Source organism: Salvelinus alpinus, chromosome 4 (assembly GCF_045679555.1).
Source record: "Salvelinus alpinus chromosome 4, SLU_Salpinus.1, whole genome shotgun sequence".
NCBI classification, from domain to species: Eukaryota; Metazoa; Chordata; class Actinopteri; order Salmoniformes; family Salmonidae; genus Salvelinus; species Salvelinus alpinus.
Window position 1 is genome coordinate 51,293,325 of NC_092089.1, and position 288,358 is coordinate 51,581,682.

At 42.0% G+C, this 288,358-nt stretch overlaps 1 protein-coding gene across 1 annotated transcript; it reads right to left on the reverse strand.

The window, feature by feature from the left end:
• Nucleotides 1–70,582: 70,582 nt before the first annotated feature.
• LOC139573890 (glutamate receptor ionotropic, kainate 3-like) lies at nucleotides 70,583–190,736 on the reverse strand. Its single transcript, XM_071397849.1, has 16 exons — nucleotides 189,855–190,736; nucleotides 116,455–116,628; nucleotides 115,785–116,042; nucleotides 115,302–115,483; nucleotides 111,687–111,740; nucleotides 108,403–108,573; nucleotides 107,263–107,406; nucleotides 106,222–106,329; nucleotides 103,317–103,430; nucleotides 98,810–99,013; nucleotides 91,741–91,964; nucleotides 85,311–85,429; nucleotides 79,201–79,418; nucleotides 76,495–76,720; nucleotides 74,740–74,993; nucleotides 70,583–74,022 (listed from the first exon to the last, which is right to left on the reverse strand). Exons 1-16 carry the CDS (start codon nucleotides 189,967–189,969, stop codon nucleotides 73,828–73,830), a joined length of 2,760 nt encoding a protein of 919 aa, XP_071253950.1. The 5' UTR covers nucleotides 189,970–190,736; the 3' UTR covers nucleotides 70,583–73,827.
• Nucleotides 190,737–288,358: the final 97,622 nt, after the last annotated feature.

Sequence of the window (288,358 nt, forward strand, 5' to 3'; positions counted from 1 at the left end):
CTGTACCGACTCTGATAGCATATCCCGAGTGAGCTATGTTTCCGTGAAGGCAACCCTTGCTCGAATTTTGTCTACCTTGTTGTCAAGAGACTGGACATTGGCAAGTATTATCCTTGGGAGCAGTGAGCAATGTGCCCGTCTACGGAGCCTGACCAGAAGACCGCTCCGTCTCAACCTTCTGTGGTGCCGTTGTTTTGGGTCGCCTACTGGGATCCGATCCATTGTCCTGGGTGGTGTTCCAAACAGAGGATCCGCTTCAGGAAAGTCGTATTCCTGGTCGTAATTTTGGTAAGTTGACGTTGCTCTTATATCCAATAGTTCTTCCCAGCTGTATGTAATAAGACTTAAGATTTCCTGGGGTAACAGTGTAAGAAATAATACATAAAAAAACAAAATACTGCATAGTTTCCTAAGAACTGTGTCGGCGCCATGTCTGTCGGCGCCATGCTGTTCACGAGAGAGAGAGCGAGAGCCCACTGGGCACAGATGTCAATTCAACGTCTATTCCACGTGTAAATAACATTGATTCACTGTGTACCCAGTGGGTGAGAGACAGAATGAGAGAGAGAAAAGAGATTTCCCAATATTTTACATTCTGGTGTATTCATTTTTAATGAAGTGTCTATTTTGCACAATTATATAAGAAATAACACAAATGATATAATCCAATTGCGATCACATATAAATAAAACATTGTCCTTTCATAGAAACAGCAGTGAGAAGGGTAATCCTAAACTGGGCTTCTTGCTAAATAAGGCAGACATGTTGTTTCTTGAGACGTGGTAAGACCAGGTTTGGTGTCGTATTATCGTTGTTGCTGGGTAAGAGTTAAAACAGGTTTCATACCAGCACCATGCCTCAGATCTAACAATAAACATATCCAGTTGGAACACTGTGAGTCACACCAGAAGTGAGATGGTGTGCCAAGAAAGACCATACTTTGAAGAAACAAACAGAACTTTGGAGCAATAGTAAGACAACCAAGCACCCCATTATGTAGAAGGACATCTGGTCGGTTTCTGTGCTCCCGGCAAATTTTCAACACACAATATAGGCAACAAGGAACTCAAACAAGCAGAGACACACATGTACACATTCCGTTGCACCTAATTTTGAACATTACACAACGATGAGTGTCTTTACTTCAACACACCGGTTTACCTTAATGCTCTGTCATTGAATGGAATACTTAATAGTTAGAAGAGAAATAGAGATTGTTCAGAATGAAAAGCAGACGTATTTTTCTTGAAGTAGAAAAAAAACATTTATTTTCTGCAAATGGCCTTCATCTGAATTGAATAGAATAGTAGAACATTCCACAGGAGCCATGTTAGGGGAATATACGTTGTGTTTACATTGGACATGTTACAAGGAGCTGTCCACAGTGCTGATTTGTGGTAGCAAAGTTGAAATGGTTGTGTATTCATAGCCTGATCGGGATAAGAGATGAATCATGTCTGCTTTGTGTGGAGCATGCTCTTCTAGCCAATTAACTCAATGAGGACATGCAATGAATTTCATTCATACTCTGAATATAGGTAAATATAGACATTAAACGTGTTCTGGCAGGCATAAGTATGGCTTACTATTGAGGGCCATGTGATGTCCATTGACAACACAAAACCATCAGACAGTCTGCTTCTTGAATGGCAATGTGGTAGAAAATGCGGGTAAGAAATTGTAACGTCCAATTTCAGTTGTTTCGAACAGAAGGACTTCAAATGGAGTCATTTCACTGACGATGGCGCAAAGGTTAATGGTTGCTATTTCTCTACAGTGTTTGTTCATTATCCAAATGCCAAACAGGCAAACTTTAATCAACGCTCGACGCCGGCACACTCGGGTTATGTGCCAGATTCTGAATATGTTCATTAGATTTCTCATGTATTATTAAAGTAATCAGAATGTAATCTATTCCTATTCAAGGCGGCAAGTGGACACTTTTGATCGACAAACAAGAGAGAGGAATGAAGTTTATTATTATGGGCAAAATAACATCTCTACTCAGAGATGATGAAGTAGGAGTGTTCAGTTTGGGGGAGAAATGTTGAGTTGAATAAAATCAAGCCTGATTGTGTTTGTGTTAAGTCTTATTTACATTTGTATGTTATGCTAATACACTTAGAAGACTACTCCTCAAAGGGAAGAGATTGTTCACACAAACTTCTAAATGTTTATAAAAATGGACATGGACCAGTTAGTCGCATTTGAACATCTATTACAACTTTTTGATACAAGATGCCAATGTCGTTGATACAAGATGCCTAACTTATTTTAGGCAATTAATAGTCTGTATTACATACAATGTTAATTGTATATTGATTGACCTATATTAGCATAATGTACAACTGTTTGTGATGACGGCAAGATAAACAATAAGATTTGGATGCTTGGAATCAATAGCGTGCCATCAGTGAATTTATATTTTCATTCATGGGCACCTACAATGAGGCAAGTAATGAAATTAAGCCAAATTATTTTCAGCAAAAACTGTACTTTTTTTCCAGAACACTCACAATATTATGATACCACTGAAAAAGGTGCAATCGACAGCTTTAGCACCTCTCTGAGCTGTTAAGAGTACACATTATGCAAATAGGAAGAAAGGAATAAGCAGGGGTCAAATCAGTTGAGCAAAATAAACGTACAGTGTTACTCTAAGCTTTTTCTCATTCTCTATTTCCATCCTTTTTCTCTTTAATTAACCAAGACATCATCTTTTGTCACATATTCAAAAACAATTATTCTGAAATGATTTATTGTAGGTACTGATTGATCATTGTTTTGTTTATCTATTTATTTTGACAGGGTCAATTCTGACTAGTTGAACAAATAATTGCTAAACAAAGATTTGACAGACGGACTGAGTGACAAAAAACAAATGTCCATATGGTATCTAATGTGACTTTATTTTGTCTTCTGTATCCTGGATCCCTACCCTTTCCCTACCATAAAATCAACCCTCCTCCAAATTAGCTAATACCCACTGACAGGAGGGACAGAATAAAGATAGAAAGAGTATAATTTTCCCTCATTGAAGATGTCTCCATGGTGTCCTCATTTGTTCCTGTTCTATGTTCAGCCAACTACTGCAGGAAGGTAAAGCTCGTAGCATATCTTGCCAGGCCGTCATTGTAAATATGAATTTGTTCTTAATTGACTATCCTTAATTTAACTTACAGGTTATTTTGGCCCAATGTCAGATATTGACATCAATATTCTTTGTGCCATGTTCTCTTTGATAGAAATGCTAAGGCAGCCAAGGTTCCAACAGGTGTCATCCAAAACTAGAAAAAATATTGGGTATGGAACCACAAATTAGGAACCTTCCTTTTCGTCCCATGAAATCGAAATCTCCACATAGACTGTTGAGATCCACCAAATGTAATCAATGCATTGAGGGTGTGACTTTATTTGTATTTCTTGTAGTAACATAATTCCAGCAAAAACATAGTTTACACAATAGAGTTAAATAAAGCCCCGGCATTACCATTAAAATTAAAGTTAAGGCAAAACTCTTGGTGAAAAATAAATCTTCTCCTCGGGAATGTGTCCACTGACAGAATCCATCTGAGGCATAATACATTTTGTAATTAAGTAAAAAATCACTATGAATGTGTGAGAGAGATGGAGAACTGGAAGTAAAATACCTCATCTGAAAAGATGAATGCCATTATGGAGAGACTCTGAAGCGGCTGGTCCGGAATAATAACTTCCCCCTGCCGCATTATGTTAGAGTACTTCTGATAAGATCGTTTGAAAATGGCAGCTGTTGGAAATAATGCAATTCATTCTGTATTGCTCCGGGACACTGCTGGGACCTAAATGAAGCATGTCTTCTATTAGACCCCTAAAGAAACAAACTAACAGCCTGCAAAGATTTGCCATTTGTAATATGACTATAATTCACATGATTCATTAAGCAAAAAATGGAAAGCGATAGTATATTCTGATTAAAATAGTCCTCTGGGGAAAATCCTACATTAATTTATTCTGAAAATATTTCATTGACTAAGCAACTTAGTGTAGACTGCCATAGTGTAGATTACTACCCTGGGTTGGACTGCATTGTTTTCTCTTACCGTCTATACATTATGTAAATCAGATTAATGTAATTTACATGTGTTTAAAATAGTTAACTTGTATCAGGAGATTGTACAAATTAGTCCTACTACCTCGCTACCCTGTGTTGTTGACAGAGGCAGATTGGAAGTCCATAAAAACAATACATTGTTAGTGCCTGCTTTGGCAAAAATGTGATTCACTTTTTTTCCCCCTCACACACAAAGTAGGTGGAGGTTGATTTAAAGGTGTTTATCTTAAGTGTGTTACAGGTTTTGGTTTTTCCATTTATGAGGTTAGACTTTTAGCATGTATAGCATTTTAGCACTTAGGGCGCACAGATTGGGGTCACCTTGTCAGTCATTATGTGTTACACCTGTACTGGTTACCATCTCGTTAGTGGGAAGGTGTTTCACCTGTGTTGGCCCAGGTGCTATTTAGGAGTGGCTAGTGCTCCAGTTGATCTTGAGAGAGCTATACTTCACGCCAGCTAAGGTGCGATTTCAAGCTCAACCTATATAAAAGTTTGAAAGAAGCCTGAGTTTTGGTTTCCCTTGTTTGATTTGCTCCAAATTATTTTCACTTCCTATCCTAAATTGTTGTGGGTTTTCTTCTAGTTTATCTTTCCGGAGGCAAACCTATTAGGAATCCATGTGGGTGTCCTTCAGAACCCCTTATTAGTGGCTTTGCCAACTTTCAGCGGGCACCCACATGGGTGCCTTTCAGAACCCCTTTCGAACCCCTTTCTGTTTTGTTTTTCTGTACTTTTCTTTGTTAGTTCCCTTTGTTGTGCGTGACATTTAGAGTCTGTCTTTTCGGAACGTAACAAGTGTGATATATATTTGAAATGCGTTCACTCTGTCCTATCCCATAAAAGGTAACAATGCTACAAACTCAGTGGTGTGTTAAAGGATGCCATGGGAAACCAGACTTCCCAAAAAAATTGACCAAGAAAAAAAAGAACATTTCAAATCCTGTTACGATCGTCGATGGAAGGATCGGACCAAGGTGCAGCGTGGTAGGCGTACATTATAATTTATTAAATGAAACACCGAAAAAAAAAAAAATACAAAACGTAACGTCTAGTAGGGTTAAACACCACAGTACCAAAATCAAGATCCCACAAGCTACAGGTGGAAAAAGGCTGCCTAAGTATGATCCCCAATCAGAGACAACAGTAGACAGCTGCCTCTGATTGGGAACCATACCCGGCCAACAGAGAAATAAAAAACATAGACTGCCCACCCTAGTCACACCCTGACCTAACCAAATAGAGAATTAAAAGTATCTAAGGTCAGGGCGTGACAAATCCTTTATTTTTCACCACTCTGTGTTTCATAATTTGCCTTCACTTTTCTAGAGGCTAAATGTAGCTCACTGGATAAAGCATCCGAGTGAGCAAAACAACACCACTCTGTCTCTGTAGCCCATCAATCTGATGCTGTCAGGTCAAAAATAGTATGATATTGTTGCTATATATATATGTATATATATATATATTTACAATATAATTTTTCACACCAATCACCTCAAAATCCAAACGTCATTGACAAAAAAAAAAAACATAAATGCATACATTGTGCCTCTGGCCTGAGAGGATGGAAGTTCAATATGTAGCAACTGTAGATGTTGTAGGCTATTGTTAACTAGCTAGCTAATCTCTGCCCATGAAAGGAATTTAGCCTAGCGAGCAAGTATTTTTTGCCAGGAAGCCTACGACCACAAAAAAAGGATGTAATGTATGACAAAGTCATTTTTCCAGCGTCGGCAACATGAAAGAGAGGAGGATCACGGCATTGGCATTTCTCCAAAGTAGAGTGAGTCAACATGTATTTTATACTTACACACACACACACACACACACACACACACACACACACACACACACACACACACACACACACACACAGAGATCAGTACCATGGATATACACATTATATTTATCTTACATTGATTGGACTAAATTGTTTTGGATCTGTTAGTTGTCAAACTATTAGACTAAGCATAGGCGATTTGATGATGTTGAAATGGTGCTGGAATAGTGGCGGCAGCTCCTGTTGACTTTGCGACTTGCATTAACTCTCTGGTGTTCTAAATCAATAGTTAAGTAGTCTGAAAATGTCTGAAACGTTAACTTGATTGACCATGCTGTAGGTCATGTAACTGTTTGTTACATGCAATATGCTTTGTGGACTAAACAGGACAGATGTTGCTCTCAGGTTTTGTGATGAAACAAAGGTGTGGTTGAATTTATTCTGCTACTGTGTCTTCTAATTGTCTCGGCCTTAGGCCTATATATTACGGTGGCAAGGCATATGAACTAACAGGTTTATAGAGCAAACAACGCAATTTTCACAACACAGAGGTTGTAATATGGCTTTTTTTCCCTGGCTTGACTTCCCAAGTGATTTTAACCACGCACGGCTACTGTGCAAACTATGGCAAGTCGCTCATGCCTTCTCCAAATTCAGCATTTAAGTAAAATCAGAGGAAACTACTGTATGTTTTCTTAAGCACCTTTTTTTGATTACACATGCAAGGCATAAATGCTGTTTCTGATGCATACCATTATGAGAAGATTTCCACTGTAAACGATAAAGCTACCGTGTAAACATAACAGTATGGGAGGTAAACATGCCTTTAGGGTGGGCACTGGATAGCATGAAGAGGCAGAGGCTGCTATGAGGAGGAGGTGGAGGTATCCGTCATCAGCAGCAGAGTTCCAGACGTCAGCAGGAAAAATGATCAGGCCTCCCACATCCCAGGTCATTTGTCTGGAGAATAATTGGTCTCCTCTTTGCCATCTTTCACCTTGCATCCGTACACACTCTCCATAAGGGGTGATGTTTGTGTGCGTTGTGTGTGTGTTGGCAGAGGGATGGGGGGTCCACCTGCTTGGTCCAGGGGCCACAGTCCATTCATCAAACTCTATTAAGTGGCATCCTTGTGTGGGTCTAGCTGTGGGGCTCTCTCAAAGTGATGCATCCCCATCAAGACCATGCTTTGTTAGCCAAACATCATTTGTTAATTACCTTGCAAGACTACCCGGACCATACATCATCAGTTTTCTGCTGTAAACACCATAAGGTGTGCAACCGTGAAAGATCACCTTTCCCCCTATGTCATCCAAGGTTGGAAAAAAAGAGCCCAGGCCATAATTTGCCCTGTAAGTCTTGAGTGTAAAAATAGCTCAAAGATAGTGGGTAGAATTCCAATGTCATGTAAGGAGGGAGTCCAAAGGTTTCAGATTTTCTATCGGTGTGTAACAATGTGTCGTTTTATGGCAAATGTTAAATGTTGTATTGACTACTACATAGGGCAAGATTCAATCAGTTCTGCCTTAACCCTCAATAACTGACAACTGCATAGCAGTTTGTATTTAGGTGTTGGACTGTGTTGGATCTGTCAAATCAGAAAATGGGTTAGGGTTAGGCTTAGCATCATGACTATTGCGGACATTGTCATTGGATGTGCCAAGTCGCATTAGTAATAATCTCATGCAGTTTTATTTTAAATACGAACACTGGAATGTTTGTTGTAATCGGTTAGGCTGATATAAATCCTTTTTATTTTGTTTTAATGATTTTCTATTTGAGTGTCATTATTTTTATATAGCCTACACTTTCTCGTTCTGAACTTCTAACAAGTATAGCGTGGTGTGGCTTTGTGACAACTACACGTGCAACCGATCACCGATTTCACAGCTCTAAAGCAGTTACACCTCTGACACAGCCAAAACACCAGCTATGCGGTTGTCGGCTACCGGCAGTTAACGCTTAATCTGATTGAATCTAGGCCTTAAGATTTGTCCCCTCGAAAGTTCTCTCTTGAACAAGATGGTGCCGACAGACACGTTCACTCTTTTTCTAGAAATTTGACTTCCCGGACCTGGATCCTTTGTTTGAACTACCCGAGACAGCCCCATTCATCCCGGGTGGTACTCCAAAACATAGCTGCCGGACAAGAGGGAGGAGGTGGGGTTGTTGTCAGACTCAGGAAGCGTGCACACCACCCAACACTTCCGAGTATATTACTCGCTAACGTTGGATGACCTTGGGTGAGGATCTCTGTCTCCATTCGCTTCAAGATTTTCAAAATTTTTCGTGTACCCAAGAAAGTGAAGTAACTTAACAAAATTACTATTGCCCCGTAGCACTCACTTCTGTAATCATGAAGTGCTTTGAGAGGCTTGGTAAGGACCACATTACGTCCATGTTACCTGACACCCTAGACCCACTACAATTTGCATACCGCCCCAACAGATCCACGGACGGAGCAATCGCAATTGCACTGCACACTGCCTATCCCACCTGGACAAGAGGAATACCTAGGTAAGAATGCTGTTCATCAACTCGAGCTCAGCCTTCAAAACCATAGTGCCCTCCAAGCTCACCACTAAGCTCAGGGCCCTGGGTCTGAACCCCTCCCTGTGCAACTGGGTCCTGGACTTCCTGACGTGCCGACCCCAGGTGGTGAAGGTAGGCTACAACAACTCCGCAACGCTGATCCTCAACACGAGGGCCCAACAGGGGTGTTGCTCAGCCCTCTCCTGTACTCCCTGTTCATGACTGCGTTGCCGCGCACATCTCCAACTCAATCCGTTTGATGAAGACACAACAGTGGTAGGCCTGATTATCAACAATGACGAGACAGCCTACAGGGAGGAGATGAGTGCCTTGGCAAAGTGGTGCCAGGTAAATAACCTCTCCCTCAAAGTCAACAAAACAAAGGAGCTGATCGTGGACTACAGAAGACGGCATAGAACACGACCTTATCCACATCAATGGGCTGTAGTGAAAAGGTCAAAAGCTTCAAGTTCCTTGGTGTGCACATCGGTCTCTTCACACTGATGCGGTGCGGTGAAGAAGGTGCAACAGCGCCTCTTCAACCTCAGGAGGCTGAAGAAATTTGACTTGGCCACTAAGACCCACACACAATTCTACAGATGCACCATTGAGAGCATCCTGTCGGGGTGTAACACCTCCTGGTATGGCAATTGCACCATTCGCAACCGCAGGGCTCTCCAGAGGGTGGCGCAGTCAGTCCAACGCATCATCGGGGTCACACTGGGGCCAAGAAGATCATCAAGGAAGATCATCAAGCCACCCGAGCCATGGCCTGTTCACCCCACTACCATCTAAAAGGCGGAGACAGGACAGGTGTATCAAAGCTAGGACAGAGACACTGATAAACAGCTTCTATTCCCAGGTAACAAATAATGTTCTGAAAAAATATATACTGTATCGATCAAGTCACACTTTTTCTGACATAACTGATTACTGATGTGCCTCCTGACATTTGTGTTGTACATAGGTGTTGCTCATAATGTCTGATTGCATTTACGCACATTGCCTACTGTATATGTGGCCTCTGAAATTATTTTCTAAATAAATGTGACTCATTTCAGGAAACTATGCGTATGTCACTACTTCACAGGAGACGCATTTGAATGTTAATTTTTTTTAATCAAAATTAGTTTTGGGGCAGAAATTCCTTCTGGAACATGTGAACTTTCATGTGCCTTAATAACAAACATGTATGCCATCTGTAAATACAAATTGAATTGTTAAATTATGAGCCTAGTTGGTTTAGCCTTCGTGCTAGCCATGATTGGCTGAGATAATGGATAAGTTGGACATGCAGAGAGATGAGTTTGGATTGGTATGCCATGTAGCCTGCTTCTGAAATGACGATCAACAGTGTTGTTGTCACAGAAAAAGTTTACCAAGTTGTGAAATCAGTGGAATGCCCGGTGGAAGCAGAGTATGATAGCTAAGGAGATGGAGAAATTCTGGCATTTGATTGCAAATATGCGACAAAGAGAACACAGAAAGCTGTTGTATAAAACACCTGTCTCTGGATTACATCTCCAAACTACGGGCAACCATGGCATCCGTGACATGTTGGGGTAAGAGTCAGATATTATATGTTTCTAATTTTGTCAGAAAGTCGTTTTCATTGCAAGTTAAAGCGTACTGTTAGCTAGCTAGCTAATGTTCGCTGGCTGCCTCACTAGCTAATGTTACGTGTATGATCTGTGTAGTAATATTATTTGTATCTCAGAAAGTCATTTGCATTGCTAGCTTAAACCTAATGTTAGCTAGCTAGCTAACATTGCATCTCATTGATTAGCTTTAGCTACCTACAGATTCATGCATGGTGGCAAGCTATGACAATCAGTTTGTATTTTTAACTAGTAGCATGGATTGGGATTGGTGCCACATTCAAAACAACTGGCAACTTGGAAATCTAGCTAGCTAGCCACATGTCTAAACAAAAGACTCCACTTCGCCTGATGTGTCTGGGGGTAATTATGGTCATCTATTGTATTTCATGAACATGTGTACATGTCTAGACAATAGTGATCCATCCACTTAGCTGGATGTGGCTGGGGGGGGGGGGGGGGGGGGTTATAGCATTTCTTTCACATGACAAGTGTGTCTGGGTAAGAATCATCTAATAATTATAAAATATTTATAAAATAGTTTTACATTGACAATTTATATTTTTTATATTGCTACTATGCAAATATGCAAGTGACCATTTCACTGTACCATTTACACCTTCTGTATCCTGTGGATGTGACAAATAATATTTTATTTTATTTCATATAGTGTGTGTTTACCTGAGACGGTAATGTAAAGAACAACGGGAACTGCACCAAAGTCAGATTAGGATATAGGCCAAGGACTAGATAGTATTGTTGCTACTACCTTCAACACTTTTAGTCTTAATCTTTGGTTGTTTACGACACTACCATACACACTGTTTAGCACATGGCCTCACGTGAATCCTTAAAGAGATGGGTGGGGCTAAGGCTTAAGAGGCAATGAACAATGCTGAATGGGTGTAAACAAAGAAGAGCTCTCCAGTAGGTGTTCCAAAACATTCAAGGGACATTTTCTCTAAAGTGGGGTTACAAGTTTATCAATTTACAAAGCAGAATTACATTCCCATTGTTCCTCAACGGCAGTGTATGATATACCATTTTCTAGCTCTGAGTCTCTACTTTAATCCAATGAAAACAGAATTTCAAATTTTGCTACATAGGATCGAACCGGTCAGTCACAAATTAAAAAATTTGCATTGATCCTGATTGTGCAGAGATTCCTTTTCAATTCATTTCTTCCCCACCATCTGAGTCATTTTCATTCAGATGTTGTAGCAATGCTAATGCAGCATGTGCATCCATCCGTCTTGTTCTTCTTGCCATTGTAAATTACGCACGCTCTCACTGTGTACTCCAAGTAAGTCCAGAGTAGAATGATAAGACTGCTATGATTCGGTAGACTGATATAGGGTACATACCATTTTGAGATTATAATTAGAATAGATCAATGCAATAGGATGGCCCACCCTGTTCTTCATTCACAATTGGTGATTACATAATTATGCGTTGTTTGCGTCCCCTCGTTCATCAACTCACCCATTATCCCCCTTTCTCGCCATCATACTTTACTTCATTTATTTCATCTGTTGTAATATGTGTGAAATTATTTTCGGTATAGTTTAGGTTCAGTTTCAAGGCAATGTTCTGGTTGATTATCAACTGAGCACTGCACCTTCAATGTCAGGAGAAGGGTGTAAATTACATGCCCTCCTAAAACTGATTATAACTCCAGTTCTGTTTGTGATATTAAGATTCTAACACCGACAGTGTTATATACTTATTGAGAAAATGACATAAGAAAATGACTGCTTTAGCGGTTTTAGTGTTAAATAGCCACCACCAGACAGCCTCCGGCCGGTACCCTGCCCTCTACCTAGTACCCTACTCTGCCCCTTAGTCACTGTCAACAGCCAGCTACCACCATGTACCCTGCACCTTATGGACTGATAACCTATGCACATAGTCATTGAAATTAACACTGGTAACTTGAATAATGTTTACATAATATTTATATATCTGCTGCTGTAGTACATTTTTGATGATTGTGTGCTTGTTTGATATTTACTGCATTTATTGATAGGAACTAGGAACATAAGCATTTCGCTACACCTCCCATAACACATGCTAAACTGTGTACAAAACCAATAACATTTGATTTGATTTCTTTCTCTCTCTTACACAAAGGATTATAAAATGGCCTTTTCACCTTGTCTCGTAATATTGATATATATATACACTGCTCAAAAAAATAAAGGGAACACTAAATTAACACATCCTAGATCTGAATGAAATATTCTTATTAAATACTTTTTTCTTTACATAGTTGAATGTGCTGACAACAAAATCACACAAAAATTATCAATGGAAATCAAATGTATCAACCCATGGAGGTCTGGATTTGGAGTCACACTCAAAATTAAAGTGGAAAACCACACTACAGGCTGATCCAACTTTGATGTAATGTCCTTAAAACAAGTCAAAATGAGGCTCAGTAGTGTGTGTGGCCTCCACGTGCCTGTATGACCTCCCTACAACGCCTGGGCATGCTCCTGATGAGGTGGCGGATGGTCTCCTGAGGGATCTCCTCCCAGACCTGGACTAAAGCATCCGCCAACTCCTAGACAGTCTGCGGTGCAACGTGGCGTTGGTGGATGGAGCGAGACATGACATGTCCCAGATGTGCTCAATTGGATTCAGGTCTGGGGAACGGGCGGGCCAGTCCATAGCATCAATGCCTTCCTCTTGCAGGAACTGCTGTCACACTGCAGCCACATGAGGTCTAGCATTGTCTTGCATTAGGAGGAACCCAGGGCCAACCGCACCAGCATATGGTCTCACAAGGGGTCTGAGGATCTCATCTCGGTACCTAATGGCAGTCAGGCTACCTCTGGCGAGCACATGGAGGGCTGTGCGGCCCCGCAAAGAAATGCCACCCCACACCATGACTGACCCACCGCCAAACCGGTCATGCTGGAGGATGTTGCAGGCAGCAGAACGTTCTCCACGGCGTCTCCAGACTCTGTCACGTCTGTCACATGTGCTCAGTGTGAACCTGCTTTCATCTGTGAAGAGTACAGGGCGCCAGTGGCGAATTTGCCAATCTTGGTGTTCACTGGCAAATGCCAAACGTCCTGCACGGTGTTGGGCTGTAAGCACAACCCCCACCTGTGGACGTCGGGCCCTCATACCACCCTCATGGAGTCTGTTTCTGACCGTTTGAGCATACACATGCACATTTGTGGCCTGCTGGAGGTCATTTTGCAGGGCTCTGGCAGTGCTCCTCCTACTCCTCCTTGCACAAAGGCGGAGGTAGCGGTCCTGCTGCTGGGTTGTTGCCCTCCTACGGCCTCCTCCACGTCTCCTGATGTACTGGCCTGTCTCCTGGTAGTGCCTCCATGCTCTGGACACTACGCTGACAGACACAGCAAACCTTCTTGCCACAGCTCGCATTGATGTGCCATCCTGGATGAGCTGCACTACCTGAGCCACTTGTGTGGGTTGTAGACTCCGTCTCATGCTACCACTAGAGTGAAAGCACCGCCAGCATTCAAAAGTGACCAAAACATCAGCCAGGAAGCATAGGAACTGTGAAGTGGTCTGTGGTCACCACCTGCAGAACCACTCCTTTATTGGGGGTGTCTTGCTAATTGCCTATACTTTCCACCTGTTGTCTATTCCATTTGCACAACAGCATGTGAAATTTATTGTCAATCGGTGTTGCTTCCTAAGTGGACAGTTTGATTTCACAGAAGTGTGATTGACTTGGAGTTACATTGTGTTGTTTAAGTGTTCCCTTTATTTTTTTGAGCAGTGTATATATATAAATAAAATTGTATTGGTCACATACACATGGTTAGCAGATGCCTTGTCCATTATTGTCCTGGTTAGTGATTACTGTCTTATTTCACTGTAGAGCCTATAGCCCTGCTCAATATGCCTTAACCAACCATGTTGTTCCACCTCCCACATATGTGATGACATCACCTGGTTTAAACGTCTCCAGAGACTATCTCTCTTCATTACTCAATGCCTAGGTTTACCTCCAATGTACTTTCTTCCTACCATACCTTTGTCTGTACATTATGCCTTGAATCTATGCTATCGTGCCCAGAAACCTGCTCGCTTTACTCTCTGTTCGGGAACGTGCTAGACGGCCAGTTCTTATAGCCTTTAGTTGTACTCTTATCCTACTTCTCCTCTGTTCCTCTGGTGATGTAGAGGTTAATCCAGGACCTGCAGTGCCTAGCTCCACTCCTACCCCCCAGGTGCTCTCATTTGTTGACTTCTGTAACCGTAAAATCCTTGGTTTCATGCATGTTAACATTAGAAGCCTACTCCCTAAGTTTGCTTTATTCACTGCTTTAGCACATTCTGCCAACCCGCATGTCTTAGCCGTGTCTGAATCCTGGCTTAGGAAAATCACCAAAAACCCTGACATTTCCATCCCTAACTATAACATTTTTCGCCAAGATTGAACTGCCAAAGGGGGCGGTGTTGCAATCTACTGCAGAGATAGCCTGCAGAGTTCTGTCTTACTGTTCAGGTCTGTACCAAAACTATTCAAGTTTCTCACCGTTGCCGCTTGCTATAGACCACCCTCTGCCCCCAGCTGTGCCCTGGACACCATATGTGAATTGATGGCCGCCCCATCTATCTTCTGAGCTCGTGCTGCTAGGTGACCTAAACTGGGACATGCTTAACACCCCGGCCATCCTACAATCTAAGCTTGATGCCCTCAATCTCACACAAATTATCATTGAACCTACCAGGTACAACCCCAGCGAGCAAAGAAGTTGTTTAGTTTGTCTGGGAGCAAGACATCGGGGTCCGCGACGGGGCTGTTTTTCTTTTTGTAGTCCTTTATTGATTGTAGATCCTGCCACATAACTCTTGTGTCTGAGCCGTTGAATTGCGACTCTACTTTGTCTCTATACTGACACTTAGCTTGCGGAGGTAATAGCTACACTGTTAGTATTCAGTCATGTTTCCGGTCGCCTTGCCCTGATTAAAAGCAGTGGTTCGCGCTTTGTTTTGCGCGAATGCTGCCATCAATCCACGGTTTCTGGTTGGGGAAGGTTTTAATTGTTGCCGTGGGTACATTATCACCGATGCACTTGCTAATAAACTCACTCACCGAATCAGCGTATACATCAATGTTGTTATTCGACGCTATCCGGGAACATATCCCAGTCCACGTGATCGATGCAATCTTGAAGCGTGGAATCAGATTGGTCGGACCAGTGTTGAACAGATCTGAGCACGGGCGTTTCCTGTTTTAGTTTCTGTCTATAGGCTGGGAGCAACAAAATGGAGTCGTGGTCAGATTTGCCGAAAGGAGGGCGAGGGAGGGCTTTGTATGCGTCGCAGAAGTTAGAGTAACAATGATCCAGAGTTTTTCCAGCCCGGGTCACGCATTCGATATGCTGATAAAATTTAGGGAGCCTTGTTTTCAGATTAGCCTTGTTAAAATCCCCAGCTACAATAAATACAGCCTCAGAATATGTGGTTTCCAGTTTACATAGAGTCCAATGAAGTTCTTTCAGGGCTGTCGAGGTGTCTGCTTGGGGGGGATGTACACCACTGTGATTATAATCGAAGAGAATTCTCTTGGTAGATAATGCGGTTGGCATTTGTTTGTTAGGAATTCTAAGTCAGGTGAACAAAAGGACTTGAGTTCCTGTATGTTGTTATGATCACACCACGACTCGTTAATCATAAGGCATACACCCCTGCCCTTCTTCTTACCAGAGAGATATTTTTTCTGTCGGCACGATGCGTGAAGAAACCAGATGGCTGTACCGACTCTGATAACGTATCCCGAGTGAGCCATGTTTCCCTGAAACAGGGAATGTTACAATCTCTGATGTCTCTCTGGAAGGCAACCCTTGCTCAGATTTCGTCTACCTTGTTGTCAAGAGACTGGACATTGGCTAGTAGTATACTCGGGAGCGGTGGGCGATGTACCCGTCTACGGAGCCTGACCAGAAGACCGCTCCGTCTGCCCCTTCTGTGGCGCCGTTGTTTTTGGTCGCCTGCTGGGATCCGATCCATTGTCCTGGATGGTGGACCAAACAGAGGATCTGCTTCGGGAAAGTCGTATTCCTGGTCGTAATGTTGGTAAGTTGACGTTGCTCTTATATCCAATAGTTCTTCCCGGCTGTATGTAATAAGACGTACAATTTCCTGGGGTAACAGTGTAAGAAATAATACATAAAAAAACAAAATACTGCATAGTTTCCTAAGAATGCAAAGCGAGGTGGCCATCTCTGCCGGCGCCGATCTAGATATATATCTCTTAATTGAGGAATTCCACATATTATCATCACACATCCTTACATCTGGTGAATCCGGTGTATGGCGCGATACTGATGCTCCGTGTGAAGACGGTTTCTTTACATAATGGGGCGGCAGGTAGCCTAGTGGTTAGAGGGCTGGGCCAGTAACCAAAACTTTGCTGGATCGAATCCCCGAGCTGACAAGGTAAAAATCTGTTGTTCTGCCCCTAGAACAATTTTAAATAATTGACATCGTTGTAAATAAGAATTTGTTCTTAATGACTTGCCTAGTTAAATAAAGGTAAAATAAACATAATCGTGTTCAACAGACACACAGGTAGGTTTTGGCCTAGAGACCCTATATATACACTCTGTAATATTGTGGTGAATCTATTGCCTTATGGATTGCCACATTCCCCTCTGAGTTACCTAGACTAACATGTAGAATTAGATCACTTTAGAAGCTTTCCTGTCCCATTTCCCCTGGCTAGAGATGCGGTGTGACCGTGACTGGGGCTTTCACAAACAATGGAGGCCTCTCTCCAAGGCCCTGATAATTCCACTTGACACCTGACACAGAGCATGAGCTCCTGCTGGAAGGTAGGCATTTTGGTCCGAAGTTAGAGAGGCTGATGACCACTATTGACATGATCAAATCCCAGGTGGGTATGTTATTGCTTCTTCTCTACACTTGACCAAGACACTGAGCCTATACCATGCTTCGGTAAACACTTCAGGTTCATATGTAAAGACCATAAAGATAGAATATCCCTGATAATGTTTGCTCAGCAAAGAAAAACAGGAAATCAATTCAGACACAATAAAATGAAAAGGTCGGTAAACAAGAGATATACGATGAGATTGAAGGAGAAGGCATCGTTTCCTTTGCAAGGTGGAATTTGGCAATATATTGGAGAAACTATAGTATTTAACTTATAATAGGGGCCCAGGGGAGGGAACTCATAAGCATTATGAGCCTGTAATTTCAAAGTTAATTTAACTTAGACTGCACTAAGTACATCCTATAATCGTGTATTGTTGGCTTCGGGGGGTTCTGAACTTTGCGGTATTATTAACCACCAAGGCTGAAGTGATTTTATCAAGGCTAATTTTGTTATTAGCCTGATTGTGTCCTCTGCCTGACCCCGAGAAGATGACAGTGATGGATAGGGGGTGCCTTCACACAACTAAATGTGTGTTAATAAACAAATAGCATCCCAGTATGTTTGTAACCAGCGATTTTAGGTTTCCCTAATAGTAAAGTAACTGAGTTCCTCTAAGAGCAGGGTTTTTTCGGGATACACATCATTTTCTGGGAGCTATAACCATTAGGGGATGATAAAATATCTAATCCTGTACCAGTGCGTAAGGGCAGATCCTACCTATTCCATCTATCTGGGCTCATGTTCTTTCAAAGAGAGGTACAGATCAAGTCCCAGTTAATCAGGAACCAAAAGCCCAATACCTTAGGTAGTGATGTCATGAGGAACCAAACTTAGGATTTCAAGAATGTATTATTTTTGTTGTAAATTTGAGAATTTCTCTCTGACATTGTTGAAACAAACAGAGCTCTTATGAAATGACTGCAATCAGAGAAATTGATTGGCTCCAATCACGCACAGCTGCCTTCTGCTTTGAATGAGTCAAGCACTTCCTCCCTTGCAAGTACCTTTTCACTAATCAGCCATTTGGAACCGAGCCCCTCAACTTTTCTACAAAGATCGTTGGTTGTCATGGGAACCTTTTAATTCTTGAACCCATCCAAAATGATGTATCTCCTCTTTCCCAAAGGCTTTCACGTGAAAACATAGTTGTTGTACCAACTTCCACTATATCAGGTCTGATCTCTAAATGATCCCCACATTGCACTCCCTGTGTGCAGGAAACAGTGAGAGGGTAAGCCTCATGAGGACCTGGGCTTATCTTGCACAAATCAAAGTGGAGGCTTGATTCTGCTGCAGAGAGGCAGCGAACAGCCAGCTCGCCTCAAGGGTGTGTTAGGAGAGCAACATTCTCCTCCGAGTCTTATCCCACTGCTTCAGCCTCAGCCTCAGATAGGGCCGCCACATTAAATGTTTGCGAGGTCTCGAATCCTCAAGCGATACATTTCCATCACCATCTAACTTAATATGACATGTATCCCTACAGCAAAACAGATCTAACGTGGTATAATCTGGCCTTACTGAATGCAGGAATTCACTATCCTATTTAGAATTTAGTGTATTTACCTCCTGAAATAATATCTTCCTTTAACCAAACTGTCATTGGTCAAATGTAATTCTAGGATCTCTTGTACCAATGACAGCTGCAGTGAGTGAAATATCAGTGTGAAAAGTGCTAGAGATGCATTTTGTTTTCGTTTAGTTTGAAATAACTATTCCCTTTCTGTTCGCCAACCGAAATGGGAACAGCAGTATTAAAAGCTGAAAGAAAGTGATTGTCAATCTCCTGCGAGTCGTATGGCGTGTTTTTAAGAAGACTGTTTACGTCTTTCACTTTTTTCTCTTTTACTCGAGAGATGCTGACCAATGACTCTAAGCAGCCTACTACAGTCAGGGCTATTGAACACCACACCCTTGATAAATTGTATTTGTTACTATGGCACTGACAATGGCATATCTTGTCATGCTACTGTCCCTGCCACTGTTCATAGTGCACAGTCACATAGACAGTCAGACCTGTTGACCATCGCAGCACCCGTTATAGATTTTTACAATGGCTCAGCCAGCTGCATAATGTTATACTGTCTCTACCAATGTTTGTACTGTACTGTAGATATTGGCAACAGAGACGTCGTGAAAACAGCAGATGACATCACCTCTGTAATAACATCCATATTACAGTATCCATCAGGGTAGGAGAGTCTGCTGAGCAACTAAAAAGTAACGTCACCAGGTAGTCACAAGCATGATAATCAATCAATCCTAGTAAAAATCAGATCCCCTGAAAGTCATCCTGCTGGGGCCTTGTCTCCCATTCCAGTCACCTCATTACTCTCTGATAGAGATTTCTCATATTTGCTGAGACATGAAATTCTCTCGTTTGTTGTCTCAAGAAGTGCAACATCAGCAGGCGGGTCGTCCAAAGAAATTCACTGGGAATTGAAAAGCAATGGGACATACATTTATTGCACTTTATAATTACAATAACCAAGGGGCTGACTTATTTGCTTACAACAATATACTAAAAGCAGCTGTGTGTAAAAGAGAAAGAGAGAAAAAGAGAAAGAGAGAAAAAGAGAAAGAAGCTGGAGACAGTCTTGAAATTCAAATTGAATGTCAGCAGGTCTCAAATTGAGACAAGAGGAACAAAATCAAGTAAGCGGATGATCTTTAGTATTCAGGAAGCTCAGAATCTGACCCGCAGAACCCTATCACTAAACTGAACAGTCCAAATGAGCAATTTACAACATGAGTAGCTCCTATGTTTAATAGATTTAGGTCATCTGAAAATAAATAAAGCGAGAAGGGAAACCCGAGTGTGGTGACATCAGCTGATCACATCAGCAGATATTGCACCAATTGGATTCACTCTATTTACATTCTGTATATTTAAGTTGATCAGTTCTACACATGCTTCCTCGAAGCCGGATGTCTCGCGAACCATGCGCTGGTGTCTCTTGCTGCTATTGCCGTTGCTGTAACTAGCTGTTACACGCTGTGCTTGCTGTTTTCTGATATCCCACCACCACCTCAGCCTCCACCTGTCTGGGTTCTGTGTTTGTTCTCTCAGGGGATCTAGTATAGCATATAGTGCTCACCACCTGTAGTTATTGTATCCTCTTTATGTGATGCTTCGCTCTGACAGTGAGCTACCCTGAAGGAGCAGAGTCAAACGCCAAGACTATCCATTGTAGTCTTTGCTAATGAATGGTTAGATGGTGGTGTTTCCTTTCTGAACTACTGTGATAGCTCAAAGGCAAATACAGGACTGTACATCAGGTAGTTATACTGCAGTAGCCTACTGTGATGGTGCTTAATCCATGATGACTCATGAAGCAAAAACATACAGAATACATATGTATATCTTTCTGTCACGCAGACAGCCATGTAACATCAAATCATATCAAATGTTAGCAGATGGTTAGCAGATGTTAATGCGAGTGTAGCGAAGTGCTTGTGCTTCTATTTCCGACAGTGCAGTAATATCTAACAAGTAATCTAACAATTCCCAACAACTACCTAATACACACATCTGAAGGGGTGAATGAGAATATGTACATATAGTATATGGATGAGTGGTGGCCAAGCGGCATAGGCAAGGTGCAGTAGATCGTCTAAAATACAGTATATACATGTGATATGAGTAATGTAAGATGTGTAAACATTATTACAGTGGCATTATTTAGAGTGACTAGTGATCCATTTACTGAAGTGTCCAGTGATTAGGTCTCAATGTAGTGATTGCTATTAGCAGTCTGATGGCCTTGAGATTGAGAAACAGCTTCTATCTATCGGTCCCAGCTTTGATGCACTTGTACTGACCTCGCCTTCTGGATGATAGCGGTGTGAACAGGCAGTGGCTCGGGTGGTTGTTGTACTTGATGATCTTCCTGTGACATCGGGTGCTGTAGTTGTCATGAAGGGCAGATAGTTTGCCCCACGGTGATGCGTTGTGCAGACCGCACCACTCTCTGTAGAGCCTTGCGTTTGAGGGCGTGCAGTTGCCGTACCAGGCTGTGATACAGCCCGACAGGATGCTCTCGATTGTGCATCTGTAAAAGTTTGTCAGGGTTTTGGGTGACAAGCCAAATTGCTTGTCACCCAAATCGCTGTTGCGCCTTCTTCACCATACTGGCTGTGTGGGTGGACATGCATGTACTTTGATGTTCTTTTTATTTTAGACACAGACATCTACAAATAGGCTGCTGCTTCAGTATACAACCAGAGTAAACAAGATGGCCCTACTACTCTGCTGCTTCTGTCACGGTTTCAGACGCAAAGACGAAAATGCACCGATTTTCCTGAGCATTAGGATTGACATCAAACACGATTTTCTCACCTGAGTGCCTTTTTCAAATTATAAAAACCGCATGCTTCCTTGATGTCCTTATTAGATTTGCCAGCGTTCTGTTTTGGCAAAGAAAGGTGGTCTGTTTTTGAAAGATAACTCACATATACTGAAACACTACTTAGAGACGCTGAAACAGAGGCTTAGGTAATACAAACAAGATGAGAAAAACACTTTACACTGTATTAGTTGGGTAATTAATTATTTCAAGTCAATGTTACCTCATTCAATTTTGAGTAGATATTTTTTTTTACAAAAAATAAATGTTGCTTTCCAGCACTTTAGTAATAACGTCGTTACAACATAGGTATACGAGCAACTTCATGTGAAGTTATCAGATAGGCAACTCAGATTGTAAAACAATCTGGCATGTATAGTCAGGAATCATTTCAGCTGATTTGGTGATGACATTTCTATCTGTGATGTTCAGTAGGCTAGGTTGTTACTCGTTGGTCCTCCGGCAAAAGCAATTTACTGCCATTTTTTTTGGTAAGTTCCACAAACATGGTGCACTTAACGGTAAAATGTGTGACTAAAAGTTGGTAGCCGTCATTGTAAGAGAAGGACTGCACTTGATCATCAAAAGCAAAACCAGGCACACCTCATCAGACAAATCAAAGTCACTGAGGCCCTGTGTTGGTTTTCCTTAGCGAGAGAGCCAGGCATTTAAACGGTAGCATGGTTGAGTTATGTATTTTGGGAAGGGAGTAAAATTAGTGAGAGAACAGTTTAAGCTTTCATGTTCCTTTTTTCTATTTTAATTGGGCATCACATACATCTGCATGTGTACTGTAGTTACCACTAAATTGTGATGCAATGCATACTGTACTGTTGGTGTGAGGATCTCTCTGTGTGTGGCTGGAATTCAATCATTGCGCAATACATTTTTGTGTCACCTGTATTGTAGGTGTAAAATATGGCTGTCATGTGCACTTAAAGATTGACAGGTATGTGGTGTATACTTTTTCCACATTTTGAAGTGTACTGTGTTAGGCCTCTGATTTGAAAGCCCGCATTTTCATCATAATACATCAACCTATAGAGTAATATACTGGCCAAATACTATAGGAATCGCAATGGTCAGAGTTCTACCCCAGATGCATCACAAGCATTTCGCTACACCCGCAATAACATCTGCTAAACATGTGACCAATCAAATTTGATTTGATTTGATGTCTTAATATACTTACAGTATGACAAACTAAATTGAGGAACATGATGTCCTATTAGAATTGTGTGATCTATGAAATGGAAATTAACAGTGTTACAGAGATCAGTTGTTTATTCCGTTGTACATTCTTAAACCTTAATATACTAGGTGATATGAGAAATGTATAATTTCATCTCCAGATGGCCCAGTAATTTATGGCATTAAAACATATGCAAATCATGCCTCACAAGCGTTCCAAAGCCATATCGACTTCCTGTCGACTTTCCCCATCTGTTATGTTTATGCTCAGGTTTCCCCTTTGTGTTGAGCTTGTGACCATTTTCCACATACATTATACATTAGGAGATAAGGCAACCGCTGTTGTAACAGATGAGAAAAACAGTTCACCTCTTATGATTAGTAATTCCTTGATTTGTTAAATCATGTTTTAACAGAAACTCTACAGAAGATGGTATTATTCATTGACACGATTGTTTCCAGCAACATGCAAATTTACAAAGAAAATACTTGAAGGGATTCTACTCAAGGGATTCACCTTAAGGCTTCTGCATGCTTCTCTGCCGAAACATTTTGAACAGTTCGTGCATAGGTTATGACATTTTGTGATGTTTTCGTTTGTTTTGAACATCAGCAAGTGTTTTTTTTTTTTCAGCTGTTCGGGCACACAGCATTTTTTCTCGAGACAAGACAAAATCGCTAGCCAAAGTCTATGTCCCCTTGTCGGCGATTGGTCAAAAATGAAATAGTCAACAATTACATTTTTCACTACTGTGCCAAACATCCTAGTCAGATGCAAATTGCATGATTAAGACAGCCTCTGCAAAAACAAAAATTTAATCTGGAGTTATTTGTCACGCCCTGACCTTAGAGATCCTTTTTTGTGTCTCTATTTTGGTTTGGTCAGGGCGTGAGTTGGGGTGGGCCTTCTATGTTCTATGTTTTGTATTTCTTTGTTGGTTGGCCGGGTGTGGTTCTCAATCAGAGGCAGCTGTCTTTCGTTGTCTCTGATTGAGAACCATACTTAGGTAGCACTTGCCCACATGGGTTTTGTGGGTAGTTGTTTTCTGTTTTGCGTTGTTGCACCAGACAGAACTGTTTTGTTCTCTCTCTTTGTTGTTTTTGTTGTTTCAGTGTTCAGGTTATTTATTAAATTATAATGAACACTAACCCCGCTGCATTTTGGTCACCTTCTTTCCAGGACGAACGTTACGTTATATTACGTTAATTCTGACTCTTTTGAGGAAGTGTATACTGGCTATGGCATCTCAAAATTGACAAACAATGCTATCGTCGTTTTTTTTGCAAAGGTCTTTTAAGGGAGTATGCGAGCACACTCATTCAGTTCAGCCAAACTGAAGCATGCCATAACCTTTACAATACACCTTGCAATGCACACTATATGATTCAACATAGGTCCTCTAAGGAACCATGTTGATGCTGTATGTCTACAATGCAATTTGACAGTAAATACAATGAACACAGACAGTGTGGAGAATTCCTAGTCAGGCATATCTTTAGGAGTATGCTTTTTAAGACGGTGTACGCTGCGCAAAGTGTAGTCAATCACCTTACAATGACGGAAATTTGTTAAGTGAATTTCAGCATCAAAGTTTGTCTTCTCCCCCTACGATATTAGCATTAGCAAAATGAACAGGTTGATGAAAGACTACCGTGTGACAGCTAGTGTAATGTTTACCAGCACATTTGTACACACAGTAGTTTGAAAATATCTCTGAGTTCTGGAGAATGGAGAACAACTCACATACTAGACAGGAGCTGACAGCCTCTCTTTGTACCCCACCCTCACAAAGGACAACCGAGATATTGAAGCAAAATAAATCTTCTATCAGTGTTTCACCTAAAGGGATTGTTAGCAGGACCAGTAATACAGTAAGTCTTACCGTCGCTACAGCGTGGTAAAAACCTGTGAGATTTACATATCAAATTACTGCTGGACTCTGAGTATTGATAGGGCTTAGAATGGTAACAGAGCTGACCTGTGTTCAATGTATTAATAATGACTAGTAGGCAGAGCATTGTGCATTGTACCAAAGGCTATTCAAACCCAGGTACCCCTCACCCCCAATATACTATTTTTCTCTTTTATCAGCAAGCTGTCAATAAGGCATCTCCAGAGTCATGGTCCTGTTTAGGAGTCTGGATTAAGCCAAGCTTGTGTAAGGTATTAGCAGGCATTTGACGAATAAAGTGCTAACGATTGCGATCAGAAGGGGCCCCGGCTCCAAACGCAGCCTGCTTTGCCTGGCAGCGCTTGATAATCTGCTTCGCTGGTTTCAACTCAGCTCCCTTTAATCTGACTTCACATAAATCCTTTTTTTGTCACCTGATCAAGTAAACTCTTAACTATAGGAAATGAATTCCATCCAGAGCTCGGGTAAACATGCCTATCAAACAGGATCACGCTGATGTTTAACAGAAGAGAGATGCAGAAGTGAAAAAAATAACAAATAAGGGAGATAAATTAGGCAGCCTACAGTAATAAAAAAATCTTGGGAAGGGATGTTAACTTCATCTGATAACACTTCCAAATAGGTCTTGCAAGATAGATGGGAGGTTAAAGTTGAACATAGAAGCCCTTATGGTGTTTACTTACACCTAAAAAGAGCACACCTGCTCCCCAAAGAGTAAAGAAGTATGTCTCAAAGTTATGGCTCCTCTTTTTAAGCTCCTTCAGTTGAACTCTTTTTAAAGCTAACTCAAATAACTAATTCCAGAACCCGGATGTGTGACAAACTTATACAGCAAATAACACACCAACATAAGCTACACATTGCATATCACTGCCCTCGGGTTCAAATGTATCATGAGCTTTCTCGACTAACAACATCACACAGAGTAACAAAGTAATACTGCATGCTTCGATAAGCATTTCCATTATGTCGAAGCATAAGTATTTACTGGCCATAGTAAAGCATAAATATTATATTAGCTGAGTACAAAATGTTGTGAAGCGGGAGTTATATTAATTCAGCTCACCAGGAGTCCAGGTGTGGGTTAAGTGAAGCTCTACAAAGATACTTTGAATGTAGTGTAATTGTGTAAACATAGCCTGCCTCGTAGATTATTAAGGCAACACAACCACCTTCTTCAAGACTGGAAGTATACTCTGCACCTGGGTATAAATACATTTGACTCGCATTACTTGATGTAGAGGGGTCCTTGGAAATAAAGTGGGGGATAGTTGAAATGTATACTATAATGTATGTAATAGTGTATGTATAGATCAGTTTTGACGGCAGTAACGCTTGTGTTATAAGGTACAGTACCAGTCAAAAGTTTGGACACACCTACTCATTCAAGAGTTTTTCTTTATTTTTACTATTTTCTACATTGTAGAATAATAGTGAAGACATCAAAACTATGAAAGAACATATGGAATCATGTAGTAACCAAAAAAGTGTTAAACAAATCATACATATATTTTTCAAAGTAGCCATCCTTTGCCTTGATGACAGCTTTAAACACTTCTGGAAGTTTTTTAACCTTTATTTAACTAGGCAGGTCAGTTAAGAACAAATTCTTATTTTCAATGACAGCCTATGAACAGTGGGTTAACTGCCTTGTTCAGGGGCAGAACAACAGAATTTTTACTTGTCAGCTCGGGAATTTGATCTTGCAACCTTTCGGCTACTAGTCCAATGCTCTAACCACTAGGCTACATGCCGCATACTTTCAAACAGCTTCTTGAAGTAGTCACCTGAAATGCATTTTAATTACCAGGTGTGCCTTGTTAAAAGTAAATTTGTGGAATTTCTTTCCTTAATGCGTTTGAGCCAATCAGATGTTATGACAAGGTAAGGGGTGGTATACAGAAGATAGCCCTATTTGGTAAAATACCAAGTCCATATTATGGCAAGAACAGCTCAAATAGGTAAAGAGAAACGACAGTCCATCATTACTTTAAGACATTTGAAAGTTTCTTCAAGAGCAGTCTCAAAAACCATCAAGCGCTGTGATGAAACTTGCTCTCATGTGGACCGCCAGAGGAAAGGAAAACCCAGTTACCTCTGCTGCAGAGGATAAGTTCATGAGAGTTAACTGCACCTCAGATTGTTCAAGTAACAGACACATCGGACACATCTCAACCTCAACTGTCTCTCCTCTTTGGGAAGGGTTCCCATTGCTTGGAAGGCAGCCACGGTGCGTCCTTTATTTAAAGAGGGAGATCAAGTTGATCCTAACTGTTATAGGCCTATTTCTATTTTACCCTGCTTATCAAAAGTGTTGGAAAAACTTGTTAAAAATCAACTGACTGGCTTTCTTGATGTCTGTAGTATTCTCTCTGGTACAGTATGCAATCTAGTTTCCGCTCAGGTTATGGATGTGTCACTGCAACCTTAAAGGTCCTCAATGATGTCGATGTCACCATTGCCCTTGATTCAAAGCAATGTTGTGCTGCTATTTTTATTGACTTGGCCAATGCTTTTGATACAGTAGACCATTCCAATCTTGTGGGCCGGCAAAGGGTATTGGTGTCTCTGAGGGGGTATTTGGCCTGGTTTGCTAACTACCTCTCTCAAGGAGTGCAGTGTATAAAGTCAGAACATCTGCTGTCTCCAAACTCTTCTCAATTTACATCAACAACATAGCTCAGGCAGTAGGGAGCTCTCTGATCCATTTATATGCAGATGATAGTCTTAACTCAGCTGGCCCCTCCCCGGAATTAGTGTTAAACGCTCTACAACAAAGCTTTCTTAGTGTCCAACAAACTTTCTCTGCCCTTAACCTTGTTCTGAACATCTCCAAAACAAAGGTCATGTGGTTTGGTAAAGAAGAATGCCCATTTCCCCACTGGTGTGATTACTATCTCTGAGGGTTTAGAGATTTGAGGTACAGTGGCTTGCAAAAGTATTCACCCCCCCTTGGCATTTTTCCTACTTTGTTGCCTTACAACCTGGATTTTTTTATTTTATTGGGGGGGTTTGTATAATTTGATTTACACAACATGCCTACCACTTTGAAGATGTAAAATACTTTTTTATTGTGAAACAAAACAAAAAAGAAGACAAAAAAACAGAACTTGAGCGTGCATAAGTATTCACCCCCCTAAAGTCAATACTTTGTAGAGCCACCTTTTTGAAGCATTTACAGCTGCAAGTCTCTTGGGGTATGTCTCTATAAGCTTGGCACATCTAGCCACTGGGATTTTTGGGTTCCACTGGTTCCCAGCAATCTTTAAGTCATACCACAGGTTCTCAATTGGATTGAGGGCTGGGCTTTGACTAGGCCATTCCAAGACATTTAAATGTTTCACCTTAAACCACTAGAGTGTTGCTTTAGCAGTATGCTTATGGTCATTGTCCTGCTGGAAGGTAACCCTCCGTCCCAGTCTCATATCTCTGAAAGACTGAAACAGGTTTCCCTGAAGAATTTCCCTGTATTTAACGCCATCCATCATTCCTTCAATTCTGACCAGTTTTACAGTCCCTGCCTAATAAAAACATCCCCACAGCATGATGCTGCCACCACCATGCTTCACTGAGGGGGTGTTGTTCTCAGGGTCATGAGAGGTGTTGGGTTTGCGCCAGACATAGCGTTTTCCTTGCTGGCCAAAAAGCTCAATTTTAGTCTCATCTGACCAGAGTACCTTCTTCCATATGTTTGGGGAGTCTCCCACATTCCTTTTGGCGAAAACCAAACGTGTTGGCTTATTTTTGTCTTTAAGCATTGGCTTTTTTTCTGGTCACTCTTCCGTAAAGCTCAGCTCTGTGGAGTGTACGGCTTAAAGTGGTCCTATGGACAGATACTCCAATCTCCGCTGTGGATCTTTGCAGCTCCTTCAGGGTTATCTTTGGTCTCTTTGTTGCCTCTGGTTAATGCCCTCCTTGCCTGGTCTGTGAGTTTTGGTGGGCGGCCCTCTCTAGGCAGGTTTTTTGTGGGGCCAAATTCTTAAATTTTTTTAATAATGGATTTAATAGTGCTCTGTGGGATGTTCAAAGTTTTGGATAATTTTTTATAACCCAACCCTGATCTGTATTTCTCCACAACTTTGTCCCTGGCCTGTTTGGAGAGCTCCTTGGTCTTCATGCTACCGCTTGCTTGGCCTTTCAGAACAGGTGTATATACACTGCTCAAAAAAATAAAGGGAACACTTAAATAACACAATGTAACTCCAAGTCAATCACACTTCTGTGAAATAAAACTGTCCACTTAGGAAGCAACACTGATTGACAATACATTTCACATGCTGTTGTGCAAATGGAATAGACAAAAGGTGGAAATTATAGGTAATTAGCAAGACACTCCCAATAAAGGAGTGGTTCTGCAGGTGGTGACCACAGACCACTTCTCAGTTCCTATGCTTCCTGACTGATGTTTTGGTCACTTTTGAATGCTGGCGATGCTTTCACTCTAGTGGTAGCATGAGACGGAGTCTACAACCCACACAAGTGGCTCGGGTAGTGCAGCTCATCCAGGATGGCACATCAATGCGAGCTGTGGCAAGAAGGTTTGCTGTGTCTGTCAGCGTAGTGTCCAGAGCATGGAGGCGCTACCAGGAGACAGGCCAGTACATCAGGAGACGTGGAGGAGGCCGTAGGAGGGCAACAACCCAGCAGCAGGACCGCTACCTCCGCCTTTGTGCAAGGAGGAGCACTGCCAGAGCCCTGCAAAATGACCTCCAGCAGGCCACAAATGTGCATGTGTCTGCTCAAACGGTCAGAAACAGACTCCATGAGGGTGGTATGAGGGCCCGACGTCCACAGGTGGGGGTTGTGCTTACAGCCCAACACCGTGCAGGACGTTTGGCATTTGCCAGAGAACACCAAGATTGGCAAATTCGCCACTGGCGCCCTGTGCTCTTCACAGATGAAAGCCGGTTCACACTGAGCACATGTGACAGACGTGACAGAGTCTGGAGACGCCGTGGAGAATGTTCTGCTGCCTGCAACATCCTCCAGCATGACCGGTTTGGCGGTGGGTCAGTCATGGTGTGGGGTGGCATTTCTTTGGGGGGCCGCACAGCCCTCCATGTGCTCGCCAGAGGTAGCCTGACTGCCATTAGGTACCGAGATGAGATCCTCAGACCCCTTGTGAGACCATATGCTGGTGCGGTTGGCCCTGGGTTCCTCCTAATGCTAGACCTCATGTGGCTGGAGTGTGTCAGCAGTTCCTGCAAGAGGAAGGCATTGATGCTATGGACTGGCCCGCCCGTTCCCCAGACCTGAATCCAATTGAGCACATCTGGGACATCATGTCTCTCTCCATCCACCAACGCCACGTTGCACCACAGACTGTCCAGGAGTTGGCGAATGCTTTAGTCCAGGTCTGGGAGGAGATCCCTCAGGAGACCATCCGCCACCTCTTCAGGAGCATGCCCAGGCGTTGTAGGGAGGTCATACAGGCACGTGGAGGCCACACACACTACTGAGCCTCATTTTGACTTGTTTTAAGGACATTACATCAAAGTTGGATCAGCCTGTAGTGTGGTTTTCCACTTTAATTTTGAGTGTGACTCCAAATCCAGACCTCCATGGGTTGATAAATTTGATTTACATTGATCATTTTTGTGTGATTTTGTTGTCAGCACATTCAACTATGTAAAGACAAAAGTATTTAATAAGAATATTTCATTCATTCAGATCTAGGATGTGTTATTTTAGTGTTCCCTTTATTTTTTTGAGCAGTGTATATTGAGAACATGTGACACTTAGATTGCACACAGGTCGACTTAATTCATTATGTGTCATCTGAAGGTAATTGGTTGCACCAGATCTTATTTAGGAGCTTCATAGCAAAGGGGGTGAATACATATGCACGCACCACTTTTCTGTTATTTTTTTCACTTCACCAATTTGGACTATTTTGTGTATGTCCATTACATGAAATCCAAATAAAATTCCATTTAAATTACAGGTTGTAATGCAACAAAATAGGAAAAACGCCAAGGGGGATGAATACTTTTGCAAGGCACTGTAGTCACATCATACAAGTACCTGGGAGTATGGCTAGATGGTACACTGTCCTTCTCTCAGCACATATCAAAGCGGCAGGTTAAAGTTACTTTTAGACTTGGTTTCTTCTATCGTAATCGCTCCCTCTTTCACCCCAGCTGTCAAACTAACCATGATTCAGATGACCATCCTACCCATTCTAGGTTACAGAGACGTAATTTATAGATCGGCAGGTAAGGGTGCTCTCGAGTGGCTAGATGTTCTTTATCATTTGGCCATCAGATTTGCCAACAATACTCCTTATAGGACACATCACTGCACTCTATACTCCTTTGTAAACTGGTCATCTCTGTATACCCGTCGCAAGACCCACGGATTGATGCTTATTTACAGTATAAAACCATCTTAGGCCTCACTCTCCCCTGTCTGAGATATTTACTGCAGCCCTCATCCTCCACATACAACACCTGTTCTGCCAGTCACATTCTGTTAAAGGTCCACAAAGCACACATATTCCAGAGTCGCTCGTCTTTTCAGTTCGCTGCAGCTAGCGACTGGAACGAGCTGCAAGAAACACTCAAACTGGACAGTTTTATCTCAATCTCTACATTCATGGACACTCTTACTGACAGTTGTGGCTGCTTTGCGTGATGTATTGTTGTCTCTACCTTCTTGCACTTTGTGCTGTTGTCTGTGCCCAAAAATGTTTGTACCATGTTTTGTGCTGCTACCATGTTTTGTTACTGCCATGTTCTTGTCATCTTGTTTTGCTACCATGCTGTGTTGTTGCCTTAGGGCTCTCTTTATGTAGTGTTGTGTTGTCTCTCTTGTCGTGATGTGTGTTTTGTCCTACATTTATATATATATTTTTTTTAAATTATCTCAGCCCCCGTCCCGCAGGACATCATTGTAAATAAGAATTTGTTCTTAACTGACTTGCCTAGTTAAATAAAGGTTAAATAAAAAAGAGGAGACTGCGTTATTCAGGCCTTCATGGTCAAATTGCTGCAAAGAAACCATTACTAAAGACACCCATAAGAAGAGCCTTGCTTTGGACAAGAAACACGAGTAATGGAGTTTTGGTTCTAACCGCCGTGTCTTTGTGAGACGCAGAGTACTGTAAGTGAACGGATGATCTCCGCATGTCAGGTTCCCACCGTGAAGCACGGAGGAGGAGGTGTGAATGTGTGGGGGTGCTTTCCTGGTGACACTTTTGGTGATTTATTTAGAATTCAAGGCACACTTAACCAGAGTGAAAGAACAGCAGCCGACAAGTGCTCAACATATGTAGGAATTCCTTCAAGACTGTTGGAAAAGCATTCCTCGTGAAGCTGGTTGAGAGAATGCCAAGCTGTCATCAAGGCAAAGGGTGGCTACTTTGAAGAATCTAAAATATAAAAAATATTTATATTTGTTTAACACTTTTTTTTGTACATGACTCCATATATTTTATTTCATAGTTTGATGTCTTCACTATTATTCTAGATTGTAGAAAATAAAGAAAAACCCTTGAATGAGTAGGTGTGTCCAAACTTTCAACTGGTACTGTATATCTCACTGCTGGTATCTAATGGCCATAATTCTCAGATTGTGATTGTGATACAGTTGAAGTGGGCACAACTTTCTCCTCACACTTAAGTGATAATGCCCGAGAAGCTGGTATTTGTAGGATATATTGGCACAGGTGTTGTTAGGCCCGAAACTTCTTCTCGGGCCTGACAACATATTCAAATAGCGATTTACTTTTTTTCAATAAAAATAATATTTTTATGAATTTATTCATACCATTTCATCCTTCCACAAGATATAGCCGGCTGGTCTTATCGGTTCGGTTGCCAGAAACGCGACGCAGTCGTTTAGTATTTTTTTTCTGTATCTATGGACACGACCCATTCGTTCGTTCTAAATGTTCTATTGCAAACACTGGCTGGCAAAATTCTTATCCCTTGCTTGCTAGCTAGCCAACTGCGGCTAACTTACAGTCATGTCAAAAAGTGCAGCCAGAATAACAACAAAGTTCACTACTGCATTTGCTTAATTTGTTTAAGCTGTTTTCTAGTGACACTTATTTGGATACATCCATAACAATGAGCTAATGAGGCGCGATTTCACCTGGTATAGAAAATGTGCTCTCTCGTCAGGACACTGTTGTTCAGAGGAGCTAGCCAACAAGACAGCTAATGCAATCACTTCAAACTGACGCTGGAAAGACAAGCTGCACTTCGTTTCCTTTTACCTGTTTTCTATTGATATCTCTTTGTATACAGCATATGTATAAAAATTATGCTGATTCATGATTTCGACTGGCTGAGAAAAGTAGCCTGCCTGTCTGTCCCATCCTGACTCCCAACTCGTTCATTAATTAATATGCGACAGCTGGAAATCGAATATGAATATTGAAACAATGCTGCGAATGTCAGAGAGACAGACAGTACGGTTTATACAAATCTCTGCTATTTAAAACTAATTGTTATTCTAAAAGACATGTGAGATAATGTCTAGATGCTTTTTATAGTGGAGATCAAGTTTATAAATTGCTTGGCTGGGCTGATGAGACAGTGGATTGCACAGTCAGATGGAACAGAGTAAATAGTTATTATAAAGTCATAGATTTAGCCGGGGGTAACTTGTGGAATAGACACCGGCTGGAATGTTAACCAATCAGCATTCAGGATTAGACCCTCCTGTTGTATAATACCGTAATATTACATCCATAATGTCTTAAAGGGACAGTCTGCAGTTCAAACAAAAACAAAGCAGACACCCCGCCACTTATTTTGGTAAACAGAGGGATAGGGCTGGAGAAGTGTAACCACTCAAAAATGTATTTAGACAGAGCTATGGATACAAGGACCATCCATGAGATCAACATTATAGTTTTAATTAACCATGTTTTGAGGCTTGATCTTTGAATCCTGAAATGAAAGGACTTGATATAACCAAATGATATACCCACAATTTTTTGCAGAACATTTCTTCTTGGCAATATGGTAAGTGCGCACACAATGGAAACATTGCTTTCATAGCTTTTGTTAAACAAACATACAAAGACAATGGGAAATTATAATTCTTATTTTTAAAATGCAACAGAGATATCTGCTGTGACTGTCTCCTGGGCTAACTAAAGACAATTGTAAATTAACATTTTATTACGCAAACAAATCTTATCGTTATGACTGAAGGTAGAGAGAGTGATGCACTGCTAATAGGTAGCCAAAGGCCTTGTTCTTGTACCGTGCATTTCATTTTAAGAGCATTAGAAGAGAGGAATTCTCATTAAAACTCGTGAATTAAGAGTGATATGATACAAGTGCCTTAGGTAATTGACATTTTAAGATTAAACTTAAAACAAAGTATTGCTCGTTCAGACTGTCACTTGTACAATGCAGTGTAGTAGTAGTAGCAATAGTTATGGTAAAAGTTATGGTAAACAGTAAACACAATCAAAGTAAGTAAGAGGTCAAATAAAAATGTATGGTTGAATGAAAAGCAACTCATTCCTTTTTTTGTCCAAAAAGAGAAGGTGGTTGGATTCCCCAAATAATCCTGTGCTTGAAGTCAGTGTATTCCCCCAAAATACCTTTCAATCCACTGAACAGTCTGGTGCATCATGGAGGAAGAATATTCGGGATAACCTTAAGAACGCAACAGTGTCAACTTTTATCCAGACAAAATGTGCTTATAAGAATACTTCATGGTTAGTTTATCACACCACCTCTCAGTTTGGGGCGTTGTTACAATATGTTTGTAATGGTGGGTTTGTGTGTGCGTTCGTGTATTCACATTCTCACTGTGAGCCACATGACTCCATCAGTTCAAGAACCACACAACACTTTTTTCCATCAAACTCCACTGCTCAGAATGTTGTTTATCTGCATATTTGTTGGGCTGTTTACGAAGTACTACACTGTTTACTTTTGGTTGCCCATTGTCCCTCTCTGCCCATGCTTGTCAGTTGGGCTCGGGCAATTTGTGGTTGGCATCTGTGAATAGGGTCCCCTAATGAGGCTGATATAATGGCCATTCATTCACTGGGGGCTCTTGATGTGCCACAGTTCAAATGTTAATCATCCAAGCTACTTTGGCAAATTGACAGTGCTCCATTCACAGCTCGCTCTGTGAATACACACTCCACAAAAGCCAGGCTTGTGTGTCTCTTCTCCTCTCCTTTATGTGGACTACTAGAGTGAGGGAGTCCCTCTCTACCGCCCTATTCTACAGTCTTTGGCTTACATCTCTATTTTTTTGCATTAACTGAAAGTGCAGAGTTCTCATCCGCTGTGGCTTTACTCCGGGGATGGCACTGTGGCCTGGAGACAAGGCCCCATCCGGACTCTCTCCATCATCATGTCAGCTTTCACAGGAGTTTGGGCCCGCAGAACAAGAGACATTTGTCTGTGCTTACAACTCAACTAACCTCTCTGGCTTGGGCCATTTGAACCAGTCTCAATGAGAAAAGTATATGATTGCACAAGTGTTTTCCTCAAAACTGAGTAACCGAAAGAAACTGAACGAATGTATACTGTAATATGCGGAAGGTGCAGCACAGAGCAAGAGCCCATAGATGGCAGACTTTTGTAGATTGACTCTGTTTTCTCCAGACAAACACAACCAGTCTTAGCCACTCTTGTCCATAATTACAGCTTCTCCTCAAGTCGAGGCTATGGTTTTGGCCCTATTGAACACACAGCAATCTATATTTATATAACTCTTCACCAGCTGGAGGTCTCAATGATTCCATAGTCGCCACCTTACGGTTCACTGAAGTCAAGGTACTCCATCAGTTTGTACATAACAATCATACAAATCCCAAGGATTACTGCAGTTTATAAACGCTGCTCATTGCCAGGGTAGTATAACTCTCAGTCATCCTAATAACCAATAGTAGCATCGCAGCACACACCTCTGCAGACAGTTGATGAATTGCAGCAAACCAAACATTTCTGACTGGCAATTCCAATGGGGGTCTTGTGGCAAATGACCTCTTTCCACTCTGAGACTTTCCCCAAAGCCCAGAATTGAGTCCGACATTAGGCAGCAGTCAGAAGGAATAATGTTGATACAGAAAATCAATACAGTGCCACATGAATGTTATAGATGAATAGTTCCACTAACACATTTTTTGGGGCCTATAAATGAAAAACTGTAAACAACATTTTTACTGACTTTAGCATGATCATGTTCTCCCTGCAGTGATAACGGTTCTGTCAGTTCTCTGCAGTAGCTCCATGCTGGAGGCGGTGGGATGCGATGCAGACATCTGTCGCTGACAGTGATGAAACAGGCATTTAACTCAAGTCGACAACCGCCACATGTAGAATCGTCTCTCTCTCTCAAGGTGGGGAAGTGACACTGTCATCTTCTTAATCATGACATTCATTTCTGTTCTGAAGCAAGTAAAACACTCCATTACCTCTGCTCATTATAATAAATGAGATCAGAACTGGAGATAGCAATAGCCTTTCATTAGTCCCGAGTCTAGTCTATTGTGATGGCCTTCCAGGTCAAGAGTTCATGTCACAGGCACAAGACAGCAGTTGATTTGACCTAGTTGTTACTACAACCGAATATTTTCAAGGTCTTGCAAATTATTATAAGCTACAAATGGTGTGTCAGAAAGGTTTGACTACGTGAAAGCCAGTCACCATGGTGAAATTAATGAATGCCCGGGTATGGATAGGTTTTAATTGACCTTTGTACGATAGCATTTGTTTTCCTAACCGGCCTTTAAATTTATAGTGTCAAAAAGCAGCACTGAGAACATGCTCAAATCACTGTGTTGTTTGCACCTTCCCCTTCAATGTGAATGTTATACTGCTGACATAACAGGAGAGGTTATCAATTGAGTTATATGAGTTCAAGCCGCAATATGTGGGTGGAATACCTGGGGATACATTAGGTCTTAGAGTTGGGAGGAGTGAGAGTAACAGACTGATATTTGCTGTTTCTTTATTTAGACTTATGGGAATGAGGTGGGAGCACAAATCACGCACATTTCTTTTGAGGCATACACTTCCATCAAAGTGGAACACAGACAATGAGTGATATGCAAAACAGAACCAACACATTAAGACATGACCTCAATAAAGTGTCATTACTGCAGCTAGTTTGCTAGCTAAGTAAACAAGTAGTTCTCAAAATACATCCAGACTGTGTTTTGTTATACTGAGCAGTCATTTCACTGGAGTAGTTCCCATAAAAAAAGGCAAATGGCTGAAATTTTGTTTCACAGATACAGTACATTCCAAAACACCCGACATATTTTCACCTGCTATCATTCTGATGATGAAGGCCTCATTTTCTTAACAGATAAGTCTTTCAGCATGCAATGGGCCAAAACAAATACGTTTTGTGCCAAAATCAACTTGCAGTGAATCCAAAAACGATGATAATGTCCGACATTTGAAAATATGTTTTTATGTGTCCATCAGCCATAATGTTACTCTAATAACCCATAATACATTTGGTGTTCCAGCCAACTACGCCACATTATATCCAACAACATTATGCAATGTTTGTTTTCACTGTGTCCCAAATATTTTGCTGCTGCCTGAGACAAAACAATTACTGATAAAAATGTCACTACAAATAGACTTACTGTTTTGCCAATTTCAGCCCGGCGTATTAATTTACTTTCGTCATAAAATATGCTTCCCATCACAAGAACTGTAAAAGAGAAATTGCAATATGCTGCGTCGTACTTTGGCTGCCCCCGGTACCTGATTTATATGACTAATTAGTGAGAAGAAATGGTTAATTGTTGATAGGAACAAACCTGGATTAGTAGACATGTCACTAAATTGCACAAATAGGAACAATAACATACACTTCATATTTTCCTAATACTGTTTTTCGCATTAACTCAGTCAAGCAATACAAAGAGACTGAATAGATTTTCTATCCTCTTTAGTAGGAATCAATGAAATATGATATTTAATATGTTCAGCATCAGCATGAAATGTAACATTTTTAGGATAAAAATATAACGGAACATAATTGTCATGTACTGTACATCCGAATTGAAAGAATGACTCATTCCTCTACAATGAAAGTAAAAACTATTCAAGCCCTGCGTGTGTGTTTTCAGTATCCTGTAGGCCCATCAAGTATTAGATTTAAGTTTTAGCCAATCATTCATTAGCATCATGATTAATGTCTTGAGGTTGTAAATTATATGAATTGATACCTGAGGGGAAACCGCACCAGACGGTCTCCCATGAGCATCAATTAGCTTAGTATAATGCTGAAGGCCAGCTATCGCACTCATATAAAAGATCCATGAAAGGTCTGCAAACACTGGTCCATTTCCTGAAGCCTGTAGGAAAATATTATATCCCAATACATACCATAATACTATACCAATCCTGTCGAAATTAGATGATTTCAAAAGAATGTTTTCCCCTCTCCTAAAGACCATGTTGATGAGATACAACTAGCTATAGAGGCTAGGGAAGTTGCAATGCCTGCTCTGTGCATTGTGTTTTTCCTCTGATCCCCGTGTCCTTGAGGTTTCGTGTTTCTTCCAGATACTTTGCTAACTTAATTGTGGCTATTAGAGAACTTAATTAGACAGCATGAGCTTTAGTGCAATATATACAGCACCAGCCTATTAGCCTGCCAGTGGCTTCAGACAGGCGTGATCTAACATAACGGTCCAATGTCCTTGTACCAGCATTTTCTTTACATCTACTTTAAATTACCTTCATTAGGCAAGTTGTATGTTGTGGTGTCTGTGTAATCTATACTGTATGAGTGGGAGTGACAGTCATGTTTGAGATGTACTTTGATTGTAAATCTAATGTTTCTAAACACTTTTACATTAATGTCGATGCTACCATGATTACGGATAGTCCTGAATGAATCGTGAATAATGATGAGTTTACAATGACAGGGGAGACTAGCATTTTTGGGGGGAGGGTATGATATTTGTGCGTCTAACTTTCTCACTCATCATCACTCGTCCCACTTTTGGTCCCCTAAAATGGGGGGGGGGACTATGTACAAAAATCTCATAGTCATTGTATAATTTGAAATCCAAAGTTCTGGACTACAGAGCCAAAACAACAACAAAAAATGTCACTGTCCCAATACTTTTGGAGCTCACTATAATACAGGAAGTATTTGCAGGAAGTAAGAAATTGAGACCATCCAGTAAAGACTTGACAACTAAGGCGGAACCAATAAAGAAGTGTCAATTTTTCTCTGCACTGAAGTCCACCTATAAGTCGATCAAAATGGAATAGTAATTTGTTCTCTGTAGGCCTTGACTTTTAACTACGGTACTGGAACTCACAAGTAAAAAGATACTAGTGATCCACACCACATCCACTATACAGTACCTGTATTTACCAGCAAAGATGACAGTTATAACCTAGCTAAGTTTGTTTTCCCATCTCCCACTGAAGCTAGTGAAGAGATGGGAGAAAAATCAAATATAGCTTTATCAAAGTTTTTATTTCCCCCTGGGCGGCAAAACTTTTAAGGGAAGGAAATCTGTCGGGGGAGGAGGAGAGGGAGGGTGTCCTCTTCATGCAACACCTCACCTGGGAGACTGACAAGAACCTGCTTTATGGCGCCGTAAATCCCTTCATGTTCGACACTTGAGTTAATAGAAGTCTTCATCCCTGACCAACCTCATCAGGAGCTTACTGCCAAGGAAATGATCGGGCTAAAAATGGCCACACGGCAGCAGGAGGGTTGGGGAGGAGAAGGGAGGAGAGAGGAGGGAGGGCCAATCGGCTAGGACAGGGGAATATCATTACAAGGTGAGATGAGATGGTGATATTATGAAAAGATTACTATACAGTTCAGAGACATAAAGGAGGCTTGAGGGATAGGACAGTGTAGTTGCCTGTGTTCTATGGTTGGCCTGTACATTCCTATCTTCAAATGTTATGATAAACAGAACTATTATGTATACTGCAGGGTGTCATGCCCTATGTACCATAAAGATAAGGGTACTAGAACTTCAGATTTAAATGGTGTTGGTTGAATCTTGAAATATGCACCTCAAACTCATTATGATACTTTACTTTCACATTATTCATGAACTGTTGTCAATATTTTTGTGAATTTGTGTTACAAATGGGCTACCAGAAATATTTGACAAGGTATCAAGACAAATATCCAACACTGTACACGCGGTTACAGTATGTGCAAAAGAAACCTATGACTTTACAGTCATGATAGCTCTAGCCTGCCAGTGCCTGAGCCTCACCAGTCACTTTCAGTCCACAAAGTTTGGAAAGTGACTCTCTCAATGAGCTTCTGGAATGATGCATTATGGGAAGGACAAGAGTAGTGCCAAAATCATGCCGTCAGTGCCACTTACGAGGAAAGAAAGCTTGGGATAAACATATGGTGTATTCAATCTTGCTAAGCCTTGGGGGGAACGGCGATGAGCGATACAGTGAGAGGTTCCATTAAGGACCGGCTGGATTGATTTGCGCCTGATTATTGCAGATAGATGCCCTCCCCCTCCATTCTATTGTTTTCTCCCATGAGAAAGCAACACAAGTGTTCACGTCCAGAGCTGCTGTCCTGTTAGAAAGCTCTTTTTCTGTCCAGGTGTTTTTCTGATTGTGGTAGATTGTGTCAAAACCCCTTAGATCAATGTATCTATGGGGGGGAGGTAGAATGGAGAATTGTTTACACTTCTTCCTCATGAGAGAATACATACAGTCCAGTCACATATAAGACTGGTATCGAGCTGTACATAATTGTATGCCTATAATACTACAGTAGCCTGTATATGTACAATATTTTCTCCTCAAATGTAAGTAAGTAAAGGGGTTTTGTGGATGTATGTGCTTTCATACCTGAAAAATGTTTACAGCGTATAATGTCAGTCTTTTCAATAAATAATACATTGTCAAGAATACAGAAATCTATTGTTTGTGTTATACTATGGTTGTCCGAAAACCAACCTCTATTTGCCCTCAATATCTGAAGAAAGGGAAACATATATGAATATTGCCATGTTCTAAAATACAGTGCCTTGCAAAAGAATCATCCCCCTTGACGTTTTTCCTATTTTGTTGCATTACAACCTGTAATTTAACTGTAATTTTATTTGGATTTCATGTAATGGACATACACAAAATAGTCCAAATTGGTGATGTGAAGTGAAAAAAATAACTTGTTTCAATAAATTAATAAAAATGTAAAACGGAAAAGTGTTTCGTGCATATGTATTTACCTCCTTTGTTATGAAGTCCCTAAATAAGATCTGCTGTAACCAATTACCTTCAGAAGTCACATAATTAGCTAAAGTCCACCTGTGTGCAATCTAAGTGTTACATGATCTGTCACATGATCTCAGTATATATACACCTGTTCTGAAAGGCCCAGAGTCTGCAACACCACTAAGCAAGGAGCTCTCCAAACAGGTCAGGGACAAAGTTGTGGAGAAATACAGATCAGGGTTGGGTTATAAAAAAATATCCAAAACTTTGAACATCCCACAGAGCACCATTAAATCCATTATAAAAAAATTGAAAGAATATGGCACCACAACAAACCTGCCAAGTGAGGGCCGCCCACCAAAACTCACGGAACAGGCAAGTAGGGTATTAACCAGAGAGGCAACAAAAAGACCAAAGATAACCCTGAAGGAGCTGCAAAGCTCCACAGCGGAGATTGGAGTATCTGTCCATAGGACCACTTTAAGCCTTACACTCCACAGAGCTGGGCTTTATGGAAGAGTGGCCAGAAAAAAGTAATTGCTTAAAGAAAAAAATAAGAAAACACATTTTGTGTTCGCCAAAAGGCATGTGGGAGACTCCCCAAACATATGGAAGAAGGTACTCTGGTCAGATCAAGCTAAAATTGAGCTTTTTGGCCATCAAGGAAAACGCTATGTCTGTTGCAAACCCAACACCTCCCATCACCCTGAGAACACCATCCCCACAGTGAAGCATGGTGGTGGCAGCATCATGCTGTGGGGATGTTTTTCATCAGCAGGGACTAGGAAACTGGTCAGAATTAAAGGTATGATGGATAGCACTAAATACAAGAAAATTCTTGAGGGAACCCTGTTTCAATCTTCCAGAGATTTGAGACTGGGACGGAGGGTCACCTTCCAACAGGACAATGACCCTAAGCATACTGCTAAAGCAACACTCGAGTGGTTTAAGGTGAAACATTTAAATGTCTTGGAATGGCCTAGTCAAAGCCCAGGCCTCAATCGAATTGAGAATCTGTGGTATGACTTAAAGATTGCTGTGCACCAGCGGAACCCATCCAACTTGAAAGACCTGGAGCAGTTTTGCCTTGAAGAATGGGCAAAAATCCCAGTGGCTAGATTATCGAGATATACCCTAAGAGACTTGCAGCTGTAATTGCTACAAAAAGTGTCTCTACAAAGTATTGACTTTTGGGGGGTGAATAGTTATGCACGCTCAAGTTATGTTTTTTTGTCTTATTTCTTGCTTGTTCACAAGAAAAAATATTTTGCTTCTTCAAAGTGGTAGGCATGTCGTGTAAATCAGATGATACAAACCCCTCCAAAAATCAATTTTAATTCCAGATTGTAAGGCAACAAAATAGGAAAAATGCCAAGGGGGTGAATACTTTCGCAAGCCACTGTACATGTCAGAGCCATTCACCCGGATTATAGACTACACACCATGCCAAGTTAATGTTCCAGCACTCCCCAAAGGTTAGATAAAAGAGAAAGTAAGCCTCATCACATTCACATTGACTTGTAAGGAGAGATATTTGTCACAAACATGGTGGAAAATTCTAGTCATTTGGATAAATATTTGATCTGTTTTACACAGGGGTTGTTTTCTTTCAGAGCCAGCTGCCCGAAATGTATCAAGGAATTACAAATGACACCTGTCATTTTCCTTTGCAAATAGGAAATTATTACCTTTTCAATTTCAAGCAGCTGTTGTTGCTCTCTTGTGAAAGGCATCAGAGTAACATGCCTGGACAAAGTAAAAGGTGCTTTATGGAAACACTTTCATGTGACTGTTTTAGTCTGAATGGAAGTCTATCACAATGATTCTCTCCATGATCAACTAACATAACATTATTATCTATGCTACAATGCCTCTGAAAATAATCATAATACAACAACTATGAAGCAGGAGTGAGAGAAATTAACGAGAGGAGATAGCATTGTTTTTTAGAAATTCTGGGAATTGGAATGGCAGGCCTGAAATGTTGCCATTCCCCTAAGGTGTGTAGAGTGTGTTCCAGCAAAATGAAACAGAATGTTCCCTCGACATCCAGATAAATGATGTCAATGGCTGCCTGTATGCTGGCATGCCAACCGGATGGGAAGAGGGTGAATGCAAAGACAATAACAGGGATATGAGAGAGTCTTATAATTCCCATTGTGGAGCCACAACTTTCTGTACACTTTTGGATAATAGTTGCGTATACACATCCTGACACAGAGACTGCAGCTATTGTGTCACAGAATAAATCAAATGCTCAATAAAGCTTAAATGGTGCTTTATGTACAATGCATAACCAATTTGTAATTGGTAAGTAACAGTTTATTTTCCATCGGTTAGGTCAAATTTAAAGCCAACCGTTGTAATGCATTGTGCTGAGGCTACGCTGCGTTTCAAGACCTGTCATCTAGGTTGCTATTATATTTAGAGCAACAAGCATGAATGTAAAAGCTACTACTGATTAAATCAATCTCTTGAGCTTAGCAATCATTTCAAGAATTCATTTGAGAGAAGGATTGTCAGCAATCCAACTCATAGGTGTTTTAGTTGCCGTTAGAGGGTTTTCATAAAATAAGATACTCCTTTACGCAAATAAATGAAAGATGCATGATCTTAGAGATTTGTAATGCAACATAATTTGGCTGAGCATCAGCTGTAATATCGTACTTGTTTAATCAAACGGCAAGAAAGGGTAATGCATACTACTAATTGGTTGGCATCATTTAATATAATAACGAACAAGGAGAAAATAAAGAAACAAATTAGCTTTCCTATTAATTTATGCAATTCATTCTCATTCATATTGTATCTATCAGTATGCAGGGCTCGGTGGTAGGATATTAACAGCATGCACTATACGCCCCTGTAAGATACGCGTTGCAATCAAAACACATTAAAAATACATCTATCCTGAGCGCTAATACTTTCGAATGCTCAAAAAATTGCTAAACCTCAGAGGTGCATGATGAAACCCCTAGCAGATTCTTCCCATGCTCTTATCTGTGTTGGTGCCAAGTCGTTCCCCCCAGCCTTTAAATCCCACATCACATGAAGACCCATCCCCTAATCTAGTGCATTTCACTGCAAACATGCATTAATCTGTCTGATCTTACTTCAGATACATGTATAAGGTTAATGAGGTGACTTACCATCAAACTTTACTTATTGGACAAAATGGCAAAAACCAGGATGTAGCATTCAATCACATATCCACACATAATATACAAATCTATGGATTTGATGCACATATAATGAGCATAAATATATTCTTTACATGAAGCATGAGCTTCGTACGGGCAAACTGACAATGATTCTCCATGGATGTCTTATTTGGGTCACATGGTCAGACGTAAGTCTCACCATGACAGCATAACCCCACCACAAGGTCTTTAATTTGATCAAAATCATATGTCACGTCTCATAATACATCTATAATAGGATTCATATGCTTTAGGGTACAGTACATAGCTCAGTTTGAGCTTACTGTCACCATTAAATCTGACTATGACCCACGTGACTTAAGTTCATGTAGAGCTCCTTCTACTGTGTTTTTTTTTATATATCTGGTCATTGTCGTTGATCAGATATAAAAGCAGTGGCATAACTCGCTTGTAAAAGATATGAGCCAGCTGTCTATTCTGTACCACAATGACACACTGACTCTATCTATACCTCAAAGCTTATTAGACAATAAGCACAGGCTTCCACTACCAATGATCTGATAATGCCTGTGATGCCTTTATGCACTAACCGCAGTACTTCACACGAATCCATCTTAGTGGTACAATATATAGCTGTCAGGATTCTTCCTCTTAAGCTCAATAGGAAGGAGAAGGGACCCAGGCTGCAGCCGGAAGCCATGTTCCCTGGGGAGGAGGGACATATGGTGTTAAGATGGAGCGACTTGTTATTCCTCTGTAAGGAGTCCCATAGGACCAGTTAAGTGGTAATGGCAGTATGGAACACATTGACATTGTTGACTGTGTCGCATCTCCACAGGTAGTGCACAAAGCCTTAACCATGGCTGTCTGTTGGGGCATTGGGAGACTTCAACTTTGGCTACTCAAAGTTACTGTATCATTTAAAGAGGCTAACTTCCTTTTGGTAGACATTTGCTTAGTGTTATTTCAATTACCGGTTGGCAAATGAAAGGAAATGAACAAGCCCTCAACACAGAAGTGTTCTTCAAGACTATGTCCTAATATGGACACTGTACAGTTGTGTTGTGGATCTAGCTAGAGGCATGTTCTCACCTACTTGAGGCTAATACGTGCTTAATCACTCTTAGTACATCCTCCACTGGCAGGTCAACAAGCGTGTAAAAATATGTGTTCTCATTAGAGTACGGAACATTGATTAAGATGAAAATTAAGATGTGAAACGGCATAGCGAAATATAACGGCCATGACACAGGGAACATCAGCAGTGATTAATGCACTGAATCTTTGATTTAGCCACCTTACCTGCTTTGCCATTCCTTTGCAGCTTTGATAGTGGTACCACATCTACTACCCCAGAACCAAATATTACATGCCTTCAGAAAATATTCACACACGTTAACTTTTTCTACATTTTGTTGTGTTACAGCCTGAATTTTAAATTGATTAAATTGAGATGTTTTGTCACTGGCCTACACACAATACCCCATAAATACAAAGTGGAATCATGTTTTTACAAATTCATTAAAAATTAAAGGCTGACATTTAAATAAGTATTCAACCCCTTTGTTATGGCAAGCCTAAATAAATTCAGGAGTAAAAATGTGCTTAACACTTCCCATAATTAATTTCATGGACTCACTCGGTGTGCAATAATACTGTTTAACTTGATTTTTTAATGACTACCTCATCTCTGTACCCCCACAAATACAATTATCTGTCAGGTCTCTCAGTCGAGCAGTGAATTTCAAACACAGATTCAACCACAAACACCTGGGATGTTTTCCAATGCCTCGCAAAGAAGGGCACCCATTGGTAGATTGTGTAAAAATAAAATTAAAATAAAAACAGACATTGAATATCCCTTTGAGCATGGTGAAGTTATTAATTACATTTTGGATGTTGTGTCAATACACCCAGTCACTACAAAGATACAGGTGTCCTTCCTAACTAATTTGCAGGAGAGGAAGGAAACTGGTCAGGAAGGCTAATGGTGACTTTAAAACAGTTCCAGAGTTTAATGGCTGTGATAGGAGAAAACTGAGGATAGATCAACAACATTGCAGTTACTCCACAGTACTAACCTAATTGACAGCGTGAAAAGAAGGAAGACTGTACCAAATAAAAATATTCCAAAAATTGCATCCTGTTTGCAACAAGGCACTACGGTAATACTGCAACATGTGGCAAAGCAATTCACTTTTTGTCCTGAATACAAAGTGTTATGTTGGTGGTAAATCCAATACAATGCATTACCGAGTACCACTCTCCATATATTAAAGCATAGTGGTGGCTGCATCATGTTATGGGTATGCTTATGATCGTTATGGACTAGAGTTTTTCAGGATAAAAAAGAAACAGAAGGGAGCTATGCACAGGCAAAATCCTAGAGGTAAACCTGATTCAGTAAGCTTTCCACCAGACAATGGGAGATTAATTCTCTTTTCAGCAGGACAGTAACCTAAAACACAAGGTCAAATGTACACTAAAGTTGCATACCAATTAAGAAGACAGGGAATGTTCTAGAGTTACAGTTTTGACTTAAATCTACTTGAAAATCTATGGCAAGATCTGAAAATGGTTGTCTAGCAATGATCAACAACCAATTTGAAGAATTTTGAAAAGAATAATGGGCAAATGTTGCACAATCCAGCTGTGGAAAGCTCTTAGAGACTTGCCCAGAAAGACTCACAGCTGTAATCGCTGCCAAGTTGCTTCTACAAAGTATTCACGCAGGGGTGTGAAAACTTATGTAAATTAGATATGTCTGTATCTAATTTTCAATAAATGTACAAACATTTCTAAAAACATGTTTTCACTTTGTCATTAAGCAGTATTGTTTGTAAATCAATGTAATCAATTTTGAGTTCAGGCTGTAACACAACAATGTAGAATACGTTACAGGATATGAATACTTTCTGAAAGCACTGTAAATGTACTATCTAGCTAGCATGTGCATGTATTAGCTAGCTAGCATGTTAATGTGTAAGCTAATTAGCATTCATGTTAACAGTCTACATCTTTTGTTGTTGGTAGAGACCACTCTGAGAGGACTGCAGAGTGGAGTGTTTACAAGCTCTCCAACTATCTGTGTGGTTTAATATGCTACGGCGAAATACTGCACACTATCTAAAGGCAATCTATTATCATTGCGGGGAAGAGATGGATCGGAACTAGCATCTAGACAGGCTACCCGAGAGCTAGCCCTGGCGCTAACTAAGCCAACATCACATTCTTTAATAGGAGGAGATGGGTGGAAAACAAAATGGTGTTTCTGAGGCAGAACCATGGGCATAATGCAGCAAGGGCTACAGAGAGGGGGCAAGTGGCTGCTTGACTATCCTCTAGCCGGGCACTGGTGATTAGGATCAGCCCGGCGTCAAGCAGCTCCACACAGATATCAGCACATTATTGCAGGTTTAGTACAGCCTCTTAATCACACCAGGCACAGAAATCCATTATTTTCTGTCAGTCTAACTCAGGAAGCCAGATCCTTATCTGCCATTTGAATGTTATGCTCCCTGTATCTCTTTCTCCCCTTCCCTCCTTCTCCTCCTATGTCTTATTTATTAATTTTTTTCCTTTAAGTCCTTTCCAAATGCTGCCATACCATTAACTTTTGTGCGTTTACTGTGCTCTGCTTATTTCATTTTGTGCAGACATATGCGTGTCTGGACATGCAATCTCCCGCACATCAAGAAAGCATGTTGTCAACAACACATATTTAAAGTACTGTAGGCTTTCCAGTTTGAGGGCTGATATTATCTGAAACACCTTGTCTTGAGCCTGTGCCGCTGTGATATGATTCTGTGGCGTTATACATTTTTCTTGGTCAAAGCAAACGGGCAACGCTTTATATTACCTCAGTCAGGAGCCATCCTTTAAATACAATGACATGATGTGTTTTTGTCCCTTTTATACTCTATTGATTTATTAAGTCGCCATTTCATGTTGGTGTGAGTTAACCCTTGAAATGGATATACATATGTAGGATCTTAATTTGATCACCCTGTTGCAGGAGAATTTTCCTGCAATGGAGGACATTTATACTTGGATTGGAGGTTTAAAAAGGCTTCGGAAGTTTGTAATTTCCAAAGAAATTCAGGCTTGATTTTCAATACCAAAAAATGTATCAACATCTGCAGAATATTTACCTTATTTATAATCCACATAATAATTAACATTTCCTGTTGCTGCAGGATTATTTTCCTGCTGTAGCAAACTGGCTCAAATTAAGATCCTACATCTGCAGCAACAAGGAAATGAGGCCCTCCTTACAAACAACTGTCATTATTCTGACACTACTGCCAAAAAACAGGTTGTCACCACTACAGTATGTTGTTGATGTTCCTACTCAGACTATTTTTGCTTATAGAAAAATCAATGGAGCTTGAGTTATCAAATCCACCCACAATGTTTTGGAGGAGGGAGTCAGGGAGAGAGAGAGCGGCAGCAAAATCGATCCAGAGATATTGCCTTATTTAACACGTGCCATAAATAGCAACATCATGATGTTAAGTATTGCTGAAGTTATCAGGAGGACAGGGAGAGGTCAGACAGCATGTAACATTCACTTTTCCCCCGACCTGATTTGTCAAACCTCCTCTCATCGTTTTTGCTGCGTCATTTAAGTTCTGTGGCCTGCTAATAATATTCAGAGTGAAATCTGTCTTGTATTGCTGTTTCATACTTGAACAAATACACTGCTCAAAAAAATAAAGGGAACACATAAACAACACAATGTAACTCCAAGTCAATCACACTTCTGTGAAATCAAACTGTCCACTTAGGAAGCAACACTGATTGACAATAAATTTCACATGCTGTTGTGCAAATGGAATAGACAAAAGGTGGAAATTATAGGCAATTAGCAAGACACCCCCAATAAAGGAGTGGTTCTGCAGGTGGTGACCACAGACCACTTCTCAGTTCCTATGCTTCCTGGCTGATGTTTTGGTCACTTTTGAATGCTGGCGGTGCTTTCACTCTAGTGGTAGCATGAGACGGAGTCTACAACCCACACAAGTGGTTCAGGTAGTGCAGCTCATCCAGGATGGCACATCAATGCGAGCTGTGGCAAGAAGGTTTGCTGTGTCTGTCAGCGTAGTGTCCATAGCATGGAGGCGCTACCAGGAGACAGGCCAGTACATCAGGAGATGTGGAGGAGGCCGTAGGAGGGCAACAACCCAGCAGCAGGACCGCTACCTCCGCCTTTGTGCAAGGAGGAGCAGATGGCGCACTGCCAGAGCCCTGCAAAATGACCTCCAGCAGGCCACAAATGTGCATGTGTCTGCTCAAACGGTCAGAAACAGACTCCATGAGGGTGGTATGAGGGCTCGACGTCCACAGGTGGGGGTTGTGCTTACAGCCCAACACCGTGCAGGACGTTTGGCATTCGCCACTGGCGCCCTGTGCTCTTCACAGATGAAAGCAGGTTCACACTGAGCACATGTGACAGACGTGGCAGAGTCTGGAGACGCCGTGGAGAACGTTCTGCAACATCCTCAAGCATGACCGATTTGGCGGTGGGTCAGTCATGGTGTGGGGTGGCATTTCTTTGGGGGCCGCACAGCCCCCCATGTGCTCGCCAGAGGTAGCCTGACTGCCATTAGGTACCGAGATGAGATCCTCAGACCCCTTGTGAGACCATATGCTGGTGCGGTTGGCCCTGGGTTCCTCCTAATGCAAGACAATGCTCGACCTCATGTGGCTGGAGTGTGTCAGCAGTTCCTGCAAGAGGAAGGCATTGATGCTATGGACTGGCCCGCCCGTTCCCCAGACCTGAATCCAATTGAGCACATCTGGGACATCATGTCTCGCTCCATCCACCAACGCCACGTTGCACCACAGACTGTCCAGGAGTTGGCGGATGCTTTAGTCCAGGTCTGGGAGGAGATCCCTCAGGAGACCATCCGCCACCTCATCAGGAGCATGCCCAGGCGTTTTAGGGAGGTCATACAGGCACGTGGAGGCCACACACACTACTGAGCCTCATTTTGACTTGTTTTAAGGACATTACATCAAAGTTGGATCAGCCTGTAGTGTGGTTTTCCACTTTAATTTTGAGTGTGACTCCAAATCCAGACCTCCATGGGTTGATAAATTAGATTTCCATTGATAATTTTTGTGTGATTTTGTTGTCAGCACATTCAACTATGTAAAGAAAAAAGTATTTAATAAGAATATTTCATTCATTCAGATCTAGGATGTGTTATTTTAGTGTTCCCTTTATTTTTTTGAGCAGTGTATAATGAAAAAGGTTCAACAGCTCAAAAATGTTGCTTTATCCATGATACATGGGGAACATTATTGATGAAACAAATGACTTATTTCATCATAACCAGAGTGGATTCACTGTCTAACATGGATATTGTCTCTTAGCACATTATGTTCCAGAGAAAGTTCTTTGTGGTGTCAACATAAATTGTATCTTGTTTTGAAAGAAACATACCACATAAACAGTATAGCCAATATATCTGACACATCGATTTGGATAGAAGGAAGGTGATACTGAAACACTGATATTCTGTACAGTACACTTTAGAGGAGGGAGGCACTAATGACTGAAAACGAAACAATCAATGGACACTATTAGTTGGAACACAGAGACAGTTTAAGTAGATAAGTCTATCAATAAGAGTAATACACCATTTAAAGATGAACGCTAGTACTAAGTACATTCCAGGAAGTAAATAAAGTTGCAATCAAAGTGGGCCAGGTGAGCTACATTGATGTTAAAGATGGTATAATGAAACTCAAGGGGATTGTGTGTGTGTGTGTGTGTGTGTGTGTGTGTGTGTGTGTGTGTGTGTGTGTGTGTGTGTGTGTGTGTGTGTGTGTGTGTGTGTGTGTGTGTGTGTGTGTGTGTGTGTGTGTGTTTATTAACTATCCTTGTAGGTACCAGAAGTACTCACAAGGATAGTAAAACAATGAAAATTTGGTGGGGACATGCTAAAATGCTATTTTAGACTTAGGGGTTATGTTTAGGGTTACGCGTCGAACACACCGACAGCGTCATTGAGCAAAATAGCACACAGCATCATCTAGCTATGTGTGCAACAAAAGTTCAACATTCACCTTCTGATACCATTTCTGTCAAGCCGTCTACCCTCTGCAACGCAATGCTGCAAGGCAAACATAACATTTAATTGGAAATGAATGTCATTCTGGTGTACCAAAATGGAATGACGCTATCGGTGTATTCAAAGCGTTAGGGTTACAATTAGGATTAGGCTTAGAATTAAGGTTAGGGTCAAGGTTAGGAGTTATGGTTAGGGTTAGGTATAGTTTTAGGGTTAGGGCTTTGGGGTTAAGGTGAGGCTTAGGGTTAAGGTTAGGTTAGGTTAACTTCTCTAGGGTAGGGGGCAGCATTCGGAATATTGGATGAATAGCATGCCCAAATTAAACTGCCTGCTACTCGGGCCCAGAAGATATGATATGCATATAACTGGTAGATTTGGATAGAAAACACTCTAACGTTTCCAAAACTGTTAAAATAGTTTCTGTGAGTATAACAGAACTGATTTGGCAGGCGAAAACCTAAGAAAAATCCATTCAGGAAGTAGTTTTTTGGGGGGTTTTGTAGTTTTCTATTCAATGTCATTACAGTATCCATTGACTTAGGACTCAAATTGCAGTTCCTATGCCTTCCACTAGATGTCAACAGTCTTTAGACATTGTTTCAGGCTTGTATTCTGAAAAATGAGGAAGTAGGAGCAGTCTGAATGACTGGACCCTAAAGTGTCACAGAGCTTTTTCATGCGCGCGACCGAGAGAGTGCCTTTCTTGTTAACCTTTTATATTGACGACGTTATTGTCCGGTTGAAATATTATCGATTATTTACGCTAAAAACAACCTGAGGATTGAATATAAACACCGTTTGACATGTTTCTATGAACTTTACGGATACAATTTGGATTTTTTGTCTGCCTGTTTTGACTGCGTTTGAGCCTGTGGATTACTGAAGAAAACGCGCGAACAAAGAGGTTTTTGGATATAAAGAGACTTTATCGAACAAAAGGAACATTTATTGAGTAAATGAATGTCTGCTGAGTGCAACTATATGAAGATCATCAAAGGTAAGGGATTAATTTTATCTCTATTTCTGACTCGTGTAACTCTTCTACTTGGCTGGTTACTGTTTGTAATGATTTGTCTGCTGGGCTATGTTCTCAAATAATCGTAAGGTATGCTTTCGCTGTAAAGCATTTTTAAAATCTGACACCGTGGTTGTATTCAAAAGCAGTTCATCTTTAAACCTATGTAAAATATGTTTTGTTTTCAGAATTTTTATAATGACTATTTCTGTATTTGAATTTTGCGGCCAGCAGTTTCACTGGCTGTTGAAGAGGTGGGACGCTACCGTCTCACGTACCCTAGAGAGGTTAAGGTTCGGGTTGGGGTTAGATTTAGGTTTAGGGGTTAGGGAAAATTGAATTTAGGATGGGAATCAATTATTTGGTCCCCACAAAGATAGCAATACAAAACTGTGTGTGTGTGTCTGTGTTACAATGAATGCTGAGCAGAGCTGGATGTCTCCCCAGTTGTTTGTTAGAAACACAGTGTATTTCTACAGTAATGAAGGGGTTCTTGATCTGAGGTGAGGCTCTTGGCAACTTGCCGGCCTGCATCACTCCATCCAGCAGTCTCCACAGATGGCCTTCTCACAGAGGCTCAGCCTTACTACAGCCGCAGCTACCACCACCTCCCCAATTCTCCCTGCCACGTGAACCGTATTGGCGCAACTACAGACGAAATGGTCAAGTGAAAGTTGGCTGGTACTCTCTTCTTTAATTGTAGCAGAAATGTATAATTGTATCCTTCAATTGAGGGATCTATTCACAAATCAGGCATTGCTATTAATGGTAGAATACTCCTCAAAATTCATGTTCAAAAGATAGTACTCCCTAACAGATTAGGTTACTATATACAGACGAATCAATTTGACCGGGCATTCTCACAAACATGGAGAGGGTGAGCAGATGGATTTTAACTTGGAAGCAGCTGCACCTGTGTCTCAGAGTTGCTGTCTGTCTCCAAATAGGAAGGGACGCCAGGCTAAATCTACAACAGGCCTGTTTGTTTGGTCAGGGAGTTACAAGCAGAGCAAGACAGGGAATGTGATAGAGAGGGCGAGAAGGAGTGGGAGAGAGAGAAAGATAGAGAGAAACCACACTTCTTGTTGTCATTGTTCCTGTTTCTCTCGGGGCAGCAACAGAGGCATACAAAGAAAGCCTCTTAGGTTACAGGTGCCATGCTGCAAATGTCACCAAAATAGATTAGTGTGTAGTCATATTCAACAGAGAAGAAGAGGGGGATGAGACGGAATTCAACCTTACAACCATGGTAAAAATTATAGAAAATATAGTGAGGCAGACAAGACTATAATGAACGATAAGTTCACAGATCAAAAGTCATCCATTCAAAATATCTGCCAACAAATAAAAGCAAAAGGTCAGTCTACTCGTTTACATAAAGACATTTACATTGGAAAACATCCATGCAATGGAGTAATATCTTAATTAGTTTGGATGATAGGTGTTTTTAGAGAAAGCATAATAAATTCACAGTGAAAGTCATTAGACAATCAAATAGACACTTACTATGAGGATTTAAATACTGCCACACTTAAATTTATCAAATTATTTTGTCGATATTTTTGAGTTAGAAAAGACTGTAGCTGCAACAGATGAGTGTCTCTTTTTAAGCAGCTGTTGCAGGTTATTGATGACCTCATTAGAATGCTGCCTGCGGCACAACGGGCGACTTTGAAAGACTTCCCATATGCAACGGCACAAACCGCCACTGCCGCTCTGCCACTCCGCTCCATGCCAAACACACTTTCCTAACGGCCATTTCAATTTGAAAAGTCAAAGGAGAGAAACCATAACAGGGGAGAGTGTGTTGTGGTTCAAGACTCCCCCAAGGACAAGCTTTGGTGTTTAGTCTACTCTAGCATTGTTCAAAATGGCATAGGCATTTTGGCAAGTCCCCTGTATGCATCAGAGTAACACTGCTAATCTGGAATTTCAACACATTTTGTTTGTTAATGTCTTGCCTCAGGTCATGAACTATTTGAGTTAGGCGCACCGATTAAAGAGTGTATTTTACTTTATTTGGGTTTTTCCTAGTCATACAGGAAGGTGGATATAAATGGTCTCATTTATGCACAGCTAGGAGTACTGTCACTTTAACTTTTATATTGGAGACACCAGCATACATTAATAAAGCCTCATTGAGCAATAACGCACTGTTATTAAATATGACTTTTAATTCAGGCCATCCCACTGACACAGAGAGAACAGAAGACTACAAAAGTATTAATGCACATTGTACTCATAAAATCATGTTTCGGCCAAGCATTAACATTTTGTAGCAACGAGCAGCTATTAAAACCAGCCTAGCACATCCAGAGTAAGCAATCGGAGGTCGTAGGATGTCGTAAACAGCTGGCCAATTATACAGAGCCGTACATGTTTCAAAAATGTGTTTAACCACTACATTAAGTGTTTGGCTTTATTTACAAGTGTATATTTTAGATTGGTGTAGTATAGCCCCTCTTTCACAAATGTTTGTTTACTGGCTGATCATGGCAGATGCCCTCCTGCCAAAGTCATTTTATTCAGCCGTATACCACCAGGTCTCGAAGACAAATCTTTTTTCAAGCTAATAGGGACAGTAATTAGTTTATGAGAGTGTGAGGTCAGTAGGCCTAAGAATTATGAATACCGAATCTGCAATCATACTCACTGGAAAGATCCAAATTACTCCAATTATGTTAATGTTTTCACCTGAAACTGTGGTTTTGAGTGATACAAGTCACTGACATATTTTTGGTAAAGATCCGTTTAAATGAAGAAAAAAGTATTTATTAAAACTTCTTAGGGATAGCCCTTTTTTTCAAATTTTCGCCTAAAATGACATACCCAAATCTAACTGCCTGTAGCTCAGGCCCTGAAGCAAGGATATGCATGTTTGTGGAAATGTGAATTGAATGTAAGAGAATATAACACAATACATCTGGTGGAAGAAAATACCAAACGTTTCTTTTGTATTTTTTTCTACCACGATATTTGAAATAAAACAGAAAGGTCCCACATCTAGCCATCACTCTGGTTGTAATTCCGATGGTGTCCACAAGAGGGTGGCAGTGTATGTGCAAAGGTTCAGACTGATAACTTGAAGTATGAGCAAGCTACATGACATTTAGTGTGAAGTCACTCAGGAACATTTGGGTAAATCGTGAAGGACACATTTACATTTACATCACATTTTCTGCAAATCTGTGTACTTGGACTTTGATTGAGCTTTTCCAGTATTAGTAGCCATATTGTAAGCTCAACATTTGCAAAACACCCAGTTTTCATAACTTCATAACTCTCCATATTCTTGCAATTTTTGTCCAAAAGGAAAAGGCTTGCTATTGCACAAGGTTAGCAGCAAATTTGTGCGACAGATACGGGGTTTCCGCATACTCCCATAAAACCCAGCTCATTGGCTATTAGCTAGCTTTGTTTGACCCCGATTGGTACTTATTTGACAAAGTTACAGTCAATCAAGTGAAGACTGCCCATGTCATCGGCGCTCCATGAATGCGTCGCTCTCTGACCAAATTTGGTGTCCTATAGAATATACTACACTCCTAATGATATAGTGAAGTCTGGTTACGTTCTAGGATCTCTGAGGGAAACATACAAACGTAATTGACTGGTTGAACAACGTTTGGGGTTAGATTTTCACAGATTAATTTCTTTGCAATTTGAACCTTTTTAGGATATGAAAAAGGATTTTATCTAACAAAACGACACTTCATGTTATCGCTGGGACCCTTGGGATGATACATAAGAGCAAGATTTCAGAATGTAAGTACACATTTCACCTTCAGAGGTGACTTTATCACACCTTTTGCGGTGAAAAAAGTGTTTTGTTGTTAGGAGCTCTCCTCAAACAATAGCATGGCATTTTTTCGCAGAAATAGTTACTGTAAATTGGATAGTGCAGTTATATTAAGAATTTAAGCTTCCAGCCGATATAAGACACTTATATGTACCAACATTTGTTGTTTCTCTAAAATCTGTGATCGTGACACACGGCTCTGCATGATTTCCAACTACCCCGTTGACGGGACGCCTATCCCTTAACTGATGGTTTTGATTGATTTGCCATTTTTCAATATTCATACACTCTTCGAAGTACATCATGGATCCTTCCTTACGAGATGAAGATGATATCCCTCTAACATTCATGTTTCAGTGGATCAAATAAGTCTAAAATCATACTGCCAACCAGAGATCTCTTAGAAGTCTAAAACGTCTATTTGACTGAAACACCAACACACTGAGTCAAACAAACCCCCCCCCCCCCACACACAGCACAAGGACTCTGTGCCAAGCCTCCACCAACTGTCACTTCCTTATTCAATATTAATGAGCAGCTTAAGCTACAAACCTCCCGTCCACATCCCAAGTAGTCAAAAGCACAGTGCCAAGTTTTCTCAGAGCGGGAGACTGTGTGTCATTAGGGATATTGTTGCCTTCGAGGTCCTGACTGAGAGCGATGGAGGAACCATGGAAGAGGGGGTGACACAGCAGGCCGGGAGTCCGTCCGCGAGCTGCTCAAATTGGCCTTCACAGGCCATAAACTTCCCCCTAGCTAACCTCCCTCCCGACTCTTCCTTGCGGACTGGCCATATAAAGTGCACTAGATAAATAAAGCGCGAGCAACCTCCTACTTATATTGCTAATGATTCTTTCCGTATGACAGTCACAGGGAAAGGGCAAAATCAACCCCACATTGCGATATTTACACTGTCATATACAGTTTGAACATGGCTATTTTCTGTATTTCCATACTGTTCATACAGTTGATAAGTACCATTTAGAATCCCCTCACAGGTACAGTAAATTATTAAAATGTTCAAAATAATACATGTGATTGCATGTAAATACTGTACCTAAACCTTGACCTCTGGCAGGTTTGAATGAAATTAGCCAAATGTTGTTGTTGCATGCGTTGTATGTGGGCTTTGTACACTCCAGTGTTTGCCAAGAGATGTCAGACCGCATATGTTACCTGCAATAGCAAAAGCTTTACAAGTAGAGGTGACTCACATTTGAACACATCCTTCACAACAATAAAGAGAAGGAACAAGCGCTCCATCTACCTACAAAAGCAGGGGTTAAGCCAAACTATTACACAAAGCTATTGTCTTTGTTCTTTCGCAGTATTTTAGGCCTACTACTCGTTCTTATGCAAGCACACATTTTAGGATGGTTATATGAAAGTACAGTAGAGGATGCACTGCATGCTCCTCAAGCAGGGATGGGGATATAGAAAATCTGGCATGGGGTTTGATGCAGAATTGTTAAACGCCTCCTCGGGTACTTTTTACCGCCTATGGAACAGGAGAGAGGATGGTCCAGGGCAGACTTCAAACAGCCTAGCTGTAGGCAGCAAACAACCTTGGGATAAAAACACTGACAGTTTCTCCTTAGGTAGAAATGAACGAAAATATCAGAAGTTGCTATTGGATGGTGAGCAAAACCTGTCTTGCACAAGGAAAACACATACTGCATCTAAACTTGCCAAGCTGTGTAAGCACAATTAGTTTTCACAGTTATACAATGCAGTACTATAACTTTAGTTAGCACTGAAGCTAACGCCACTAATAGAAAAATAAGGGACAGCACAAATACCATGTATAGAATGTGTTTTAACAAATACAGCAGCTTGCATACAGAATGCAACCAAAATTCCCCAAAACAAATAAAATCTCAGTCACTGTTGCAATCAACTGTTGCATCAATTCAATTCAATATGAAGACCATCAAGAAATAATCCCAAATATAAGCAAAATCCAACAAATTACACTGCAAATAATGAAAAAAATAATGATCTTACCAGTTCAAACATTAAAAGCTAGACTTCAAAACTTGCAGTCCACAGTAGGCCTTCCAAAATTGCAGTCCACAGTAGGCCTTAGAAATAGCCATCCAAATTACAGTCCACAGTAGTAATTGTCCGCAACAGGAAACCTCATTAGTAATACGTTTACTAGTAATCTAACAATTCCCCAACAACTACCTAATACACACAAATCTAAAGGGGTGAATGAGAATATGTTCATATAAGTATATGGATGAGCGATGGCTGAGCGCCATATGCGAGGTGCAATAGTTGGTATAAAATACAGTATATACATGTGATATGAATAATGTAAGATATGTAAACATTATTAAAGTGGCATTGTTTAAAGTGACTAGTGATCCATTTATTAAAGCGGCCAGTGATTGGGTCTCAATGTAGGCAGCAGCCTCTCTGAGTTAGTGATTGCAGTTTAGCAGTCTGATGGCCTTGAGATAGAAGCTGTTTTTCAATCTCTCGGTCCCAGCTTTGATGCACCTGTACTGACCTCGCATTCTGGATGATAGCGGTGTGAACAGGCAGAGGCTCGGGTGGTTGTTGTCCTTCCTGTGACATCGGGTGCTGTAGGTGTCCTGGAGTGCAGGTAGTTTGCCCCACGGTGATGCATTGTGCAGACCGCACCACCCTACGGGGAGCCTTACGGTTGAGGGCGGTGCAGTTGCCGTACCAGGCTGTGATACAGCCCAACAGGATACTCTCGATTGTGCATCTGTAAAAGTTTGTCAGGGTTTTGGGTGACAAGCCAAATTTCTCCGGCTCCTGAGGTTGAGGAGGCGCTGTTGCGCCTTCTTCACCACACTGTCTGTGTGGGTGGACCATTTCAATTTGTCTGTGATGTGTACGCCCAGAAACTTAAAACTTTCCACCTTCTCCACTGCTGATAATTATTTTGTGGATAGGGGGTGCTCCCTCTGCTGTTTCCTGAAGTCCACGATCATTTCCTTTGTTTTGTTGACGTTGAGTGAGAGGTTGTTTTCCTGACACCACACTCCGAGTGTCCTCACCTCCTCGCTGTAGGCTGTCTCGTCATTGTGGGTGATCAAGCCCACTACTGTTGTACAGGAGAGGGCTGAGCACACACCCTTGTGGGGCACAAGTGTTGAGGATCAGCGAAGTGGAGATGTTGTTTCCTACCTTCACCACCTGGTGGCGGCCCATCAAAGTCCAGGACCCAGTTGCACGGGGCAGGGTTGAGACCCAGGGCCTCTAGCTTGATGATGAGCTTGGAGGGTACTATGGTGTTGAATGCTGAGCTGTAGTCAATGAACAGCATTCTTACATAGGTATTCTTTTTGTCCATATGGAATAGGGCAGTCTGCAGTGTGATGGCGAATGCGTCATCTGTGGACCTATTGGGACGGTATGCAAACTGAAGTGGGTATTGGGTGGCTGGTAAAGTGGCGGTGATATGATCCTTGACTAGCCTCTCAAAGCACTTCATGATGATAGAAGTGAGTTATTTTTGACTTCTTGGGTTCAGGAACAATGGTAGCCATCTTGAAGCATGTGGAGACAACAGACTGGGATAGGGAGCGATTAAATATGTCCGTAAACACACCAGCCAGGTGGTCTGTGCATGCTCTTAAGACGAGGCTAGGGATGCCGTCTGGGCCAGTAGCCTTGCAAGGGTTAAAAAGTTTAAATGTTTTACTCACGTCAGCCACTGAGAAGGAGAGGGGGGAGCAGTCGTTGTTAGCACGCCACAACGGTTGCACTGTATTATCCTCAAAGCAGGCAAAGAAGTTGTTTCGTTTGTCTGGAAGCGTGATGTCGGTGTCTGTGACGTGGCTGTTTCTGTTTTTGTAGTCCGTGATTTCCTGTAGACCCTGCCACTTACGTCTCGTGTCTGAGCTGTTGAATTGTGCCTTGTCCCTGTACCGACATTTCGCTTGTTTGATTGCTAGACAAACATTTTCAGTTCTTACCATAGATTAAGATTTAGGTCAAAACTGTAACTCGGCCAGTCAGGAACTATAACTGTCTTCTTGGTAAGCAACTCCAGTGTAGATTTGGCCTTGTATTTTACAGCCCTGCCCGAAAGGTGAATTCATCTCCCAGTGTCTGGTGGAAAGAAGACTGAACCAGGATTTCCTCTAACATTTCGTCATTCCTGTACACTGGACTGCATGATTGTAGCGGGTTTACGAAAGTGTTCCAGTAGCTATGTTGACTATGACGTTAGCTAATATGTTGACAACGATGTAGGCTGTGTGTAGCAGTTAGCCGTTATGATATGAAGGTTTGGCTTGGAAATGATTTTTCGCCTGGTCAGACAGCTGATGTGTTGTGCCCTGAAGTCAACAAGCAAAAGGAAAAGGTGAGAAGTGGAGAGCGCCTCCAGTTGAAGTCTGAAGTTTACATACACCTTAGCCAAATACATCTAAACTCCGTTTTTCACAAATCCTGACTTTTAATCAGAGTAAAAAGTTGTGAAGTGCACCAGTCCCTCCTGCAGCAAAGCAGCCCCACAACATGATGCTGCCACCCCCGTGCTTCACGGTTGGGATGGTGGTCTTCGGCTTGCAAGCCTCCCCCTTTTTCCTCCAAACATAACGATGGTCATTATGGCCAAACAGTTCTATTTTTGACCAGAGGACATTTCTCAAAAAAGTATGATCTTTGTCCCCCTGTGCAGTTGCAAACCGTAGTCTGGCTTTTTTATGGCGGTTTTGGAGGAGTGGCTTCTTCCTTGCTGAGCGGCCTTTCAATGTCGATATAGGACTCGTTTTACTGTGGATATAGATACTTTTCTACCTGTTTCCTCCAGCATCTTCACAAGGTCCTTTGCTGTTGTTCTGAGATTGATTTGCACTTTTCGCACCAAAGAACGCTCATCTCTAGGAGACAGAAGGCGTCTCCTTCCTGAGCGGTATGATGGCTGCCTGGTCCCATGGTGTTTATACTTGTGTACTATTGTTTGTCCAGATGGACGTGGTACCTTCAGGCGTTTGGAAATTGCTCCCAATGATGAAGCAGACTTGGAGGTCTACAATTATTTTTCCTGAGGCCTTGGTTGATTTCTTTTGATTTTCCCATGATGTCAAGCAAAGAGGCACTGAGTTTGAAGGTAGGCCTTGAAATACATCCACAGGTACACCTCCAATTGACTCAAATGATGTCAATTAGCCTATCAGAAGCTTCTAAGGCCATGACATCATTTTCCAAGCTGTTTAAAGGGACAGTCAACTTAGTGTATGTAAACTTCTGACCCACTGGAATTGTGATACATTGAATTATAAGTGAAATAATCTCTGTAAACAATTGTTGGAAAAATGACTTGTGTCATGCACAAAGTAGATGTCCTAACCGACTTGCCAAAACTATAGTTTGTTAATTAACAAGACATTTGTGGAGTGGTTGAAAACGTTTTAATGACTCCAACCTAAGTGTATGTAAACTTCCGACTTCAACTGTAGATGTGAGAGGGAATTATACAACAATCAAAGGGATCATGATGTTTGTAATATGTGGCTGCTATGAAAGTGAACTGTGTTTGCGTGTGATCCGGGCTGTATTAATTCTGCTGATTCTGTTGCAATGATCTCTGTTGGGACCCGCAAGTCCCATGGGCATCCTGCGGGAATGCAGTCCTCTAATTTAGTGCAAATATCCTGACATTTTTAACTAAGACTGAGTAGATCATCAAACATAAACACTTAGACTGCAGAATGGATCAATTAATAGTTACTTTTCACATAGTTATTATGCTTTATGACATGCAAATATATAGAAAATATGAAAAACCACATGTTCAGCTACAGTTGTGATCTGTTGGATCACGAAGAACCTCTCAGAAAACTGCAGGAGACGCCACTGTACCAGGTGACTTCCTGGGCAGAGATATTGCAACTGTAATGTCCTTTTCAAGCAACCAAATATGATAGTCACAGATTTTGATCAAATTGACTTAGCAAATCAATACAAGCTGATTATTTAATCATACATACATACTTAGAATATGGAAAAACATATGTATAGTTGCTTTTGGCATAAGTATAATGCTTAAAGCCATGCATATACACAAAAAGCATCCATCTGTTCCAGAATTTGTCAAACTTGGGCATTAACAAACAAAAATAATTTTCTCTGACAGCTTCCCACTAACTTCTCATAGAGACATTTTTGATCAATAATCACTTTACCTTGTGAGGCTCGGACATTCTGGGGCAGAGATATTGGGACTAAGTGGTCAAGACTGTACATGCAGTCACTTTCTGAGGGGTAATGATAGATTTTGGCCGTATTCACAGAATAAATTACTAACATCAGAATGTGTACTTAAATATACAGTACCAGTCAAAAGTTTGGACACACCTACTCATTCAAAGGTTTTTCTTTATTTTTACTATTGTCACAACTGTTTGAAGAAGAGGACCAAGGTGCAGCGTGGTACGTGTTCATGATGTTTAATACAGCTCAACACTAGAACAAAAAATAACAAAAACGGAACAAACGAAACAGTTCTGTCTGGTGCAGAAACACAAAACACAAAACAACTACCCACAAAACACAGGTGGGAAAAGGCTACCTAAGTATGGTTCTCAATCAGAGACAACGATAGACAGCTGCCTCTGATTGAGAACCACACCCGGCCGAAAACATAGAACACAAAACATAGAATGCCCACCCCAACTCACGCCCTGACCAAACCAAAATAGAGACATAAAAAGGATCTTTAAGGTCAGGGCATGACAACTATTTTCTACATTGTAGAATAATAGTGAAGACATCAAAACTATGAAATAACACATATGTAATCATGTAGTAAACAAAAAAGTGTTAAACAAATCAAAATCTATTTTCGATTTTAGATTCTTCAAAGTAGCAACCCTTTGTCTTGATGACAGCCTTTGCACACTCTCTGCATTCTCTCAGCCAGCTTCACCTGGAATGCTTTCCAACAGTCTTGAAGAGTTCCCACATATGCTGAGCACTGCTTTTCCTTCACTCTGCGGTCCAACTCATCCCTAACCATCTCAATTGGGTGAGGTCGGGTGATTGTGGAGGCCAGGTCATCTAATGCAGCACTCCATCACTCTCCTTCTTGGTAAAATAGACCTTACACAGCCTGGAGGTGTGTTGGGTCGTTGTCCTGTTGAAAAACAAATTATAGTCCCACTAAGCGCAAACCAGATGGGATGGTGTATTGCTGCAGAATCCTATGGTAGACATGCTGGTTAAGAGTGCCTTGAATTATAAATACAGCACCGACAGTGTCACCAGCAAAGCACCCCTACACCATCACACCTCCTCCTCCATGCTTCACAGTGGGAACTACACATGCAGAGATGATCCGTTCACCTACTCTGCATCTCACAAAGACACGGCGGAACCAAAAATCTCAAATTTGGACTCATCAGACCAAAGGACAGATTTCCACCAGTCTAATGTCCACTGATTTTGTTTCTTAGCCAAAGCATGTGTCTTCTTCTCATTGGTGTCCTTTAGTAGTGGTTTCTTTGCAGCAATTCGACCATGGAGGCCTGATTCACGCAGTCTCCTCTGAACAGTTGAACAGATTGAGATATGTCTGTTACTTGAACTCTGAAGAATTATAATTGGGCTGCTATTTCTGAAGCTGGTAACTCTAATGAACTTATCCTCTGCAGCAGAGGTAACTCTGTGTCTTTCTTTCCTGTGGGGGTCCTCATGAGAGCCAATTTCATCATTGCGCTTGATGGATTTTGCGACTCCACTTGAAGAAACTTTCAAAGTTCTTGAAATTCTCCGGATTAACTGATCTTAATTTCTTAAAGTAATGATGGACTTTTGTTTCTCTTTGCTTATTTGAGCTGTTCTTGCCGTAATATGGACTTGATATGTTACCAAATAGGGCTATCTTCTGAATTCTACCCCTACCATGTCACAACACAACTGATTGGCTCAAACAGCATTAAGAAGGAAAAAATTACATAAATTAACTTTTAGCAAGGCCCACCTGTTAATTGAAATTCTTTCCAGGTGACTACCTCATTAAGCTGCTGGTTGAGAGAATGCCAAGCATGTGCAAAAGCTGTCATCAAAAGCTGTCATCAAGGCAAAGGGTGGCTATGTGAGTAAAAGTACAGACTATAGTTACAAAACCCTACAGACACTTAGTTACATTATCAATCTCGCTTCCAAACTCAATTAATTTGGGAATTTGTTACAAACTCAATACTTTTTATATGTTTAATGAGGTTGCAATACTACTAGGCACACAATAAAATATAAACCTTAAATAAGATACACTTTGATATATTCAGTGAAAATTATACAAAATTATCCCCATATCCAATTGTTTATGTTTACTGTATCTATAAGTTCTCGGGCTCCCGAATGGTGGAGGCGGTGCGGTCTAAGGCACGGCGTCTCAGTGCTAGAGGGGTCACTACAGACCCCCTAGCTCGAATCCAGGCTGTATCACAACCGGCCGTGATCAGGTTTGGCCGGTGTAGGCCGTCATTGTACATAAGAATTTGTTCTTAACTGACTTGCCTGGTTAAATATATATATATTTTTTTATGCAATGTTTGAAATGTAGTCGGTCTGAATTGATACCAGATGCATACAATACATTCTAAGAAGACCATATCAATATCCTTTTTTACCTTCGTTCTACAATAGGGACGTTGATTGAATGTGCAAACAACAACCTGTATCAAAATGTTGTACATTTCTCAATGCAAATCATGGCACTTTCAAAGTCCGTCTCTGAATGGTTTGTGTGTGTCACTGAGTTATTCATTTTCTTCCAGACATCTCTGCAATTGGCATCTCCAAGAGTCCAAGAGGCTTCTCAGTTCTCACTGAAGGTGAAACAGTCACATTATTATCTGAGGACCAAGCTCTGATACCAGCCTGTGTTGGCTATCTACAGTACATTGGAAGACGAAGACTACGTAATAGACAATAGTTTATTCTCATTCCAATAATCAACCATATGGTTTCTCCCAGTACACGAGTGATGCATATTATGCCAGGCTCATTTGGGGAGAAGAATATGCATGATTATTCCCTCCATGGGACTCCTCAATTGGAGGACTATGGTGTACTGTAATTACACACATCAATTATTCACCGTTACTCATTTTATTGTGATGGGCGGCTTAAGCCACCTTCTATTACACTCCAGTATTAAATGTACTGGTTCTGGGCCCAATCTTATACAGTAGGCTAGTTATGTGCACCAGCCTAGAAACTTCAAAGAAATACTGTATACCGATATTCCAGCTTACTACAATCTCCTGATGATGTTTCTCTGGTATTCGCTGTTTACCTGTGGGCTAAGGTTAGATTTTATGCTTGTATGAAAGAAATGCATAATGTTTTGCCCTCATGATATCTATCCTTCCAAATTACATTTGCCAGTACAGGACTAAGTCAAGAACCTTTCATCTGTCATGGCTTTTTAAGTTTAACTTCAAGTTTTTATTTGTAATTCACTCCTCCTTCAACTATGTGTTCAACAAGTAAGGCACTAGCTACTTACAGTACATTCTTTAGATGCTAGCGCTGGGCAATCTTGTTTTTTAGCCATGCCCTTCAAGGTTACATCCTGATATTCCTGTAGGGAGCTTGGTTTTCTGTGCAGTCATAGTCCGTGCTAAGGTTCGGTGCACACTGTCCCCTATCAAAGCAAAAAAATGCTGCTCCATTTTAGATGGGTCTCGCCCTATAGGCCCAGGGAGATGGTCACGGCCAGGGCTGTGGCAGCTCCACTCACCCTCTAACAGGTCAATGGTGCATGGCCGTGGGGCTCCGGCAGCTCACCCCAGAGAGCCGGACAGAATGTGGAACACCCGTGGAACGGCCCAGTCAATGTCATCGGGAGAAATGCTGGACATCTGCCATTACAGCCAGAACACCACCACAACCATGCATGAGCAACAGAGCACATCAATCTAATAGTAAAAGATTGTAAGGCCTTCAATGTACTGTGTATAGACATAAACTGTGCATTAAGCTTCATATTGCACAGAGTATGATAGTGTTTATTATATGTCTGTATTTCTCAACTTTACAAAATATATACATCGCCCTCACATTTTATGAAAAGGAGAAACATGGATGAAGTGATACACTTTAGTATAAAATACATTGTGGAGGGGATTAATATTTACTGTAATTTACATCTACATTCGTAACACAAGTTAAAGAACAGTAGGAAGGACGTAAAAACAACTATGGGTAAATATACACTGAGTGTACAAAACATTATTAATATGGAGTTGCACCCCCTTTTGCCCGCAGAACAGCCTCAATTTGTCAGGCATGGACTCTACAAGGTGTCGAAAGCATTCCACAGGGATTCTGGCCCATGTTGACTCCAACGCTTCCCACAGTTGTGTCAAGTTGGCTGGATGTCCTCTGGGTGGTGGACCATTCTTGATACACATGAGAAACTGTTGAGTGTGAAAAACCCAGCAGTGTTTGTAACGGCTGTCGTCGGAAGAAGGTGAAGACCAAAACGCAGCGTGGCAAGTGTTCGTCATGTTTAATAGAAACTGAACACTAAAAGGCAAAAACAACAAAGTGACAACAGAAACAGCTCCGTCAGGTGCAACACACACTAAACAGAAATGAATCACCCACAACTCAAAATGTGAAAACAGGCTACCTAAGTATGGCTCCCAATCAGAGACAACGATAGACAGCTGCCTCTGATTGGGAACCACACCAGGCCAAATAGAGAATAAAAAACCTCTATAGACAGGGCGTGACAGTGTTGCAGTTCTTGACATACTCAAACCGGTGCGCCTGGCACCTACTACCATACCCCGTATAAAAGGCACTTAAATATTTTGTCTTGCCCATTCACCCTCAATGGCACACAAACAATTGTCTTAAGGCTTAACAATCCTTCTTTAACCTGTCTTCTCCCCTTAATCTACACTGATTGAAGTGGATTTAACAGGTGACATTAATAAGGGATCATAGCGTTCACCTAGATTCACCTGGTCAGTCTGTCATGGAAAGAGCAGGTGTTCCTAATGTTTTGTACACTCAGTGTATTATATCCGACAGCAGAGCTTGCACATTTTAGGGTAGCGTTAAAGAGTGACTTTGCATCACCTAAAACATATTGCCTCCTTCCATAAAAGCTATCACTGGAAAATATATTTAAGTCTTTGCTTGACATAATATGTATCCCTTTGAGTGGGAGGACTTAATTCATTAAATCAATTAAATAACTAAATTAATAATCATAAAAATTGTATAATGTTCTCCCCTTTTGAGCGATTGTTATCTGAATTAATGTTACAATGTGAATTAATCACTCCCACAAAACTTCTATACTTAGCTACATAATGTCTTCATTGTTTTTATGTGTTTCTCTGTTCGTCTTTTCCTCCTGTTCCCTTCACTGCCTCGTTCTCTCCAATTCTCTCTCCATCCTCCTGGCTTCTTTTTCTCTCTCACCTCTGTTCCGTCTCTCACTTTAGCTGACACATTTCCTCAACTCTCTCTCCCTTCTCCCTCTCGCTTCTATTTCATGCATTGGCTTCCTTTGTTCCCATCTTAATACTCATCATTCCCTACTACACTTTCACGTGACACACATTTAACCCTTCACTATCATTTATTCTCTCCCCTTTGCATCGTTCTCAATCGTGGGCTTTATCCCCCATAACATTTTCATACTCTCCTCCTACTGTCTGTTTTTTTTCTTAATTTCACTCTACCCGTCTCTCCTCCCTCCTCCACCTCACTCGTTTATTTTGATATCTCTCTCTTCATCTGTCCAGTTCCCCCACTGCCTCCCTCTATCCCTCCCTCCATCCCTCTCTCTTTTACATACTCCTGATTTCACTCTACCTTTCACTGCTCCCTCCAAATCTTGCATCTTTTCACATCTTTCTTTATCTGGCCAGCTCCCTCCACTCCATCCCTCTCTCTTTTACACACTCATGATTTCACTCATGAGTCTCATGTCTCTTTTCATATCTTTCTATTTTCATATGGCCAGTTCCCACCCTCCCTCCATCCCTTCCTCTCACCCTCTTTTACATACCTCTGATTTCACTACCTCTCAGTCCACTCCTCCCTCCACCACCTCTCACATCTTTTCACATATCTCCCTTTATTCCCCCACTCACTCCCTCTATCCATCCCTGCCTCCCTCTGTCCCTCTCTCTTTTACATACTCCTGATGCTCTCTTCCTGGTCCTTGCCTGTCCGCAGGGATTAATTGATAGTGAGAGATAATAAATCTTCCCATTAGGAGCAGGCCCCTGCCCATCGCTCGTTATGCACCAGCTGCTCCTGAGCGCCGAGGCCCGGGGTTCCCCTGCTTCCTTTAACACTGACGTCTGGCATCTCCACGGCAGCAAGGTTAATCTCTCTCTGTCGCAGTTCAGTCTGTCTGCTGGCTCGCTTCGTGATCAGATGCAAGCACACACACACAGACACACACCAGTCAGACATTTACAGTCTGTGGACTATTGTTAATTGTTTTGAGATACTTTTATATATATAGTGTATGTGGACACCCCTTCAAATTAGTGGATTTGTGGGGTGTCCCGAGTGGCACATCGCAGTGCTAGCTGTGCCACTAGAGATTCTGGGTTCGAGTCCAGGCTCTGTCGCAGCCGGCTGCTTCCGGGAGACCCATGAGGCGGCGCATCATTGGCCAAGTGTCGTCCGGGTTAGGGGAGGGTTTGGCCAGCAGGGATGTCCTTGTCCCATTGCGCACTAGCGACTCCTGTGGCGGGCCGGGCGCAGTGCACGCTGACACGGTCGCCAGGTGTACGGTGTTTCCTCCGACACATTGGTGCGGCTGGCTTCCGGGTTAAGTGGGCATTGTGTCAAAAAGCAGTGCGGCTTGGTTGGGTTGTGTTTCTTAGAACGCACGGCTCTCGACCTTCGTTTCTCCCGAGTCTGTACGGGAGTGGCAGCGATGAGACAAGACTGTAACTACCAATTGGATACCACGAAATTGGGGAGATTCGGCTATTTCAGCCACACCCGTTGCTGACAGGTGTATAAAATTGAGCACACAGCTATGCAATTTCCATAGACAAACATTGGCAGTAGAATGGCCCATATTTGTGGGGCTGCAGGTAGCCTAGTGGTTAGAGCGTTGGACTAGTAATCGAAAGGTTGCAAGATCGAATCCCCGATATGACAAGGTTAAAATCTTTCATTTAACCCACTGTTTGTTGCTGTCATTGAAAATAAGAATTTGTTCTTAACTGGCTTGCCTAGTTAAAGAAAGGTAAAATACTGAAAAGCTCAGTGACTTGCAACGTCATAGGATGCCCCCTTTCCAACATGTCAGTTCATCAAATTTCTGCACTGCTGGAGCTGCACCGGTCATCTGCAAGTGCTGTTATTGTGAAGTGGAAATGTCTAGGAGCAACAATGGCTCAGCCGCAAAGTGGTAGGCCACAGAACGGGACGGGCAAGTGCTGAAGTGTATAAAAATTGTCTGTCCTCAGTTGCAACACTCACTACCGAGTTCCAAGCGGCCTCTGGAAGCAAACTCAGCACAGTAACTGTTTGTCGGGAGTGTCATGAAATGAGAATCCATGGCTGAGCAGCTACACACAAGCCTAAGATCACCAAGCATCGGCTGGAGTGGTGTAAAGCTCGCCGCCATTGGACTCTGGAGTGATGAGTCACAATTCACCATCTGGCAGTCAGAAGGACAAATCTGGGTTTGGCGGATGCCAGGAGAAAACTATTTGTGCCAACTGTAAAGTTTGGTGGAGGAGGAACAATGGTCTGGGGCTGTTTTTCATGGTTCGGGCTGGGAAATCTAAATGCTTCCAATGACATTCTAGACGATTCTGTGCTTCCAATTTTGTAGCAACAGTTTGAGGAAGGACCTTTCTTGTTCCAGCATGACAATGACCTCGTGCAAAAAGCGAGGTCCATACAGAAATGGTTTGTCGAGATCGGTGTGGAAGAACTTGACTGGCCAGCACAGAGCCCTGACCTCAACCCCATTGACACCATTGGGATTAATTGGATGGCCGACTGCGAGCCAGGCCTAATCGCTCAACATCAGTGCTTGACCGCACTAATGGCTCTTGCGGCTGAATGGAAGCAAGTCCCTACAGCAATGTTCCAATATCTAGTGGAAAGCCTTCCAAGAATAATGTTAATTAATGCCCATGATTTTGGAATGAGATGTTCGACGAGCAGGTGTCCACATACTTTTGGTGATGTCGTGTATCTTGGGCCATTATTCAATGGACAGACTATGTATTATGTGCTTCCTTTCTTGAAATATTGCATTCTGTCACTCATTCTGGCACTTGTTATGTCGCTTATACAAATGTTCTGCAGCCAAACGATGATGATGATGATGATGATTATTACTGGGATAGTATAAGGGTTGATGATTGGCAAGCTCTATCAAGGCCTAGGTAAATACTATTATATAAAAAGGTATCTCTGCTTGCTGATCCTCATTAAATGTAACAGACAAGAGCAGAAGAGATAATTTCTAAGAAGGATTCTATGCTCTCATGTATGGATGTTTGCCATTGAGTGATAGTCATGAAATAGACAAATGATCGCTCAGTGTGTATCAGTAATTACCCCTGGAGTCTCAGATGCGGTCACTGCAGATTAACTCTCTTCAGAAGGCCTCTATCCATCTTTTCGCGTAGCAGAAGTTCCCCACACATTAGACAGCTCAGTCACTTACCACTCCAACATGCACGACTCTCGCCACTCTCCCTGCTTGATGTGCATGTCTTAGCAAGTCACAATGGTAATCTTGTAAATAGCAGGTTTAAAAATGCACGTTTCTCTGTGGCGCCCTCCTGTCTTTCATGTCACCGTGCACTTATACTTCAGTGATTCGGTATCAGCAAGCTCAGGTAAAGCATGACTTCAAAGGTTTATTCCAACCCGAGTGAATGGATCCATACGGCAAATGGCAACAAAGTTCTCCTTGAGCCAGCTCTGCAGAGAGAGTTTTGTATTCTCAGGTTTAGTTGTATGAATCTAGTCTCTATCAACTGACACGGTGTCTTTGAATAATAGGACTCAAACAAGAGTAATATAGTTTTACATGTTTTATTTAAAACATTAAAATCATATAACCCATACAGCAAACTGTACAATTGAATTATTCACAGTGTGTTAAAAAGAAAATTACGCAATAGCCTCTCTATGATTTTGTATTTCCCCATGTTTTACTTGTTTATTCTAATAATGGTATTCTCTTAACACATACAGTTATTAGGTAAACAGAAAATGTTACAAAACGTTACAAAAAACTATATTCATAGAAATTCTGCATGTCCACAAAGAAAACCCTGGTCGGCACCAACATATTAATCCTATTGTTTGAGAGGTTGCCTGTCAAACGATAGAAGTAGACAATTCAACTCAACTCAAAAACAAAACATAAATAAAATAAAATGTTGTAAAATAACTGGATTCACATTTTGGTATAAAAAAAGACAGTATGCTTTTATAATTGGGATTGATTGAATTAACTGAACTCAAATCTTGGTAGTAAATTTAAATCGTTTTATTAATGGATCACTGATGTCCATTTTCACCACAATTATTTCGGAGAGTATATGGATTAATTTAAAAAAGCACTAAAGTAACTTGTGTTTTGCAGTCGAAGGGGAATTCAACTGGAAGCCAGTCTAACGTGTGGTGTAACAACCAGTCTTTGCCCAACTGCATCATGGGTTTCAAAAGAGAAGAAAAGAGATCATACAAAATCTATTCTAAAGAAGTTTCCTCTACAGTTTTGGGGAAATTCAATATCACAACGTCACATACACCTCATATCAATATATTAGGTGCGATAAAATAAGATTTACATATAATATTCTACTCTTGATGATCATAATCCAATATAATATATTATAATCCATTCCAATCGAATAAATGAATATGGAGGATGGGGAAGTGGGAGTGGGGTACAGGTTAAAGTGGCATATGAAACCGAATTTAAATTAAAAAATTGTGTTTGGCTGAGAGCAAATATTTATGTATTTACCTGTAAAAATTTAGCAAAATACATTTTCTCCTGTTCATCTTATCTACATATACTCTACTTTGCAGAAGGGAGTTGATTAACATTTATACAATGAGTTTCTACCAAAACAATAATAAGTCACACAGATGTAAATTTCCTTGAATCTTTACATTGTTAATGTTGAAAAAAAAGGAACCCAAGATAGTTTGCCTTTTTTTTAATCAATATTGTAAACCTCACAGAGGTATGCTGTCTCTTCAGCTCCCTATTCCGGCAGCTCACATATAGACTCCTAGCATCCTACAGCTCAATACTCATTGCAGATATACAGTTTATAGGCGTTTCAGACAACATAAACCCAGAAAACCCAAACTTCAGATCTTCCGTCTGTTTGTTCATCTCATCATCTGAGCATGATATTGATTCATGATAATGATTCATTTAATGATATCTATCTCTAGTGCACAGTATGAAAATCAAATGCAAAAACCAAAAGGGTCTCATCAGCCGCTCAGAGCTAGCCTATCTCATTTCCGTAACGGTAGCGTAGCGTTCGGAAAACGCTGCCACAAAGCTTTAATATTGGCCCTGCAATATGAATAAGCAAAATAATTTGCGAGTCCCAAGGACATTCACTGTTGCCGTGGCCACAAAGTAAACACACATAGAAGGAACAGTATGTAGTACCATTCAAAATGATGACAGTATTTGTTTCTTACTTATAAGGTCCCTTGTCCAATGTCCTCCGCCCAACACAATACTAAACCTAGTCATTTACAATCACCTGCAATTACAGAACTAAAACCAACCAGCTTAAAACAGTGACTATGCAGTCTGTACATCTGTTCTGTGCTCTCTGCATTTCTTTCATATCACTGATATTATTAGATTAGAGTATCTGTTTAGCAGTCAGAAGGTAATTCATCGCAAGCAGCAAGAGCAATTCAATGGACGTTGTGCGATTATAACATGGCTATTTCTGAGGGGCCTTATTGTAGAGACACTTTCACAAAATGGAAACAGATGGCTGATTGCCCTCTGAAAATGTTATATTGCCATTGTTTTTTTTTTAACAACTCAAAGCCAATGTAGACACATTTCTCTGAAATGTTTATTAAGTGGACATGGGCAGATATAACCAACTAGAGATAACCAATTAGCCTAGCTATCCCTAGCTAGCTGGCTATAACCCTAACCATAACCCTTCATTACTGATAGGAACACATTACCCTGTGTTGTAAAGAGGAAAAAGGCCATGGATATTCTTCATCAGCATAGTCTAATTTACACATTTGGGATCAGTATCTCATGAAGCACTTGCATGAGCAGTCACATCCAATGTTTCGTTTTATTTTACGGGCAGATCTTTGGCAATTGGCTAACTCATTGTTCTTATTTTTTTTTCACGTACAAGATTAACTTAATGTCCACAAAACATACGTCTGCAAATAATGTGGAGAAGCGCAAACAAATAGGGCCCTACATTGTGTTTAGTCACAATAACAAAATGGCACAATGTGTAAATGTAATCTATTACCAATAAATCAAGGTCTCCCCATTAAAACCTCAGGATAGCTTCAGCTCTCTCTTACTATGGGATTTGCTCACTGTTGGGATTCCATTGCTGTCATCTGCATGTACTAAGGATGTGTTTCTTCTAGTGGAATTATAGAAGTCCGGTGGTCCAAGCCATGCGTTTAAAAACGCCTCCCACAAAATAGACGGTGACTCAAAGAGAGCGAATCAAGAACTTAATGTTGTGTCTGTACAAGGTTTGAGGTATCATACTTTTCTGCTGCCAAAGGACCTCCAGACAAGATAAAAAAGAATCGGTCAGAACTTTGACTTTCAATGATCGTGATGTGCTATGTGTGACATAATTGATCTCCCATCAAAACCCCATTTCCCATGTCTGTCTGTAGTTCTTTTATTGCCATGCTCAACGAAGCCAACTCTGTCTTTATGCCATATGTCCAATAAAAAGGTTGAATCATTGTTGTCAATCAAGGATTCCTTGGATATCTTGTGATTCCTTGGTGAGTGTATTTTTGTGTTACTTACGTAAACATCGGACTTGAATACAGATTATTTGGAGATACATGGGTGAACGCTGTCATACCTGTGTCGCCGATGCTGCCATTTTGATAGTACCATGTTGAGTTAGTGTTCCATGTTTCGTTAGTGTCCCTATGTCGCTGTGGTTGATGGTGAATCTGGTGATCCCCTCGATTCCATTGTCCCAGGTTTCGGGACCAATCACGCCCTCCACATTGCCCAGGAGGCTCTTTCTCTGGGAGGCGCAAACCGTCACGGGAACACGGGGGTCATCCCAGTGGTGCAGCTCATGTTGTCCTTTCCCGGGAGTCGTCGGTCGTTGAACGTGTGCATGTTGATCACTGCATCCGTCTTGACCGGGACCTGGTGGCGGTGCTTGTGTTTCACACGCCTCCCGCAGGTGAACGACTGTCTGATCTCGTCCACCATGGCACTGCAGAAAGACCTCTGGGCAAAAAGGGCGAGGAGGAGGGGAGAGAAGGGTGGGGGGGAAAGGGATGGGGGGTAAATGCCTTAGCTTTAAATGGTTCCGAGAACATAGAGTGTCAACAACAATCAAAAGTACAAAAGACATTAGCCACAAAACAGTCATGTATGTTGTTCCTCTCCCGTCGCTGACAGCCATGTCAAACTGCAACCCCCACCACATGCAACCCACGCAATGTGCACTGTTCCTGCTCTGTCAGATAGATTGAACACAGAGCCGTATTCTTACCCCATTAACTATACAAGAATGCTTGACACAACCCGCTAAATTGCACAACTCCAATCTGCAATTTACAACTTGAGTTTCATGGTATTCTGACATCTGCAATGACTAATAACAGATTAATTCGGCATGCTCCAATTTACAATTATGCCTGATAAAATGAAATAAATGTTCTATTTTATGGCCAAATAGCACAGGGATTATTTGAGGGAATGCAAATCCCTTTAATAAAGGGAACTAAAATGGACAGAGTGCAGCTTGAATTTAAAAGTTGTTTTCATATTGTCAGACATAAACACAGTTAGGCAAGTTGAATAATGGAAGTGAAGGATCTAAAAATTAACCAATATATATACTGTACATCATGCAAACAATGTCATCCATAAAATAATCACATCAAGTACATAAATTACTGATCAACAATCTTGAATCAGATTCATGGGTATAATATCTACCTGCTCACGTTTCGCCGTCTTCCTTAGCTTGTATATGAATTCGGCTATAGCCACAAAGACGGAGAGAACCAGGCCAGACGCCAGCACTATAAAGATCCCTCCCAGGTTCTGAATGCCCATGGGGCCGGCTTTCTCACGGCGCTCTTCGTCCAGACAGCTGCTGCCGCTCCACCACTTCTCCTTGAGCATGTGCAGACGGCCATCCTCCAGAATGCTCAGGATGGCGATGGTCACTTTGTCCCGGTATGGAGAGCCTGTAAGGCAAGCAACAGGTCTGCTTAAGTCTGGTTGAAAGATAAGATAAACCAATAGCTGGACCTCGCTGATGAGGCCACAGGGGTGTTTTCACAACACATGGCTGAAATGTATATGTTGTCATTGCATATTAATATACATTCAAAAGTTCGGACACCTACTCATTCAAGGGTTTTTCTTTATTTTTGCGCATTTACAAGGAAAGAAATTCCACAAATTAACTTAAGGCACAACTGTTAATTGAAACGCATTCCAGGTGACTACCTCATGAAACTGGTTGAGAGAATGTGAAGAGTTTGCAAAGCTGTCATCAAGGCAAAGGGTGGCTACTTTGAAGAATCTCCAATGTAAAATATATTTTGATTTGTTTAACAATTTTTTGGTTACTACATGATTCCATATGTGTTATTTCATAGTTTTGATGTCTTCACTATTATTCTACAAGTAGTAAAAATCCTGCAATGAGTAGGTGTGTCAACTTTTGACTGGTACTGTAAATCAAATCAAAGTTTATTGGTCGCGTACACAGTTTTGCAGAAGTTATCGCAGGTGCAGTGAAATGTTTCTTTGCTTCAACAGTGCAGCAATAATTTAACAATACACACATAGTCCAGAAATTCCCAAAATAACAAGAGTAAAATACAATAGTAGTTCTACAAAATGCTTTGCATCGAAAGCACAGATATAGAATTAATGTGTTATTTGTTTCTGTCCAGCTCGAAGGACCACCTCCTACCAATGTATCAGTGGGGGATGGTGCTTGTTGCAGGAGTTATGGAGAGCTGGAGAGTATTCATACCATCAACGACCTATTATATCTATTAAAACTTCTTCGGGATCGGTGTCCCTTCCACAGGGCGGTTGAGCTAACGTAGGCTAATGCGATTAGCGTGAGGTTGTAAGTAACAAGACAATTTCCCAGGACATACACATATCTGACATTGGCAGAAAGCTTAAATTCTTGTTAATCTAAATGCACTGTCTAATTTACAGTAGCTATTACAGCGAAAGAATACCATGCTATTGTTTGAGGAGAGTGCACAATTTTGAACATGAAAAGTTATTAATAAACAAATTAGGCACATTTGGGCAGTCTTGATACAATATTTTGAACAGAAATACAATGTTCATTGGATCAGTCTAAAACGTTGCACATGCACTGAAGCCATCTAGTGGTCAAACACTAAATTGCACCTGGGCTGGAATAATACATTATGGCCTTTCTCTTGCTTTTCAAAGTTGATGGTACAAAAAAATACAAAAGAACAGTTGTTTTTTTCTTTGTATTATCTTTTACCAGATCTATTGTGTTATATTCTACTACATTCCTTTCACATTTCCATAAACTTCGAAGTGTTTCTTTTCAAATGGTACCAAGAATATGCATATCCTTGCTTCAGGGCCTGAGCTACAGGCAGTTAGATTTGGGTATGTCATTTTAGGCGAAAATTGAAAAAAAGGGGCTAATCCTTAAGAATGACAGATTTTGTTACATCTTACCCATGGGAGTGCCTATTCCATAGCCTTTGCTGTCAATGACGCCTCCAACCTGGGTGAGGTTGCAGTTCCGCTGTGTAATGTAATCAATTGTGGTGGACTCCATGAGCAAGGCATAGTCAGACTTCAGAACCCTCTGGATGCCGTCCTCAATGGACTTGACCAGCGACGTACTCTGTTTACTACTCATAAAAGCCCACATCTTCTCAAAAGTAGACACCTTTGATTTCTGTAAGGGGAAGAATTGAAAGTACAATCAATGTTGAACCTCAGATTGTGCATTACAGCTGGTCAAAGGGGCATTGAGTCTACACAGTACTTTATTTATTTTTTACATGTTTTCTACCATGTGTTGATCCCATTGCACATATAGCCCTCATCTTTGTAGCACATAGTATTGGTGTTGAAAATAATCTGCCAATCTTGAGCACCTATCATGCTGTTATTATCCTTTTCCCACACTTCCCCATCTCGAGGTATATAAATGCACAAATAAAGGAACGTATTGGAGCCTTGAGCTCCAAGAAAACGAATAAACTGTGCAATGCCACTTTAACATTCACAGCTTTCAAGTACTCTATCTATTTTGACACGTATATACATCTATTTAATTTTTAATATAGAAAGTGACTTGTGCCACTGGATACAATCATTTAGTATGGGGAGGTAATGTACATCTATTTTCACCCACGTGAAATAAGAAAAAAGTCTGGATTAATTGAGTTCCTCTCTATTAGCCTTGCGTTTGTCTATGTGATATTTCATGCTATTTGAGACAAGGGGTCAAATGTTATTCCATACCTAATTTGAGATAATGACTGTCTCATCACCATAGTAATTTGAAAATATGTAGGATGTCAAAGCTCTTTAGTTACTTAATTCCTGCAATTCCTGGTTAAAATGTGAAAAACTTTATTTGTAGGTGCAGGTGACACACATACAGTACATCTGATTGTCAAGATAGCATAGTGCTACTGTAAGTGTGCCAGAGATTACAGTGCAAAGATTTACTTTGCCCTACAGTGCCCTTCCATGCAGTGTGATTTGACAAATCTACAGCTACTCCCCGACCTCTTCAGTATTTATCAGCTCCCTCATCTGCTTCAGTCGAGCTCGTTAGCCCTCCCAGTGATAACGAGAAGGAACCGAGGGCACTTGAGCTCTGCAATTGATGAGGTAATTATAGACACCTGTGTCTCCTCTGACTAATAACAATGCAATCATATCTGTCACTAATCAAAGTAAACACGCTTAAGGAGTAAAATCCACTTTTTACTGTGCCGAGAACTTACAGCAAGTTCTTGACTAATTGTCAATCTTTCATTTAGAGAAGATTCAAATAGATGGGTATAGCTCAGAGTAGACAGGCAGCCATCAGGAACTAAAGGCCCTGATGAGTAGATGATTAGTAGGATAAGGTTTCAGTAGGGGCTGGAGCAAAAGCCTGAACACTCAGTAGCTCTCAAGGAAGAGAGTTGGCCACCCCTGGTTTACACCATAGCCAGTAGTTCCAATGGTTAGGCAACTGATGACTCTAATTTGGTATAATCACAAATTCTAGTTACTCCATGGACCATGCCTAATCCCTCATTGAACTCCATGTTAATCAATCCTTATGGAATAGAACGGGTACTAATGTGCTCTTTCTCCCCTAGTGGATTTTTTGGTCACCGGGAATCTTTATGTGGGTGAAAATTCTATTGGTGGATATTCTGACCGGGTCATAGAGCAGCTGAGACAATGCTAACAGAGAGCAGTAAGAGAAATTATGAATAATAATAATAATAATATTTGTAACACACTTTTCAAAAAACCAAAGTGTCAATAAATATAATATGAATATAATATAAGCATAATATTAATTTAATTTAATATAATATGAATAAACCAATATAAAGGAAATAGGGATGACGGAAATAGCAAATGGGCCAGAGAGAAGTCAACTAAAATACATCCTCAATTATATTGTCAGGGCATGGGAAACTCCTAAGATACACTCTTTAGCAGAGGCACACATATTACATAAAGTATTTATGGACTATTCAACAGAGAATATTTGAAAGTGTTAAAATTGGACAATCACCTTGGGTAAAATAATCTGTTTTCCTTGCTATTGTGTGCCATAAACATATGGACTTTTCCCTTGTCCATAAAACATTTTCCATAGAACTGTGTCCAATGTTTTCCATTTCTTACACAGAAAAACAGCAAACTCGTACATGTTATTCAGCACCACAGTAACAGCATCTGAGGCGAAACTCAAAATAATAAAATAAAGTTGAGAACCCTGCATGGCAAAAGCTGAAACTTTGGAATAAAAAAATAATTTGAGGATCACATAAAACAATGTGGAGAAGTGGAGAACTTGCTTTTGCAGTGGGAATTAAGATCTAACTGGGAATCTTTAAAAAAAAATGGGGAAAAAAGTATTTTATTGAGAAGCATACTGTATATAAAAAAAGTACTGATTCAGCATCTTGTCTCAGTTCTTCATAAACACGTTGTATGACAATATAACTGCGTGTACTCAGTGTGCTTCAATCAATGAATGGGGCTGCATTCAAACAACTTAAAAATACTGGAGAAATTAAATGAAGAGATTTAATTCTGTTCTTTCGGATAACGCTCTTGGCAGATTGTTCATTTAACATGAGTAATGAAATCAACATGAAACAAAGCACAACTCAAAACCAAAGCAAAGACACATACCTTGAAGAAAGACATGGTGGCACTGTCTTTGACCACACCATACTCAATCTTGGTCTGCTTGGCGATGTCGTCGGCAGAGTCCACGGGCGACTCCATGCGCTCCACGGTGAGGAAGGCGGCCAGGTTGGCCGTGTAGGAGGAGATGACGATGAGGGTGAAGAACCACCAGATGCCTCCGATGATCCTGGTGGACAGGGCTTTGGGCATCAGCTCAGAGCCTGGATGGCAGACAGGAAGAGGGGGAACAACAGTCATCTTACAGATACACTATAGGTATTCAGTCGCTAATTGTTTAGCTCACATTTTGGCTTGAATTGTGGCTGTATGGTTCATATACATATTCCATGATATATTAGGTCATTTCCAGACAATATTTCTGTCAATTTAGGGGACCCATTTTAACTCAAGGGTACCCCCAGAGGTAAAAGTTTAGTATAGCCTCTATAATGGAGATGGTTGACATCACATACGCATCTTCTTTATGTAAGACTGTTACAGAATATAACAAACACAATGGTTATATGGTTGCTTTTTCACATAAGGTGATCAATGGAACACACATACTGTACACTCTTGGTCTTACTCAAATTCACAGATGGAAAACAACTAAAGGGGCATATCTAGGTACCTGGCAGCCTTATATTTTAATTTGACTACAATTGGCCGACTATGAAGGAAGCGGATGAGCAGAACTTTTTGGGGGTGCGATCCCAAACTCGAACGCCAGATAGAGTAGGATTCCTGTATCCAAACAAACCCTCAGTCTGGGCTGAGAGTTCATTTGAAAATAATGGTCATGTTCCAAGCGGACAATATTCCAGTTGTGTTGCATGCACCATCCAATGGTTGTGTGCAAGTCCTCGACTGCAGAGTCAGCTATCTGATTGCTATATCATATGATGAAGTTAGTTGAAATGTTAAACACCTATACGTGCACTGCGAGATATCAGAATCAGGTTTATTGTCGTACAAGAGGGAAATCCTAGCACAGCTCACACATGAACGCATAAAACACAGCAAGAAACAGCCACACCTGCCCATAGAGGGAAGCCACATAGAATTGTTCACTATAGTGATAGCCCCCGGGATGAAACTCCTCCAGAAGGACATGGTGCGACACTTAATTGTCCAGTATCTCCGACTTGTCAGGAGGAGGTCAATGGAGTGAGTGGTCTGGGCTGGAGATCTGGCATGCATCTGCAATGTAGTCAGCCTGGAACGTGGCCTCTGATTCCACCAAGCTTAACAGACAGAAAGCACAAACTGATGGTGGAATCTGTTCTGGTGTTTTTGAAATAATAAAGTGACACGCGTTTGCTTTTTCGTTGTGGGGGTTTCATAAAGAACCCTGCCACTAGGCATGTGTCCAATTAAAATAGTGTCACCGAGACAAAGAGGTCACATCTAAATGTGATTCTGCTCTTTCTCTGCCTTTGAAATGTTCCACCTCCTTTGCCACAGCCATATGTTCCCTGCACCCGTAAAATGGCTTGCATAGTATACATGCACTATATGCTTTCTTTTATTTGGGCTGTTGTATGCATTTTGAGATTACAGTGTGTCGATTTTGTGTTTTGTATTCTTCTTTGCATGATTTTGAATTGTGTTGAGCAGTGCCTCACAAATAATGCATGCATAACATACATCCATTTGTGACAACTTACATTTGACAGGGTGAAAATGGCTTATCAGTCTCTGGACATAAATGTTCAATTACTTAGGTTGGCCAGACTGCCTCCCACAGCATTTAGTATGACATTGTGAGGTCCTCTGTCAGTTCAATTCCCATATATCTTGTTTACAATATCTTTTTGACTACTTTATTTTCTGTCCCTGTCGACGTCTAAAACAACCTCTCCACCAGAGGTTGAGTTCAGTGCCCTCCACTACTTTACTGAGAAGATTTATGAGGGCAATTTTGAAGAGTAACCACCCCACTGAGAGGAGGTAAAGTGGTCAGCTTTTTAACCTTCCTTACCCAATTTGATTGGATTTGTCCTTTGCGATTTGACCGCCTTACACGGTGGCAAACAAGGCCAGTACTGTAACACTCCAAGGTAAGAACTATCACTTAAGTGTAGGAGGACACCCAGCTCAGCAGTCAAACTGGTAAGGAACTGGAACAACTGGTAGCCCAATTGGATTACAGGCCATAAAATGCTGTTGTCAGCTGGAGCGCACGGCACCTAGAACACTCAAATAAATACTACAAACGGATTGGTCATACAGTGCCGCCGCGGTAATAAAACCTTGTCAATGCACTATGCATCTCCTTGAAGAAGGACTTCATGTCTTCTAAGCGACAACTACTGTGATTATTATTATTTGACCATGCTGGTCATTTATGAACATTTGAACATCCTGGCCATGTTCTGTTATAATCTCCACCCGGCACAACCAGAAGAGGACTGGCCACCCCTCATAGCCTGGTTCCTCTCTAGGTTTCTTCCTAGGTTTTGGCCTTTCTAGGGAGTTTATCCTAGCCACCGTGCTTCTACACCTGCGTTGCTTGCTGTTTGGGGTTTTAGGCTGGGTTTCTGTACAGCACTTTGAGATATCAGCTGATGTACGAAGGGCTATATAAATAAATTTGATTTGATTTGATGTCTTCTAAGCCAAAGAAGTATAAACGTCCTTTCAGAGCAGAAGATAATGATGCAATTCCAGTCAACAAAGCGACACAATCTCAGTGACTGCGGTGCTGCTGCAGCTAGAATGGCTAGGTGCTGACGTCATAGTTTCAAGTTGTAACGTCATGTGCACAGGTACAGTGAAAGGCCTTGCAAAACACTATGACAAAACATTCTAATCTAAAGTATGTTACAGGATGGTGGATGTGACTCTAAATACACACTACGGCAAAATGGCAATTTTATTGAGAAAGGTATTAGGCTCAGGGATGCTGAATTTTTGTGTCAAAGCACCAGTTGGCAACCCATCCATTATGGGATTAATTGACACAAACAAATATTACAAGAATTCTCTGTGATGATTCTGTGATAATTCTTGATGCTTGTAATATTACATACAGTAGTAACATTTGCTGTGATCCACCTGTGTGAAATTCATGTGTTTACAGTACCCTCTATCACCCATAATACAATATACGACTAGCAAAAAGCATTCATAACTACTCGTGGCTCCTTATGACAGCCTTGACAAAAGCACACATGCTTGAGAGTTATATTCTCTGTGGATTTAGAAGTACTGAGTACTATTAAATGCAATGCCCTGGCATTCTCCCGATGTTATTTTCCCCACAAGCAAAGCTTCAACTTAACATCAGGGAGGCACCTCTTCCCGTGAGAATCATTACCTGCACTTAACATTCTCTCCTTCGTGGCCTCATCACATAAAAACACACTCTCTACACCAGAGGCTGTTACTGCTTATTAATCTCTTTTAAAAACTGAACGTCATAAAAAACTAAAAATGTTTTCCAAGTTGAGAAACTCTCTTCTCCATATCGAGATAAGATAACTAACACAGATAAGGTCAAAACAGTGCCCCATGACTATAAATGCAATATGTTGTATAGCTTATGTTACTTACACATTCTGCATATCAATATAGCAACTTATTTTCCTGTTTCACCCGTTTTGCAACACCTCAGACACTATGTTTGTCATGAGAGAAGCCTCACATGGCCTGGAGCGCACCTCTTTTGAAGCACTGGCAGGATTTTGTTTTATTAGGCTGTTCTTCCTCTTCCAAACATGGCCATTTGCATTTTAAACATGTCAATGAAATGGCTTCCTCCTCAGCGACTGTCGGTGAGTTTGGCTGCAGAGCATAAGGTGTCTGGTTTGTATAACAAAATGGACCCCTTTGGATACATATTTGGTCCATTTGTATCAGGGCAGAACACATAGCACTTTTTGCACTTTCCACCGGCACTTATTGTATTCTTTCCAGCATGGAATTAAATGAAGTATATTTCTCGGCCTCCATGGTTTTTCCTTTTAATGGTTCGAGTGTGAGTACCTGCTGAACTCCATGGTCATTTTTTTCTCTCACGCACCGGCCACAATTCCCCTTAGCCTGAGCACAGACCCTCAAACGTCTTTGCTACAGACAGATAATCTGGCATTTGCCCGAAATGCCAGATGGCCAGTCCGCCTCTGGCTACAGAACACATAGGTGCCACAATTACTCAATACTAGTCCATCTAAACAGAGATAAACGTGCGCAGGCAGCACATGGTGCTCCAGGGTGAAGACTATGTTATTGCTGCATTGATAAATTACATGATCAATCGATTAGATAGTATAAAGGTTTTGCTATAAAGAGATAAAAAAAAGCATTTCAGTGGGAATGTCTTCCAGAGAATCAATGTTTGACCTACTTTTTTAGTTAACTGCAAATGATGCAGGTTATTTTATTTTTTTCCCTTCGTCATAGGGAACTAAGTTAGATTGGGAAAAGGCAACATGTTTAAAGAGTAATTGTAACTTGTTAACGTAATTGTTCTAAGCGATTCCAGACCACGTTAGCGCTATGATCTTAAAGGGATAGTTCACTCAAATTCCAAAAGTAGATATCCTTTTGGTTTTGTTAACCTTGCTACTGTCACTAAATGCATTTTTCTTTTGCACTTGTGTCCAAAGAACAATGCAAGTCAATATCCCAGATAAAATCATTTTTTCGTGTTTGATGTCCAAATCATTTTAAAATAACTGTATAGAGTTAAAAAATACATTTTAGACACTTTGGGATGATTTGGCAATGAAGCTTCTATCTATCAAGGAAGGTTATACTCATAATGCAAGTGGAGTTCAGTGAACCACCTCCGGTACACTTTACTTTCTGTGACCTAGTTAACTCTTAGACTATTTTGCTGTGTCGAAGTAAAATATCCTGTTGTATAGTAATGTAATCTGGGGGAACAACATTAACCTGCTTACAGGAGGACAGTATCAAAGGAACAAGTTCAAGATTCAAGTGGTTGACCTACCATCCCAATGACAAAGGACCATCAGTCTTGTTCAAAGATGAATCACCAACTTCCTTCTGTTTTGCTCGTTCCTCTCCTCCCTCTCATATTGTACTGTTAGCCTCCACTCATAATGCAAATTGTCAGAGATACCATGCAGCTACGCGGGAGAGCTGCCGAGGAGCACAGATTTTGTGCTTAATGGATTGCCGCATTTGCTCTCCTTACCGGTAGAGATCCACCGTCGAGCCCCATTGAGCCTCCCTAATTTGTCTTGTTACATTGAGGTTAAACATTTTATTAGTAGCTCTTTTTTAAAATGTTTTATCCTCGGCTGACTTCATTACGTCAAAGCATTTATGGGGCTCCATTTGCTTACGAATGCCTTTAAGGGTGGACGAGAGGACCGCATTAGCTTGGTGTCGCCGTGATATCCTTCCCCTAACCTTCCTCAGATTTGTGTAAGCTTACACAGAAGGTGGAATAATTCAAATAGGTATTTTGGGGGTTGGGGAAAGACTAAAGCTAACTGTCTGCTCTAGCATAAGAAAGATGCTGAGAATTGACATACTTTCATATTGACATACTTTCATATTATGCATAAAGGACAATTATGACAATGTACTACTCCAGCACCATAAAAGGCCCAAGTGGCATTTAACAAAATGTAATTTGTCCCGAGAGCTGAGCTGTGTGGAGGGTATAGATTTTGAAAATGGGTCTTTGCTACGAGGACTCGGGAAACACAACAATATAAACGTCAACCTTGTGGCCATAGCCAACGCCAGCGAGGAGTGACAGCTGGCATTTGTCAGACACGTTCTCCAACTTACCCTTTCGTCCCAAAACACAAACAGCTGTGTTATGGGGAAACAAATGCAACCGTGTTTTCTGTCTTTACCTGCCACATTCTGACAGGTGTCTGACACCTACTTTCTCTCACCACTCCTGTTTCTATGAGCAGGCAGGGAGGTGACAACAGCTTTCTTTTGTAATGTACGTCTGAGCTGCAGTTGTTCCTGACAGGCAAGTGTATTCTAAAACAATGGAAATTAGGTAGCGTGTCAGTTAAAGAGGTGAAGAGAGGGAGGGTGGCTGCGCAGAGGAGGAAGGGAGCGGAGGGGGGGACTGTTGCTTTTGACAGGTGAAAGAGGGAACGAGCTAGGCTATACCATACCTTGCTGCATGAGGGAGCCCACACCGAACCAGAAGCTGTTAAGGAGGGTGAAGTTGTTCTCCACCACATCGGATCCGGGATTGCAGGGATGGGCGTCGTACCATTCGTACGGACTGAACCTACAGGGAGACGGGTGGAGAATGATATCAGGAACAAAGGCTCCAGTGTACCACCATTTCGGCATAATAGTGTATTGTTACTGTGGGGCTCAGTTAACACTGATGAGGCATGGGGAAAGAGATAATGTGCATTAGAATTCAATCCCTTTCTCACCAACATAAACATCAATATAGAAATAATGGATACTCATGTAGCCCACCAATGTTTGCACACAGATGTTATATACAAAGAGAAAGATGTGTTTGAAGGAAAACTATGACTCAAAGCAGTTGAGTTCAAAGCAATCAATGATATAACTGTGTTCACACTGTAATATGGGGATGGGGGTAATATAGGGACTTACACAGATCTGAAATATTGCTCCCAAGTTTAGATGTTTTATGCATGGGTATACCTATCTTGGATTAATTTCATGCTCTTGGCCAGTAATCCTGTGGCTTTTGGGTTTGAACAATAGTAATGCATCTCAAATTGGTTCTAATAAGACCGGAACAGAAGCTGTGCTTAATAATACATTCTAGTTCTCTGCATGGAAGGCCTCTCCGCTGGATAGAGCACTCCTGATGTGTCCTTGAGCCTAGCACTTAACCTGAATTCCGCCTGACAAAACCACCCATGAAGTGTTAGCCTACAGTGTCCCTAAAGAACTGTGCAACTGTGGGCACAAATTACGGGGTGCAAAAGGAGCCATATTTTCATTTGGATTTTTACTCACTATACCAACAAAAGACAAGCTGTAAAGATGTCCACATGTATTGTTTTCAGTAAATTGATTGTTCGTGGTACATTGGACATAGCATTTGTCAGTTGTGTTAACGTGCTCTTATGTGTCCTTGATGACAGCTGTCTGTCAACCCTGTTCAAATCAAAAAGTTTGCCGTACCTTTATATATCTCTGTGCTCAAAGGTAACTTCAAAGCGAACTGTACACAAAAATGCCACTTTCAGGACGACAGATATTGAAATGTCATTTTGTGATAGAACGTGAGGCATGCAACGCTGAAAATATAGTCGTATAAAACCTGCGAAGCCCGTGGATCCACGTACTCTGGCATTTAGTGTAACATCTTTTCAAAGTGCTGCACACCATAAATCCTTTAATATAGATGAAACAGTCACTTTTAAAGGCAGATGGAGAGATAAAACATGGTAAATGTCAGTGCTTTCCCTTCCTGAAATTAATTTGGAAAATGTTTTCAAATACGATCTGATTTATTCAGGGTGTTTTGCTGTCAGAGCAGAGGAAGAGGAGGCTTAGATCCTTCGAAGCCAGATAGCAACTCTTCTTAAAATATGCTGCTTCTATTTACTGACTTTCGTGAAAGTTGGCCAATGAGTGGAGAGAATAAGGTAACTCTTGATTTTGATAGTCCATCAGTAACATTTCAAACGTAATATCTACTAACCCTAGCACTGAACCTAATCTTAACCCTTACCCTTATTCTAAACCTTAACTGTAACCTTAGCTAGCAGCTGCTATCAACAAATAGTTTGTTGATAGTATGATGCTCTACAGATTATCCAAATAAAGTGTGACCAAAAATGATCCCGAAAATAGTCTCTTTTCAAAAAGAAGAAACTCAATCAAGACCTTCAAGTTAGATGTCAAATGCCAATGATCTATTTTGACCTCATCAGTCACTGTGACATTGATGTTGAGCGATATTTGTGTGTGAGGACCATATACAGTGTCAATAAAGTGTCTTCTGAAACATTAGTTTATTTACAGCAGTGGTTCCCAAACTTGTTATAGTCCCGTACCCCTTCAAACATTCAACCTCCAGCTGCGTACCCCCTCTAGCACCAGGGTCAGCGCACTCTCAAATGTTTTTTTGCCATCATTGCAAGCCTGCCACACCCACACCCCCACACACACACACACACACACACTATACGATACATTTATTAAACTTAAGAATGAGTGTGAGTTTTTGTCACAACCCGGATCGTGGGAAGTGACAAAGAGCTCTTATAGGACCAGGGCACAAATAATAATATAATAATATTCAATAATTTTGCTCTTTATTTAGCCATCTTACATATAAAACCTTATTTGTTCATAAAAAATTGTGAATAACTCACCACAGGTTAATGAGAAGGGTGTGCTTGAAAGGATGCACATAACTTTGCAATGTTGGGTTGTATTGGAGAGAGTCTCAGTTTTAAATCATTTTCCACACACAGTCTGTGCCTGTATTTAGTTTTCATGCTAGTGAGGGCTGAGAATCTACTCTCACATAGGTACGTGGTTCCAAAGGGCATCAGTTGCCAAGACAAGAAACTCTGAGCGCAGCCCTTTCCAGAAATCTGGCAGGGGCTTCTGATTAAATTACATTTTCACAGAACAGCTTGTTGCAATTTCGATGAGGCTCTCTTGTTCATATATCGGTAAGTGGACTGGAGGCAGGGCATGAAAGAGATAACGAATCCAATTGTTTGTGGTGTCCGTTTCGGGAAAGTACCTGCGTAATTGCGCACCCAGCTTACTCAGGTGCTTCACTATATCACATTTGACATTGTCCGTAAGCTTGAGTTCATTTGCACACAAAAAATCATACAATGATGGAAAGACCTGTGTGTTGTCCTTGTTAATGCAGACAGAAAAGAGCTCCAACTTCTTAATCATAGCCTCAATTTTGTCCTGCACATTGAATATAGTAGTGGGGAGTCCCTGTAATCCTAGACTCAGACCATTCAGGTGAGAAAAAACATCACCCAGATAGGCCAGTCATGTGAGAAACTCATCATCATGCAAGCGGTCAGACAAGTGAAAATTATGGTTAGTAAAAAAAACTTTAAGCTCGTCTCTCAATTTAAAAAAACATGTCTATACCTTGCCCCTTGATTATCAGCACACTTCTGTATGTTGTAAAAGCGTTACATGGTTGCTGCCCATATCATTGCATAATGCAGAAAATAAATGAGAGGTCAGGTGCATTGCTTTAACAAAGTTAACCATTTTCACTGTAGTGTTCAAAATGTCTTTCAAGCTGTCAGGCATTCCCTTGGCAGGAAGAGTCTCTCGGTGGATGCTGCAGTGTACCCAAGTAGCGTCGGGAGCAACTGTTTGCACGCGCGTTACCACTCCACTATGTCTCCCTGTCATTGCTTTTGCGCTATCAGTACAGATACCAACACATATTGACCACCAAAGTCCATTTGATGTCACAAAGCTGTGCAGTAATTTAAAAATATCCTCATGTTGTCCTGGTTTACAGTGGTTTGCAGAAGAGGATGTCTTCCTTAATTGACCCCCATAAACGTAACGGACATATACCAGGAGATGTGCCAGGCCTGCCACGTCTGACTCATCCAGCTGTAACGCATAGAATTCATTGCCTGGTATGCGAAGCAGTAATTGTTTCAAAACATCTCCTGCCATGTAACTGATGCGTCGTGAAACAGAGTTGTTTGATGAAGCAATGTCTGTATAGTTTTTTTGGCCTTTTCCCCCAGCATTGTCCTAGCCATATCCGCCAAAAAAGGAAGAATTAAGTCCTCCAAATAGTATGGGGCTTGCCTGTCCTAGCCACTCAGTAGCTCACCTCTTATTAATGGTATCTGTTGCTTATCTTACTACTCGAAAGTCATCTTTATTCTCGCTCAAAACACTCCCGTGGCTTATTTTTCAAATGTTCATGTTTTGTTTCTAAATGCCTGCACAAGAGTGAAGGTTTCCCGCGAGAGAGTAACGGTTAATGTGATTGGATGTTAATTATTTGACTAGGCTACCTGTATTTGACATTGTGTTGTTATTTTGCTGAAGACTAGATGGTTTAATTTTATTTTTGACAGTGAAACGAGGCTACTCAGGCAAGAAAAAAAACTCACCCAAATGTATAGTCCCGTTGGAAAATATAAATGTACTGTTTGAAAATGTGGCATTGCGCGTACCCCTGGGGGGAATACCTGATTTAATGGAACACATAACTTTGCATCTCCATTTGCCTCCATTTAATGGTGAAGGTGCTTAAAGATGGCGACATCCATGCACTTAATACAAATTCGTTGTTTACCTAATTCTCTGTATTGTACATTGCTCTGTTACAATATTTTTGTATCGTCATTAGCACAGTATGTACAGTATACATGAACACAATTTAAGCAGACCATTTAAAAAAAACAAAAAATGTCGATTGTGCTGATTTATTGGCGCATTGAATCATGTCACGCACTGTCGTTGTAAAACCATGACGTCATATTTTAATTCCAAAATCTTTATGCACCTTCGCCACTCATTGTGTATTTTTCATTAAATCAGGTCACACTCCAGTGATGCAACAATCTCTCCAAAAAATCAGTCCTCTAAATAGCCTGAATGAGATTCAGAAAGCAAACCCTCGCCTCTCCCTCATTCTCGGCAGCTAGACAGATATAGCAGAAGCACCTGAAGCGGTAACTCAAAGAAATTGAAACTTGACCAATGTGTTGCTATTTGAAAAGATAAGGATGACTGGGGAAAAACTCCATTATTACACACTTGCTAGAGCGTAAGTTCTTATCAACATTGGCATGGTATAGAAGGAGTCTTATTTTGTAATCTGTATTCCACTTCCCATTTTTATCTTATGGAATTTCAAAGATATATTTTCCAGGTCCTGGGTAGTGTATTGCAGCATTGAAGCGTGTGATGATTTCTACCCCCCTAGTTACATCCTTAAAGAGATGCCAGGTTTTAAGAGCACTGATAAGGCAAGTGCATATACTCTACCGGGCACTGCTCAATGTTTTCTCTTTCGTACTTAGAGCATGGTTGTGATTCATTTTCTGTTTTCACGCTTCTGTAAGCACTCGAGTAGGTTTCCCATATTGTTGACCTATAGTCATGGACTCCAAGATGGCTGTGGCAAAACATAAGGCTTAGCGCTTTCATAGTTCTCTTCTCATGAGTGCCTGCTCAGTGACATGGATTGTGATTGTCCAGAAAAGCTTTGGTTTTCAAAGTTGTCTGAATTGTTTTCAACTATAGACTATCAGTACAGTACGTGCCTACCTGATATTGAACACATACATTTGCCTCTTTCGTCAAAGCGTTCTGGTTTTTCTAACATCTCAAGCACCCATACATCAAACTGCTATTTGAGCCTTCTTTTGGCTCAAATCACTTCTGCTCGCTTTCTGGGCAGGTCTCCAAAGAATGATGCAACAGTCAGAGATAATTTTTTTGTTATACTTATAGAACAGGGTGCTAAAACGAGCTTGTGTCTCAAGACATAATGGGAGAGGTTTGAGGAGTGCAGCTGACTCCTCTCAGAACCCCAAGCCCCTTCAAAAGCTCCACATTCTCAGAACTTCCTCAAGCACCACTCTGCATTTGGAGGCACCAGGAAGCGGTGAGAAGCAGTGACAATGACCACCCAAGGCGAGGAGGATGCCTGCAAGTGGCACATGGGTTCTTTTCTTTATCTCTTATGTAAAGAATGCAACACAGAAAGTCTCAGGAACACATTTGGAACACATAGGGAAATATTGAAAAAATCAGAGATACTCTTCAATGATCTCAATCTATACTAATTTCATGCATTTACTAATAGGTTCAACTTTCAATGATTTTCAATGATTTGTGGGGAATGTGGAAATGATAACAAGCACAAGTAAATGTCATGAGGGACATTTCTTTTTTATTATTATCAAATTTCTTTCGCCAGGTATCGACAGGTATTTATTTTTAGACATTTCGAAGAGGAAAGTTTTTCAAAGAAGCATTACAACTGCAGAGAAATTATACAGGAAACGCTTTGAATTGGAGAGCATAACTTCGCTGGTGGTTTGCTACTCTCATCCTTTTCCTCCACTGCTGGGCTCCACAGAGAGCCCACGCTGACATAACTGCCTTGATCACTACCCACCAGCTCACACAAAATGTTGGACTTGTACCAATTGAACATGGACCTACTGCCGAGCAGAGACCTCTCCTTATCCCCAAATGATGGAATCACTTGAGACGATCATTGACTGACTCAGTTCTGCAGAGATTCGGATTGGCCAGCCTCCTTTTGTGCACTATATCTTCCCAGATAAAACATTTCCACATAACTGCAACCATACACAGTTGCGGGCATTAAAACGTTAGGTTGCGCCTTGGTTTTGGCATGTTCAACATGGTGCTCTCCTAGTGAGAGACAGTGTTGTCACAAAAAACTATATCGCTATACAAGTTATCTTTTTAACTAACTTTTTAGTGCCTGCAACTGTAACTTAGCCCTACAAGTAGAATAAACAAAAGATATCACTCTCAATAATGTTCAATAAACACAAACACACACAGACAGGCAAATCAGGAAGTAGCCAAGAAAAGTCTGGGACTCACCTAGCGATGACGAAGAGGACACAGCTGACGCCTAGGTAGGCCAGCAGGATATAGACCCAGATGTCAGGGGTCATGGGGTTGAGGAAGGAGAAGAAGCCGTTGTTGGTGGTGTTGGGCTTGCGATACAGGATGCTGATGCCCATGCTCATGAAGGGCTTGGAGAAGTCCACGACCTTCTCACGCAGGTAGGTAATGGTAAGAGGGGCCACAGCCAAGTCGGCTCTCTGTAGGTGAGACAAGAGAAGGGACGATCAGTCAAATGATCAGATCCTTTCGCTAGCTTTATTACCTTTGTTACCCCAAAGTCATAAGACTGCTGAACAGTTAATTAAATGGCTACCCGGACTTTGTGCTTTTCACCTCCTACCTACAGTACATGCACATAGTGCTTCAATCAATCAATCAATCACCTAACCTAACCTAACCTACATGTACATATTACCTCAATCAATCACCCAACTACCTCGTACCCCAGTACACTGACTCGGTACTGGTAATCCTTGTATATAGCCTGTATATAGCCTCATTATTGTTATTTTAGTGTTATTTTATTTTGTTACTATTTTATTTGTATCTTTTTGTTCATTTTCTTACTTTTTAACTGCATTATTGGGAAAGGACTCGTAAGTAAGCATTTCACAGTAAAGTCTACACTTGTTGTAGATCGGCGCATGTGACTAACATTTGATTTGAGCTTCTTTTGCTGGGACTTTCATATGTTCTTCAGGTATGTTTGAAAATCATAGATCTGCATGAACCATTGTTGTTACACCAAAAAGGTACATGAAACTTGAAAACCAGTTTGAGGAAAATAAAATACATTGTTAGTTTCATAACAAGTACAGTGGTTTGCGAAAGTCTTTACCCCCCTTGGCATTTTTCCTATTTTGTTGCCTTACAACCTGGAATTAAAATTGATTTTTGGGGGTTTGTATCATTTGATTTACACAACATGCCTACCACTTTGAAGATGCAAAATATTTTTTATTATAAAACAAACAAGAAATAAGACAAAAACAACGGAAAACTTGAGCATGCATAACTATTCAACCCCCCAAAGTCAATACTTTGTAGAGTAACCTTTTGCAGCAATTACAGCTACAAGTCTCTTGAGGTATGTCACACAAGCTTGACACATCTAGCCACTGGGATTTTTGCCCATTCTTCAAGGCAAAACTGCTCCAGCTCCTTCAAGTTGGATGGGTTCCGCTGGTGTACAGCAATCTTTAAGTCATACCACATATTCTCAATTGGATTGAGGTCTAGTCTTTGACTAGGCCATTCCAAGACATTTAAATGTTTCCCCTTAAACCACTCGAGTGTTGCTTTAGCAGTATGCTTAGGGTCATTGCCCTGCTGGAAGGTGAACCTCCATCCCAGTCTCAAATCTCTGGAAGACTGAAACAGGATTCCCTCAAGAATTTCCCTGTATTTAGCGTCATCCATCATTCCTTCAATTCTGACCAGTTTCCCAGTCTCTGCCGATGGAAAACATCCCCACAGCATGATGCTGCCACCACCATGCTTCACTGTGGGGATGTTGTTCTCAGGGTGATGAGAGGTGTTGGGTTATTTTTTTCTTTAAGCAATGGCTTTTTTCTGGCCACTCTTCCGTAAAGCCCAGCTCTGTGGAGTGTACGGCTTAAAGTGGTCCTATGGACAGACACTCCAATCTCCGCTGTGGACATTTGCAGCTCCTTCAGGGTTATCTTTGGTCTCTTTGTTGCCTCTCTGATTAATGCCCTCCTTGCCTGGTCCATGGGTGTTGGTGGGTGGCCCTCTCTTGGCAGGTTTGTCTATTTAAATTACAGGTTGTAATACAACAAAATAGGAAAAACGCCAAGGGGGATGAATACTTTTGCAAGGCACTGCATTAAGTCCTGTAACATATGACATAATTTGAACTTTACACCAAAGTAATTTAGCGGAGATCACAGGTTGCCCCCTCCCTCCAATTTTCCCAAATCTTTTTTGTTGTTGCTCTCTACATAAACGACGAACACCTGCCCCAATGAATCACAAGAAACCAGGTCCATTCCCACATGCTTTCCCACCAGCTTCTCCCCATGCCTCCAGTATCTGGAGCCTGGTGCCTTCTGACTAGCCTAATATAGCTCTCTGAAATACTGCCCTGGCAGGGTCTGACGGTGAACGTTGCGGCCCGTGATTTTGCGTCTGGCTGCATATTCAGAAGGTCACCATTTACATTGCCTCCCCCCACACCTCCAACACATCAGGGTTGGACAGGAGATTAATGAAACCAGCTGCTTGGTTCACGCTTGGATAACTCCCTTCCTCGGAACCGAAGGAAACTCACAATGGGGTTTGGGCCAATCTCTTTTTCTTCCTTTTTGAGTGGTGGCAGAGGAACAGCGCTCAGTGTGCCAGCACCAGAATGGCCCTGATGGAGGTCAGTTAAATTAGGTATTAGTGTGTACATTGGCAAGTGTGGAGGATGTCTAGTTCTGTAGATCATATGAACGTTTGAATTACCAGAACCCTTCTCCCTATAAAGAAAATGCTCATAAGTATTCCAAGGAACAAATGTAGCTGATTTGTACTACCAAACCCAACATTATTTGGACAATCAAAGACATACTGTAATTTGTAATGTATGGACAAGGCTGGCAATGCATCTAATCAATCCCCTTCATTTATTTGCTTAGCTGACATGCTGTCATTACAATGTAGAACAATAACCACCAAAATTTGAAGAATAAAAATGCTTCTGTGGTGTCATTGACATAATTTTTGGGGTGTCACTACCACAGCTCAGTCACTCCCCCCCTTCCAACAAAATGACGTATTACTATTCTAACATTCAGAGCAGTCAATGGGGGTCAGTATAAGAAAATGGTCGAAACTCCGCGTGTGACCGTTTGGATTATACCTGTGCCTGTGGCCAACACTGTGGTGGCTAAACACAAGAAAGCTTAACAAAGAGAGAGTGTGGGCACAGGCAATCTATCATGTGGTGCAATCCACTGTGCCCTCATTAAACATTTACGTTTACAACACACACCCGCTTCCTCTGTTCTCTGCCGCCGACTGCCGCTTTTCAAGCTAGCTGCCACTCAACCGGAATACCTAGCAGCAGGTGATCCCAGCCAATCTCAGCCATCCCTATGGTGGGCTAATATACACGCTGCACGGCTATTTTCTGCTTAGACACGTATTGCCGAGTACACGCGTGATAACCTGATAGTACCCTGCTGAGTGCCACATGGCTCTGTGTTATCTGTGGGCGCGCAGATGGTATTGTAAGCTTAGAGCTGTGCTACCTTCATACTACCACACCTGATGACATTCTGTAGGATACATACAATTACACCTAGATCAACACTCCCGTCAGAGGTTAACTGTAACAATCTGTGTTACTTTCAGTCCCTTGACATTTACTGGTTTTAACGTTTGTGGGGTTTGATTGTTTAGTCTTATAGTTGTATTGAATGATAATCTTGGACAGCGCCGGAGAACATTTGTCTCACAAATGACACAGTTCGCCACATTTCCTGTACCTCTTAACCCGATGATTGTTTTACAAAGATTTGCATACGGTGCTCCAACTGCCTGCATTGTCCACCACTGTTTCAATTTGCATATATGACTAGAGAAATGTAGTCCCTGGTAATTCCATCGTCTGACTCTACAGTACGTCCCCCTTGAATAGCAAAGGATTGCAGAGTGACAATGGAATTTGCATGACTATAACATCATCCTATCCTTCAAGTAGAATTCTAAAGCACAAAAATACTATAATGTAGCAGAATAATGTAGCTGTGTTTGTTGATGCAATTGAAAGTCATGCTGCCCGTCCGTCAAAATGACAGCTCTGACCACTGTCCCGCCCTCAGTAGTCAAAACCCCCTCCCTGTTCCACTGTAAAACCAATCAGGTCTGCGACCCTCAGATAGAGACCCACGTGCATGTACGTGCCTAGGACTGCAAATAAAGCCCTTTTTCAATCCAAAATCTTGCCACGGTCCCAAATCCAGTCTGCTAACTCTACTTGTGGACAATGAGATGCGTGGCTAGCCGTGGCGTGCATTTGTTTCGCCGTAACCTTCCTGTGTATCTGTCGGCGAAAGAGATTAATTGAACAGAAACAAATGATGTGTTAAGCTCGCAATTAATACCGGCATCAACATCATGATTAATTGGATCATCTATTGTGACTAAATCAAGTTTAACATGACCTGTTGCATAATTTAACGCCTTTCCCACAATGCCCTTTGGCTTTGTAGTGGGCTTTAACGACTCAGAGGAAAATAAAGGTCGCTATGCTACATGGGCACGGAAGGCTTTTTTCTATTTAATTAGCCACAACACACACACTCTTTCTCATTCAAGATTTATCCCATTTGTATTTACACACAACGGCCAATTAATCATGTATATTATGCACATTTACATGTGTATGCAAAAACAGAAAGATATTCACGTGATGCACACAAAGTTGGACTTGTAGGTGAGACACACTGCAATACTTCTTTCTTTGTTCATTCAATAGTACAATCTCAGGAAATGTATATAAACACACTAACCCAGCTACATGCATGCATGTTTTTAATTTTTAGAAATCAGAGACCATTCGCTCCTTCCTACGCGTTGACATCAGACATAACAACAGACTTTATTTTTGTCATTCCACATTTGCTTCTTTGTTTGACAGGGCTCGGTGACCGACACAGATGAATGAAGGCTTACAACTGCTTTTAATAAACCCACACGAGTACTGCACCGTTGAGTAATGAAACAATGATTTATGTGAGATTGTGGGCTGACAGGATGAATCAGCCAAAAACAACCGCAGACGGCTTTGTTTTGCTTGTTGTCTTCCTTAAACCAATTAATTAGTCTAACTAGGTGATACGTTGGGTGAGTTGTCAATAGTAAACGGCGGCATTGTAATGTAGCATGGTGGGGGTTAAAAAATATCGGAAGGAAATACATTTAACCGATAAATAACATTGACACTGTCCATTAATAAAGCACCCCCTCCCTGTGTACTATTTTTGTGTACTAATTTTTCAGAAAGATTTGTTTGCTGTCACTGTCATCTGAGCTCATACCTCTGTTAATTTGCATAAAAGCATCCCAGAAACATATCCATGACTTTCATTGGATGTCAAACCGGCCAGCACATTAGCCAATGACACATGGTGATTCTGGTTTGGGATGAACAGAATGCAGCACCACGGTCCATGATTCCAATCCTTGGGATAAGGTTGTCAAATCAAATTGTATTGGTCACATACATGTGTTTAGCAGATGTTATTGCGTGTGTAGCGAAATGCTTGCGTTTCTAGCTCCAACAGTGCAGTAATATCTAACAGGTAGTATCTAACAATTTCACAACAATATGCACAATTTACTTGTATGGAAACCAATATCCATCCAAGCTTCTCATGGCAATCTTAGGTCAGTTCTCTTGAGCTGACTCCAAAGTGTCCTTTTCCTGTCTGCTGATTCAAGATCAGCTTATCAGTATAGACAGGAGGAAGGAAATAGAACCAGCTAAATAAATCCATACACTGTAGCAGTGGTGATGCTGTGTAGGCCATTCAAATAAAGAGCAGTAGCACAGGGAGACAGTCTATAGCACACTTACCCTTTACATACTGTGCAAGGAACATACTAGATCAAAACCTAGTCCTATATTACTGTATTCTACAACCATGATGAGGATAATAGGTAGACCTACAGTACGTAATATCGGAATGGAACATTGGTGTTCTTGATTGTTCTACTATCAGCTGACATGGAAGCAATAGACCCAAATACAGTAGAACTGTAGAAAACATCAGGTAGCATGCTCAGTTCTACCCAAGCCAAGATAAGTGTTTAGGAATTACTGGGCACAGAGACCTCTTCAGCCAACTATTTAACTGTGAGGAACTGCTGAGAGTGAACTCAAACCATAAAACAAAACATGGAGGACCGCTTGAATTAATCTGCATTGTACTAAGTATATGTTGCCCATAACACACTATAGGGGGCAAATGTGTTGGAGTGCACTGAGTACAGTACAAAGTACATTTCACAGCACGGGATATATGGAGATAGATACAGGTGCTCTGAAACTTGCTTTGTTGTTTTCAAATGTGCTCTACTGTATTGTCTAGATAGCTTTGAAGCCCAGACTGAATCACATTGTTTCCCTTAAAACAAACGTGAAAGACTGAAATCAGTGTGTATATCCAGGCTATTGTCTAGATAGTGTCTATTGGTAACAGTCAACTCTGTCAAATCAAATGAAATCGACTTTATAGTCGCATGCTTCGGAAACAACGTGTGTATACTAACAGTGAAATAAATGCTCACTAAAAGGCCCTTCCAACAATGCAGAATACAATAATGATAATGATAATAATCGCATCAAAAAAATAGTAAGCTGCAATAACATACATGCGTAGCCTATGTTTACTGTTCATTAAGAAGAAAGCATGTATTTCTATAAGCAACATTTCCTGCCTTAATCTCTTAGTTCCCCCTCAAGGTTACAGATATCAAGCTGGATCTGGCTAAGGTAGAGATTAAGTGCTGCGGCACTAGCCCACCTTTCCTAACCCTTTCTGCACCTAGCCATTGACTCGAACCGTCCGACTCCCACCCTCTCCCTTCTCTAAATGCCACTTAAGCTATTACAACTTTTCCAGCCCGAGCACATCGTTGACCAGGGGGGCTGAGGACAAGAAGAGGGCGATGGGGAGGGACACTCTCAAAAGGCTAGCGGGGCACTGTCCTTGTTGTCAATGTCAGCTATATTTTAACAGCCTTTGATGCTTTCATCTGATGCGTTCAAAACCAACTTTAATATGTTGCTATACTTGTATTCTTCATAATATGTCTTAAATCCTTATATTTGTTGTAAAAAAACCACATTAAGTTTGATTGTGATAAGGTTCAAATCAGATTCTATCAGACAAAAACAGAGTCCCAACAAACAAGACGTAAATTATTAGATGTTTTGACTACAGATTAAATAATTTAAATGTTGAACACTAGCTATAAGCAATAGTAAGACAGTAATAGTAACAGTCAGAAGGTAACTGGTAGTCCAACTCACGTGTTCCATCAGCTCCTTGATCATGCCGTTCCACTGACCCTTGTCGTCCTGCGATCCGTACTTCCCATCAGGCACCAGGCGGATCTCGTAGGTGAAGCCCAGGATGCTGGCCAGCTCCTTGAGCAGGTCGATACAGAATCCCTCGAAACGGTCGTTGCCAACCAGCGCCTTGTCAGACTTCTTAAGCATGACATATGGCTCCTCCTGCGCAGACACAAAAAAATCTAATGGAAACCAGCGTTGAGGTCAGATTTTTCCATTTGTTCTTCGGCACACGCACCTAATTGAGGCAAAGTGATCTGGGCTGATAAGTCGTTGTTGGGCTGATAAGTGCTGATAAGACAGGGAGACTCCGGTCCAATGTGTGGTTAGCTGCACTGTATGTTAAATATGGACGAGCGGAATGGTTTTCCTTGCATTAACAGAATGTACAGTGCATTCGGAAAGTATTCAGACCCTTTTACTTTTTCCACGTTGTGTTACGTTACAGGCTTAGTCTAAAATGTAATAAATAAATACTTTCCCTCCTCAATCTACACACAATACCCCAAAATGACAAAGCAAAATCATTTTTTAAATTTTACTACAAATTAATACCCTATTCAGACTCTTTGCTATGAGACTCGAAATTGAGCTCAGGTACATCCTGTTTCCATTAACTATCCTTGAGATGTTTCTTCAACTTGATTGGAGTCCAACTGTGGTAAATTCAATTGATTGGACATGATTTGGAAAGGCACACACCTGTCTATATAAAGTCCCACAGTTGACAGTGCATGTCAGAGCAAAAACCAAGCCATGAGGTCGAAGGAATTGCCTGTAGAGCTTGTGTCGAAGCACAGATATGGGGAAGGACACCAAAAAAAAGGTCTGCAGCATTGAAGGTCCCTACGAACACAGTGGCCTCCATCATTCTTAAATGGAAGAAGTTTGGAACCACCAATACTATTCCTAGAGCTGGCTTCCTGGCCAAACTGAGAAATCGGGGGAGAAGGGCCTTGGTCAGGGAGGTGACCAACAACCCGATGGTCACTCTAAAAGAGCTCCAGATCTCTGTGGAGATGGGAGAATCTTCCAGAAGGACAACCATCTCTGCAGCACTCCACCAATCAGGCTAGAGTGGCCAGACGGAAGCCACTCCTAGGTAAAAGGCACATGACAGCCCACTTGGCATGAATGCCAAGTGTTACGTCTGGAGGCAACCTGGCACCATCACTACAGGGAAGCATGGTGGTGGGAGCATCATGCTGTGGGGACGTTTTTCAGCGGCATGGACTGGGTGACTAGTCAGGATTGAGGGAAAGATGAACGGAGCAAACTACAGAGAGATCCTTGATGAAAACCTGCTCCAGAGCGCTCAAGACCTCAGACTGGACGAAGGTTCACCTTCCAACAGGACAACGACCCTAAGCACATAGCCAAGACAACGCAGGAGTGGCTTCGGGACAAGTCTCTGAATGTCCGGACTTGAACCAAATCAAACATCTCTGGAGACTTGAAAATAGCTGTGCAGCGATGCTCCCATCCAACCTGACAGAGCTTGAGAAGTGGGAGAAACTCCCCAAATTCAGATGTGCCAAGCTTGTAGCGTCATACCCAAGAAGACTCGAGGCTGTAGTCGCTGCCAAAGGTGCTTCAACAAAGTACTGAGTAAATCGTCTGAATACTTATTTAAATGTCCTATTTCGGCTTTTTATTGTTAATAACGTTGCTAACTTTTTAAAAACCTGTTTTTGCTTTGTCATTATGGGGTATTGTGTGTAGATTGATGAGGGGGAAAAAACTATTTAATACATTTTAGAAGAAGGCTGTAACGCAACAAAATGTGGAAAAAGTCAAGGGGTCTGAATACTTTCCAAATGCACTGTATGTCGACAGGAAAATCTAACTGATTCAAGTGACGGTTCTGCTGTGCAATCTGAGAAATGCACAGCATGCAATAGGAAGTCTCGTTGATGTACAATAGATGGTGAATCTAGGCACTCCAAAATAGCCTCTGCAGCCAGCCAACCTTCCCTGGCCATTCCCCCTCCCACATCCCTGCCTACTGCCCCTTGTAGACATTGTATACTACGGCGCGATGCAGTTTATGGTCAGAGAGCTAGCGGTCTTTACTGCCCTGTAATATTCTCCCTGGCTCCTCATAATATCAGGTTGAAGAAAAGCTTGATCAGGAATAGAATGCTTCAATGAAATGGACCATGCCTGAAATGTTGCTGTCTCCAGGTAATGCCTATTGCCTGCATGAACAATGACTAAACTCTCAAATAAAGGATGGCGGATGGCTCGATATTTCCCTTTATTTAGTGTCTGCCAGTATCTGTCTGCAAAATAGGGCCCATAGATATCCCACTGTGCATTTTATAAAGACATGGTTGTCCACTTCCTCATGGGCTATTTATTTATTGCTTCCGATGGTCAGACATACAATTAATGAAGTCTATTCATAAGCAGAGTAATTGATTCTCCAGTCAAGGTGACCTCTGCTTTTGTATTTCCATCGGTCACGTCTTTGTGTTACACAAAGCTGCTAGAAAAGCCGTTAAAGAGGGGGAAATAACCAGTCATAACACGGTTTACCACTCGGTCAGAAAAACGTGTGTTTCACAGGGTGGGGTTAGCTATGCTTATGGTGGCAAAGAAAGCGATTGATGTATATTATAATAAAGCTGTGGGAAAATATGGAAATCACTGTTGTTTCAAATCATGTTGTCTTGATGGTAAATGCCTTGAAGGGAGGTCTTGGTGGAAGAATCAAAACACGTCTAACACCCCTGGTATAGCACATCCTAGTCTGACACTTAACAGGTGTCCTTTTCTACACCCAAAACACCATCTCAGGGACAGAAAATGTTCAAGTAAATAATTGGTTGCAATCCTAACATGTAGCTAGTTGGCCGTTTGCAATTAGGACGATACCTTTAAATAAATGATAACCAAGGAATACTTGATAATAATGCATTTAGATAGAAAGCAAGAGCTTAGTGGGAAAACTTTGTTGAAGTTGTCCAATTATCTTGATCCAAAAGTTTGAATGTTGAGAGGGGAAGAAAAAAGTCATTACCATCTGTTTCTAGCCTTCCCAACTTTTTAAATTCCCCAAGGTTTGGACTCAAATCAAAGTGTTTAAACCAGTTTCACACTCTCTAATGCAGCATGGGTTTACATAAGAAAACGGGGAAGGAGATATGCAGACACAGTTGCAGGCAATGGAGTGAAAACAATTAATGCGAGAGCTGGGAAACACATTAAATATCTTAATCTCGTCGTGGAATGCGAGAAGTTATCGCCATAAAACTGTCAGACGTCTTATTCGCGGATCGCTGCGATCAGTTTGATGCAATGTCATTAAGCGCAGAATGGAGGGAAAAAAACACAGACACTGATATTATTGCTGCTGATGCTCTATTCTCATTCTGCTTTCACAATCTAAAAGTGTTGATTTCTAGAATACTCCTAAACCATCATACACTGTCAAAAGATGCAGGTGATCCATGCAAGTGGCTGATTTGGACCTAAACCTTATTGAAAAGCATGTCCAATGGGGAATTTCCATAGGAAATGTTTTTTAGTCCATGAATAGGCTTAATCTGGCTCAAAGAAACTGACCCTAAATCTTATTATTTTGTGTATTTATTTTTGGCTGCAGCTCTAAACAACACCTGTTTTTTGGTTCTATTTCTTGTCTTTGTGATTGAAGTTGCTACTCCCCATGGTTAGCACCAGAAGGCACTGATTATATCTCTTCTAAACCTCACTCGGTCATAATTACAGCCTTCCGCTCCAATCGAGGCTTAATGAGAGTGTTTATCATTGTTGATAACTTGTGTGTCCGTCCAGAATAAGCTCGTGGGGGATGTTCATTGTCAGCACCTCGGTGATAGCTCCACAAAGACCCTCTAACCTCCCAGTTCACAGGCGTATGAATACACAATAGACGATCTGCGAATGAATGTGGAAAGCTGGTGGGAGAGAACACTTGTTTATTTCCTAACATGTAATTAATGGATATTTTATAGACTGGTCCAGTGTGGCTCCCTGTCTTCTTCTCTACAGGCTCCTTGCACTGCTAGTGCCTCACATCCCCATGGTGATCTTAATGTGACATAATGATGCTCTACAGTACATCCCTAGACAATCCAAACTGGATTCAGATTGGCGAAGTAAATTCCAGGTGGTGTTCAGTTAATTCACTGTGATTAATTTGACAGATATCTCTGATTTCCCCGTCTGAGTGGTGGTAGCGGAGAGGGCCTCAATGCCAAACATGCTTTTTCAACCTTATAACATGGACCATGTTTAAAGATGTTATTTTTCCAAATGTAAATTATACATAACTCGCAAGGGATAATTGGTTTCCCTGTAAAATAGTGAATAATAAGACACTGATATATAAAGTACCATCTCCTAAGGTAATGTTTTGAGTAGCTTGTCAAGCAGAAAAGCTCAAATCTCAGAGAGAGAGAGAGAGCTTTCACGAAGGGCTGATCAAAGTCAGCTAACCTACCAGGATGGTGGTGATGACCAGGGAACGGTTGGCCAGTGAGTCTGTGATGTTCATCCCTTTCCGCTTGGGTAACTCGGTGATGTTGAGACCTCCGGACGCACTCCACTTCCCCACCTGTGGGAAGATGAAAAGCGTGTAAGAGTTCGACTTCACCTTTCTACTGCGGCAACTCATGACCCTGACTTCCCACAAGCCTTGCTGCAATAGCGCCCACCGGGACACATTTCCATTAGCTGATTGGCTGTGTCACCTCTGGACACACTATACGCCATGAGGTTATTGGGAGAGGTGGTGGTGGGATGTGGAGGCAGGTTCTAAATGAATTGACATTGTAGGAGAGAGAAGTCTAAGAAATCAAATCGTTCTGTTGGGAATGATGGAATTATGATGGATATGTTTCACTTCGTCCTGGTGTTACGGTTTTGTACATAAATAATATGCAAAAATGTGAAATTTGTCTAAAATGTAATCGAATTTAAACAACATTAATTCAGTAGTAGTCTCTAAGATTAACACGAAAACATTGTGTTGTGTTCTGCAACTTTAGCGTATCAAAAGATATCAGACTCTCCAAACTGTCACCTGTCACCCCTTCTGTTGGCCTTGTTCTAAAAATACCAATACCTTGTGAATATCATAGCTTCTGAATAGTTGAAATGAAGAGGGAGCACAGCCTTGTTGAACTCCTACAACAAACATTATTTTCACTTGCAACGCTTCTCTGATAACAAACACAATAGGTAATTGGAGCACTTTTCTGAATGTAGGAAAAGAAGATGGGTTGTTAGTTTCTGTGTAGTATGTGTGAGAGAAAAGTGGGAGAGCAATCAAATATAATTTCCTGATCAATGTCTTCCATTTAGGCTTCATAATCTACTCCTTTCAGTGGTTAAAACACATACAGAAACCAGAGCATTAAAAATAGCAAACTAGATAAGCATCCTAGCGCAATTATCATATGGTTATTTCAGGTCTGGTATCTTTGCAGTTTTGTGCCCTTAGGAACGTAGCAAAACACTAATCCTACAATTCATTTTGAAAAGAAAGACCAGCATGGGGTTGTCTCTGCAATGGAAATATAAAAGCTTGATAATGCTGGCAGAGAAGTTCTGCTCTGAGTAATCTCACGAAGATAAATACCAAAAGATCAGAGCAAATACAAGGAGTTGCACTAGAGTAGCGCCTTCTGGGCAAAAAAAAGCCCCTTCCATACTGTCGTGACAACTCTGGAACATATCATTACCAGAAAAATAGTCAGTCCTGTAGACTGTCGGCAACGATCTAATTTTGCATGTCTACTTCGCAGTCACTCGCTTTCCCTACTCTCCTCCTTCCCATCCTCTTCTCTTTCTCCTTCATGCGTAACTACCAAAGTGCCATTTAATATTCACAGGGCTGGCTGGCACTCGAGGTGGATCCGTTTAAAAGGTACACAAACGCGCTGCATCGCAGCCAGCGTGAAAAACACCTGATAAAGTCCTTCTGTCTGATCCACTGAGGAGCATATGCTCGAATTTGAAAAGCATATTAGTTACAGCTTGTGTGAAACAGTCCCCCCCCAAAAGGACTATGCAACTGAAGAGAAGAGCTGCTTTAAAAAATATCCATGTCTTCCACTCTGCATGCCAGCCTAGTCTTACTAATTGTGGCCAATTAACTCAATTCATTAAATGTGTATAGCCAATGAAGCAATTCAGAAGTTATTTACTCGTGCCACTACAGGGAAAAGAGAGCTTCTGACTTTTTTTCTTCCCTCTTTTATTTTAATGTCAGTGAATTTTCCACTCCGACTGGAAACCTCTCCTAATTCCAGTATGAGCTCAAACTCGGGCTAATATTCAATTAGGGCAGATTAGGCCTAAAAGTCGCTATCTTTACTGGCTAGAACAGTTAGCAAAAGCCGATTCCACAGATATAAAGAGACAAAATCCTGCAATCCATTGAGTACTGTGGGATAAGTAACAAGCTTGAGACCAGGGATGTAGAAAAACACAGTAGGCCTATATAGCATGTATTTCATGCTGGTTTTAGCACACTAAAGATGTGCAAATAGAACAGTAGACCCAGCACAGCAGAAGAATGAGATACGGAAATAGCTTGGCGCATTGTGGTTGTTCCAGCCTGGAGCTGCAGTGATATTCTGAGCTGACATGTCCTAGCTATTATACAGGCTCATACAGGCTCTGCCATACGGGAGCGCTTGAGGAAGTCATAATGGCACTTATCTCAAGTTAATGTTTCCATAATGCATGACTAACCCATATCACCACAAAGCAGTTATAGTCCGCAGGGTGCTACTCTGCCTTTTAAAATAACACAGGAAGTTATTATTATCCTTCTTCATTACCAACTTTTGACTTTATTTTGTGGGTTAAACAGTGAGGTTTATACACCTCATTAGCAAACTGCATTTCGGGCAACAACTCGAATTACCATTTGAGACTTGCAATTAACACTTTAATGTCTTCCCTCATCCAATTTGCTTTATGAGCCATTAACGTATGCTTATGTTTGAACAGCCCATTGGCTTCCTTGTTAGGAGGTAAATGATACTGTCAATTGGAGACCGTTGTGCATTATTTGTTCCATATTAAAGAAGAAAACTGGAATGGATTTCAGATTTTCACTCGAGACGATTTAACAGGGGATATGCAAAACAAATGTTATGTCCTAAGAGAAAAAGAGAGTATAGTATATTGTGGAGATGATAAATAAATCTGTGTAGGTGTAAAATCACCTGGGGTTATTGTTGTATTTTTTGTTGTTGTATGTATTTTACATTTCCATTCATGTCCTATGTCCTCAGACTGAGTGAAAAGCGAAACTATTACGTAACACTAAACTTCTTTAAAGTGTGGTTAGTTTGATAGTTGAAAACATTGTGGTCGGGAATGAGGTGTGTTACCTTCTCCAGGCCCTCCTCTTTCAGGCTGATGATGTCCAGGTCAAAGTCTGTGCGGAGGCCACTGGTCCTGTTGAACGACAGCCTCCCCGTCAGGCCTTCCCAGTGAGACTGCAGAGAAATACACACGACCGCAAATTAACACTCATTCATTAAAGCATGTGAGTACGCACACATGTAAAAACAAACACCGAGGCCACACACACACGCACACACACCGGGCTGCATTTCATTTTTAATTACATTTCACATCCCAACGCCTCAGACACATTTTCTCCCAGACCACAGTGTTAATTAAAGACCATGTCCTTCACTTGTTTCCACACAAGGGAGAAAAAAAACACATAACTGCCCATCATTATGATCGACTGATATTCCCCCCTCCCTCCCTCCCTCCCACCAGAGCCCTCCTCCTGTTTCTCCGCGCTCACAGAGATGTGTCTGTTACCCCTGGCAATGATGGAGCTACTGATGAAGCTATGGAGCTAACACATTCCCCTCACTTATACTCTGGGCTCTGGCCTTGTGATGTTCGGTACACTAGGTGCCGTGTCACAATGGCATCATGTTCTACAGCCTTAATCTGACTATTCTGAGTCAGTCATCACACACTCTCTTGTGAAATGAAACAAGAGCTGATTATACGACTCGCCTGTTTCAAACAGTCTTACTGTGAACAGTGCACAGAAGGGCGCACCAGTTTCCCTTTTCAGTAAAAATAGGACACAATGACTCACTGTGAGTTTTGCCATCTGTAAATAGGTTATGAATACAGGGAATTTAGCTGGAGAGATTACATTAACACAGCTTTGAGTAGTTCATTACTTTGAGACACTATCCATGAATAAGAGATTTACCCAGATAACATTGCTTCTGTCTGTAAAATGTATGTTCCGTGATTACACAAAGTTTCCTTCTTCTCCAAATGTAATTGCATTTGTCGAATGGATTCCGAGACAGTACGGCATCCACAATCTCCTAATACGGACGCCGCACACAAGATCAAACATCAACATCAAATGAAAACAAAACGCTCAGCATCACCTCTTTGATGAAGTTCATAAAGCGTCCGCCGAACCTCCATGGTTTGTGGCGGTGGCACTGCAGCGAGTTGACCGTCATCTGTGGTGCGTGCTGGTAGGAGACGGACACGATGTGGACCGCGTCGTACGTCAGAGCAGCATCTGTCTGGAATAAATGGGGACATTATTTCAGCTGACGGCTGTGGACAAGGGGAGTCCACTCCCTTTGCACCAGTAGCAGCAAAAGTGTTTGAGAGAAAGCTAACAAAGGGAAATCAAAGTGCTCAGACGTTTCTTATTTTCCAGATAGCATGCCCCAGAAAGTGAGCTCAATTCCTTTTGTAAATATGTATATGAAGCTTTCCAGGCGAGTAAGACGAAATTAAAGGCAGCCTACCTTGATGTTTGTGTCACCTAGATTCTATCTCTTATGGAGTTCCGGGAGCAATTAAAAGTGCATACTACACGAAGCGAGCGCACTCCTTTCCATAAAACCCCTCCTTCTCCATACAGAAATAATGAGACCTGTGAGAGTGCCGTGTATCTGAACCCCAGTCAAATCCATTAATAGATAAACAAACAGTGAGGGATTGCAACAATCTAATATTCATATTGAATATACCACACGCATGTATAACTCTTTATCTTCCATTAGCGACGCTCGCTTATTAAGTTAGAGCGTAAAAGGAGGCTTTATTGGAATATCAGGGATGGGATTTGCGATTATTGGATTTAGACCATTGTGATGGGATTTGAGAATGATTTTGAGCTCCCCTGAATACATTGAATGAATTAGTTCAGAATTTAGTAGACTGTGAACATCCTGCTTCCAAGCGCTTCTTATCTGACTTCATGATGATAATAGGTCCCAAAAGTATCACCATTGTCATTATTATTAGCATAATTGGTGGTATGTAGCAGTAGTAGTAATAGTAGTAATACTGTTACTAATAGTAGCGATATAGTGGTAGTACTGTTACGACAGATGAGACTATAATGTTCTATCTGCATTTTTTCCCCCAAAACGTTGTTATTGACATAAAATGTTCAGAGTAGGGCTGGTGAAAGACACACAGTATATAGATATCAATAGGATGTCTTTCATGCTGATTTTAGAATACTATCAGCCTCAGAGTTCCACAACAGAAGACCAAAAGCATACCGTCATGATCCCCTCCAGGAGACCCGAGTCGGGCTTGGGAGGTATCTGCCTCTCTTGGGACCACTTCTCAACGATGGACGCCACCTGAGGGTTGTCCACGTTGAGGATGCGGAAGCCGGTCATGTTGACGCCACAGAAACGGTAGGGCTCCAGGTCGATAGCCATGAGGTCCTTCAGAAAGAGAGGGATGAAACAAAGAGTAGATGATCTTGTTTAGCTTCGGACGGCTGGGATTGGGGCCTCGTTGTTACTGTTCGAGAAGAGAGGATAGAGAGGGGGGTAAATGGGAGATGTATTAAAGTGAAAGAAAGGATTGAGCTTTGAGCCGTCTGGAGGATAAGGGTATGGTGTTTCAAGTGTAGTGTGTGCCTCAGTCAATGAAGCCAAACACAAGGTGTTGGTGTCAGTCTCTCTCAGTGTGGTTAAAGCCATTCACTAATCCTCATTCACAAAGGCATTTTGGTATGGTACAGTAGGTAGGTTCACTTAAAATACTAGATGGAAACCATGTTGAATGTTTGACCTTAACATGGCATTTCAAATTGACTTCCTCCAATGTAATTCAACCTGAACCTTCATGATTATACCCAACCCCAACTGCAAGTATAAACAAAACCCTTTAATGCGAATTACCATGATACAGAGGGACCAGGTAAAACTGTGCTTTGACTCCTTTATCATGTCTCAAAGCTTTGTGTTGGCTGGTTGTTGTGCAGAAGTAAAACCTGAAGGCATGACCTTTTACCCTGTGTTCTGCCGCTGTGGCTCATCCTAAATATTCCCTGAGTAAATGAGGCAGACGACGTTCATCGCCTAAAAGGGGAACCACTTCATCTGCTGGATCCAATTAATAATGCAGCTGCTACAGTCCCTCCGCAACCCATAAGCAAACACAGATTTCTCTGAGCAACTGTAATTTCTAGGGCAGCCATCCCGGCTCAAGTGTGAAGTCACATGTCGACACATATCATGTTGGAATGTGCCACGGGGCCTCGGAAAAGACATTTGCAGGAACATAATAGATATTTCATTAGCACCCTGTGGTGTTAGTGCTGGGGGAACGGGAGCGTGTAAGACACACGCTGAAGACCGCTTGCCTCCAGATACAGAATTTTTTTATTTTTTTCTCTCCACAAGCAGTAGGGTTCATATGGCACAATTTTTTAAAAGTCCCTGTCGTACTAAATGCCATTTGTGGGAAACCATTTTCTTCAGGTTATGTGCACCAGGTTTATTGCGAAGCATACAAGTTCCTTAAAAATAATGTTTTGACAAGAAATTGTGATGTTGTAAATTATTTTATAACTCAAGCACACATTCAAACAGCCATTCGAAGACTGTGAGTTGTTGAGGGCAATGTCAACCATTGCAAAGTATAAAATACCATCAGGTAATGGATTCAAACTAAACATGCACCATTTATGAGAGTTGCAGTAATCTTTGAATTCAATTACTTGACTGGGAAAATTCTGCATTTGTCAATCAACATTAGACTATATACAGTACCACACATTCTGTGCCTCTGTACCTTCAAAATGCTCTATATCACTGACAATACACTAATGCAGGAAGGTGGGAAACATAAAGTTCTCAGCACAGATTCTTGGAGATAACCCTGTAGGGTGTAAAGGGCTGAAGCCATGACAGCCTCATTTCAGAGGACAAGGCTGCTGCTATATTACCCTGCTGCCAATCTGGTATTACCTGTTCACGCTCTAATCATTTGGTGTTCCCCTCACCCAGGATGATAAACATGAACATTATCACTGAATATTATCGAGGGGAATATTGTTGCCCTATATGCCATAGATGTATTCATCATTTCAGGTATAATCAGGCAGGTATAATCTTTGAAATGGCATGACCGTCAGTATGACAGTGTATTACTGCTCTAGATGGATCTAGCGGTCCCATATCATTCCATTAATAAATCCTATGTTTTGAGAAATGTAAAATAGATCACTAAAATGTGTGTCTGTATATTTTATATCATATCAGATGTACTCAACCATCAATAACTCAACCAGTTTCTCTCCTGCTTGGTTGAGACCTATACAGTGTGACAGGGACAGCTTTGGGTACTGTTAAAATGTTTGTTGTGATAGGCCTACACAAATGACGACGCATGGCAGAACAATGCCAAGATGACACGTGACATGCCTGGCCCTGTATGCCACATTGTATTATCACAACAGACTGGCCAAGTCCATCATGCTAGGGTCTGTCTAGCCCCCATCCTCCTGATCCCCAGTATGAGTGAGTGTTTGCGAGCGTGTGAGTGTGTGAGAGAGATAGAGACAGATAGCGAGAGAGAGAGAGAAATAAAGAGAGTTCTGTCCAATAGGAACACATACAGCACCATCAACACCATCACCATGGGGACCACTGTATTAATCCTGCCCTGTCCTTTTGTCACCAGACAGAAAGATTAAATCTGTGCTGCCCAGCCTTGTACTCTACTGGGAGCAGTGAACAGACTGGGCACAGGACACAATAACACACCCGAGGGAGGTCGTCGCCTCCTAGTAATGTGTTTCTGTATTGTGAGTTAGTGTTTCTGACGTCCTCCAATTTCAATATGGCAGTAGGGGATTTTCAAGGTGGAACTGTGAATAGTTTGTTGATGAAAGGACACAGAATGTGCATATACAGTATAACCCTTGAACAAAATGTCCTGAGCCAAAGTCTTACTCAAATTGTGGTGTGACTCCAAAGAAATGTAAATGGAAAACACCTGTGCTTATTCTGAACAAAATGACATGTAGCTTAAAAGGGGCCATTAGACTACAGCACTGAAAAGGGTGGAAAGGACACGGCTGCACTACCTGAAAACTGTTTGTGCATGTTCTACAGTCAAAACACTGACGTGTTAGTGTTCCTTCAATATGTCTCACAATGGGGGATAATGTCCAAAATAATCTGACATATTACACAATAGGCCTAATCAGTAATCTACCTTCCCTCAAGATTTATTGTAGGTTATCTGCATGAATATGTTTCCTCTATCAAACTCTCAAGCAACATTCTCCATCATCTACTTCCAATCTGTTGCCTTTGTGCTACCTTTTCAAAGACTTCTGTTGACTTTAACGGCGAGAGAAGTGTTTACAGGTGGCAAATTATTGAAGACTCCATTACGCTGCCAGTTAGTCAAACCAAATTGGTATTGTGGACCGGATCCAAACCCCCATCGGCAATTAAGCAGCATTCATCAAAGAAAATCTAATGGTGGGGAGATGGGGAAAAATGTGACTCAATTTGCATTAGCAAGCAATGTAAATTACCAGAGTGGTGAAGATGTAGTGGTAGTACTCTGTCATCATTCCCATCGTCTGGGCCTGTAGGGGGGGGGGGGGGGGGGGGGTTGGAGAAACAAGACAATGAAGAAGGTCACTGTGTCACGCTGGGGTAATTTGCAATCAATATCCACAGTCAAAACAAACAATGGCAAACAAACGGCGAACGCCATTGATGCTGTTTAGGAGCAATGGAAAGCCACAGGTCTTAATGAGTGTATTGACCATCGCTGTGTGTCGTCGTCGTTGTCAAGTTCGTGATGCTGTTTTTGTTGAAAATATGGCGCAAATGTGACCCTTGGATAATAAAGTAAAAGCAAGTTGTGATTCCACGCTGCCTGAGGGCTTTTTCAACACCATGCATTTAAAGGGTTTGCAATTGCTCTGATCACGGGACTCCCTCCCTGGAGAAAGGAGGCCTTCAATCAAAGAATTGAGCAGTAATCTGTTCCTCCTATTGCACCATCCCCATATCACGACCACCACTTATTTCACTCAATCTACATTCGAATGTTCTACGTTCCCATGGCGGCAGTACTTCCTGTTTAATTGTACCATCTGTTGTGAAGAATACCCAAGGTAATGCAAATAAGTTGCTGTGTTTTTTGGAAGTGGAAGTCTCTTCTCCATTTAACGCACCTACCGACTACAAATACAATTTATGACACTATCAATACTATAAGATGTCAGAAAATAAAAAATATTTCCAACGCATGACATTATTGTTGGATGAATGCCAGCCTATGGAAATTATAGCGCCCAAATTAAATGTTCATTAAATGGCTGGGAGTATAAAGAGCGTATGATTTTTAAAATATATAACCTGCAACTTTCAAAGTCACATTAAGATGTGTGCGTTTTGGGTCCCTCGCCTGACTCTACTACATCCTCATCAACCTCATTTCATTGGCCTCCATCTGTCCCTCTCTCCCCCGGTGGCCAAACCACTTAAAGAAACGTGACAAAAAGTGCTTCTGGGATGGAACCGTCGCTAAAGGGTCATCGCTTTTTAAGAGACACCTGGGATATAGCTCTGGGACAGGTCCAGACAGAAGGTCTGGTCCTGCCATGTTTTCCATGTATTTTCTCTACACCTGGAGGGGGGATATGAACTGACGAGGGGAGGTTGCTTTAAGGTGAGAACAGCAGACAGGCTGCAGAGTGCAGACAGATAGGTATAAAGCAGGGCATTGTGGGGAGGCCAGGGACTATCAGCAAACTCCATATTAAAGTTCAAACGTAGTGTTATACATGTCTAATTTTAAAGAGGGTTTAAAAATACAAGATACATTTTTGACGTAAACCTCCATTACCCTAACTAGAGTTGCTGAACATCTCTTCGTCCTCAGAAGAGTCATATCTAACAGAAGGGGTATGACGTATAAGGCCAGCAATCTTTTGAATATATTATTCTGTTTCAACCATCAACACATTTTTATAACATCAAACGTAAACTGAACTACTTATGTTAAAATGAATTTGGATTACATTCTGTATCCTCACCACATACTGTAAGCGACAAATCTGTGATGGTTTATATTTAGCAGTTTATTGTTCTGATATGCATCTGTAACCACTGTATGCAGATTACAGCGGAAGATACATGAGCCAAATTCAGCAATTTTCATCAGAAACCACAGTATGTGCTTCAATATCAATATTAAAATCAACAAAGAGTGGTCCTGCTGTGTGGGTCAGAACATCACATAACAGCATTTCATCTGTAGTGTAAAAGACAATAAATATCAAGGCAAAATAAGCACAGCAAAACACATAATATTGGCTTTGAAAAACAGATATACATTACTCAGTTTTGACACTGTTGCAATAATGTTTTCCAAAAAGTTTCAGAATGACTCAAAGCAGAACAATTTTTTTGTAAGACAACTTTATAATAATATAAGACCAATTCCAGAATGTACAGTTGAAGTCGGAAATGTACACACACTTAGGTTGGAGTCATTAAAACTAGTTTTTCAACCACTCCACAAATTTCTTGTTAACAAACTATAGTTTTGGCAAGTCGGGCAGGACATCTACTTTCTGCATGACACAAGTAATTTTTCCAACAATTGTATGCAGACAGATTATTTCACTTCACTGTATCACAATTCTAGTGGGTCAGAGGTTTACATCCACTAAGTTGACTGTGCCTTTAAACAGTTTGGAAAATTACAGAAAAGGATGTCACGGCTTTAGAAGCTTCTGATAGGCTAATTGACATAATTTGTGTCAATTGGAGGTGCACCTGTGGATGTATTTCAAGGCCTACCTTCAAACTCAGTGCCTCTTTGCTTGACATCATGGGAAAGTCTAAAGAAATCAGACAAAGACCTCCAAAAAAAACTGTAGACCTCCACAAGTCTAGTTCATCCTTGGGAGCAATTTCCAAACACCAGAAGGTACCATATTCATCTGTACAAACAATAGTACGCAAGTATAAACACCATGGGACCACACAGCCGTCATACCGCTCAGGAAGGAGACGCGTTCTGTCTCCTAGAGATGAACGTACTTTGGTGCGAAAAGTGCAAATCAATCCCAGAACAACAGCAAAGAACCTTGTGAAGATGCTGGAGGAAAAAGGTACAAAAGTATCTATATCCACAGTAAAACGAGTCCTATATTGACATAACCTGAAAGGCCGCTCAGCAAGGAAGAAGCCACTGCTCCAAACCCGCCATAAAAAAGCCAGACTACGGTTTGCAACTGCACATAGGGACACATATCGTACTTTTTGGAGAAAGGTCCACTGGTCTGATGAAACAAAAATAGAACTGTTTTGCCAAGATGACCATCGTAGTGTTTGGAGGAAAAAAGGGGAGGCTTGCAAGCCAAAGAACACCATCCCAACTGTGAAGCACGGGGGTGACAGCGTCATGTTGTGGGGGTGCTTTGCTGCAGGAGGACTGGTGCACTTCACAAAATAGATGGCATCATGAGGTAGAAAAATTATGTGGATATATTGAAGCAACATCTCAAGACATCAGTCAGGAAGTTAAAGCTTGGTCGCAAATGGGTCTTCCAAATGGACAATGACCCCAAGCATACTTCCAAAGTTGAGGCAAAATGGCTTAAGGACAACAAAGTCAAGGTATTGGAGTGGCCATCACAAAGCCCTGACCTCAATCCCACAGGAAATTTGTGGGCAGAACTGAAAAGACGTGTGCGAGCATGGAGGCCTACAAACCTGACTCAGTTACACCCACCAGCTCTGTCAGGAGGAATGGGCCAAAATTCACCAACAACCCGAAACGTTTGACCAAAGTTAAACAATTTAAAGGCAATGCTACCAAATACTAATTGAGTATGTAAACATCTGACCCACTGGGAATGTGATGAAAGAAATAAAAGCTGAAATAAATCATTCTCTCTACTATTATTCTGACATTTCACATTCTTAAAATAAAGTGGTGATAACATGGCATTTTTACTCGGATTAAATGTCAGGAATTGTGAAACAGAATTTAAATGTATTTGGCTAAGGTGTATGTAAACTTCCGACTTCAACTATATGTCAACGCAGAATATGAATTTGATATTGTCTATAGTGTCGATCAGTTAAATTATGTCACCTCTGAACAGTGCCAGTGAGGCTCTCACCTGTTTAAGGATCTGTGCAGCCATTTCGTGGCTGCAGTCGAAGATAATGCGAAACTCCCGTCCTCTCTTCATCTCCTTGAGGAGAGGCCTGGTGTCCTCACCGTCAAAAGGGAGCTGGCGAATCTTTAGCCTGATGTTATACCTGGAGGGGGCCATTATCAGTTCCTGCAGTCTAATAAGACCTTTAGGAAACAAACATCAGAAAGCTAACAGCCACGCACAACATCATTCAACAGTCAACACACACATATCTAAAACATTTAACAAAATTAATATTTTGCTTCTCGTAAAGTGTTGTTTGGTGGTTGATGTTCCACATATAACATTTACCAGACAAAAGTATATACTGTAGAGTATTACAAACGCTTGGTTTCCAGAAAGCTTTGTATCGCTATGATTGGACTTAAGCTGATCTTAGTACTACGAAGATTTCGGAAAACTCACCCCCCCAATCCCAATGGTTAGAAAACGTCATACTCCCACCTGTACTGTCATCGTATACGACTGTGGCTGTTTTCCACTTGAGGAACTGCACCAAATCCAAGATGCCGTAGCTGAGAGAAGAGTAATCCGGGTACAGGTTGGCGTAAAATGTGTCCCTGTTGTCCATAGGGTGATGTTTCCATCGCACCTGGATGTGTGGCACTTCCAACGCATTGCAGATGGACTGGACGGCGTTTGAGGACGAGCTATGTGAGGGCCCAAATATTGCCACTACACCTAAAGACAGTTGGTCACAGGCTACAATGGCAAGAACAGAGAGAGAATTAACTTTTGGAAAGACACCATATCATATGTTATGACGTTCAACAAGTGAGCTGAATAATGTATTTGGTGAATTATCAAAAATCGATATGGATAATGGTTTTGTCACCACAAAGAAAAATTGTTGTAGACTTATATGTCTACTAGAATAAATCCTGGTTTCAGAGTGCAGTTAATGAAATAACATCAAACAAAATACCACTATTAACTATCTATAACAGCCAAGTACTATGAGTTAGACTAATGAAACCCCTTGCCAGAAATACTTGCAATATACCTTTAGGTTGGTTTGTTATGGTCTGCTTTCGTCCAATGGCCTTGCTTCCATCCTTAAGACTGCGTGGCCATTGGCCACAATCCCTGGGCAAACAAAGTGCATGTCACTCACCTTTTCTCGACGCTTCAAAACTGTCGTAGATATTAATCCTCTGTATGTCGTACGTTAACGTCGTGTTGGGCAATAAAGTCCTGTTTCTGTTGATGTTGTTCACTGCAAATTTAAAGGCAAGCTCCTCTGGGCTGACGAGCGGCACTGGTCCCTCTGTTTGCTCAAAAATCCCCCCTGAGAAAAAGGAGACAGTCACATTAGCTCAAGGCCAACTGGTCTGGAACACAGTTGCCTGAAACTACCGCCAAAATTCTTAAGGGGTTTTGCACTAAACACTGGCAGTGGACTAGATTGTGTACATTGGAGCCGGCATTAGATTTGCTCTGTAAACAGAGAGAAAGCCCCACTCCATTTCAGGGAATGCTGTGAATACCAACAGCAGCTTTGAAGTCTGCTGCAGTAATGGGAGAGAGTGAGGAGAGTGGAAAGGAGACAGAGAAAATGGCTCCATCAGAACTGAAGCTCAGCTTTTTCTCTGCTCCATTGGTTCACTTTTAGTTCACTTTAAAACACAGGTGGATCAGATAACTTGGAGTAGGTATAATAGAAAATATTGAATTAAATCACTATTACTATCACTAAATTGAGCATGTTATATTTAGGGCCCTTGGTATTATAGAAATGCCATATTGTATCAGTTAGATATGAGGAGCATAACAAGTTTCCATGTACAACTAAATACGATCAGCTTTTTCTTGTTTTTCATTCAAAAACACCAATTAGAGAATATCTCGAAACTTAAACAACATGAGTGTGCATTTATCAAAATAAGGCTCTAAAAACTTGGCTCCGATCAATACACCTTCCCTTCAATATTTCAGTGTTTTGCCTGGAGACAGAATCAGCACCTGTGGCCTACTGATACCCCCCAGCAAGTCACTGCAAGTGGTCAACGGAATCACAGACCTCTGCTGCTACAGTGCCTTCAGAAAGTATTCACACCCCTTGATGTTTTCCACATGTTGTTGCGTTAAAGTGGGATAAAAAATATATATTATCGGAAAATAAACCACTAATATATCTTAATTAGATAAGTATTCAATACCCTGGGTCAATTCATGTTAGAATCACCTTTGGCAGTGATTTCTGGGAAAGTCTCTAAGACCACACCTGTATTGTACAATATTGCCCATTATTCTTTAAAAAATTATTCAAGCTCTGTCAAGTTAGTTGCTGATCATTGCCAGAAAGACATTTTTAAGTCTTGCAATACATTTTCAGGCTGATTTTAGTCAAAACTGTAACTAAGCCACTCAACTTTGTAAGCAACTCCCGTGTATATTTGGGCTTTTATGTAATTGTCCTGCTGAAAAGTATGAATTTGTCTCCCATTGTCTGTTGAAAAGCAGACTGAACCAAGTTTTGCTCATGCTTAGCTCTATTCCGTTTCTTTTCATTATAAAAAAAATCCATAGTCCTTGCCGATGACAATCATGCCCATAACATGATGCAGCCACCACCATGCTTGAAAATATGAAGGGTGGTACATAGTGATGTGTTGTGTTGGAATTGCCCCAAACATAATGCTTTGAATTCAGGACAAAGTTAATTTCTATTGCAAACAGGATGCATATTTTGAAATTATTCTGTACAGGCTTTCTTCTTTTCACTCTGTATTTATGTTAGTATTGTGGAGTAACTACAATGTCGTTTATCCATCTTCAGTTACCTCCTATCACAGCCATTCAACTCTATAACTCTTTTAAAATCACCATTGGTGAAATCCCTGAGCGGTTTCCTTCCTCTCCGTCAACTGAGTTAGGAAGGGCACCTGTATCTTTGTAGTGACTGTGTCTATTGATACACCATCCAACGTGTAATTAATAACTTTATCATGCTCAAAGGGATATTCAATGTATTTTTTTCCCCCATCTACCAATTGGTGCCCTGGTCTTTGTGGTTGAATCTGTGCTTGCGATTCACTGTTCGACCGAGGGACTTGTATGTGTGTGGTACAGAGATGGGGTAGTAATTTAGGAATCAGGCTAAACATTATTATTGAGTCCATGCAACTTATTATTAAGCACACTTTTACTTCTGAACTTATTTAGGCTTGCCATAACAAAAGGGTTGAATACTTATTGACTCAAGACAATTCAGCTTTGAATTTGTAATTAAGTTGTAAAAAATGTGAAAAACAAAATTCTACTTTGACATAATGGGGTATTGCGTGTAAACCAGTGACAAAATCTTGATTTAATCCATTTTAAATTCAGGCGGTAACAAAAAAATGTGGAAAAAGTTAAGGGTATATGAATACTTTCTGAAGGTACTGTATTCGCAGTGGAAACGGAAGAAGCCAAGCCCATTACTCTACTGCAGTGTCCATATTAGGACAGCCTCAGAGTCACGTAACTTTGAGGCCGTCCTCATATGGGCACCATACACTATTTATGACTGTGAAACCCCCTTTGATTCCAAGGGGATGTGATTACTACATTAAGTAATTGCTGGAGTATATACTAATTTGACTATTAAGAGGATAAAATGTGCATTGCTCAGAAGCACTTTAACAAATTTAATAAACAGGGAGACCTGCTCCTTGGGAAGAAATCCGGGGATAATTTGCATCATCCTTTTTCACAATCCTGACAGAAGCACAATGCCTAGGCTTTAATGAGTTAGGAATTTCCAACCGCATCAAATAATGAGGAATAAGCAGCTCAGTTTTGATACCACAATATCCACACTAATAAACAAAGGGGTATATTATTATTGAACGATAGTTACACAGACAAAAAGCACTCCCGGTTAGGCAATGTAATGCAATTTATGACTGAGGGTAAAAACAAACTGAGATGCAACTTTAGATTTGGGATTTGTTCTTGTGAACCTCAGATTAACATGTTTACTATTCTTAGTCTGCCTCACAAAGGCCCTTAATTCATCTCTTGGGTTGTAGCCTGCAGGGCACCTAATTGCAGGTCCCTATTTAAAATAATTTGGCTCTCGTGAACATTTTGGTAAATCAGCTGCATTTAAAAGCTACAACAGTTCACTCGAAATAAAATAAATGAACAGCTGTGTGTGAGAAAAAGCACAAGGCTAAACTATGACCTTATAAACAAAAGTTTGACATTACATAACCTTGCATACTATAAGCCTATAGTACGTGTCCTGACTGCCTTCGTAAGGCTTATGTGTACAATACCATACATTTCAGTAAAACAAAGCACTAGACACAAGGTCAGATCCTTAAAAAAACATCTCACACCACAACACTGCATCAATAACAGCAAACACAGGTCCATTCTAGCTGTGTCCACTTTTAATTCAGAGGCAAAACACTGTAACACTGTTGACCTGGTTTATGTATCTGGCCTGCTCGCCTCCCTACCTCTGAGGAAGTACAGTTCCCGCTCAGCCCAGTCAAAACTGTTCGCTGCTCTGGCACCCCAATGGTGGAACAAACTCCCTCACGACGCCAGGTCAGCGGAGTCAATCACCACCTTCCGGAGACACCTGAAACCCCACCTCTTTAAGGAATACCTAGGATAGGATAAAGTAATCCTTCTAACCCCCCCCCCTTAAAAGAGTTAGATGCACTATTGTAAAGTGGTTGTTCCACTGGATATCATAAGGTGAATGCACCAATTTGTAAGTCGCTCTGGATAAGAGCGTCTGCTAAATGACTTAAATGTAATGTAAATATGTATAATTCTGATACCTGTTGTGGTGAGGGAAAACATAATAACATTGTTGTTATATTCCACTTAAGACTACAATTGACTTGTTTTGTATTGTACAATTGACATTTGTGTTTGAATTGTGCATCCAGTTCTTGCCTCTTGTCGGTGCTGCTAAGCATGAAGCAAATCTCTCTGATACTGTCAATCTACAGTTGAAGTCGGAAGTTTACATACACCTGAGCCAAATACATTTAAACTCAGTTTTTCACAATTCCTGACATTTAATCCTAGTAAAAACTGCCTGTCTTAGGTCAGTTAGGATCACCACTATTTTAAGAATGTGAAATGTCAGAATAATAGCAGAGAGAATGATTTATTTCAACTTGAATTACTTTCATCACGTTCCCAGTGGGTCAGATGTTTACATACACTCAATTAGTATTTGGTAGCATTGCCTTTAAATCGTTTAACGTGGGTCAAACGTTTTGGGTAGCCTTCCACAAGCTTACCACAATAACTTGGGTGAATTGTGACCCATTCCTCCTGACAGAGCTGGTGTAACTGAGTCAGGTTTGTAGGCCTCCTTGCTCGCACACGCTTTTTCAGTTCTGCCCACAAATCTCCTATAGGATTGAGGTCAGGGCTTTGTGATGGCCAGTCCAATACCTTCACTTTGTTGTCCTTAAGCCATTTTGCCACAACTTTGGAAGTATGCTTGGGTCATTGTCCATTTGGAAGACCCATTTGCGACCAAGCTTTAACTTCCTGACTGATGTCTTGAGATGTTGCTTCAATATATCCACCACATTTTTTACCTCATGATGCCATCTATTTTGTGAAGTGCAGCAGTCCCTCCTGCAGCAAAGCACCTCCACAACATGATGCTGCCACCCCCGTGCTTCACAGTTGGGATGGTGTTCTTCGGCTTGCAAGCCTCCCCCTTTTTCCTCCAAACATAACGATGGTCATGATGGCCAAACAGTTCTATTTTTGTTTTATCAGACCAGAGAACGTTTCTCCAAAAAGTACGATCTTTGTCCCCATGTGCAGTTGCAAACCGTAGTCTGGCTTTTGTTATGGCGGGTTTGGAGCAGTGGCTTCTTCCTTGCTGAGCTGCCTTTCAGATCATGTCAATATAGGACTTGTTTTACTGTGGATATAGATACTTTTGTACCTGTTTCCTCCAGCATCTACACAAGGTCCTTTGCTGTTGTTCTGGGATTGATTTGCACTTTTTGCACCAAAGTACGTTCATATCTAGGAGACAGAACGCGTCTCCCTCCTGAGTGGTATGACGGCTGCGTGGTCCCATGGTGTTTATACTTGCATACTATTGTTTGTACAGATGAACGTGGTACCGTCAGGCATTTGGAAATTGCTCCCAAGGATGAACTAGACTTGTGGAGGTCTACAATTTTTTTTCTGAGGCTGATTTCTTTTGATTTTCCCATGATGTCAAGCAAAGAGGCACTGAGTTTGAAGGTAGGCCTTGAAATACATCCACAGGTACACCACCAATTGACTCAAATTATGTCAATTAGCCTATCAGAAGCTTCTAAAGCCATGACATTTTCTGGAATTTCCCAAGCTGTTTAAAGGCACAGTCAACTTAGTGTATGTAAACTTCTGACCCACTGGAATTGTGATACAGTTAATTATAAGTGAAATAATCTGTCTGTAAACAATTCTTGGAAAAATTACTTCTGTCATGCACAAAGTAGATGTCCTAACCGACTTGCCAAAACTATTGTTTGTTAACAAGAAATGTGTGGAATGGTTGAAAAACGAGTTTTAATGACTCCCACCAAAGTGTCTGTAAACTTCCGACTTCAACTGTACATCTGTGTCATTCTGGGAACGTTCAATAAATTCCCAAAATCCTGGATCTGGGATTCACAGAATTTATTGACATTTCCCAGAATGTTGTAACCCTAGTCCTAAGGATTCCATTTGAGTATGTCTGATTTTTACCAAATCACAATGAAGAATAGATGGGAACATTCAGATAAATTCTCATCTTAATTCTCTGTGGATCACATAAATAACACATCTTAAACATGTTTGTTGTTACAGTAGATCTAATTAGTAGTTTGGCTAGAGCAAAAATCAGCTAGGAGTAAAATTGGGAGAAGAAATAGCAGGTCCACACTGTACTGGTTTCTCTTTAAACCCTCCTTACAATATAGCCTACCGCACATTGTGCTTGTTCACATTCACCATACTGCCAGACAGAACCACGCCAAGGCCTAAACAATGACACAATATCATTTTGCTCTTGGATAAAGGTATGCTAGCCCATTGAATTTCTGAGTGTAGCTCCTTTGTACTTTTTGTTCTCTGGTAGGATTCCCAATCTGCCTGTGAATAGCTTCCCTGCTCCCTGGATCTGTGAAAGCACTTAGCGATACAATGAGAGAAAAGATGCAAGCAAACAATGACCATCACAAAGCACCTGTAAAACACTGTAGGTTTGGGAAAAAAGAACAGATTTTAGCTGTAATATGTTCCTCTTTAATGACATGTAACACATTTGGTGGCAGGGATGGGATCTGAGAAAAAAAGTGCAACTCAAGTGCAGTTTAGAAAGCTGAAAGACTTTATGAGACATCAGAAAGCTTACATTTTATAAACATACCTACAATTGCACATTGCACATTTGATTTTCCTATCCAAATTAGAGTTAATTTTTACATTGATTGCACAGTCGCTATTCTGTTTTTGTCAACCGCACCCATTCATCATCCAAATGCAAGCACTCAATCTTCAGTAATGTTTGAATGGTTTAATGACGCATTAACTACCCCTCAGAACCACTAATACCATGACAAACAAATGTTCCTGCTCACATCTATCCATCTGTTGGAATTAGAGGTGTTCTACATTTGTATAGTAATCTGCACAAATTGACAATGTAACTGACCTTACATCAAACTCTTGGTTTCTATTTAAAGACCAAGTTCACCCACTGAGCTAAAGTCTAGGTATTAGCTCTGGGATCTATATAACACAAGACTTCAGATCAAAAAAAATGAAAAAAGATTACTCAGCACACAACTTCAATTCCCCGAACCACCTCCACAAAATGTGGAAATGCATATAATTGGTTAGTCTGAAAACAATTACTTGACCATATAATACCAGTTGACTAGACTATGGTTGAGGGCCACAGACACAGTTCTGATTGGCTAGGTTGGTTCATTACATTACTCTTATTGAATTGGAAGACTTTCATTATTACATCTGTCATGAAATGGATACTGAAAGTCGTATGTCTTTGGATTGGAATGACCATAAAAGGACTGATTTTCACTCATGAGATGAAATCTTGTTTAACTTCTCACTGTCTTCACTGTCTGTACTCTGATTCTGCAAGAGCACTCAAATTAATGCTTTGTAATGGAGGACAGTTTTACAAAGCATCTTATATCATCAAATACATTTAATTTGGCCCCATATAATCTTTACGTCCATAATGAGAAAAGGGTTTTTAATTAAGTTAGACCACCTTTTTTTGACACTGTCTATATTAAATATACATCTAACTCTATCAAAGCTGAGAGACATCCATATTTATTTGATTAAAAAATATTTAAAAAAATAGGTCTTATTGTCACATACACCGGATAGGTGCAGTGAATTGTGTTGTTTTACAGGGTCAGCCATAGTAGTATGGCGCAGCTGGAGAAAATTAGGGTTAAGTGCCTGGCTCAAGGGCACATCGACAGATTTTTCACAATGTCGGCTCGGGTATTCGAACCAACAACCTTTAAGTTACTGGCCCAACACTCTAAACGATAGTAATACTCTTGCAACCTTATAATGTTGTGATATCTCCTTCGTCACAGGCCTGTCAGGTAACAACACATTTGTGAAATCTAATTTTATGCTCAAGTGGTTCTGCTTGTGCAATTTATCGCAGCTATCGCTTTCTCCCTCTTCTCCTTCTCTTCTCCTCCTCTCTCGCCACCCTCTCTCACTTTCTCCTTCCCTCTCTTTCCCAGCTTAGCGTGGCTGTGTTTTGATCTCATTATCGTTCTCAAACATCCACACCGGATAATCTGTCAAGGGCAGGAGCCTGCACTCGGCTTCGCATAGGGTACCTCAGTCCGAATTATGAGGATGAGGAGTGTGCTCTCAGTAGGAACCGGACTGAAGACATTTTGAAAGAGAGCAGACCAGAGCAGTCAAAAAACAGATTTTACTGGGTTTTATATATATTTCCAAACTATGAGGTTGGAATAATACTGTGAAACTGTGAAAAATATGAGTGCATGGATCATCAACTAGATTCAGCCACGGGCTGACTTTTTCTGGAGCGGATGGTCGGACGGCCGGAACATAATTACCAATAATTCATAGACTGCAAAACTGTGTTTTATATATATTTCCACACTATGAGGTTGGAATAACACTGTGAAATTGTGAAAATTATGAGTGCATGGATCATCAACTAGATTCAGCCACGGGCCAACTTTTTCTGGAGCGGATGGTCGGGGGGCCGTGGTTGGGGGGCCGGAACATAATAACAAATAATTCATAGACTGCAAATTGACCGCAAGAAGCCCAAACAGATATAATGTTTGACTAAAACATAATAATTTCAAATCTTGCTTACATTTGTATACACTTGGAACTGATTTTCTTTTTACAGTATTTTATGTCCAACATGCTCCGAAAACAACCTGCCACCTGGGGAACCCTGTTTTAGTGTAAGAGCAGTTTGAAAAGACCGCCTGAAATTTCAGCCTGTCCAGGTGGGATGGAGTTTTGGCCTGCCTGGTGAGATCACAATGTGGTAAATTAGTTAATAGACCAATATAAAAAGGGTTCAAAACCTTTCTGCAAATAACAGCAACTGTTCTGTTTTCCCCTCCCCACTCAGAACGCAACTTTTTTGAAAGATAACACAAAGAACTGCAAAAGTGTTTCTAATGCTCTCCACTTTCTGGATGACCGAGTTTTGAAGTCAGTGGAATGCCTGGTGGAAGCAGAGTATGATAGCTAAGGAGATAAATTCTGCCGTTTGATTACAAATATGCAGAGGGAGTCGAAAACAGAACACACAGAAAAAACACACACACCTAAAATTCTCCGGTAGAATGTCCTGCTTTTATTTCGTCACGTTCAAAACAGTATGCAATTTTCTGTAATTATCTCGCCACTAACTTGTAAATAATGATCTTATTGTGAGTGTATTTTCCTGTAATAATGAATAAAGTTAAGACGTTGTCAGCTATATGATATGGTCATTATTTGAAAGTTGCTTTTCGTTGCCTGGTTTGCCATTTCGTAAATTCACTTTTGAACGGATGGGTTTATTGGTGTTAAAATACACCAGTTATGCTTTTTTGGACGACCAGGCTGCTGATGTCATGCAGCTTGTTGTTTTTGTGTTTACACTTTTTCATAACGACAACGACAAGTTTGATGTCGGATGACAATAGAATGTTCATGATGTCCCTGCGACAACTGTCTACAGACATGTCGACAGACATAGTATGAACCAGCTGAAGTCTTGAAATCTTTGGCACATGGCCTCAGATAGGTGGGGCTAAGGCTTAATAGGGTGTAAACGATGCTGAGTGGGTGTAGACAAAGTAGAGCTCTCCAGTAGGTGTACCAAAACATTCAAGGGCCATTTTCTCAAAAGTGGGGTTACAAGTTTATCAATTTTCAAATGTAAAAAACTCAATTTCAAATTTTGCTACATAAGTCTGAATCGAGCCGGTCGGTCACAAATGTCTGAGGCCAGAGCTTCATAACTTAGGGAGCGGTAGAAATGTGCATAATTGTTACCCAGGGGAAAATAGGGGAGGGTCATGTGTTTTCAATTTCAGTCAGAAGGAGGGTTTATTATTTTTTTATTTAGTCCAGGGGAGGGTCATGTAATTTGCAACTGATTAAATGTCATATTGCTCAGGGTTTGAGAATTAGTTGCTTATTATAGTACAGTCGTGGCCAATAGTTTTGAGAATGACACAAATATACATTTTCACAAAGTCTGCTTCCTCAGTGTCAGTAGATATTTTTGTCAGATATTACTATGGAATACTGAAATACACTGCTCAAAAAAATAAAGGGAACACTTAAACAACACAATGTAACTCCAAGTCAATCACACTTCTGTGAAATCAAACTGTCCACTTAGGAAGCAACACTGATTGACAATTATTTTCACATGCTGTTGTGCAAATGGAATAGACAAAAGGTGGAAATTATAGGCAATTAGCAAGACACCCCCAATAAAGGAGTGATTCTGCAGGTGGTGACCACAGACCACTTCTCAGTTCCTATGCTTCCTGGCTGATGTTTTGGTCACTTTTGAATGCTGGCGGTGCTCTCACTCTAGTGGTAGCATGAGACGGAGTCTACAACCCACACAAGTGGCTCAGGTAGTGCAGCTCATCCAGGATGGCACATCAATGCGAGCTGTGGCAAGAAGGTTTGCTGTGTCTGTCAGCGTAGTGTCCAGAGCATGGAGGCGCTACCAGGAGACAGGCCAGTACATCAGGAGACGCCTTTGTGCAAGGAGGAGCACTGCCAGAGCCCTGCAAAATGACCTCCAGCAGGCCACAAATGTGCATTTGTGGCCACAAATAGTTCTTGCATAGTTTGGAGCTGTGCTTTGGGTTTGTCCTGTTGTTGTAGGAAATTGGCTCCAATTAAGCGCCGTCCACAGTGTATGGCATAGAGTTGCAAAATGGAGTGATAGCCTTCCTTCTTCAAGATCCCTTTTACCCTGCACAAATATCCCACTTTACCACCACCAAAGCACCCCCAGACCATCACATTGCCTCCACCATGCTTGACAGATGGCGTCAAGCACTCCTCCAGTATCTTTTATTTTTTTCTGCATCTCACGAAAGTTCTTCTTTGTGATCAGAACACCTCAAACTTAGATTTGTCTGTCAATAACATTTTTGTTCCAATCTTCCTCTGTCCAGTGTCTGTGTTCTTTTGCCCAGTCTGAGATATGGCTTTTTCTTTGCAACTCTGCTTAGAAGGCCAGCATCCCGGAGTCGCCTCTTCACTGTTGACGTTGAGACTGGTGTTTTGCAGGTACTATTTAATGAAGCTGCCATTTGAAGACTTGTAAGGCGTCTCTTTCTCAAACCAGACACTCTAATGTACTTGTCCTCTTGCTCAGTTGTGTACCAGGGTCTCCCACTCCTCTTCTATTCTGGTTAGAGCCAGTTTGCGCTGTTCTGTGAAGGGAGTAGTAACACGGCGTTGTACCAGATGTTCAGTTTCTTGGCAATTTCTTGCATTGAATAGCCTTCATTTCTCAGAACAAGAATAGACTAAAGAAAGATCTTTGTTTCTGGACATTTTGAGCCTGTAATCGAACCCACAAATGCTGATTCTCCAGATACTCAACTAGTCTAAAGAAGGCCAGTTTTATTGCTTCTTTTTCAGCTGTGCTAACATAATTGCAAAAGCGTTTTCTAATAATCAATTAGCCTTTTAAAATGATAAACTTGGATTAGCTAACACAACATGCCATTGGAACACAGGAGTGATGGTTTCTGATAATGGGCCTCTGTATGTCTATGTAGATATTCCATTTAAAAAAAATCAGTTTCCAGCTACATTTGCAACATTAACAATATCTACACTGTATTTCTGATCAATTTGATGTTATTATAACGGACAAAAAACAAGGACAGTTCTAAGTGACCCCAAACTTTTGAACAGTAGTGTGTGTGTGTGTGTATGTATATATAATAGAATACAAAAGGTGCAATTTCGAAATGTGGTTGTGCATTAACAGTCACTCAATTAACCCATGTCAGCAAAACATTTTTAGATAGATTTTTTAGATTGATAAATGAGCCTACCGGCCAGCAATCTAAACTTGTAGTAAGCATGGTCAAATTACCGACCGGGGTGGGGCCCATTTGATCATCAGTTATCATACAAAAAACGGCAAACATTTGCCTCCACCCTATGGCAAAATGTGTAGAATTGTAGGAAATTAGATCTGGGTACACAGACCCACGAGCCACTCAGCCCCTCATGATGAGTTCCGTTTTTTTTGGCACCCACCCCCATCAAAGCTGCCCATCCCTGATATAATCTATCTATAACGACGCTTTAGTCCTCAAGAATCAAGCTTTAAAATGCCGGGGAAAGACGTGACTCTGATGAATATTGGACATCTTTGGATTGTCTTTAAGACATAGGAGATAAAAAAAATTACTTTGCTTGGGAAGCAATGTGTGATTCTGTCACAGTCAATCGATTCTAGCATTCCACATTAAAACAGGCTATTGTGTTCCGGTCCAACTGGACCGATTTACAAGTTCTCTCTGAAAAATGTAGTTCATTTAATCTGAAATTTCCATGACTGTCCACACAGGGCATCTGAACACACAAAATACATTTTGATGATTTTCATGACATTTTGGATGTTTTATTTAACTTTTGTACACCTGTGGTGTTCCTGGTCAAAAATGACAGGTCATTAGAAATGAATGGGTGAGACTACAATTTGTGTATAAAATTGAGTTCAGGCACATTCCCATTCATCAAATGGACACATTTCCTCCCCCAGAACTCACATGCATGTGTGTTTGAGCACACACACACACACTCACCTCACTCCCCTTCTTGGCTTCCATGGCAACCCCCACGGGAACCTTTCCCCAATAGAATCTTTCCCCCATGGGAACTAAACCTGTTGGCATTCTCACAAACAATGGCAATATTTTTTCAATAATAAATATAACTTTTCTCGCAGCTCTGGTATATAAAGCTTTTTTGAGGCCTTGCTCACATTTCATTCTGTGGCAGCACAATGACCAAACAATATACTGTATGTGAGGCTCTTGATCATATCTTTGATCATGACACTGGTGAGGAAGAGAGAGGCCAGCAAAATGACAGTGAAGATGCATTAGAGGAGGAAGTGTCAGAAGTTGAAGACAACACAGAATATGATCCAGACCAAGAGACAACTGATGTGGAACAATCCAGGGATGAGGAATAGGGCCCTGCTGAGGTTGTTGTTACATTCCGGTCAAAGAATGGGAATTTGTCCTGGTCTTCATCCCCACCTGAGAGGAGAGCTGTCGGCTGAAAATGTTATCAGGATGACCCCAGTGCCAAATCCCGGGTTGATGACATAAAATCCTACCACTATTTAAAAATTTGAAATGGTTTCAAAACAAATGTCCTTATTAAACTTTGACACAAAGTAGTCTATGATAAATAGCACAATATGTTTCATCTGAGTATTTGTTATAGTCAAAATAATCCATACATTATGCTTTTTTAACTCAAAAAACGAGTTGTATGAGCTCAGGTAATGTACACAAGAACTTCAAATAAAATAAAATGTTATTGGTCATAAACACATGGTTAGCAGATGTTAATGCGAGCGTAGCGAAATGCTTTTGCTTCTAGTTCCAACAATGCAGTAATATCTAACAAATAATATAACAATTCACAACAACTACCTAATACACACAAATCTAAAGGGGTGAATGAGAATATGTGTGAGCGATGGCCGAGCGGCATAGGAAAGGTGAAATAGATGGTATAAATAAAGTATATACTGTACATGTGATATGAGTAATGTAAGATATGCAAACATTATTAAAGTGGCATTATTTAAAGTGGCATTGTTTAAAGTGACTAGTGATCCATTTATCAAATTGTCCAGTGATTGGTTCTCAATACAGTAAATACATGTGATATGAGTAATGTAAGAAATGTAGACATTATTAAAGTGCCATTATTTAGAGTGGCATTGTTTAAAGTGACTAGTGATCCATTCATTAAAGTGTCCAGTGATTGGGTCTCAATGTGGGCAGCAGCCTCTCTGAGTTAGTGATTGCTGTTTAGCAGACTAATGGCCTTGAGATAGAAGCTGTTTCTCAATCTCTCGGTCCTAGCTTTGATGCACCTGTACTGACCTCGCCTTCTGGATGATGGCAGTGGCTCTGTGATTGTTGTCCTTGATGATCTTTTTGGCCTTCCTGTGACATCGGGTGCTGCAGGTGTCATGGAGGGCAGGTAGTTTGCCTCTGGTGATGCATGGTGCAGACCACACCACCCTCTGGAGAGCCTTGCAGTTGAGGGCGGTGTAGTTGCCATACCAGGCTGTGATACAGCCCAACAGGATTCTCTCAATTGTGCATCTGACAAGCCAAATTTCTTCAGCCTCCTGAGGTTGAAGAGGCGCTATTGCGCCTTCTTCACCACACTGTGTGGGTGGACCATTTCAGTTTGTCTGTGATGTGTACACCCAGGAACTTAAAACTTCCCACCTTCTCCACTGCTGACCCTTCGATGTGGATGGGGGGTGCTCCCTCTGCTGTTTCCTGAAGTCCACGATCATCTCCTTTGTTTTGTTGACGTTGAGTGAGAGGTTGTTTTCCTGACACCACACTCCGAGTGCCCTCACCTCCTCCCTGTAGGCTGTCTCGTTGTTGTTGGTGATCAAGCCCACTACTGTTGTGTCGTCTGCAAACTTGATGATTGAGTTGGAGGCGTTCATGGCCACGCAGTATTGGATGAAAAGGGAGTACAGGAGATGTTGTTACCTACCTTCACCACCTGGGGGTGGCCCGTCAGAAAGTCCAGGACCCAGTTGCACAGGGAGGGGTTGAGACCCAGGGCTTGAGGCTTGATGATGAGCTTGAAGGGTACTATGGTGTTGAATGCTGAGCTGTAGTCAATGAACAGCATTCTTACATAGGTATTCTTTTTGTCCAGATGGGATAGGGCAGTGTGCAGTGCGATGGCGATTGCGTCATCTGTGGAACTGTTGGGGCGGTATGCAAACTGAAGTGGGTCTAAGGTGGCCGGTAAGGTGGCGGGGATATGATCCTTGACTAGCCTCTCAAAGCACTTCATGATGACAGAAGTGAGTGCTATGGGTGGTAGTCATTTCGTTGAGTTATCTTTGCCTTCTTGGGTACAGGAACAATGGTAGCCATCTTGAAGCATATGGGGACAACAGACTGGGATAGGAAGCGATTGAATATGTCCATAAACACACCAGCCAGCTGCTCTGCGCATGCTCTGAAGACGCGGCTAGGGATGCCGTCTGGGCCAGTAGCTTTGCGAGGGTTAACAAGTTTAAATGTTTTACTCACGTCAGCCACTGAGAAGGAGAGGGCGCAGTCTTTGTTAGCGAGCCACGACGGTGGCACTGTGCTATCCTCAAAGCGGGCAAAGAAGGTGTTTCGTTTGTCTGGAAGCATGACGTCGGTATCCGAGACGTGGCAGTTTTTTTTTGTAGTCCGTGATTTCCTGTAGACCCTGCCACATACGTCTTGTGTCTGAGCCATTGAATTGCGACTCCACCTTGTCCCTGTACCGGCATTTCACTTGTTTGATTGCCTTGCGGAGGAAATAACTGCACTGTTTGTATTCAGCCATATCACCAGACCTCTTTCCATGGTTAAATGCGGTGGATCGCGCCATCCATCCACGGTTTTCGGTTAGGGTAGATTTTAATAGTCACAGTGGGTACGACATCTACAATGAACAAATTTATAAATGCATTCACAGAGTCAGCGTATAGATTAATGTCGTTCTCTGAGGCTGACCAGAACATATTCCAGTCCGCGTGATCAAAACAATCTTGGAGCATGGCTTTCGATTGGTCAGACCAATAATGAATGGTTCTCGTCACTGGTACATCCTGTTCGAGTTTCTGCCTATAAGCCGGGACGAGCAAGATGGTGTCGTGGTCAGATTTGCTGAAGGGAGGGCGGGGGAGGGCTTTGTATGCATCGCGGAAGTTAGAGTAGCAGTGGTCGAGAATGCAATCAATATGCTGATAAAATTGAGGTAACATTGATCTCAAATTTGCTTTGTTAAAATCCCCTGCTACAATAAATGCAGCCTCCGGGTGTATAGTTTCCAGTTGACATAGAGTGCAGTGAAGTTCTTTGAGGGCCGTCTTGGTGTTCGCATGAGGGGGGATGTACACAGCTGTGACTATAACTGACGAGAATTCTCTTGGTAGGTAGAATGGCCGGCATTTGATTGTAAGGAATTGTAGGTCGGGTGAGCAGAAGGACTTGAGCTCATGTGTGTTGTTATGATCACACCATGAGTTGTCATAAAGCATACACACCCTCCCTTCTTCTTCCCAGAGAGGTGTTTATTTCTGTTGGCGCGATGCATGGAGAAGCCCGGTGGCTGGACCGATTCCGACAACATATCCCGAGAGAGCAATGTTTCTGTGAAACAGAGAATGTTATAATCTCTGATGTCTTTCTGGAAGGCAACCCTTGCTCGAATTTCGTCTACCTTGTTATCAAGAGACTGGACATTGGCAAGTAGTACACTTGGGAGCGGTGAACGATGTGCCCGTTTACGAAGCCTGACCAGAACACCGCTCAGTCTGCCCCTTCTGCGTTGCCGTTGTTTTCGGTCAGATGCTGGGATTAGATCCATTGTCCTGGGTCCGAAGAGAGGATCTGCTTCGTGAAAGTCGTATCCCTGGTCGTAATGTTGGTAAGTTGACGTTGCTTTTATATCCAATAGTTCTTCCCGGCTGTATGTAATAAGACTTAAGATTTCCTGGGGTAGCAATGTAATAAATAATACATAAAAAAAACTAAATACTGCATAGTTTCCTAAGAACGTGAAGCGAGGCGACCATCTCTGTCAGCACCATTTCAAAAACTTAAGTTGAAAAAAGATCGAACACAACATTAGGTGATAATATATGTATTATTATGGATTTATAATCAGCTATAATGGGGCGGTCATTTTGGACCGGGAACACAGAATGAATTAACATAAAACAAACACAACAGTCGGGTTAAACAACATACTAACTCTAAATCAGTCATGAGCAAGCCAGGTAGCCTAAAAAGGAATGAAAATGTATTATTTAGGCTACATTATTATCATTTCAAGGCTATAGCCTGCCATTTTAAGAAATCAATTGTGAAGCATTTGTGACACGCTACAGGCTAGCAGGAGCGTTAAGCATTTCAACAACATGCCTATACATTTTGTATTTAGGCTGTATAAAATGACATTAAAAAAAGAATGACTTAGAATTAAATAATAATGAAACGAAAAATGCCTTATTAGGCTATACAGTCATTCTACAGTGTCTGGCCAGTCTTTGGTTTGAGGCTCATGTGGTGAGCTATGCATGCCTAGTTTGTTAATTTAGCCTAGCAGATGTTCTTATATTCCCATGCCCTAATCACAGTCAACAGAAATCTATTTTGTACCACAATATCATGAATAAAATATAATACATTTGAAAATCAGTTTCCCAAATGAAAAAAGTATTTAGGACTACCTGATGATATGCGGCTGCTGTGTTAAACAACAAATGTATTTTTCTCGAATTCATTGATGATCAGATACTTCAGTTGTAATGTGTCCTGTTGCGCTACATTTTTACAGTTGATAGAGAACTCTAGCACTGTTCCAAACTTAGACTATCCTCTTTTTTAACAATAGCCTGTATGCAAATCAACACGTCTCCGGTGTTTAAGCATGCACTCATTCATTTTCAAGCTCTATTGTGGTATAAAAAAAACTCTGCTTATTTTTAGTCATGTAAAAATGACGTAGAATGGCATGAAATGGTTTATAAAAAGCAAATGTTTTCTCGGGCCGCAAATAAGACGACTGATTCACGCAGTGCTTTGATTTTAATCTTTTCACAACCTTGTGGCTAATTTGTTATTTAATGCTCACAAAACGAAGAACAGTTTCTAAAACAGCATATCTAAAACTCTGGTCTGTCCTAGGAGGGAGTGTAAACGATAGGCATATTCTCTGTTTTCCATTTTATGCTTTAATTATTATTTTAGGTATAGGGGAGGGCCACTTGGTTTTTTTTCGAGCATGCAGTCAAGGTCGGGTAAAAATATACATTTTAATTTCAAAGAGGTCAGATTTTCTCCAGGTATCCCTCATTATAAATAGCATACAGTCCCTTACAACCAGGGCTCTGGGACAACCCAGAGTGGGTGAGAGAGTATTGATTAATATAATGGTGTGTGTATAGGGTAAACACAGCTACCTTTTTTATGGACCATAAATCCCTCTCTGCACAGCAGCCCAATGCGAAGCACACCTCCAATGGACAGTCCACCACCCCCATGCCAGGTACAAACACCCCCCCGTCTCCCCCTCTCCATTAAGTTCCATTGTTATCACTGAGGTAAATCTGTACCAACAACTCCACCCCCACCCCCCCATCCAATCAAAGACAGTGCCAGAACAAGGGACAATGGTAACTAAAGCCAGGTGGATGGGGGCCCAGAGCAGTGCCAGCTTTCCACCGTTCCACCTGCCACCCCCTTCACTCCCAACACCAAACCCACCACCACCCTCTTTTGTCCACATACGGTGGCAGAGAAGAACCAGTACCCACGGCCTTGGCATCTTTTCACTGCAGGACACAAAGGTGGCTCACAGCAGGAGAAAGACACTCTCTCTGCATCTGCGGAGAGACAAAAACGGTTTCTTTGTATTGATGCCATTGTTTTTTATGTGGAGAGAGAGGTGAGAGAGAAAGATAGAGATGAGAGAGAGCGAGAGAGAGGGACGAGAGTCAGGGAGAGGAGGATGGCATCAAAGATTGAAATCTTTATGCCCTAGCGGGTTCCTGAATAAGTAAGATGAGCCAGGCGGGCATGGAGAACGAGCTCTGTAAACATCCCAGCTGCCACACTTTTCCCCACACGAAACACTGCGACACACTGCCAAACCATCACTTTTTCTCTTCCAAATGCACCTCACCAGGCACTGCACACCCTAAACACTCCCTGCAATGTCAACCTAGAAAAAACGCACACATAAAAACAGTCAAATTAAATAAAATGAAGTGTCATAGCCTATTCTAGGTCAGCACTTACATGAAAATGGACAATTATCACAAATGCAGACTAATTATAATCCTTTTTCACAAAACAATTGCTTTGCGTTTTGTTTCTTCGTATCCTCTTTAATATAAAGTGCCTGAATAGTAGCTCAAAGAACAGGGTCAGGGAAATAACAGCTTAAAAGCTGACTGAGTGTGACAGGGAGGAGGAGTGGAGAAGATTAATAGCTTTCAACAACGGAACTGTGCAGCAGTATATTTGTATGTGCATAATTCTATACGACAGGTCAATTGGTAGCTTAGGGGCTTCGTGGCTTCGTTTTCATTATTGGTACTTGAAAGGGGCTTTTAATTCCACCCGTCTCTCCAACCGCTGCAAAATGGGTCTCTAAAACACAGATCACAAGGTTAGATATCTACTGCGGGTCACAACGACTTAGGCTGCTGTAATTGACATTGATTTTACAACTAAGGATGCAATTAATATTGAGGCTGTGTTTAGCCCTGTGGATAGTGCCACCTCAAATTCCATATGAAGGGAGTCAAGGGAAAGAGTTGCCATTGTTTATGGACTCCATATGATTAGCTTAGGCCGTTTTGACCCTGGTTCTGTTGTTTTTACGGCGTAACAAAATTAGAACAGAAGATTCTGTTCGTAGCTGTGTATAAAACTCTCTTGACAGAGCTATTATCTTCCCACAAACACCGAAATTAGTTTCTGTTGCCAAAAGCGTTAATAAAAAAACGAAAGGAAGTTTTGTTTGATGATCACTTGTATTACTTTGAAACGTTGAGACATTCTATAAATGTTTAAGTGCAAAGTTGAAACATAAAACATTGAGTATAGGAAGTCTCTATTACTGCTTTACAACAGGTTTTTGTCAAAGGTGTTCAAATGTAGCCAGGTGCAGCTCTGTGGGGAAGAGAGGAAAGTTTCGTGCCATGTCGTCGACAGGGTTCGAGGAGACTAGGTTACCCTGTTTTCAAGGTGCTTGCGGACATGGCTAAATATAAAACTGGCCCAGACATTATGGGCGAGGAGCACACACCATGCAAAGTTAATGTAGACAAATGAGGGAGAGGTGCAGGGGAACATCGTTTGGGGACACCTCTGGCTAGTTTCTGGGACAGTTTGACACTAAAACGGAAATTAAGTGTGCTCTGTCGGATCGCCTTCACTTCCCCTGGAACAGAACCAATCACGAAATCTCAATTCGGGTTCAAGACTCTTTTTTCCCTTTCTTTTTACATCATCCCTCCCTTTCTGGTGTTATTGGGGAGCAAGATTATTTCCCTGCAGTCATAAAAGGCTCCTCTTCTGAAGTCTTTCCAGAGGTGGGGAACCTGGCGATAAGCCAAGGGACACTTAGCAATGGTCTGCTTTATATAACATTTCACTTCAATCATCTCAATTTGACATTCTTAGCAAATATCAGCTACAGTGTCTAAAACACCTTCAGCCAACATACCCTCAACCGACAGTAGTTATTAGTCAATATGGTTGTTACTCTAAGTATAGGGGCGTTATTGCTGTATGCCTATTATATATGAGGGGACTGTCGGGGAACCAAATATATGCCATAAGTGTCACGTTCGTCGTAGTGAGGAGACCAAAGCGCAGCGTGATGTGAATACATCTTCTTTAATGAAACGAAGAACACTTAACAAACGAATACAAAACAACAAAACGAACGTGAAGCTAAGTATAACGATGGCAGACGTTCAACATCTCATAGACAATCACCCACAAACCAAACTGGAAAATGGCAACCTAAATAGGATCCCCAATCAGAGACAACGATAAACAGCTGCCTCTGATTGGGAACCAATCTAGGCCACCATAGACCTACATAATGCCTAGACTACACACACACACCTAGACATACCCAAAACCCTAGACAAGTCAAAAACACACATACCACACTCGTCACACCCTGACCTAACCAAAATAATAAAGAAAACAAAGATAACTAAGGTCAGGGCGTGACAATAAGTGTATATAGCATACTGTCATGTCCATACTGGATGATGCTGCATGGCACATGAAATAAATAACTAGACACATATCAACACAATATCATTTCCTCAATACCACAATCTAATTGGCAAGGAAATACCAGTGTTTATATGAATATGAAAATGGAAATGTGTAACACGAGACAGGGCATTGTCTCTGGACAAAATCGCAACGGCAGGGCAAAAAGAAGAAACACTAATTTGAGACGGGTGGAACAATACGCACAGAGCTTACATTTTAGTTCCTTTTCAAACACAGCTTGACTATTGTCGGTTTATAATAAAAGCCTGGTGTTTTATCACAGCACACAACCATTATTCCTGAGTACTTTGCACCGTCTTCTGAAAGCCGATTAGAGGAGCCGAGAAGGGGGCCAATTCCATCGTTGCAAAGGCAGGATATTTACATTTCAGGGCCATGTGCGGCGCATTTTAATTTGGCTGCTGTGTTTGAATGTCCCGGCTTCCTCAGTAATTCTCAGTGATTCGCACATGAGTGGCTAATGGGTTCGTTAGCATAATTAGCATCTTCAGGGAGTATATCCTCATTACCTGATCTGGTCAACTCTGACAGGTGCATCGAGACTCATCTCATCACTAATCTCTCTCTCTCTCTCTCTCTCTGTCTCTGTCAGGCTCAGTGAAATCGCAATCAAAGAAATTCAAGTTGGAGGGAAACAAAGCACTAGCTCGAAAGACACCCAGTTCAGATTGCATATGAGAATAATCCTAATGAGATCAGTGCCCTTGACAAAAATATATGGTTCAACATTAAATGTCAAAATTATTCCTGTATTGCCTCTTCGTTGGAAGACAACCAAGAACACCATTAGGCCACTTCAAACAAACCATTAGGCACGAGTTTCATTACACAATTGCAGATAAAGATCAAAGACAATGCCTTCTGAAAAATAATTCAGGTTTTCATTTGTTTTGCCATATTAAATGCATCCGAGAATGTCACATTGTCAACCATTTACTCTGTCCTTGAAGCTATTAAAAATACTGCATTCATGAACAACAGATATTTTCTCAAAGTTTTCTGCGTATTTCACATTAATTTATTGATTAATTAAATGTTACTGATTCTTTCACTCAAGTTTTCATTGAACCCTATTCCTAGCACCAGTATGTTGTCCATATTAGGACAGACATGTGTCCATGGAAGTTGTGTGAGAGTGTGAGTCTGTCTTAATATGGACACTGTAGCAAGATGCAGTAGATGGTATAGAGTACAGTCTATACATATGAGATGAGTAATGTAGGGTATATAAACATAAAGTGGCATAGTTTAAAGTGGCTAGTGATACATGTATTACATAAAGATGGCAAGATGCAGTAGATGATATAGAGTACAGTATATACATATACATATGAGATGAGTAATGTAGGGTATGTAAACATTATATTAAGTGGCATTGTTTAAAGTGGCTAGTGATACATTTTTACATAATTTCCATCAATTCCCAATATTAAAGTGGCTGGAGTTGAGTCAGTATGTTGGCAGCGGCCACTAAATGTTAGTGGTGGCTGTTTAACAGTCTGATGGCCTTGAGATAGAAGCTGTTTTTCAGTCTCTCGGTCCCTGCTTTGATGCACCTGTACTGACCTCGCCTTCTGGATGATAGCGGGGTGAACAGGCAGTGGCTCGGGTGGTTGTTGTCCTTGATGATCTTTATGGCCTTCCTGTGACATCGGGTGGTGTAGGTGTCCTGGAGGGCAGGTAGTTTGCCCCCGGTGATGCGTTGTGCAGACCTCACTACCCTCTGGAGAGCCTTACGGTTGTGGGCGGAGCAGTTGCCGTACCAGGCGGTGATACAGCCTGACAGGATGCTCTCGATTGTGCATCTGTAGAAGTTTGTGAGTGCTTTTGGTGACAAGCCGAATTTCTTCAGCCTCCTGAGGTTGAAGAGGCGCTGCTGCGCCTTCTTCACAACGCTGTCTGTGTGGGTGGACCAATTCAGTTTGTCCGTGATGTGTACACCGAGGAACTTAAAACTTTCCACCTTCTCCACTACTGTCCCGTCGATGTGGATAGGGGGGTGCTCCCTCTGCTATTTCCTGAAGTCCACAATCATCTCCTTTGTTTTGTTGACGTTGAGTGTGAGGTTATTTTCCTGACACCACACTCCGAGGGCCCTCACCTCCTCCCTGTAGGCCGTCTCGTCGTTGTTGGTAATCAAGCCTACCACTGTAGTGTCGTCCACAAACTTGATGATTGAGTTGGAGGCGTGCATGGCCACGCAGTCGTGGATGAACAGGGAGTACAGGAGAGGGCTCAGAACGCACCCTTGTGGGGCCCCAGTGTTGAGGATCAGCGGGGTGGAGATGTTGTTACCTACCCTCACCACCTGGGGGCGGCCCGTCAGGAAGTCCAGGACCCAGTTGCACAGGGCGGGGTCAAGACCCAGGGTCTCGAGCTTGATTACGAGTTTGGAGGGTACTATGGTGTTAAATGCTGAGCTGTAGTCAATGAACAGCATTCTCACATAGGTATTCCTCTTGTCCAGATGGGTTAGGGCAGTGTGCAGTGTGGTTGCGATTGCGTCGTCTGTGGACCTATTGGGTCGGTAAGCAAATTGGAGTGGGTCTAGGGTGTCAGGTAGGGTGGAGGTGATATGGTCCTTGACTAGTCTCTCAAAACACTTCATGATGACGGAAGTGAGTGCTAAGGGGCGGTAGTCGTTTAGCTCAGTTACCTTAGCTTTCTTGGGAACAGGAACAATGGTGGCCCTCTTGAAGCATGTGGGAACAGCAGACTGGGATAAGGATTGATTGAATATGTCCTTAAACACACCAGCCAGCTGGTCTGCGCATGCTCTGAGGACGCGGCTGGGAATGCCGTCTGGGCCTGCAGCCTTGCGAGGGTTAACACGTTTAAATGTTTTACTCACCTCGGCTGCAGTGAAGGAGAGCCCGCAGGTTTTGGTAGCGGGCCGTGTCAGTGGCACTGTATTGTCCTCAAAGCGAGCAAAAAAGTTATTTAGTCTGTCTGGGAGCAAGACATCCTGGTCCGCGACGGGGCTGGTTTTCTTTTTGTAATCCGTGATTGACTGTAGACCCTGCCACATACCTCTTGTGTCTGAGCTGTTGAATTGCGACTCTACTTTGTCTCTATACTGGCACTTAGCTTGTTTGATTGCCTTGCGGAGGGAATAGCTACACTGTTTGTATTCGGTCATGTTTCCGGTCACCTTGCCCTGGTTAAAAGCAGTGGTTCGCGCTTTCAGTTTCACGCGAATGCTGCCATCAATCCATGGTTTCTGGTTTGGGAATGTTTTAATCGTTGCTGTGGGTACAACATCGTCAATGCACTTTCTAATGAACTCGCTCACCGAATCAGCGTATTCATCAATGTTGTTGTTGGACGCAATGCGGAACATATTCCAATCCACGTGATCGAAGCAGTCTTGAAGCGTGGAATCAGATTGGTCGGACCAGCGTTGAACAGACCTGAGCGCGGGAGCTTGCCGTTTTAGTTTCTGTTTGTAGGCTGGAAGCAACAAAATTGAGTCGTGTTCAGCTTTTCCGAAAGGAGGGCGGGGGAGGGCCTTATATGCGTCGCGGAAGTTAGTATAACAATGATCCAAGGTTTTACCAGCCCTGGTAGCACAATCGATATGCTGATAGTATTTAGGGAGTCTTGTTTTCAGATTAGCCTTGTTAAAATCCCCAGCTACGATGAATGCAGCCTCAGGGTGTGTGGTTTCCAGTTTACATAAAGTCAGATAAAGTTCGTTCAGGGCCATCGATGTGTCTGCTTGGGGGGGAATATATACGGCTGTGATTATAATCAAAGAGAATTCCCTTGGTAGATAATGGGGTCGACATTTGATTGTGAGGAATTCTAAATCAGGTGAACAGAATGACTTGAGTTCCTGTATGTTGTTATGATCACACCACGTCTCGTTAATCATAAGGCATACACCCCCGCCCCTCTTCTTACCAGAAAGATGTTTGTTTCTGTCGGCGCGATGCGTGAAGAAACCAGCTGGCTGCACCGACTCCGTTAGCGTCTCTCGAGTGAGCCATGTTTCCGTGAAGCAAAGAACGTTAAAGTCTCTGACGTCTCTCTGGAATGTTACCCTTGCCCGGATTTCATCAACCTTGTTGTCAAGAGACTGGACATTGGCGAGTAGTATGCTAGGGAGTGGAGCGCGATGTGCCCGTCTCCGAAGCCTGACCAGAAGACCGCTTCGTTTGCCCCTTTTACGGCGTCGTTGTTTAGGGTCGCCGGCTGGGATCAGATCCATTGTACTGGGTGGAAGGCAAAACACAGGATCCGCTTCGGGAGAGTCATATTCCTGGTTGTAATGATGGTGAGTTGACGTTGCTCTTATATTCAGTAGTTCCTCCCGACTGTATGTAATGAAACCTAAGATTACCTGGGGTACCAATGTAAGAAATAACACATAAAAAAATAAAATACTGCATAGTTTCCTAGGAACGCGAAGCGAGGCGGCCATCTCTGTCGGCGCCGGAAGTTACATCAATATAATATATCAATATTAGCCCATTTCAATGTAACATACCGAAACAAAACAAACTATGCAAGACTTAGTATGCAAAACTAACTGTGCGGGAGATTTTCTTGTAGGCTTTGGAGTAAGATTCAATTGCATTGACAGCCACGACTCAGGCCGGTACTCTATACAGACAGGTGCGCCATAAAGAATCAGAGCTGCAGTAGGCCTATATGCAAATAGCCATTGCCATATATGGATCTGTGCCATTCACTTTGAACTGGTCTGTGTTATAGCATGAATGGTCGCTAGTAGATATGCTTGTTTTTATAACAAAGTGAGAGCTGCATGTAGCCACCTGTGCACATTTGTTCATATTATATGCTAGTTAGTGAGTTATTAGCCCAGTTATAGATCATTTCTAGTCAACAATGGTGGAGTGGTTGCTTCCTACAAGAAAACAACGTGTGCATTTCTAGCCATCTTTTAAAATCGAGTCAGGTAAAGAGCTTGTTTTACGTCCTAATATGGACACCGTACATTAGCCCTAACTTCATTGTCCTTCCGAAAACCTAAACGCAATCTTACATTCCCTTATTACAACTATATTAAAAAACTTAAAGGCCCATATCATTGCCACCAGATTTTGAAACTGTAACTCAAGCCCCAAGCTTCTGTCCAACTCATTTTGGGGGTGCTTATATTTGTCCTACTACACACAAGCGTGTAATGGAAATGTGTTTCTTGCATATCCCAACTCCCCCTGAGAAACCCACAGGGAGTGGGGTCACAGCCAGGGTCACCATTTTCCAGCACTCCTGGAGCAATTGGGGTTAAGTGCCTTGCTCACATCCACAGATAATTTTCCCACCTTGTCAGGTCTGGGATTTGACCCAGCAACCTTCTGGTTACTGACCCAATGCTCTAACCTCGAGGCTACCTGCTGCCCACACAGCAATCTGTCCTGGATTGGAATCGCTGCTGATGATGAGGAAGCATACAGTATAAACATGCAATGGTGCTGTTAACGTACAGATCCCCATGTTCCAAGTCCCAGACATTTATTACCACTTTAATACCACTGTCAACAACGCAATCATGAGCCATGCATAAACAGAGTGAAACAGAAAACATCTCACTTTCATTTCATTTCTGAGTTTCCAGTAATGCACAGTGTACATTTTAGGACATCCTCAGCATCAATTGACTCAAGGAGGGGTGAGTTGAGTACACCGTACCTAATGTAAAACTTTGGGGTCCTCTATGTGAATTGCTCTTCGATTCAGTTTCTTCTCACCGAACAGAACTGCAATGCTGCACCCAGCTGTACATGTTCCTTGACTCCTCTCCCACTTATAAATGCCACGAATCTCCCAACCGTTGGCCTTCGTCGCCTGAAACCGAACCGAAAATGAATTGCTATTTGATAAAAGAAGATAACAGAAGAAGATTTTGAGGTGAAAGTTGATTAGAAGGACGTATGGCTTCGCAGGTGTATCTGTGTGGCCTAAAAGGTGCATGGATATCTAAACATCATCTGCTCTCTCGTCTTCAATGACTTCACGCCATATGATTTTATCTCTCTGACTGTCTTGAACAACTGCTTGTTTTTTTGTTTTTTAAAAAGAGGAGAGAAAAAGAAGGATGTCAGTTCCTCCACACTCGTTGCACAGCGAAATAACAACACGGGGAGAATGAGATGAGTTGCACCTTGTGGATCTCTTTCATATCACAGTCTTGGGTGATGTGTTTCATGTAGGTGTTGTTGTGCTACAGTGGAGAGAGAGACTGTAGTACAATGATTTACCTGTCTGATATAATAATTCCATTACAGCAGGCACTAGCCTACCTGTCACGACAGACCACTTAAAAGCTTATGGGGGGAAAGACATACATATGTATATATATAAATAAGAGGAGGCGCATTGACATGAAATTGTCTTTGTGAAAACGTTACCCATTCAGAATTCATTGCCTAGCTTTTATGAATAACTTGAATTTCCGCCACCTCCATTATTTAACGACTATTCTGTGTTAGTAATATTGGGCTGGCACAGTACCTTTTCTGTACCTTTTTGAGTTATCAGTGAAGAAATACAGTAGTAGTAGTAATATAGTGCTGCTGCCAATAGCTGTGTTTATTTTATCCATCTGTGTTGTATTCCTTGACCAATAAAGGGGGGTTTGGCATACCATTACTTCAGCAGTCCTATCAAACATATGTCTAAAGTTATTTCACACGGGTTTGAAACTGCATGTGCCGTTTGTATGATTTGTCAACAACAACAAATCATATCTAGTTCTAACACTGTGTATGTACATATGCTCTGCCTTCTTAACAACACTATCAACAAGGCAGGTCCTACAGGCCCTAGTTTTGTCAAACGTGACTACTGTTCAGTCGTGTGGTCAGGTGCCACAAAAAAAAACTGCAATTGGCTCAGAACAGGGCAGCACGGCTGGCCCTTGGATGTACACAGAGAGTTAATATTGCATGTCAATCTCTCGTGGCTCAAAGTGGAGGAGAGAATGACTTCATCACTACTTGTATTTATGAGAGGTATTGACATGTTAAATGCACCGAGCTGTCTGTCTAAACTACTGGCACACAGCTCGGACACCCATGCATACCCCACAAGACATGCCACAAGAGCTCTCTTCACAGTCCCCAAGTCCAGAACAGACTATGGGAGGCGCACAGTACTACATAGAGCCATGACTACATAGAACTCTATTCCACATCAAGTAACTAATGCAAGCAGTAAAATTAGACTTAAAAAAACAGATACAAAAAATACCTTATGGAACAGTGGGGATTGTGAAGCAACACAAACATAGTCACAGACACGTGCATACACACACACACACACTCACATACACGTGGATTTAGTACTGTAAATATGTGGTAGTGGTGGAGTAGGGGCCTGAGGGCACACAGTGTGTTGTGAAATCTGTGAATGTATTGTAATGTTTTAAAAATGGTATAAACTGCCTTAATTTTGCTGGACCGCAGGAAGAGTAGATGCTGCCTTGGCAGCAGCTAATGGGGAACCATTGTAAATACAAATACAAATACTGTCATCAAACCCCCCCATGCTACAAATGCTCTAGCATATATGTTCTGAGCACTGCATGTTAGGCTTTCTATACAGTCTGCCTGGCTATGGCACTTTTCCTCCGACATCTGAGGGCCATAAAAACTGAGACTGAGCTCAAATCCACACAGTACGCTGAACCTCACCTTCTTGTGAAGTCAAGTCACTAATGTATTTATCGGCTTTCGCTAATACTATTGATAAAAAGATGAAAAAGTGAACAAAATCCCCTCCGCTTATGTGACTTTTGGCTGTTTAGCATTTGTGCGAATACATGGCATCAGTGGCAATAGAGGAGCAGATTATTTATTTTGAATGAGAGGCAATAAAATACAGCCCAGCTCCACGGGGAAAGTGGGAAATGTGTTCCTGGTAGCAAAACAAGAGGCAGAGTGTTGCATTTGAGAAATCAGAGGGGGAGAGGAGAGCAACCTTAGCGCTGAATTGAATAATAACAGCAGAAACGACGAGGCCCAAAACTCCAAAGCTTCAGCGCTGGCTGACAAGTTCATTACCACAGGAACCTGTGTTGCTCGTGGGTCTTTTTTACGAAGGGGTTTTACTATTACAGTTTTGTACAATAACTGCACAGTCTGCAACTCTCTGCCCACCACCCCACTACTGTGAGTGTATGTCAAATAGACCCCAAAAATTGAAATCACTTTTTCCCACTCTCACAAAGGCTTTGCAGAAGTTGTCATGCATCAAGCAAACAATGTTTCATTTACAAGATTTAGCTATGGAGCATACAGAGTGCCCAAAAACATGTTAAATGCATTTTGATGACTGGCTACTAACGTGTTGTTGTAGCCAGTATTCAGCCTAAATATTTGATAAGGATATCTCATGAGACCAGTGCACATTTTCCTTCTTTTGTTTCCGATAATGGAATATCTCAGGTCAACACACCAACTAACATTCCAAAGACTATTACTAGCAGTGTGCAGGGTTTTTCCTCACTTCATATCTCATCTGTCCACACATAGACCTCCCGGGGAGGCCCTCTGTTTGGCGAGAGCTCAGCCTGACCGAGGCCTCTGGGAGAAAAAGGCACTATTGTTTTCCCTGCCGATCTAACCCAATTAAATGAACGGCGTCTGCCAGGAGGGTCGTCTTTCAAATACGCGTGGCCAACCTCAAGGTTGCTTGAGGGATCAAGAGACCAGGGCGAGAGCACGTCGAGAAAGAGAGACAGCGAGAGAGGGTGAGGAGAGAGTAAGTACCAGGACTCCTTAAGGACTTTAAACTGCACTGGTTTAGTTAGTTTCTCAAATTACACGTCGACAGTCCTTGAAACGCTTTAGTAAGTCTATTGTGGCCAGGGCTTGCCATGGCAATCAAGAGAATAGGACTCCAAAATGTATTTGCATGAAACTATCCCTTATGTCTACTCCACTCCACCGTTACATGATCTACAATGTTAGGACAACGACACATCCATTAGGACAATCAAAGATCCATTGGAAATTCTGTCCAAGGCCATACATACACAGACATTGAACATTTTGCGTGTTCAACAGCACATATTGTTGAGATAGACAGCACGGGTCACAATATGACCTGTGCCACATACCAGTGAGTGGAGAGTCAGACCTTGCTTATCCGTCAAGACATGTCGTTATCCAAAGGACACTGAACTAAATCATATTAGGCGTCTGGTGGAATCACGGGGACTCGTAGCTCACGACTCATTACGTGTGACGCGTGCTGTTTCAGGCGGTGTCATTGCCTGTTAACAGACTTAATTAACAAGCTCAGTGGCTATGCAATCATAACTCGGTCCACTGCATGAAGCGACATTGCTTATTTATTATTTACCTAACCCGTATTCGACTGGGACAGTCATTTCAGTCAACTGAAATGAAGTTGACTGAAATGTAGTAATCATTGGGTGGAAGTTGTCTGCGTGATGACAGCAATAGGTGGTGTGATATTTTTCCTGGGATCACAGGTTAAGACCACACTAATCAATCCCCAAGACTAATTTGGCATGGGAGCTGCTCAATTATTCATCTTGTAACAAATTAAACCTTATTCAATGTGATAAGGAAGATGAAGTGATTACTTACCAAGTAATTTGGACATATTATTTCTATTTGCAGCAAGCTCATACTGTACAAAATGACATTTCACAGGGTTTATCCACTTTACTGCTACCAAGTTACTGCTATGAAGATAAAGCAGGGGAGTTTAGGATTGTGTTTGCCAACAGATAGATATAGCTGATTTTAGATTATGGCATGTAAAAAAGAAAATGCTCCTACTTTGCTTTGCTTCCTGGCCAAAAGAGATTGAGGTACAGTAGAAGTAATACGATTGTTGTAATGTATTCCCCTTAACATGATACGCAATGAGGTGCTACTAAATTCAGATCTATATGTCTTGATTAATTATCGTAATTGTATCTTGGAAGTATTATTAGATTTCATCACGTCACAACTCTGCCATTTCACATGTGTTACAAGCAATTAAGCTTGTTCAGCAAGATTAAACCCAAATGTACCCCACCGAACACCTGGTGTGAACTTATGACACCAGGTATTTAGAGGTTTTTTTCTCATTCAGAGCAAATAAGGACAAGGATACGCTCAAGTCAGCATTTTGTCAACACCTAACAAATAGGCCTACATCTTTAATTAGCCGTGTTGATTATGTATTGTATCAATTGGAGAACTCTATTAATTAGAGGTAACTTTGGCAAATATCAGCTAACCATGCTAATTTCACTGAGCCATTGCATTTGACTATCCAATAAAACACTTTTTCTTTTATTGTAAATTGACTGAGAAAGGCTAAAGGTTAGTGTCTCTATTAAAAATGATTGATGAGTAGGATCAATAATGTTATGGGGACCCAACAAATTAGTTTATCAAATAGACAGAGTATCCTATTCATCCAGGTAATCACTTACACTATTCCAAGTGAGCTTCTATCTAAAACAGTAAAAAAAAAAAAAAAAGCTATTATGGTGACATTGCAATATGTTTGTGAAGCAATTTCCTTCAGAAGTAGCCTTATTGACCAAATTCAAAGAATTGACTACTTAAAGGCCCAGTGCAGTCAACATTCAGTTTTACCTGTGTATCATATTGTACAACAGCTGATGAAACTAACACTGTCAAAGTGTGAAGAAAACTGATCAGTGTTATTTCCTGATTGTTGCTGGTTGAAAATCCAATCTTCACAGGACCTTGTAATCAGCAGGTTTTTTCATGGGTGGAGTTTTGGCTCGTGGTGACATCACCAGGCGGTATACCCCGAGTCGATATTCACGTAATAATAAGGAATTCCCCTCGACCACGCCCACAAATTGGGGACAACAAACATTCTTTCCCATTGACCCCCATTGTAAAAGAGACAACTTTGTTGTAGATTTTTTGTTATACTGAAATAGCAAAACAGGCTGTTGGCAACCATTGGAAAATATATTACTGAACAGGGAAGGTTTTCCCAACATAAATATCCTAGGATAAGATCAAAACATCAATATGCAACATGAAACATGAGAGCATGTTAGTAGACCCTAATCCCTAAAAGACCAAACTATGATACTGAGAACCCAAAAATGGCCTAGGATCTAATTGACAGAGAATTGACATGCAGTACTAGAGCTTGGCACATCATTTAAATTCAGTTGGTCTACATACATAACTGTAAAAATGATAAGACACTAATATAACTCTGAAGACTGCGGTGAGGACTGATACAAAATATTCTGTGCGGGAGGAACATGCACAACCTGCACCTGCTGTCTACCTGTCAAAAGCCTTCTCTGTATCCCTGCAACCCTCCTACGTTCTCCCTCTCGTCTCCCCCAGTCAAGCTGATTCACAATCACATACCCCCTATTGCGGTTTGTCAGATGCCAGCCTCAGACATTGCGCACCACTGCGTTAGAGTCTCTGGAGCTAACTGTCACTTATTTTTCTTGTTCTGCTCATGTGAGAGAGAGACCGAAAGACCGAGAGAGAGAGAGAGAGACAGAGAGAGAGAGAGACAGAGAGACCGAGAGAGAGAGAGAGAGAGACCGAGAGAGAGAGAGACCGAGAGAGAGAGAGAGAGAGAGACCGAGAGAGAGAGAGAGAGAGAGAGACCGAGAGAGAGAGAGATACCGAGAGAGAGAGAGAGAGAGAGAGAGACCGAGAGAGAGAGAGACCGAGAGAAATATATAAAAGAAAAAGGGAGAGAAAAAACACCCAGGATGGAAAAGACGGCCAAAGCTGTCAGACTCATCTAGAAATCTTTAAGAGATACACATGTTTAGAGGCTTGTAACATTAATGTCTTTGGCGATGCGGCTCATACCAGAGGGCTAGGAGAGGGGAGGGGTCAAAGGAATCGCCCCAAGGGCTAGAATATCTACACAGCCTCACCCCACTACCCTTCCTCGCTGCCTTTTACTCCCTTCATTCCACATCCCACCACACGAGGTGCAGCTGATGTTGGGGCCTAGCTTTGTGCAGCCCAGCTGAGTTAATCTTTTTCTGCATCGGCGCATTGCAACAAGTCCACTCTCTTTTGCATTAACCGACTAAGGGAGTCTGGAGGCTGGGGCTGTGCGGCTGGTCAGCGGACTGGAGTGTGGAGCTGCTGTCTGACTGCCCTGTCTGCCTGACCATCGCACAAATGATAAGCGCTTACAGTCTTACCCGCACAGGCAGGCAAGTAGTGCTGGGCGACTAGCGCTTTTTGAGGTCGGTTCAGTTTCGATTCAATAAAAATAAAAAAATCACGGTTTTTAATTTCTACAATATGTAACTTTTGGGCGACCCAACAAAATAAAGTTTGGGCGACCCAAGGCATTCTCATTGAAAGAAAGTCTAAGAAGTGGTAGATCTGTTCTATGTGTGCTATATCTATGCTTCCCGCATAGAAATTGTTTTTGTACAAAAGTTTCAAACAGTTGAAAATACAATATTTTTGGTTATAGAAAATATTTTTCACAGCAGTTTAGATGGTACAATGATCCTCCACACTATACTTGCTTGTTTTGTCACATAAACTGAAATTTTTGCAAACAGGAAGTGGCGGAGCAAATTCTGCATAGTGCACCTTTAAATGCATTATGATATAATGACATTACAATAATTTGAAAGCTTTTTAAAGGAAATGCCAAAGCCAAAAATAGTGAATTGCCAAAACATTGGAAATGTTCCATATTGGGTAGACATCAATAGAAAAATAACCACGAAATATAATATTTCAGTTGTGTCTACTACTTAGTTTTTATTTTATGACTTTGTTTTTTACATTCATTAAAGTCATAATCTCATCTCTGCTCAGGCAGTAGCAGTCAGTCATCCAGCCAGACCTAGTCATCCTATTTAGCTACCCTGCCTAAGTATGCTGCAGACCTGTCTGACAAAATAATTTTACTCGTTCTTCAAAGTAGATAAGGCATACTTTCACGAACTGCCTCTGTCCCTCCTAGTTGTGTTGTGTACTTTCCTCTCTCATGCGGTCTATGTGTGTATCTAACCTAATGTAGCAGGTGTAAAAGTGTATCCGTCCAGAAATCTGTATATAATGACGAGATGCTTACGTCTCCGCCCTAACAATGGGATTCGTTGTCCCAATGTTAGGAAGGCAGGCGACAAGGTTAGGTCCAAAATAAGCCCATAGAAACGCATTGAGCTTATTTTGGACAGACTTTGGCAAGAGTGAAACCTCTCTCTTCGCCTCTTCCTCTCTGATCCGAACAAAAACTGGGACAATGGATTATGGTCATCGTAGTTAATTACCATGTTTCTGTGCTGAACTAGGTTGAAAATTTGCTTAATGAAAACCACAACTCTCTTACATTTACATTTTACATTTAAGTCATTTAGCAGACGCTCTTATCCAGAGCGACTTACAGCCCACATAGTTCGTGACTTGATTTCTCTCGTGAATTATTGAAGTTCTCTCTAGAGAAACGGTGCGTTGGGCTTGCAAAAAAAACTAAACTAAACATAATTCAAGTAATTGAACAAATGTCGGTCAATTAGTTGTTTTCAGAAAGGTAATCCTGAATGAATAGTGAATAACGATGAATGAAAAAGTTAGACGGTAAAATATCATACCCACCCTTTAAATGTGAACCTCCCCTGTTATTGTAATGGTGAGAGGTTAGCATGTCTTGGGGGTATGATATTTGTGCATCTAACTTTTTCACTCATCACTATTCACGATAATCCGAAACAACCAAAACAAACAGCCAATGCAGCCAACAAATTTGTAGTATCACAAGCTTGATGTAGTCATTGCGTTTAATGAATATGGCACAAACATTTTAAAAATTTTACTACTTTAATATACATATACTGTTAGTGAATTTGTCCCAATAGTTTTTCTCCCCTAAAATGGGGGACTATGTACAAAAAGTGCTGTAATTTCTAAACGGTTCACTCGATATGAATGAAAATACCCTCAAATTAAAGCTGACAGTCTGCACTTTAACCTCAAAGTAATTGTTTGATTTCAAATCCAAACTTTTGGAGAACGTATCCACAATCTCAACCTAAACACCCAGAACAACAAAACAGAGCACATCAGAAAACTTCTACACTTAGGCAGAAATGTGTTCAGAACTGCTCTGAGATTTGGTCGTGTTCGGGCTCCTCCTCCTCATTTCTTGGGTGGGAAAGCTATTGTTTACAGTCTTACTTTTTTCAGAAGACTGGCGGAGAGGGGAAAAACAGGAGGGATCAGCAGTCCTACACCACGCACGGCCACGAGATGCCACCATCTCCTCTCTCCATCTGTCTGGTACGCTCTTCCGGGGGCTAATTATCCTAATCCCCGGAATCCGGGATGCAGGCTGGTGGCATGCGCTGCCGTGTCCCAAGACGCTAGCCGTTTTTGCCACATTTTGTTAAATTAATTAATTACCTCCTAGACTGCTGCCAGTGGGAGGAGGAAGAAGAGAGGGAGGCGCAGAGGAGAGAAGGTGGGGGGAGACGCAGGCAGGCCACGTGTGGGAGTGTGGGGGTGTCGGGTGGCAAGGACATCCCCCTGGAGCTTAGCAGGGGTGAGGGCTGGGGTGATGTATGAGAAGGGAAATGGAGTGTTGTGCTGCATGCTGCAACCCCCATGGACCTCTAGAAATAGTGCACTGACCGCACTGTGTCAGCCATTGGAAGAGGTTACAAGATGGCTTAATTTAAACAGTTAGCTCACAAACTCACTAGATTACTGAATGTCCCATACTACTCATACATTTCACTGTGGAAATACAGAGCTAAGCCACCTATACATCCATTGTAACACACATACAGTATATATAAATGCGGATTACATTTGGTGGTCCCAAGGTGGCTTAGCAGTTCAGACGTCTTTTTCTGTTCCGTATTGTCGTGTCCTGTATATATATATATTTACACCTTTCTTCGCATATCTTTTATTTATTTTATTATCCAAGAACTCAACTACAAAAGCTTTCCTGCAAAAGCTTTCCAGCAACCCGCTCCACCAATTACAAAAAAGTATTATTTACCTCAATCTGAAAATCCATCGTGGAAGCTAGCCAGGGGCTAATTCAGAAGCTAGCCTGAAAGCTAACCAGAAGCTACTCCGATAGCTAGCCAGAAGCTAATCTGTAGCTGCCCCGAAATTAGCCGGTTTGCTGGCTAGCGTTGGTGTTTCAGCTGCCCACGTTTTGTGGTCATCAGCTATTCCTTTAGCTCGATAATCTACCGGCACTTTTGTGCAACGCGACTCGGACCGGAGCATTCCGGGACTTTTTTATTAATTTTTTATTTTATTTTTCTCTCTCAGTTTCCCCGGATTCCAGCCGCAGGCTCTGGACACTTGCACCTTGATCTCGCAGCTAGCTAGCTGCAAACCGTGTGACTATTGGCTTACGTCGACCCCGGAGCAAACTCAAATCATTCTGGAGCTAGCCAGCTGAGGAGTTCCATCAGCCATTCCTGGGTACAGTCACCTATCCGGACCCGTTTCTTTTGTTGTTGCTGCAGATACGGAGCCCCTCCGGGCCTTCACGACTGACTGCCGCGACTGACTGCCGACGTTATCTGCCCGAGGGATTTATCCAGCTGGCACCTCCGTCCCGACGTTACCTGAACGCTCATCTGGGGCCCGCTAATCGTTAGCTGTCTTATCGGCTGCTATCTGAATAAGTATATCGGACAACTATTATTATTATTATTATTTATTTATTTTATTTTTTTCCTTGGGTCACTATATCTATTTTGCCAATTTGGATTGATCCCCTCTACCACACGGAACCCCACTAACCTACCGACGGAAACGCACGAGGTATCTACAAACAGACCTCCATCCTATGCTGCTACCGATAGCCATATACCCGGCCAGCTGTCTGGATCGCCACGACCCCAACCAACCTCTACTCACTGGACCCTTATTGATCACTCGATTAAGCATGCCTCTCCTTAATGTAAATATGCCTTGTCCATTGCTGTTCTGGTTAGTGTTTATTGGCTTATTTCACTGTAGAGATTCTAGCCCTGCTCACTATACCATATCCAACCTCTCAGTTCCACCACCCACATATGCGATGACATCACCTGGTTTCAATGATGTTTCTAGAGACAATATCTCTCTCATCATCACTCAATACCTAGGTTTACCTCCACTGTATTCACATCCTACCATACCTTTGTCTGTACATTATTCCTTTAAACTATTTTATCGCCCCCAGAAACTTCCTTTTACTCTCTGCTCTAGTAGCTCTAGGCGACCAATTCTCATAGCTTTTAGCCGTACCCTTATCCTACTCCTCCTCTGTTCCTCTGGTGATGTAGAGGTGAATCCAGGCCCTGCAGTACCTAGCTCCACTCCTATTCCCCAGGCGCTCTCTTTTGATGACTTCTGTAACCGTAATAGCCTTGGCTTCATGCATGTTAACATTAGAAGCCTCCTCCCTAAGTTTGTTTTGTTCACTGCTTTAGCACACTCTGCCAACCCGGATGTTTTAGCCGTGTCTGAATCCTGGCTTAGAAAGACCACCAAAAATTCAGACATTTTCATCCCCAATTACAAGATTTTCAGACAAGTTAGAACGGCCAAAGGGGGCGGTGTTGCAATCTACTGCAAAGACTGCCTGCAGAGTTCTGTTTTACTACTATTTTACTATAACAATTTGAACTTCTACTTTTAAAAATCCACCTCTCTAAAAACAAGTCTCTCACCGTTGCCGCCTGCTATAGACCACCCTCTGCCCCCAGCTGTGCTCTGGACACTATATGTGAACTGATTGCCCCCCATCTATCTTCAGAGCTCGTGCTGCTAGGCGACCTAAATTTGAACATGCTCAACACCCCAGCCACCCTACAATCTAAGCTTGATGCCCTCAATCTCACACAAATTATCAATGAACCTACCAGGTACCACCCCAATTCCGTAAACACGGGTACCCTCATAGATATCATCCTAACAAACTTGCCCTCCAAATACACTTCTGCTGTTTTCAACCAAGATCTCAGCGATCACTGCCTCATTGCCTGCATCCGTAATGGGTCAGCGGTCAAACGACCTCCACTCATCACTGTCAAACGCTCCCTGAAACACTTCAGCGAGCAGGCCTTTCTAATCGACCTGGCCGGGGTATCCTGGAAGGATATTGATCTCATCCCGTCAGTAGAGGATGCCTGGTCATTTTTTTAAAATGCCTTCCTCACCATCTTGAATAAGCATGCCCCATTCAAGAAATTTAGAACCAGGAACAGATATAGCCCTTGGTTCTCTCCTGACCTGACTGCCCTTAACCAACAGAAAAACATCCTATGGCGTTCTGCATTAGCATCGAACAGCCCCCGTGATATGCAACTTTTCAGGGAAGCCAGAAACCATTATACACAGGCAGTTAGAACAGCCAAGGCTAGCTTTTTCAAGCAGAAATTTGCTTCCTGCAACACAAATTCAAAAAAGTTCTGGGACACCGTAAAGTCCATGGAGAATAAGAACACCTCCTCCCAGCTTCCAACCGCTCTGAAGATAGGAAACACTGTCACCACCGACAAATCCACTATAATTGAGAATTTCAATAAGCATTTTTCTACGGCTGGCCATGCTTTCCACCTGGCTACCCCTACCCCGGACAACAGCACTGCCCTCCCCTCTGCTACTCGCCCAAGCCTTCCCCATTTCTCTTTCTCCCAAATACAGTCAGCTGATGTTCTAAATGAGCTGCAAAATCTGGACCCTTACAAATCAGCCGGGCTAGATAATCTGGACCCTTTCTTACTAAAACTATCTGCTGAAATTGTTGCCACCCCTATTACTAGCCTCTTCAACCTCTCTTTCGTGTCGTCTGAGATCCCCAAAGATTGGAAAGCAGCTGCGGTTATCCCCCTCTTCAAAGGGGGGGACACTCTTGACCCTAACTGCTACAGACCTATATCTATCCTACCCTGCCTTTCTAAGGTCTTCGAAAGCCAAGTCAACAAACAGATTACCGACCATTTCGAATCCCACCACACCTTCTCCGCTATGCAATCTGGTTTCAGAGCTGGTCATGGGTGCACCTCAGCCACGCTCAAGGTCATAAACGATATCATAACCGCCATCGATAGGAAACAATACTGTGCAGCCGTATTCATTGACCTGGCCAAGGCTTTTGACTCTGTCAATCACCACATCCTCATCGGCAGACTCGACAGCCTTGGTTTCTCTAATGATTGCCTCGCCTGGTTCACCAACTACTTCTCTGATCGAGTTCAGTGTGTCAAATCGGAGGGTCTGTTGTCCGGGCCTCTGGCAGTCTCTATGGGGGTGCCACAGGGTTCAATTCTTGGACCGACTCTCTTCTCTGTATACATCAATGATGTCGCTCTTGCTGCTGGTGATTCTCTGATCCACCTCTACGCAGACGACACTATTCTGTATACTTCTGGCCCTTCTTTTGACACTGTGTTAACAACCCTCCAGGCGAGCTTCAATGCCATACAACTCTCCTTCCGTGGCCTCCAACTGCTCTTAAATACAAGTAAAACTAAATGCATGCTCTTCAACCGATCGCTGCCTGCTCCTGCCCGCCTGTCCAACATCACTACTTTGGACGGCTCTGACTTAGAATATGTGGACAACTACAAATACCTAGGTGTCTGGTTAGACTGTAAACTCTCCTTCCAGACTCACATCAAACATCTCCAATCCAAAGTCAAATCTAGAATTGGCTTCCTATTCCGCAACAAAGCATCCTTTACTCATGCTGCCAAACATACCCTTGTAAAACTGACCATCCTACCAATCCTCGACTTCGGTGATGTCATTTACAAAATAGCCTCCAAAACCCTACTCAATAAATTGGATGCAGTCTATCACAGTGCCATCCGTTTTGTCACCAAAGCCCCATATACTACCCACCACTGCGACCTGTACACTCTCGTTGGCTGGCCCTCGCTTCATACTCGTCGCCAAACCCACTGGTTCCAGGTCATCTACAAGACCCTGCTAGGTAAAGTCCCCCCTTATCTCAGCTCGCTGGTCACCATAGCAGCACCTACCTGTAGCACGCGCTCCAGCAGGTATATCTCTCTAGTCACCCCCAAAACCAATTCTTCCTTTGGACGCCTCTCCTTCCAGTTCTCTGCTGCCAATGACTGGAACGAACTACAAAAATCTCTGAAACTGGAAACACTTATCTCCCTCACTAGCTTTAAGCACCAGCTGTCAGAGCAGCTCATAGATTACTGCACCTGTACATAACCCATCTACAATTTAGCCCAAACAACTACCTCTTTACCTACTGTATTTATTTATTAATTTATTTTGCTCCTTTGCACCCCATCATCTCTGTCTCTACTTTGCACTTTCTTCCACTGCAAACCAACCATTCCAGTGTTTTTTATTTTTTATTTTACTTGCTGTGTTGTATTCACTTCGCCTCCATGGCCTTTTTATATTTTTATTTATTTATACATATATTTGTTTGCCTTCACCTCCCTTATCTCACCTCACTTGCTCTCATTGTATATAGACTTATTTTTTTCACTGTATTATTGACTATATGTTTGTCTTACTCCATGTGTAACTATGTGTTGTTGTATGTGTCGAACTGCTTTGCTTTATCTTGGCCAGGTCGCAATTGTAAATGAGAACGTGTTCTCAATTTGCCTACCTGGTTAAATAAAGGTTAAATAAAATAAATAAATAAATAAAATTTCAGTTGAGGGCATTCAGTTGTACAACTGACTAGGTATCCCTGTTTCCCCTTTCTACACTGCCAGTATATACAGTATTCACACCCTTTGACTTTTTCCACATGTTTGTGTTATAGCCGGGAATTTAAAATGGATTCAATTGAGATGTTGTCACTGGCCTACACACAATACAACATTTTGTCAAAGTGGAATTGTTTGTGAATGTTTTTACAAATGAATTAAAAATGAAAAGCTGAAATGTCTTGAGTTAATAAGTATTCAATCCCTTTGTTATGGCAAGCCTAAATAAGTTTAGGAGTGAAAATGTGCTTAAGTCACATAATTGTCACGTATACTCCCTCTCCGGCGCACGAGCTAGTTAGACCGCTCATTATTAAGCACACCTGTCACCATCGTTACGTGCATCAGCACCTCATCAGACTCACCTGGACTCAATCACCAGCCTGATTACCTTCCCTATATATGTCACTACGTTTGGTTCTTTCCCTAGGCCTATTGTTTCTGTTCCTCTGTTTCATGTTGGTACGCTACTCGTGTTTCTTGTTTTGGTCCATGTTCATTTTTTTATTAAAATACACTCCCTGTACTTGCTTCCCGACTCCTAGAGAACACATTACAATAATAAGTGGCATGGACTCATTCTGCGCGCATTAATAGAGTTACATTTTTGCATGACTACCTCATCTCTGTTCCCCACACACACAATTATCGCTAACACTTTACTGATATTTTCTGGATATTGGTGGGAACTGCAACGCGCTGTCGTACACGTTGATCCAGAGCATCCAAAACATGCTCAATTGGTGACATGTCTGGTGAGTATGCAGGCCATGGAACAACTGTGACATGCTGAAACATGATGTGAGGGCTGCGGTTGAATGGCACGACAATGGGCCTCAGGATCTCGTCACGGTATATCTGTGCATTCAAATTGCCATCGATAAAATGCAATTGTGTTCGTTGTCTGCAGCTTATGCCTGCCCATACCATAACCTCACCGCCACCATGGGGCACTCTGTTCACAATGTTGACATCAGCAAACCACTCACCCACACAATGCCATACACGCTGTCTGCCATCTGCCCGGTACAGTTGTAACTGTGAAAAGCAGACTTCTCCAGTGTGCCAGTGGCAATAGAAGGTGAGCATTTGCCCACGGAAGTCGATTACGACGCCGAACTGCAGTCCGGTCAAGACCCTGGTGAGAACGACGAGCACGGAGATGAGCTTCCCTGAGACGGTTTCTGACAGTTGATGCAGAAATTCTTCAGTTGTGCAAACCCACAGTTTCATCAGCTGTCCGGGTGGCTGGTCTCAGCCGATCCCGCAGGTGAAGAATCCGGACGTGGAGGTCCTGATTATGAGGCGGGTTGGATGTACTGCCAAATTCTCTAAAACCACGGTTGGAGGTGCCTTATGGTAGGGAAACATTCAATACTCTGGCAACATCTCTGGTGGACATTCCTGCAGTCAGCATACCAATTGCACGCTCCCTCAAAACTTGAGACATCTGTCACATTGTGTTGTGTAACAAAATATATATATGGGGTGGATGGATTATCTTTGCAAAGGGGAAATGCTCACTAACAGGGATGTAAATACATTTGTGCACAACATTTGAGAGAAATAAACTTTTTGTAGATTTCAAAACGACCCTAACCGTTAGTCCCTCTAATAGATTGCCGCGCAAAAAGGAATGGACTACATAGGCTTGTCCAATAAGAAACGCAAATTTCTGTTTTCCATTGCAAAAAAGTGTTCCATTGTTCCTTAAATGAACACCGCCTAGCTCACTCTCAACGCTGAGCCCACATCCTCCTTCTGTGGTACAGGCCTACATGTTGAGGGCTGTCAAATGCAGCCATATCAAATGAGAAGGTAATAGAGGAGAGCATTTTCCCAGCTAGATGCAATTAACCCCTAGCTGAGGCAAGGCACCCTGTCACAAACCCTGTCTCAGGTCTGTCCAAAAACAAGGCAGAATGTCACTGCTGGGGAACCCACATATTACACTATGGCCCACATCTCACTTTGTCTGACCCAAGACACTGTTGCACAAACAGGAATACCTCAGGATGATTGGGAGCATAGCAATTCCTCAGAGTACTACATAAAGTAAGCCCATGGGATGAGATAGTAGGAATAGGAAGAAAAGAAGAACAGATTTTCTAGTATATGAAAGAGCTATCAATGACTCATAGATGAACCAACAGAGGATATGTTATTGGTTACAATCAGCTAATCAAGGACAGTCTGAGTTGTGCCTAATATTGGGGGTTCAGAAAGGCAACAACTGTACTGTGTCATAGATTAAACTAAAAATGGCAATAGAAAATGACTTCCGTTCTGGACTAGTCCCCTCAGAGGAAATAACAGTCTCAAGAAGTAATCATTAGTTTGATTATAAATAACAAAAAGATGCATACAATATCATAAAATACCAGTGTTGTAATAATGTATTCATAAACAATCTGAGTAATGGATTTAGTGACGCTTGTGAGATGCATCCATAAATAAACCATCATTGCATGTATTTTCCTCCTTTTATGTCCTTAAATGTCAAGAAAACATGATGCATTAAATAAACCTTTGTATAACCTTGAAATTAATACTTCTTGCACATTGTTACACTCTTACACCCTTTAATCATAAAATGTTGTGGTAGACTGAGACTAAATGAAACAAGCAGAGTGGAGCGGGCAGTAGAAGGGATATTGCATTTGCAATTCAATTCAGGAGGTCAAATGCCCCAGATGCCCTGAAGTACAAATAAATAACATATTTCAAAAAAATAATTCAATGGCTACAGCCATCTGCGGAAAATTGGGAAAATACAGTGTATATGTCTAGAGTATGTGAATGAATCAATCCATAAAACCATTGCTGTGTCATTGTTGAATCTACAGGGTCCTCTTGCTCTTCCTACTGTAGCATTTCCCGTGGCGTTGTGGTGAGAGATTGTCAGAAAGTACGTCTTATTTGACGTAATGTGGAGCTGACCTGTGCGCCAGATGGGTAATGAGGTCATCTCGGAGCAGGCTGCCACCAGACATAATCAAATAACCCCAGGAGCGAGGGAAAGGTACTGCGATGTCAGTGGTAACGTGCTCTCTTTCCTGCCCAGGCATGTTCTCTTCATAAAGCACCCAAAGCACAAGCCCCAAACGTCATAGAACAAAGCGATAGAAAACTTTGGATAGGGCCAATTCAACACCTCCCATAGACTTTGTCCAATGTCCATTTATTTAAAAAACATTTTAGTCATTTGTCAGACACTCTTATCCAGAGCGACTTACAGTTAGTGCATTCATCTTAAGAGCTAGGTTGGACAACCACATATCACAGGCATAGTAAGTACACTTTTCCTCAATAAAGCGATTAGAAAAGTCAGAGCTAGAAAGGGAGGGAGTCAAGTGCAAGTGTTGCTTAATTTTATTTATTTAGTCATTATGTAAACAGTTTGGAAAAACTACCGCCAATCAAACAATTTCCCCAAATTAAGAGGACCCTAACAACTAGTGAAAATGAAAAATTGCATTTTAATATTACACAGAGGGTGCTTGAGTCCCTATTCGAAAACAATTTAAAAAAGGGATTATTTGACAATGTGTAAAATCTAAATAATGGAGAAACCTCTTATTTTTTGGGGCATATTTTTAGCAATCGACTGTCGGAGTGAACAACTTTAGCGAGCTAGCTCACCATCTTGGCTAAATGTTGGGTGAAACCATTCATTTATTTACAGTCAGTTAGCTACCCCACTGCTCTCTGCTAGAACATTTTTATGTAGACTACCAGGCCCCATACTGCACTTCAAAACGGACAAACACAGTCAGCAGCAGATCTTGTCATTGCGAGCCAACAGCAGCACGCAGCAGCACAGCAGTTCCATCTCATGTCGTAAGAGATGAGAGACATGTTCCAACCTTGGAATAGTGTTAATTGCATTGTGCCGTCTGACGACCTTGGCAGCAGGTCTTGAGGACATTTGTGTATTCATAGCTCTCAGCACTCTGTTGGAATCTTAACGCGCCACTCTTGACTCTGGGAAATGTGACACCACCTTCACATATCCCCATTAGGATCATTTTTCTGATCATTAGTGCCTATAATTGATACTCATCTCTCACACATGACTTTCCCATTATCCACTAACTTACCCTCACTTGTTAGCCTGACAATCCCTCGCTTCGACACCTTCCACCCACATTTGCTTTCAGACTGAAAGATTGATCCTCCCGTTATCATTTTGTTTTACAATGGAAAGACGTCACAATATTAAAAATAAGGTTCTCGATGAACAGGCGTTCTTTTAGGGCCAGCCTATCACGGTTGCTTTTGATATCATTTGATGACTAACGCCAGCCCGTATCATTTTGGAAGCGAGTGAAATCCGAGACAATTGATATTTTAGGGCACAGCCTTATCATGAGAGAATAGCTGAGTGAGTGACAGATAGAGCCTGGCACGTAGATGCTTCAGCTGCAGTAGCCCCTCCTCTCTTTAGCTCTCTCTCCATCTATCTCTCACTTTGTCCACCCGTCTATCCCTCTCAACAATCTCTATGCTCACGATCCATCTTCCTCACTATCCATCTCTGCCTCTGTCTACCCATCCCTCCATCCACATCCCTCTAACTGGCAATACCGTAATCAGGCCCCTCTATCATGTAACCATCTTCTTATAGCGTGGTGATGACACTGTGTCCACTCCTGGAGCTAGGAACTGGAAAGGGAGCAAAGAACTCTCCTGAAAAATGGAGCAACGAAAGTCTGTTGCCTTGAATCATTCAAATCGTTCATGTTGCCATGTAGTTTAATTGCCTCTATCTTTATACTCAAGTGTTTGTCATTCCAGGCCCTGAGTGACACAATAGAAATACTCAACAGCCTCCAGCGCACATTTGTTGCAGATTGCAGAGCTCTGAACTTAGCTCGACTGTTCCATTTTTCGAGCTTTAAGTGGAGAGATGAGGGACAATGAGTCATAGTTCTGAGGAGCGTGCCCAATAGGAGGCTTGACAATGGTCCAGAGTTTCAAAGAACTCTCCCACAAAAAGGCCCATCCTTCACTACCTTCGCTCAAAGACCAACACAATGGCCACTGGAAAGCTTGGAATCGATCGCCGTGTTCACCTGCCCACCTTCAGCTAGATGCAGTATAGACTAAAGAGACAGAATCTTCTTTACAAGACTAACAATTAGACGCACGGCCTACATTAAAGGGAAAATCCCACAAAACTTTATTTTGTTGATAAAGTCCCAAAATGTTTTGCATGTCAGCTTTTGGGAGTGTATCAACAGTGGAATAATGACACAAATACCAAAAGAGTTTGAGTGGATTTTCTCTTTAACTCAAGTTTATAGTTCTTTCAAAAAACCAACAATGCCACAACATCATGTGAACTACACACCCATATGTGTCTGCAAGCGTTTCTAGCTACTAGTGTTTGTCTGTTCAGAAATGACTTAATTACCATCTGGAGACACAGGAGTTCTTCGGCATGAACATCGAAACACTGGCTTGACCTCCAGGCAACGCTAATAGGCTAACGATACGCTAATGTGTCCCATTATGCGCAATTCACCAGGAGGGGATTCTCTTTGTTGAGCATCATGCTGCCGGTGGAATTCAGAGGGGCGCTGTATAATGATGCAGGCCTTTTTCCCACTTTCATAGAAGATACAAGGGTAGTCCTGCTGAGAGTCATTAGCAGGGCATTTATAGTGTGCTTCTTTTCTTATCCACACACTTTCCGCTAGCATGGCGCCAAAGTGCTTTGAAGAAGCCACAAGGATGTGCTGCTACACAGGAGCCATGAAAAGGAGGCCCAACTTGCCCCTGCAGCCGATGGATGTGAAGCGGCCTCGCAAACATCTCACCGACTCACGGAAGGGCCATTAAGCTCTAGACGTTTATTCTCGAACCCCCTCGTAAAATTACTTTTATCCACAGCTAATGCTTTCAAAGAGGGGGAGCACTTTGAAAAGATCGCTTTAAAAAAAATGAGGGGAAAAAAGAGAACTCTAATGGCAGGCAATGGTTGAAGGGAGAACATAGCAGTTTGCCAAGCATGAAACACGAATTAGCACGGTGTGCCACTGGTGGGCGGAGGGAATCGCACCGCTCTCTGCCTCCCCTCTCTGGCCTCCCGATTACCATTCCGTCGACAAATTGAATCCGAGGCTGATTTGAATTCCGCGCCTGCATAACCTGTTATTTATTCATTGCTTTTCTCTTCCCTACATACCATTATGTCTAATCATTTGTTTTCAATACAGCGGCTGCCGCAACTGCGAGCAGTCTACCGATTTCACGTTCCCCATGCAGCCTCTGGTTTCCAATAGAAAGAAAAAGCAGAGGAGAAGCTGTCCCGTGGTTATGAGGCGCTTAACAAAAAAAATGAGGGCAATAGGGGTTAGGTGATAAATTAAATTCCATATTTGGACATTCCTTTTGATCTTCTGAGAGGTCGACCTTAATGCAAACGCCGGAGTGTTGGTTAGCGTCCTTGTGCAGTTCCCCACTGCCGGGTAATTACTCCATTACAGTGATACATCTCAAATCTGCCCACTGTTTACACAGTGCTTGCCCTCTCATATTAGGCTGTCTGCTATGCTTGACAAGAACATGATGAACGGTGGAGGCCCCAGACAGGGAGGGGGGATTAAATGGGGTTGCTGATGTTTGCCGCCACAGAACAGATCAAGTTTATATAATGGACCATTTGTCTCATATTCTTCACCTCCCTCTTCCCTGCAGGGTTGAAGAAATGCAGTATACCCTTCAGTGTGTGTGTGTGTGTGTGTGTGTGTGTGTGTGTGTGTGTGTGTGTGTGTGTGTGTGTGTGTGTGTGTGTGTGTCTCTTCAGGTGGGTGTATGGGTAAGTGCCTCTGTGCATGTTTGGGAAGTAGCACAGTGAATCAAGTGGATTTTTAAAAAAAATACCAGAACAGCTAAATGTAACCATGGCTGCCTTATAAGGCCCACATCAATGCTTTAGATAGACAGCAAGGTCTGATCCTTCCCAGTACGATTACGTTGACAAGTAAAACTTTTTTTTTTTAAACATTCAGGATGAATGTCGTAATAAAAGCAGAGGCATCTGCTACTCCAATTACACACTGTCATTGGGGATAAAGGGAAATGGGAAATGCCCAAAATATTGAATACATTTGTTGAACATCAGATTCATTTTGTAGCGGGACAAAATGGGCCTTCTCATTGGATGAAATATGGCTAATCAGGATCTGTTTTTGCTGTAAATCAGCGGGAGGGATGAATCAGAGAGACATTTAGAGAGAACATTGTTTGCAAAAACATAACCACAAGAGAAGCCATTATCCGCTCCCTATTCTCTAAATGTCACAATAGAGTTTCAAATATTTCTAGAGAGTAGTCATGTACTACATGAGTTATGGAATGCACTTATATATTCCAATCAACAAGAACTCGTGCAAAAAGACAATGTTCATGATCATGATGTGCAAATTTAATAAATAACAATGTGCAGCACAACAAATAATTGCAGCAACAAAAAGGAAAAAAAGCACAGCTTGGCAATTGAATGTTAATGTAGGTTGCAAATATTAGCCATTAATGGGATTCTACTGTGGACATTAACTGTGGCACTGACAAAATGTCCCATCCTCCACATTCAGAGAAGAAAACAAATGGCTGCCATCTCCTTGACCTCGAACGGACATTAATTGCAGCTCATCCAGCCTCTGGACATATTAATCACAATGGTTGCATCCCAAATGGCACCCTATTACCTACATAGTGCACTACATTTGACCAGAGCCCTGGTCAAAAGTAGTGCACTACATAAGGAATATGCTGCCATTTGGGATGCATCCGATGTGCACGGGTCGACAGCCACTCTGATGACTTCCGTGTGGCTTAAAAGGGACTAAGGAGGTTCCTCATATAAAAATGCAGGATATGACATAACCAGTGTTCTTAAAAATGCATGCTCGCAGGCACATAGCTAGAACTACTTGTCAACTGAATTATATGCCTTGTCTTGAATGGTTCTCTCTACTGTAACTGTGTCCTGCAGGGAGGCGCTATCAGGAATGTGCGTAGGGAAGTGTATGTCATGAACAGAGTAGAAAACAACATTTTAATTACAGTGGAAAGCTGCTTGCTGTAGCCTCTGTCACATACTGTAGTTCATATGACAAACATAAGGGTCAGAACATAAGATGGCGTGAGGCTTATAAGAGGTATAACATAGAAGGTAATGTGTCATGTGTCATTTCAAAATAATATGTATGTTGTTCATGTTTTTTTTATTTTTTTATTTTTTTATTTCACCTTTATTTAACCAGGTAGGCTAGTTGAGAACAAGTTCTCATTTGCAACTGCGACCTGGCCAAGATAAAGCATAGCAGTGTGAACAGACAACACAGAGTTACACATGGAGTAAACAATAAACAAGTCAATAACATGGTAGAAAAAAGAGAATCTATATACAATGTGTGCAAAAGGCATGAGGTAGGCAATAAATCGAATAATTACAATTTAGCAGATTAACACTGGAGTGATAAATCATCAGATGATCATGTGCAAGAAGAGATATTGGTACTGGTGTGCAAAAGAGCAGAAAAGTAAATAAATAAAAGCAGTATGGGGGGTGAGGTAGGTAAATTGGGTGGGTAGTTTACAGATGGACTATGTACAGCTGCAGCGATCGGTTAGCTGCTCGGATAGCAGATTTTTAAAGTTGTTGAGGGAGATAAAAGTCTCCAACTTCAGAGATTTTTGCAATTCGTTCCAGTCGCAGGCAGCAGAGAACTGGAAGGAAAGGCGTCCAAATGAGGTTTTAGCTTTAGGGATGATCAGTGAGATACACCTGCTGGAGCGCGTGCTGCGGGTGGGTGTAGCCATCGTGACCAGTGAACTGAGATAAGGCGGCACTTTACCTAGCATAGCCTTGTAGATGACCTGGAGCCAGTGGGTCTGACGACGAACATGTAGCGAGGGCCAGCCGACTAGGGCATACAGGTCGCAGTGGTGGGTCGTATAAGGTGCTTTAGTAACAAAACGAATGGCACTGTGATAAACTGCATCCAGTTTGCTGAGTAGAGTGTTGGAAGCTATTTTGTAGATGACATCGCCGAAGTCGAGGATCGGCAGGATAGTCAGTTTTACTAGGGTAAGTTTGGCGGCGTGAGTGAAGGAGGCTTTGTTGCGGAATAGAAAGCCGATTCTTGATTTGATTTTGGATTGGAGATGTTTGATATGAGTCTGGAAGGAGAGTTTGCAGTCTAGCCAGACACCTAGGTACTTATAGATGTCCACATATTCTAGGTCGGAACCGTCCAGGGTGGTGATGCTAGTCGGGCGTGCGGGTGCAGGCAGCGAACGGTTGAAAAGCATGCATTTGGTTTTACTAGCGTTTAAGAGCAGTTGGAGGCCACGGAAGGAGTGTTGTATGGCATTGAAGCTCGTTTGGAGGTTAGATAGCACAGTGTCCAAGGAAGGGCCGGAAGTATATAGAATGGTGTCGTCTGCGTAGAGGTGGATCAGGGAATCGCCCGCAGCAAGAGCAACATCATTGATGTATACAGAGAAAAGAGTCGGCCCGAGAATTGAACCCTGTGGTACCCCCATAGAGACTGCCAGAGGACCGGACAACATGCCCTCCGATTTGACACACTGAACTCTGTCTGCAAAGTAGTTGGTGAACCAGGCAAGGCAGTCATTAGAAAAACCGAGGCTACTGAGTCTGCCGATAAGAATATGGTGATTGACAGAGTCGAAAGCCTTGGCCAGGTCGATGAAGACGGCTGCACAGTAATGTCTTTTATCGATGGCGGTTATGATGTCGTTTAGTACCTTGAGCGTGGCTGAGGTGCATCCGTGACCGGCTCGGAAACCGGATTGCACAGCGGAGAAGGTACGGTGGGATTCGAGATGGTCAGTGATCTGTTTGTTGACTTGGCTTTCGAAGACCTTAGATAGGCAGGGCAGGATGGATATAGGTCTGTAACAGTTTGGGTCCAGGGTGTCTCCCCCTTTGAAGAGGGGGATGACCGCGGCAGCTTTCCAATCCTTGGGGATCTCAGATGATACGAAGGAGAGGTTGAACAGGCTGGTAAATGGTGGGTGCGACAATGGCGGCGGACAGTTTCAGAAATAGGGGGTCCAGATTGTCAAGCCCAGCTGATTTGTATGGGTCCAGGTTTTCCAGCTCTTTCAGAACATCTGCTATCTGGATTTGGGTAAAGGAGAAGCTGGGGAGGCTTGGGCGAGTAGCAGCGGGGGGGGCGGGGCTGTTGGCCAAGGTTGGAGTCGCCAGGAAGAAGGCATGGCCAGCCATTGAGAAATGCTTGTTGAAGTCTTCGATTATCACGGATTTATCGGTGGTGACCGTGTTACCTAGCCTCAGTGCAGTGGGCAGCTGGGAGGAGGTGCTCTTGTTCTCCATGGACTTTACAGTATCCCAGAACTTTTTGGAGTTAGAGCTACAGGATGCGAATTTCTGCTTGAAAAAGCTGGCCTTTGCTTTCCTGACTGACTGCGTGTATTGGTTCCTGACTTCCCTGAACAGTTGCATATCGCGGGGGCTCTTCGATGCTATTGCAGTTCGCCACAGGATGTTTTTGTGCTGGTCGAGGGCAGTCAGGTCTGGAGTGAACCAAGGGCTATATCTGTTCTTGGTTCTGCATTTTTTGAACGGAGCATGCTTGTCTAATATGGTCAGGAAGTAACATTTAAAGAATGACCAGGCATCCTCAACTGACGGGATGAGGTCAATATCCTTCCAGGGTACCCGGGCCAGGTCGATTAGAAAGGCCTGCTCGCAGAAGTGTTTTAGGGAGCGTTTGACAGTGATGAGGGGTGGTCGTTTGACCGCAGACCCGTGGCGGATACAGGCAATGAGGCAGTGATCGCTGAGATCTTGATTGAAGACAGCAGAGGTGTATTTGGAGGGCAGGTTGGTCAGGATAATGTCTATTAGGGTGCCCATGTTTACGGATTTAGGGTTGTACCTGGTGGGTTCCTTGATGATTTGTGTGAGATTGAGGGCATCAAGCTTGGATTGTAGGACTGCCGGGGTGTTAAGCATATCCCAGTTTAGGTCACCTAACAGAACAAACTCTGAAGCTAGATGGGGAGCGATCAATTCACAGATGGTGTCCAGGGCACAGCTGGGAGCTGAGGGGGGTCGGTAGCAGGCGGCAACAGTGAGAGACTTATTTCTGGAGAGATTAATTTTTAAAATTAGAAGTTCGAACTGTTTGGGCATAGACCTGGAAAGTATGACAGAACTTTGCAGGCTATCTCTGCAGTAGATTGCAACTCCTCCCCCTTTGGCAGTTCTATCTTGACGGAAAGTGTTATAGTTGGGTATGGATATCTCAGAATTTTTGGTGGCCTTCCTAAGCCAGGATTCGGACACGGCAAGGACATCAGGATTGGCAGAGTGTGCTAAAGCGGTGAGTAAGGCAAACTTAGGGAGGAGGCTTCTGATGTTGACATGCATGAGGCCAAGGCTTTTTCGATCGCAGAAGTCAACAAATGAGGGTGACTGGGGACATGCAGGGCCTGGGTTTACCTCCACATCACCCGAGGAACAGAGGAGTAGTAGGATGAGGGTGCGGCTAAAGGCTATCAAAACTGGTCGCCTAGAGCGTTGGGGACAAAGAATAAAAGGAGCAGATTTATGGGCGTGGTAGAATAGATTCTGGGCATAATGTGCAGACAGGGGTATGGAGGGGCGCGGGTACAGCGGAGGCAAGCCCAGGCACTGGGTGATGATAAGAGAGGTTGTATCTCTGGACATGCTGGTCTCAATGGGTGAGGTCACCGCATGTGTGGGGGGTGGGACAAAGGGGGTATCAGAGGTACGGAGAGTGGAACCCGGGCCAGTGTGGCTCAGTTGGTAGAGCATGGCGCTTGCAACGCCAGGGTTGTGGGTTCATTCCCCACGGGGGGACCAGGATGAATATGTATGACCTTTCCAATTTGTAAGTCGCTCTGGATAAGAGCGTCTGCTAAATGACTTAAATGTAATGTAAATGGAACTACAGGGTCCATTGCAAACCAAAACAATGACAATGAAAACTAGCCTGAACAACAGTATGCAAGGCATATTGATATTTGAGAGAGACATACAATAAGGCATAAAGTGATTGCAGGTCTTGATTGGGAGAGCTAGCTAAAACAACAGGTAAGATAACAGCAGCAATAACAGGGTGCTAGTCTGACACAGCAACAACAGGTAAAAAATGGCGATGACTAGGCAGAGAGGGTCGGATTAACTACACACAGATCCTGAGTTAAAGCACAGAGCCGACAGATAAGACACAAATAAACAGAATGGAGTACCGTGAATTAATGGACAGTCAAGCATGCATCAGCTATGTAGCCAAGTGATCATAGTGTCCAGGGGGCAGCCGTAGATGGAGCAGAGGAGGCCTCCACTAAGCTAGCACGCGGCGTGTAAAGTTAGTAGCCCAGGGGGTGGTCTGCTCAGACGGAGGGGGTCTGCTCAGACGTGGTTGTGTCGACAGAGAATCCAAGCCAGATGGCGATGGCGAAAGAGAGGTTGTGAATTGTAGAATAGTGTTTGCTAACTGGTGCTAGCTTCGTGGCAGTGGCAGTGGCACTAGCTCTTCAGCTAGCCGGCAGATGGGCCTAGCTCGAGGCTAGCTCAAGGCTAACTGGTGCTTGCTTCGGGACAGAGGTGTTAGCCAGTAGTAGCCACTCGGTTGCAGCTAGCTAGCTGTGATGATACGGTGTAATTGTCCAGAGCTTGCGTCAGGAATCCGGTGATGTGGTAGAGAAAAAGCAGTCCTATATGCTCTGGGTTGATATCGCGCTTGCAGCTAGCCGGCAGATGGGCCTAGCTCGAGGCTAGCTCAAGGCTAACTGGTGCTTGCTTCGGGACAGAGGTGTTAGCCAGTAGTAGCCACTCGGTTGCAGCTAGCTAGCTGTGATGATACGGTGTAATTGTCCAGAGCTTGCGTCAGGAATCCGGTGATGTGGTAGAGAAAAAGCAGTCCTATAAGCTCTGGGTTGATATCGCGCTGCAGCTAGCCGGCAGATGGGCCTAGCTCGAGGCTAGCTCAAGGCTAACTGGTGCTTGCTTCGGGACAGAGGTGTTAGCCAGTAGTAGCCACTCGGTTGCAGCTAGCTAGCTGTGATAATACGGTGTAATTGTCCAGAGCTTGCGTCAGGAATCCGGTGATGTGGTAGAGAAAAAGCAGTCCTATATGCTCTGGGTTGATATCGCGCTTGCAGACTGGCAGGTATCGGCCCGGTATTGAAGCTGGCTGTGTCCGAGTTAAGGGCGAAGACCGCAGCAGTGGCTAACTGACTACTAGCTAGTAGCTAGTTATCTGGCTAGCTTCTGATTGGGGTTACGGTTCAAAAGTATATAAAAAATAGCAGGTCCGTACCACATTGGGTGAGGCGGAATGTAGGAATGTATATTCAGTTCCTAGATGGAAAGTGAAATTAAAATAAATACGAATACTATTTACACGGGACAAGACAGGATGGGGGAGGACAACATGTAGGCTATCTCAAGATGGCAAAACGTTGTGAAGGCCTATCTCATCGGACTATTTTACCTCCGTAGGTCAGAGGCTGATACTCTCACACCCTGATCTGTTTCACCTGTCTTTGTGTGTGTGTGTGTGTGTGTATGTGTGTATGTATGTATGTGTGTGTGCATGTATGTGTGTGTGCACCTGCAGATTTTTTTCAGCACTACAGAGAGTGTGACACTTTGAGAGGCTGAGTTTAGTTTGGCTGACTGGCCATATCACGGGTAGGCTATGTCCCCGTATCTCTCACAACCTTTGAATTAAAAACACACATCCTGGCAAACGAGAGAGAGATAGATGGGAGAGAGAGATAGAGGGGGGGGGGGCTGCGTAGAGAGAGGGTGTGTGGGGAGAGGAAAAGAGAGTGCATGCACGTGTGTCAGGGAGAGAAGGACAGAGAGAGAGAGGGCATGTACAGGTATGTGGGTGTTGGGGGAGAGAAAGAGGGAGAGAGAGAATGAGGGCATGTGTGTGTGGGGGAGGGAGAGAGGGGGGGGAGTGTCTGGGGGAAGAAGAGAGGGAGAGAAATGCCACCACAGGCATCACCGCCCCCCTCCACCATATCTATACCCAATGCGGGAACAAATGAATTACTGGTATTCAAAGTCCCTAGCTTATCTTCCGAAAAAGCATGGCACACACACACATTCACATACACACCCGCATGCTGCAGTAGCATTAGCTAGCATGTTATTTCCTCTGATTACAACACTCTTCAGGGGCCCTTGACAAAGCCAATATTTTCTCTCAAGCTTCCCCGCCTTTGACGAACATTCTTTGCTGAACAAATGTGTAATGTTACTACAAGACACTGCGACAGACTTCCACTTCTTATGCAAATGAGGTGCAGAATATGATTGTGGATTTATTTTCCAATACTATTCCACCGCAATAGACCACAAGTCTATTACCGGCACAGGGGAGACAGTGAAACCTATACCATTCAAGTGATGTGACACTATAATCTTTGTCAAAGGAGCACTGAGAAAAGAGTAGGGTTACTACGAAATGTCTGGTAAACATATAGTAGGAGCTCGGTGTTGGGAATGGCTTAAACTGACTGACATTTTAATGGCGGCGGAACAACATAGCTAAATATAGGATATTATACAGTGGTGTAGCCGGAGGGGGGAGGGAGACTGGCATCCAACCAAATGACTTGGAAAACATGAATGTCCCCTTGAAAGAAGCAAAAGGAAATATAGAATGTGGTTAGCAACAAACATGGGGTTCGGGGGGAGTGATTTTATCCAAAATATGACTGTGTGATGTCTGAATAAAGAGACATATTTCCAACTGGACATGAATGAGCCCTGTGGTCACAGTCCCCCACTTCTCTTCGAAAATGGGATAGAAGCTGCCAGCCAGCTAAATGCAATTGCACACGTCAAGAGGGTCACAGTGATTTTGTCATCTTTTTGCGGTTGAAATACCACTACAGGTCTAGACAGAGGAACATCAGAACAGACATTAAAAATAATCATTTCTGCTTCGATGGACAAAGTCGTATTTTATTGACAGTGTTTTGGATGACGAAAAACCCTATAAGAGACACAGTAGCACAGTGTCATCTTGTGTGTTCCTGTCCTGGTTGAGTGAAAACAGCTGCTGGATTGAGTGACTGGAAGTTGTCCCAGCTACCCGGTGAGTGGACAAGCCTGGACATGCTTGTGTGGCCAAGGCGAGCCTGCTGGGCCCTTGACTTGAGGCAGAAGGATGGACAACAGGAGGGCAGAGACGGTTTGCCAGGTAGCGACTGTGCTTGGGTGTTTGTTTGTTCGACAGCATGTACGGCAGTCTGTACATGTACAGTGTGTAGCCTACATGTGTTACTAGACTCAGTGTTATGGAATAGATATGATTCGGGCTAGTCTAGAACACTCTTCGGTACAGTTATACACACATTCAAATGTGTTGGGTTTGTCCTAGGATGAACCGTTGAAATGGCAGGAAGTGGGTGGATCTCCAGTAGTTTTGTGACTAACACCCACAGCCAATGAAACAAATTGCAACGGTCATAAAAGATCGGCGAGGACGAATCCGAAGTCTGAATTAATAGTCTGCGATTAAATAAATTGCAGTCCTCCAATAGTTGATATAAATGAGCGACATAAGAACCAATAACCTGAGCTGGAACTCTCATTTCAGAACCATTTTAATTTCAATCATGCCTCATGACAAAATTATTATGAATGCCATTATAGATATTCTATTAGACCTGCCGTGTTCAAGTCATTACACGAGTCCCATTGTCAGCTGGCGGCACCGGTGACAGTGAGAGAAGCCACCCTCTTTAACATCCATCGCTCAAGCTCAGACACCCGACGGAGAACAACTAATTCATCCCTGCTCTCTGTTCCGCACAACAATACACTGTGTTACATAACAGCATATCTCTCTCTGAGAGATTTCATCCACAGACACCAAAACTCTCAGCCTTTAATGTGTCTCTGTAATGTGTCTTTCAAGCTTCAGAAGGAGGACTACTAACCACAGAGGAGGGATACATTTGGACATTTATAGGGACAATATATAATAACCTGATAGTATCCTCCCATGCAGTTTGGACCCAACCATACAATGGTTAGATCCTCCAGACAGGCTGACTTGGCCGTCCCTCCACCAGCATCCCAAGTTGAAGTACGTGAAACATTTTCAAATGTGCATATTCGCTGGCAAATGGAAAAGTCATGCACTGTGCATTCTCCCACCTGATAGCATGTTAGCCCTGGACGACGAGGCAGAGTGGCGGGCTGATTTCTGAAGCACCCTGCAATCAATGGGTCCCTGACAGGGCTGAGTAAGGCTGAGCGGGGCTGTTCAGCCAGCGTGGCACCCTGCTCCATAGCTCATCAACCCTCATGGAGGGGCTACGTCGGTGGGGAGAACTCTCAAACCATCCATCACCACCCAGGGAGGCAATCACCAGTCCATTTCCATGTGCAGTTTTTTCTTACCTCCATCAATTCGTTCAAATCAAGGTGTACAGATGACTGGCAAGCCATGGGAAGGAAGGGAGGGGGGAATTCAAGGGATGGGAAAATCTGAAAATGGCAAGTAAATAACCGTTCGTGGGGTTGAATGACGGAAAGGTAGATATTATTTGACAAAAAAGTATGTGCCGCTGTTGGTGACAAAGTTGTCTGGAATTGTCCCTATGATCCCAATGATTTGCAAAACACAATGCTGTCAGATCACATTCAGGCCCATGCACTGGACATAGTATTGACTGAGTGCTCCATTGAAGTTATTTCAACCCTCAAATGTGCATAAGACGATTGGAAACATGGGAAATGATTGAACGGTCATCAATTCCCTCACAACCGTCAGCGTGTAAGACCCTGTAATTGGTCTGAAAAATGTCAATGTATGGACGATAATCCAGTGAGAGTAGTAAGATGGGGTATTCGTAAAAGGGCAGGAGAGGGGAAGGGAAAGGCCATTGTCCCCATGCCGGGATTACAACAATGAGCACATGCTGAACAGGATTGCATCTCTAGCTACACAGGAATTGGAATAGAGAGTGAATTTATTATTATACCTTTATTTGAATGAAACCCCAAACAAAAGCTTATCTTTTCCTCCTAAAAGAACAAGAGTTTAAATAAGCGGTTGTTTCACCGCTCAAAGAATAAAATGAGGGAGGAGAGGAAGAGGAGGAGGGAGGTTGTTAAGAGGGGAAAAAGAGCCCTTTCCTATCATCTTCATGTCTAAGATGAAACAAAGGAAAAATGTATTAATAAATGAACAAAAATCTAACATCCTGACAGTTTGATAAAGCCCAGTCTTTACAGTTGAACACTGTAGCGTTAGTCTGCAAAAGCCCATCATTGCAGGTAATATCTTCTCTGGTCCTCTCTTTTAAAGTTTGACAGTGGCTGGAGCAGCTCCCCGCTCTAATAGGCTCCAGTCGGATCTCACACAGTCTCTCTCACACACACACACACACACACACACACACACACACACACACACACACACACACACACACACACACTGTGCTGGCTGTTATCTCCAGAGTGCTTGCTCTGTCTATTGACGGAGAGCATGCACGCTCGGATCTCTCTGCTCAGCTCGTGCCAGCCGTCATTAACGGCTGCAGACAGAGGCTCACAAAGCCCCACTGATTGTACCCTTGCCTCCAAGAGTGCCCCGAATAGGAATAAAGCTTTTTCAATCACCCTTACGATCTCATGTGGTTCAATCAGTGATTTTGGTGTGAGCAAAACCGACTATTCAAGTCTAGCAATGGGCAATTGTGAATAGTCTTTTGAATCATGGTTACTTTGGATCAATCAATGAATTCTATACATGGCGTATAATGTACAGCCTAATATGTATATTTCCAGTTACTTTATCATTACTGCCCTGTTCAATTTCCTAAAAAATGCATCCTTCCTTCCTACTTTCCTTGAAGTAATAACACATTTGACATAATGTGGATTGGTGGAGGCTATGTTGTCTAACCCTATCAAACCTTGTCAGATCAGTGATTACTTCAACGAGTACGTTTACATGCACACTAATAATTTGATGGCTGTAGGCCAAGTACGGCATTAGTAATCTAAACACCTTACTCTGCCTATCTTAATTGGCGTAAAGGTCATAATCGAAGTAAGCATACCGCTGATTAAAACAACCGGATATCTGAGCAATCTTTCAAATGATTAGGGCATGTAAACACCTTTAATTGGAGTTCCAGTGGCGTATTGGATCTGTGCATGTCCTACACCAGCCGTTCAAGCCTCCCTCTTTTGCGTGAGTGAAGAGAGTTCGGAAAAAGTCAAAGTATGCGTCATAGAAATCCAGCTAACGGCCAAAATAATGGAAACACTTGAGTAAATGAGGGATACAAAGTATATTGAAAGCAGGTGCTTCCACACAGGTGTGGTTCCTGAGGTAGTTAAGCAATTAACATCCCATCATGCTTAGGGTCATGTATAACATTTCTGGGTAGGCCATTATTTTGACTACCATGACAATGCCCCTATCCACAGGGGACGGGTGGTCACTGAATGGTTTGATGAGCATGAAAATGATGGCCGTCTCAGTCACCAGATCTTAACCCAATTGAACACTTATGGGAGACTCTGGAGTGGCGTCTGAGACAGCGTTTCCCACCACCGTCAACAAAACACCAAATGATGGAATTTCTCATAGAAGAATGGTGTCGTATCCCTCCAATAGAGTTCCAGACAGTTGTAGAATCTATGCTAAAGGTACACTGAAGCTGTTCTGGATCGTGGTGGCCCAACGCTCTATTAAGATGCTTTGCGTTGGTGTTTCCTTTATTTTGTCAGTTACCTATAGTTTTCACATACAAACTTCATATGTCCAAACACAGAATCAACTAGGCTTCCCAAAAATAAGATGGTCGGTACGGTAGAACGTTTATTTGGACTGCCGATTTTCTGAATTTATCAAAGTCCCATCGGGTAGCCTGATTTCAGATGTGTCCATGTAAAAAGGATTATTTAGGAAATTCTTCTTCTTGCAAAGCATGTAAAACATTTTAATAGAACTATTATATTAATCTGAGTATTCAAAATAATCGCATTATTGTGTTCATGTAAACAAACCCAATGAAGGGAAGAAGGAAGGATTCAAACATGACTTGCAGGTTGCTCTCCACAGAATGCCTATGTCTCCTTCAGGAATGAGCCTGTGCACATTTAAAGTAATTACTCCTTGAGACAGACAGGAGATCCATACGTGGACAGTGCAGAGAGAGCAAGTGCAGGGCATTAAACAAGCATTCATTCTGGGACGCCGCCTGCATGCCAATCATTTTAAGTGTGGCCTTTCTCTGTTGGTCATATATCACTGTACAACAATCAGACTGGTACTGTTGAGGGCCTCTTGTTCTCATAGGAGATACTGTACTTTGCAAAATGCCATACAATCTATAGTAGGTACAAGTATAATTTAATAATTTGTGAGATAAGCAATATGTGAATGGAAGTGACATAACTAATATTACATTTCACTATTTTGACATATACAGTGGGGCAAAAAAGTATTTAGTCAGCCACCAATTGTGCAAGTTCTCCCACTTAAAAAGATGAGAGAGGCCTGTAATTTTCATCATAGGTACATTTCAACTATGACAGACAAAATGAGAAAAAAAAATCCAGAAAATCCCATTGTAGGATTTTTTATGAATTTATTTGCAAATTATGGTGGAAAATAAGTATTTGGTCAATAACAAAAGTTTATCTCAATACTTTGTTATATACCCTTTGTTGGCAATGACAGAGGTCAAACGTTTTCTGTAAGTCTTCACAAGGTTTTCACACACTGTTGCTGGTATTTTGGCCCATTCCTCCATGCAGATCTCCTGTAGAGCAGTGATGTTTTGGGGCTGTTGCTGGGCAACACGGACTTTCAACTCCCTCCAAAGATTTTCTATTGGGTTGAGATCTGGAGACTGGCTAGGCCACTCCAGGACCTTGAAATGCTTCTTACGAAGCCACTCCTTCGTTGCCCGGTCGGTGTGTTTGGGATCATTGTCATGCTGAAAGACCCAGCCACGTTTCATCTTCAATGCCCTTGCTGATGGAAGGAGGTTTTCACTCAAAATCTCACGATACATGGCCCCATTCATTCTTTCCTTTACACGGATCAGTCGTCCTGGTCCCTTTGCAGAAAAACAGCCCCAAAGCATGATGTTTCCACCCCCATGCTTCACAGTAGGTATGGTGTTCTTTGGATGCAACTCAGCATTCTTTGTCCTCCAAACACGACAAATTGAGTTTTTACCAAAAAGTTATATTTTGGTTTCATCTGACCATATGACATTCTCCCAATCTTCTTCTGGATCATCCAAATGCTCTCTAGCAAACTTCAGACGGGCCTGGACATGTACTGGCTTAAGCAGGGGGACATGTCTGCCACTGCAGGATTTGAGTCCCTGGCGGCGTAGTGTGTTACTGATGGTAGGCTTTGTTACTTTGGTCCCAGCTCTCTGCAGGTCATTCACTAGGTCCCCCCGTGTGGTTCTGGGATTTTTGCTCACCGTTCTTGTGATCATTTTGACCCCACGGGGTGAGATCTTGCGTGGAGCCCCAGATCGAGGGAGATTATCAGTGGTCTTGTATGTCTTCCATTTCCTAATAATTGCTCCCACAGTTGATTTCTTCAAACCAAGCTGCTTACCTATTGCAGATTCAGTCTTCCCAGCCTGGTGCAGGTCTACAATTTAGTTTCTGGTGTCCTTTGACAGCTCTTTGGTCTTGGCCATAGTGGAGTTTGGAGTGTGACTGTTTGAGGTTGTGGACAGGTGTCTTTTATAATGATAACAAGTTCAAACAGGTGCCATTAATACAGGTAACGAATGGAGGACAGAGGAGCCTCTTAAAGAAGAAGTTACAGGTCTGTGAGAGCCAGAAATCTTGCTTGTTTGTAGTTGACCAAATACTTATTTTCCACCATAATTTGCAAATAAATTCATTAAAAATCCTACAATGTGATTTTCTGGAATTTTCTTTCTCATTTTTTCTGTCATAGTTGAAGTGTACCTATGATGAAAATTACAGGCCTCTCTCATCTTTTTAAGTGGGAGAACTTGCACAATTGGTGGCTGACTAAATACTTTTTTGCCCCACTGTATAATAACACAATGTTGGGATTATATGTAATTGTTTTCATGTATCCAGGATGTAAGTGTGAAGTACAATACCAATCCCATGAAAAATCTGAGGGTTTTCTGTATTCCCACCAAAGGCAGCCTTACCCTCTCCTCAACCCTAATGTCTGACATTTAGAATAGATCACTTTAGACATTCAGGGTATTGCTGTTTCTAAGCTGCAATGCTCCTGTACATTTCCGTAATATATTTTACCGTCTAGACATCGCATTGTCGCAGAGGGCGGCTGTTAAGCTGCTATTTCCTGTGTTTATCTCCAATCCTAGAGGTCACTGATGCACCTCTCACCTCAATGTTCTTGGGCCTTAGCAGAATGACTCAGCAGTGCCTTTGACATTTCCCCATATTTCCCCTATTTCCAGTGTAATGAGCTCACTGCACATTTGCTATCCCTGGCTGACGTCATGTTTTAGATGGTATCAGGATGGCAGAAGGGATGATTGTATGAAAGGATTCCATACGCATATGAAGACTATAATCTTAAAGATAATATGAAAAGGTAATGGTATAGGAAACCTACAAAATAAGAGCAAGATCCCCCTCTGCAGTTTAGAAAATGTTGTCATAATGCTGTGCTGATAAACATTTACAATACATGTTTAACTTAAGGGAATATATATATAAATATCACGAAGCACACAGAGGAAATACAAACAATGAGAACATTGCCATGCCAACATGACAACATCTCTGTCCTGTTATAGAACATTATGCTAGGCCCAAATCATATACATACTGTATAAAAAAATACACAGAACAATAATTCCTTAGATCTAAAATGATTAGCATAAACTAACCATGGACAAATATGACAAACATTGTTTACTTTCCGACGTCAGAGTAATTAAGACGTTGCGGATGTCTCGTTACATTTACATGTGATTGTTGTGACATCCTTCCGCTGACTCTTTTCATCGACGCAAATAATAGTCGCTGATTAAAGACTATTGTTCCTCATGCAAATTGTATCATCTCAAGTTTCCCCTTGATGTCGTGCACTTAGTTTACCTAATGAACCAGTTTCAAAATTGCTCTTTTTTTTTATGCAGAATATAGATCAGATTTCTCACTCTCTGTATATTGTGTGTACTGTAATATCAGGTGGAAGGTTAAGGGCTGTTGTTCGTGAGATTGAATTGTCTACGCTCGACTGACTCCTGCTCTGCTGGACTTGTAGCCAGCGATTCACTATTCATTTTCATCACATCTTCGAGCAATATGCAAACCACACTACTAGTGATCAAACGAACAGTGACAGATTTAAGTACCGATGTCTATAAGCCTCCAGTAAGCGATGCATTATGAAATCATGTATAACCTTTGTACTGTATATAGACTGAGCCATGATATGAACACTAAAATGCATTATACACAGATGGTTCGTAGACAGTGTTACTGCACAACAAGGCTAATGTAACTAATCAAAGACCCAATTGTGGAGTCAAAACCCATGCCATGACAAAGAAGACAGTGGTTAACCAAAAAAGACTGTCAAGTTAGTACAGAACTATAACACTGTGGAACCAAACCAAGCGCTACTATGAGTAACTGGAAACCGTAAAAAAAAAATGTTTTATTTAACTAGGCAAGTCAGGTAAGAACAAATTATTATTTACAATGACGGCCTACCGGGGAACAGTGAGTCAAATGCCTTGTTCAGGGGCAGAACGACAGATTTTGTACCTTGTCAGCTCAGGCATTTGATCCAGCACCCTTTTGGTTACTGGCCCCATGCTCTAACCACTAGGCTACCTGCCATGAACAAATCAATCATATAAAAATACTGAGGGGAAAGTTGAGTGAAAAAATATATATTTGAGAAAAGCACAGCGGCGAAACTACTCATTAACTCTCTTTGATAGAGAATTGATTTTGGAGAATAAGCATGCTGATTAGACCGAGGACCAATCAAACACTTAATTCTTGATTTTAAAAAAAGGGCCGGCGTCATCCAATCACGTCGCAGATTGGCAGGCCCCTTGCTGACAACATAAACTGCTATTACTATGACAGCCATCCCATGCCTTCTAAGATTCTCGCTCACTTCTGTAGTGGTGACCTGAGGGAAGGGTACTGTTCTGAACGTTGGATGGAATGCCCTTCTGCTAATGCTATGATTCATGCAAGCATCGCTAATAGCTTAGCTGATCTGCACTGACAATCCCAAGTCGCCCACTAACCTCCACACCCCCATTAAATTCCTCTCCCGTGCCTCCCCATCAATGATAATCTCCATCTCAAGTCCCATCTATCTTTGTCTGGGTACATGCAGAAGGGCAGCCCTTAAGTGATTCACAGCATATACTCTGTGGTTAACCATAGTGCACCCCGGGGACAGTCGGACAGTAGATGGTTAAACATTCCTTTAGATGGAGGAGGATACCCAGGTTGTCTTATATAGCACACAGAGAGACCAGAGAGGGATCTCCAGGTGCTTTCACTCTGTTAACTAAATTGACAGTGGCTTCTAACCTCCAAGCTATCAGGCAATGGAGGGAGTGAGCGAGTGCAGTAAACGCGGAAGCTCGAGAGGTATCTCTCCTGATATAGTTGAAAAAGGTGTGAGGCGGAATTGTCTTGAAGAGATCTCTGTTTCCCCAGAGTGATAGCCATTCATTTGCAATGGTTTGGCCCAGGGAGGTTTGTCTTAGCACCCACCCACCCCAACACCCAGCCATGAAACCTCACACACAATGCAGGGAAGGAATCACAAGACCAGACCTGACATTTGCAGCGCACCCATAACAATAAGGTGCCTGATTAAAAGGGCAGAATGAAATCATACCACGCCCTGTACATTGTACTAAGTCCCAGCTAAATAGGATTTAAACCCGTGCAGCCCACTGATACCTTCGGTGTCAAATCCTGATTACTATAAAAGGGGAGGAGAAAAGGTCTCGCTATTGTAATGCCTGTGTAACAAGGGGTGTCTTAGAGCTGAGTAGTTACACCAGTATACACAGTCCGTGGACAGATAAGGCTGTATTTTTATAGAGAAGGCGGAGGAAACTGCTCCGTTGAATGCCATGCTATTTGAAAGGCGATGCAATAAAGGCTCGTTTTTTATCTTGCTTGGGGCAATGCACAAAAGAAGCTAGCATAGCAACGTGGCAGTTTTTAAAATTGGGATCAAAAGGTTCAAGCTAATTAACAAACTAAATAAGAGTCTCCCAAGCTGCGTCTGCTCTCTCTCCCCCTCCCTCTCCCTCCAGTGTGGAGGGAAAAATAATGGATGGGAGACCATAACGGTGTGTGCGTTTTGTGTGTGTTTGTGTGTGTATGCATGTGTGGGATGGAAAGAGGATACCTAGTCAGTTGCACAACTGAATGCATTCAACTGAAATGTGACTTTCGCATTTAACTCAACCCCTCTGAATCAAAGAGGTGCGGGGAGCTGCCTTAATCGACATCCACGTCATCAGAGCCCAGGGAGCAGTTTTTGTTGTGGGTTAACTGTCTTGCTCAAGGGCAGAACGGCAGATATATTTCCACCTTGCCGGCTTGGGGATTCAGATCAGCAACTTTTCGGTTACTGGCCCAACACACTACCTGCCACCCCTTTTGTGAACACATATCGGTGTGTGCATGTCGTGCTTGGGCGCATACATGGGTGCACGTTTACAAATTGCTCCCCGTGCTGAAATGTAACAAATACCTGACAAATTTTCCACCAACAAGATCGGTTCCAATTAACCATGCTATAGAGCTCCATGACCCACAAAATAAAATGGCTGTCAAATCCAGGAAAGCACACGTCCGGCTGCTATAATGACATTTAGTCCCAGGAGGCTGCTGGGGAGAGACAGGGAGATGGTTTAACTGACTTTATCATGCGTGCAAGCTGTTTTTGGTTATGTTCAATTCAATACATTACCTCAATACTTCACAACGAATACATAAGAGTAATCTAGAGAAACATCAACAGTAAATACTGAAACTCAATAAAACTCCTGCCCAACTCAAGTTTTTGGCTAATTTCTTCAGAACTTGTGGGGGTTGCTCAATATTATTTATTGAAATAGTTATCAGAAGCATATGCTTGCCGCAGATCTTTCACTGTGGAGCGCACACTTTGTGGTATGATATGAAAACACCATCTGGTGTGGGAACACGGCTAGGCTAGCTGTGTAGCTAAAAGGCTCTAGTGTCATAGGGTTACCTTACTGCTAGGGATATCCGTTACATTAATCCCCAATGGATTTTGGATTTAATAATCATTACCTAGCACGCATAATGCAACAGCTCTACTAATGTACACGGCCGGTGTACTCTTTCTTGTGACAACGTTTGTTGCTAAGTATAGCATATGATCATCATGGTGTTTCACGTTGTGTCAACATTTTCATAAGGCATTCTATTAAACCTTTCCTATTATTGTCTTTCATTAGATTATGTCAAAATAGTGACACTAATATTACTTATATGTCACTTACGCTGACATGTGTCTGGATTCATAAAAACGTAACACATGAATATGAAAATTCCTAACAGTAGCCTTATATTTCAGAATATTGCCTGGAGTGTTTGCTTGTTTGTAGGGTAACATTTTGTCTCCTATGGAGCAGAGACAGTGTGTCCTGCTGACAGCGGAGAACTGGAAACAACACATTCTGAGACAGGGCCCTCTCCTGAACAAAATGAACATCTGCCGTTTCTCATCAGCTATATTGAAGCTAATGACGGGCCGCAAGTGTGCTGACAGTGAATGGAATTGGATTGTGTACAAGAGCCCCTGTGAGACCAGACATATGTTCTGGAGTGTGTTTGTGGATGGAGTTTTTGTGAGTGTGCGTTTATGTGTATGAGAGAGAGAGAGAGAGAGAGAGAGAGAGAGAGAACCCGCTGGCATGAGTTATTAAGTGAAGACGTTGTGTATATTGTGCCTGTGTGGGCGAGTGAAGTGTGTTTTTGACAGGTAGAATAACTGTTGTATCCTTCTTCCCTTTCAATCTCGGTCTCTGCGTCGCTAACAGAGACCACTGCATCACACACATCAAAGGAGCCCACTCTCGCTGGATACAATTGTACTGTGACCTCTCCCAGTCTTTGTTCGTATGCACCGCAACAACTCCCAGGCTGCTAGCCTAGCGCTCTGCCAAGAGGATTCTCCCTGCTTGCCGCCTCCTCTTCTGTCTAGGGACAGATTAAATTCACATAAATTAAATATTCGTTTTCCACTCTGGCAATTGATGGCCATCTTAATTTCACACAACTGTTGGTTGACGTGTTCACCTCTTGCTGTTGCCTTTCTTTCTTTTTTTTTCTTTTTTTTCACCTTTACGTAAACAGGTAGGCTAGTTGAGAACAAGTTCTCATTTACAACTGTGACCTGGCCAAGATAAAGCAAAGCAGTGCGACACAAACAACAACACAGAGTTACATGGAATAAACAAGCGTACAGTCAACACAATAGAAAAGAAAGTCTATATACAGTGTGTGCAAATGGCATGAGGAGGTATGGCAATAAATAGGCCATAGTAGCAAAGTAATTACAATTTAGCAGATTAACACTGGAGTGATAGATGAGCAGATGATGATGAGCAGATGATGGTGTGTAAGTAGTGATACTGGTGTGCAAAAGAGCAGCAAAGTAAATAAAAACAATACAAAGACAATATAAAAACAAAAACAAAGGCTATTTACAGACGGACTATGTACAAGCTGCAGCGATCGGTTAGCTGCTCAGATAGCTGATGTTTAAAGTTAGTGAGGGAAATGTAAGTCTCCAGCTTCAGTGATTTTTGCAATTCATTCCAGTCACTGGCAGGAGAGAACTGGAAGGAAAGGCGGCCAAAGGGGGTGTTGGCTTTGGGGATGACCAGTGAGATATACCTGCTGGAGCGCGTGCTACGGGTGGATGTTGTTATCGTGACCAGTGAGCTGAAATAAGGCGGAGCTTTACCTAGCAAAGACTTATAGATGACCTGGAGCCAGTGGGTCTGGCGACGAATATGTAGCGAGGGCCAGCCGACTAGAGCATACAGGTCGCAGTGGTGGGTGGTATAAGGCGCTTTGGTAACAAAGCGGATGGCCCTGTGATAGACTGCATCCAATTTGCTGAGTAGAGTATTGGAAGCTATTTTGTAGATGACATCGCCGAAGTCGAGGATCGGTAGGATAGTCAGTTATACTAGGGTAAGTTTGGCGGCGTGAGTGAAAGAGGCTTTGTTGCAAAATAGAAAGCCGATTCTAGATTTGATTTTGGATTGGAGATGTTTGATATGACTCTGGAAGGAGAGTTCACAGTCTAGCCAGACACCTAGGTATTTGTAGTTGTCCACGTATTCTAGGTCAGAACCGTCCAGAGTAGTGATGCTAGTCGGGCGGGCGCGGGCAGCGAACGGTTGAAAAGCATGCATTTGGTTTTGCTAGCGTTTAAGAGCAGTTGGAGGCCACGGAAGGAGTGTTGTATGGCATTGAAGCTCGTTTGGAGGTTAGTTAACACAGTGTCCAAAGAAGGGCCAGATGTATACAGAATGGTGTCGTCTGCGTAGAGGTGGATAAGGGAGTCACCCGCAGCAAGAGCGACATCGTTGATATATACAGAGAAAATAGTCTGCCCAAGAATTGAACCCTGTTCACCACTATTTCTCTCTCTTTCTCTCTTCTTTCTGTTGTCGGGATTCTTTTGCACACGGCCTTGAGTTCAACTTTTGTATAAATAGACGCGAATTACTATACAACGGCCTTTTTCACAACCTCTTGAAATATTTGCGAGTCATTTAAAATGAGAAGTTTGCATGAACTCCGGTGAGGAGGGTCTAGGCAAGTGTGTGTATGTATGTGAGAGCGAGTGAGTGAGTGAGAGAGAGAGTAAAGGAGAGTGCTCTCCTTCTCGCCTGCATTCTGAAGAAGCTAATCATGTGAAGAACATTTTCTGGTTGGGAGGGATAAAGACCAGCCTCTGAAGTGACTCGTCGTGTTTGGAGAATTTCAACCGATCAGCAGCTAGCGAACGCAGCTCTAATTCTCCTCACAGAAGTGTGGCTTTGGAACAGTCACAATGCATACAGCAGCAAATACATCTTGAGACTTCTCAACTGTTATTTCACGCACAAAATGCATTTAGGTAGTGTTTTCCCCAAAGCATAAATTACATTTGGGGAGACAAAATGAAAACGCAGAGACCGGCTGTTTGAGGAGGGGCAAAAGGGAGAAAAATAAATGAAAGTGATGTCATATCATGAGGAAGATTGATTGACTGGCCATGATGAAGTATTAGGTACAGTAGATAAAGTAATTGAATATTCAATACATCCCTGTCTGGCACTTAAAAGCAGCATTAAGAAATAAAAGAGACAAGAGACGATAAATTAGTTGAATTAATCTTCTGCCTAAAACTAAAATGAAATAAGCATAACTATATGTATCTATTAAATGGTTTGTGGGCTGGTTTGTAATTTCATTGGTTCTCAGCATAAGCATTGGCTGCTCTATGACAGTGAGGCATGATAGTGAGCCATCCATTATATATAAAATCATTGCCATTGTTCTAAGCTGTTGAAAAATTAATATGTTCCTTTACCTACTCTTCAGGTATTTATATAATTGCATTGCATCACTTAGCTTTCAGTAACTTCCCTCTAAACTTGTCATTTTACATTCTAAAATGGGTGCTATAGCCTACCTCATGTCAAATTAAGTGTGCTCAAAGCTCAGTGGTTGGCTGAATTTGTCACATAACCGTTGGCATAACTTAAAGACGAAGTCTGGGATCTTAAGCACAACAACATATTGTACGAATTGGATTCATCACATATCATACAAATTGCTAATATATGTATGTATGTATGTATATATATATATATATATATATATCTGTATATTATTATTTTAAGAATTCAGGACGTAACATCAAACAAATTGGATGAACTAGTACGCAAGAAACGAGGACACGTTCTGGCTCATGAGCACCACTTTCAAAGCTACTGGTTGACATTATACAATTGTTGTCCAATTTTATTTCTCGTGTTAACAATAAATGATTGAGGTTCGATGCCGATTATAACGTAGGGACAAAATTGAGTGGTTCGCTTCCAAAAAGTGGGCCACAACTGGGTAAGTCGAGTTGTTGCACCTAATGGTGCTACGATGCTCCGAGATTCATACTTTTAATTTGCGCTTTGTTTTACCCACATAATTTTTACCACAAGGACAAGTTAGAAGATAAATACAGTACATGCCTTAGTGGAGCACGTGATAACACCTTTGATTGGGATCTACACTTGTAGTTTCCATCCGGTAGAGGCACAAATAGACATTGTGCAGGGATATTTTGGGGTGGTAAATCAGAATTACCAATTGATCTCTGAGAATCTCTCGCGAGAATACGACCAAGGGAGGGTCCGAAAACACATTACCGATAATGTCATCGGATCTTAGAATGTGCCAATATTTGTGAACAATTCCCTTAATTTGTTCCGAGCACTTTGAATAGCGGGTAGTTAGAACGCAAGAATGCTTCTTATTGCGAGACTGTCCTTGAAAGAGATCATGTCTCGATTTGGTTTGAATTTTCTCAATGGCATGCTATAGAGAAACAGACATTAGGCTGTTGGTCTAGTCTCTGACAAAGCACAAGCAAATGCCTGAATTCCTGACTATTGTACAGTGTTGCACCATTTAACAAGGTCCTTGTTTCCACGTATGACAGAGAATCAATGTAATCACGAGCACCGGTAGAAACAATCAATCGGTGTCTGAGCTTCACTGATTATAAGCTAAAACCAGATCTCATTGTCAACCAGGGTAGCCTAGCAAAAATATACTCAAATCCCTCTATCCTATACATTATCTATGTCCCATAGAAATGACGGTATGAACACTAGCTGTTTAGCAGGGTAAAAACAAGAAAAAGAAGAGGAGAGGGAGTACGCTGAAGGTTAGGAGGAATAAAATAGGCCTAGATATAGTAGAAAGAGTCTTTTCTCTTTGATTCCCTCAGACGTTTACAGGCCTACAGAAGGAGTGCGATTGACCATCTGGCCCTCAGTATGGAGCTATGCACTGTAAAAACACTCAAATCAATGGAAACAACTCCACCTTGGATACCCACCATTACACAGATGGTGTACATGGAGAGAACTGCTTAGGCTTCCTAACGAAGAGCAGACACTGCACAGACAGAACACCCCACGCCACTGGCCCGCCACCACCACCCACTTCCAGTGAATGTTGCCCTGCTTGTATGGTATTGTAACGTATTGTTCAACGCTGGCCGGCGACTATGAACTACAACAGGGCCCTCTGGTGGTCTGTTGATACATGGCTTTGACCCGGATACACTCTCTTAACGTCACACATAATGTACATGCACACAGCGGAGTCGTTTCAACTAAACCTAGGGTATGGCGAGCTAAATTGACTCCAGCCATTATCACCGTGTTGCTGTAGTTTCACTCACCTCAGTCAATAGGGGACTTAAAACTCTACAAACAAGTTATACAGGAATTCACTGCTACGCGCCGGGATTAAAACTCTAGTTTAGTTTCATGTCAAGTCAAACAGCAGTGACCTAGCCAAAGCCATCTACTACAGACATCTTTACGCGCTGTTCCCTGCAGCTGCATTGATGCGCGCTCCATAACTCCAGCCAGCCAGGCTACCACATGGTCCTAAAGACAACCCGCAAAAATCACTAAACTGCATTTGGCTTTTAAGTGTTGGAATGATTGGAATGATTTCAGGGTTGGAATGATCTTAGTAGCCTATTTTTAATTGTTGATGTTGAGCTAGGTTATGGCGACTGCCAATTGACACCCCTTACGCACATATAGTCTAGGGTATCGCATGTACCGTACATGAGCATGCGATGATGCCCATAAACAAACATACAGTAGATTACGTGCAGACAGGCATACAAACTCATTAAAAGGCACTCAGAAATGAACTTAAAAATGAAGGTTTACAGAGACAGTGTTATTGACATAGATGTCACTATATTATTACTGTATAACATATGCCTAAGAAGTACAGTAGACGCAACCCGCTCACACACACTCTCACACACTCTCACACATTCAGACTGTACACGTAGACACGTTTTCAGGCATTTCATTTTTTCTGTTCTAAAGCATTTGTATGTTTTTTGTTCATGTGGACATCAACTCAAATTCAGCACATTTTCTTGGCACATCCTTCTCATCTGCCTTTTGTCAAAAGCCTAACTCACGGATACAGAAAGAACTGCACCTGCACTAGAAGAAAAATCCAAATAACATTCACACAAAAAAAATGCAATGATGCAGCTTGTAGCACATTTCAAGGTAAATGTGTCTCAGACGGTGGCATTTCAACAACAAGACCTGTCACAGGCTATTTTCAGACTCCATTGAATGTGCTGCGGTAATAGAGAAAAAAAAGGTTCTATTTTGACAAAATTCTTCAACTTGCATCACTAAAACAAAGCAGACTCTGCGCAACATCTAAGAAATCACAACTCTCCACGACAATGTCGTAGCTGTTCACAATGCTGCAGTCAATCATCAAGACATGACCGGACAGAATAAACGATGACAAACCACATCTGTAATACTGAATACAATAGCATAGTTTTCTAGTGAGGCATCATGGTTTGGCTTGCTCTCAATATTTTTCTAATAATTTGTATAGGAAAATATACATATATAGGCTACTCATTTCAACTACCAGAAATCAACATTTATTTATCCAAATATTTGATTATATAGAATGTGTACTGTATGGCCTATATGACTGTCTCAGTGGTTATTTGTTGACAGGTTAAAAACTAGATTATGGTGTAGCCTAATAACCATGTAATAACATATATTTTACTTTAAGACATAGGCCTGCCTGTTCTTTAAAAACAAATGGACTGGATTTGGGGAAAATAGATTATACCCCATGTTTGTTCACTATTTTACATAATGACTGGTTAGGGTATGTGTTAAAACAAAATATTCACATTTGTCCAGGACCCTATCATATCTCTCTCCATCATTTAAATTGAGCCTTGTAAAGCTACGTTAATGTCGACTAATACCATTTTGAGTAATTGTCCTGCATGGCACCGAGCCACTTGTCAAAAGCGATTTGCCTTGGGACAAAAACGTATTGATCTTCATTCTGTCCCTCTCTCCTCCCGGCACAAAACGTTTCATCGTATCGCCGCGCTCAGAATGAGAATTCTCACATTGTTTCACTTGGAGTGATTCCAAAAGACAGCGGCAGCATCACGTGCTCACTTGTATCATCACATTAACCGTAAGGCAAGGGGGAAAGATTGTGAAAAAAAAGGCACTAGTGAAAAAAAAGGCACTAGAGATCAACGCAGGAGTTGCTTACAAACTTCCTTCACTCCATAGGGCTTCGCGTCATGCGGCTGTCCAAGGCAGGCGACACCTGTGCCATCTCAGCACACGGGGCCCCTTAATATACGTTGTTGTTCCTTATTTGCCCTCTCTTAAGTACAATAAGATGTTTGGGTTGTGCATATTTATATTGTATTGCTATGCAAACTGTATCTACTTTTTCAAACATTTGTAAGCATGTCGACCTTTTCCAAAATGAACAACTGAAGGGAGATGAAGACGAATCATGTGTGTTGATGTAGGATGTATTTATAACGCATCAACAATATCGATTGCCACATGATAACCACACAGGGAACATATAATAGACTATCAGAAAATAATGGCGTTGAAAAACAAACAAGCATGGGTAGGGGTCATTTTTACACATGTCGGCTACAATGTGGTTGAATCGACACCTCCTGACACGAAGTCACAATAGTTGCACAGCATTTAATCCAGTGTATCACTGTCGTATAAACTACTGTGGGCTATAGTCTCTGCAATATTGTTTTAGATGCACACAATCATCTGATAGCATACATTTGAAAAGAGCGTAAAATATATATATATATTTTATTGATGACGGGCAAGACCCTTACTCCAAAAACCACAGATGCTGCGCAAGCAGATAGAGACACTCACTTTCCTAAATAGATTGTATTTCCACTCCCAAGAACGATACTGATTCTTTACCTATAACCGGTCCATATTACACATAAATAGACAATTAATGACACTTACCTATTCGAATGACATGAGGCATCCCACAAGAGTACTGAATCCAAAAGAGACATAGAATGGCCGATGTCCAGTATTCCAAAATCGAACTCCGGGCAGACAACCAAGTGTTTCGCATGATTGTAAAGTCGTGTGATCCACTTTTTAAGATTCCAAAGTCGCTTCAGTTTTGCTCATCAAATTTGAATTCGACAGAGTCATATGTGGATTTGTGTGTCTGCGACAAATGGGCTCTCATTGTACTTGGTGCAACATTCTCCCAGTTTTTTCCCTCTCAAGGCTTTGAACGGCTTGTCGAGATTATACCCCAGTTCCACACACAGGCGGATCAGTGTTACACCTGCGAATGCTGGCTGCTACAATTAGCCTTGCACGAGTCTGTATCCCTTCCCCTCCTACCGTTGATGCTATTTGTCTGCTGGCTCGAGAACAACCGGGCTGGATTCCCGTACAAATGCGGAAGGGGACTGCGCCTGCGGTACTTTTGGTCGCCTCCAACGATGCTCTGACCGGTGTTAGCCACAAGAAGCCTTGAAAACCTGTTTCTTAATACGTTTCTTCAGAATTCATGCAAGCTCATAACACATTTCAAATATATAAAATATCAGTGCTGATTTGAAATGTAAAATTTGTCAAAAATGTAGATATAGCCAAATTGCAGTTATTATCATGCTGCTTGTTGTCTAAATTGCAATTAATGTTCATCTAGAAAAATTATTCGAAAGATTTAAGAAAAGCTTCTTCATAATGCAGAAGTCGTTGCTGTCTGTTTTTCTCATAGCGCAGTGAAGGAATAACCTATTGCGCTTCAAGTTTTAGAAAAATCAATAACAAAAAATCCGTGCACGACCAGAATGGCTTTTTTTTTTACGGAATGCTTGTTCAACTCGCAACCTGTGCGTGGTTGGACAGATTCACTGGTGATGGTGTTTTTTGATACTGAGCAAAGCTTGGGTTGTGGGCGCGAGCGCCACCAGCCTTATTCAATAGTGCCACTAGAGGCACTTGAATCATTAGGCATACATCACAATATGTCCATGAAACATTTGACACATGAGATTATACCACCAGATTACCAAATGTTCAATTATTACTTATTTCTATTTATTTTACATCTATGTGTTGATGGTGCACTTTTGGTTAGATTAATGCTCCCTAAAAAAAACAGTTCAGTATAAATATCTTGTTTGTCAAAAATAATCAATGGTGCATTGCTTCAAATGCATATTCTGCCAATTCTACCAAAACAATTGCAATGACACACACTACAAAAGTCTCCCCTTTTAATCTAACAGTGTATAGTCTACCCACCCCACTGAATCATTTGGAAAGAATAGGCTGCTCTAAGTTGTCTCTAAGGTAAAAAGTGCAGCCATATCCTCACTCCTTTCAGGCCTAATCAACATGATGAAAGACAAAACAAAGCCTGTGAACAAATGTAGCAGGAAACGATTGAACGGGTTGAATTGTGTATTTACATGTTGGAAAATAATAGTCTGGCAGTGGGGCGTGGGCCATTGACAAAGCAGACTGCTCATCACGGTTATTTGGAGAGCTCTGTCTGTGTCAATGAGTACATTAAACTCACCTAACTGCTTAGTGCCTTTCTGTCTGTCAATTTGTCATGCTTTATATGGAGCCGTCAGTCGCAAGACGGTGGGTGAAACATGATTGCAATCACATAGAGAGTGTGCCTTTGGGGGGGGGGTACTGTCACGCCCTGGCCATAGAGAGGCTTTTATTCTCTATTTTGGTTAGGCCAGGGTGTGACACGGGTGGGCATTCTAGTTTCCCCGCACCAGAGGTGCCACCAAAGTGGGGGGTGCCAGAGGCGGAGGGGGTTCTACGTCCCGCAACAGAGCCGCCACCGTAAAGGAAGCCCACCCGGACCCTCCCCTTTAGAGTCAGGTTTTGCGGCCGGAGTCCGCACCTTTGGGGGGTGGGGGGGGGGGGGGCTGTCACGCCCTTACCATAGAGAGGCTTTTATTCTCTATTTTGGTTAGGCCAGGGTGTGACTAGGGTGGGCATTCTAGTTTCTTTATTTCTATGTTTTCTATTTCTTTGTGTTTCTCCTATTGATGCATTTTATGCCCGCGGGCTTGTTCTCTGTTTTGTTTGTGGATGGTTATGTTTTGTATTTTTCGGACTGTTTGGTGACCTGTTTTGGGTCGGTCAATATTTTCGCCTGTTGTTTTGGCGTGACCATTTACTTACCGAAATAAATACGTTTTTTTCCCGAAACCTCTGCTCTCTGCGCCTGACTCCACGCCCACCACTCCTAGCTACGTGACACCCTTGTTATAAATTGAATTTATATTTTAATGAAGGAAAGGCTGAGTGTGAAATGTTGGTATCTCTAGACTGAGTCTCTACCTCTGCACTTGGTTTATATATTGAAATATAAAGGGATTTAAAAGATTCTGTTGAAGATACTCAGTCTAAAGATGGCGAAATGGCGATCTAGTCTTAATGAGCTTATGAATGCACTGATGGGAGAATGGCTTGGCCCATTGGTTTTATATTCCTATTTTGAATGGGGGGGGAAACTTGTACTTGCTTGTATGAGAGGGCATGCGAGCTAAAATAACTATAACTGTCTCTGCCACTGCATATTCATGTCTTGAGGAGCAGACCCTTGGCACATTAAAAGGACTATCAATGTGACGTATGTGGCCCTGCTCTCACATTATCAAGATTAATTGGCTGCTGCTATTTCAAATACAAAATGTACACCGCTTCAGCAAACAAGACATTCTGGGGGTCTGGGAGTGCCCTCTATAGAGAACCTTGTGGCAGTGCTCACCATCACCCAGACTGATCAATGGATCTGATCGATGACAATGATCAATGGTCAGACAGGTGTGTCATCACCCAAGATGTGGTGGGATGCTATGGGAAGCTATGGGCTGCTATGGGACACACGCAAGCTATCGCATAGATAGACCTGGGTTCAAATACTATTTGAAATCATGTGAAATATTTGAGCTGAGCTTGATTGAGCTTGCCTGTAGCAATGGAACCAATATAAAAGTCTCAAAAGAGTAAACCCCACCCACCTGGCACTCCAGGCACCCTAAAGCAAACACTCAAAGTACTTGGAAGACTTCAAATATATGAACCCAGGTCTGCAATCACAATCACCCATTCACGCAGCACTCCTCCCCTGACAAGATTTACAGTTGAAGTCAGAAGTTTACATACACTTAGGTTGGAGTCATTAAAACTCGTTTTTCAACCACTCTGCAAATTCTTGTTAACAAACTATAGTTTTGGCATGTCGGTTAGGATATTTACTTTGTGCAATGACACACGTGATTTTTCCAACAATTGTTTACAGACAGATTATTTCATTTATAATTCACTGTATCACAATTCCAGTGGGTCAGAAGTTTCCTGTGCCTTTTAACAGCTTGGAAATTTCCAGAAAAAGATGTCATGGATTTAGAAGCTTCTGATAATCATTTGAGTCAATTGGAGGTGTACCTGTGGATGTATTTCAAGGCCTGTGGATGTATTTCAAGGCCTAACTCAGTGCCTCTGAGTGCCTCAAAAAAATTGTAGACCTCCATAAGTCTGCTTCATCCTTGGGAGCAATTTCCAAACACCTGAAGGTACCACATGCATCTGTACAAACAAAAGTACGCAAATATAAACACCATGGGACCACGCAGCCGTCATACCGCTCAGGAAGGAGACGCGTTCTGTCTCCTAGAGATGAGCGTACTTTGGTACGAAAAGTGCAAATCAATCCCAGAACAACAGCAAAGGACCTTGTGAGGATGCTGGAGGAAACAGGTACAAAAGTATCTATATCCACAGTAAAACGAGTCTTTTATGGACATAACCTAAAAAGCCGCTCAGCAAGGAAGAAGCCACTGCTCCAAAACTGCAATAAAAAAGCCAGACTACGGTTTGCAACTGCACATGGGGACAAAGATTGTACTTTTTGGAGAAATGTCCTCTGGTCTGATGAAACAAAAATAGAACTGTTTGGCCATAATGACCATCGTTATGTTTGGAGGAAAAAGGGGGAGGCTTGCAAGCCGAAGAACACCATCCCAACCGTGAAGCACAGGGGTGGCAGCTTCATATTATGGGGGGGGGGGGGGGGGGTTGCTGCAGGTGGGACTGGTGCACTTCACAAAATAGATGGCATCATGAGGTAAAAAATTATGTGCATATATTGAAGCAACATCTCCAGACATCAGTCAGGAAGTTAAAGCTTGGTCACAAATGGGTCTTCCAAATGGACAACGACCCCAAGCATACTTCCAAAGTTGAGGCAAAATGGCTTAAGGACAACAAGGTATTGGAGTGGCTATCACAAAGCCCTGACCTCAATCCTATAGAAATTTTGTGGGCAGAACTGAAAAAGTGTGTGCGAGCAAGGATGCCTACAAACCTGACTCAGTTACACCAGCTCTGTCAGGAGGAATGGGCCAAAATTCACCTATCTTATTGTGGGAACTGGAAGGCTACCCAAAATGTTTGACCGAAGTTAAACAATTTAAAGGCAATGCTACCAAATACTAATTGAGCGTATGTAAACGTCTGACCCACTGGGATTGTGATGAAAGAAATAAAAGCTGAAATAAATCATTTTCTCTACTATTATTCTGACATTTCACATTCTTAAAATAAAGTGGTGATCCTAACTGACCTAAAACAGGGCATTTTTACTAGGATTAAATGGCAGGAATTGTGAAACTGAGTTTAAATGTATTTGGCTAAAGTCTATGTAAACTTCCGATTTCAACTGTAAGTTCTTCTCTGTAACACAACGAGGTGAATATAATGCTAAATAAATATTGTCAGATAGTTTGTTGAATATAACAGGGGTAATGAGTGGAAATTTAAACAACAGCGGATGCTCATATTATTTCATGCTGGGTTAATAACTACTTCTCTGATGGCACCCCCTGATTCTCTATCTCTCTATGAGGTATTATCCATAATAAGGAAAGGGGCATTACTCAATTCTGTTCGAAACATGAATGGCCTGCTGGCAAACATAAGGGTGGTGAAACATTAAAACACTTGTGAATATTGGTTTACAAAGTCATTTTGGGGATAGTTAATTTGGTTGTCTTCACTTGGATGTATACCTGGTATAACCAATGATTTATTTATACACTAGATGACTGACAGAGAGAGCTGTTTTGAAGCACTTCGTAAAAAATATTTTGGAAGTTATAGTTACATTTATTAATGTATACGTTTGTTTTGGCATTTTTTATTTGTTATTCTATTACAGACACCTTAACGCATACTTTGAAATTAGATTATGTTAGCTAAACATAAACATTTAAAATGTTCCTTAATTAAAGTATTATTTTTTGAAAGTTCTAATGTTGCTGTCCCCACTACAACAAATAGTAATTAAATACATTGAATATTGTCCTTGAAACATTTAATTGAAATACTGTAGAATTCCATTCATTCCTATGGAGGACTGCTTCTTCTGGGTAGTGCCAATATGGCCGACCGGTGGTATCAAACCCTCTCATTGGCCAATACATAGCATCAACAATCCAGAGTTTATATACATCATTGGTTATAATGTAAGTCTATTTTTAATATGTGAAAGAGGGGTGGGTGTTTTGGTCAGAATCTGTATGAACACTACTGTTGTGGTCTTACTGGGCAGCCTATATGGCTACCTTATAGGCTACCTTATATGACCAAAAATCATTACACATCGGCCAAGCAGTAAATTAAAAGATAATTCAACCTGACAGCTGTTAAGTCACACGTTCAGATATGACGACAGTTTGAGTGTGCTTCTGTCCCTGTGAAATGATTGCCTTCGCATTTACAAGCTAGCAGACTTTTGCGATCAATGACTTGTCTGGAGAGTCAGTCATAGCTAATGGTTCAGAAAACACCAAGTTCCCCCTGTAAAACTAGAAACATCGACAAGTGTTGCACTTAGTTGACTGGATTGATCAGCTCATTTTTTTTGGAGTGACGGTAACAGAATAGAAAGACACGATCAATGCTTCTCCCAAGGCGCCTTTCAGTGGCTGCTTATAACCAAGGCCTGCGATTGGCTAGGACGAGATGTGCAATCCACAGTGTTAGATTGTTCATAATTATTTTTGATAAATTGCTGTGCTGCTATTGAGCTGCAAAAAAATGAATCATGTGAAACATTTGTTCTCATTGATTTTCATTCTCTCTTTAAGAAGATTATAAAAGGCATCTCCACCAGGCAGAAGATAATGTTGGAGATCGAACATCTCCCTACAACAAAAGGTGAATAGGAACCCGGCTTTCAGAAAGACTACAGTCTAATACGGTTATGAATTGGGTGTCAGGTTTTTCGAGCGTCTCCTTTGAAATGAACCACTTCTTTGATGACAAAGCTTTGAATGGTGTTGTGAAGTGGTTTAAAACACAATCTTATGATTGGTTTCATCAAATGCAACAAAATCTACTTTCCAGACCGTAAATGGAAATTGTTTGGGCCTAAAGAAAAATAAATTGAGATTCAAACAAATATGTTTAAAATATTTGTAAAAGTTATGGGCTGCAAATTCAAAAGTATGTTTGGCCTGATTGATATGGTAATTTCTTTGCATACTGTGGCAATGTAGTGTAGCGAACGTAACTCAACACCAAGAAACCTTGTCAAGAGGTTTGGATCTCATCCCGTAACGGCTAAAGTCTTGGGTTGACAGACGCTGGACCCTGGTTTTTAAGGGATATATGAATAAACTGCATCATGGACAGACATTTAGACCGTGTTACTTCTATGTCGTTCTATACATCTTGATAAAGGCCTTGTCTCCTCTATCCCTCCTCTCAGAACTTATTTTCCAATGCATGTTGAGGAGGTGGTAAGGAGAGAGGATGTGAGGAATATAGAACAAAAAAAATTGAGAAAGGGCCCACAGTGTCTTCCTCCAGACCTTTTCAATCATTTCTCACCCTATGTCTGTCCTGGTCCAAAATATAATTTTATAGTCTACATTGTTTAGCATGGTCAAGCTGAACAACAAATATTTGTACTTCACCTCCCTAACACATACTGTAAGCCTGTGGCGACTCCATCATCCTGCCATAACGTCCTTGCCGCTTTAGTGGGCAGACAGATAATTAAATGTTGATTTACTCTCTTCAACTTTACTAAAGCAATATCGCCCTACTGCTTTGCTCACTGTCGACAGATTGAACTCTGGCCGTGGCCTAGTAGCGTATGATTCAAGGCAACGTACCATCTGCAGTTGAGGTTATGAGGAATTGGCTAAATTCTGGCTCTGATTACAATGTTTATATACTGTGGGCTCAGGCCCGTTCTGGCTCGGAGCTGGAGACTGAGTTGAAGATCTATGTGGTGCGCCTGACATTTGTTGTGCCGTGGCGGGAGGGCAGACAATCACTGGCCTGATCATTCATCCAGACAGTCTGGGAGATGGATGCTGCGAGGGTTTCAATCCGAAAGGTTATAGATGAGAATCCCGATTTCAGTACGATATCCAAACGTACCAGTAGCATAGCTTCAAGACATGATGAGGCCATGTATGCTGCGCAAGAGCTGACACCAGTGACCTACAAACTCATTGATTAGTTTCTCAAATGATGTATTTCTACCACTGGTTTCCTCACGGTGATTACGTTACATGAAATGTAATGTCAGGTCATTGGTAAAATAGCAGCATGTGTGCCACACAAGGACCTATGGTCGAATTGCATGAAAAGGACACTTGAGAGGAACGGTTGGCGACCTTGTTGAGATTAATCAAGGAGCAATTCATTATCTCAGTGAACTCCCTTGACTGAAATGTACTTGACCCTGGACTGCAACGACGTGCTTCAGAGAGGGAGCAAATGTCCACAGAGGTCAGAGATCAAATGTTGTCCTGACCTACACTCAGGGTTCTCATCAGAGAGCGATTTGAAAAAAAAAATAATGCGCTGTTTGACCTATGCTGATAAAATCTCATTTGCATACTTAATTAGCATGTGGAACTCAAGACCTCCTTCATCATCAGCATTGTCTTGCAGCACACTCCTCAATCCCCACAACAGTCGGTGAAGTGCCACTTTCTTTCCAACTCAATACTTGTAATCCAACTCCCACCAAACACTTACGGCGAAAGACACATTTCAACCTTTTAAATGGAGGTTTGCTGCATACATGTAGCAACATCAGTTACAGAGATGTTGTTACAGAGATGCTGCTACATGTATGAAGCATTATGTATCCCTCTTAGCTGAAGTCAAATTCAACTCCACTACCTACACTTATGTTTGTTGTTTGCATGTTATGGAGCTAATGCAACTAATTCATACCCATACGTGTTGACAGGGCTCGACATTAAAGCAAATGGCTAATGAGTCCGTCATTGTAAATAGGAACTGACTTGCCTAGTTAAATAAAAAAAATAAAAAATGACTGTTTTCACTTTGATCATTACATATTGTACATGCCACCAGTAGAACACATTTTCAGAAGAATGTGTTGATTATCTCGATGGGGTTCATACTATGCTAGAAGTTTTATGAGACGTTTGGACTGTATCATAAACATGCCTAGCTAGCTAATACACCACCAGTCAAAAAACCTAATGCTTTGTTTGGGGAGGTTATCTATATTCCTATAATTCCCCACTCAGTGTCTGTCAGTGGCCGAAAGGGAGACACGTCGATGACAGCGACTGTCCGATTAACTGCTACGTCGGCTAATATCGCTCCGGCAGTTTAACAGGCCAGGCTTTGTTGTTGTTTACACCGTGTTTGCCCATCATTAGGCTGGCAATGCTCGCTGCTGCCTACTCCTTTAATATTAATTACATTTGATATACAGTAAAGGCTCCACACGTGGCCCCCAGCCAGGAATTTGAAATAAGACTCAATTAACCTAAATGACCCTGTCGAATACAAACAATGAGAAATGAATTGTATGCAATATCCATCCCAGACAGGCTTGTTTTCGTTTGTGGCTTCCAAATCAAAATGGGCCATTAAAATTCTCTCCACCAATGAAAAATAGGATTCAAAACTAAAACAGGTGTCAGGACTGGGGGAGTAAGGGAGATTTGGGAGGGGGGCGGATATTGAGAATGGCTGTTGTATAAAAGCCGGATAGGATTAGCAAAATGGGAAATTTTCGGACTAGACGAGTTGTATAAATAGTCTCTCATGGCCTAATTCTCAGAATCTATATGCGTGTGGGAGAACTGCAATTTCCGTTAAGAAAAATATGAGATGGGGGGAGGGTTGGTTGAAGATGGATATTGGAGCAGTACGGTACTAAACAGAATATACATCATATTTTATTTCTACTTTCATGAAACGGATTAGGTATTTCTGATGTGTGTGGTACATAAGGTGTTCCAGAGGTGGCTTCAGGCAAGATACAGATACTTTTTCCATATTTTTGTTGTATTACAGTCTGAATTTCAAATGTATTGAATATAGATTTGTGTTTTGTCATTGGCCTCCACACAATACACCATCATGTCAAAGTGGAATTATGTTTTTTGAAATGTTTACAGATTAATTAAAAATGAAAAGCTGAAATGTCTTGAGACAATAAGTATTCAACCCCTTTGTTCTGGCAAGCTTATATACGTTCAGGAGTAAAAATCTGCTTAACAAGTCACATAATAAGTTGCATGGACTATCTCTGTGTGCAATAATATTCTTTAACATGATTTTTGAATGACTACCTCATCTCTGTAACCCACACATACAATTATCTGTAAGGTCCCTCAGTCGAGCAGTGAATTTCAAACACAGATTCAACCACAAGAGGTTTTCCAATTCCTCGCAAAGAAGGGCACCTATTGGTAGATGGGTAAAAATGTAATAAAAAGCAGACATTGAATATACTTTCAGAAGTTATTAATTACACTTTGGATGATGTATCAGTATACCCAGTCACTAGAAATATACTGACGTCCTTCCTAACTCATTTGCTGGAGAGGAAGGAAACTGCTCAACGATTTCAACATAAAGCCAATGTTGACTTTAAAACAGCTACAGAGTTGAATGGCTGTGATAGGACTTACTCCACAAGGATAACCTAATTGACAGAGTGAAAATAAGGAAGACTGTACAGAAAAAATATTCCAAAACATGCATCCTGTTTGCAACAAGGCACTAAAGTAACACTGCAAAAAATGTGGCAAAGCGTTGTGTTTGGGGCAAATCCGATACAACATATTACTGAGTACCACTCTCCATATAGTGGTGGCTGCATCATGTTATGGGGATGTTTGTAATCGTTAAGTAAATGGGGATTATTTTTTCAGGATAAAAAATAAACGTAATGGAGCTAAGCATAGTCAAAATCCTAGAGGAAAACCTGGTTCAGTCTGCTTTCCACCAGACACTGGGAGATGAATTCACCATTCAGCAAGAAAATAACCTAAAACACAAGTCCAAATCGACACGGGAGTTGCTTACCAAGAAGACAGTGAATGTCGCCAAGTTATAGATTTGACTTAAATCTTCTTGAAAATCTATAGCAAGACCTGAAAATGTATGACAGAGCTTGACGATTTTTTTAAAGAATAATGGGAAAATGTTGCACAATCCAGGTGTGGAAAGCTCTTAAAGACTTACCCAGCTGTCACATCGCTGCCAGAGGTGCTTCTATAAAGTATTGACTCACGGGTTTGAATACTTAGGCCTGCATACTTATGTAAATGAGATACTCCTGTATTTAAATTTCAATATATTTGCAAAACCTTCAAAAACATGTTTTCACTTTGTTATTAAGCGGTATTGCGTGTAGATGGTTGAGAAAAAATATAAATTTAATCAATTTTGAATTCAGCCTGTAACACAACAAAATGTGGAATAAGTCAAGGGGTATGAATACCTTCTCAAGGCACTATATGCTTACCTGACCCTGGAGACGTGGGTTAATACTACAAGACTTCAATCAGCACACAGCATTTGTAATGTAGTGGTTTAAGGTCACAAAGGGTTTATACTGGAAACTCAACATACTACTGTTGTGCAATAGCTACAATGATGTGTGCTTGCGTGGACTGTATCTGTGTGTGTATGGATGTATGTATTGTGTGTGCGTGTGCATGTATGTGTGTTTGCATGTACTATGTGTGTGTTTGGAGGGTGAGTATGTGTGCTAATGTGAGCATGTGTGTGCACGATATCCGTGCATTCGTGTGTGTGTGTGTGATTGTGTCTGTGCATATGTGCGTGAAACATTACAACCCTTCTGAATAGGGCCCTGCTAATTTAAAATGTTTTTGAATTTAAACAATACAGTGATCCCCTGACTTTCATGTTATCACATTGGCAGTTATGAGTAATTGCACCCTGCAGCATTCCCTACCCCTGGACCACTTTTAATTATGTTACAAAGCGTACTGTTCTTCTGAATTAATGCCAGCACTAGAGTCTTGCATTATTGGAGTCACTTGTGTATTTACAGGGCTTTTTCTTTTTGAATGATGAAAATTTGTCTGTAAATATGTCTGTTTTTGTTGGTTGTTTGGAACCTAAGGGCATGCACTGTGGTCGTGGTATTTGCAGATTTCAGGGTAGGATTAGTGAATTGTAATAAATAATGCAGTATTTGGAACAGTTATGAATTGTAGATTAAAGTCTGTATTTATTTTCGGGGGAGAGAGGCCACTTTTGTGCCATTCTACAGACCAGACCTGGGTTCAAATACCATTTGAACACCATCTGTGCTTGATTGAGCTTAGCTGGCTTAATGGAGCAAAATAGTCTTAAAAGCCAGCCAATATGGCACTCTAGGCAGGCTAGAACAAACACTCAAAGTATTTGAAAGATTTCAAATAGTATTTGAACCCAGGTCTGCTACAAACACTGTAGATCAGGTCAGTTTGCTGTTGGAATAGTTCATGAATGTGTATTTGTTGTCCATTGTCATGGGTTCATTCAGATGGATGAATGAGGCTCCCTCGAAACCAAAAGCATGTCACTCAGTTGAAACTGTGAGAGCAGTGTCCTAGTGTCACAACAATTCAACTGTGGGAAATTCACAATAGAGATGGAATTTCAAAGACTCCAGCCACCCAAGTCATGGACTGTTCTCTGTGCTACCACACGGCAAGCGGTATCGGAGCGCCAAGTCTGGGACCAAAAGTTTCCTGAACAGCTTCTACCCTCAAGCCGTAAGACTGCTGAACAGTTAATAATGTTGTTGGACCCCAGGAAGAGTAGCCGCTGCCTTGACCCTTATTAAATACACATACTACATAAGCTCACACACACACACACAAACATGAATATTGCCGCCACACACACACTCACCCAGACATACTTTCACCCTCTTTCACACTCTTCACATACACTGCTGCTACTCTGTTTATTATCTATCCTGATTGCCTAGTCACTTGTATCCCTACCTGCACGTACATAACCTCAATTACCTCAACTACCTCGTACCCCTGCACATTGACAGGAGCTACACACACCTTTAAGACATCACTGGCATCATGGGACCTTATACTCCATCTCAGTAGTTCAGGGAAAGACACGTCTTTCAATGGACAAGACAAGAGTCCGTGAGTGGGTCGAGAAGGCTTGAGGAGAGCTGTAGATAGGCAATAGTAGCTCTGTCTGTTGTACCCTCCAGTGGTGGCCAGGCTGTCCTGCAACATCCTGGTTGTAATGAAGCCTTTACAAATACATATCTTGATCACTTCCAACCAACCAGATTGTTACTACACTGAACAAAAATATAAACGCAACATGTAAAGTGTTGGTCCCAAGTTTCATGAGCTGAAATAAAAGATCCTAGGAATGTTCCATATGCACAAAAAGCTTATTTCTCTCAAATTTTGTGCACAAGTTTGTTTACATTCCCGTTAGTGAGCATTTGTATTTGTATTTATTAGGGATCCCCATTACCTGCTGCAAATGAACAAAAAAGCGAATAAACGAAACGTGAAGATCAGAGTAGTGCTCGCAGGCAACTATACCTAGACAAGATCCCACAAAGCACAATGGGGAAATGGCTACCTAAATATGATCCCCAATCAGAGACAACGATAAACAGCTGCCTCTGATTGGGAACCATACTAGGCCAATATAGAAATATAATTCACCTAGATAACCCACCCTTAATCACACCCCGACCTAACCAACATAGAGAATAAAAGCTCTCTATGGTCTGGGAGTGACAGGTATTGTGTGTAGATTGATGATTGATTTATTTTTTAATCCATTTTAGAATAAGGCTGTAATGTAACAAAATGTGGAAAAAGTCAAGGGGTCTGAATACTTCCCGAATGCACTGTAGTTTGTTGAATAAAAGGGGTAATGAGTTGAAATTTAAACAACAGCGGATGCTCATGTTATTCCATGCTGGGTTAATAACTACTTCTCTGATGGCACCCCCTGATTCTCTCTCTCTCTATGAGGTGTTATCAATAATAAGGAAAGAAGCATTACTAAATGCTGTGCTAAACATGAATGGCCTGCTGGCAAATGCAATACAACATTGGAATTGGATAAAGGGTGGTAAAACATTAAAACACTAGTGAATATTGGTTTACAAAGTATTCTTAACTTTGATGTATACCTGTTATAACCAGTGATTATATATATATACAGATGACTGACAGGGGGCTCTGCTTTGAAGCAACCGTGCCTCAATCTTGGCACTTTGTGATTTTTTGGGGGGGAAGTTATAGAAATGTATTTTATTTTATTTTTTTATTATTATTTTTTAAATTTTTATCCCCTTTTCTCCCCAATTTTCGTGGTATCCAATCGCTAGTAATTACTATCTTGTCTCATCGCTACAACTCCCGTACGGGCTCGGGAGAGACGAAGGTCGAAAGTCATGCGTCCTCCGAAGCACAACCCAACCAAGCCGCACTGCTTCTTAACACAGCGCGCCTCCAACCCGGAAGCCAGCCGCACCAATGTGTCGGAGGAAACACCGTGCACCCGCCCCCCTCGGTTAGCGCGCACTGCGCCCGGCCCGCCACAGGAGTCGCTGGAGCGCGATGAGACAAGGATATCCCTACCGGCCAAACCCTCCCTAACCCGGACGACGCTAAGCCAATTGTGCGTCGCCCCACGGACCTCCCGGTCGCGGCCGGCTGCGACAGAGCCTGGGCGCGAACCCAGACTCTGGTGGCGCAGCATAGCACTGCGATGCAGTGCTCTAGACCACTGCGCCACCCGGGAGGCCAGAAATGTATTTATTGATGTCTACATTTGTTTTTGCCACGATTATTCTATTACAGACACCTTAATGCATATATTTGCATTATATTATGTGAGATAAACATAAACATTTAAAATGACAAAATGTATAAAAATATGTTACTTAAATATACTTTTTTTGAAAGTTCTAATGTTACTGTCCCCACTACAACAAAAAGTACTTTAATACATGGAATTTTGTCATTGAAACATTTAATTAAAATACTGTAGAATTCCATTCATTCCTATGGAGGACTGCTTCTTCTGGGTAGTGCCAATATGGCCGACCGGTGGCATCAAACCCTCTCATTGGCCAATACATAACATCAGCAATCCAGAGTTTATATACATAACATATATAGGGTCTGAATAGTTTCCCGAATGCACTGCATATACAATACAAAATGTATAACACCACCATACATTAATATAACAATGTACGTGTTTGTAGAGTGTGTGTGCAAGCCCTTGTCTCTTCACAGTCCCGCTGTTCCATAAGGTGTATTTTTACCAGTTTTAAAATCTGATTCTACTGCTTGCATCAGTTACCTGATGTGGAATAGAGTTCCATGTAGTCATGGCTCCATGTAGTACTGTGCACCTCCCATAGTCTGTTCTGGACTTGGGGATTGTGAAGAGACCTCTGGTGGCATATCTTGTGGGGTATTGGGTGTTGGGTGTTTAAACAGACAGCTCGGTACATTCAGCTTGTCAACACGTCTTACAAAACAAGATAATCCCTCCATCTGACTGGTGTGGCATATCAATAAACTGATTAAACAGCATGATCATTACACAGTGACAACTTGTACTGGGGACAATAAAAGGCCACTCTAAAATGTGCAGTTATGTCACAAAACACAATGGCACAGATGGCTCAAGTTTTGAGGGAGCGTGCAATTGGCATGCTGACTGCAGGAATGTCCACCAGAGCTGTTGTTCATTTCTCAACTATAAGCCGCCTCCACCGTTGTTTTAGAGAATTTGGCAGTACATACAACCGGCCTCACAACTGCAGACCACGTGTATGGTGTCGTGTGGGCGAGCAGTTGGCTGATTTCAACGTTTTGAACAGAGGGCCCCATGGTGGCGGTGGGTTATGGTATGGGCATGTATAAGCTACGGACAATGAACACAATTGTATTTTATCGATGGCAATTTGAATGCACAGAGATACCGTGATTAGATCCTGATGCCCATTGTTGTGCCATTCATCTACCACCATCACCTCATGTTTCAGAATGATAACGTATGACCCCTGTCGCAAGGATCTATACACAATTCCTGGAAGCTGAAATTGTCCCAGCTCTTCCATGTGCTGCAATCTCACTACACATGACACCCATTGAGAATTTTTGTGATGCTCTGGATCGACGTGTACAACAGCGTGTTCCAGTTTCAGACAGTTTCAGTCTGAAAATCCATTTAATTCTGAATCTCATGTACTAAAATGCAATGGGCTGGGATGAAATTGTTAAATAAAACTTTTGAGAATGGAGACATTATTTCACATTAATTTCCAAACACTAAAATCGGTGAAAATATAATCATTCTGAGCATGACAACTCCTCTGAAATGTTCTTGCAGTTGAGTTTGTCTGTATAATAACACCATTTTTATAACACAATGCATAAAAATAGATGCCTTCCTGTGGTTCAGTATTTAACACTGATTTAATGCTTGACTGAATCGTTCTAAATCAAAAACACAGTGGAAAATGAGTAGCACCCTCATTGAAGTTATCACTGTCTGAGATCTAAAGAAAAAAGATAGAACGAGAAAAATAGGTTAGTCAGAAAACCTGCAGCAGCCAGTGCACTGGTTTAATCAAAGATCTGGTACAGAGATAATCAGTACAAGTGAACCTTGCCTGGGTGACATTAACATATATTGAGTTACAGGAGTCAGTTTCACTGAGACGGTATCAGATGAATCACCGTTTCTGATGTTATCTGGAGGAGGCTGAAACACATCAGAGGGAATATGAGCGCCTTTATCAACCCATTTGTAACACTTCAACATGCCTCGATTTTGACGTTTTTTAAATATTTTTGTCCAATTGAAAGCCAGCAAACAATTTCAAGCCGATTATCAAGATAATTTTATTCAAATTGCACCGGATGCAAATGTCAATGTTGAATATGTTGGTATCCAAGTTTAATAAAAAAGGCTTTGTTGATTAGTAATTTGTTGTTAACAGACAGAGAGGGAAAACATTTTATAAAATGCAAATATATACATGTTTACAAAGAGGAAAATCTTCAATGCTCCTAATTAAACAATTTGGCATTTTTAAAATTGACTTATGTAAACTACACATCAATGTGTTACAACTTTATTTCCATGTATCTAAACCATTTCCCCCCCTTGTGTACTAGGTTGAGTATTAGGTATTAAATGTTATAATTTCATGACTCAAAAACCATAGCTTTCTTTAAACTTGAATGTTGAAGCTTTGGGGGAAAATCCTGACCATACTTCAACAGATCTGCAAGTATCTTCAGTTTTACCTCATTGATGTGTCTTGTACTGTAGCTGCAGGCTCATATGCAGCTGTTTCTAGCACCATGGATTAATAGGATGCACTGACAATACTGATGAAAGGAAGCATTCAAATCAATTGGCAATCTTGCTATAGGACCTCATAGAACAATTGGTGTCCTCCTGAAACATATTGTACTTTGCATTTGTGTTTTTCTCAACAACAAAAAACCCAGAGAGAATGATTGTTATTAAATTCTTACTTACATTTCTGTGAAAAGGTTCATTGTAAACCATCAAATCAAATTGTATTTGTAACATGCGTAAAATGCTTACTTACAAGCCCTTAACCAACAATGCAGTTCAATTGGAACTCTAAGGTATTAATGAACCTATATCATTCATATATTTTTCGGCATCCAGTGGTTCAACTTGGCCCCAATAGTAAAGATTTCCAGATGTTAAAATCCTACAATCTTTTACAGTGGTGATTTTAGGATGTCAATCTTGGTGGGGCAAACAAAAATGTTTTGGGGCGATGTATGCCAGCAAAGCCACTACACAACACAACACTGAACAATACACTAATTGCACTATAACGGTGACAAACGGTGCCCACAAACTGTTCGGGCCTACATAAAGCAGTCCCAACAGCAGCCCCAACACCTTCACTGCTACACCTGGCTATCAGCGGAGCCTTGTCTGGCAGTGAAACAGTTAATTCAGCCTCATTTACTACCTTTTAAAAAAACATAGCTGATATGGCTGACTTGCTTAAACAAATGTGGTTTCTACTGAAAATTGAGATGTACAAACTATGTCATAAGGGGAAGACGAGCAGTTATTTCGATTAAGACATTAATGAGCAAGCTAGGACGCACATAGTCAATGTAACTATTTGTTCAGCACTTTTGAAATGTACAGCGACAGAATTTAGAACATGGGCCGTTCTAATAGTGTTTTCCCTGTACACCAAGTCAGAACTGTAGGATAAATAAGGGGGGAATATAAGCAGACAATGAAAGCTCTTACAATATTAGATGATTACGTTACTCTAAAATAGGTTATAGGCTACATGTGCACCACCATGTCAGAACATTAAGCAAAATTAAGAGGCGAAAATAGACCAAATTCTTAGGGTGAGGCACATGGGCTACTATCAATCAAATTTATTCATAAAGCCCTTTTTATATCAGCCGATGTCACAAAGTGCTATACAGAAACCCAGCCTGAAACCCCAAACAGCATTTTGGACTTCTAACCCCTTTTAAACATTGTGTGTTTGAGCTACAGACTTGTGAGTTATACCATTGGGTATGGAACCATTGGATAGTTCCTCTGCATCCACTGATACCATTAGTCTGTATGATAAGTGGGGGCTGAGTTAGAGTGGTGTTTGTGAGACAAGGGTAGATCCCGAAGGGATCCGGGGGCGGTTCTTCTCACAAAAATGTCTGTAAAGTCAGAATGGTTTGAGCTACAAACTATTATGACCCATCTATTAAAAAATTGAGACTCTCATGAACATGTCATATTTTACGCTATGATGCTCACAAGCCAGTAGTTAGAAATGATTCTAGATAGAAGATCATAGGAAATCTCAGGGTATATAGTGTCTAAAATACTGTAATAAGCTCACATAGTTGCAGTCACAAACTCCACACCGTTGTCACTGACTAGTTAGATATTAATTTCCCACTGAGTAAAGAATTGCTGTACTTACAGCATTCTTATAAATTCATTTTTATCAGGGTTTTACCTGGCGGATCCTTATTTTTATATTGACATTTGTCAATAGAACTCATGAATGCAACTGTTTATGTCAAATTGTTGCTTGTTATACTTGTAGCTCTGGTTGTCCTGAACAAAAAAAATATGGTAAAACACATTTTGAGGGGTTGGACATGTAGGTAAAACACATTTTTGCTGGGGTCCTTTGGCCTGATGAGGTTAAGGACAACAGTAAGTGTTAGCAACAGAAAGAGATCAGTTCCACAGTCAAACCATGTGAGTATCCTACCACTAATGAATGAAGTCATGCATCAGAGCGTCATGCATTGCCCCAACCCACCAGAGACTGGCCTTAAAGACTTAAAGCTTGAACTGAGAAAGTAGCCCTTTAAGTGTTTCACCACCTTGGGTTGCAAAGGTCTAATTAGCCATTTTGTTTGCTCTGTCAGGGATAGCAGACCTCTAGAAGACAAGGCCCTTTCAGAGCTAACCCCACCATTACCGGTGTTAAGCCCAACTGTGCTGCTGGTTCTCTCTCTGACTGTTTGCTTGTTTTCCCCATGGGCCCCCTTCTAAGAGAAGAATCCAGCAATTATCTGTCGACTGCATGGTGAAAGGTGAAGGGATTTGTATTTACCAGCCACTGAGCGGTTAATGACAATACAATATGCTCGAATTATAAGGATTAGAGAGTAGGGATTTGTGTAGAGTCAATGGAATTTCAATCACCGTTTTCCAAGACAAACTACTATGGCAATTACAAATAGACTAGGCTATGAGAGGGGGAAATGCATGTGTACAATATATTAATATTTTTTTTCTATGTGGTTGGAATATTCTTGCTGTATAAGATTGAACTAATCTCTATTAAATGTACCTCTTGGGATGCCCACAAACAATATTATGTTGGGGTTTGTCCCTAGGATCTTTTATAACAGATTATCTTTGCCAACTACAGTATACTGTCCGTAGCAACCCCCACTCTGACTGTTGTAGTTTGTCAAAGCTTTCCGTACATATGACACATCGATATGTATCTACAGAAAGCCAAGTTTAGCCAAGTTTCACCCAAACCAATGAGCTCTCTTCAACCCAAGACTCTATCCGTGTGTTATCTCAACCAGCTGTCATTACGCGTCCCCCCATGGTGAATGGTGGGATATGTGTTGACTGAGACAGAGAGGGGAAAACATAACAATTACAGTCAGACTGTGGGCAACGGACTGTTACTGAGGATTAAAGACAATAACATTTCCAGTTTGATGCACAGAGGAGTGGAACAGACGGACAGTGGAAGAGGGGTGAGGAGAAAACATTTGAACAATCACTGAGTGGTGAGAAGAGGGCTGATGTGTGCATAAGTCTGAACTTCAAAAAGGTTACATACTGTATCTGCATAGATTACGAAAACAGAGTCACCAAAAGTGGCATACTAACATGTCACCTTAAATGAAATATAACTACAATGGTTGAATGTAAAAAAATCAAAAGAAAATCACATATTAAAAAAATATATGTATTTGAATTTTAGCTATCACTTTAGCAGCAGATATTTCTGTTTTCATTTCACTGTCTTTGGGCGATTTGGTTGTGATAATTACAGAAGACAGAGACAAATCAGAGGGATGTTTTCTCCAGTAGGAGGTCTGTTCTCGCAGCATTAATGAGTATAACATCAAGTCTAATATCTTACGCAAGACTTCCATGCAGCTCTTTTTTACGTTACATGACGTGTGCTTTGCATTCAAGGGGACGCATCCACCCGATACTAAGGAGAACCGTTTTTGAGAGCCAGCCCTATTATATTAACTGTCAGAAGTCTTTGTCTTCGACATGCTCCAATGATGGGCTGATGATCCCAGAAATCACCTATAGCTATAATCGAATACAGGTGCAGCACTGGTAATTACGCTGAGCACAGTGTGTGTGTGTGTGTGTGCGTGTGCTTGCGTGCCTATGCGCATGCTGAAGAAAGAGAAAGTGTTCCCTAACATCGACAAAATATTTCTATCATACTCAAATCAAATCAAATTTGATTTGTCACATGCTCTGAATACAACAGGTGTAGCCCTTACAGTGAAATGCTTACTTACAAGCCCTTAACCAACAATGCAGTTTTAAGAAATCTGCCTTAAAAAAGTAATAAATAATTAAAGACCAACAGTAAAATAACAATAGCGAGGCTATATACAGTGGGTACCGTTACAGAGTCAATGTGCAGGGGCATCGGTTAGTCGAGGTAGTTGAGGTAATATGTCAATGTAGGTAGAGTTATTAAAGGGATTATGCATAGATAATAACAGAGAGTAGCAGCAGTGTAAAAGGGGGAAGGGGGCAATGCAAATAGTCTGGGGTAGGCATTTGATCAGGAGTCTTATGGCTTGGGGGTAGAAGCTGTTTAGAAGCCTCTTGAACCTAGACTTGGTGCTCCAGTAACGCTTACCGTGCGGTAGTTGAGAGAACAGTCTATGACTAGGGTGGCTGGAGTCTTTGACAATTTTTAGAGCCTTCCTCTGACACCGCCTGGTATAGAGGTCATGGATGGTAGGAAGCTTGGCCCCGGTGATGTACTGGGCCGTACGCACTAACCGCTGTAGTGCCTTGTGATCGGAGGCCGGGCAGTTGCCATACCAGGCAGTGATGCAACCAGTCAGGATGCTCTCGATGAGGGGGAATAGGTTTTGTCGTGCCCTCTTCACAACTGTCATGGTGTGCTTGGACCATGTTAGTTTGTTGGTGATGTGGACGCCAAGGAACTTGAAGCTCTCAACCTGCTCCACTACAGCCCCGTCGATGACAATGACGGCGTGCTCGGTACTCCTTTTCCTGTAGTCCAATCATCTCCTTTGTCTTGATCACGTTGAGGGAGAGGTTGTTGTCCTTGCACCACACGCTCAGGTCTCCTCCCTATAGGCTGTCTTGTCGTTGTCGGTGATCAGGCCTACCACTATTGTGTCATCGGCAAACTTAATGATGGTGTTGGAGTCGAGCCTGGTCGTGCAGTCATGAGTGAACAGGGAGTAAAGGAGGGTACTGAGCACGTACCCCTGAGGGGCCCTCGTGTTGAGGATCAGTGTGGTGGATGTATTGTTACCTACCCTTACCACCTGGGGGTGGCCCATCAGGAAGTCCAGGATCCAGTTGCAGAGGGAGGTGTTTAGTCCTAGGGTCCTTAGCTTAGTGATGAGCTTTGAGGGCACTATGGTGTTGAACGCTGAGCTGTAGTCAATGAATAGCATTCTCACATAAGCTCCTTTCTTTCTCTATACTCATTCATATTAGGCTTTTGTGTGGGGTGTGGGGTTCAATGTTATTGATCATGTTATTTATTTAATGTTATTAATTTAATGCACTTATACTATAGACTGACCAAGACTTCAGAACCATGGAGAGCAACAACACCAAATAACTGCTTCCTTGAACTACGTTTCCTCTCATAACTTCATCACCATGGAGAGCGACAACACCAAGCATCTGCCTCCAACAACCACACTTCCCCAATATAATTTCAGCACCATGGACAACAGCATTACCCAAAAACTGATGCACCTCAATGGGATTGACAGCATTTGTGAGAGCAGCCATCTCAGACTTACGCATCATTTGAGGTAGAGTATCCACGCGAAGCCTAAAAAAGCCTAATGTGAACGAGTATGGAGTAAGAAAGGACTCGTGAAGGTTTGTTCAAGGCTTGCACATCAATGGTGACAATGCCATGGTCCAACTGCTCATGTAATTGAAACAATCGATTGCAATTTCATAAACACAAATGTGTACAAAGCGGAGAAAGGAGCAGCTTCCTTTGGTTGAGCGATCAAAGCGACACGCCTATCAATCTCACAGCCACTCCCTTGGGCCACTCATTGTTCTCTTATTGAACACTAGAGGAAAACATTGCACCCGAGTCAGGTTTTATGTGGCCTAAGGGTTTGGTTTCTAAACTCTGCTGTAGGATCAGTTCATCTTTATCCTAATCCAAACCTTTTGAATGGGAAAGCTCAAAACTGCCCCAGACAAGGCAATTTCTCTTGCTTGGTGTGACACTTTGTCTGATACTATGGACTCTCAAAATTGAGCTGGGACAGAGGGACCTAGTACATTTTAGCAAGAATACAGTAATGGGACGACATTTCATTGACAATTTCCATGTTCTAAATCTGAAAGGCACAGTACTTTTGAATTGTTAAAGGGAAAGATAAAATAATTTGGAAAAGTATGTCTGAATTGTGTTCAAAGTAAACCTGGCCCTTTTGACAGTTATATAACCACCAACAGGTTGCCAGGAACATAAACAAGAGGACTACTGGAGAGAACTTCAGGATGACCTTAAAAGTTGCGTATGAACCCAGACATTTTTTTGAATGAACCCTTTAGGAAAATGCTTACAGTCTGACTGATGTTTACCTCGGAGGTAAGGGTTTGACTCTGTTGTTTGAAATGGTGGAAACCTTACAAATCCATTAACATCCACAGTGGCGATTGTAGCATGTAAATCTTGGTGGGGCCCGAAAAAAAAGTGGGATGCATGCCAGCAAAGCCACAACACAACACTAAACAATACATTAATTGCACTATAACGGTGACAAACAGTGCCCACAAACTGTTAGGGCCTATATAAAGCTGTCCCAACAGCAGTCTCAATATCTCACCACTGCTACTACACCTGGCTATCAGCGGATAGGGTCTGGCAGCGAAACAGTTCATTTAGCCTCATTTACTGCCTTTAAAAAAAACATAGCTGCTATGGCTGACTTGCTTAAACAAATGTGGTTTCTACTGACAATTGAGATGTACAAACTTTGGCACAAGTGGATAAGAGGCAATCCTTAATTTTGATTATCAATTCTATTGGTCACGTACACATGGTTAGCAGATGTTAATGCGAATGTAGCGAAATGCTTGTGCTTCTAGTTCCGACAGTGCAGTAATATCAAACAAGTAATCTAACAAAATCACAACAACTACCTTATAAAAACAAATGTAAAGGGATAAATAAGAATATATACATATAAATATATGGATGAGCGATGGTCGTGCGGCATAGGCAAGGTGCAGTAGGTGGTATGGAATACAGTATATGCATCAGAGATGAGTAATGTAAACATTATTAAAGTGGCGTTATTTAAAGTGACTAGTGATACCTTCATTAATCCCTTCATTAAAGTGGCAGCAGCCTCTCTGTTAGTGATGGCTGTTTAACAGACTGATGGCCTTGAGATAGAAGCTGTTTTTCAGTCTCTCGGTCCCAGCTTTGATGCACCTGTACTGATCTCGCCTTCTGGATGATAGAGGGTTGAACAGGCAGAGGCTCGGGTGGTTGTTGTCCTTGATTATCTTTTTGGCCTCCCTGTGACATTGGGTGCTGTAGGTGTCCTGGAGGGCAGGTAGCTTGCCCCGGTGATGCGTTGTGCAGACTGCACTACCTTCTGGAGAGCCTTGCGGTTGAGGGCGTTGCAGTTGCCATACCAGGCGGTGATTCAGTCCGACAGGATGCTCTTGATTGTGCATCTGTAAAAGTTTGTGAGTGTTTAAAGGTGACAAGCCAAATATCTTCAGCCTCCTGAGGTTGAAGAAGCGCTGTTGCGCCTTCTTCACCACGTTGTCGGTGTGGGAGGACCATTTCAGTTTGTCTGTGATGTGTATGCCGAGGAACTTAAAAACGTTCCACCTTCTCCACTACTGTCCTGTCAATGTGGATGGGGGGGATTTCCTCTGCTGTTTCCTGAAGGCCACGATCTCCTTTGTTTTGTTGACGTCGAGTGAGAGGTTGTTTTCCTGACACCACACTCCGAGTGCCCTCACGTCCTCCCTGTAGGCTGTCTCCTCGTTGTTGGTAATCAAGCCCACCACTGTAGTGTCGTCTGCAAACTTGATGATTGAGTTGAAGGCGTGCATGGCCACGCAGTCATAGGTGAACAGGGAGTACAGGAGAGGGCTGCGAACACACCCTTGTGGGGCCCCAGGGTTGAGGATCAGTGGAGAGGAGATGTTATTTCCTACCTTCACCAAATGGGGATGGCGCATCAGAAAGTCCAGGACCCAGTTGCACAGGGCTGGGTCGAGACCCAGGGTCTCAAGCTTAACGATGAGTTTGGAGGGTACTATGGTGTTGAAGCTGAGCTGTAGTCAATGAACAGCATTCTTACAAAGGTATTCCTCTTGTCCAGATGGGATAGGGCAGTGTGCAGTGTGATGGCTATTGCACCGTCTGTGGACCTATTGGGGCGGTAAGCAAATTGCAGTGTGTCTAGGGTGTCATGTAGGGTGGAGGTGATATGATCCTTGACTAGTCTCTCAAAGTACTTCATGATGACAAAAGTGAGTGCTACGGGCGAAAGTCATTTAGTAGTTACCTTAGCTTTCTTGGGAACAGGAATAATGGTGGCCTTCTTGAAGCATGTGGGGACATCAGACTGGGATAGGGATTGAATATGTCTGTAAACACACCAGCCAGCTGGTCTGCGCATGCTCTGAGGACGCAGCTCGGGATGCCATCTGGGAAGGCAGCCTTGCGAGGGTTGACACGTTTAAATGTTTTACTCACGTTGGCCACGGAGAAGTAGAGCCCACAGGATTTGTTAGCGGGATGTGTCAGTGGCACTGTATTGTCCTCAAAGTGAGCAAAGAAGTTGTTTAATTTGTCTGGGAGCAAGGCGTCAATGTTCGCGACGGGGTAGGTTTTCTTTTTGTAATCCGTGATTGTCTGTAGACCCTGCCACACATGTCTTGTGTTTGAGCCGTTGAATTGCGACTCCACTTTCTCTCTATACTGATGCTTTGCTTGTTTGGTTGCTTTGCGGAGGGAATAACTACACTGTTTGTATTCGGTCATGTTTCCAGTCGCCTTTCCATGATTAAAAGTGATGGTCCGCGCTTTCAGTTTTGCACGAATGCAATCCACGGTTTCTATTTAGGGAATGTTTTAATAGTCAGTGGGTACAACATCTCCGATGCACTTGCTAATAAACTCACTCAGTCAGCGTATACGTCAATGTTGTTGTCTGAGGCTATGCGGAACATATCCCAGCATGATCTCAACGTGATTGAAGCAATCTTGAAGCGTGGAATCCGATTGGTCGGACCAGCGTTGGATAGACCTGAGCACAGGCATTTTCTGTTTTAGTTTCTGCCTATAGTCATGGTCAGATTTGCCGAAGGGAGGGCGGGGGAGGGCCTTGTATGCATTGCGGAAGTTAGAGTAGCAATGGTCAAGAATGCTACCAGATCTTGTCGCGCATTCGGTATTCTGGTAAAATTTAGGTAGCCTTGTTAAAATCCCCGTCTACAATGAATGCAGCCTCAGGATATATGGTTTCCAGTTTACATAGAGTCCAGTGAAGTTATTTCAGGGCCGACGAGGTATTTGCTTGGGGAGGGATATACATGGCTGTGACTATAATCGGAGAGAATTCTCGTGGGAGATAATGCGATCGGCATTTGATTGTAAGAAATTCTAGGTCAGGTGAACAAAAGGACTTGAGTTCCTGTATGTTGTTATGATTGCACCATGAGTCGTTAATCATAAGGCATACACCTCCGCCCTTTTTCTTACCAGAGAGATATTTGTTTCTGTCGGCGCGATGCATGAAGAACCCAGGTGGCTGCACCGACTCTGACAACATATCCCGAGTGAGCCATGTTTCCGTGAAACAGAGAATGTTAGAATCTCTGATGTCTCTCAGGAAGGCAACTCGTGCCCTAATTTCGTCCACCTTGTTGTCTAGAGAATGGACATCGGCGAGTAATATGCTCGGAAGCGGTGGATGGTGTGCTCGCCTTCTAAGTCTGACCAGTAGGCCGCTCCTTCTGCCTCTCCTGCGGCGACGACGTTGTTTTGGGTCGGCCTCTGGGATTAGATCCCATGTCCAGGGTGGAGGTCCGAACAAAGGATCCGCTTCGGGAAAGTCGTATTCCTGGTCATGACGTTGGTAAGTTGACATCGCATTTATATCCAATAGTTATTCCCGGCTGTATGCTTGGACAGACGTAGTCAATTTAATTATTTGCACTTTTGAAATGTACAGTGACAGAATTCAGAACATGGGTCGTTCTTACAGTGTTCTCCCTGTACACCAATTCAGAACCGTAGGATAAATAAAGGGGGCATATAAGCAGACAATGAAAGCACTTACAATATTCGATGATTACATTTCTTAAAAACAGGTTATAGGCTACATGTGCACCATGAAGTCAGAAATGTAGGTGAAATTAAGAGGGGTAAATAGACCAAATTATTAGGATGAGGCACATGGGCTACTAACATCTTACTACACAACATACACTTAGTATTACTTTCTTAGCTACAGTATATATATCTCCCTGGCATATTACATAATTTTTTCAGCAGCATACAATAGATTTTTGGATTCACCTTGTTGTGCTCACTTGAACAGGAAGGTGGCGCGACGGTCCTTCGTGGGCAAATTTTGTCATCAAAGTCTGGCATTCTCTGGATTTATGGTGCTTTCAAAACAACTGGGAACTCTGAAAAAAACAAGGTTGAATCATGATGACGTCATTGATCTTCAGCTCGTAGCTCTAGAAAGAGGCCGGATTTACAATTCCGAGTTGGATGACCATTCAAAATGTACTTTTCCAGTCAGAGCTCATTCATTCCCGACTTCCCAGTTGTCTTGAACTCACTGAAGTCAAGTTTTCACAATTCCTAGTTAACAGTTGTTTTGAGCACGGCACAAATCATGCTACATAGATAGCATGGCCAACGTTGAATGTATATAATTTTAAACTTGGAAAAGATCCCCTTAATCCCAGATTTGGGACCACACAGCCAATCCACTGAATAGCAGGCTAGTGATTGCTTTGCAATGCTAGCAGTTAGCCACTGTCACTGTTTCCTTCCAAACCACTCATTATTGAATTTGCGATTTTCAACTTGGTGTGTAATGTTTATGTCCAATGGCAGATGAGCAACGATACGTTTTATCTATAATTTCTCTTCATATGACAAGGTTTAAAAAGGATTTGCCAGTAGATTATCAACTTGATTCTTGATGATGACTGCTAGCTAAGATTTTGAAAGCATGATGTTGACATGATCAGTCCAATCAAAGCTACTGTACATATAACGTGATTTGACATAATTTTATCTGTGGGCAATGACCTTGAGCCTTCTTGCATATTTTCTGCTGGCTTGCTCCACCACTACAGAAAGCACTGAGATAGGCTGAAACACCTGCATTTTGGTGCTGCCTTATTTATTTATTTTACCTTTATTTAACTAGGCAAGTCAGTTATTAAGAACAAATTCTTATTTTCAATGATGGCCTAGGAACAGTGGGTTAACTGCCTTGTTCAGGGCCAGAATGACAGATGTTTACCTTGATAGCTCGGGGATTCGATCTTGCGACCTTTCGGTCACTAGTCCAAAACTCTAACCACTAGGCTACCTGCCGCCCCCCTTACTCGAAAAAACTAAAAAGAGATTGTTGGTAATGCAGCTTTATTAACTCAATTATTTTGATATTTTTTTTTACATTGTTTGCAAACTGATATGTGACACGTATTAAGAAAAAAATGTGGCTCTGCCCCACCTGCCCTGAATGATGGGTCGCCACTGAACATCCATAATATGCTCACTCACTTACTGACCTAAAGGGCTCTCTTATTCTCGTCTGTATGTGGACAACCCTCTCGTTTCACACTTCCAGGAATTCTGAATAAATTTACTCTCTCTCAGCTTCTCTCTCTACCCCTCCCCCCACCCTCTCTCAATTTCTCTCTCCCCCTCTCTTTTTCATTCTCAATGTTTGTAAATTAGATGGGAATAGGTAATGAGCGAATTTCATGCCAGGAGCATGTGTAACGATGATAATTAATGTCCATTGTCTTTTGGATCAGCCAAATATTAGACATCAGGCGGAATTATCTGCCTGTATCAAATCACCTTAATCAACATTTTCGGCCACCTGCTAATCACGATAATGCATTCTCTCTCCCTAAATTGGTTGGATCACATGCATGAATGTGGAACTCATGAAATGAGTAGATGAATGGTGAAGTGGAACGTTTCAACAAGGGGGAAAGACAAAATTGTCCTACTTAATTTTCATACTTTACTTTTGTATAACCCCCAAAAAAGATACTTGTTTTCTATGGAGGTTTAAGCCGTCTGTGCTGTAACTTGACGTTGGGATTGATCACGAAAAAGGTGCTGAGGATTTTCGCCCACAGCCTATGAACTCTTGTCACTTCTCCTTGTCAGCAAAATCCTCCCAGCATCCGGCTGTGGAGACAGCATTGCCAGCCAGCATATGCCTGATGTCTGTTTGAAGGGGACCCCGCCCTGCCAGTCCAATCCTCCAAACCTGCGCGACTCAACCGGCTTATGACGAAACTGGGCAATTGCAACTGCTTTAGGCCCCTGAAAAAGGAAGCAATAAGTCAGCCAGAGAATCTGCCACAGTGCTATACAACGGCCAGGAAGATGTACACTGTATTTGTGTAACACCATGGTTACCATGGAGGTGGTAGGATAATATGATGTATGGTGCAGTGTAGATAACAGCGCTACATGTGCCGTCACCATTTAATTTGTCTATTATTTTTACCATCAGAAACAGTGTCTGGGGCCTAGAGAGAGCACATTGAGGCAGGTCATTCTGAAATGTGTATCAGACACATCGGATAAAGAAGAGCTTTACAATAGTTATTGGTAATCGTGGAGGATTGGGAGGTACAACAGCCTTATTTTCGAGCTATTGATTTCTGTACTGCCGATGGCAATGCTATCGTTGTCTCTAATTGGGGATCATACTTAAGTAGCATTTTTTCCACCTGTGGGTTGTGGGTTATGGGATATTGTTTTGTTTTGTTTTGTGTTAGTGGTGTAGTCACGGTTCGTTGTTTGTTAGTTTATTTGTTTCGTCTTTGGCTAAAGTCTCACTTCTTTATTAAATCATGTGGAACTCTACGCACGCTGTGCCTTGGTCCGTTAATTCTACAAACGATCGTGACATTACTCCTCTTTACCTCTCTCCATGCACTCTCCCTTTACTTCTGAAGCCAATCTTTCCACTATTAAGCTGACAGATTTACTCTTGTGATTTAATCCAATCTATCGGAAAGGGCACAAGATATACTCCAGCGTTGGGACAAAGGTCTGCATCATTCTCCGAAAGCTCGGTCAACCAAAACAATTATACAAATGACCTTTGAACGCATTGCCTTAGTTCCTACATTAGGTTAAGTGGTTCCCTTTTGAGTTAGTACAGTAAGAGAATGCCCACTTGCCTCTCTCTGACTTGGCGTCTTAAGAAATGGACTTTAGGGGGGAAACTGACAATTACGAAGAGCGTAAACAGGTGCAAAGTCACGCTAAATCACGTGCCTGACTGGCGGGATTTTCCATGCACCTGGTAAGCACCTGGTAAGACGAGGGGTGGGGGTGTGTGTCTTTTTGTCAATAACAGCTGGTGCGCAGTGTGCGCAGACACCACGATCTACCAAGAGAGTTCTCATCTGTATTATTCGTAGCCGTCTGTTTACCACCACAAAGCGAAGTAGCACTAAGACCGCTCTCAACCAACTCTTTAAAGGCATAAGCAAAGAAGAAAATGCTCACCCAGAAGCGGCGCTCCTAGTGGCCGGGGATTTTAATGCAGGCAAACTTAAATCAGTTTTACCACATTTTTACCAGCATGTCACATGTGCAACCAGGGGGGAAAAAATCCTAGACCAACTTTACTCCACACACAGAGATGCATACAAAGCTCTCCCCCGCCCTCCATTTGGCAAATCTGACCACAATTCTATCCTCCTGATTCCTGCTTACAAGCAAAAACTAAAGTAGGAAGTACTAGTGACTCGCTCAATACGGAACTGGTCAGATGACGCGGATGCTACACTACAGGACTGTTTTGCTAGCACAGACTGGAATATGTTCCGGGATTCATCCAATGGCATTGAGGAATACACCACCTCAGTCATTGGCTTCAGCAATAAGTGCATCGACGACATCGTCCCCACAGTGACTCTATTTATATATCCCAACCAGAAGCCATGGATTACAGGCAACATCCTCATCGAGCTAAAGGCTAGAGCTGCCGCTTTCAAGGAGCGGGAGACTAATCTGGACGCTAATAAGAAATCCCGCTATGCCCTCAGACGAATCATCAAACAAGCAAAGCGTCAATACAGGATTAAGATTGAATCCTACTACACCGGCTCTGACGCTCATTGGATGTGGCAGGGTTTGAAAACTATTACGAACTAAGAAGGGAAACCGAGACGCGAGCTGCCCAGTGACGCAAGCCTACCAGACGAGCTAAATGCCTTTCATGCTCGCTTTGAGGCAAGCAACACTGAAGCATGCACAAGAGCACCAGCTGTTCTGGATGACTGTGTGATAACACTCTCGGTAGCCGATGTGAGCAAAACCTTTAAACAGGTCAACATTCACAAAGCCGCTGGGCCAGATGGATTACCAGGACGTGTACTCAAAGCACCAACTGTCAAGTGTCTTCACTGACATTTTCAACCTCTCCCTGAGCGAGTCTGTAATACCTACATGTTTCAAGCAGACCACAATAGTCCCTGTGCCCAAGGAAGCGAAGATAACCTGCCTAAATGATTACCGCCCCGTGGCACTCACGTCGGTAGCCATGAAGTGCTTTGAAAGGCTGGTCATGGCTCACATCAACAGCATCCTCCCGGACACCCTAGACCCACTCCAATTCGCATACCGCCCCAACAGATACACAGATGACGCAATCTCAACCGCACTCCACACCGCCCTTTCTCACCTGTACAAAAGCAACATCTGTGAGAATGCTGTTCATCGACTACAGCTCAGCGTTCAACACCATAGTGGCAAAGGAGCTGATTGTGGACTACAGGAAAAGGCAGGCCGAACAGGCCCCCATTAACATCGACGAGGCTGTAGTGGAGCGGGTCGAGAGTTTCAAGTTCCTTGGTGTCCACATCATCAAATCAAATTTATTTATATAGCCCTTCTTACATCAGCTGATATATCAAATTGATGTACAGAAACCCAGCCTAAAACCCCAAACAGCAAGCAATGCAGGTGTAGAAGCACGGTGGCTAGGAAAAACTCCCTAGAAAGGCCAAAACCTAGAAAGAAACCTAGAGAGGAACCAGGCTATGAGGGGTGGCCAGTCCACTTCTGGCTGTGCCGGGTGGAGATTATAACAGAACATGGCCAAGATGTTCAAATGTTCATAAATGACCAGCATGGTCAAATAATAATAATCACAGTAGTTGTCAAGGGTGCAACAAGTCAGCAGCTCAGGAGTAAATGTCAGTTGGCTTTTCATAGCCGATCATTGAGAGTAACTCTACTGCTCCTGCTGTCTCTAGAAAGCTGAAAACAGCATGTCTGGGACAGGTAGCACGTCCGGTGAACAGGTCAGGGTTCCATAGCCGCAGGCAGAACAGTTGAAACTGGAGCAGCAGCACGGCCAGGTGGACTGGGGACAGCAAGGAGTCATCAGGCCAGGTAGTCCTGAGGCATGGTCGTAGGGCTCAGGTCCTCCGAGAGAGAGAAAGAAAGAGAGAATTAGAGAAAGCATACTTAAATTCACACAGGACACCGGATAAGACAGGAGAAATACTCCAGATATAACAGACTGACCCTAGCCCCCCGACACATAAACTACTGCAGCATAAATACTGGAGGCTGAGACAGGAGGGGTCAGGAGACACTGTGGCCCCATCCGATGATACCCCCGGACAGGGACAAACAGGCAGGATATAACCCAACCCACTTTGCCAAAGCACAGCCCCCACACCACTAGTAGGATATCTTCAACCACCAACTTACCATCCTGAGACAAGGCCGAGTATAGCCCGCAAAGATCTCCGCCACGGCACAACCCAAGGGGGGCGCCAACCCAGACAGGAAGACCACGTCAGTGACTCAACCCACTCAAGTGACGCACCCCTCCTAGGTACGGCATGGAAGAGCATCAGTAAGCCAGTGACTCAGCCCCTGTAATAGGGTTAGAGGCAGATAATCCCAGTGGAGAGAGGGGAACCAGCCAGGCAGAGACAGCAAATGCGGTTCGTTGCTCCAGCGCCTTTCCGTTCACCTTCCCACTCCTGGTCCAGACTACACTTAATCATATGACCTACTGAAGAGATGAGTCTTCAGTAAAGACTTAAAGGTTGAGACAGAGTCTGCGTCTCTCACATGGGTAGGCATGTGAGAAAAAAAAAAAAATGGAGCTCTATAGGAGAAAGCACTGCCTCCAGGTGTTTGATTAGAAATTCTAGGAACAATTAGGAGGGCTGCGTCTTGTGACCGTAGCGTACGTGTAGGTATGTATGGCAGTACCAAATCGGAAAGATAGGTAGGAGCAAGCCCATGTAATGCTTTGTAGGTTAGCAGTCAAACCTTGAAATCAGCCCTTGCCTTAGCAGGAAACCAGTGTAGGGAGGCTAGCACTGGAGTAATATGATCAAATTTTTTGGTTCTAGTCAGGATTCTAGCAGCCGTATTTAGAGCTTTATCCAGGTAGCCGGAAAGTAGAGTTTTGCAGTAGTCTAACCTAGAAGTAACAAAAGCATGGATACTTTTTTCTGCATCATTTTTGGGCAGAAAGTTTCTGATTTTTGCAATGTTACATAGATGGAAAAAAGCTGTCCTTGAAACAGTCTTGATGTGTTCATCAAAAGAGAGATCAGGGTCCAGAGTAATACCGAGGTCCTTCACAATTTTATTTGAGACGACTGTACAACCATCAAGATTAATTGTCAGATTCAACAGAAGATCTCTTTGTTTCTTAGGACCTAGAACAAGCATCTCTGTTTTATCCGAGTTTAAAAGTAGAAAGTTTGCAGCCATCCACTTCCTTATGTCTGAAACACAGGCTTCTAGCGAGGGCAATTTTCGGGCTTCACCATGTTTCATTCAAATGTACAGCTGTGTGTCATCCGCATAGGAGTGAAAGTTAATATTATGTTTTCAAATGACATCCCCAAAAGGTAAAATATATAGTGAAAATAATAGTGGTACTAAAACGGAACCTTGAGGAACACTGAAATTTACAGTTGATTTGTCAGAGGACAAACCATTCACAGAGACAAACTGATATGTTTCCTACAGATAAGATCTAAACCAGGCCAGAACTTGTCCGTGTAGACCAATTTGGGTTTCCAATCTCTCCAAAAGAATGTGGTGATCGATGGTTTCAAAAGCAGCACTAAGGTCTAGGAGCACGAGGACAGATGCAGAGCCTCGGTCTGACGCCATTAAATGGTAATTTTCCACCTTCACAAGTGCAGTCTCAGTGCTATGATGGGGTCTAAAACCAGACTGAAGCATTTCTGAAAACATTGTTTGTCTTCAGGAAGCCAGTGAGTTGCTACGCAACAGCTTTTTCAAAATCAATTGAGAGGAATGGAAGATTCGATATTGGCCGATAGTTTTTTATATTTTCTGGGTCAAGATTTGGCTTTTTCAACAGAGGCTTTATTACTGCAACTTTTAGTGAGTTTGGTACACATCCGGTGGATAGAGAGCCGTTTATTATGTTCAACATAGGAGGGCCAAGCACAGGAAGCAGCTCTTTCAGTAGTTTAGTTGGAATAGGGTCCAGCATGCAGCTTGAAGGTTTAGAGGCCATGATTCTTTTCATCATTGTGTCAAGAGATATAGTACTAAAACACTTGAGTGTCTCCCTTGATCCTAGGTCCTCGCAGAGTTGTGCAGACTCAGGACAACTGAGCTTTGGAGGAATACGCAGATTTAAAGAGGTGTCCGTAATTTGCTTTCTAATGATCATGATCTTTTCCTCAAAGAAGTTCATGAATTTATTACTGCTGAAGTGAAAGCCATCCTCTCTTGGGGAATGCTGCTTTTTAGTTAGCTTTAGCTAACCATGATAGCTCAAACAACTATCATGGTCCAAACATACCAAGACAGTCGTGAAGAGGGCACAACAAAACCTTTTCCCCCTCAGGAGACTGTAAAGATTTGTCATGGGCCCCCAGATCCTCAAAAGGTTCTACAGCTGCACCATCGAGAGCATCTTGACCGTTTGCATCACCGCCTGGTATGGCAACTGCTCGGCATCTGACCATAAGGCGCTACAGAGGGTAGTGCGAACGGCCCCGTACATCACTGGAGACAAGCTTCCTGCCATCCAGGACCTATATAATAGGCGGTGTCAGAGGAAAGCCCATAAAATTGTCAGAGACTCCAATCACCCAAGTTATAGACTATTTTCTCTGTTACCGCATGGCAAGCGGTACCAGTGCATCAAGTGTAGGACCAAAAGGCTCCTCAACAGCTTCTAACCATAAGCCATTAGACTGCTGAACAATTCCTAAAAATCGCAACCGGACAATTTACATTGACACCCCCCCCCCCCCCCCCCGTACACTGCTGCTAGTTACCTATGCATAGCCATCTCGCCCCCACCTATATGAACAGATTACCTCAACTAGCCTGTACCCCTGCACACTGACTCGAAACCGGTGCCCTCTGTATATAGCCTCGTTATTGTTATTCTTATTGTGTTACTTTTTATTATTACTTTTTATTTTAGCCTACTTGGTAAATATTTTCTTCTTCTTGAACTGCACTGTTGGTTAAGGGCTTGTAAGTAAGCATTTCACAGTAAAGTCTACACTTGTTGTATTCGGCGCATGTGGCAAATAAGTTTGATTTGACTTGTCCTTCTCCTTTTCCCACAGTCATTCTCTCAATATTTTGCCATTGCAGCAATGCTGGGGGACATTCACTTATTTTCTCGTTGTAAGACACCGGAGGAGAATGGGAGAATAAGGAGGAGAGTGTGGTGGAGTGAGAGTGGGAGTACAGGGGAAAGTGGTTAGTGAATAGACTGTCACCGCTTGGAGAGAGAGAGGGAACGAAATGAGAGAATACAGGTACATCTCCCCCAGGCCTATAATCCTGAGATTACTGTTTGCTCTGGGGCCTGTCTGACTGCACTTCGGCCCGCCTGCGTTTCACTTCTAATCTCTCCGTCCCCAGCTGTCCACCAATTGATTTTCAGATTCTCTAAATCAATTACTCCTCCTGTCCAAGATCTCATTGCCTGTGAGATATACTCAAAAATGCATAGGGCCTGTGCATGAATATACACACACACACATAAATAAGTCCACACACAGACACAAGCATAGGCTTCAGTGCACGCACACAGACACACACACATCAGTGCACTAGCACACACAGTATACGCTTCATTCTCTGAATGATTGTGTGCCTGAATGTCAGTTGAGCTAATTCAACTCAACTTCTTTCCCCCGTAATAGTGTGCCGCAAAGCCCCACAAAGTAACTGCAGGTCGCTGTCTGACCACGCAATTTGGATGGATGTCCTCTGCCACCCTTTCTGACCACCATCATCTACACATGATTACAACAGTCAAGTGATACATCACCTCCGTCTTCCTCAACATTCCAACATTACATCACACTCACCTGCTCCATTGCTGTAATCCCTAAAAATGGCATAACAAAACGGTCTTAACATTATTGTCATGTGAGACATTCCATGAGTCTCTTCATTGAAAAATCAAATAAATGACCATACTTGATCCTTTTTCAAGTCCAGTGATGTAAAAGGTTCTGGCCTCAACCTCATAAGATTTACCCTCTCTCCTGTATATTCTGTTTATTTTTTATTTTTTTATCTTACAAAATTCTCAATATACTGTATATTCTCCAGTTATTTCTAGGTGAGATGCCCTTCCTCTGTGAGATGTCTAACCCAACACTTGCATTCCATAAACCTATTGAATTATGGATATGGTCAGGGAATAGGGAGCTACAGTATGTGTTTGAGAGAGTAAGAGAGCAAGTCCCTTAAATTGACCGTATTATTTATTCATACATTTTTTATTAAGTCACGGGAAGTAATAAACAAGGCCACAAATGTATAACTATTAAACTGAGGAAAGAGAAATTGACACTTTGTTGTGCCAAGTAACTTTTCAAGATGAACCTGCCTGCCTCACAGTAAGTAATTATATCGCTCCTAAAAGCTATGGAGGATGAAGAGAGTAAACTCACTGAAAGCTGGCGCTCCATTTCCTTTTTTCTTTCATTCCTTTTTCCCAACAATGTTTGTAGTACCGTCAAGCTGATTCCAGCTGCAGAAATAATTGCAGTTTATTGCCAATTAAACTAATGAGTTCCAAAATACCCCCAAGTGTTCTGTTTGACAAAACTGGAGTTGTATATATAGAAGAAGTAGAGGGAGAATTCATAAAAATCCTCCAAAATCAGGAACTGTGATTGGAATGTCACCTTAGAAGATTTTCCAAATAGGATCTCTTTGTAGCTGAGATACTCCTGGGCTGTCAAGGGTTTTTATAAGAAAGAGGTACATGGAAATAGTGGAAGAATTCCGGAATATTCCCGGAATGTCAAATTAGAGGCCCTTCAAACAGGGGTGCTCCTGGGATGTCAAGTTTTTTTTCCCATAAGGCCCTGTACGAATTTCCAACCAAAAGAGAGAAGTAGTTCTGCTTGACAGATGTCGTCTCAAGGCCTGGCCCACGGCCTGTCGCTTAGGGGAGCATCATTAATAATGTACCATCCGTTTGCTAAACCTGTCTGGAAAATGTGCATAGATTGAGCCTGAGGTGCACCGATGCTGAACAGTCTGCTGTTAGTTTTTCGGGAGTATATTACAACAGCTGTACATCTATTATGATAAAGAAGTGATTTAGATACAACCATGTGAAAATAGAAACATTTTATGTACAGGAGCTTGTCGTACTAAGCACATTGTCCCATTTATGTTTATGCCTTATGTCCATGAATGCATGGAGACATGATATCTGAATGAAAGCATTTTCTCTGAATCAGAATTGTATGACTCGATGTTCCAATGTATGTGCTATGTACAGTGAAGAACTGGATTCATCTTCCAGTTTTCACCCACTGCTATATTCCAGAAAAAGAGCAACAGTGCATGTGGTTGAAAACAATTACAGGCTAGATCCTTTGTGCATGTATATCATCACATTCTCAACCATGTTCCCAGGAAACATTGAGAGCTACATCTAGTCTGCGATTCTCCTCGCATTGGACTGTGGAGTTATGCATTATTTATCAATAGTATGTCAATAGTCGTTTTTTACTCTAAGATACTGGATTTCTGAGACATGATGGAACACTATGGCTCAGCATGTGTGATTCACTGTTTCTCAACAAGTATTCCATTTCGTGGACTTCCTTCCCTTTTAAATTATACCACAGAACCAGAATAACAAGCCTTGGTCTCAGAAGCAAAGTAGGGCCCAAAAGGGAGTAGGATGGCAGCTGCCATAGCCTCCATGTATAAGATTCTGCCATAACCTTGTCAACATAACTCCCTTCAACATCAGCTGAAGGGAAGGGATCCATGATGGGTAGAACCAGATAGGTGGGTGAGGCAAGAGTATGGCAAGCGGATGTCAGAAATATTTCACCTTACCTCCCGAATGGCGCAGCAGTCTAAGGCATTGCATCGCAGTGCTAGCTGTGCCACTAGAAATTCTGGGTTCTAGTCCAAATCAAACTTTGTTCTAGTCACAGCCGGCCGCGACCGGGAGACCCATGGGGCGGCGCACAATTGGCCCACCGTTGTCCGGGTTAGGGGAGCGTTTGGCCTGCAGGGATGTCTTAGTGCCATCGCGCACTAGCGACTCCTGTGGCTGGCCGGCGCAGTGCACGCTGACACAGTCGCCAGGTGTACGGTGTTTCCTCCGACACATTGGGGCGGCTGGCTTCCGGGTTAAGTGGGCATTGTGTCAAGAAGCAGTACGGCTTGGTTGAGTTGTGTTTCGGAAGATGCACAGCTCTCGACCTTCGCCGAGTCCATACGTGAGTTGCAGCGAAGAGACAAGACTGTAACTACCAATTGAATACCACGAAAATGGGGAGAAAAAGGAGTTCGTAAATAAAATCCAAAATATATATATATACAGTTGAAGTCGGAAGTTTACATACAGCTTAGCCAAATACATTTAAACTCAGTTTTTCACAATTCCTGACATTTAATCCTAGTAAAAATTCCCCTGTCTTAGGTCAGTTAGGATCCCCACTTTATTTTAAGAATGTGAAATGTCAGAATAATAGTACAGAGAATGATTTATTTCAGCTTTATTACTTTCATCACATTCCCAGTGGGTCAGAAGTTTACATACACTCAATTAGTATCTGGTAGCATTGTCAAACGTTTTGGGTAGCGTTCCACAAGCTTCCCATGATAAATTGGGTGAATTTTGGCCCATTCCTCCTGACAGAGCTGGTGTAACTGAATGAGGTTTGTAGGCCTCCTTGCTCGCACAACCGTTTTCAGATTTTCTATTGGATTGAGGTCAGGGCTTTGTGATGGCCACTCCAATACCTTGACTTTGATGCTGCCAGCCCCGTGCTTCACGGTTGGGATGGTGTTCTTCGGTTTGCAAGCATCCCCTTTTTCCTCCAAGCATAATGATGGCCATTATGGCCACTATTTTTGTTTCATCAGACCAGAGGACATTTCTCCAAAAAGTACGATCTTGATCCCCACGTGCAGTTAAACTGTAGTCTGGCTTTTTTATTGCAGTTTTGGAGCAGTGGCTTCTTCCTTGCTGAGCGGCCTTTCAGGTTATGTCGATATAGGACTCGTTCTACTGTGGAAATAGACATTTTTGTACCTGTTTCCTACAGCATCTTCAAAAAGTCATTTGCTGTTGTTCTGGGATTGATTTGCACTTTTCGCACCAAAGTACGTTCATCTCTAGCAGACAGAACGTGTCTCCTTTTTGAGCAGTATGACAACTGCGTGGTCTTATGGTGTTTATACTTACGTACTATTGTTTGTATAGATGAATGTGGTACCTTCAGGTGTATGAAATTGCTCCCAAGGAAGAACCAGACTTGTGGAGGTCTCCAATTTTTTTTCTGAGGTCTTTGCTGATTTCTTTTGATTTTTTCATGATGTCAAGCAAAGAGGCACTGAGTTAGGTAGGTAGGCCTTGAAATACATCCACAGGTACACCTCCAATTGACTCAAATGATGTCAATTAGCCTATCAGAAGCTTCTAAAGACATGACATCATTTTCTGGAATTTTCCAAGCTGTTTAAAGGCACAGTCAACTTAGTGTATGTAAACGTCTGACGTACTGGAATTGTGATACAGTGAAATAATCTGTCTGTAAACAATTGTTGGAAAAATTACTTGTGTCATGCACAAAGTAGATGTCTTAAACAACTTGCCAAAACTATAGTTTGTTACAAGAAATTTGTGGAGTGGTTGAAAAACGAGATTTAATGACTCCAACCTAAGTATGTAAACTTCAACTGTATATTTATATATATTTCACCTTATCTGTAAGCTGTAAGAGCTCTCTTCAATAGCATGATGGCTAGCACATACTGTACTGTAAACACTCATTGGGAACTATTGGTAATACTGAGAAATATTCACTAGGTCTTCATGCATTTGGTATCGACTTTTTTTTCGCACTTAAATCTGAGTATAAAGAATGTAGTTCTTCATCAAAAGGTTTATTTTCAACATCCTTCAACATCTTTGATTGATTTTTGGACCTCGACTATTGGCTTGGAACAGAAACTGCTATTTCAACATTGGGAAGGAAAGCTAAAGTAATATAACCTTGAAACTCGTAACTGAGTTACAGTATTTAGAGACATATCACAACTCCACAGTACAATCGACTGAGCATTCAACAAAAACATTTGTTCCAGAGGGGGGAAAATGCTAAATGTCACAGCCGGCGAAATACAAAGATACCTTCCACTATCACTGTTGACTTTTTCCCTCATGTGGAACCGGCGGTCACGCAAAGACATTATCACCTGTTTCAGGCCAGCAGTCTGTTGTATTTGCTGTCCTGCGTGTGTGAGGGCCAAGGTGTCCCGGTGTCCTGGCATAGAGGCACGTGGCAGTGTCCCGGTTGGTGCCCCGGTGTCTGGCGTCATCCCGAGGTCTCTGTGGCACTGAGGTTATTAAAAACATAGCCCCCTCCGTCTGTCAGGCCTGCATCAGTGGCTGGCCTTGTGTTGCTTTGAAGATGCAGCCTGCCTGGAATTCCATCCTATAAAGTGATTTGAGATTTTTTTTTTAAACGAATCCCGCTATCAGCGTGTCTGTCAACTATCGACAATCCCATCTGTCTTTGCTGATAAGACCATTTCGCGCCACGGTCTCTGAATTTTCACAAGGCATGGCTGATTTTAGATAATTCTCTAAAAAGGGAAATACGATCAAATTAGAAACAGTATCATTAAAGATTACATTTGGTTAAATGTTTGGCCTAATAGAATTTCCAGTCACATAGCAATCTGAAGATAGTGGCAGTCCTTGTATCCTATGTTAGAACTGGAGCCATTAATCTCTCATTTTCTTGTTCGTGCTACTTCAACCTTGGAGTTGAGCTTCAGTAAAACTGAGATGTGAAAATAAGAGCTTTTAATCGGTGCAAATCTTCAAAAAAGGCAAAGCAAGGCTTTGAATGATGTTCAACATTCTTTATGTCCAATTCATTTTCCAGTCAATGTGATATTTGAGGTATTGTAATTACTTGGGTGTGGTCAACTACATTACACTTGGTGGAAGCGGTGGGAATACTGAATTTATAAAAAAATATATATATAATATTGTTTAAGTATATATTTTAGAACTTGTCACTTTCAAACCTCAAAATATTTGATATCACATATAGAGTGAAGGTGATCTAGTATTACACTAACTGTGTAAGCTCAATCTTTTATATTCTGGTAGAGCTCAGATGTGAAACAAACCATTGTCTTTACAAAACATCATGGGATGTCAAAATATCTGTGTCTGTGAGCCAGCATCGTTTCTGAATGATTCATATTCAACAGCATCGAGTGCAGCCATTTAAAAAAGCAGATAATCAAATGAGAAATTAGATGAATAATTAATGACTTTGTCCTAGATTTGTGTTCTCTCAAACCAGTCTGTGGCCAAACTAAACAATGTGTTGGAAACACTAAAAGTTTTTGATTTCATCACCATGTGTGTTGTTGAGCACTATGGGATGCTGAACATTCATTCACATGCAAATGAACATTAGTCATTTAAAGAGTCGAATTTGACTGACTGACTGGGAGACCATATGCTTATTCCCTAGGTATCTGATACAGCTCTAAACATGAATATCCTACCCACTCTGAAAAACACATTATACGTAACTCATACATCATTCATGAATTATGATATTAAGTTTTGAGATGTATTTACAATAAGTAAAATAAGGACAGGTTGTGGGAGTTACCTGTCCTTCCTAGCCATGGTGGATCTGCAGCAGAGTTTAAACTCTTGCTCTGGATTTCCCAGAGTTCAGTGCCTACAGTAATTGGTGTTTGACTTAAACATACACTCCTCTACACCCCCACGTCCCATGAGGCAACACACAGTTTGACTCGTACACTCCCACCATTCTAGCATTGCGGTGGTGGACTTCGACATTCTACCAGGAACAGAAGCAGTAATGGCCCATTATTTTACAGATCTGTGCACACTGCAATGTTTCCCTGAGGCTGCTAATGTTAGAGAGCAAAGGAGGAGACAATGGTGGAGAAGGTTTAATGCTTGTCTCTGGGAATTCAGTGTATGATATTCAGTGTTAAAGAGCTAACTTTGAATTCAGTATTAAAGAGCTTACTTTGAACTCAGTGTAGGATATTCAGTGTTAAAGAGCTGGCTTTGAACTCAGTGTAGGATATTCAGTGTTAAAGAGCTAACCTTGAACTCAGTGTAGGATATTCAGTGTAAAAAAGCTAACACTGACTTAAGTGTAGGGTGTTCAGTGTTACATATTTAGCTCACGCTCTGAGAGCAACAAAGTCTACATTTTATTACTGGTCCCCTGTAGGAATTGAACCCACAACCCCAGGGTTACACGTGCCATGCTCTACCCCAGTGTTCAAATAGAGCTAGTGTAGGATGTTCATCGTTAGAGCAAACACTGAATTCAGAGATACTGTGTTACCAGTGGTTCTGCTCAGTTAGAGAGACCCTGCTGACTTGTGTGGGATGTGAATATAGAGGGTCCTCCTCATTATGACAAACATGAACCACACAGGCACTGAGGTCAATGTAATTAATTGCCAGCAAAAAAGTTAACAACTGGCCACATTAGCCTCTTGCAATGTGTTTCAGATATTGTGCCAAAGCCACTTGGCTTCATAAGTGGGGTAATAACTATGGGGCTCTGGGAAAGTGACAGCGAAAGTTGTATCATTCACATACTATGCAAAGCACATCAATAGTCATAATTTCAAAAGTTATTCATTTGATGATGTTAATACACTTGCATCTCCGAGAGAGAGCGAGAGAGAGAGAGAGAGAGAGAGAGCGAGAGAGAGAGAGAGAGAGCGAGAGCGAGCAAGAGAGAGAGAAAAAGAAAGAAATCAGCAACTGGCAGAGAGTGGGCTTTTATCATTTATTCATTTGAAATGCAAAAAAGGGAACGCAGATGGATGCACACCAAACTCTCCTCTAATTTGCATTGAAAGGCCTGTAGGGTGAGAGTGAAGGCTGAGGGTTGCTTGTTTCATGGCACAGAACTGTCCCCCTTGGGCCAGCTCCCACATGTTAGAGTACATGTTCAATGGATTTCAAGGCAAATGTGTGTCCAAACAGTTGCCTGTTCTACGTTTAGGAGGAGAAAAGCAGGATACCTACTGCATGAGACCTATTGGGCCTTGGTATGGATTCAAGAGAGATTTAATGGGATTAACCTATACTGTTAGAATACAGTATTAGACCCACAGACGATTTCCAAGAGTATGGTTTTCACAAGCTATTTCAGCAAAGTTACAAAAGGTACTTGATCATTTATGTATTTTAATTTGAATATAGTACATTTATTAAATTGATACAGCTTACAGGGACAGGAACTGTACCAGCGCTTTGAAAACAGTTTACAGAAGTAATAATTAACTGGACCAAAAACATATGTTGATGTTTCTTCGATGTAACAAAACATAAACAGCATGGTATCCATCTTCAAAGCGGGATCAAAAAACCATTGTTTCAGTTGTTGTCTGGAGAGAAGGACTGAGCAGATGATAATGTAGTGTTTGTGTTGTATGCACAATAACCATATTCCACGCCAAAGAGCATATTTAAATTTGCTTCTAAACCTCATATGGATAACACAGTCGTGAGATCTTTTCACAAATGTCACATCCTTCTTCGCTATCATCTTACCAAGAAATCAGAACACAAAAGTGATCCTTTTATCAGTCAGCTAATCTGTTGACTTTGCTGTTTAATTGGACGTACCACATTGAAAGATTGCATGATGAGCCTCGGTTTTAGGTGGAGCAAACTTTCCTCCCTGTCACAAATAATCTAGTCATTAGCTGCAGAGCTTTTGTCAACATAACCAATGTAACAACGTGCAATACTTGTCGGATCTGCAAACATCATTTTATAGCCACAAAATGTCCTGTAATAACGACTGCCCCATTGTCCTATGGGATCACCGACACCAACATTTTTTAACAGAACACCAACCGCCAACCTGATTGTCATTTGACCCCCGACAATCTTACTAACTATGAAGAAGTTTGTGTCTTGCGATGGGTGGGAGGTGTGTGTGTGGGAGGGGGTGTGTGTTGGATCAGTGAGGGTGGGGGGAGTCAGGTGGGGGGGTCAACATGCTGTCCGGCACTTTCCCCGACTGTCAAAGGCAATCAGTGTCTGGGAAGTTAATGGAGAACACAAAACCTATTTAAAAGCTACATTTACCACTTGGATGATTCCATTACATTGTGTAATTTCCAGGTGTCACATTTCCCCTCCACACGTCGGTCTTAATGCTCTCCCAAGCAGCCGCTGATTAGTCAGCCTCTGCTGGCTCCCCAAATCCTCTATCCTCCTAGGCCTCCTAACTTCTCACATCCTCCTCAAAGGCAGTCAGAGACACTGAGAAACACTTTCCTGGTTTCGACCCGCTGGCCTGGGGGAAAAACTTGATACCGGACATTGGCCCTGTGTACAAAACACATAAAGGTTACTGGTGAGCAATATTGTTGTCAATTCCTTATCAATTCAGGAAGGCTGAATTGAAATTCTGAAATTCCAATTTGAACTTCACTTAATTCTCACTAACCCCCCCATCGATGTCCACGCCCCTACCGAAATCTAAATAGCATAATAGAAAAATCCCCATCAAAATCCATCTGTATTAAGCTTTTTTGCATAGAAGCTGATTGAGACACAGTCCATCTCAAGGCCATCAGACTGTTAAATAGCCATCACTAGCACATTAGAGGCTGCTGCCTATGTACATAGACTTGAAATCACTGACCACTTTAATAAATGGAACACTAGACACTTTAATAATGTTTACATATTTTGCATTACTCATCTCATATGTATATACTGTATTCTATGCTATTCTACTGTATCTTGGTCTATGCCGCTCTGACATTGCTCGTCCATATATTTATATATTCTTAATTCCATTCCTTTATATAGATTTATGTGCATTGGGTATATGGTGTGAAATTGTTAGATATTACTGCACTGGCAGAGCTAGAAACACAAGCATTTCACTACACCTGCAATAACGTCTGCTAAAAACGTGTATGTGACCAATAAGATTTGATTTAAAGAGACCGCATCTGCCAATGGCGGCCTTTCCCATCTGCCGTGAAAGGTGTTCGAGCTACAGGGGTGTTTGTCAGACCATGAGACACCCTGAAAATCTGTCTTCTCATGAAAACGTCTGTAGCGTCTGAACGGTTTGGCCTACCAGCTAGTATGACCACTCTATGGAAAGATGAGACTCTCACGAACAAGACGCTTTGAAGGTAGCCTGGTACCAGTTAAAAAATTATATGGAAGTATATATGGAAGTAGTTTAATGGCCAAAAAAAATGACTTAAATATGGGTCTTTAAAAAATATATACATTTGTATTGCTTATAAGCTCAGCAAAAAAAGAATCGTCCTCTGACTGTCAACTGTGTTTATTTTCAGCAAACTTAATATGTGTAAATATTTGTATGAACATAACAAGATTCAACAACTGAGACATAAACTGAACAAGTTCCACAGACATGTGACTAACAGAAATGGAATAATGTGTCCCTGAACAAAGGGGGGTCAAATCAAAAGTAACAGTCAGTATCTGTTGTGGCCACCAGCTGCATTAAGTACTGCAGTGCAGCTCCTCCTCATGGACTGCTCCAGATTTGCCAGTTCTTGCTGTGAGATGTTACCCCACTCTTCCACCAAGGCACCTGCAAGTTCCTGGACATTTCTGGGGGGAATGGCCCTAGCCCTCACCCTCTGATCCAACAGGTCCCAGGCGTGCTCAATGGGATTGACGCAACATGTGTTGTGACAAAACCATCAGTAGAGTTGGAAACCCTTTTAACTTATATTCTTTATTCGGTACATGGGAATATAACCGCTGTTATTTTTTATGTGCACTATTTGTATTTATTAAGGATCCCCATTAGCTGTTGTCAAGGCATCAGCTACTCTTCCTGAGGTCCAGCAACATTAAGGCAGTTATATACAGTTAAAAATATTACATGACATTACATTTCATAGCACAAGCACTATGTCATCACTCACAGCCTGTATATGCAACAAGACAATTGAAACCCAACTAGACAAACTGGAAGTGGAATTTGAATGTTTGTTTATTCATGGTGGAAACACACATCCATGCATTTTTCACCCTGAACTTCTGAAGCAAATGAATTCAAATAAATGTCCTGAAGTAATTAGAGAAATGTGCGCCTCAAACGTTTCAAAGCTTGTTGTGTCCACCTTTGCTGCTACAGTATAGTTTCAGGCAACAAATTGCATCCCCAGAAGTTTACCTGTCATTAACCGTTGACACTGATGGCCTCAAATCATCCAATGGATCAAAAGTTTGGCTATTAGTCATTATAAAAATTAACATATTCTGTTTATAATAGCTGATTGTTGTGTGCATGTAGTTGAATGACTGACACCAACTTCTTGATTCTGAGGCTGTCCAATACAGACACCGTATATACAAGAAGATATGGTACACAGCTTACAATATGTAGCCGTCTTTTCAGCACCACCAAAGGATCAAAAACTGTCAGGACCATGGACAGCACCAAACAAAGCTAGCTGTGGCATGTCTGATGTAGCATCCAGGTCTTAATATGCATACCGTACTGAAAGGTAACGCTAAGGCAATTCGTCTAAGGCAACATCGACCCACTGCTTCAGGGGGAATTTACAGTGATTTCTTAAGTTGTGCAGTTTTCTGAACACAGCATGTGTACGTGATTCAGTAAATTAGTAAATTGCATTTCTTTTGCAAGCTTGCATTCCACAGTGAAACTTGGGCTAACTTCTCACTCGCTTGTTTCACACTAGTTTTTAAGAAATAGCAACCTCCAAAGCAAATGGATATATATTGCAAACTACTGTGGTCTCCCATTGTCACACCCTGATTTGTTTCACCTGTCTTTGTGATTGTCTCCACCCCCCTCCAGGTGTCGCCAATCTTCCCCATTATCCCCTGTGTATTTATACCTGTGTTTCCTGTTGTCAGTTCATCTTGTTTGTCAAGCCAGCAGCGTTTTTGTGTCAGCTCCTGCGTTTGTGTCAGCTCCCAGTCTCTCTTTTTTCGTCCTCCTGGTTTTTGACCCTTGCCTGTCCTGACCACTTTACCCACCTGCCTGACCACTCTGCCTGCCCCTGCCTGCTGTCCTGTACCTTTGCCTCTGTTGCTGTAATAAACATTGTTACTTCGAAACGGTCTGCATCTGGGTCTTACCTTGATAACTGAAAACCATGGCAACTGAGTATATCCACCGTACGAAAGGTTTCAACAGTTTATAGCAAGTTTTATAGTGCACCATAATGTAAGTGTATCATAAGGCCTTATATATGCACTCAGAAGGTATTTCATGTGTTTGCCTATAGAAAACAGCTAAGTGTTACCATCATTTCTATACCGTTGGAGGGGCCTTGTTTAAGGCTTCCTCTGACCAGCCGTGTGGAACCAATCAAATAACTCAACCACTTAACAATCAGCCATGGATTCCCAGTGAGGGAGATAGTGGTCGAGATAACCTCCAACAGTTTGTCAAAGGAGACGTTGATGTTTAATCAGGGGGGAGGACATTGACTTGTGGTCATCCTCCGACCCAGGAAATCAATATCGGTTGCAATCAAGCGCTTAATTTGATTTGTGACCCGAGGTGCCTCTGTTCGCCAGGTCTTGCGGGAAAAGCCAACCCAACATTTTGGCCCTGTAGACCACCATTCCCTTTGAGAATAGGAAGACCTATTGATTCTTGTTCTTAGTTTTTTAGAAGGCTTGTCATTTTTCCCCCATCATGCCGAGTTCATCATCGATGGAGTGTAAGCACTTCCTCGTCGTGAAAAGGTCACTAACCATGTGTCGGAGACAGTCGGCTTAATGTAACATCTTACTAGCGAGGCTTTTTATGTACTCAAGGTGAGATCGATTCCGATCAAACAGCCTCTCTTTGTGAAGAAATGTAGGCATATGGATGGATGAAGCGAAGAAGAGGTCTTTTAAAATGCAATGTGCCACAAACCGGCTCGAAGCCCATAACACAAAGGGAGACAATGTGAAGATAAGGAAAAACAAAAATACTGTATATTTAATAACTGAAGTAACCTATATACAATAAACAATGGTGTGTGTAGTCAGTAGTGTAAGTGAGTGGTTGCATGCATAGATGTGATAATGAGGGGTGTTGAAAGGTGCCAAAGCAAGAAAACAAAACAAAATGGCCTCCAAAAATGCCACAACCAAAATCCAACAGCATGTCTGCCTGGAGAGTCTCCTCAATGAATGGGGAAGAGGTGTATTTATCCCGGGACACACCCGGGCCCAGGTGTGTCTCATTTCGCTGACAACCCTCCCGGCTCCGCCCACCGACATCCTAATAAGGAAAACAAGAGCAAAGAGAAAGAATACGGCAGACAGAGTGAGAGGGTTGTCACAAATGGCCTTGGCCACCAAAGCCTGAAGTTATGAGATCTTTCAATCTTCCAATAAGTACAACTTAAAAAATAAGGGTATAATTGATTCCAGGACAGGTGATAATTTCTTATTGAACTAACATGGCCCACAGTGCAAGTTCTAATGTTATCAGAATAAATGTAATCATGGAACAGCTGGTACAGAGATGGAAAGATACAGATACAATAAACAATTGTATCTGTATAAACGGCTGTGATACAGGGTTGGTAGCACAAAAACTAAAATCACTCTATATTACTACAACTATTATCAATGACTTCTTATAACAACACTGCTTCATGATATGTGGCGCTGTCTCTTCCTGACAATAAAGGCTGGAAAGGAGGAGATGAATAGATACAGAAATGACAATAAGTGAACAACTGGGATACTTTGCACAAAACCCAGAATCACTCTACCTTAACTTATGCTACTATTGTCAATGACTTCCTATAATAGCACAGCATGCTATGTCAAGCTTTCTCTTCTCTTGCTGACAATAAAAGGCTGGATAATAGAAAAGCAATAGTAGGGAAACACCGGGGGGCGTCGCCTGCTTTTACTGCTACTGATCTACCCCAGTGCAAATTGCAGGTCAAGCAGGTTGATTTGCGGGTTTAGCCCCCCCCCCCCCCCCCCCCGAAGTGACAGCTGAATCGGCCACTGTCGGGAGAGTATATTAAAAGCACCCAAAGGGCCACTAATGATTCTCTCTCCATCAATGTGCGGCTCGCCCAGGAAATGTCCTGTGCCTTAATGAACGATTCCGAAGCTAACGATCAATACACGCGTATGTTAAAGAAATGAAACCCCGTCACTTTAAATGTAACCATAGGGCTCGAGACCATAACTGTTAAGCACTATTGACAGATCAAGTGTGTTATAAAAAAAAAAAAAATGATGTAACAGAATAACAAAGACGCAGGACGTCGTCTATCTTGTCTGACTGGGGGTCAGATGAAGTACGGTGTGCGCCAGACAACATCCCTCATGTCTATTATGACGCAGTGCTATTTTCTGTCCTGCTGACTAACTTGGGGCAATCCGTCAGGAATTCATCATTTATCAATCTCCGAGATATCCCCTCTGGCAGGAGAAAGCCGGATTAAGCTTGACGCCTCGGGCTTCGCCCAGAGAGAAGAGGCCAGTGGGGACTTCCCAGCCTGCCTGCCTGCGGAGATCTGGCAACACTGGGCACCTTCCATACAACTTGAGTCACGGAGGATAATGAATGACAACGACGATATTTCCTGATCCTCACCTGCTTCTTTGAACACACTCTCTCCAACGGCAGCGCCTCCCTCAGCCTGCTAACCATGTCGAAAGCATCTGGGAATAAATATAGAGCAGTAATGCACGCCCACTGGGGTTGAAATTAAATGAATATGCATGTGCACTTTGGGATGTAGCTATGTACTTTGTGTATCATTGGATGTAGAACTTGGCACGAGTTCGCCGCTTGCATAATTTGAATCGCATGATCTCAAAATAGAAGCACGGCTAATGTACAGACCATAAATAGCTTGTTTGGAGGGGACATAGACTGAGTGTACAAAACATTAAGAACACCTTCCTAATATTGAGGTGTCAACCTACAAGGTGTCGGAAGTGTTCCAGCAGGATGTTGGCCCATGTTGATTCCAACACTTCCCACAGTTGTGTCAAGTTGGCTGGATGTACTTTGGGTGGTGGTCCATTCTTGATACACACAGGAAACTATTGAGTGTGAGAAACCCGGCATCGTTGTAGTTTTTGACACAAACTAGTACGCCTGGCACCTACTACCATACCCCGTTCAAAGGCACTGAAATATTTTGTCTTGTCCATTCACCCTCTGAATGGCACACATTCACAATTCATGGCTCAAATTGTCTCAAGGCTTAAAAATCATTCTTTAACCTACAGTTGTATGAAAAAGTTTGGGCACCCCTGACAATTTCCATGAATAAATAATTGGGTGTTTGGATCAGCAATTTCATTTTGATCTATCAAATAACTGATGGACACAGTAATATTTCAGTAGTGAAATTAGGTTTATTGGATTAACAAAAAATGTGCAATATGCATCAAAACAAAATTAGACAGGTGCATAAATGTGGGCACCCCAATAGAAAAATCACATCAATATTTAGTAGAGCCTCCTTTTGCTAAAATAACAGCCTCTAGACGCTTCCCATAGCCTCTAATGAGTGTCTGGATTCTGGATGAAGGTATTTTGGACCATTCCTCCTTACAAAACATCTCCAGTTCAGTTAGGTTTGATGGTTGCCGAGCATGGACAGCCCGCTTCAAATTATCCCACAGATTCTCAATGATATTCAGGTCTGGGGACTGGGATGGCCATTCCAGAACATTGTACTTGTTCCTCTGCATAAATGCCCGGGTAGATTTTGAGCAGTGTTTTGGGTCGTTGTCTTGTTGAAATATCCAGCGCCGGCGTAACTTCAACTTTGTGACTGATTCTTCAACATTATTCCCAAGAATCTGCTGATATTGAGTGGAATCCATGCGACCCTCAACTTTAACAAGATTCCCAGTACCGGCACTGGCCACACAGTCCCACAGCATGATGGAACCCCCACCAAATCTTACTGTGGGTAGCAAGTGTTTTTCTTGGAACGCTGTGTTCTTTTGCCGCCATGCATAACGTCCCTTGTTATGACCAAATAACTCAATCTTTGTTTCATCCACAGCACCTTATTCCAAAATGAAGCTGGCTTGTCCAAATGTGCGTTTGCATACCTCAAGCGACTCTGTTTGTGGCGTGTGTGCAGAAAAGGCTTCTTCCGCATCACTCTCCCATACAGCTTCTCCTTGTGCAAAGTGCGCTGAATTGTTGAACGATGCACAGTGACACCATCCGCAGCAAGATGATGTTGTAGGTCTTTAGAGGTGGTCTGTGGGCTGTTTTTGACCGTTCTCGCCATCCTTCGCCTTTGCCTCTCCGATATTTTACTTGGCCTGCCACTTTTGGCCTTAACAAGAACTGTGCCTGTGGTCTTCCATTTCCTCACTATGTTCCTCACAGTGGACACTGACAGCTTAAATCTCTGCGATAGCTTTTTGTAGCCTTCCTCTAAACCATAATGTTGAACAATCTTTGTTTTCGGGTCATTTGAGAGTTGTTTTGAGGCCCCCATGTTGCCACTCTTCAGAGGAGAGTCAAAGAGAACAACAACTTGCAATTGGCCACCTTAAATACCTTTTCTCATGATTGGATGCACTTGTCTATGAAGTTCAAGGCTTAATGAGCTCACCAAACCAATTGTGTGTTCCAATGAATCAGTCCTAAGTAGTTACAGGTATTCAAATCAACAGAATGACAAGGGTGCCCACATTTTTGCGTAGCCTATTTTTCACATCTGATTTAATTTCATACAACTTAATATTGCTACACTAAAAATCTTTGTCTGGACAATACCCCAGTACTCAGCTTTTATTAGAAAATGAATGGCATGCCACTGTGATCATTTTCTGTGACGACAGAGTAAATTATTATGCAGCCTCAGAGGGGTGCCCAAACCTTTTCATACGACTGTATGTTTTCCTCTTCATCTACACTGATTGAAGTGGATTTAACAAGTGACATCAATAAGGGATCATAGCTTTCACCTGGTCAGTCTATGTCATGGGAAGAGCAGGTGTTCTTAATGTTTTGTACACTCAGTGTACATCTCCAATTTCTTTGCATGTAAGTGGTTTTATTTGGGACCAGGCAAGGAGCTATACAGTGTATACTGTACACTGAAGGTATGAATAAATTAAACTACAAATTGGCAGATTGCCTGGCCAATAACATAATGGAAAGGCCCCCTGATTGTACATAGGAAATAATTTCCTTCATTTACAAGAGTTACAGTAATGTCAGTCCATTCTAAACCTTTTTAACAAGGAGTAAATAGTTCATATATAACCGTTGCATACATACCAGACCTGTGTAATATGCAGTATGTTGTGTCATTGTTTTCTGTATCAATATCTTTTCTGTATACATTCAGTTTTTCATCATTTGCACAATCAACTAATTGAATTAGAACAATTTATAGTGTTAAAGGCCCAATGCAGCTGTTTTATATCAATATCAAATAATTTCTGGGTAACAATTAAGTACCTTACTGTAATAGTTTTCCATTAACAAAAAAACTATTTCTCAAGCAATAATTTTGCCAGGACTCTCTGGGAGTGGTCTGAGTGTGTTTGGAACTCTTTGTAACCAATTTACCACCTGGTGAATTCACCAGGCAAGACCATGCAAACCTGCTGATTAAAAAGTCCTGTGTAGATTGTATTTTCATCCAGAAACTATCAGGAAATAACACTGATCAAATGTTTTCACACTTGTACAGTGTTAGTTTCATCAGCTGTAGAATATGATACAAAACAAATGAAAAACTGCATTTTGACTGAAGGTAATAAAACAGGCTTATATAAAAGAAAGAAGCAGAATAAAACAAACGCTATCGGCGCAACCGTCAAGGAGGGAATTTCAGATATTTTCTTGACCCAGAAAATTGTTTGCCATGCGAGCCACAATAACAGAAAAATTATGGAACAGGGGAAAATCTGACTTATCATAATTACAGCATAAGAAAATCATGGCAAAGGTGACATGCTGTGCACATTAGATTTGAGAAATGAGATTTGCTAAAGCCTATGTTCTCTGTATTGTAAAAATAACCATCTCCACATTTTTTGGCATCTGGAATAACCCCCTGCACCACCCTGACCCCACCTCTGAACTGCATATTAAACACTGAATCCTGTATTTTAATGCGCCAAAATGACAGAGGCAGGCTATTTCAATTTTCTACTATGTGTTTTTGAGGTTTGAACACCTTTCACAAACACCCTTCACCTCCAATGTCAACCACATCCCTCGTCCTCTCTTCTTCTCTCTGACATGCTGTCTCTCTCACACGCCTGCTGCCAGTGACTTTGAGTGCCTACTATACAGACAACACCTGACACCATGGCCACAAGACCACTCACACTTACAGCACCTGCACGATAAGATAACACAAGTCTTTCCCTGGCTAGGCTGGCTGGAGTACAGCGTTTTCTTTTCACCCTCTAAATGTTCCTCTTGTATGGCTTCAGCCACAGGAATGATGCAAGGAGCCGGACAAAGATTTTATTAGCTACAATTAATTTGTCAGCAGAGAGGGTTGAGACCTAAAAAATAAGCTGCTGTGTTTAGGAAGCCATTTATCTCTATGCGCCACGTCGTAGAGGAGGGGACATGGGGGGATGATGCCTGTGCTGCTTCACTGCCTTGCTAGATTACGCTTAGTATTGGCTGTGGATGGGAATCGATAATGGGGCATCTGTGGGGCATCATTTTACACTAAGCACTTTCCCCATAGGTGATTCATGGACCATCTTTAAGAGCACACTGTGAAAGGCTATTTTCGTAACACAGATGGGTCACGACGTCCTGTACCAAGAGGAAAATGGATCATGTTTTTTAGACTAATGTGTTTGCATGTTGTCTCCAATTTGATTTTGTTTGCAATCGTGGAAATTCATATGCTAATCAGAGTTTCTCTAATTGGATGGAGGCAGGTATACTACAGCCATGAAAAGGTTTCAGGCTATATCAGACTGAGACCTACTCTACTCTCATGAGATTTTAGATATACACGGGATATGTGGTCCCGTGTGGCTCAGTTGGTAGAGCATGGCGCTTGCAACGCCAGGGTTGTGGGTTAATTCCCCACGGGGGGACCAGGATGAATATGTATGAACTTTCCAATTTGTAAGTCGCTCTGGATAAGAGCGTCTGCTAAATGACTTAAAAAAATAAAAAAATAAAAAATAAAAAAATATTGTTACGAAAAAAAAGATTGCAGTCAGAGTGCAGTATAACTGCAGTATGCTGCAAATGCTGAGTCCAAAATATATACTGTACATGTATATATTTTACTCAGGTAATACTACATCCAAAATACTACAGTCGACTGCAGTTACTGCACATTTATTGCAGTTCCAAAACCGCAATATTTTGTTGTAAGGGTAACTTGGAAAACCTGAGGAGAAGGGATTTGCTCGGTCAATCGGCAAATCCCTTTCAGATTTTAGGCCATTTGGAAATCACGGCTCAATCACTGCTCCGTCCAATCTGCTCAGTGTTGTTTTCTGTCACTAAAAGACAGAACGCTCAATGCTCGCTGGCTGTGATTGTACAGTGAAGCTCCGTCCTCTCATCAACCAGCACTTCAGTTCAGACAATCATCCATGCCCTTACCTGTGTTTCTCTCCTATCCGTCTCCATGGCAACCGCCTCTGCTTGATCAGGCTTCTATTCATCGAGTGACACTCCAATGACCATTTCATGGATCAATGAAACGCACCCATCTGGATAAGAAAATATAGGAGATTTATAATAATGATGACCCAGTTGGTGTTCGGTCTGTTTCAAGTCCAGAAAAGTTTCAATTGAAGCCTGAAGTGAAGTGATGAAAAAAAGCCCAGTGTAAATGGTAAATCAATATGGATGATAAAGATTTGACTGTTTACCAGAGCGGGAAATTCCAGACCCTTGATCCCAGTGAAAGGTTAAAGCAACTTGGCCATTCTCCAATATGCTTATCGGGAAACACACTGCAATTTTTTTTTTTAATGGTTTTTGATTGTATGGGGTGTTTTATGGTTTGTGAGAGTATTGGTGGAGTGATAGGTGAGGGACTCATATCCATTCATACATCTGCTAAAAAAATCAAAAGTATAATATTCGGGCCACTGCCAGTCTTCGCTCAGCATTTTTAGGACTAGAGCAGTCCCTATGGAGTTATGTGTTGAGTCTTGGGGCCAACGAAGGGAGTGTCAATAAACGCTGTCCAAATTAGGACAGCCACAGAGGCCCTCAGGCTTCCCACTGCTGTCTAATTCAATCGTTCCTTCATAGTCAAAGAGAGAGTTAAACTTCCAACCAACCCTTAGGCAAACAGCTGGGTGGCTGGCCTACCAACAGTGACCCTGTGTAGCTAGTAGCTACCATCGAGAGTTCCCTGAGAAATTCATTACCTCCACAAATTGAACCAGGGCTAAATCCACAATGTTATGACTGATCCATCAATGTCTCTTCTGTTAAGTTTGGCTTTCCGTTATGTAGCTGCCAATGCAGCTAAAAGATTTGGACAAATGAACATGGTTACATTTAATCCCTTTTAACTGCAGTGTCATTCACCTGTCCATTTTATCACATTTAGCAGCTTTGTTGTGAATGCTCTTGGCATACAAACTGTTACTGATAACATAAGTCAAAAATGTAAATAGAAAATAAAAGTTATCTATTTTTTACTTAACAATTTTTTCTTCTTAGCTTCTTAAAGCATTGTTGGTTAAGGGTTTGTAAGCATTTCACTGTAAGATCTACACCTGTTGTATTCGGCGCATGTGACCAATAACAACTGATTTGAATTACCCTTTTTGGCTGTTGTTAGCGTTGATCAGTCATTCGAATGAACCTGTAGAGGTAGGATGAGCAAAACCAACACATAAATAACACATTTTGGATTCCTATGGAGGAGAGATTCAAATGTGACTAGTACTCCTGCTGAACATGGATTCCTCATTCAGTTTACAGCAGATATGTGCTTTACTGCTGTCACTGGCATTGTAAGGAGCCCTAGCTCAAGGCACTGTGGGTTTGCTGGAGATACTGTATGACGGAAGAGATTGTCGTAGACTGATGTGCTAATGAAAATCTGAGACTGATATTAACACTAACGTGTAGTCTGCTTTACTGTCGTTGTATAAAAATTTTAAACAAATATTAACAGAGCTACCCTAGCTCACTTTCAACAGAAGCTTCCCACCACTGGATTATCAGTCTTGATTAAAGGAGCAATGACATGTACATTTTTGACTGACTTTACTTGGAAATAAGCCAAATATAAGCATACACAAACAATGAATAGTTGCAAAATATTGAAAATTCAAGAGCCTAAATCCTCATTATAAATACTCAAGGGTAATAGGCCAATGCTAAACGCAGAGGTGGATTAAGAAATGCACTCGTTTTCATCTTGTTGCAGTTCATTATTTCAAAGAGAATAAGGCATTAAGGCATTCTACGACAAACAAAGTCTGATGAATTTCCATGGTAAACAAAAGTCTAATGGCTGTCTTGTTTGAGAGACTGATATAAACACTAACATGTAATATCGACAGTCTGCTTTACTGTCGTTATTTGTTGATTCCATTTGATTTCCCTTACAGGGTTGCGTATATGTGTCACGCCCTGACCTTAGAGATCTTTTTATGTCTCTATTTGATTTGGTCAGGGCGTGAGTTTGGGTGGGCATTCTATGTCTGGTGTTCTATGTTTTGTATTTCTATGTGTTTGGCCTGGTATGGTTCCCAATCAGAGGCAGCTGTCTATTGTTGTCTCTGATTGAGAACCATACTTAGGTAGCCTGTTCCCACCTGTGTTTGTGGGTAGTTGTTTTCTGTTTTGTGTTTTTTCACCTTACAGGACTGTTTCGTGTGTATACCTTGCAGAACTGTTCGTTTGTCGTTTTGTTGGTTTTTGTTCAAGTGTTTCGTATTTATTAAAAGTAATATGGACACTTACCACGCTGCACCTTGGTCCTCTTCTCCTTCTCCCGACGACGTTCGTTACAATATTAAAACGGCATGCTATGTGCATCAACCACTCGGGGAAATTACTATGGTGAGGAGTACTAAAAATAACAGAGCTACCCTATTGACCCTACATAAAAGGTGACTGTCCAATCAAAAATACCAACATTTTGTACAGTATGTTTTAAGTCTGGTTCCACTACCCCACATAGAGCTACCTACTGTAAACATGGCCTCCTTAGACCTAAATATACAGGACAACGACACACAACAGGATAGGTCTGTGCTGGAGCAGCAACATTGCTCTAACAACAGAGGTAGCTAGAGTAATAGCGCATGACAGGACCCTTTCCTGATCTGCCTTCGGGCAGTGAGTCATGTGTGGTTTTAGTCAAGCTGGCCCTCACAGGATCTCTCCATTCTAAAGCATATTCTGTCAGCAACGTTCCTACCCCTACAACCTTCTCATGTCACCTTTCAATACTCTACCACGGCGGATCCACTTGCCCCTAAGCCAAGACCAGAACTGACAGTGACCGCTGAGGCTAAGGCCTCGGGCCTTCGTAACGCATCCTCTGCACGCTGGCAGAATGGGCCATCCAACTCCATCTACCCGATCACATATGACAGTATGAGGACTGCAGACTTTCGGAAAGGCTGTTTGTGAACAGGCTGTGACAGCAACACTGACTAACAATACACACCGCTGCAGAAAGCCAAGCTATTTTTATCAGCCCAAACCCAACCAGGTGATAGACGGAGGACAAGGCAGCAGACTCCGACCAAAGGAAGTAGCAGCGTAAAAAAATAATGACATGAAGGAAAATATTAAAAAAAGTGAGGAAAAAACATTGACATCACAACAAGTGAATATCACCTTTCTGTTTTAATTTAAAGCCAACACCTTAGCTAGTACCACTGCTGTCTGCAGAACCACTGTCATAAACCAGTGATAAAAAGTTAATGAAAGTCGGACTTCCAGGCATAAAGCCGGAAACACAATTTAGCGGATAATGCCAAGGATCCTTTTATGGAGGGACATTGTCCCATTCAGGGGAGAACAATGACTGCAATCTTTCACATGGCTGTCCAGTAGTATAGGCATGCTCAGGAGGCTGGCGAGAGGCCAGCCAAAGTTCTGCCATGAAGGGAAGCCAAAATTAACCGACAATGAACATGAGCACTGAAACAAGGTAGCTATGGGAGACCGGATTACGCTGTCACAGTAGCTGACTTTCAACAGAAGCTTCCCACCGCTGCAGTATCAGTCTTGATTAGATGACAGACAGATTGTATTTTGTTTTAAAGGAGCAATGACATGTCAATGTCACATTGCCTTTTTGACTGGAAATACTTGGAAATTAGCCAAAAATATGCATATACAAACAATTCATAGTTGCTAAATATTTAAAATTCAAGAGCTGAAATTCTCATTCTATATACTCGAGGGTAATATGCCAATACGAAACGAAATGTTGCAGTTCATTATTTCAAAGAGAATAAGGCATTAAGACATTCTCTCTGCGACAAACAAAGTCTAATGAACTTCAATGGTAAACAAAAGTCTAATGGCTGTCTTGTGTGAGAGAGATTATTTTAGCATTTCTATTCAATGCATAAAAGGCTCCAGTAGCTTACTATTTCCAACTCAAAACAAAGGAGCTATTAAGCAACAAATGATGTGCTACTTTTAGGAGATTAACAAGACATTACGACAACAAAAATATGAAGTATTTATGAGTTTTGGTGAAGTACTTGGTCACACTTTATTAAATAGTCTTTCATGAACTTTCACTTTCATGTTAAATTAGGTAATAATACTGAGAGAGAACATTCAGAAAGAAAATCATGTATTTTGGTCACATTAATCGTTTATATTAGAGTATGTTCTCCAAATGCTATGTGGTCATAGAGCATTTCATTTGATAACAAATGTGTAATTACTAGATAAGTAAAAAGGGATCTATACTTTATAGTAGCCAGTAGCATACCATCCTGCATCCCACTGCTAGCTTGCTTCTGAAGCTAAGCAGCGTTGGTCCTGGTCAGTCCCTGGATGGGAGCCCAGATGCTACTGGAAGTGGTGTTGGAGGGCCAGTAGGAGGCACCCTTTCCTCTGGTCAAATTTTTTTTTCCTAATGCTCCAGGGCAGTGATTGGGGACATTGCCCTGTGTAGGGTGCTGTCTTTTGGATGGGACGTTAAACAGGTGTCCTCTCTGTGGTCACTAAAGAGCCCATGGCACTTATTGTAGGGATGTTAACGCCGGTGTCCTGGCTAAATTCCCAATCTGACCTTCATACCATCATGGCCACCTAATCATCCCCAGCTTACAATTGGCTCATTCATCTCCCAAGGTCTTTGCTATAAATGAGAATGTGTTCTCAGTCAATTTACCTGGTAAAATAAAAAATTGTACCTGGCAGAATAGCTTCAGAATCAACCAAATCATATGAATGTTAATTGAATCCAGCTCAGTGGACATTGTTTTGAGAGCTCTGTAATTTCCTGTAATTCACTCAGATGTAATATAATATGTCTAGTTACTGGCCGTTTCTATTTTCAGCATATCTGCTCAGCCAATCACCATTATACTTAATAAAAAATATGGGAATTGATGGAAACCTATGATGTGAGACTAAATAAAAAAATAAAAAATAAAATTCAACCTTTATTCAGCTAGGCAAGTCAGTTAAGAACAAATTCTTATTTACAATGACAGCCTACTGGGAAACAGTGGGTTAACTGCCTTGTTCAGGGGCAGAACGACAGATATTTACCTTGTCAGCTTGGGGATTCAATCCAGCAACCTTTCGATTACTGGCCCAACGCTCTAACCAGTAGGCTACCTGCCACCCCTCTATTAATAAGTTGACATTTGACCCCTGGCTTGCTGCAGTCTCTTATCATGATTGGTCAATCCTCGGATTGGGTTGGAGCTTCATTTCTCAGAAATAATTAAGTTGTATTTTCAGCTGCAGTGGAAACATTGTGTAATATCAATATGATTATTGATTTCCATGCCTAATTATTTAGCAAATATATTGACTCAAAAAAGTGCCACATACAGTAATGTAAAAGAAATCCATTGCTTTATCGCCAACCTTGCATGGTCAAAAGGCAATAAACAAATATAAGTAGATAATGATTTTCATGCATGGAACAAGAGCAGACTGTTCTAACTTATCTAGACAATGATGCTAAAATTGCCAGTGTTCCAGCTCAGCAAATCAAGTGCTGTGTATTTGTGTGTTGCACGCATGCACACACACACACACATAGTTGCCAGGCATGCAACCATACGAAGAATGATGATCAGGGCTAATGACATGAGAGACGGTGTTACCACAGTGATAAACACAGCAGCTTGTGTCTTGTAGGGAAAATGAGAGGATGCAATGATGCATGATAGCAGCAGCAGGGAAGACTACACCACAATATCATCTAACTTCTGCACAATTGTGTGTGTCCTCTGCTGAAGACACACACCCAAAGCCATGCACCCGCACAGGTTATCCATCCATGAATTAATGCAAGTCGTTTGTTGTTTCTCCTAAGCATCCAACCTTACATTACTACAGTTTATTGACTCCTTGTGAAATGGACAGTAGAAAGCTGCTCCTCTACAGCACGCTGACAAATTGTGATCTATGGTGAGTAAAACTGCTCACATGGGCACCCTAGCCCATCCATTTATCACAGTGTAACTGTAATCAACGTTTATCTGGTTCAGATTATGGCTGCACAGCATTCCATTTCAGTTGTATTAAGTGCATATATGGAATTCAAAATAGCATAGACTATTGCCTCTATCAGTCCCTCATGGTTCTTTATGTAGGCTGACAGTATTTAGTGGGAATTTTGCTGAATTATATCATCAGTATTACTATCAAAGGATCATATATATCCATACAGTTGAAGTCGGAAGTTTACAAACACCTTAACCAAATACATTTAAACTGAGTTTCACAAATCCTGACATTTAATCCTAGTAAAAATTTGCTGTCTTAGGTCAGTTAGGATCACCACTTTATTTTAAGAATGTGAAACGTCAGAATAATAGTAAAGAGAATGATTTATTTCAGCTTTTATTTCTTTCATCACGTTCCCAGTGGGTCAGATGTTTACATACACTCAATTAGTATTTGGTAGCATTGCCTTTAAATTGTTTAGCTTGGGTCAAATGTTTCGGGTAGCCTTCCACAAACTTCCCACAATAAGTTGGGTGAATTTTGGCCCATTCCTCCTGACAGAGCTGGTGTAACTAAGTCGGGTTTGTAGGCCTCCTTGCTCGCACACGCTTTTTCAGTTCTGCCCACAAATTGTCTATAGGATTGATGTCAGGGCTTTGTGATGGCCACTCCAATACCTTGACTTTGTTGTCCTTAAGCCATTTTGCCACAACTTTGGAAGTATGCTTGGGTCATTGTCCATTTGGAAGATCCATTTGCGACCAAGCTTTAACTTCCTGACTGATGTCTTGAGATGTTGCTTCAATATATCCACATAATTTTCCTTCCTCATGTTGCCATCTATTTTGTGAAGTGCACCAGTCCCTCCTGCAGCAGAGCACCCCCACAACATGATGCTGCCACCCCCGTGCTTCACGGTTGGGATGGTGTTCTTCGGCTTGCAAGCTTCCCCCTTTTTCCTCCAAACATAACGATGATCAATATGAAAAACAGTTATATTTTTGTTTCCTCAGACCAGAGGAAATTTCTCAAAAAAGTACGATCTTTGTTCCCATGTGCAGTTGCAAACCGTAGTCTGGATTTTTTATGGCTGTTGTGGAGCAGTGGCTTCTTCCTTACTGAGTGGCCATTCAGGTTATGTCGATACAGGACACGTTTTACTGTGGATATAGATACTTTTATACCTGATTCCTCCAGCATCTTCACAAGGTCCTTTGCTGTTGTTCTGGGATTGATTTGCACCTTTCACACCAAAGTACGTTCATCTCTAGGAGACAGAACACGTCTCCTTCCTGAACGGTATGACGGCTGCGTGGTCTGGCTGATTTCTTTAGATTTTCCCATGATGTCAAGCAAAGGGGCAATGAGTTTGAAGGTAGGCCTTGAAATACATCCACAGGTACACCTCCAATTGACTCAAATTATGTCAATTAGCCTATCAGAAGCTTCTAAAGACATGACATCATTTTCTGGAATTTTCCAAGCTGTTTAAAGGCACAGTCAACTTAGTGGATGTAAACTTCTGACCCACTGGAATTGTGATACAGTGAATTATAAGTGAAATAATCTGTCGGTAAACAATTGTTGGAAAAATTACAAAGTAGATGTCCTCACCGACTAGCCAAAACTATAGTTTGTTAACAAGAAATTTGTGGAGTTGTTGAAAAACGAGTTTTAATGACTCCAACCGAAGTGTCTGTAAACTTCCGACTTCAACTGTGTAACTTATATCCACATGGTAACCACTTGTACTGCTGAATACTACTCATACTTAAGTTTTAGCCTTGAAATCTGGACTGAATGTTCCACTCAAGATAGAAACTTCACTGCCATCTATATTGCTTTCGATTATGAGCCAAACACGAAGTGAAAAGGAAACCTGGGGGAGGTAATGATAAAAAAGAAAGCTGAGGACTTCGTTTGACATGATTAGATCTTTTCACATGGCCAATGAGAAACGTATCGTGCTGCAGCTGCGCTCTAATGAGTACTGGCCAGGGATGAGGGCTGGCCTCCCTGTCTGTCCAGCCTCTGTATTTATCAGTCACACACACACACACACACACACACACACACACACACACACACACACACACACACACACGCGTACATGTGCACACACATACACACGCACATGCGTACGCACATGCGTACACTTGTACATATTCTCACGCGCACATACGCGTACATACAAACACACACACGTGGGGTGGAGGAGGAGTTCCAGATGTGTGAGTGATCATGAATGACAAAGGGATCTGTGTCAAAAAACAGGTGAGAGTGCAGCGGTGGCGGTTGGTGGCGGTGTCGTTGAGCGCCGGCGGGTTCCTCTGTGACCACTCCTCCGAGAAGCCTGTCATCTGATACAGAGCCCTGTGTAAGCACCCTTGGCACTGTTAGAATACCCCTAATAAGGAGGTCTTATGAATTATAGATCCCTGTATAGTACCCCTCCACGAGCAACACAGTGCTCCTTTAAGATACATATTCCCTTTAAATCCAAAGGCTTTACTCTCTCTCTCAGTCTTGGCTTTCTGAGTACAGCTCTAACTCTCCGAGGCACGGAGCTATGGATGCCCCAGAATGAGAAACCAATTAGGGGCTGCAAGGTTCCCTCAACCCATTTTCCTTCCCTCCTTCCTTCTACCTTCCTACCCCACACACTAGGCTATTCCATGATCCTTTAACTTCTCTCTGCTGGTTGGCGCTAAAATCCCTCAAGCTTGTGCTCCATTCTAGACCGAGGCTACACCAGGGCTATCCACTGTGTGTCTTGGGTTCTAGGTGAAGCTACCTCCTGCTCTTCATGCTCCCATACCCAATAATCAGACCCCATGGATGGGCTCTTCTGACAGATTGGCAACCCACTACCTGCTATTACTCTGTGTTCAATCATGCTGTTTGCTACCAGACAACAAAACAGTGCAATGGCCTCTAGATTGCTAACCGTGTGAATTCCATTTAAATGCATTAGCATGAGCTAGCTGACATGTGGCAGTCAGTGTGAGGTTTTTGATGGGATTACCCTGATGCCTGATGGTCAGTCTATTCCCTTGCCTCATTGTGCATTCAGGAAGCACCACCAGCTACAAATCAAGGACAGACCAGGGTCTGTACTTAAGAAACTGTGTCCTAAATGGCACCATATTCCTTATATGTAGTGCACTACTTTTGACCAGGGTCCATAGAGAAGTATTGCACTACGTAGTGAATAAGGTGACATTTGGGACAAAGCCAAGAAGCTAGGCTACATATAAGAGTATCACCTGTCTGATGGTAATAGATATTGGCAAGGAGGCCCTGGCACGCTTGTTTGATGACATTCACAGTCCAATGCTGTTTCAGCCGTATTCAGCCCGTGTGTCAATAGCACCCACAGATTGTCTGTAGACTGTATGTATACACTTTAACAAGAGAGTGATGTAGATACAGTATGTGGTCATTGTGACAGCTTGGGTCGTTTCACTGATGTCCTATCTCAAGGAATTCAGGCCGGGCAGGGTGAAATCTTTGACAAAATACATTTTCTGTAGTTTGTCAGGGAGCCAAATGACGCCGGACCAGTCAGCCATGGTATTCACATTAAGACAGATACTGTAGTTAATGACTGGTAGGTTACAACCCTGAATATGAAACAGTTAAACTGATAAATCTACAGCGCAAATTAACCTCAACATTGATTTGAATACGCTAATCAGATTTTTTTTTTTTACCCCCTTTTTCTCCCCAATTTCGTGGTATCCAATTGCTAGTAATTACTATGTCTCATCGCTACAACTCTCATACGGGCTCGGGAGAGACGAAGGTCGAAAGCCATGCGTCCTCCGAAACACAACCCAACCAAGCCGCACTGCTTCTTAACACAGCGCGCCTTCAACCCGGAAGCCAGCCGCACCAATGTGTCGGAGGAAACACTGTGCACCTGGCGACCTTGGTTAGCGCGCACTGCGCCCGGCCCGCCACAGGAGTCGCTGGTGCGCAATGAGACAAGGATATCCCTACCGGCCAAACACTCCCTAACCCGGACGACGCTAGGCCAATTGTGCGTTGCCCCACGGACCTCCCGGTCACGGCCGGCGGCGACAGAGCCTGGGTGCGTACCCAGAGTCTCTGGTGGCACAGCTAGCGCTGCAATGCAGTAACCTAGACCACTGCGCCACCCGGGTTGGCCTAATCTGTACTTTTAAAGCAGATACTCTCTTATCACCTACCTAAGAACCTTTTTAAATTAGGAATTGGACATTGAAGTGGCGCAGTTGACTCAGAAAGAGCAGACTAGAGAAGATCTCTTTCCAAAAAATGAAAGACTTACTATAGCAGTTGCTTTTGTTACATTCCCCTGGCTATTTGAATAGGAATTCAGAAAAAAGACTGGCATTCAGTATCAGTTGTGGGCCCACAAATGAGAGTGCAGCGAGACCTGGTATTCATAGACAAACCTACTGTACCTTCAGGCTGTACCTCAGTTATATGTCAGCACACAGACAGTATCCATTCCATACTTCTCACGCTGCACTCTCTCCTCCTCCCTCACCGGCAGGTCACAGGGCTGAGAGATAAGCAGGGCTACATTGAAATATTCAAAGGCAGTCGATGCCTGGCCCAGCGTATTAATGCCGGGTCAGTCTCCAGGTCTTCAGGGGTATGGATGAAGATGGATGAGGATGCTGATGATGGTGGATGAGGTGATAGTACAGGCTCAGTGCTATCAGTAGCTTGTCTGTTCCCTAACAGGCAGAGCCCTCTCCTGGCCATTCTGGCTCCCTGTTGCTCAGTTTCTCTGGTAATTCTGGCAAATGCCAGATGGGCTGGACAATTTCTTTGTTTGGTGTGCAGGTTAAAATTGGCAAACAAAATCAGTAATGTTCTGTATACAGTTGAAGTCGGAAGTTTACATACACCTTAGCCAAATACATTTTAACTCAGTTTATCACAATTCCTGACATTTAATCCTAAAAACAATTCCCTGTCTTAGCTCAGGATCACCACTTTATTTTAAGAATGTGAAATGTCAGAATAATAGTAGAAAGAATGACTTTCATCTTTTATTTCCTTTATCGCATTCCCAGTGGGTCAGAAGTTTACTTAAACTCAATTAGTATTTGGTAGCATTGCCTTTAAATGGTTTAACTTGGGTCAAACATTTCGGGTAGCCTTCCACAAGCTTTCCATAATAAGAAGTGTGAATTTCTGCCCATTCCTCCTGACCTGAAGACCTGAAGGGGGACGCTTGCAAGCCGAAGAACACATCTCAACCGTGAAGCACGGGGTTGGCAGCATCATGTTGTGGGGTGTTTTGCTGCAGGAGGGACTGGTGCACTTCACAAAATAGATGGCATCACGAGGCAGGAAAATTATGTGGATATATTGAAGCAACCTCTCAAGACATCAGTCAGGAAGTTATAGCTTGGTCACAAATGGGTCTTCCAAATGGACAATGACCCCAAGCATACTTCCAAAGTTGTGGCAAAATGGCATAAGGACAATAAAGACAAGGTATTGGAGCGCCATCACAAAACCCTGACCTCAATCCTATAGAAAATTTGTGTTTAGAACTGAAAAAGTGTGTGCGAAGACCTGCTCGCACACACTTTTTCAGTTCTAAACACAAATTACAGTGAATTCTAAGTTTACATTTACATTTAAGTCATTTAGTAGACTTATCCAGAGCGACTTACAAATTGGGTGCATTCACCTTATGATATCCAGTGGAACAACCACTTTACAATAGTGCAAGTTAAATAAACAATTGTTTTAAGTCTGTAAACAATTGTTGGAAAATGACTTGTCATACACAAAGTAGATGTCCTAAAAGACTTGCCAAAACTATAGTTTGTTAACAAGAAATTTGTGGAGTTGTTGAAAAACAAGTTTTAATGACTAAGTGTATGTATGAAGGGTCAGTTCTCTTCTGGCTGTGCCGGGTGGAGATTATAACAGAACATGGCCAAGATGTTCAAATGTTCATAAATGACCAGCATGGTCAAATAATAATAATCACAGTAGTTGTCGAGGGTGCAACAAGTCAGCACCTCAGGAGTAAATGTCAGTTGGCTTTTCATAGCCGATCATTGAGAGTATCTCTACCGCTCCTGCTGTCTCTAGAGAGTTGAAAACAGCAGGTCTGGGACAGGTAGCACGTCCAATGCAAATTAATTACTTAAAAATCATACAATGTGATTTTCTGGATTTTTGTAGATTCCGTCTCTCACAGTTGAAGTGTACCTATGATAAAAATTACAGACCTCTACATGCTTTGTAAGTAGGAAAACCTGCAAAATCGGCAGTGTATCAAATACTTGTTCTCCCCACTGTATGTACGGCAGGACCAAATCGGAAAGATAGGTAGGAGCAAGCCCATGTAATGCTTCGTAGGTTAGCAGTTAAACCTTGAAATCAGCCCTTGCCTTAACAGGAAGCCACTGTAGGGAGGCTAGCACTGGAGTAATATGATCCAATTTTCGGGTTCTAGTCAGGATTCTAGCAGCCGTATTTAGCACAAACTGAAGTTTATTTAGTGCATTATCCAGGTAGCCAGAAAGTAGAGCATTGCAGTAGTCTAACCTAGAAGTAACAAAAGCATGGATCAATTTTTCTGCATCATTTTTGGACAGAAAGTTTCTGATTTTTGCAATGTTACGTAGATGGAAAAAAGCTGTCCTTGAAACAGTCTTGATATGTTCGTCAAAAGAGAGATCAGGGTCCAGAGTAACGCAGAGGTCCTTCACAGTTTTATTTGAGACGACTGTACAACCATCAAGATTAATTGTCAGATTCAACAGAAGATCTCTTTGTTTCTTGGGACCTAGAACAAGCATCTCTGTTTTGTCCGAGTTTAAAAGTAGAAAGTTTACAGCCATCCACTTCCTTATGTCTGAAACACAGGCTTCTAGCGAGGGCAATTTTCGGTCTTCACCATGTTTCATTGAAATGTACAGCTGTGTGTCATCCGCATAGCAGTGAAAGTTAACATTATGTTTTCGAATGACATCCCCAAGAGTTAAAATATATAGTGAAAACAATAGTGGTCCTAAAACGGAACCTTGAGGAACACCGAAATTTACAGTTGATTTGTCAGAGGACAAACCATTCACAGAGACAAACTGATATCTTTCCGACAGATAAGATCTAAACCAGGCCAGAACTTGTCCGTGTAGACCAATTTGGGTTTCCAATCTCTCCAAAAGAATGTGGTGATCGATGGTATCAAAAGCAGCACTAAGGTCTAGTCGCACGAGGACAGATGCAGAGCCTTCGCCTGACGCCATTAACCTCTACTTCATCACCCTCCCGGATCCGGGATCCTCCTCATCAAAAAAGCTGACTAGCATAGCCTAGCCTAACGGGACAGGGATATCATATAATATAATTTTCATGAAATCACAAGTCCAATACAGCAAATGAAAGATAAACATCTTGTGAATCCAGCCATCATTTCCGATTTTTTTAATGTTTTACAGCGAAAACACAATATGTATTTCTATTAGCTAACCACAATAGCCAAACACACAACCGCATATTTTCACCATGTTTCCACCGCATAGGTAGCTTTCACAAAACCGACAAAATAGAGATATAATTAGTCACTAACCAAGAAACAACTTCATCAGATGACAGTCAAATAATAACAGAAGTCATATGGCAGGCAAAAACCTGAGAAAGAATCTAACCAGGAAGTGGGAAATCTGAGGTTGGTCGATTTTCAACTCCTATTGAAGATACAGTGGGATATTGGTAATGTTGCACTTCCTAAGGCTTCCACTAGATGTCAACAGTCTTTAGAACCTTGTCTGATGCCTCTCCTTCGGCCCCACTAAACAGTAGAGAGGAATGAGTCAGAGGTCTGCCACGAGCTGACCATGCGCGTTTACATGAGAGTTTGCTCCCGTTCCATTTGCTTATCTGAAGACAAAGGAATTCTCCGGTTGGAACATTATTGAAGAATTATGTTAAAAACATCCTAAAGATTGATTCAATACATCGTTTGACATTTCATCTGCTTTTAGTGAACGCGCTTCGTGACTTTGGATTTGTTTACCAAACGCGCTAACAAAGTAACTATTTGGACATAAATGATGGACATTACCGCCATGTTTAGTTTTGCCCAACCTAGGTCGAGGCACAGACACGGTCTCAATGGGGATAGCTGAGCTGACTACACTGACTGTGCTAGTGGCAGACTCCACTAAGCTGGCAGGCTGGCTAATAGCCTGCTGCCTGGCCTGCACCCTATTTCATTGTGGAGCTAGAGGAGTTAGAGCCCTGTCTATGTTGGTAGATAAGATGAGAGCACCCCTCCAGCTAGGATGGAGTCTGTCACTCCTCAACAGGCCAGGCTTGGTCCTGTTTGTTGGTGAGTCCCAGAAAGAGGGCCAATTATCTACAAATTCTATCTTTTGGGAGGGGCAGAAAACAGCTTTCAACCAGCGATTGAGTTGTGAGCTCATCACTCCCCCTAACTGGGAGGAGGCCAGAGACAATTACTCGATGCCGACACATCTTTCTAGCTGATTTACAGGCTGAAGCTATGGTGACCTCTGACGGTTTCATCCTAACATCGTTGGTGCCGACGTGGATAACAATATCTCTATACTCTCTACACTCGCCAGTTTTAGCTTTAGCCAGCACCATCTTCAGATTAGCCTTAAAACCTGTTGGGGACCAGGGGTACTATTTTCACTTTTGTTGAAAATCGTATGATTTTTAAACGGCCTCGTACTCAATTCTTGCTAGTACAATATGCATATTTTTAGTACCATTGGATAGAAAACAACCTCTAGTTTCTAAAAACGTTTGAATTTTTTCTCTGAGTGGAACAGAGGACATTTGGCAGCACTTTCCCTGACCAGGAAGTAGAATGCAAGATGTCTATGCTCGCTTCAACGCTCTGCCTATACATGGTCATGCCACCTATGACCCGAAACACACCTCATACGTCTTCCTCTGGGTGTCAAGAGGACGTCAGAGGAGAAATTTTGTGTTTATCTTGTTCTGACGTGAAATAAGACCTATTTCTTTGACGTGACCGTCCATTTCCGGAAGTCTGAAGTGCGCGACTTTGAAGAGAGATTGTGTTTTGTTTTGCTGCCGTTTCGGATGTCAACTATCTCCGGCTCGGATTTGATTTGATAAATGCAACCATATCATCGTAATGTATGTTTTTTCAATATAGTTTAATCAGATTATTTGAATTTTTTCGGGAGTTTTTCCGTGTTCCGTTCTCTGAATTTATTTATGTTGGACAGATCCGTGCCAGTGGACCAGTACCCATGCTAAATTAAGGTGGAAAGTTGCCATTATGAATCCAAACAACGACTCATCTGGACAAAGGACACATTGATCAACATTCTGATGAAAGATCAGCAAAAGTAAGACCCAATTTATAATGTTATTTCATATATCTGTCGTGCATGTCAACTGGTCGTGCGCGCCCAAGTGTGTCTTGCTGGCGTGGCTATGCTAATATAGCGCTACATTTTGTTTTCGCTGTAAAACATTTAATAAATCGGAAATATTGTCTGGAATCACAAGAATCCTGTTTTTCAATTGCTGCACAGTATGTATTTCTCAGAAATGTTTTATGAGGAGTAATTAGGTATTTGACGTTGGTGTCTGTAAATGTTATGGCTGCTTTCTGGGGAATTTCTGATTGTAGCTGAAATGTAATTTATGATTTATACCATAAATATGCAAATTTTTCAAAAAAAACATATGCTATACAATAAATATGTTATCAGACTGTCATCTTATTAAGTTGTTTCTTGGTTAGTGGCTATATACAGTGGGGCAAAAAAGTATTTAGTCAGCCACCAATTGTGCAAGTTCTCCCACTTAAAAAGATGAGAGAGGCCTGTAATTTTCATCATAGGTACACTTCAACTATGACAGACAAAATGAGGGAAAAAAATCCAGAAAATCACATTGTAGGATTTTTAATGAATTTATTTGCAAATTATGGTGGAAAATAAGTATTTGGTCACCTACAAACAAGCAAGATTTCTGGCTCTCACAGACCTGTAACTTCTTCTTTAAGAGGCTCCTCTGTCCTCCACTCGTTACCTGTATTAATGGCACCTGTTTGAACTTGTTATCAGTATAAAAGACACCTGTCCACAACCTCAAACAGTCACACTCCAAACTCCACTATGGCCAAGACCAAAGAGCTGTCAAAGGACACCAGAAACAAAATTGTAGACCTGCACCAGGCTGGGAAGACTGAATCTGCAATAGGTAAGCAGCTTGGTTTGAAGAAATCAACTGTGGGAGCAATTATTAGGAAATGGAAGACATACAAGACCACTGATAATCTCCCTCGATCTGGGGCTCCACGCAAGATCCCACCCCGTGGGGTCAAAATGATCACAAGAACGGTGAGCAAAAATCCCAGAACCACACGGGGGGACCTAGTGAATGACCTGCAGAGAGCTGGGACCAAAGTAACAAAGCCTACCATCGGTAACACACTACGCCGCCAGGGACTCAAATCCTGCAGTGCTAGACGTGTCCCCCTGCTTAAGCCAGTACATGTCCAGGCCCGTCTGAAGTTTGCTAGAGAGCATTTGGATGATCCAGAAGAAGATTGGGAGAATGTCATATGGTCAGATGAAACCAAAATAGAACTTTTTGGTAAAAACTCAACTCGTCGTGTTTGGAGGACAAAGATTGCTGAGTTGCATCCAAAGAACACCATACCTACTGTGAAGCATGGGGGTGGAAACATCATGCTTTGGGGCTGTTTTTCTGCAAAGGGACCAGGACGACTGATCCGTGTAAAGGACAGAATGAATGGGGCCATGTATCGTGAGATTTTGAGTGAAAACCTCCTTCCATCAGCAAGGGCATTGAAGATGAAACGTGGCTGGGTCTTTCAGCATGACAATGATCCCAAACACACCGCCCGGGCAACGAAGGAGTGGCTTCGTAAGAAGCATTTCAAGGTCCTGGAGTGGCCTAGCCAGTCTCCAGATCTCAACCCCATAGAAAATCTTTGGAGGGAGTTGAAAGTCCGTGTTGCCCAGCAACAGCCCCAAAACATCACTGCTCTAGAGGAGATCTGCATGGAGGAATGGGCCAAAATACCAGCAACAGTGTGTGAAAACCTTGTGAAGACTTACAGAAAACGTTTGACCTCTGTCATTGCCAACAAAGGGTATATAACAAAGTATTGAGATAAACTTTTGTTATTGACCAAATACTTATTTTCCACCATAATTTGCAAATAAATTCATTAAAAATCCTACAATGTGATTTTCTGGATTTTATTTTCTCATTTTGTCTGTCATAGTTGAAGTGTACCTATGATGAAAATTACAGGCCTCTCTCATCTTTTTAAGTGGGAGAACTTGCACAATTGGTGGCTGACTAAATACTTTTTTGCCCCACTGTATATCTTTATTTGGTCGAATTAGTGATAGCTGGTGATGGAGTAAAAAACTGATGGTGTTAGAAAGTGGTGTCTTTTGCTAACGTGGTTAGCTAATAGATTTACATATTTTGTCTTCCCTGTAAAACATTTAAAAAAATCGGACATGTTGGCTTGATTCACAAGATGTGTACCTTTCATATGCTGTATTGGACTTGTTAATGTGTGAAAGTTAAATATTTCTAAAAAACATTTTTTTGAATTTCGCGCTCTGCCTTTTCAGTGGAATGTGGGAGGAGTTCCGCTAGCGGAACGGGGGAGTGAGACAGGTTAACCTCTCTAGGGTACGTGAGACGTTAGCGTCCCACCTCTTCAACAGCCAGTGAAACTCAAAACAGAAATCCCATAATTAAAATTCCTCAAACATACATGTATTTTACACCATTTTAAAGATACACTTGTTGTAAATCCAGCCACAGTGTTCGATTTCAAAAAGACTTTACGACGAAAGCAAACCAAACGATTATGTTAGGTGAGTGCCTATTCACAGAATAACACAGCCATTTTTTCAGCCAAAGAGAGGATTCACAAAAAGCAGAAATATAGATCAAATTAATCACTAACTTTGATGATCTTTGTCAGATGTCACTCATAGGACTTCATGTTACACAATACATGTATGTTTTGTTCTGTAAAGTTCATATTTATATCCAAAAATCTGAGTTTACATTGGCGCCTTACGTTCAGAAGTTCCAAAACATCCTTTTATTTTGCAGAGAGCCACATCAATTTACAGGAATACTCATAATAAACATTGCTAAAGGATACAACTGTTATGCATGGAATTTTAGATGCACTTCTCCTTAATGCAACCGCTGTGTCAGATTTCAAAAAAGCTTTACGAAAAAAGCAAGCCATGCAATAATCTGAGTCGGCGCTCAGAGCCAAATCAAGACACAAATATATCCGCCATATTGTACAGTCAACAAGAAGTCAGAAATAACATTATAAACATTCACTTACCTTTGATGATCTTCATCAGAATGCACTCCCAGGAATCCCAGTTCCACAATAAATGTTTGTTTTGTTCGATAATGTCCATCATTTATGTCCAAATTCCTCCTTGTTATTCTAGCGTTCAGTACACTTTCAAACTCACGACGCGCGGGCAAGTCCAGCGGAAAGTATGGACGAAGAGTTAAAAAAGTTATATTACAGTCCGTAAAAACATGACAAACGAAGTATTGAATCAATCTTTACGATGTTTTTAACATAATTCTTCAATAATGTTCCAACCGTAGAATTCCTTTGTCTTCAGAAGTGCGATGGAACAGAGCTCGCTCTCACATGAACGCGCATGGTCAGCGCATGTTCAGGTCATGGTAGACCTTACTCAATCCCCTCTCATTCGGCCCCACTTCACAGTAGAAGCATCAGACAAGGTTCGAAAGACTTGACATCTAGTGGAAGCCTTAGGAAATGCAACATTACCAATATCCCACTGTATCTTCAATAGGAGCTGAGTTGAAAATCGACCAACCTCAGATTTCCCACTTCCTGATTGGATTTTTTCTCAGGTTTTTGCCTGCCATATGAGTTCTGTTATACTCACAGACGTCATTCAAACAGTTTTAGAAACTTCAGAGTGTTTTCTATCCAGATCTACCCATACTATGCATATTCTAGCTTTTATGGCTTTGTAGCAGGCCGTTTACTCTGGGCATGCTTTTCATCCGGACATGAAAATACTGCCCCCTACCCCAAAGAAGTTAACGTTGGTAGCCCTGCCCCCTGGTAAACAGTGTATGATTGCTGGATGATTTGTTTTTAGTCTAATACTGCGAGTCATGGAGTCGCCAATGACTAAGGTTTTCAATTTGTCAGAGCTAAATGGTGGGAAGCTTCGGCGTCTCAGACCCCGTAACGGGAGGAGTAGAGACCAGAGAAGGCTCGGCCTTTGACTCCGACTCGCTGCTTAATGGGGAGAACCGGTTGAAAGTTTCTGTCGGCTGAATGAGCGACACCGGTTGAGCATTCCTACAGCATTTCCCTCCAAAAGCCATGAGAAAGTTGTCCTGCTGCGGGGACCGTGCGAGGGGATTTATACTGACGTTACTATCTGTACTTACTGGTGGCACAGATGCTGTTTCATCCTTTCCTACACTGAAATTACCCTTGCCTAACAATTGCGTCTGAAGCTGGGCTTGCAGCACAGCTATCCTCGCCATAAGGCGATCCTTCTCTTGTATATTATGAGTACAGCGACTGCAATTATAAGGCATCATGTTAAAACTTCTACTTGGTACTCATCCCGGATCCGGGAGCATCCTCATCAGTAAAAAGCTGACTAGCATAGCCTAGCATAGCGCCACAAGTAAATACTAGCATATAAATATCATGAAATCACAAGTCCAAGACACCAAATGAAAGATACACATCTTGTGAATCCAGCCATCATTTCCGATTTTTAAAATGTTTTACAGCGAAAACACTATGTATTTCTATTAGCTAACCACAATAGCAAAGGACTCAACCGCATATTTTCACCATTTTTTTACCGCATAGGTAGCTATCACAAAACCGACCAAATAGAGATATAATTAGTCACTAACCAAGAAACAACTTCATCAGATGACAGTATTATAACATGTTATACAATAAATCTATGTTTTGTTCGAAAAATGTGCATGTTTCAGGTATAAATCATAGTTTTACATTCCACACCAAAGCAGCTAGAATAACTACAGAGAGCAACGTGAAATACCTAAATACTCATCATAAAACATTTATGAAAAATACATGGTGTACAGCAAATGAAAGACAAACATCTTGTGAATCCAGCCAATATTTCAGATTTTTTAAGTGTTTTACAGCGAAAACACAATATAGCATTATATTACCTTACTACAATAGCCAACCACACAACCGCATTCATTCACCGCAAAGGTAGCGATCGCAAAAAAACAGCAAAAGATATAAAATGATTCACTAACCTTGACAAACTTCATCAGATGACAGTCCTATAACATCATGTTACACAATACATATATGTTTTGTTCAAAAATGTGCATATTTAGCGGTACAAATCGTGGTTTTACAATGTGAATACGTAGTCAAAATGCACAAAATTGTCCTGAGAAATCTTGGACAGTCAACTAATCTAATCAAATAACTCATCATAAACTTTACTAAAAAATACATGTTGTACCGCAAATGAAAGATACACTAGTTCGTAATGCAACCGCTGTGTTAGATTTTTAAAAATAACTTTAGTACGACAGACAGCGCCCAAAATAAGGGCGGAAAATATGACTAAACATTTTCAACAGAAATACGAAATAACATCATAAATGGTTCCTACTTTTGATGAGCTTCCATCAGAATGTTGTACAAGGAGTCCTTTGTCCAGAATAATCGTTGTTTGGTTGTAGAATGTCCTCTTCTCCTGTCGAATTAGCAACCAAAGCTAGCCATGTGGCGCAAACGTGCACAACTTCACATAACGCAAAGAAAAGAAAATTCCGAAAATCGCAATAAACGTTCAATAAACTGATATAACTCGGTTTAAAATAACTACTTTATGATGTTTTTATCACATATATCAAATAAAATCAGAGCCGGAGATATCTAACGTCTATACCGAAAGCTTTTCAGAACGCAATCTGGGGTTCCTTCTCGCGCCTTCTAAGACAATGAAAATTCCAGACACGTCATTCCAAAAGCTCTTGTTCGGCCTCAGATCAAGCTAGACACCCCATTCCACATCTCACTGCCTGTTGACATCTAGTGGAAGGCGTATGCAGTGCATGTAGATCCATAGATTTCAGGCAAATTAATAGGGAGGCCCTGGAACAGAGCCTCGATTTCAGATTCTTCACTTCCTGACAGGAAGTTTGCTGCAAAATGAGTTCTGGTTTACTCACAGATATAATTCAAACGGTTTTAGAAACTAGAGAGTGTTTTCTATCCAATAGTAATAATAATATGCATATTGTATGAGCAAGAATTGAGTACGAGGCAGTTTAATTTGGGCACGATTTTTTACAAAGTGAAAACAGCGCCCCCCGATTGACAAAAGGTTAAACCCCAAATTAATTAGCCATTGATATTAGTGCACAGAAAAATGGCTGCTGCAGCACTCCATCACTCTACTTCTTAGTCAAATAGCCCTTACACACTCTGGAGGTGTGTTGGGTCATTGTTCTATTGAAAAACAAATGATAGTCCCACTAAAGGCAAACCAGATGGGATGGCGTATCACTGCAGAATGTTGTGGTAGCCATGCTGGCTAAGTGTGCCTTGAATTCTAAATAAATCACTGACAGTCTCACCAGCAAAGCACTGGTAACTCTAATGAACCTATCCTCTGCAGCAGAGGTAACTCTGGGTCTTCCTTTCCTGCGGCGTTCTTCAAGAGAGCCAGTTTCATCATAGCGCTTGATGGTTTTTGCAACTGCACTTCAAGAAATGTACAAAGTTCTTGACATTTTCCGGATTGACTGACCTTAAAGTAATGATGGACTGTCATTTCTCTTTGTCACGACTTCCGCCGAAGTCGGTCCATCTCCGTGTTCGGGTGTTGTTCGGCGGTCGACGTCGCCGGCCTTCTAGCTATCATTGATCCATTTTTCATTTTCCATTGGTTTTGTCTTGTCATCCTACACACCTGGTTCCAATCCCATTCATTACATGTTGTGTATTGTCCTTGTCAGAGATTGTTTGTCGTATGTAGGTTTGCTATTTGTTCTGGTGTGCGACGGGTTTTGCCCCCTATTACGTTATTTTTGTATACTTTGGTTTTCTGAGTTAAAAAAAAAAAGTTTATTAAACAGCTCCGCTTTTACCAAGTTCATTCTCCTGTGCCTGACTTCCCTGCCACCAGCACGCACCGCATTACACTCTTTGCTTATTTGAGCTGTTCTTGCCATAATATGGGCTTGGTATTTTACCAAATAGGGCTATCTTCTGTATACCACCCATACCTTGTCACAACACAACTGATTAGCTCAAACGCATTAAGGAAAGAAATTCCACAAATTAACTTTTAACAAGGCACACCTGTTAATTGAAATGCATTCCAGGTGACTACCTCATGAAGCTGTTTGAGACAATGCCAAGAGTGTGCATAGCTGTCATCAAGGCAAAGGGTGGCTACTTTGAAGAATCTCAGTATAACACTTTTTTGGTTACCACATGATTCTACATACTACATGAGGGTAGGTAGCAACACATCTTTTCCTGTAGTCCATGATTGTGGACTACAGGAAAAGGAGGACCTAGCACGCCCCCATTCTCATCGACGGGGCTGTAGTGAAGCAGGTTGAGAGCTTCAAGTTCCTTGGTGTCCACATCAACAACAAACTAGAATGGTCCAAACACACCAAGACAGTTGTGAAGAGGGCATGACAAAGCCTATTCCCCCTCAGGAAACTAAAAAGATTTGTCATGGGTCCTGAGATCCTCAAAAGGTTCTACAGCTGCAACATCGAGAGCATCCTGACCGGTTGCATCACTGCCTGGTACGGCAATTGCTCGGCCTTCGACCACAAGGCACTACAGAGGGTAGTGTGTACGGCTCAGTACATCACTGGGGCTAAGCTGCCTGCCATCCAGGACCTCTACACCAGGCGGTGTCAGAGGAAGGCCCTAAAAATTGTTAAAGACCCCAGCCACCCCAGTCATAGACTGTTCTCTCTACTACCGCATGGCAAGCGGTACCGGAGTGCCAAGTCTAGGACAAAAAGGCTTCTCAACAGTTTTTACCACCAAGCCATAAGACTCCTGAACAGGTAATCAAATGGCTACCCGGACTATTTGCATTGTGTGCCCTCCCCAACCCCTCTTTTTACACTGCTGCTACTCTCTGTTTATCATATATGCATAGTCACTTTAACTATACATCCATGTACATACTACCTCAATTGGGCCGAACAACCAGTGCTCCCGCACATTGGCTAACCGGGCTATCTGCATTTTGTCCCACCACCCGCCAACCCCTCTTTTACGCTGCTGCTACTCTCTGTTCATCATATATGCATGTACATACTACCTCAATCAGCCTGACTAACCGGTGTCTGTATGTAGCCTACTTTTATAGCCTACTTTTTATATTTCTACTTTTATAGCCTCGCTACTGTATATAGCCTGTCTTTTTACTGTTGTTTTACTTCTTTACTTACCTATTGTTCACCTAACACATTTTTTGCACTATTGGTAAGTAAGCATTTCACTGTAAGGTCTACACATGTTGTATTCAGCGCACATGACAAACTTTGATTTGATTTCCATACGTGTTATTTCATAGTTTTGATGTCGTCACCATTATTCTACAAATGTAGAAAATAGTAAAAATGTGACTAGTTTCAAAAAGAAATTGGGGGCAGAAATGTGTTCTGGAACATGTGAACTTTCATGTGCCTTAATTACAAATGTGTATGCCATCTGTAAATACGAATAAAATTGTCAAATTACGAGCCCAGTTGGTTTAAAGACAGCAACCTTCCTGCTAGCCATGATTGGCTGAGATAATGAGTGCGCTGGACATGCCGAGAGATGAGTTCAGATTGGTCTGCTATATAGCACGCTTCTGTCTATTTGAGCTGGTCAGTATGTGTAGGTAATCCTGTCTAACGTGGCATAAAAAAAAAAAAACATATTCGTATTGCGTAGTAAAACTGCATAAGTGTTGCTCTCCACTTTCTGGAGGACCGAGTTTGAAATAAGTGGAATTAGAGTATGATAGCTAAAGAGATGGAGAAAACACCTGTTCTGGATTACATCTTCAAACTAAGGGCAACCATGGCATCCGTGACAGGGAGACGCGTCCATCCATTATGTATACGGGTAAGATAATCTAGCTTGCTACATTTTCAGATATTACATGTTTCTAATTTTTACAGAAAGTGGTTTCATTTCAAGTTAAAGTGTACTGTTGGCTCGCTAGCTAACGTTACGTGTATGATCTTATTATTCATATCTCAGAGCCATTTGCATTGCTAGTTATAGCCTAATCTTAGCTAGCTAACATTAAACTTGGTTGGTTAGCTACCTGCTGATTCATGCAGGATAGTAACATTGTGAGTTGGTATTATGGTTAATTGTTTAGCTAGCTAGCTACATGTCTTAACTTCTCTGCGCTACGGATCCCTTTTACAGGATCATTTTAATTTATTCATTTATTACTAAAAATATTTATAATCATGCAATCACAAGTGAAATATACCAAAACACAGCTTAGCTTGTTGTTAATCCACCTATCGTGTCAGATTTTGAAAATATGCTTTGCAACGAAAGCAATCTAAGCTTGTGAGTGTATCAATCAATGCTAGAACAGTTAGCCTTATATTAGCTTGGTTAGCTTGGTCACGAAAGTCAGAAAAGCAATAAAATGTATCGCTTACCTTTGATAATCTTCGGATGTTTGCACTCACGAGACTCCCAGTTACACAACAAATGTTCTTTTTGTTCGATAAATATTACTTTTATAACAAAAAAACGCTATTTGGGTTGCGCGTTATGTACAGAAAACCAAAGCCTCGTTCCGTTTGACGAAATCTCCAAAAAGTATCCGTAATGGTCGTAGAAACATGTCAAATGTTTTTTATAATCAATCCTCAGGTTGTTTTTAACAAACATAATCGATAATATTTCAACCGGACCGTAACCTACTCAATAAGAGAGAAAAAGAAAATGGAGAGCTACCCTCTCGCGCGCAGGAACTAATCCGAGGACACCTGACTACTTTTGAAAAATCTCGCTCATTTTTCAAAATAAAAGCCTGAAACTATGTCTTAAGCCTGGTCACAGCCTCAGGAAGCCATTGGAAAAGGAATCTGGTTGATACCCCTTTAAATAGAAGAAAGACGGGCCAGGAAACACAGATTAAAAAAATATTAATAATCACTTACGGGTTAGATTTTCGCCTGCAGAATCAGTTGTTATACTCACAGACAATATTTTGACAGTTTTGGAAACTTGAGTGTTTTCTATCCTAATCTGTAAATTATATGCATATTCTACGATCTGGACCTGAGAAATAGTCCGTTTACCTTGGGAATGTTATTTTTAAAAATACAAAAAATCTGACCCCTAGCGTCAAGATTAACAAAAGACTCCAATATGCAAGTATGCATTTCAATAGAATGTCACTGTGACAACTGTTGATAGACGTAGCTGGTCAATTCGCTCTGGCTATCTACTCCGATTTCAGAGCATGGGTAAGATAGGCTAGCTAGCTACATTTTCAGATATTACACATTTCTAATTTTGACAAAGTCATTTTAATTTCAAGTTAAAGTGTACTGTTAGTTAGCTAGCTAACATTAAGTGTGTGAGATTATTATTCTATCTCAGAGCGATTTTGCTTTGCTAGTTATAGCCTACATTTATTTAGCTAACTGTCACGTTCCTGACCTGTTTTCTGTTATTTTTGTATGTGTTAGTCGGTCAGGGCGTGAGTTTGGGTCGGCAGTCTATGTTATGTGTTTCTATGTTGGTTTATGGGTGACCTGATATGGTTCTCAATTAGAGGCAGGTGGTTTACGTTTCCTCTGATTGAGAGCCATATTAAGGTAGGTGGTTTCACATTGTTTGTTGTGGGTGGTTGTCTTCCGTGTCTGTGTCTGTTTGCACCACACGGGACTGTTTCGTTTTGTTCGTTCGGTTTTTGTGTAGTCTATTTTCCTGTTCGTGCGTTCTTCGTGTTATGTAAGTTCGTTTGTTCAGGTCTGTTGTCTACATCGTTTATTTGTTTTGTAGTATATTATTCAAGTGTTATTTCGTGTTTCGTCATTTCCATTTGAATAAATATTATGTCTACCTTCAACGCTGCATTTTGGTCATCTGATCCTTCTCTCCTCTCCTCGTCCGAGGAGGAGGAAGACGACAGCCGTTACAGAACCACCCACCATACCAGGACCAAGCAGCGTGAGTTCGAGCAGTGGCCTACTAAACAGGAATGGACATGGGAGGACGTGTTGAACGGCAAGGGTTGCTACACATGGGAGGAGATCCTGGCTGGAAGGGATCGCCTCCCATGGGAACAGCTGGAGGCAGTGAGGAGAGCAGAGGCAACCGGAGAAAGGAACCGGAGATATGAAGGTACGCGGCTAGCACGGAAGCCCGTGAAGAAACCCCAAAAATGTCTTGGGGGAGGGCTAAGAGGTAGTGGGCCGAGGGCAGGTAGGAGACCTGCGCCCACTTCCCAGGCTAACCGTGGAGAGCGGGAGTACGGGCAGACACCGTGTTACGCAGTAGAGCGCACGGTGTCTCCTGTACGTGTTCATAGCCCGGTGCGGGTTATTCCACCTCCCCGCACTGGTAGGGCTAGATTGGGCATTGAGCCAGGTGCCATGAAGCCGGCTCAACGCGTCTGGTCTCCAGTGCGTCTCCTCGGGCCGGCATACATGGCACCAGCCTTACGCATGGTGTGCCCTGTTCGCCTACATAGCCCGGTGCGGGTTATTCCACCTCCCCGCACTGGTCGGGCGACGGGGAGCATTCAACCAGGTAAGGTTGGGCAGGCTCAGTGCTCAAGGGAGCCAGTACGCCTGCACGGTCCGGTATTTCCGGCGCCATCTCCCCGCCCCAGCCCAGTACCACCAGTGCCTACACCACGCACCAGGTTTCCAGTGCGTCTCCAGAGCCCTGTTCCTCCTCCACGCACTCGCCCTATGGTGCGTGTCTCCAGTCCAGTGCCTCCAGTTCCGGCACCACGCATCAAGCCTCCTGTGTGTCTCCAGAGTCCTGTACGCACTGTTCCTTCTCCCCGTACTCGCCCTGATGTGCGTGCCCTCAGCCCGGTACCACCAGTGCCGGTACCACGCACCAGGCCTATAGTACGCCTTGAGAGTCCAGTGTGCCCTGTTGCTGCTCCCCGCACGAGCCTGAAGGTGCGTGTCCTTAGCCCGGTACCTCCAGTTCCGGCACCACGCATCAGGCCTATAGTGCGTCTCAGCCGGCCAGAGTCTGCCGTCTGCACAGCGGTGCCTGAACTTCCCGTCTGCCAAGCGCCATCTGAGCCATCAGTCTACCCAGCGCCATCTGAGCCATCCGTCTACCCAGCGCCATCTGAGCCATCCGTCTGCCCAGTGCCATCTGAGCCATCTGTCTACCCAGCGCCATCTGAGCCATCCGTCTACCCAGCGCCATCTGAGCCATCCGTCTGCCCCGAGCCATTAGTGCCGCCCGTCTGTCCCGAGCCGTCAGCGCCGTTCGTCAGTCAGGATCTGCCAGCCGCCAACCAGACAGGATCTGCCAGAGCCGCCAACCAGACAGGATCTGCCAGAGCCGCCAACCACACAGGATCTGCCAGAGCCGCCAACCAGACAGGATCTGCCAGAGCCGCCAGTCAGCCAGAATCTGCCAGAGCCGCCAGTGAGCCATGAGCAGCCAGAGCCGTCAGCGAGCCATGAGCAGACAGATCCGTCAGCGAGCCATGAGCAGCCAGAGCCGTCAGCGAGCCATGAGCAGCCAGAGCCGTCAGCGAGCCATGAGCAGCCAGAGCCGTCAGCCAGCCATGAGCGTCCAGAGCCGTCAGCCAGCCATGAGCGTCCAGAGCCGTCAGCCAGCCATGAGCGTTCAGAGCCGTCAGCCAGCCATGAGCTGCCCCTCAGCCCGGAGCTGCCATTAATCCAGAACTGCCCCTCAGTCCAGAGCTGTCTCTCTGTCCGGAGTTGCCCCTCTATCCTGAGCTACCTCTCTATCCTGATCTATCTCTCTGTCCTGAGCTACCTTATCCCGGTGCTTCCCCTTGTCCCAGTGCTGCCACTTATCTCGATGTTACCCTTTAAATTAAGTGGGTGTAATAGGAGGGTGGTCATTCGGAGGGGGAGACGTAAGCTGGGATTGACTATGGTGGGGTGGGGACCTCGCCCAGAGCCTGAGCCACCACCGTGGTCAGATGCCCACCCAGACCCTCCCCTAGACTTTTGGTGGTGCGTCCGGAGTACGCACCTTGAGGGGGGGGTTATGTCACGTTCCTGACCTGTTTTCTGTTATTTTTGTATGTGTTAGTCGGTCAGGGCGTGAGTTTGGGTGGGCAGTCTATGTTATGTGTTTCTATGTTGGTTTACGGGTGACCTGATAGGGTTCTCAATTAGAGGCAGGTGGTTTACGTTTCCTCTGATTGAGAGCCATATTAAGGTAGGTGGTTTCACATTGTTTGTTGTGGGTGGTTGTCTTCCGTGTCTGTGTCTGTTTGCACCACACGGGACTGTTTCGTTTTGTTCGTTCGGTTTTTGTGTAGTCTATTTTCCTGTTCGTGCGTTCTTCGTGTTATGTAAGTTCGTTTGTTCAGGTCTGTTGTCTACATCGTTTATTTGTTTATTATTCAAGTGTTATTTCGTGTTTCGTCATTTCCATTTGAATAAATATTATGTCTACCTTCAACGCTGCATTTTGGTCATCTGATCCTTCTCTCCTCTCCTCGTCCGAGGAGGAGGAAGACGACAGCCGTTACACTAACATTGAACCTGGTTGGTTAGCTACATGCTGATTCATGCAGGGTAGTAATGTCATGAGTTGGGACTATGGTTCTTGGTTTACCTAGCTAGCTAGCTACTTGTCTTAACAAAAAACTCCACTATTCAAGTAACCATTTCAGGCGCATTCGTAAATTCAGTCTGCAATCTACTACTAACACTCTGTCTCATCTGATTGTGCCAGAGTGCAGAATAACTGCTGAATTTACAAACAGGTCTTGAGCAGTGTCAGTAAAAGTCTGCAAAAAAGCGCAATTCAATTGTTGCCAGCAGCACAGTTACATTCACCAATGCTCTGGATAGCATGAAAACAGCTGAACCAGCTCTGCTAGGGCGAGTAAAATGGTCAGAGTGGGGTGTTCTCTCATTATGTGTCTGGAAGTAGCTAGCAAGCTAGCTGTTGTGAGGTCAGAACCCTCGGATCAACCCTACTCATCGGCCAGAGCGTCCAGTGTGCGCTCTGAACACTCTGAGAGCGAAACGCTCTGAATTTATGAACAGACAGTCTGACAGCACAGCTGCAGTCACCAACGCTCTGGATAACATAAAAACATCATAACCAGCTCTGCTAGGGCGAGTAATGTTCAGTAAGCTGTTCTCTCATTTGTGTCTGGAAGTAGCTAGCAAGTTAGCCAGTTAGCTTGTGTGCTTGACTGCTGTTAGTACAGAATGCTCGGATCAACCCTTAAAGAGATGGGTTGGACTGGGCTAAAGGTGGTCCGTCACAAATAGAGAAAAACCCTGGAATGAGTAGGTGTGTCCAAACGTTTGACTGGTACATTTACATTTAAGTCATTTAGCAGACGCTCTTATCCAGAGCGACTTACAAATTGGTGCAATCACCTTATGATATCCAGTGGAACAACCACTTTACAATAGTGCATCTAACTCTTTTAAGGGGGGGGGGGTTAGAAGGATTACTTTATCCTATCCTAGGTATTCCTTAAAGAGGTGGGGTTTCAGGTGTCTCCGGAAGGTGGTGATTGACTCCGCTGACCTGGCGTCGTGAGGGAGTTTGTTCCACCATTGGGGTGCCAGAGCAGCGAACAGTTTTGACTGGGCTGAGCGGGAACTGTACTTCCTCAGAGGTAGGGAGGCGAGCAGGCCAGAGGTGGATGAACGCAGTGCCCTTGTTTGGGTGTAGGGCCTGATCAGAGCCTGAAGGTACGGAGGTGCCGTTCCCCTCACAGCTCCGTAGGCAAGCACCATGGTCTTGTAACGGATGCGAGCTTCAACTGGAAGCCAGTGGAGAGAGCGGAGGAGCGGGGTGACGTGAGAGAACTTGGGAAAGTTGAACACCAGACGGGCTGCGGCGTTCTGGATGAGTTGTAGGAGTTTAATGGCACAGGCAGGGAGCCCAGCCAACAGCGAGTTGCAGTAATCCAGACGGGAGATGACAAGTGCCTGGATTAGGACCTGCGCCGCTTCCTGCGTGAGGCAGGGTCGTACTCTGCGAATGTTGTAGAGCATGAACCTACAGGAACGGGTCACCGCCTTGATGTTAGTTGAGAACGACAGGGTGTTGTCCAGGATCACGCCAAGGTTCTTAGCACTTTGGGAGGAGGACACAATGGAGTTGTCAACCGTGATGGCGAGATCATGGAACGGGCAGTCCTTCCCCGGGAGGAAGAGCAGCTCCGTCTTGCCGAGGTTCAGCTTGAGGTGGTGATCCGTCATCCACACTGATATGTCTGCCAGACATGCAGAGATGCGATTCACCACCTGGTTATCAGAGGGGGGAAAGGAGAAGATTATAGTATGGTACTGTATATCAATTGAATATGTAACATTTTTCAAATGTTCATGTTGGTTCCGAACATAACTGTAGCCATCAGGGCAATTTTCTGTTCTCTAGGTTATGAATGGTAACATTTATTGGCTTTCACTGCAATTACATCGTATGTGTCCTCGGTTGCAATGGTAGCATAGTGAGCATATATCCTTTTTTCGTAGAAGAGCGTGGAACATTCCCTGTTTATTGTTTTCTTTGAAAGCCGAGCTTTTACAATAGACAGCTACTGTAACTTTTGAGTGCATTGCAGCAGCAGTGTGCATTAGACATTAAAATATAAGTACTGTATATCTAAAAAGAGGCCTCTGAGCATTAGAAGGAACTGTGCCACTTTTAACTTTGCTCTGGCAAATGGGGAACTGGTGATTCCAGAGTCCTTTGTTTTCTTGATGGCTGAAACCCTCCGCTGCTTCAGCTCTGAGGAGAGTGAGACTTCACAGGGTCCTCTTGAAGCCATAACATCAACCATACTGAGACTCAGAGAGAAAAGTATGATGAAGTTGCCCTGGGAATTCGCTTGTTTTTTGGGAATAATAAGTAGAAAGCGAGAAAAAAGCCAGAGTCGTTTTAGAAAAACTCGCCTCTGAGAACCTTTAGCATGCTGCTGTGTCTGCCATTTTGGAGACACTCCTAGGGGGAGGGCTATCATGTGAAGAACATACTGGGAAAACTTTTCCGCCATTGGGATGGAAAACAAGAACAGGGTAATCTTCCTCTTAAGCCTTCTGGCATTTCCATAACTCTGACTGGCGATGAATTTAGAAACTGAACCCCCCAAAAAGCTGTAGATACGCAATCAGTGCTGGACATACAGTGGGGCAAAAAAGTATTTAGTCAGCCACCAATTGTGCAAGTTCTCCCACCTAAAAATATGAGAGAGGCCTGTAATTTTCATCATAGGTACACTTCAACTATGACAGACAAAATCAGAAAAAAAAAATCCAGAAAATCACATTGTGGGATTTTTTATGAATTTATTTGCAAATTATGGTGGAAAATAAGTATTCAAAAGTTTATCTCAATACTTTGTTATATACCCTTTGTTGGCAATGACAGAGGTCAAACGTTTTCTGTAAGTCTTCACAAGGTTTTCACACATTGTTGCTGGTATTTTGGCCCATCCCTCCATGCAGATCTCCTCTAGAGCAGTGATGTTTTGGGGCTGTTGCTGGGCAACACGGACTTTCAACTCCCTCCAAAGATTTTCTATGGGGTTGAGAACTGGAGACTGGCTAGGCCACTCCAGGACCTTGAAATGCTTCTTACGAAGCCACTCCTTCGTTGCCCGGGCGGTGTGTTTGGGATCATTGTCATGCTGAAAGACCCAGCCAAGTTTCATCTTCAATGCCCTTGCTGATGGAAGGAGGTTTTCACTCAAAATCTCACGATACATGGCCCCATTCATTCTTTCCTTTACACGGATCAGTCGTCCTGGTCCCTTTGCAGAAAAACAGCCCCAAAGCATGATGTTTCCACCACCATGCTTCACAGTAGGTATGGTGTTCTTTGGATGCAACTCAGCATTCTTTGTCCTCCAAACAAGACGAGTTGAGTTTTTACCAAAAAGTTATATTTTGGTTTCATCTGACCATATGACATTCTCCCAATCTTCTTCTGGATCATCCAAATGCTCTCTAGCAAACTTCAGACGGGCCTGGACATGTACTGGCTTAAGCAAGGGGACACGTCTGGCACTGCAGGATTTGAGTCCCTGGCGGCGTAGTGTGTTACTGATGGTAGGCTTTGTTACTTTGGTCCCAGCTTTCTGCAGGTCATTCACTAGGTCCCCCCGTGTGGTTCTGGGATTTTTGCTCACCGTTCTTGTGATCATTTTGACCCCACGGGGTGAGATCTTGCGTGGAGCCCCAGATCGAGGGAGATTATCAGTGGTCTTGTATGTCTTCCATTTCCTAATAATTGCTCCCACAGTTGATTTCTTCAAACCAAGCTGCTTACCTATTGCAGATTCAGTCTTCCCAGCCTGGTGCAGGTCTACAATTTTTTTTCTGGTGTCCTTTGACAGCTCTTTGGTCTTGGCCATAGTGGAGTTTGGAGTGTGACTGTTTGAGGTTGTGGACAGGTGTCTTTTATACTGATAACAAGTTCAAACAGGTGCCATTAATACAGGTAACGAGTGGAGGACAGAGGAGCCTCTTAAAGAAGACGTTACAGGTCTGTGAGAGCCAGAAATCCTGCTTGTTTGTAGGTGACCAAATACTTATTTTCCACCATAATTTGCAAATAAATTCATTAAAAATCCTACAATGTGATTTTCTGGATTTTTTTTTCTCATTTTGTCTGTCATAGTTGAAGTGTACCTATGATGAAAATTACAGGCCTCTCTCATCTTTTTAAGTGGGAGAACTTGCACAACTGGTGGCTGACTAAATACTTTTTTGCCCCACTGTAATTCTTGTCTTCAGTGAGACCCCTGAATTGAACAACAGAAACAATGCCGAAAACCGAGTAGACAAAACAAATACAGCCATTTCCTAAGGGAACAGAATACTGTATGTTGATACGGTTTAGAAAAAGCAATGAATAAGTACAAAACTTTTGCAAGCCCAAGACATCCTGTAACCCACAACCTATACTCACGATAGATCCATCTGGACAGTCAAATATTTATGGCAGGTTTTTTCAGGGCTCTATTTATAGAGGTCCACTGAGTGCACAACTTAAGGTCACCGCAGTCACTCTGGTGAGTCACAGACAACCTGGGAGAGGGATATGAAGAGGTCATGGGGTCAGGAGCTGAGTGGAACCGTGTTGAATGTCAAACTGAAGGGGAAGGCATCAGAGGCTTGCCTAGGCAACAGAACAGCTCTGCAGAACCAACCTATGAGGCCTGGAGAGTTACCTATTTCTCTCTCTAACTCGCTTTAGCTCTCTCTGTGACAATACAGAGGCGGATGCAAGATGCAAGCAACGATGGTTTAATGAATACAGTTTACAGCAGCAACAGGACAGACAGACTGTACTCAGACGGAATCCGAGGGCGCATCTTCCGATGATAGCGTGCTGAGAAATCCAGGGGAGTGTGTCCGGATGGGTAGGAAGGAGCACAGAAGATAATCCACACAAGGGCGGCGAGAGAATGAGCACGGACACACGACACAACCTCAGGGAAGTAACAACGATCTGACAACAAGAAACACTGGTTACAGAACATATAAAGGGAAGATAAGTGATTCCAGCTGGCGCAGACAATCAGGCCGAGATTGGGAACCACGCCCACACAAACGAGAGAGAGAGAGAGAGAGAGAGAGAGAGAGAGAGAGAGAGAGAGAGAGAGAGAGAGAGAGAGAGAGAGAGAGAGAGAGAGAGAGAGAGAGAGAGAGAGAGAGAGAGAGAGAGAGAGAGAGAGAGAGAGAGAGAGAGAGAGAGAGAGAGAGAGAGAGAGAGAGAGAGAGAGAGAGAGAGAGAGAGAGAGAGAGAGAGAGAGAGAGAGAGAGAGAGAGAGAGAGAGAGAGAGAGAGAGAGAGAGAGAGAGAGAGAGAGAGAGAGAGAGAGAGAGAGAGAGAGAGAGAGAGAGAGAGGATTCATGAACCGTGACACTCTCTCTCTCCCTCTCTCCGCAAAACCTAGGAGGCCTAGAGAGTTTGCTACCTCTCTCTCACTTTTGCTCTCTGTCTCCCTCTCTCTCTGCAGCAGAACCTAGGGAGAGCTTGCTATTTCTCTCTGTCTCTCGCTTGCTTTGCCCTCTGTCTTTCTCCCTCTACTCTCTCTCTCTCTCGGCAGAACCTATAGGCCTGGAGAGTTTGCTACCTCTCTCGCTCTCTCCTCTGCATTCCTTGCACAGACACACACAACCCAAAGAAAGTCTGATGTATCTCTACGCACCCTTAAACTTTCAGACAAATCTGGAAAATTGGTGTGCAAATAGCTTTAATGGAGGGCATCACTTGTGCAATTATCTACTATCCAACACAAAGACCATCTCTAATTAATAAGCTAATGAAAGACGCCTGCTGTGAGAGGCATTTGTTAATGATCAGGTTAATATTGCAACTGGGAAGGATGTGAACTTAAAGTGGATCTCATTAGCATCGCTCTAAGTGCTTTTCTTGGCAAACCATTTGGGACATATTGTACTTTTGCCTCTACATGTTGCCTTGGGTTTGCTTAAATACTGAATGTAAATTCGTTTCAGAGTTTAGTAGGCTAGTGTGTGCGTGTGTGCCTGAGTGTGTGTTTGTGTGTCCACATGCATGTGTGTGCACGTACATGCAATCCATTTCTCCACAAGCTGAAATCCGCAACTATGCAGCACTCCGCCACCGGAAATGGCAACAGCAGGACCATTGGTGTACAACACAGAACAATAAGTGTGAGGCTTTTCCCAACAGTACAACAAAGCCATCTAGACCTCTAAAATCCACACAAATGCTTGTTTCAGATGGTGAAGGACATTACTGACGCACTCACCCTGAAGTATACTGGAGGATGGCCTGAGAAACAGGTGAACAAGTAGGAGGGATATAAAAATCTGAGCTACGCAGATAGACAGAGAGAGGACAATCAGCAACTGGTTAAAGGTGGACTTTTATAAATTATTAATTTGAAATGCAAAAAGGGTCGTAGACCTGTATCTTCCATGCTCTGTCTGTTTGATCACATTGCGCACAACAGCCCCTCTTCCTACCAGTTCAAAAAGGAGAGGTGGGGTCTCTCGGTCATGATTGCTGCTACCCCCTTCACTCCTCCCCCAAAAATGATCCTCCCACTGCTCTTGTCTCTTCGGTCCTGATCACTCACTCATACCACTGATTGCTAATATTTAATAACTTCTGCACTGTACTGAAGTAGGATTTTTTTTTGAAGACGTGAGAAATTGCGACTGCTATTTAGCAAGAATTGATGGGCTGATTAGCCGGTTGTGAAGTCATTGTATGCTTGCCTACGTCCCAAATGGCAACCTATTCCCTATGGACCCTGGTCAAAAGTAGTGCACTACATAGGGTACAGGGTTCAATTTGGGACACACTCATTGTGTTGCGTAACAATCACCAGCTATTTTATTGTGAGCCCTCGACATCCTGATCACACGCCAAGCAGTAAAGAAAGGGTAGGGGGGGCTTAAACAGCTTAATTCAACTCCATCAGACATTCTGCTAGGTGGCAAAGGAAATCCACAGTGTATGGAAGAGTCTAGAGACGAGTGAGAAAGACTGTTGAGAGAGAGAGAGAATGACAAAAGAGAAGAGCATTTGGGGGATAGAGATAAAGAGAGCGAGTGACAGAAAGGAGGACTGAGAGCTGATGTTGTCAAAGATACACAGAACATGTTAGAGCAGCCATTTATGAAATTACGATCGCAAGATCATTAACAAGGGAAGGTTTGTCGCTTTTGAGTGACTGAGTGAGTGAATGAATGAATGACGTAGACTCATCATCACCTAAAGCTGGAATCCTAGTTGCTACATTCATTTTTGGAATGATCAATTAACGATACATACCCATTGATTCTTGAAGAAAATAACATAACTGCCATGAGCTTAGTTCAACTGTCATCATAACCCAAAATATACAGTTGAAGTCGAAAGTTTACATACACCTTAACCAAATACATTTAAACTCAGTTTTTCACAATTGCTGACATGTAATCCAGGTAAAAATGTTCTGTCTTAGGTCAGTTAGGATCACCACTTTATTTTAAGAATGTGAAATGTCAGAATGATTTATTTCAGCTTTTATTTTTTTCATCACATTCACAGTGGGTCAGACATTTACATACACTCAATTAGTATTTGGTAGCATTGCCTTTAAATTGTTTAGCTTGGGTCAAACGTTTCGGGTAGCCTTCCACAAACCTCCCACAATAAGTTGGGTGAATTTTGGCCCATTCCTCCTGACAGTGCTGGTGTAACCGAGTCAGGTTTGTAGGCCTCCTTGCTCGCGCACGCTTCTTCAGTTCTGCACACACATTTTCCATAGGATTGAGGTCAGGGCTTTGTGATGGCCACTCCAATACCTTGACTTTGTTGTCCTTATGCCATGTTGCCACAACTTTGGAAGTATGCTTGGGGTCATTGTCCATTTGGAAGAACCATTTGTGACCAAGCTTTAACTTCCTGACTGATGTCTTGACATGTTGCTTCAATATATTCACATAATTTTCCTCCCTCATAATGCAATCTATTTTGTGAAGTGCACCAGTCCCTCCTGCAGCAAAGCACCCCACAACATGATGCTGCCACCCCCTTGCTTCACGCTTGGGATGGTGTTCTTTGACTTGCAAGCCTCCCCCTTTTTCCTCCAAACATAACAATGGTCATTATGGCCAAACACTACTATTTCTGTTTCCTCAGTCCAGGGGAAATTTCTCCAAAAAGTATGATCTTTGTCCCCATGTGCAGTTGCAAACCGTAGTCTAGCTTTTTTACGGTGGGTTTGGAGCAGTGGCTTCTTCCTTGCTGAGCAACCTTTCAGAATATTTTGATATAGGACTTGTTTTACTGTGGTTTTAGATACTTTTGTACCCGGTTCCTCCAGCATCTTCACAAGGTCCTTTGCTGTTGTTCTGGGATTGATTTGCACTTTTCGCACCAAAGTACATTCATCTCTAGGAGACAGAACGCGTCTCCTCCCTGAGCGGTATGGCGGCTGCGTGGTTCCATGGTGTTTATACTTGTGTACTATTGTTTGTACAGATGAACGTGGTACCTTCAGGCATTTGGAAATTGCTCCCAAGGATGAGGTCTTGGCTGATTTCTTTTGATTTTCCTATGATGTCAAGCAAAAAGGCACTGAGTTTGAAGGTAGGCCTTGAAATACATCCACAGGTACACCTCCAATTGACTCAAATGATGTCAATTAGGCTATCAGAAGCTTCTGAAGCCATGACATCATTTTCTGGAATTTTCCAAGCTGTTTAAAGGCACAGTCAACTTAGTGTATGTAAACTTCTGACGCACTGGAATTGTGATACAGTGAAATAATCTGTCTGTAAACAATTGTTGGAAAAATTATTTGTGTCATGCACAAAGTAGATGTCCTAACCGACTTGCCATATCTATAGTTTGTTAACAAGAAATGTATGGAGTGGTTGAAAAACGAGTTTTAATGACTCCAACCTAAGTGTATGTAAACTTCCGACTTCAACTGTAAGCTTGTTTTACAATTTAAATGTAAACAAACACTGTATAGCCTAAAACATGGTTAAAACTATCATTTTGATATCATGGATGGTCAGTCCTTGCATCCATAGCTCTGTCTATGAATGTGAGAGTGGTTAAATTTCCCTCAGCCCTTTACCAAAACAGAACCTGGTTGATGACTTTGTTATGCGCACACCTGTCACCTTTGTTACGTGCATCAGTGCTTCATTGGAATCACCTGTACTCCTTCACGTTTTGATTGCCTTTCCTATATCTGCCTGTTTCTCTGTTTCATCCCCATGTCAGCATTAATGTCGTTGTGTTTTTCATGTCCAGACGCTGTCCTGTCTTGTTTCATGTCTGTTTATTAATTAAATGTTCACTCCCTTTATTTGCTTCTCGTCTCCAAGCATCTGTCCTTACAATATCAAAGTAAACTTGGAATCACGCGATATGTAAGGTGGTCCTCCCACTGCAATTAGGCTACAGATAAGTAATAAGTTATGATGAACACAGAGTAGTGAAAGTTGTATTTTTTCATTCGGTACATGGAAATTTAACCACAAAGTTAACTTTTAACTGCACTACATGATCACACAGAGCCTTTAGCCTACATACCCCTCCAATGTTCTCTGCTGCTTAGCAAATTACCTACTTTACATTAGTCACATAATAGAGTCACTCAAAGCATGATAGCGATCATGTACACAACCGTTCAAAAGTTTGGGGTCACTTAGAAATATCCATGTTTTTGAAAGAAAAGCACATTTTTGTCCATTAAAATAACATAAAATTGATCAGAAATACAGTGTAGACATTGTTAATGTTGTAAATGACTATTGTTGCTGGAAACGGCAGATTCTTTACAGAATATCTACAAAAGCGTACAGAGGCCCATTATCAGCAACCATGACTCCTGTGTTCCAATGGTACGTTGTGTTAGCTAATCCAAGTTTATCGTTTTTAAAGGCTAATTAATCATTAGGAAACACTTTTGCAATTATGTTAGCACAGCTGAAACCTGTAGTCCTGATTAAAGAAGCAATACAACTGGCCTTCTTTCGACTAGTTGAGCATCTGGAGCATCGGCATTTGTGGGTTCAATTACAGGCTCAAAATGGCCAGAAACAAATAACTTTCTTCTGAAACTCGTCAGTATATTCTTGTTCTGAGACATGAAGGCTATTCCATGCAAGAAATTGCCAAGAAACGGAAGATCTCGTACAATGCTGTGTGTTACTCCCTTCACAGAACAGCGCAAACTGTCTCTAACCAGAATAGAAAGAGGAGTGGGAGGCCATGGTGCACAACTGAGCAAGAGGACAAGTACGTTAGAGTGTCTAGTTCGAGAAACAGACGCCTCACAAGTCCTCAACTGGCAGCTTCATTAAATACTACCCGTAAAACACCAGTCTCAAAGTCAACAGTGAAGAGGTGACTCCGGGATGCTGGCCTTCAAGACATTTAGCCATTTCACACCGGTTACACGAGGCAGGAAATCCAAGGAAACGCCAACTCTAATCATTATTCTTTAAGCCAAAGACTTGGTATGTCTTTCAAAATACTACACAGCTGTCAAGGGTAGAGTAGAGAAATAGTGATTCATATTTAATATTGACAAAGTGACAATTCAAAAGTAAAATACTTAGAGAATAGCCCACTTCCATGATGATAGCTGTGGTGAATTACCTTCAGATCTGTCATTTCTGCTACTCATAAAACAGGTATCAAAAGACTGGAGGATCCCCCGTGCTGACATTTGGATATTTGGTTTACACCCCTTTGATATTTCAAAAGAGCCCAGGTTTAAACATGTCATCTTTGAACATTCACGGAGTTTATGCAGGATGTCAGAAATCAGACAGTTACTTTAAAGGGGTTGGAATCCACTTAGCTTTCATCTAGTGCATTTTTTGTACTTAAATCCGACACAGCAAGCTGCCATAAACTCAAAAGTTTGAGGACATTTCTACAACATCTCTTTTATGCTGTATGTGTAACCATCAGTCTCTCGATCCATAAAACACCACAGGTATTATATTAAATACCAATTACCAGTGCATACTGTATATCCCCTGTAAAACAGTTTACTGATAGGCCTATGGCAAATCTGATGGAAAATGTAATACAGTCTCAAACTCACTCTCATCTCTCTTCTATAAAGAGCATAATACGTCACTCCAAAGAGTATTGCTCATTCACTATGGATGAATATGGATATGAATGAATATCTCTTCGTCCTCAGCACCTCACACTATTGGCCTGTCCATCACTATACCGGGAAAAGACGAATCAGCGAGAAATGGAGAATAACACATCACCCGATACGCCTGGAAGGCCCTTGCCAAAGCCATAGTACTCATAATGAAATATTAATCTGCGGTTCTCCACTAATGATAATGCACTATCAAGCATGAGCTGGTTGGAGTAAGCCAGGCAATTCCTCCATCACACAGCTGTTAGAGAGGATGACCCCTCTATTACGACTCCACAAATTAGATTTGTATCTGCAAATCACAAAGTGGATAAAGTCTGGTGGTCCACTCGTGTTTATTAATTCTTACAGCCCCAAATCCTTCAGATTGTTGTACTCTCGACCCTTCGGCTCTGTATTACATATTGGGGCGGCAGGTAGCCTAGTGGTTCATGTTGGACTAGTAACCAAAAGGTTGCAAGATCAAATCCCTGAGCTGACAAGGAAAGATCTTTCATTCTGCCCCTGAACACGTCAGTTAACCCACTGTTCCTAGGCTGTCATTGAAGAGAAGAATTTGTTCTTAACTGACTTGCCTTGTTAAATAAAGATAAAATCTTGTACGAACAAATTAATGAGAAAGGTAATTGACACAAGTCTGTACAAGGAACTAGACTTGTCTGTCTGTGTTACTGTCTCCCACTCGTCCAACCTTTTTTTCAACCCCTCTCACACACCGGCATGCACGCACGCACACGCACACAAACACCACACTCCGCCTCTCTCTGAGTCATAAGCACTTGTGAACAAGACAAAATGGTAACTGATTAGAAGTGAGTGCCCATACAAAAGAGCTGTCCTTACGCAAAGCTCTTGAATTAATTCTAGCTGCATTGAGGTTACATTGCCATGAAATCAATATGTCTCCCAAGCATGCACACAAAGGTATCCACTCCTATGACACTTGCCTTTTGAAATACAAGAAATCAAATCTACAGAGGCAGTCCTATTGATTGACAGAAAGTTTCAAAAGGAAACATTTTTTTCATTTGGCTTCAAAGGGAACGTGGCAGTGTCTGCACACACAATCCGAGTCTCTTTAACTTTAAATGAATTTCAGTCTGGGGAAACATTTTCTGTTTAAAACATTAAGAAAAGCCTCAACTCAGTGGGAGATGGTATCGGAGCAAATGTAATGAAATCACAGATCTTATCCTTGGAGAAAGCCCGAATGTTGACAGTGATTTAAAACACAGAGCCACCTAGCAGAGTGGAATCCTCTTATCCACTAAGAGAAAGCTAAAAAATCAAGTAAAATGTTGCTTCCATCCATAAGGGATAGCGAACAGGATAGCAAACATCATTTTTGGGTGTGTTTAATGGTATTTAAAATGACCTCAACACCAGTTTGTATAATCCAAAGTAACATTTGAAACATGTTTAAATTAAGTACATACAGTTTAGTGGGATGCTCAGTGGGGCATTTGTGTGAGGACAAGACAAGGTCTGGATTCAAATGCTGTTAGGTGTGTTGAAAACCCAGGCTAGTTTGGCAACACTCAAACACTGGACAAATCCTCTGCAACATTGTACCACTGATGCCAAGTTTATGAATAAGGGGAAGAGGGTCAAAGAGAAGAAGTATCTCATACTCTCTCCCTCCCCACGGAACCTCCAGGTAGTACACTTGATCTATTACACTATGTAATGATGTTTCACTCTATAGACAATGGTTTGCTTTTGCTTTCCTATACCTACAGTTACTTCTCACTGTTTTCCAGAATGGGCTCCAGAGGAGAATAAGGACGGGGCAGCCCAGCCAGCAGGCTCCTGGCACGGGCCTCCTGCCCATCAGACTTGATAGAGGGAACAGATGGAGCTCTCTGAATGGGGAGGTCTCACATCCGCTCCAAGCCCTTGGAGCCCCGCTCTGGCCCACGCCACGCCAGCCACCCTGAATTCAATACAGCCAGCTGTGCATGGCCCTTGCAATTCCATCAAAGCAATTGGCCCATTCTTTTATTGTCCAAGCCTTAATCCATAATCCTTAGGACAACCTGTGCTTTGTGGAATGTGTGTTTGTGTGTTACCCACCTTTGGTGATACAATAGCCACAATAAAAAGAGAGCAGATTTGAGTAATAGACAAAGTCGGTGGCTCGGTCCCTATGGATACTGCTGTTGTAATTGTACAAAATGAAATGGATGTTATTAAATGATAAGGGTTGTGCTATAACCTCTGAATGAAGTGGCCATTTTAGTGTGGACCCTCTCCCTCTTGTATTGATAACTATATTTTATACACTGTGATTTATTCAGCAAAGCTCCAATTGTATAGCTTTGTGACTAGTGCTGAGCAATTAACCTATGTTTCCCTTTTTATTTGGTTATTAAACAATTATTTGACCGACGTCGGTTCAATTACTTGAATTCCATTTTCTTTTTTTGTGAGCCCAACGCGCAGTTTCTCTAGAGAGAAAGCAAATAAAGAACTATGTGGGACACTGGGCTGAAGGAAGTTGTAGTTTTCATTAAGCAAATATTCAATGTAGTTTAGCTCAAAAACGTGGTAATTAACTACAATGACCATAATCCATTGTGCCTGTTTTTTCCATCTCGGACTAAGACGGATCAGAGAAGAAGAGACGAAGTGAGAGGTTTCACTTATCAAAATCTGTCCACAATAAGCACAATGCATTTCTATGGGCTTATGTTGAACCTAAGCTTGTCGCCTGCCTTTCCGCCTTTGGGACAACAACTTCCATTGTTAGGGTGGAGACATGAGCATCTCAGCATTAAAGTATATTGTTGTGGAATATTCGAATCAAGTGAGAGAGACATTTCTTCAAACAATCATCTTTATTCAATGTCCGTTAATTATTGCAATAATGAGACTAGTCAACCCAACACTCTTGACTGTTGGGCCGAGCAGCCTAACCTTTACAGAAATGCAGAGTTCTTTATGTAGCTGACACTAAGAATGCTTAGTCATGGTTGCAGATTGGGGCATCATAAGCCACTCTGGGTTCATCCTGTCGTTATCTGCACGGGGGTTGTTGTCTTAACCCCACCCTGGCTTAGTTTCCCAGATGCCAGGATGATTTAGAGACAATGAGGGATTGTTCTAAACTCTTCCAGGCGATCTCTATCTCGGTTACACCCACCACATGCACTCTTTAACTAATTTGTCAGCTCAAGCCATCTCTAGTGACCATACACTCAGATTAACTGCAGGGAACTAGAGTGGAGGCCATAAAAACACAGCATTAGTAGGACAGAAATGTCTTCCTATTTGTTAAGTATTAATTGTTAACCATTAATAACAATAATTAAAAACATAATTTTTCTCTCACAGTTTACAGATCTCTGGACAGATACACTTTCACTCCTGCTCCGTTAGGTTAGATACGTACACAGACGTATAGACCGCATGAGAGAGGAATATAAACAACACAACGGCGAGAGGGACAGAGACGTGAAAGTATGCCTTATCTACTTTGAAGAACTAGTCAAATTATTCCGTCAGACAGCTCTGCAGGCTAGCTAAATAGGATAACTAAATACAGTATGTGGAGCACATAGGTTAGATGGTCTGGATGGCTGACTGATACTGCCTGAGCAGAGATGAGATGATGACTTTAACGAATGAAAAATGTTAATAAGTAATATACACAACTGAAAAGTTTAATTCATTCATAGTAATTTCCTATTTTTCTACTGATGTCTACCCAATGTGGTCCTAACAGAGACAATGGAATAATTTTTTGGCTTTGGAATTTCCATACAAAAAGCTCTAAAATCATTGTAATGTCATTATTTCATAATGCACTTAGTGTTCAAATATGCATCGAAACCAAAATTGAAAACAGTATAGAATTTGTTTTTATGAAACCAAATCCAAACCGATCTCAAAAAGCAATAATCGCTCAGCACTATGTGTGATAGCTGCAGTAGTGATT

What these genes read in the sequence shown, in the direction of transcription:
- LOC139573890 (XM_071397849.1), bottom strand. Translation starts at nt 189,969, where the DNA reads ATGCGAAACACTTGGTTGTCTGCCCGGAGTTCGATTTTGGAATACTGG. An exon ending in TTTTGAAGCGTCGAGAAAAG is followed by an intron (nt 116,043 to 116,454) that starts GTGAGTGACATG and finishes TTGCCATTGTAG; the next exon opens with CCTGTGACCAACTGTCTTTA. An exon ending in CCACCATGTCTTTCTTCAAG is followed by an intron (nt 76,721 to 79,200) that starts GTATGTGTCTTT and finishes TTCCCCTTACAG; the next exon opens with AAATCAAAGGTGTCTACTTT.